A 288,358-nucleotide genomic window follows, 5' to 3' on the forward strand; every position below is an offset into this window, starting at 1 on the left:
TCTTTCATAATTCCATTTCCAATTAAGGACTGACTCCATAAAATAATAGAAACACCTCAGAAGTATCTAACCTCTGCAGAATGGCCATGAACTGTTTTTGTTACAGAAGGTCTGATGATAGAGAGTATGTAAATAAGACTTCAGTTTACTGGCTTCATAGTGACCAAGGCTGACAGATTTGTATTCCTGTGTAGATTTGCGGGGTGTCCATGTAATGGCTTAAATAGGTTTTTGAAGCCTTGGCTCCCACTGGTGCTGATACTCCTATCATTTTGTTGCAGTGGCAGGAAAGCTGCAGGAAGTCTCCAGCATGACAAAGCTCAATAGGCTGTGAAGGAAAAAAACACAAATGTTTTTGAAATGAGAACCAACCAAGGAGAAAGACTTCATCTGGAAAGGCTTGATGATATTTAAAGTCCACTGTATACATTTCCCAAAGGAGACATCTTCTTAGTAACAGGTGTTCATTAGGAAACCTTCTTACATATTAGTTCAGGAAATGAAAATGTTTCTGCCTCATCTAGAGCTAGTCACTGATGTACTATTCATGCTGTGTTTACTTAAGTAAAGCAAACTGCACTCGTTCGCTATTGTTAATGTCACAAAATACCATAAACTCAATGGCTTTAAAAAATCAACCCATTTTTATCTTACAGTTCTGAGGGTCTGAAGTTGAAAATTGGCGTCAGCATGACTATTTCTGGCTGGGGGCTCTAAGGTAAGAATCTGTTTCCTTGTCCTTTCCAACCTCTAGATGGTTTTCTAGAAGCCTGTAGAGGCCAACTTCTAGATGCCCCTGGAGGCCAAGTGTCTTGGCTTATGACCTGTCACTTGCAACAGTTCAACCTCCTTCTCTGGTCATTCCATTTCCTACTACCTCTCTGATCTGTCTCTCTTAAATAAGGACCATTATGATTATATCAAGCCCATGCAGATAATATAGAATAACCTCACCATCTCAGGATCTTTAATATAACCATAACACTTTCTGAGGATTAGAATGTGGATATACTGGATGGCGGTGGGAGGAGCCATGATTATTCAACCAAAGCTGAGATGCCACATCCACATACTTTTTTTTTTTCGCATACTTTTTTTTCAGCTCTTAATTTAACCACATTTTTCACCTTTCTGCCAAATAAATTTAGGTTTAAATGCAAATTTTCTCACTTACTAGTGGGACTGGTGACTAAGGAGGAATGTAATTGACACCTTTGAGTTTCTGAGTCATCATCTATTGGTTATGATGGCTCAAATGAAAATTAAACAAAATCATGCTCTTGGTATTTTGTATGTGTTCAGTTATGTTCTCTGCTAATATTATTGTTATACAAAAAACATGGCAAAGACACGATGATGTCCCCAGGAAATGAACTTACACAAGATGAGAAGGTAGCTCTCTAAAGATTTTAGTAAGGAATACTGTATATATTCCTCAGTTGTCACTGAACTTAGTATTTAACAGATGATTTCAGAAACTACTGTGGAGTTCCAACTTTGGGAAAATGTTTTTTTTATTGTTGTTGGTTTTTTTGTTGTTGTTGTTTTGTTTTTGTTGTTGTTGTTGTTGTTGTTGTTTTTACCTTTAGTATAGTAGCTCTTCATTCTAAGTTCCTAACTCATGAGAATAATTAGAAATGAATTTAGAGATTTCACATTTATATATGAACTTTCAAGAGATTGATTTTTTTATAGTGAAAAAATCAATAGTGGGACAACAGGGGAAATATATGATTACTATACAAATCTTCAAACTCCTTTTATTAAAGATTTATTTATTTAATTTAGAAAAAGAGAATGTGAGCAGGGGGTGAGGGCCAGAGGGAGAGGGCGAAAAGGCCTTAAGCAGACTCTGCACTGAGCATAAAGCCTGATGAGGCTAGATCTCAGGATTCTGAGGTCACAACCTGAGCTGAAACCAAGATCCAGACACTTAACTGACCATGCCACCCAGCTGCCCCTTCAAACTCCTTTTAATTTATATCTAGACATGCATGGCTTTAGATTTCTCTACTTACTAATGTTAATATCAAAATAGGAAACATGCAGAACACCCTTCCAAAATCTTAGTAGTAATAATTAGATAACTTGACACATACTTATAAAAGTTAGGTAGTAGAGCAAATGACAGAAAGGCAAGAAACTACAAGAGAAGAAAGTGAGGTGATAATTTTTCCTTCACAGCTATCAAAATCCATTCTAAAGTTATTGTGATTAAAACTGTAATGGTTGCATAAAACTAGAAAAATTAAACCGTGGACAGAAAAGAGAGCCAAAACAGATTCATTTATATGTGAAAATTTGTTTTAAAAGAAGCACCATTATAAACCACTGGAAAAAGCAGGGCATAGTTATGAGACAGTTGAGTTCTCTGGGGCATATGAAATTGGATTCTTACTGCAATACTTACAGAAAATGAATTTAAAATTAGCTAAAGATTTAATATGAAAATGAAAATTTTTGAATACATAAACAATTGAGAGGATTATAGGTACATAGTCCATAGATATGGAATGATTTCTTAGGCAAGACCCAAGATACAATCACAATCAAAGGAAAGATTGAAAACAAAAATTTAAAAAAATTAAAAATAAAAAAAATAAAAAAAATAAAAAAGGGAAAGATTGAGAGGTGTCATTTTTCAATTTTGAATTTGTCAGAAGATACCATGAATTATTTGACATACAGACTACAAATTAGGAAAATTATCTATAAAGTATATCATTCTATTAAACTAAAAACACATAAGGAATTCATATGTATCTATGCAATTATCAAACAAATAGAAAAAATAAATAAAAGGCATGAACAAACATAGGGCAAAAAAGAAAATAGTAATGACTAATAACATGAAGAGATAGCCAACCTCATTAATAATCAAATATGCAATTAGGACTACAATCTGTACCTATACTACTACTTTTTTAAAGATTTTATTTATTTATTCATGAGAGACACACAGAGAGAGGCAGAGACACAGGCAGAGAGAGAAGCAGGCTCCATGCAGGGAGCCTGACGTGGGACTCGATCCCAGGACTCCAGGGTCACCCCTGAGCCGAAGGCAGGTGCTCAACCACTGAGCCCCCCAGGTATCCCTCTAATAATACTACTTCTATTTGAAATGAAAAAGGCCTGCAAAACTGAATGGGGAAAAAATCAGAGAGGAAGGCAAATCATGAGAGACTCTTAACTCTGGAAAACTGAGAGTGGCTGAAGGGGAAGTGGATGGGAGTTGGGGAAAGTCAGTGAGGGGCATTAAGGAGGGTAAGTGATTGTGATGAGCACTAGGAGTTCTATGCAACTGATGAATTATTGAGAACTACATCTGAAATTAAAGATGTACTGTATGTTGGCAAATTGAATTTTAATAGACCCGCAGAACAAAGTGTTGATAATAGCGTGGAACATAAAGAACGCAGATAAGTGTTTGGGTGGAAATATTAACTGGTATAATTGTTTTGAAATACAATTTAAAATGATACAGAAAATTTGAATACATGGCTATATTATGACCCAACAGTTTCATTCCTTAGTCTTATATCCTGCTAGAACTAAAAAAAATATGCACCATGAGAAATGCACATAATTCCTCACAGCCTAACAGTAAATAACTTAGACTAAATGCTTTTTAACTGTATAATAGAGAAATTGTGGTAAACTCACAAGATGGAATACTATAAGCTCTGGGAATGAACAAACTACTACGTAGGACAACATGGATAAATCTTAGATATGGTGTATAAACCAGAAAAAATAAAGAGAAAGGTGGATAAAGATGATTATTTCCTGAAGATCATAAATGAGCAAAACTAAGCATCATATTGTTAGGTATTCATAAAAATGTGGTAAGCTATTTTAAAAATACAGGAATAATGAAAATTGTGATTATTAGTGCAACATTATCACACGTCAGAGGAGTGTTACCAAGCAAGAACAGGGAGTTTTTGTCAATGCTACGAGTGACTTGGATGGAAGTTGCAGAAGTATGGACACTGTGTTGCCCATAGCCACTAATCACACCCAGTCACATAATCACATAAATTCAGTTTCTTGGTCATACTAGCCCCATTTAAGAATTCGATAGCCACACATGGCTCATAGTCTTTATATTGGACATAGCTGATTATAGAAAATTGTCATTATTGCAGAAAGTAATAGTAGATGGCATTTTTTTCTGTACAAGATGGCACTATTTTCTATACAAACACATGTCCAGTATGTTTTTTTTTATTTTACGCATGACATAAATGCTTTTAATTGTCTTACTTTTTCACTTAGTAATCCATTTATTTTAATCCACCTTGAAGAAGTACTCCCAAATGCAGATAAACATTTTTGCACAAACATGATAATTTCAGGATTATGTAAATTTGCAAAAAAGAAATAAAGACCTAGATATCTAACCAAAAGAAAAATAAGGCAATTATGTCACCTCGAAAGAAAATTGTAATGAATGAAAAGCTACTTAATGACTTGAAAAAATTCTGAAATAACTCCTAAGTTTGAAATAAGGATACAGGTAAACTATTTGGTATATTCTTAACTATGAAAAAAAAAACAAATAGAAAGCGAGTTGGGAGAGGGGTGTCTGGGTGGCTCAGTTGGTTAAGCCCTGGACTTGTGATTTTGGCTCAGGTCATGTCCCCCGAGTTGTGAGATCCAGCTCTGCACTGAGGGTGGAGCCTGACTAGGATTCTCTCTCTCTCTCTGCCTCCCTCCACCACCAACGTCTCTCCCTCTCTATTAAAAAATAATAATAATAAATAAAAATCACAATACAAATTATATTAATAATAGCATGAAAACAAACCATTATGATGCTTTGGATGTACTAAACCCTGTTTCAATGACTTTACATAAATCACATCCTGCTGTCCTCATAAGAACATAATTTCATAAGTTACTTTCTTTATTTCTGATTCACAAGCACATGAAGAGCAGATGAGTTGTATCATACCTAAGGTGACACAGCTAACAAGTGTTAGAGTCGGGGTGCAAACTGAGGCATTGTGGCTATCGGCTTCAAAAGTTGAAAGCTAGGGACCCCTGGGTGACTCAGCAGTTGAGCCTCTGCCTTGGGCTCAGGGCATGATCCTGGGGTCCTGGAATCAAGTCCTGCATCGGGCTCACTGTGAGGTACCTGCTTCTCCCTCTGCCTGTGTCTCTGCCTCTGTGTGTGTGTCTCTCAGGAATAAATAAATACAACTCTAAAAAAAAAAAAAAAAGTTGAGAGCTAATACTATGAGTGTGATTTCATTTTATATTTTGCTTTTTCTTTTAGATGTGTGTGTTCGTGAGCACATGCATGTATGTAGTTCATGCAATCTATGTAAGTAATTTAGAAGGAAAGATAATAGTTTTTTTTTAAGTTTTTATTTACTAATGAGAGACACAGAGAGGCAGAGACACGGGCAGAGGGAGAAGCAGGCTCCCTGCGGGGGAGCCCAATGCAGGACTCAATCCTGGGACCTCAGGGGTTATGCCCTGAGCCCAAGGCAGAGGCTCAACCGCTGAGCCCCCCAGGCATCCTGATAATAGGGTTATAGAACCGTTCTAGTGTGGCAGCTAAAGTGGAGGCAATGACTATGATGGAGGGAAGATGAAACACTTCGAGAATCTTGATGTAGAACTTGAGGCAATAAAGCATAACTTCAGAGGCAGAAGGAAAAGCCTAGCAGGGAGATTAAATGAAGAGAGACTGGTCTTGGTGTGTCAGGCACACAGCCTGGGCTGATAGAAAGACCAAGGCAGATGTTAAAAATACCAACCTTATTAGGTTCTGAAATCAGTGACTGCACTACGATATGGGCCTTTTGTGTGTCTTTCTACCAACTAATCACAATAAAATAATTGAAATAACAATAACAAGAAACAACCATAAGAGTTCTTTTTAGCAAATAGAAATTTTGTAGTAAAGTAGCCACGATTTGACACAAGATACTTTTACCAACACCCTAACAATTATCTCTGTTTAACTGAAATTTTAAAATGATTCTGTCCTTATTAAAGAATAAAAGCTTGCTTATGTCAAAGACCACGGAACTTTTAATTTAAAAACGTGAGCAAAAATAATTTAAGAATCACTTATAATGTATAATCCACATATAACATTTACATTTTTTTCTACGATTTTTGTGAGTGCACATATATTTTTTAAACGCTTCTTTTTATATTCTAGCTCAAGAACCTGTATCTAATAATTTTTACATAATCACAGTTATTCTAGATTCTCTGTTCTCTTTGAATTTTTTATTGAAATACACCACTGAGCAGTGCAAAAATCATAAATATAGGCATAATTAATTTCACAAATGGAACATGCTCTGTGACCACAACCAAAAGCCAAAAATCTCAGCATGCAAGAAGCCCTCATTCAGCTATTATCCACCCTCCACTTATAAGTAATGATATTTATCATACCTGATTTGCACGTTATATGAATAGAATCACACAGTACGTATTTTTTGTGTGTGTCTGGCTAGTTTTGTTACCTATGCTGTTTGTTAGAGTCCATCATATTGGGTGCATTTAATATTAGTTCTTTCATTTTAATTCATGGGTAGTATTATATTATGCGAAAATGCCACCATTTATCCATTCTAACTTTGATGATTATTTGGGTAGTACCCAATTTTTCACTATTGTAGGGAGCACTGTGATAAAAATGCAGGTACATGAATTTGGAGACCATATGTATCAATTTTGTGGAATATAATCCTTGGAGTAGAATTCCAAGTTCATAGGGTACACATATGTTTAGCATCAGTAGATGCCTGCAGATACAAATATCCAAAATAGTAATAAAGGTTTAAATTCCCACCAGCGTGATAGTGCAATGACTCCACATTTTGCAAACAAGTGGTATTGCTTTTAATTTGCATTTTCTTGTAACCAATAAAGTTGAGTACCTTTTTATATATTTATCAGTCATTTGGATATCCATCTTTTAAGAGGTGCCTGATTAAGACTTTTGCTTTTTCAATTAGGTTTTTTAGTCTCTTCGGTATTGATTAGCAGCTATTAAATATATATGTGAGTGTGTGACCTTCATCAGATGTGTTAGTACATATGTCTTTTACTTTATAGCTTGCCTTTTTACTTCCTTTCTGTTATCTTGTTATCTTTTGATAAGAAATTAAGAACATAAGCTCTTATTTTACTATAGCCTAATTAATAATTTTTAAAAACAAATCTTTGACTTCTTCATGGCCAATAATATGTCCTCATATGTTTCTTCCACAATTTTTATGTATAATAATTTAGATTCGAAATTCATCTGCAGGGGATTTTTCCTTGCAGTGCAAGGACAACTAACACTCTCAGTTTCATTTATTTGAAAATGTCTTTGTTTTACTTTCATTGTGAAATGATAGATTTAATGCCTATAAAATTCTGGGTTGGCAGTAATATTCTTTCTACAATTTAATAATGCATTCCACATTTTCTGGCTCTCATTGTTTCTGGTGAAACTCAGCATTTATTCTTTTTATTTTTGCTCTCAAAATATATTGTCCCCCCCCCCCCCCCGCTTCATGGTTCCTTTGAAGATTCCACTTTGCCTTGTTCTTCAGTAGTTTGACCAAAGTATACTTGATGTGTTTTGTTTTCATTTGTTTTCTTTTCTTCGCAATTGTTTCTTGTGGGTTTTGCTAAACTTCCTGAATCTGTAGTTTGGAATGATTTGGAAAACTCTCAGATATTATAACTGTAAATATTGCACTTCCTCTAATGTCTCCTTTTCTTCTGGTACTCCAGTTACATTCCAGTTGCATTTTCAACGTGCCTTTATTTCTTCTCATGCATTTGTTTTTGTTTTTCCTCTTTTTTATGCTTCAATTTACGTATTTTCTATGGATGTGACTTCCAGATTATTAAATCTGTATTTTGTAGTAACCAATCTGTGTAAAAGATATAAAACTGCACCTACTATCTTCTCCTACTACAAGTATTAACTTCATGCCTCACATGACAGCAGACACCATATCATCATCTTCAGGCTTGACTCAGCTGCAAAGAGCTGTTCTGTCCAAAAGAACACCTTTCTTGGGGCAGCTTATAATCAATGGCTGATGGCAGAGGTATAATGGTCCAGTCATTCTGGCTCAAAGTTGGACAACTCTGATGGGCCTTATGTGTTCCAGACTTCCTTATTGGTTTGAGAAACATTTTTCCATGCCTGCATAGCAAATTGCTTTTCCATCATTCCCAATCCTGCTTCACCACCTTACATGTGGAATGGAGGACCCTGCCATATTTGGGGATGGGACATCTGGTAAATTTTATCAAACATTTTAACTTCCCAGATCTCTTTTAACCCTTTGACCATGCTGAAGTGATCTACTCCTTCCTGTTAAGAGCCAGCACCCCAATTCTCTTGAAGACAGTGCAGAGGCCTCTCACCTGTATGGAAACACGTGTCCTCCATAGAATATGTCTCTCCTAGACAGTGGCATATAAGTAGGGTTAATTCACAGCATAAACGAGTTAAGGTCATGAACCTGATAGGGGAGGAAAAGAGATTACATCTTAGAAGAGCTGATAACTTGGCCAGAATGTATTCTAAGGAACTGGGAAAGAATAGGAGCAAATAGATTCCAAAAATTTTGAACAAAGGGACAGAATCTTAAGTTTGGATATAGGAGAGTTTATTGATTTGAGAACATTCAATTGAGATACAGTTTAGAATCAGATGCTTTACAATAGCTTCAGGAATGGCTCCTAAAACATGAAAAAGAAATGACTTCATTGAGCAAAAAATGAAATATCAGAATTCCTATAGCAGATACTGGACAAACATATCCAAAAAAGGTCCCAGGTTCATTTCTGAGTTTTATCCTCTCTTCCATTGATCTATGTGCCAGTTTTTGTGCCTGGACCATATTGCCTTGATCACTACAGCTTTGTAACTTGAAGTCTGCAACTGTAATGCCTCCAGCTTTGCTTTTCTATTGATGGACTGATTTTTATTATTTTTTAATTTAACTTGTATTAGTTAACATATAGGGCAAAATTGATGCCTGGAGTAGAATTCAGTGATTCATCACTTACATACAACACCCAGTGCCCATAACAAGACGCGCCTTCTTTAACACCCATCACCCATCCAGCCCATTCCCAACCACCTTTCCCCATAAACCCTCAGCTTGTTCTCTGTCATTAAGAGTCACTACAGCTTGTTTGCCTTTTTCAAGATTGCTATAGCTATTTGGAGTCTTTTGTGACTCCATACACGTTTAAGATTTGTTCTGGCTCTGTGAAAAATGTTGGTTGCATTTTGATAGAAATTGTATTAAATGTGTAGATTGCTTTATGTAGTATAGACATTTTAACAATATTTACCCTTCCAGTCCATGATCATGGAATGGTTTTCCATTTCTTTTGTCATCTTCAGTTTCTATCATAAGTGTTTATAGTTTTCAGAGTACAGGCCTTTTACCGATTTGGTTAGGTTTTTTCCTCAGGTACCTTATGGTTTTTGTTGCAATTATGAAGGGAATAAATTATTTGATTTCTCTTTCTCCTGCTTCATCATTGATGTATAGAAATTTAACAGATGTCTCTATGCTGATTTTGTATACTGCAACTTTACTGAATTTGTGTATCAGTCCTCAAAATTTTTTGGTGAAGTCGTTTGGGTTTTCTATATAGACTATCATGTTGTCTGCAAATAGTGACAGTTTGACCTCTTTCATGATGATTTGGATACATTTTATTTCTTTTTGTTGTCCAATTGCTAAAGCCAGGACTTCCAGTACTATGTTAAATAAGAGTGGTTGAAGTGGACATCCCTGTATTGTTCCCAATCATATAGGAAAAGCTCTCAGGTTTTGTCCATTGAGGATGATACTGGCTGTGGTTCTTTCATATATGGCCTTTATTATTATTGACATATGTTTCCTCTATCCCTACTGTGTTGAGGATTTTTATCATAAATGCATGTACTTTGTCAGTTGCTTTCTCTACATCTATTGAGAGGATCATATGGTTCAACTGATTTTGACAAAGCAAGAAAGAATACCCAATGGAAAAAAAGACAGTCTCTTCAACAAGTGGTGTTGGGACAATGGACAGCAACATGGAAAAGAATGAAACTGGACCATTATCTTATACCATTCACAAAAATAAATTCAAAATGGATGAAAGACTCAAATGTGAGACAGGAATCCATCAAAATCCTAGAGTAGAACACAGGCAGCAACCTCTTTGACCTCGGTCACAGCAACTTCTTGCTAGGCTCATCTCCAAAGGCAAGGGAAACAAAAGCAAAAATGAACTATTGGGACTACATCAAGATAAGAAAAGAAACTTTTGTACAGCAAAGGAAACAGTCAACAGAACTAAAGGCAATCGACAGAATGGGAGAAAATATTTGCAAATGACATATGAGATAAAGGACTAGTATCCAAGATCTATAAAGAACTTACCCAACTCAACACTCAAGAAACCAATAATCCAATCAAAAAACTGGGAAGAAATCAGAAAGGGAGATAAACAGTGAGACACTCTTAACTATAGGAAATAAACTGAAGGTTGCTGGAAGGGAGGTGATAAAGGGGATGGGGGACATGGATAAGGAGCATTAAGAAGGGAACATGATGTGATGAGCACTGGGTATTGTATGCAACTGATGAATTACTAAATGCTACAACTGAAACTAATGATATACTCTATGTTGGCTAATTGAATTTAAATTAAAAAAAAAAAACACACACAATGAGATATCCCCTTACACCAGTCAAAATGACTAAAACTAATGACATAGGAAATAACAGGTGTTGCCAAGTATGCAGCGAAAGGGTAATTGTCTTACATTGTTGGTAGGAATGAAAACCAGGGCAGCCTCTGTAGAAAACAGTATGGAGTTTCCTCAAAAAATAAAAAATAAAAATATATATAAAAATTTAAAAAAAGTAAAAAAATAAAAATAAAAATAAAACTACCCTAGAACCCAGCAATTGCATTTCTAGGTATTTCCCCAAAGGATACAAAAATACTGGGCCTGACTGGCTCAGTTGGTAGAGCATGTGACTCTAGATCTCAGAGTTGTAAGTTTGAGCTGAGCCTACTTTGGGCATGGAGCCCACTTAAAATAAAATTTTAAAAAATAAATAATAAATAAATGATACAAACATACTGATTCAAAGGGATACATATATTCCAATATTTATAGCAGCATAACAACAATAGGAAAATTATGGAAAGGGCCCAAATACCATGGACTGATGAATGGATAAAGAAAGGGTGATATAGTATAGATATAGATAGATATAGATATAGGCTAGAATATTACTCAGCCATTAAAAAGAATGAAATCTTGTCATTTGCAATGACATGGATGGAGGTAGAGTGTATTATGCTAAGTGAAATAAATCAGAGAAAGATAAATATAATATGATTCCACTCATATGTGGAATTTAAGAAAGCAGATGAACGTAGGGGGGGAAAGAAAAACAGAGACAAACCAGAAACAGACTCTTTAAAAAAAAAAAAAAAAAGATTGATTTATTTACTCATTAGAGACAGAGAGAGAGGCAAAGACACAGGCAGAGGGAGAAGCAGGGTCCACACAGGGAGCCCGATGTGGGACTCAATCCCAGCACTCCAGGATCACGCCCTGAGCCAAAGGCAGATGCTCAACTGCTGAGCCCCCAGGTGTCCCTAAAAACAGACTCTTAACTAGAGAGAACAAACTGAGGGTTGATGGAGGGAGGTGGATATGGGGATGGGTTAAATAGGTGATGGGTGTTAAGGAGAGCAATTGTGATGAGCACTGGGTGTTGTATGGAATTGTTGAATCACTAGACTTTACACCTGAAACTATACACTGTTTATTAGCTCACTTGAATTTAAATAAAAACTTGAGAAAAGGGAAGATAGATAAATAAATCAACAAACAAACATAAAGACAATGACAAGGGGACAGCAACAGGAGTTCTGAGGAGGTGGGCACACTGGAGTATACGTCCAATATAAGGCCCAAGGACCCAGCAGATGATGTTCCACAGTGAGGCTCAGATGTTCTACTTTTCACCAAGACCATAGAGAATGCGATGGTGATAAGAGCGTGGACATTTACTAAAACATTTAGGTATGAGTGGCTGTCTGAGGTCAGAACTGAAGGTCAGAGCAGCTGTTCCATGACAGGGTTTACTGTTCACAGCAAAGATGATAGGACCCTGAGAAGCAGAACAAAGCAGACACAACATTTACTAATCTCAGGGTCAGATTGACATCAAGGGAAACTGGCCCACAGAAATGATTAATACCAGGGGCTATCACACAGGCCAACCAATAAGGGTACCAGTTGGCCTTTTCCATCAAAAGAAATGAAGGATAAATGACCAGGAAACTAAGGGCAATTGCCCAGTTAAGAAGTTATATTTCTTGTCCAGTGTCTAGACGTGAGCCAGTTTTCAGACCAGAAAACCATGTACTAGAGAACTCAGTGGGATTTCTAGCAAGCATGCCAGGCCACTTTTTACATGACTATATTCGACAATCAAAATTCAAAGAATTGTACATCCAAAAAAGGGTGTACTTTACTATATATAGATTATATCACAATGAAATGTTAAGCAGAAAAATTAATTCAAATTATGTGCTACCCCTGCTATCGTTATTTTAAAAAATCTTCCGGGGTCTACACATGACTTTTCCTCTCCTCAGTTGCATTTTCTAGACTCTGCTTTACCTCTTTATTTTTTAATATTTTATTTATTTATTTGAGAGAGAGAGGGCACAGGTCAGGGGCAAGCAGAGGGACAAGGAGGCTCCTCGCTGAGCAGGAAGCCCGACATGGTGCTTGACCCCAGGACCCCGAGATCATGACCTGAGCCAAAGGCAGATGCTTAACCAACTGAGCCCCCCCAGGCGCCCCTGCTTTACCTGTCTTAGCTGACTGATCATGTACCATTCTTCCCCTTATGCTCAGGGTTCCTATCACCCTAGTTCTTCAAATAGTCTGGCCTTCACCATAGGGTTTATGTCCCTGCTAATGAACTCCTAGAACATCTAGAACAGCTCAAGCATCACAAACTTTAAAGAAGCCTTTCCTAAACTCCAAAATCTAGAGAAGTTTCTTTGTTATGAGGTTGCAGTGAATCACCCATCTTTCATACTGAGCACTTACCTCAGCATATACTTAAATATTCATAAGCATGTTTGTATAATTAATGATTTTCTCCGCAGAGTAAGCTATATAATTATTTAGGGCAGGGGTTAATTTTCTTTTCCATACCCTTTGATCTCCAGCACTTAGCACAATGTCTGTCACATACTATGTGTTGAATAAATATATTTCAAATTATAGAATAAATGAATAAATGTATATTTCCATCATGTGATTTTTCTATGTTCATTTTTAAAAGGCATTGGGGTTGGTTTTGTAATGGGTATTCCCATGGATATTTCAATGGTATCAAATTTACTGGGTACTCCTGTATCACATCGTTTTAAACAGTCGGTAAAAGGAGTTTTTTAAACTAAACTCATTTACAGTTATTACAAAGGGTCTTTAGCAATTATTACCCTGGAATCATAGGGTCAAATGAAATATTCATTTGGCATTCAATCTAACGGGACTCTTAAAGCTCAGCCCAACAAAGTATATCATTACCATTTAAAATATTAATTAAATCCAAACTTTAGATGTAGGATAAATGACATTTTTAAAAAATATTTTATTTAAATTCAATTTGTCAACATATAGTATAACACCCAGTGCTCATCCCATTAGCCCATTTCTTATGGTCCCTTTCATTATTTCTTATATTCCACATATGAGTGAAACCACAGGATAACTATCTTTCTTTGATTGACTTATTTCATGCAGCATAACACCCTCCCGTTCCATCCACACTGATGTAAATGACAGGTATTCATTTTAAAATGTTTGCAAAATTAGCTATATCCAATTTAGGTATAGTTCTGGGAAAGCATTAGACTGCTTGGATAAATATAAAACACTAGTAAATAGCATTTTCTGCAAACATTCACCATTGTTTGTATTCATAGACTCTTCACTTGGTTTATTAAATTTTTCATCTTATATGTGTGTCAGGACATAAAATCTAGATGGTCCAAATAGCCATCTGCTGCATTCCATGAAAATTCTAAAGTCCATTATTATCTCTACCCCTGCACATCTGGTTGTGCTTCTATTGTTATAAATAAAATATTCAATTTCTCCTATATGAACCCTAAATAATATTCACCAAGAAAAAAGGCAAAATGGAAATAAATGTCGTAGTGAATTATGATTGATAACCAAAATTTTAGAGTACTAATGTGGCATTAACTTTCTGTGTTACAAGTATTTAATCACTAATACATCAGACTAGAGATGTGTGTGATATAAAATTTATGTTCAAAGTGGTGAGATAAAACAAACTTCCTTTCAGAGTTTAAATTTGGTTAAATCCACCGGTTTCATGAATTACCATTTAAAACAAGTTGTATATATATAAAAGCCTCAAGTGGAAAAATACAATGTATCAGTGCTCATTTTTGTCATTATCCCCTGAAAAACCTCACTATTTGATTTCTTGTTCTCACATCTTAATAGACAAATAAATCTAGATGTAGAATGAAAAGGAATAAATCCATAATTTAGATTTGCCTATACAAACTCCATTGAACAGACGACTATTGCCCTAAAGAAATAAGCAGGAATGTCTGACACATAGCAAGCCGACCGATTCAATGTTTATTTAGAAAGAAAATTAAATTATATGGCAGTATATTTTCCAAGCACATGTGGAACTCTGGATCAGGAGGTTAATATATCAAAATTTTTTTTTTCCCATGGACATTATTTAATGCATTTCAAATTGTTGCCTTGAACTGTAGACTCAATTGTTTTTGAAAAAGTGAGGAATCCAAATTAGATAATCACTTTCTTATAGCAAGATGTCAGAGTAATTAAGTTCCCATGCCCGCATTACTACCAGGCTATGTTATATGATATTCAAATGTATTTAAGAAGGCCAAAGAACTGATCCTGGCAAACTGCCACTTATGCCCCTTTATCTTAGAGAGTTAGGTTTTAACTTAGCGATTAAAGGAACTTTGTTTTCTGTTTCCCCTTTATATTACAGTGCTTTGCATAGTGGCTCGCATAATAAACTTTCAATACTTGTTAAACCAATCAGTAAAAATGAGTAACAAAAAGACATAACCAAAAGTATAACTGAATGAGATACTTAATCACTGACTGAAGAAAAACAAAAGCTTCATTGGAAATTAACACACAGTGAAGACATTATGAAATATTTTAAGAAATCTGCTAGTTAAAATCCCATGAGCAGAAAAGGGGTGTAAAGTAAAAGGGTCAAAGAAAAAAAAATCTCATGGGAATCATCCTAAATCAAGGGTTGTTTGTGGTACGTAGGATAGAAGTTCTGGCTATTTGATTTGATAATTAAAAGAGGGAGGGGAAATCCTGAAATGGGGGAAATTTAGAGATATTTAAGTTACGGTGTCTTAGACTCATTTATCACTCACTATATAGTACTAATCTTTCCATCTCTCCAGTAGCCACATATATAAAAATCTTTGAAAAAAGGAAATAAAATGATACACTGTTTATCTTTGGGAAGTGAGATAATGGCTATTATTTCTTTCATTATGTTATTGAGCATTCTCCAAAGTATGTTCAAGCATATCGCTTTGTAATCACAAAAGGTGTTCATGATTTTCTCGGATAAAAGAAATCAATGACTGTCATATTTATAAAATCAAATTATTTCCATGATATAGACAAAAGTACACAATATGCTGTGGGAATAAACGACACGGAGAAATAGTTGGCGAAAGAATGGTTAGCATCCCACAAAATTAGACTAAAGAGTCACATCTGATTTTATTACCAGTGAATCAGCGGTGACATATCATTTTCCAAGTTAAGAACCCAGATATTTTCTAAGAAAAGTAGACTATGTGGAAAAAGAGAGGGTGATATGAACAACAGGACTAGTCATGTGCAGATATAGCTCGTAGGCAGAGCTTGGTACGGGGAGAGGAGTTTAAAAATGTGCTTTTCTAGTTGACTGATTCCTTCCCTGAGTGTAGTGGACACACAATGTTGCATTAGCTCCAGGTGTACAACATGGTAATTCAGCATCTCTGTGTGTTATGCTGCGCTCACCTCAAGTGCAGCGACCGTCTGTCACCATGCAACGCCGTTGCAGTATCACCGACCATGTTCCCTGTGCTGTGCCTCTTGTTCCTGTGACTTATTCATTCCATAGCTAAAAATATACTTTCTTATTCAACCACTACTTCACTAGTTTAAGCACTTTTAATCAGTGTTCATGCCTCCATGAAGAATAGTTTAGCTCAGAGTGTCGCTCAGCAAGGTTGCAACAGAGCTGTCGTTTGGGGCTAGAGTTTCTGAAAACTTGACTGGGGATGAAGAGCCCATTCTAATTTCATTCACCCGGATGTTGGCAGGAGGCCTCACTTACTCATCATGTAAACCTAAAATACTAAGTGTGTCTCATCTTATGATTTTGTAGGACTGATAAATCTCATTTCATGATGAAAGTTGGGGGGGGTGTGGTCACGTATGCCCATGATGGACATGCTGTCTCTATCAAGATCCAATAGCATGTCAGGCGTTGTCTTTCAAAAGCTTTGAATTTGGGCACCTGGGGGGCTCAGTGGTTGAGTGTCTGCCTTTGGCGCCTGGCGTGATCCTGGGGTCCTCGGATTGAGTCCCACGTCGGACTCGTCCCAGGGAGCCTACTTCTCCCTCTGCCTGTGTCTCTGCCTCTCTCTCTCTCTCTGTCTCTCATGAATAAATAAATAAATAAAATCTTAAAAAAAAAAAAAGCATTGAATTTTCTGCAGCAGATGTAATGGACTTGCTTCAGCAGCCAGGTGTCCTGGGTATGACTCTCCTATGAATCTCGTGTCATTGTCCATCTAATATATTTCCTCACCACCAATAACCACGAAAACCAAAGGCTTTGCCAAATTCAGTGGTGCAAGGGGCAGAGCTGTTTGCATCACAGCTTGGAGCTGCTGCAGAACAAACGCCCTTGCTAGGCTCCACTCATGGCTGTTGGCCCTTTGTACACTTTTGTAGGGCCCAGAACATTTTTCCTGAACATGTAATGTCTCCAAAACTCTCAGAAGCCCCTGGGAATCGAACTTTCTTCTTGGCAACCGGAGACATAAAAGGCCATAGTCTGTCTTTTAATTTGGAGATGTCCCAGCATTCCCCTGAAAACGTGTCACCTAAATATCTTATAGCTGTGACCTCTTCCAGCACTGCATTATGAGGGGCGAGGCGGACAGCATGTCTCTTTAGATCATAGGTTTCCAGATTGAAAGGAATATATTTGGGAGCTGCACTTAGAGAGGAAAAAAAAATACCCTGAGGAGCTGCATCTGCACCTGACCTGATTCATATGAGGACCTTCTAGACTTTTATCTGACTCTGTAATGAGACAGAACTTTGGTGGCCTATGAAAGTGGATAAATCAGTTTGCCCACGGGAAAGAATGTGCATTATCTTTGGGGGTCTGAGGGCCGGCTGTGCTGGTCAGGCTCCAGAGTGGCCCTCAATGATCCCTGCCTCCTGGTTTTCATCCTTTTGCGCGTTCCCTTAAATAGTCCCTTTTATGCAAGCACATGAAATAGGGCGAACGCACGTAGCCACTAAGATACTGCAAAAATCACCGGGCGTGACTTCTGAGGCTAAGTCATAAGAGACAAAATGATTTTCACTTTTCCCTCTTGAATCTGAGTGCTCCTGCCAACAGCCGGAGAGGAACAGAGGCTTTATTCCAGGAGCCACATGAGCTGGCCACCTCGGCAGCAGATGCTTCAGGCTTAGTAAAGCCTTTCCCTAACAACAGCTCTGGACACCATCCCAAGTACAACTTTTTGGGAGATCTTGAGACAGAAGCATGCAGCTCAAGCCACTCCTGAATTCCTGATCCGCGGCAACTTAGAAATAATAAACATTTGTTGTTTAAAGATGCAAATTCGGTTAGACATCAGTAGTTAATGGATAGAGCCACCTAAACCTAGGCTGGAAACAAAATCAGTGCACTTGATACTCAGATAGACCAACTGTAATATTTGGCAGCACATCTAATTTGGAGATCTGAAAAAATAAAAAAAATAATAATTTGGACATCTGGGGTTCCGTGGGACTCATTACATATACATCAATAAATACTGATCAAAGACTCCATCAATGGGTTTATGAGTTACCTGACCTACTGCCGTTACGGATATTAGTTACTTCAGAAGTAGAGCTGGAATTATTATTATTTTTTGAATGAGTCTTTTTTTTTCATCATAAAATAGAGCCAATAAAGTTCCCTTTTACACAACATAATTTCTAGAAACTAATCACAAAGAACAAGTTGAATTTCAAAGTTTCCTTTTTTTTTCCCCTAAATACAAGAGAAAATGAAAGCCAACTCTCAAAACAGATGGACAGAAAGGATATGGTAGGCTTTAAACTATAAAGCAAAAACTTTAAGCATGTTAATAATTATATATAACATATATATAACCCTGCTAGTCGTGCCATATATGATACAGAAATAACTATGAATCTTTGCCCAAAATTCTCAGAATGAAAGTAGTTTGGAGACAATTATGCAGCTTCCCCTCTACTGGAGAGGATATTGTTACATCTTGGTATGGAGTCCTAGAGTCCTGTAATCTTCATGTAGACAGATATCTGAAGGCAAATTTAAAAATCTGCAAAATTCCTTTGAAGGTTAAATCTGCCCAAAGACCCTTAGTTTTTTGTTGTTGTTGTTGTTGTTTTTGTTTGTTTGTTTGTTTTTATTTCCTTTTCATATAGAATGACAGAGACCTTACCAAAAATGACTTTGGTTGGTTGGTTTGAAAACAAAAGAAGCCTTACAACTAAAATTCAACGTAAAGCATCACAGAAAAGATTGGGATTTTTATTATTTATTTATTTATTTATTTATTTATTTATTATTTATTTATTTATATTTTTAAGATTGGGATTTTTAAAGAAGCATTCTATCACCAGGCCTAGAAAGCAATGGAAACTCATCTGTTGTTTGCTGAAAACTAAAGTTTCCCCCTCTCCCTCGTTTGCATCTGAAGCAACAGAAGCAGAGAAAAGAGCAAATATTGTCCATCACCCTGCACATTCCAGTGTGATGAACTAGCGCACTGATGTGGGGCGAGCCCAGCCACTGCTAGCTCGCACTGAGGCCTTAAGGAGACCACAGTTAGAGGACAGAGGAGTTTCTCTGGAGAAGGTCTTGGTGGGCTGTGGTCTTTCGCCCGTGTCAAACAGGAGGAATTGAACAGGGGCACTTTGCCTTCAACTCAAGTCAGTACACAGAGGAGATTCGTGTTAAATGTCCCCTAACACATTCTGAGTTGGTCCCGTGCCTGAGAAATATGAAGGCTGGGAGCTGCAGGCGTGCTGGGAAGGCGGAGAGGGGCCCTGCCAGGAGCCAGCTACACTTCCAGACCCTGAAGAAAGGTGCCTATGTCCTCTATATGCTCTGTGTGTCACATGGACCACACTGGGGCCTTTTCAAATTAACTCCGGCCAGGAGTAATTCATGTCTTGCATAAGGTGCAGTAAGGTGCGGGCTTTAGGTCATTATGTACGTTAGTGTGTGTTTATGTGTGTGTGTGTGTGTGTGTGTGATCACATACAGGAATGTACATTCATTTTTAGGGGTGGAGTGTGCGATTTAAATGGACAGCCAGGGAGGAGGCATTGATCTGTCAAAACTTCTAACTGAAAAAAAAAAAGAAGAAAAAAGAAAAAAGATTAGCATTGAGACTGTGCCGTAGCTAAAGGACATGAGGGCCAGATTATTTGGTGCTAATTCATTTAGACCTTTCCTTCATTTATGACTTCTCTGCATCCTGCATTCCAGTACCGGGGTTGTAAGATACTGGCTAGGAAGGGGGAAGGAGTAAGAGAGGACCATGCAGCCCTCTTCCCCTCTTGAGGCATCACAGTCTAAGGGAACCTCAGCCTGGCAGACGGGTACAGCTTCGATGACATTCAGTGCTGAGATTAAGCCGCTCTGGATACTTCCAGTTTATTATCTAAGGCGGCGGGGGGAAGGCCCAGAATTGCCTCTATACCCAAATGTCTGGGATGAAATAGTGTACTGTTTAGGTTTGAAGAGACATGAGGCAGACTGGGAAAAATAAAGTTCTTTTCTGATTCTACCTGAATGGGTACTCTTACTACACAGAACAAAAACTTCAGGCCATACCAGACACATGATAGGTGTTCCACGCATAGCTCTCATTATTAGCTATTACTTCTACTGCATATCTTTGTGGGTATGCAATTTCAGCATGTAAAAATAAGCATCATCTTTTATTTATTTATTTATTTATTTATTTATTTGTTTTGCCAGCGATGACATGCATATTGGCCTAAAAATGACCACAGCAAAATGTTGTTTAACACACACGAAACCACATCTTTCGTGTTTAAATGTATTTTTGTGCAGATGGAAAAGTAATTCTTTTTTTTTTTTTTTTTGGTTTGTATTTGTTTGATAAAATGAGCATCAACTTTTCCATGGGATGAAAAAGATATAATTTATGGTAAAAGCTGTTCAGATATTGTGTCTCTTTACATTAAACACAAGGGAAGATGGGGATCCCTGGGTGGCGCAGCGGTTTGGCGCCTGCCTTTGGCTCAGGGCATGATCCTGGAGACTGGAGATCGAATCCCACGTCGGGCTCCCGGTGCATGGAGCCTGCTTCTCTCTCTGCTTGTGTCTCTGCCTCTCTCTCTCTCTCTCTCTCTCTCTGTGACTATCGTAAATAAATAAATAAATAAAATTAAAAAAAATAATAATAATAAACACAAGGGAAGAGAATGTAGTATATTCAAAGTGTTTGTAGGCATTAAGGAGTCTGGCTCCTGGCCCAAATCCTACGTGTGATCATGCAGGCCTTACCCCGGGCAACGACGACAGGGCATCACCTAGCAGATGCGGTGGCGAGTGGCTACCCCTGCCCAGTGACACACTGCCAGTGCTATTTTTTTTTCACTTTTTAATTTTTATTATTTTTATTTTTTTGCCAGTGCTTTTCAGGCTGGAAAGTTTCAGGCAAGGACTTGGGCCTGCCAACACCAGCTAAGCTCCTAAGCATGTTTGCATCTCTAGCCCACATTTCTCCAACTCCGAGGCCTCCTTCTCAGGGGGCCCTAAGGCACTCTTCTCCAGTCTGACTCCGTGTTCTGTGGTGCTGACTCTTCCCCTGTCCATCTTTTGGCTCATCAGGTCCCTCAGGGCCTTTGTTCGGTGCTCCTCAGCAAGGGGGAGATTTATCCCACCTGTGCTGCTTGTCACCTGACCCTCTTCTATTATCATTCCCTGGGGGGAAATGAAACCCTGGAGAGCTGGTGCCTTTCTGTTTTGGCCTCTTGCTGAGACTGTCACAGTAAATGAATGAAGGCCCAATTGTTACTGTCACCTTAGCTCATGATCCTCATTGACACCCCTTCCACCCTCCCACCCCCGTATCTGGCAAAGTCAGAAGATACAGCTTTCATTAGATTCTCAATGGGGACTTTTCCCCCCAAAATGTTGAAGTTTATTGCTTGCTAAGTCTCAACCTGTCCAGGAGCTTAGCTTTTTGACCAAGATTAGAATGGATTCGATTAAGTCTATCTCAATCATAATGCAATATGTTTTTCAAGGTGCTTGTTGAAAGAGCCAAGGAAGCCCCTCACATAATGAAGCAGGTTAAGCAGCATAAATAGTAAAGGCTATGTTTCATATAATAGAGCTCAGTCTGCAAATGATATTTTTTAAATCTTATTTAAGCAGTAAAACAAAATATAAAGTAAATTTTGTTATTTTCATTTTATTGAAAAAAAAAAAAAAACTAAAGCAAAGAGTGACTAAGGAATTTTAACAATAGTATACAACCAGTATGGTGTTTGACTCCCAAACCTTCTTCCTAGTACCTCCCATGGATGATAGAAAGAAAACTTCCCTTATATTTAGATCCTTAAGGAATTTTCCATTTTATAACTCCAGCCTCAACCAGAATATATCATTCATCTTGTAGTCTACTTTAGTAGATGAGGCACAATAAAAAGTTACCTAGGCCTAAGTATTCCTTACAGCTTTTTTTTTTTTTTTTTAATTCTCACCCAGTCAACCGCCTTCCATCCCATAAACATTTTCCATAACATTTGCTCATTTAATCCTATAATGTTCTCTAGGGAAGTGGGTCACTTTTCTTGTTTATTAAATCTGAGAGTTTGTTTTCCTGATAGTAAATAATATCGTATATCCAACAAGAAATCAATTACCTTCCAAATCACAGAGTGCATTATTTCCTTTCCCACGTCCTGCTACAGCCACATGGTAATCTTGAAGGTCACCGACAAATTGATGTACACCGTGCATTATCACTTTTTGAAAGTGACAGTTTCTGCTCTATTTTATTATATTCCCTCTTCCCAATAATTTTTAAAAGTGTAAGAGGCCTGCAAATACAAGTCACCAATGCCTACAGAGAAAAGTGACATCTTGGTTTAATATATAAAGCCTGGGCCTTGGAATCAGACAGACAATGATGCTAATCCTAACTCAGGCCCTAAATTGCTGCATGATTTTGGAAAGATACTTCTCTGAGTCTCAATTTCTTCACTGTGAAAAAAAAAAAAAAAAGATTACTCTCACTTTACAGTTATTTTGAAAAAAGAAAAATCTAGATAATGTATCAAAAATTCCTGGCTCACTCTTTGGCAGGTAATTAAAAAAAAGGTCAAACCATTTTTGACAGCTAGGCTTATGTTAAGAGTTTTATCCCTTTCATCTGATTTGATTTCATCCTCACAGGAACATTATGAGGTAGAGATTTGTTTCAGGATGGGTAACGTCTCCATTTATTCATTTTCTAAAGAAAGTAATATACACCTTCCGTTTCTCGTGTTTGTCAAGAGCTGTGCTGCAGACTGGATTGTGTCCTCCCCACTCCACATATTCGCTTATTGAAGCACTAACCCCCAATGTGTATTTAGAGAAGGGGATTTGGGGAGGTAATTATGGTTAGATGAGGTCATGAGAGGAGGGTCCTCATAATGGGATTAGTGGTTTTATAAGAAAAAAAGATAAAGATTGTTCTCTCTGCTATTCAAGACATAGCAAGAAGGTGGCTGCCTGCAGACCACGAAGAGGGCCTGCACCAACACCAATCTGCTGGCGCCTTGATCTTGGATTTCTAGATCTTGATCTCAGCCTCCAGAATTGTGAGAGAGAAATATCTGTTGGTTAAGCCACCCAGCCTACGGCATTGTGTTATAGCGGCCCGAGTAGATTAACCAAGCTAACATACAGTATCTTAAATAAATGCCATTATTATTATTTAAAATAATAATCATTATCTGATTTCATAAGTTTATTCTAGCAGTTGAGTTCCACTTACAAGTTCTGTGTATTTTTTGACATCTCCAGCAAGTCACCATTCCCTTTTTCTCTTATGCATTGTTGTTTTCTCATAATGCCATCTAAGGGGCATACACCCCTAGAGCAGGAGCCATCTCTCTTCAACTTTTAATCTTGTGCAACCTATAGCAAAATCTCACTGGATACCTAATTGAACTAATGTAATAATGTGGATGGAAAGACATTAAGTTTTATTCCATATACTTTATACTATTTGATTATATTGGTAAGGAGAGGCATTATCACTTATTTCACTTTGAAAAATCTCATGACAAGGGACTCCTGGGTGGCTGTGGTTGAGTGTCTGCCTTTGGCTCAGGGCATGATTCCAGGGTCCCAAGGTCAAATCCCACATCGGGCTCCCTGCATGGAGCCTGCTTCTCCCTCTGCCTGTGTCTCTACCTCTCTCTCTCTCTCTCTCTGTGTGTCTCTCATGATTTAAAAAAAAAAAAGAAAGAAAGAAAGAAAGAAAGAAAGAAAGAAAGAAAGAAAGGAAGGAAGGAAAGGAAGGAAGGAAGGAAGGAAGGAAGGAAGGAAGGAAGGAAGGAAGAAAGAAAGAAAGAAAGAAAGAAAGAAAGAAAGAAAGAAAGAAAGAAAGAAAGAAAGAGAGAGACTTTACCAAGATCTGGGATAATTAGGAAACTTGACTTGAGAACAACACAACCGGGAATAGCTTCTTCAGCCTGGGGACCCCTGCAGAGGGACCTTCCCACCTGGATCCCACCTGCCAGCTCCTGTGATAAAATCAAGCCTGGGTGGCATCGGACAGAGAATCCCAGGGTGGGAGGCAGCCAACCTCTTCCCTAACACTCCTGCCATTTCCTACCTGTAGAGACCCTGGAACCAGTTCTGTTTGGGAAGTAAGCAAATATCAAAACCATTGAGGATTAAGTACAGGACGAGGGGAACCTTCCTGAGTCTATTATACAAAGCCATTCATAGTAGCCTATTTCTTCATAGTATTTATTCTATATTTTCAACTTTGTTTTACAATACTTAATCTCATGCTATACGACTTTTTTCACCTGTTTTAGTGGAGTGAAACTAATGAAAATCGTACATAGGGGGACGCCTGGGTGGCTCAGTGGTTGACCATCTGCCTTTGGCTCGGGTCGTAACCCCGGGGTCCCGGGATCGAGTGCCGCATCGGGGTCCCTGCAGGGAGCCTGTTTCTCCCTCTGCCTGTGTCTCTGCCTCTCTCTGTGTGTGGCTCATGAATAAATAAATAAAATCTTTAAAAAAGTTAAAAATTAAAAAAAACTAATAACAAACCCCTTTATGTTGTAGTAGGAGCTCATTCTTATTCATATATATAAAGAGATAGCATGTATATATATTCATATCCATATAGATCTATATATAGATATATTCAGAAATATAATATGAATATACTAAGATGGCAAAGATAGCACTCTGAATATGTTTATGGGTGAGTTTTTCTCATAAATATTTATAAATATATTTTTCAAACTTTATTATCTTGAATTATATATAAAATGACCATTAATATTCAGCTTATTTTTTCAAAGATTGTAATAGTCACCATTTTAATGAAGCTGCAAAAGAATAATTAGACCCAGAGAATTTCAATCCCATCAATGCTAATCCAGATTACATGTGGAGTCAACTGCCAAATTCAGTGACATTTACTGATTCAAAGTTTTTTTAATCATATTTTATCAAGTTCAATAGACATTAAAACTGAATGAAGCACAGGGAGGATGTTTAAAATGCTTCGAGTGTTTCTCCAATTTTAATCTCTCATCATGTTCTACTTTTGGGAAAATAAAAAAGAGATAAATCACTTTTGAATCTAGGCCATGCTTTGGGCTAGAAGAGGCTAAGCATATTGTTATTTTAGAATTCCCTCTAGAGTATAATTTGAGGTCAATGCCATTAGGTATTAGTTTAAATTACTTAATCCTTTTAAAATATATTCTCTATAGGAAGGTAATACTGAAAACCTTTAATTTAAAAACTAGGTAATTAATATAAAACAAAAAATAAAACATTTTAAAAGAAATTCAATAATTAGCATACATATTTTTCGCCATATAATATGATTTTAAAGAATATATAAATAAATAAAAATGTTAAGGCATTTACCACACCCTTTGAGGATAATTTAAATTATTAATTCAATTTGGAGATACAATATAGTATTTTGGACAGAACACAAAATAGAACAAGGGTCTGTAAAACAACAAATATCAAGTTAAGCACTTGTTGACTATGTGGCATCAAACAAGATTGGTCACTCAATTTTTTGTTTTTGTTTGCCTTATTGAGCAAGTTATTTAATTTTTCCGGAACTCAGTGTCCTCATCTGTGAAGTCGAGATGATAATGATATTTACCCCATGGGTTAGGTTCGATGATTAAATGAATTTGAATATGAAAGCAGCTAGAACAGTAGCTGGTATATAGTGTGACCTAACTGCATATCCACTACCTTTATGATTATCAGCCTAGCACTGTTTAAATCTGACATCAAAAATCTTATGTTTCTCGACTTTTGTGGGTTTTATGTCTGATTCTAAACTTTTGTGCTAATAATGCTAGAAATGTCCTGTTCTGGTCGTTTTTTTTTAGATGGTTTGCTTTGAAGGGTTGATGTCAGTATATGATTGATGCATATGCTACTGAACTGAGGCTTTTGATGTACTTAATCAATGTCATTTGGATCTCATCAATTTCTCTGTCTTAAATATTGATAAAGAAAATCTGTCCTAAAGAAAGATAACATCAGCTTAACATCTCATTCCATAATGATTCTCTTCACACCTCTTCATTGTGGTAGGAAATACTAAAAATGCTTCTTTCTCATTTCCCAGTCCTTCTCTCTGCCCTAACCCATGTGCAATTTATTCAGCTATTCTATTTTAACAGAACAATCTGTAGACAATATAAGATGGCAGGACAGAGGCACCATAAATGGATCCATAACACGCAAACAAATTCAGCTTTGAAACTTCTCTTCTCTTTCTATTTCTCCAGGCATTTTAGTTGCCTCTTTTTATTCCTGCACTCAAGGTCTTTGGCCCATAACTCCAGTGTAGGACATAAGTATTTTGTATAATTACAGTTATAACTGGATATGCTTTAACAACTGTCCAACCTCACCCAAGTACATATCAAATTATACATGTTTTTATTCTCTACTGGCTTTGTGAGTGTCAGAATTCTGTAACAATTTTACTAGTTTTCTAGAAATTTGGTTGGAAAGATTGACTAAACAGAGGACATTGATTACACTGGCTTTGCTTTTGCAGTTGCCTTTTGCTCATTCTACAGAATAAGAGTTGGCTTGACTCATCTACAAGCACATTGTTCATTTGAATGGTGTGGAGTTAGCTCAACTTCTACAAAATGCCTTGGCTTTGACCCCAGACTGTATTTGGTCCTCTCTGCTTTCTCAGGACTCCTCATCTCCAGCTTCTCCCAGTTTGTTTCCCCTTAAGATATGTCACATTTTCTCCCCTCTCCTTTAGCCCTGATGATGTACGTCTGGGTCTAGGGAGTCTGGAGCAGTATTTTAATTTCTTTTCTCTATGCATTCTTTGTCTGTCATAGCCCTTGATTCACTTAGGCCTTCTTTTACTGTACTGAAGAACCCACACTCAAATAAAATACAAATTAAAACCAAATATTGTCCCCATTGTTCTTCTTGGCGTCCCCTATCAAAATGTTAACTTTCCTCAAGGAATAATGGGTGACTAAGAATAATTGGAGAAGAGGCAAATAGATGAAAAGTGAGAAAGGTTCAATGGTTCATAGTACAAAGTATTACTTGCTAAACAACCATTTATGCATCTATCACCATGCATATCCAGTGAGCTCCCCCATTGTCTATCTGCATAGCACAACTAGCACAATGCCTGGCTGGCTGTGACAAGACGCAGAGGATACCTGCATTCAACGAATACAGTTAATCTGCATTTATCTAACTTTATGCTTAAATATATATATTCATTCTTCCATTTGAACTTTGAAATATTTTTAAACATTTTAAAAATAAGAGCAGGAATGTATAAGTAACAGCAGACTTAAAACCTTATGATTCCTAAAGCCTTATTGATTCCAAGACAAGGAACATCTTCATCAAATTCTATAATAAATTAAGCTCAGTAGAAAAGCTGTTGCATCCTGTCCTCTCCTGCATGTGCAGGAAGCCAAGAGCTTTAATTAGTGGAACGTTTTGGCAGCTATTCTTCCCAATGATGTTTTTCCTTGTGATGTCTGATTGTCTTGTCCTCTATGCTTAGCTGACGCTGAAATGGTCATTGTGTGCACGGACACAGAGCTCCTACCGCTCCCCCTTGGGACTTCCTCTGTCCGTAATTTGTTCATCATTTGTCTTCCTTCTTTCTTTGTTCTCTCTGTCTTTTTGTCTTTCTGTGTGTGTGTCTCTCTCTCTGTATACACACATACATGCACACCCTCCTGGTGCTGTTTCTCTACAGACTCCTGATTAATACAAGATTAAAGTAATTATTGTGATTGCACAAAAACAATTGCATTTTACCAATGTTAGTATTTTGGCTGGTCTCTCAGCAAGTCTGGAATCATAAGATCTAGAATGAGAGAGGAACTTCGAACTAATTTAGTGCAAATCTCCACCTATACATCATTGTTACAAAGTATAATAAGGGCCAAATGGTTCACATGTATTATATATAATCTTCACAACAACCCAGGATGATATCCAATGCTACATATGGGAGGAGGAAGCCCAAAGAAGTTAAGGTCTCCAAGATGACCTGGGGAGTAGTTGTTGAGTCAGTATCTAACTTAATACTGTTTGAACCCAGAGACTACTGCCATTCTGTTTGGTCAGATGACAATTCTTTTTTTTTTTTTTTTTTTTTTTTTTTTTTTTTTTAATTTTTTTATTTATTTATGATAGGCACACAGTGAGAGAGAGAGAGGCAGAGACACAGGCAGAGGGAGAAGCAGGCTCCATGCACCGGGAGCCCGACGTGGGATTCGATCCCGGGTCTCCAGGATCGCGCCCTGGGCCAAAGGCAGGCGCCAAACCGCTGCGCCACCCAGGGATCCCTTTTTTTTTTTTTTTTTTTTTTTTAATTTTTTTAGATGACAATTCTTTAATGCAATTCCTAAACGCTTGGACATTTTCTGTGATGCCAAGGGCATTAAATGACAACTGATATAAATATATATTATATATACTTATATATATAATATATTTATACATTATAATATCATAAACATTATATTATAATATTTATAAAATAAATATATATTATGATATTTATAATATATTATTATATTTATATATGAATGTATATTTATTTATTTATTTATTTATTTATTTATTTATTTATTTCTATTTTAAGCTTTGTTAGAAAAGTCTTCCACGTTTTGACTGGTATCTCACCATTCTTTTGCTCTTTGTAGCTGCATTTGCATATCAGCACTTTAAACACATTTAAACTAGCTGTTTGGCTCAAAGTATTTCACTTTCTTAAAGAAATGTTTTGTCAGAAGAAACAATAGCCAGATTCCTGTCCTTCTGATTTTTTTTTTTTACCAGTGTTCTCTAACTAGCTCTAACTCTCTAACTACCAGTATTGTTTTGTGGCTTCTTGTTTCTAGGACCAGGGATAAGAAGGACGATATAACAACTGGACTTTGTATAGATTGGGGAAAGATACTTGGAGGTTTTTACTGCTTGACTTGAGGAAAATGGAGAACAATAAATTAGATCATTGCCTTCAAAACCAAAGTATGGGAGAAAATATTGTGCTTAGGCATTAACATTTCGTTAAAAAAGAGGAACCTAGTGACCAGGAGATGACCGGGGAAATTTAACATGTATGACTGCATTATAACAACAATTTAAAGGTAAATAATAAAGTTATGAAATGTACTTATAATTTTTAATTCAAGCCAATTTTCACTCTTATCTCTTACATAAAAAGAAAATAAATATTTATTTGATTTTTCTGTTTTTCTTATAATCAATTTTATCAAAATAAATATGGGTATGATAAATCATATGACTTTTGGTAGAAAGTTTGATAAATGTATACACTAATATAATGACCACCTCCATCATGATTTAAAAAACAGGAAGTTTCCTGACACCTGTCTGCACTTAATCCCCACTCAACTTCTGCCCTGATAACTATTTTTTTTAATTTTTAAATATTTTATTTATTTATTTGTGAGAGACACAGAGAGAGGCAGGGACATAGGCAGAGGGAGAAGCAGGCTCCCTGTGGGGAACCCCAATGAAGGACTCGATCCTGGGACCCCGGGATCATACCCTGAGCCGAAGGCAGATGCTCAACCACTCAGCCACCCGGGTGCCCCTGCCCTGGTAACTACTAACCTAATTTCTATCACTATAGATGTTTTTTGCCACTTCTAAATATTCATATAAATAGAAATATACAGTAGTCTCTGATAGCGGCTCCTTTTAATCAACATACTGCCTGTGAGATTTGTTCATGTTATGAGTTGATTATTCCTTCTTATCATTGAGCAGTATTTCTTTGTGTTACCTCATCACAATTTGTTTATTATTCACCTGTTCATGGAACTTGAATTGATTACATTTAGAATATTACAAGCAAATTTGTTATAAATAATTAGGTATAGGACTTTTGTGTACCTATGTTTATAAGTCTGCTAGGTAGATCCCTGGCAGTAAAGTGACTGGTTATACAATTACTGCCTGACTAAATTTATAACAATCTTCCAAACTGGTTTTCAAAGTAGTTGTACCATATTCACACTGTGATCAGCAGTTTAGGATGGACCAAGCTGCTCCATGTCCTTGCCAACAATTTTTATTTTAGCAATTTTTGCGTGTGAAATGAGAATTGAGTTTTAATTTACTTTTCCTGAACTTTTAATGGTTTTGAATATATATTTAACCACTTTGTTGAGGTATGATTGATATTCAGAAAACTGTGCATAATTTAATGTATACAAATTGATCAATTGGGAGATAAATATAAGTCTGTGAAACTATCACAAGTCTATTCCATCAACATATTCATTGCCTCCAAAAGTTTTCTCTTAAACTCTTTGTTTATTATAATTATTTTTTGTGAAAGGAACACAACATAAGATCCACATTCTTGGCAAATTTTTAAGTATTTAATACATAGATTATTAACTATATCAATTAGTTAATCTATTATTAACTGTAGGCTCTCTGCTGTACAGTACATCTTTAGGACTTATTCGTCTTGCATAAATGAAACTGCGTCCATTGAACATCTTTTTATCTCATTGGCCTTTCATTTATATTCTTTTGTGAAATGCCTGTAGAAGTCATCTGCCAGGTATTTATGATGTTACTCGTCTTTTTATTAATGACCTATAGGAGTCCCTTATATATTCTAGATACATGTCCTTTGTCCTTTATTTGCAATCTGAATATTTTCTCATCTGTAGCTTGTTTTTATATTCCTTTATTGGTGTCATTTGAAAATAGAATTAAAAAACTTTTTTACAAAGTCTAATTCATCACTTGTTTTAATAGTGTTTTTGTGCTGTTCCATTTTTAAAGATTTTTTTCTTATGTTTTCTTCTAGATGTATTTTGGATTTCACTTTTAAGTTTAGGTCTATGGCCAATTTAAAGTTAGTTTTTCAGTATGATGTGAAGCTGGGACTGAGGTTCTTTTATTATTATTATAGATGTCCAATTCTTTTATCACCATTTGTTGAAGAGTATCCATTTTGAAAAGAGTATAATTTCTCCTCTGAATTTCCTTAACAGCCTTTTTGGAAAATCAATTGGCCAGAGACATGTGACTCTCTTTCAAGGTGTCAATTCTGTTTCATTGATCCTTATCTCTTTTCATCACTGTACTACTATCTTAATGTCTGTAGCTTTATAGTCTTGAAATTGGGCTGTATAAATCCTTCAACTTTTTTTCAAGTTCATTTTAGCTATTCCAGGCCCACGGAGTTTTCATCTGAATTTTGCTACCAGCTTATCATTCTTTCCAAAAATAATCCTGTAATGGTTAAATAGCATTTATAGGCCAATTTGTGGAAAATTTACATCTTAACACTATCGAGTCTTCCGAATCATGTACATGGTATGAAAATATTCAATAGCTTACCTTTAATATGAGGCTATCTGATATTTTAATAAAAGTTCTATGTAAAATGAGGAGGTTATCATCTGTTGTAATTTTCTTAGTGATTTTATCATGAATATGGATGAATTCAGATTTATTTTTACAATGAATGTTTTGAGTCCTTTATCTCTTATTTTGTTAAAATACTGATATAAGTTGATTAATTTTCAAATATGTAAGTAACCTTTTATTACTGGGATGAAACTCACTGGGACATAATATTACCAATTATTACTAGATTTTATTTAATGAAATTTTGTTGAGGATTTTTGCACTTGTGTTCTTTAGGCCTCTGGTCTCTATTCTATTTTTGTAATATATGTATGGGGCTAAATTTAGTAGCAGGCTTATGCTGACTTCACAGTGAGCTGAAGTGTGTTGCCCCCTGTACTTGATGAAAGCGTTTGTATAAAAATTTACCTGAAATTTTGCTTAAATTTTATTTCAGTATTTTTGAATGCAAATAGTTTTACTTTTTCCCTTTTATTTTTATTTTATAAATTTAATTTTATGTTTTTTTTAGAGAGATTGAGAGCATGCAAGTTGGAAGAGAAGCAGAGGGAGAGAGAAAGAGAATCTCAGGCAATCTCCACACTTAGCACAGAGCCCAACACTTGGGGCTTGATCTCAGGACTCTGAGATTACGACATAAACAGAAATCAAGAGTCAGACACTTAAATGGCCGAGTCACCCAGATGCCCCTTTTTTCCCCTTTAAATAAAAATCGTATTTGTTTAATAGATATGTGACTATTCACTTTTAACATGTATTCTTGAATTACGCTTGCTAAATGTGTTTTTTAAAGAAATGTGTCTGTCAACTAAATTGTTGAACATAGATTAATAAATTTTCATTACAGTCCCTAATTTGCATAGCATCCATAGTGATCATTTCCATTCCTGATATTGGTAATATGCATTTTCCCCACTGTTTTCTTAATTTGTTGGAAAGCATCAATTTTGTTATCTTTTTTTTTTCAAAAAAAAAATTGGCTTATAAACTTTTTTTTTTTTTAATTTTTATTTATTTATGATAGTCACAGAGAGAGAGAGAGAGGCGCAGAGATACAGGCAGAGGGAGAAGCAGGCTCCATGCACCGGGAGCCCGATGTGGGATTCGATCCCGGATCTCCAGGATCGCGCCCTGGGCCAAAGGCAGGCGCCAAACCGCTGCGCCACCCAGGGATCCCTAAACTTTTTTTTAACTTTTCATTTCATTTATTTCTACATCTCTCATTATCATATGCAGTGACTATCAAACATGTGACTCGATCTGGCTGATAGTATTGACCAGGTGTTTGATAGCCTTATTGAATTTTGTCTACTTATTGTAGTACTCTGAAATGGATGTTAAAATCTCTCACAATGATTGTTTTTCTCTTTTCTTCATTTTGTGCATTTTTTCCTCTATTTTGAAGCTTTTAACAAATTATGTCTTCCTGATGGATTGATGTATTTATCATTGTAACATATTACATTCTGTTTCTCAAAGTCTACTTTAATCGCTGCATTATCCTTCACATAAACTTCCATGTCTCTTTTGTTTACATTTTATGGATTTATCACTTATTTCACTTCATCCTACTTTTGTTTTTACATTTTTAAAGTACAAATGATTGGCCAAACTTTAGAATCAATCATCTGAGCCCTCTTCTTGACTATGTCTCAGGTTTAGTGGCTGCCCTGCCCTTGACCTGCCCAATTCAGTTCTAGCAAAGAATCCTGCAAAGTCATTTTAGCAGGAATCCTCCTACCCTTGATATTCGATCAAGGTCATCAACCCCACTGTTGATGTCTGTGTCTTTGGCCTGTTGTTGGCAATAATCCTGTTAGGACAGTTCATCAAGAATCTCCCTACTTTTGATTTGTCCTCTTAGTAGTTTTCCTTCCACTGATCACTCTGCTCATTGGCCGGAAATCGTTAGCTGTCCTCATTGTATTCAGAGTTGAGCTCAGTTCTGTACTGATGTCTCCCTCCCATATTGCAAGAAATCAAATAAAATCTGTTTTGCTATTTCAGCCAACTGCCTGGTATATATACATCTGCATGTCTTATATTGTAGGAAGTTTATCACAAGGAATGATACTCTTGCCCTTTCATTTGGAGGATGTAGTCCATTTGTAATAAAATTATAATTACATCTTACCTTTGGTTTTCCATTTGACTATTCCACTTTTGTTTCTCAGTTGCTACTTTCTTGCCTACTTTTCAGTCGATTTTTTTCAATATTCCATTGCTGTCTCTATATTGGCCTTTTTATTTTTATTCTATCATCTATCTAATATCTATCTATCTATCTATCTATCTATCTATCTATCTATCATCTATCCACCCATCCAACTATCCTTTTTCCCTATCATTTAGGTATTTCATGATGCATTGTAAACATCTTAGAATTTACTTAGAATTAATAGTGTATATTTATCCCCACATCTCAATTCACTTAAGAAATTACACATTTTATTTCTCACTATATATAAAATCTTCATGCTTATAGCACTTACAAACTATACTTTCATTTTCCTCACACTCTTCTTGCTGTTACAGTCATATGGTCATTTGAATATCTGCTATAAACTCATTTTACTGTTATTTTTATTTAAAATTTAATTATCTTTTAAGGAAATTACATGGAGAAAAGAAATTTTATTTAAAAGTAAGTTCCATTTATTAAATAGTTTTAAAAAGAAATCCAAAAGTACATTTTCCTGCACCAACCAGCTACAAAATTCAAAAGTGTCGCTTAGGCATTTGCTTTAAGATTCAGCATTTAACTTTGTAAACCACATCTGAGAGACTTGGCGCTTTTGCATTGGGTGTTTAATTTATTTTTATTCTATTTTGGTTCAGAGGAAGTAGAAAATATTTTCTGGCATTCTTATTCACTTGTTACATTTGTATGAGATTCTGGTTGCCAATTTCTCAGATAACAAATGACAAAGCAGAATTATTTAAAGTATTAAGGTTCCTACACCTAAAGCTAAGTCGTGAATATGTTGCTGAATTCTCTAATATCCATATAGGTAACAGATTGACAGCTGTACATTCGGCATGCTTTGTTTTTTGGGCTTAGTTTTCATTGAAAGGTTATTTGTCAAGGTATAGCAAATTTTGTAAACTTGCATCAAGTTTATGAATAAAGGAACATTTTTTAGAACGTTTTAGAGAAAAATTTTTTGTTTAATCAAGTTAAATACCATTTTTGGTGCTCTTCTTTTCCAAGTCTGGTATTTCATTTTACGCTGTTGCTTAAGAATCTCGTAGTTGAGTTCGGCTGGTTACTAATTCTCTCACTTATCTGATAATCTTCACTTAAAAATAAAATTTTTAGAGGGTACTTTTACTGGGTTTAAAATTTTGGATGGCTTTTTATCTCTTTCAGCACTTTAAAGAGTTTACGGTATTTTGGTGTTTTCAGTTTCTGATGAGACGTTTGTGTATTGTCTCTTTTTTACTCTGGTTGTTTTCAAGATTTACTCTTTATTTTTGGTTTAAGAACTGAAAACGTGCTTGTGTGGCATCCTTTTTCTTTGTCTTTTTTGGGGTTAGTTGAGGTTCTTGAATCATTAAATATTCTTGTATAGGTGAGGAATTCTTACTGTCTGAAAGTGGGACATCAGACTTCATTGTTTCACAACTGTTTTTGTTAAGGTCAAAATACAAAAACACTTTTTGTATTCAAGTGTTCTGACGCTAATTATCTACAGCATAGCCCTATCTATTTAGAGGATATTAACGCTATTAAAAACAATAATTTGAGTCATCTAGACTTGAAATTAATCTTTATCACAAATTATTCAAGCAAATCAAAGATGAATAATTCCCAGGACTGAATAAGATTTGTTCCTTCTATGTGTTCCCAGAACCTCTTGTACTTAAACTGGTCAAAGCATGTATGTGGAAATATGTGGAAATACATTATTTATAGCTTTTTAAGTCTTTGTATCTCTTTGCGATATTTTACAGCAAATGAGTTACAATGAAGAGCTATGACTTTTTCTTTATTGTAATTTCAATGTATAGAGTGGAAGGAAACATTAGGCAGTCAATAATATGTTGTTGATTGAATTAATAAATGAATGAATAGGATATCATACTTCTCTAATTCATAACTCTGTAATCTAGGGCTATGCCATTACCAATATGGGAAAATAAATTATAACCAAACATACGAATTTATCAAGACAGCCCTTTTTGTTCTACCTTTCAGTCAAAGGCGTTACACGTCCCCATTGCTGCTTGCCAATTTTGCAGAATATTTTTCTTTCTTTTCTTATTTAGCACTGTGCATAAGAGATGACTTAGCTTCAGATTATTTATTCTTGCTATCAAACTGAAAAATAGATAGCCTTTTGTGATTGTCCTCAGGACCTATTCTCTGTGACTCTGGAAAGAAGTAAGTGGCACTGTCAACAGGAGGATAACGGTACCTCTACGCCCCCAAGTTATTAGTACTCCATCTATGTCATTGTCTAAAAATTCACAAAAGTCTTATCCTCATATGAAGTGATTTGGGGCTGCATCTTCAAGAAATGTATCCAAGCTGCATCCCCAACCATATTGCTGCCTCCATCTCCATTCAATAAAGCAATAAAGATATTGAAGAGAAGCTCTTGGCACAAAGCGAGCCACTTTCTTGCTCTAATTCTTAAAATCCTGCTAGAAGTCTTTCTCCCCCAAACCAAATAATATTCTGAAAGTTTGGGAAGGAAGATTGGAAAACTTTAGTATGAAATATATGACTGATACCTAAAGTCTAATTTAGTAATTCAAAATTTTGGCTTAACTTATTTTTTTTTTTATGAAAGTATGATGATCGCTTCTTGGCCTTTTGGCTAAGATCAAGTGCTTATGAAAGTATGAAAAAGTATCATTCCATAAGGTAATATTAAATAAGTGACTCCTTTTCTAAAGGAGTATGCAGTTTATTATCTGTTTTGCTATGATGGATTTTGAATTTTTTAAAGACTTATTAAATTATTATTTTAGAGAAAGAGAGAGCTGGGGCAGAGAGAAAGAAAATTTTAAGCAGGCCCCACTCTGAACATGAAGCCCAAAGCAGGGCTCGATCTCACACCTTGAGATCATGACCTGAGGTGACATTAAGAGCTGGATACTTAACTGACTGAGCTACCCAGGGTGCCCCGATGCATTTTGTATTTTAATAGGTTTTTTTTTTAAGTCATTAGTAGGGAAAGTCTTTTTATTATTAAAATATTTTAATTCAGTTATGATATGAATAAGTCATGGAGTGAGTTGTTGAATCACTGTGCTGTGTCTCTGAAACTAATGTAACATTGTCAACTATATTTTCATTTAAAAAAATGTAAAAGGGACGCCTGGGTGGTTCAGTTGGTTAAAGGTCCAGTTCTTGGTTCAGCTCAGGTCATGATTGCATTGGTGGTGGGATCCAGCCCCGCGAGGCTGTGGGCTCTGTGCTTAGTGGGGAGTCGGCTTGAAGATTCTCTCCTTCTGCCCTTCACCCTCCGTGTTCTCGCTCTCTCTCTCCATCTCTCTAAAATAAATAAGTAAATCTTTTTCTAAAATATGAAAAAGATATTAAAAATAAAAGATTTAAGATTGTATTTATGGAAAATGCAATAATGATGCAAGATAAAATTAAAAAGATGAATTAGCTTAGAGATAAATTATTAAATTACAATATCTGCATTTTGATTGTAGACAATGATATTCAGAAAATAAACTTTTGTATATGAGGGAATATGAAAAATGTGTAATAATTTCTTACATGAATTATAGAGTTATACCTCCAAAACAGGAAAACTGATATTAAGATTCAATTAGGTGACTAGATCCTAAAAATAAACATTTTTGTGTGTTTCCTCAAATTTAGCATAGATTACATCTTAGAAATAAATATGCAGCATTATGGGCAAGAAGAATCAAGTCAAACTTGATTTGGGTAAATATCACCCGTATTAGCTATAATCAAATGGTGGAAGTTCCAAAAATTCAGGTTAAATATATTTTTGAAAGTTCAGTTACATAATGCTGAGGCTTCAAGAACTATATGCTTAAATAACTTTTTCTTATACCCTCCTTTCCATTTTTTGAATATAACTTATTAAGAAAAGTTTTTTTCTGCTTACTGTAATATCTTAAGGTACATTCTACAGAATTTATTTTTAAATGCCCAAAATAAAATACAATTTGGGGGAAATAAATTAAAAAGTACATTTTTAAAACACTCTTTTAAATGCTATCATCCTTCTATATAAAAGAGAATTTAAAAAATCAGGATATTGGGGTGGGAGAATAATTAATAGTCCTCATCTCACCAAAGAAAATCAGTTACTAACTTTTTAAATCTCTTTATTATGTGGTTATAATTATCCCTGAGAATATTGTTAAATGTTTTATAATTTTCTTTTGTTTAATATGTGTAAAGCTATAGTTTTTATGCGACAAAACTTGGCAAAATATCACAGATGGCTGAATTTAATTACTGTGCGTGTCTGAGTGTGTTGTTGATAGATTGGCATTGTTTGCATGAATAATAAAGTCATAATTCATAAACTTCTAAAAAAATAAGGTCTATACAATTTATAAATTATTTCCAAATATTATTTCAATAATATTTAATATTTTAATGCACATATTTAGTGACTATGTGTGATTACACATATACATTTAGTACCATTTTGCAATACCTACCTTTTATGTGTGAGAGGAGAAAACATCACATGGTTTAGAAAAAAATCTGTAGAATTGGGATACACAAGGGAAAAAAGCCCTTTTGCACTGTAATGGGCAGAGACACCCTTTTACGCAGAGAATACAGATAATGTAAAATTTGAGAGTGTCTAAGAAAGGATCTTGGGTCACGCTATGCAGAGTCAATCAGATCTGGGAGCAAGCAGTATGGTGTACTGTTCCAGATCCTATACAGGGGTCTTTTAGTCCCTTGTCTCCCACTGTATGTTCTTTTAGAAACAGTGTATTCATTATTTTCTTGCATTTATTAGTTGGATTTAATGCAGAGCCTCCCAGGTTCCTGGGAAATCTTCATGTATGAAACCTTTGTTCACATTTTATCAGAATATTAATTTGCAGGTAATAAAAGTGATAATGACAAAAATTACTTCAAACTTATATAACTGTTTTAACTCTCCAAGGCACATTTACCTATAATTTTCATTTTCTTTAATGGTAGGTGTCAAGCTCATTCATCTTTGTACTTGGTGGTCTAGCAAGTTGTTGCCACATTGTAGAGTTTCAATAAATGCCTGCGGAAACGTTACTCAGAGATATCCTGTCAAATGGAGAGGACAAATGTCACTGTGCTATCAGACAAAAGAGGAAAGTGAGTAGAGCTATATTTGATTTACTCAAGAACACATTATTTGTTAATGGCAGAGTTCAGACAAAACAAAACAAAATCAGAACCGAAAACCCTAAGGTTCTATCTTCTAGCCTGGGGATGTTTCCTATCTAATTGAATTTGTCCTTCTTGTTGATAGAATTTTGTGCAAAAATAGAGTTTTAGATAAAGTATATGCTACCATTCAGCATTTCTTTTCTTTTTTTTTCCCAAGGAAATATAATGTAATTTTGGCCCTTTTTCTATCAGTATTAATACCAGTTGGACTCATTTATAGCAGTGAAGTTAATGCGTGTTTTAAAAAGTACTCAGAATTTTATGTTCATTACAATTCCTCCCAAAAGAAGCATATAGTTTTATGCCTTATAGAACTAGCACCAGTGTTGACCAGGAGGCCAAAGGGGCCAGGGAAAAGTAAGGGCCAGATCTTTTATTGTTTTCATTAGAACGAATGGGTAATGCAGTATGGTTAGCATAGGATAGTTTGAATAATTTCAGTGTGCCCTGGCTATAAGGATCCCGGGCTCCTTGAAAGAGCAAAAGTTAAGTTTATATCCGACAGTAAGAATATAATCGGGGTGGCCATGTGGACTTTAAATAAATTGCCTTCTTACTTCTATTTAATTCTTTTACTTTAATGTAAAGCTAAATCTTTTCACTAATTACCTCTATTACTAGAGAGGGAGTTGGTATAACTAATATCTAAACTTATTTTGAAAACCACCATTTAACGATGTGGAGACATTGTGACTTTTCCTAAAATTAGTTTTAATATGGATGGCATACTCAGTAAATTTCCATAAAATGTATATATGCTTCTTATCTGATGACTATATATTTCTGGGTACTAGCATGCAAGAAGCAACCTCACCACTTAGAAAGAGGCAAAAAGAGAGTACTTCTGTATTTTTCATGAATTCAGGAATGAAACTTCATCTCTCTTCATGTGTGGCAATGTATAAATAGAGTTTTAGTCTACAGTAAAGATGTGGTTAGGTGATTTATCTGATATCCTGAAACCTGACTAACAGAATTACTATTTTCCTCATCAGGGCTGCCTTTATAGTAATTCTTCCAATATATGAGAAGTTGTGCCAAACTTCTCATAATTCAAGTGGGATACATTTCCTATAAGGTAAATATAGAAATCAATATAGATAAGAGCCCTTCAAGCTGATTGATTACCTTATGGTTTATGTACAAAATCATGGTGCCTCTTCTCAAGTAGCCTGGATAGTATGGACTCTCAGCCCCAAGATGATATGAGTGAAGACAGAGTATTAGTCCAAATCAGAGAACTTGGGGTTAATTCTGACTTTTTCTCAACTAAGGAACTGTGTAATATCAAACAAGTCACGTACTGTTATGGACTCTGTTTTCCTTAAGTGCCAAAGAGACATTAGATCAATAATCTTTGGAATTCCATTAAGTGCCTATATTCTATGACTGTATACTCTTTGGTTACTATCAATTATAATATTTGATATAAGTTAACATGTAATTATAATAATCCAAATACAATTTTGCACTTTAAAAAATTATTAACATAATAGAGCTTTTTGAACTGAACTACGTGTAGTAGCTGTGTTTAGGTCTTTGGAGAGATGGGAGGCTTAAAAGTCTCCTCGCAGAATCCTTATATTTATGAGATATGAACCTTTTTAATTAGAATTCCATGAAATAAGTCAATCAGAGAAGGACAAACATTATATGGTCTCATTCATTTGGGGAATATAAATAATAGTGAAAGGGAATATAAGGGAAGGGAGAAGAAATGTGTGGGAAATATCAGCAAGGGAGACAGAACATGGAGAACTCCTAACTCTGGGAAACGAACTAGGGGTGGTAGAAGTGGAGGAGGGCGGGGGGTAGGGGTGACTGGGTGGAGGGCACTGAGGGGGGCACTTGACGGGATGAGCACTGGGTTTTATTCTGTATGTTGGCAAATTGAACACCAATAAAAAATAAATTTATTATTAAAAAAATTAGAATTCCAAAGACATCACTGCTACAGTAATATGTTAAGAGTCTGGAAGTTCGTGATTCCTAATAAGTGAATTTTGAAAATTAGCACATTAAAATAATATTCTATTATATTAAAATAAATGCACATTCTAATTGAAATGGTTTAAAACGGAGTTCTGGAGTCAGACTGACTGAGTTGGATCCTCAAATCTACCACTGTTTAGTTGTGTGACCTTGTGCTAAAAGAGAAACGCTTTTTTATTTATTTTTAATGTTTTTTAGAAAAATGCTTTTTAAACTGATCAAATATTTAATCTTTTTATTGGTGTAATTTCTTGAGGTGTAATTTGCATACAGTAAAATTCACCTTTTTTCTCGATATAGCTTATGAAAGATTCTATTCATTTAAAATTCAAAAAATTGCAGGCTAACCTTATAGTGACGAAAAGCAATTCGGTGGTAGCATGGAGATGAGACACTGTGGTGGCTCTAGTGGAGAGGTTGATTTGCATAAAGGATTATAAAAACTTTGGGGTGATGGATATATATCGTTACCTTGATTGTGGTGATGGTTTCATAGATGAATGCATACGTCAAAAATTACCAAGTGGTATACTTTAAACTTGTGTGATTTATGGTGCATTAATTGTGCCTCACTAAAACAGTGAGAAATGAGAACTTTGCCTATGTTTTATGCTAAGGCCAAAACTTTAAGGGATTTGTTTCTGAGAGAGACACAAACAAAATTGAGAAATTCAGTGGTGGGTGTTCTTTCTAAGCCACTGTCGACCCTAAGAGATTTTATTATAGACTGAGTTTCGTTTAGCTCCCTGATAGTTATGGGGATGGTTGAGCCCAGAAATCATGGAAGCAAAGTGATGGCAGTTAATTATTAGAAGAAAGATAGGTCTAAGGAGAGGCAAGGGTGAGTAGCCATTAGGAAGTTCTAACTCACAGAGACATATGGAGATAGTTAAAAGAAAACAGTATCTCCAGAGGCAGGAGAGATAGGCAGCCAGCAAGGGTGGTGCTGATGATCAAGAGACTGAGGCCATCTTCCCCCACCAAAGTCGCAGTGTATTGTGTATTGTTTGTTGCCAGAATGAGCTGGTTTTCTGATCCAAACCTATTCACTGGAAGAGAATTCAGATGCCCAGGAAGAAAGACTCTACAATCCTATTACTATATGGTAATGAATTTGCAACCTATAGCCATTTGGCTAGCTAGGCATACATGAGGGCAAAGAGACAACGCCATTTCAAGGCCTGCTGGGCTGTTCACATAAATATCCAGGACCCAAAGCATAATCATGCTTTCTCTGTTAGAGTAGAAGTGAATGGTGGACAAGTTAATGGAATCCTGTGCAAAGTCTGGCATGCTGCACATTTACTGGGACACACACAGTTTTTGTTTTTGTTTTAATCTTGGAATACATAATAGGAAAGGAGACAGTTGATACTTTGCAGACACTCCACTTTGGTTCATTTGCTGGTAAAATAAAGGCTGCTATAGTCAGATAGCCTAAATGGAAACCATTAAAACTGACTCGCTTTTCTAGAGAAAGCAAATTTTAAAAATCAAATCAAATCCCTGAGAACACTGCAGAAATTGGTGTCATCTGTGAAGATGTGAAAGATGAGGATGAATGGTAGTGACTGCTATCACATCCCATCTAATTTTATCAGTCTAACCCTTCAAAACCAAGGTGGATCTGGAGGCTGGTGGTGGACTACTGCAAACGTAGTGAAATATTTCTTGTACAGGAGATTATCATAGTTTAAGGTGCATTGTACCTGTGAGGAGAAAGGCGAAATGTAAGTCACTCTGCTTCCCATCACTTCAGGGGTTCACCTGGAGAATTTCAATGCCAGTCTTCACAACTCTGCAAGTTTAGAAGGGAAATACTTCAAGTAGGGGAAACGGTTAGTTACTTAAACACTGAATGATAGGTTGGGCTGATAACGATTAGGTTTCTAATACCAAAAAAGTCAAAGGGGAAAAAATATTTTCTTAGAAGGGATAATTTACCCTGATGATTTGGAGGATTGAGACCTCCTAATACACAAATGGAAACAGATAAGCTTAAATTTGGCAAACGGGCGATTCACCGGGATATTTCTAAAATCTCTTGACCAATTTTGACTTCAAACAGACAAGTACTGCTGCAGTGGGATAAGAAAAGCACAGAAACTGTGAATGTGACAAACTTCAGACTTTTTCTTTTGAGTCAATAAGCTTTTGGTAGTTTCTTATTGCATCAGTAGGAAACCATGCACCATCTATTTCTCTTAACACTCCTAACTTCTCATTTATGAATTCTCCAGTATGTGGGGTAAGAAGAAGATCAAGGTTAGTAAAAAAGTCGGGATCCCTGGGTGGCGCAGAGGTTTAGCGCCTGCCTTTGGCCCAGGGCGCGATCCTGGAGTTCCAGGATCGAGTCCCACATCGGACTCCCTGCATGGGGCCTGGTTCTCCCTCTGCCTGTGTCTCTGCCTCTCTCTCTCTCTCTCTCTCGCTCTTTCTCTCTGTGACTATAATAAATAAATAAATAAATAAATAAATAAATAAATAAATAAATGTTAGTAAAAAAGTCTCATTATATTTTAAACGATAATTTTGCTTATGACACACAATAAAGTGATTATGTTTGCTTCTGTATTGGTCTTTTATTTTTTTTTGTATTGGTCTTGTTTTAGATCTGAAAGATTAGAATTGTTGCTAAAATTTACCTAGCAGCTTTTGCATATCTCCACCATGTAGCATAGCAGCTCTACTTCAAGACATTTACCCAAAATACACACACACACACACACACACACACACACACATATATACATATATACATATATATGTAAATTAAAAGATACATACAAGAATGTCCATGGCAATCATTTTTATAAAGCCTAAAACTGGATGTAAACCAAATGTCCGTTCAAAGGAGACTGGATAGATGGATGATGGTATATTTGTACAATGTATTTCAGCAATAAAAAAATGAAACAAACTAATTACTTGCAATGAAATGGGTGAAACTCAAAAATATGCTGAGCAAAGAAGCCATATTCTTACATGTATACATACCTGCACACATTTATATAAAAAACAGATATTGCTATTTATATAAAGTGAAAGAGCACAATAAAAATCTATGATGATATAAATTAAAAAATGATTGCCTGAATGAGGAAAGAATATTGACAAGAAAGGAGTGTGGAGGGATTTCTTGATGTGAGGGAAATGTTCTGGATCCTATCTGGGTAACAGTTTCATCATTAAGTTGGTATATGAAATGGTTGAATCTCACACAATTTCACAATTAAGATAATACATTTTATTGTAATGTAAATTTATCTGCATTAAAATGAGAAGCCTTGAGGATAGTGACTTAAGGCCAAAGGGGAGACTTTGGGGAACTTGTAATATTCCTTTTCTTAATTGGTACTTTGTGAAAACCTTTATGATTTACGCTTTGTACTCTTTTCTGCTTATGTGTTATGTCTCTCTATATATATAATTAAATCATAAATATAAAAATTATGTAATATATAAATTATATAAAATTTTTAAAATAATTTTAGGGAGCAAGTAACTATAGATATTTTTTAAAACATTAAAATATTCTCAAATTAAATGCAGACTGTGGTCATTGCAGTACTGAAAAAAAATTAGAATAGTTACAAGAAATGTGTTTATTCCAGATTTTCATGGCATCTGCAATATCTTAAGGGATAGTAAAAAGACAATTTATATTTCTGATACATAATATGAAAGAAGTGTAGGAAGGAATTGGTATGAATAATTTACAGAATTACATGGGACCAAATGAAATTATGCATAGAAAATACTTGAAAATTGTAAAGCACAATATAAATTAAGGTATTATCACCTTCCTCACCAATTGCACTTTTCAAGATGAGTCTTTAACAATGAATTTCACCAAATTTCCGCACATCAGTCAAGATAGCCAATAAAAATACCAATTCATCCATGATCTGAGAAAGAGAATTGGAGCTCTGGGTATACAGTGACACAAATATTTAAGTTATACTGACAATGGATATAGGTCTTTCTAGGAGCAATAATATTTGACAGCCACATCATATCTGTCAACTGAAATTAGACATACCCAGAATCTGTGAGTAGAGACAAAGCCCCTGTCAAAAAATACACTCTTCCTTCACTGTCACATTTTCTTCCTATATATCATCATCATCATCATCATCATCATCAGTATTGCCCTTGTTATTACTACTATCATTTGTTGAATACCCACTAACTTTACATCTGTTTTATATGGAACATATAATTTCTACAATCCCAGAGTGACTACATTCCCATTTTCTTAAAATTACCATTGTTCACCACATGTATATTGATCAGACATTCATGATCAGCGTCTGATTGACGCTCAACCTCAACAAAACAGACATTTTAAGTTGAATAAGTCTTTGTTGTTGGGGGAGGGACTGTCAGGTATCTATATAATGTTTAAGAGCATCTCTGGCCTTGACCAGCTAGATGCTAGTAGCACATTTACCTAATTTGTGACAATCGATAATGTGCAAAGACACTGCCAAAATGTTGTCAGGAAAGAGGAGGTGCAAATTCACGCCCCTTCACCCTGTTGCCTGTACATTAAAGTAGCCACAGCCTAGTGCCAGTTAGGCACACAAAAATTCCTTTTACTTTTACTCAGAAGATCTGGACTTGAATTCCAACTTTACTATTATAGTAGCTGTATGATGTAGGCAAATTATTCAGTTGGGTCTGTGAGAGTAATAACATATCAAGTCTTCCTGGGAATGACTTTCATTTTTGAGTCTTAATATAAAAGACAACTCATGTGTTCCTTTTATAATTAAAATAAACCTTTACCTATTACTTTATAGTAAGTCACCATGTCTGTTCTTCTTGTAAAATATTTCTCAATAGCAATGACTTTTTCTTTTTCTTTCCTCATTCATTTGTTTTTATTGCCATCAAACACACTAGAGCATTCAGTGCATAAGAGGCCAGCCTTGTGTCTAGGTAGCCACTTGATGCCCAGTATCTCACACATGGAAAAGTAGCTACAAGGAAATGCTCAATATACATTTAGCATATAATGGCTTAATTGTGATAATTTATGGGAAAGTAACAGAGTAGTTCTAATTACATTGCTGGTGCTTACTAAATGCCGTTTCCTTGTTCTCTTGTGTTATAAAGAAGAAGAATGAGTCTCAAAATTATTTCCCTGGTGGAGAAGCACTCTGTTACAATCTGGAATATGATATATGTTAGCTGAATAATGGCTCCCGGAAGATGGCCAGGTCCTAATCCTTGGAATTTATGAGTGTGTTGTCTTATGTAGCAAAAGGGACTTTGAAGATGTGATTAAATTAAGGGCCTTGAGGTGGGGACAGTATCCTAAGTTATTCCCTTAAATCCAAGCTAATCACAAGGCTCTCAAAAAAAAAAAAGAAGAGGGAGGCAGACAAGTGGAAATCCAGGCATATGGCCATACAAGTCTAAACAAAGGAAAATGGGTGGCCTTGAGAAACCCTTAAGGCAAAAGGGCATCTTTTCTCCTAGTGACCCCAGAAGGAACACAGCTCTGTTGACAGCTTGATTTTATCCCCCTGAGACCCATTTTAAACTTCTGGCCTCAAGAACTATAAGAATATAAGTTTGTGAGTTTTAAGCTCCCAACATTATGGTAATTTATTATAGCAGCGATGGAAAACCAATAGAAGAATATACCCTACACATAGGTGTTTTATCTTTTCTCACCATCTCATCTCTTTTACAAAAAAAAAAAAAATAATAATAATAATAATAACGCAAGCTTTTCCCATTTTTTTATCCTTTACTCTTTCACTTTAATGTGATGCTTTCTCTCTGAGTCAAGGAAGGCAGAAGTTTCCTAGCATAAGAAAACTAGTTGTAGGGTGTAGAAAGTATAAATTGGTTGATAATCCAATTGTGCAATGTAATCATTCCATTCATTTGGTCAGTAAATATAGTTGAACAACTGCTAAGTTGTTCAATTCTCATTCACTACTCACAAGGAATAAAATATATATATGAATATATAAAAAATATATATGAATATATATATGAATATATAATATATATAACCAGAGTTCCTTTCTCTTACAAAGTCAGACTCAGTGGGGAGAGGAAAGGGGAAAAGAAATGGACACTTAAAGAAGGAATTTTTAAACACTGTCAGATAACAATAATGGAAGTGTTCCTAAAGCTCTATGGGGACACATAGCTCTTTCTCAGGACATCTTTTTAGAGAAAAATAGATAGACACTGGCTTTCCTTTGTAGTACATCCTTTTAAAACTTATTGAAAAGCTGAGTAAAATCTATTCATAGGGAATTAAATTGATTCACACAATATAAGAAAAAGAAACATCTCTTTTCAAGAGGCATTAAATCTACTTCCTTAATAGCGAAATCAAGATTAAAAGAGGTGAAAAATGATGAGAATGACCTTTTTAGTTCTAATCACACAAATAAATCAGTGCACTGGTGATGAATTCATTAATTTTGATTAAACACAGAACTATGAAGTCATTTGAATTAATTCAGTAATCACCATCAGGAACAGATGCTTTAGAGCTTGATATTGAGCAGACCCTCTAATTTGCTCTTTGACCCAGTCTTAGGGAAATGTGTACTAAGATCTTCAAGGTAGCTGATTTTATACACAGATGGATCAAGTATGAAGTTGAACAAAAGACCTATAGATAGTAATGAGGTCCTAACCTGCCCCCTAATAAGGAAAACGTCAAGGTTAGCATAATTTTTGAAAAAAGCAGTGGTTTCACATTGAGGCTAGAAGGGGTTTTATTGGCAGCAATGCTAGAAACTCTTTAGAGCTGTGCAAGGAATTTTGAGATACTTCAGACTTAGCATCTAGGACAAAAGAGCTATGGAACTTTGAGTTGTCAGATATGCCATAGGTAGTGGTAAAGTCAACTAACTATAAAGCCACTTCCAGAATCTGATTACCAAGTACACCCAACTCCATACAAGGTTAGTGATTCTGAAGGGGAATGAGTTATTGGTTAGGAGCCCTATCCATGAGTATAAAGCCATTTTCTGTAGGAAAATAAAAACTGCTTTGGGGTTAAAATTTGCAAGAATATATAGCCAATAGTAATAGCAGAAACTACTAGCTATTTCTCATAGAATTTTATCTAAATAAATGAAAATAATCCTGTACTGTCAAGTAATATGATTTTCCCACTCACAATATCAGAAAGTAGGTGTCCTAATGTACCAGGAGTGCTGTAATGTCAGAGGATCCTCATGACAAGTCTTCACAGAAAATTAGAAGAGCAAAAGACTTAAGCTGTATGTACAAAGTATACATTTTCATCTCACTTTTTACTTCTTTGGATTCCAACCATGAATTACCATAACAGAAAATGGAAGAATAATTTTCTTTTCTTTTTTTTTTTTTGGAGAATAATCTTCATATTGAATTGTCAAAGGTTTTCCATAGAGTAATGATTTTTAAAAACACACAAAAGTTGTTATGATTTTTTTTGGAGGAAACCTCAGAAATGTTAATCAAACATGTCATGAAAAGCCTTATTCATTAACAAAAATACTTATTTGAATTAATCGATCCTATGCATCACCTGGCCCATAAGTAAACGGGGAAGAAGTTGAACAGGCTACATGCACACAACTCAAAATGATTGGCCCTTTGAGAATTGTTATTTTCTGGATAGGATAAAAGCACAGTAAGACAGCGGTGTTGGAAAATAAAGCCTATTTTTCTCTCTCATTCTGGAAATCAGAATTTTGGCTATTTTCAGGCAGATATCACTCTGAGCACCATTGATGGGGGTGGGAGGAGAAGAAAAGAGAGACTCAAATTCAGGTATTTAAATAAAGTCCAGTAGATTTTTTAAAGACAATCAAAAGTCTAAAATTAAGCACTCATATAGCATCAACTGTTCTGTGTTGTGCAGGGATATTGTCTACATGAGTTCCAAAGGCTCTCTAATGGGATTCTGATGGATACTTGGAGTTCCTCAAACAAGTACGAGGAGGGGCAGAGGGATAGGGAGAAGCAGACTCCTTGCCAAGCAGGGATCCCAATGTGGGGCTTAATCACAGGACCCCTAGATTATGCCCTGAGCCTGAGGCGGATGCTTAACCCACTGAGCCACCCAGGCCCCCCCATTGTGAACCACCTTAATAATTCTTTTGTAACAGCTAATTTTTCACTACTAGCAATCATTACAGCATCACAATCCAGCAAAATCCCATCCAATATCTTTCTTTATAAATAGGTTAAACACTTATTTTATTCAACGATAAATATTTTAAACCATTTACGTGGTCGCTTCTCCATTCCACCTTTTCGATTTCTTTATTAGATTTACTCCTAATGTCAAGGAGAATAAATGCTGGGAAGTATAGCTCCTGAGCACTACATAATCCAACATAAGTATTTTTATTACCATAAAAAAAATCACATTCTGCATTTTTCTCCATAATTTTTATTAATTTTATTGGATAGTCAGAGATTATCTTTAGTTTTTTGAAGTCAGTGTACACATTAGATTGACAATGACCCTGTTAAAGAAAAAAAAGATATTCTTGACACTCCATAAAGTGGGAAGGAAGACTTTATTCAAGACGTGTGATAGGTGTTAAGACTATCACAACAGGGGAGGGAGATGGGGATCAACTCTAAATATAACAAGATTAGTGGGGATTTATAGTTAAGGAGCAGATTAGGGGATCAGTGGATAGAAAATTACTAAGAGGAGACATCAAGGGTACAGTGGAATTTTTGCTAAACTGATCAAACAATTATTGCTGAAGGCAGGTCAGGGTGATCAAGTATCACCTGGGGGATGATAGGGATGAGGAATTTGATCTGCTATTGAGGCTGATGGGAAATCAGGGGTGGAAGGGTTCTGTTTAAACTGGCTTAACAGGCTTCTTGCTTAAACTAGGCTTTGCAAAGACAGGGAGAAGACGGCTCAGGGGACCCTGACTAATGTTTGGTCAAGGAAAGTCCTCATCAGTTTTTAAAAAATTCTTACTTTACCAACAGACTGTATTCTATTATTTGCATCTGCTCATGCTGTTCAAAACACACTGGCTTTCTCAGGATTTCTTGAGTGTACCCGGCATGCTGCCTATCCAGATGCTTTGCACTTGATCTTCCTTTTCCTGTAATTTTCTTTCCCCACATATTCACATGTTGTCTTTCCTTACTTCTATCAGATCTTTGCTTAAAATATCTTAGATTAACCCAACCTAAAATTACAAAAGCCATACCTACCCCCTAGCCCTCTCCCTTTCTTCCTGCCTTTTCTCCTTATAACTTATCAACTGAAATTATCATAAAATAAACATACATGTAATACACATCTATCATGTGTGCATCGATTTCCCATATTTTCTCTCTCACTGTGTGAAGTCTCTTTGGGGGTGGGGGATTGAAGTTGTTTTATTCATTTGTGTAATCCCAGCACTTAAAACTGTCCTTAGAACTGTATGATAGGGAAAGCGTTCCACAAATATTTGTTGATAAGTGAACATACACAGCTTTGGTATAGTCTTTCTTTTAGGGTAGTTATTTAACAGTTTATGCCCCTAATTCCTATTGTTATTCTTTTACATAGAACTTGTTTTGCAACTGCATTTATAGACCATGCTCTGTACTTTTTATAGTTCACAGGTAGGAAATCTTCAACTTGGAAAGTGCATATAATTTTATAGAAACAACATAAAATCGAGTATTCATATTAGATAATTAAAGTAGGTAGTTACTCTACCCTACATAATTTGTAAGAAAAAAATCAGAGTGATTATGAAGCACTTGTGGTAGCTTTAAACTGAATCATTGATAACTAGATTTACATGATTCATTTCATGTAAAGCTACAAAATTTGTGAGGTATGGTTTAGAGTTATAGCTTATAGCAATTTAAGTGGCTGATATAATGATCACTGAGGATAGATTCACATGTACCACTATTGATTCCTAAGAACACAATAAAAAAAAATAGTTATGAAGAGTGAGGAAAATCAGAAGTTAAATAAAAGCATCAGTCTTTCAGGCAAAAATTCTGCTTATATTAGAAATTTTCTGAATTCTCTTTTCGTTTTTAACAATACATAGAATAAAAATGATTTTATGGAATTGTGATATTACCTTCAGGGGTTCCCAGAGACCTCAAATAAATCGGTCAATATCTATCAATTAACTAGCAAAGATGGTCTGAGCAGCACTTGGAGAAGAGGCATTTGCAGCTAATTCGTCCAAATTTCATTATTTATATAGAAATCATTTCTTTTCCAAAGGAAGATAGAAAAAGTTGACTGAATGGAATATAATTATATATCCTCAGAATCATCTCATTTCAGTCATATTTTTTGAAAAAAATTAACAATGCCTTCTCAAACTAATTAGGACAAATGAAACTCCATGTGTCTTTGGGACTTTACATATTTTGATAGCATAATCTGAATTATAACTTTTATGACAGTTTTTCCCCATTAAAGATGATATTAGTTGTGGGTTTTTCATATATGGGCTTTGTTATGTTGAGGAATTTTCCCTCAACATCCACTTTATTTTTTATCATGAATGTGTTGTACTTTGTTGAATGTTTTTTGTGCATCTATTGAAATGATCATGTGATTCTTATCCTTTCTTGTATTAAGTGTATCACATTGATTGATCTGCAAATATTGAGCCCTAGCAACCCAGAAATAAATTCCATTTGGTCATTATGAATGACTTTTTAATGTATCATTGGATTCAGTTTGCTAGTAGTTTATTGAGAATTTTTGCATTAGTGTTCATCAGGTATATTAGCCTGTAGTTCTCTTTTTTCTTTTGTTTTTTAATTTAAATTCAGTTAGCCAACATATAGTAAATCATTAGTTTCAGATATAGAGTTCAGTAATTCATCATTTGCATATGACACCCAGTGCTCATTACATCTCATGCCTTCCTTAAAATCCATCACCCAATTACCTCATCCGTTAAAGCCTAGCACTGAGTTACCTCATCCCACCCTCTCCAGCAACCATCAATTTGTTTCCTATAGTTAAGAATCTCTTATGGATTATCTCCCTCTGTGATTTCTTCCCATTCAGTTTTCCTTCCTTTCACCTACGATCCTCTGCACCGCTCCTTATATTCCACAGATGAGTGAAACCATATGATAATTGTCTTATTTCACTCAGCATAATACCCTCCAGTTCCACCCATGTCGATGTAAATGGGTAAGGGGTAAGATTTCATTCTATTCTGATGGCTGAGTAATATCCACATATATTCATATTCATATTCATATTCATATATATATATGAATCACATCTTCTGTATCCATTCATCTGTGGATGGACTTGATCAAGATAAAAAGCCTTTGCACAACAAAGGAAACAGTCAACAAAACTAAAAGACTGCTTATGGAATGGGAAAAGTTATTTGCAGATAACATATCAGATAAAGGACTAGTATCCAAGATCTTTAAAGAACTTATCAAACTCAAAAAAAAAAAAGAAAAAGAAAAAAGAAAAAAAAGAAAAAACAAAACAAAACAAAACAAAAAAAGAACTTATCAAACTCAACACCCAAAAAACAAATAATCCAGTCAAGAAGTGGGCAGAAAACATGAACAGATATATCTCCAAAGAAGACCTACACATGGCCAACCAATATATAAAAAATGCTCCACATCACTTGGCATCGGGAAAATACAAATCAAAACCACAATGAGATACCACCTCATGCCTGTCAGAATGGCTAAAATTAAGAAGTCAGGAAACAATGAATGTTTGCAAGAATGCAGAGAAAGAGAACTCTCTTATACTGTTGTTGGGAATGCAGGCTGGTTTTTAGCTTGCCTTTTATCCTGAATGATAGCCTTGCTGGATAGAGTATTCTTGGCTGCAGATTTTTTCCATTCAGCATGTTGAATATATCATGCCACTCTCTTCTGGCTTGCCAAGTTTCTGTTGAAAAATCTCCAGCTATCCTTATAGATTTTCCCTTGCAAGTTTATGACATCTTTTTTCTTCCTGCTTTTAAGACTTTTTTTTTTTCTTTATCACTGTATTTTGTAAATTTAATTACAATATGTCTTGGTGTTGGCTTCCTTTTTAGGATCTTGATAGGAGTTTTCTGTGCTTTCTGGATCTGGATATCTGTTTCCTTCTCCAGACTAGGAAGGTTTTCAGCTATTACTTCATCAAATAAATTCCCTGCCCATTATTATCTCTTCTTCTTCTGGCCATCCTATAATATGAATGTTATTACATTTGATGGAGTCACGGAGTTCCCTAAGTCTATTCTTGTGTCTTTTGTTTCACTTCATTGCTTTCCATTAATTTGTCTTCTAGGTCATTAATTAGTTCCTCTGCTTCGTCCAGCCTGCTGTTCATTGCATTAAGCATGTTCTTTGGTTATCCCAAGACTAGTATTTGAGAATATCATCTTAAAAATGGAGGAAGGGGGACTAGAGCCTTGAATATTGTGGGCAAGACTTATAATAAATGCTAATGGGAAAAAAGTTAGCTATTAAAATTAAGCTGATCAAATAATTTTGAGGACTATTGATAGCAAAAGAGATTTCAAGTAGATTTAATAAACGGGCTCTTTTTGTTTTTAAAGATTTTATTTATTTGTTTGAGAGAGAGTGAGTGAGAGACAGAGAGAGGGCACAAGTGGGGGTAGGGGCAGAAGGAAAGGGAGAAGCAGACTCTCTGGCAACAGGGAGCCTGAGGTGGGCTCAATCTCAGGACCCCGAGATTATAACCTGAGCAGAGGGCAGACACTCAACCAACTGAGCTACCCAGGCACCCCTGAACTGTTCTGACTTTTTTTCAGAGACTCAAACTCTAAGAGAAGAATTCAAGACATTGAATGGTGGAAATATGAATTAATTTAAGATGCTTGGGATACTTGCAAATGGATAATCTTACTAATAATATTAAGTAACTGAAAGTAGTCACTCAATTAACTATGATACCTAATCAGCTGCTTGGAAAGCTTCTGTTTAAAACTGCACTTATCCAAAATGTGTTCCACTTAACTGTCATGTGGCATTTTGTCTCTACTTTCTGTTTTGTAATCTTCATCAGGAATTCATGCTTAATGCTACATCAGGTAATTTAGCAACTGGTCAACTTCCTGCTGGTTTTAAATCACGTTTTCTTAACCAAGGCTTATTCATACAAACAAATCTCCAGTGCAACCTAATATGTGTAGGCTGTGAAACCTTTTTTCTTATCAGTTACTTTCAGGCACCCAGTGTCTTAACTATGATATCAGATCTTGGCCTAGATTTTTTTTTTTTCTGCATTAAACTATGTTGTCCAGTCACCATGCAGCATTTCTTTGGCTACCTAACTCTCTACAGTTTCATAATCTTGGAATTCTTGTCTTTGTGCATTATCTGTATCTCAGGAACTCATTCTTTCTGTATACTGCCAATGCCAATTTGCCTGTTGACCGCATGACAATCTCAATAAAATACACTTTTCCTCTAGTCTATACTTAAATACCTAACAACAGATGTGTCACAGATACAATCAATAAGAACAGAAGAAGGTCAAAATGTAAAGTGGGGCCTGGAATTCCACCACCATGTCAGGCATTAACACCCTTGTTACTTAACATTTTGATGTTGGTGGAGTTCTGTAGGGCAGAGTTCTGGGGCAGCTAGAGGAGGGGATGCTCAGGAGGCAAGGCGGAGTAGTTTTTTGCCCACTGATATAGAATTATTTGAATATTTTATCCATTGGTTTTGCTGTACTAATTGTTAAGAATACATATCAGTCCTGTAATACTTGACTCAGTAGTCTTCTCTTTAATTACCTGTGCTAGGGTTACTATTTTTTTAAAAAAATTTTATTTATTTATTCATGCTGTGCAGATTTATTAGAAGCTGGCAGAAACTTGTTAAAGTAATCCAGCAATAGTAAAAGAAGGCAATAAATCAGACAGAAGAGAATGTCTTCATTGTGATTTCAGACCAGGGGAAGACACTGCCATAGATGACTCCTAATTCCACCAATAATCGGCTCTATTTGTTATGGAAGCATTGAGGACAGAACACACGGTATTTCACCATCATTCTTGTGGACTTTATGGCCCACCTTTGTAGACTTTAATTACTTAGGCTATACAAATAATAGCATTGGTGAATGAAATATGAAAGCTACCTTCTATATTCTTCAGCCAATTAGGATGTACAGGTGTAAATAATGCTTATCCTACCATAAACAAATCACTGTGATAAATCAATGATTATTATAGTTTGCTTTATTTATATAATTATTTATAATATTATTTATCAAAATAAAATAACAATTTTGAGCACTTATAATTTACTATGCACTGTTTTAAGGATTTCATGACACATAGTAAATAACACATTAATACTTACTGTTCTATTAGGATAATAATGAGCTCTTATACCAGTAGGGAAAGTGAGGCATGGAACATTTTTAATTGTCCAGTGTTGCATAACCTATAAGAAATACATAGAATATGACTAAAATATTAATGACCAAATCATCTATGTATGAGAAAAAGATTCAAATTGCCTTGAAAGTCCAAGCCCTCTAAATTATACTGTAAAATTTTTCAGGTTTTCAAGACAAAACTAAGAAATGAGGAAGAATATTATCTGAATTCCCAAGATGTTTTCTTGGTACCAAGTACTATAACATAGATACAGTGTTTCACAGCTGTGTTAAATATTATATAATTATTAAATATTTACATATTAATATTAAGTTTAAACATTTCAAAATGCTTCATATTAAACATTGTAATATTAAATATTATGATATCTAAACAATATACATTTTATATATTGTATAACACATAGATCATGTATTTATCTTCCTGAAACATTTGTATCAGGCTTTTGTAAAAGAAAAAAGTTGTCCAAGCGATTTCTTCAGAATAATATTATTAAAAAATTATAATAATATTATAAAAATATGACCAAATTTACCTCAGCATTTTCTTACTCATTCCTAAATTATACTTAAGACTTTAAAATTATTGGAGGTAGTCAATTCAGATCTTGTGCTTATGGTAGCATTTTTACCTTTATTTATTTCAATACAAGAGAACCACCTTTTTCTAAACATAATTCTGAATGCTTTGGGGCCTTGAAGCTGAAGGCTTAAATAAACATTCATTTTACTGTCCTTTGATCTTAATAATTTCATACATGTTTCATCTGTTACTTTCTGAAAAATGAAGAAACCACAAGCAAAGTTTATGAATATTAATTGTTATGGTTATTTATACTTATTTTGTCTTTTTTATAGGTACAACTCTTTAATAAAATGGTAATGGAATCAATTGCCTTTAAAAAAACACATAAAAAATAATATGCATATTTTTCATTGGCTAAATGCCATATCTTTGCTTATACTAGCATCCCTTTTTCCTGTCTATCACTTTTTCCCTAACACATAGAAACAGATGTGTATGACACAGGGAAATGTATGTGATAGACAAATACTAATGGTGATAGGCTTTAGTTATAATATTTTTTTTTAGTTATAATATTTTTGAAAGTGACATTAATAGAGATGCTTTTATGGTTTCTAAGACTTACCTATGGTGAAAACTTGAAAACCAATACACTATAAAAATTATGAGAGGAGGCAAGTGTATCTCCAACCAACAAAGCAAAAATGAACATACTAATACTAGATTTCACAAAGGAAATGATGAAAAAACTTGATGTTACTTTAAAGATGTCATTCCATTGTCTTTTGGATTACAAGAGTTTGGGATATGTGCTCTTATTAATATTTGCTCCCTCTACATCTCATACAGGTTTTTTTTTTTTTTTCCCCTCTCTACCTGCTTTCAAGATTTTTCTCCATCAGTTTTATTTAACATTCTGATTATGATCTGCCTTGGTCTGATTATCTGTGTTTTTCTGTTTAGAGTTCTTTGAGCTGCTTCTTCTTCTTCTTCTTCTTCTTCTTCTTCATCTTCTTTTTTTAATATTTTACTTATTTATTCATGAGAGACAGACAGAGAGAGAGAGAGAGAGAGAGGAACGGACACAGGCAGAGGGAGAAGCAGGCCCCATGCAGGGAGCCCGACGTGGGACTCGATCCTGGGTCTCCAGGATCATGCCCTGGGCTAAAGGTGTACCACCTGAGCCACCAGGGCTGCCCCTGTTTAGAGTTCTTTGAGTTTCTTAAACTTGGTTAGTTACATTTTTTCTTTTTCAAATTTGCTCTTGCCATTAATATTAAATATTTCCCTAGAGTCTACTGATAAAATATCCTTCTTTTCCATTTGTTTTTACTTTGTACTTTATTTTGGATAAAGTTCTATGCCTTTTTAACTTCACTAGTCCTTGTGCCCAATCTGGTTTTAATCTCCTCTCAGTTTTTTTTGTTTCATTTCAGAGACTATATTTTACATTTCAAGGTCCACTTGGTCTTCTGTTTTATACTTAATAGTTCTATCTTTATGACAGTCATGCTTCTCTCTATATTTTTGTACATATTTATAAGATTTATAGTAGCTTTTTATTTTTTTCCTTATTCTTTGGTGGTTTACTTATTTATTTGAGTATAGTTGACATTAGTTTGAGGTGTACAACATAATGATACTACACATCTATATGTCATGCTATGCTCACCACAGTGTAGCTACCACAGTGTGTAACCATACAGTGCTATTACAATATCTTCGGTTATTCCCTACATTGTACCTTTTATTCCCATGACATATTTCATAGTTGGAAGCTTTATTTCCCACCCTTCACTCTTTGGCCCATCCCTCCACACTTCTCCCCTCTGGCAACCATCATTTCATTCTTTGTATTTATAGATCTGAATCTGCTTTTTGTTTATTTTATTTTATTTTTTTTAGATTCCGTATATGAGAGATAATATGGTATTTATCTTTCTCTGATTTATTTTGCTTAACATAATACCCTCTAGGGCCCATATTCTTTTGAAATTCAAATCAAAGAACTGAATTGACCTTAATCAACAAGAAAGAAGGTATTTTGGTAATAACCCAAATAGCCAGAAAGTAGCATTGTTATTTTAGAGGAAATATTAAAAAGCTTAGGGAAGGGACACCTGGGTGGCTCAGCAGTTGAGCGTCTGCCTTTGGCTGGGGGCATGATCCCAGGATCTGGGATCCGGGATTGAGTCCCATGTCTAGCTCCTCATGAGCCTGCTTCTCCTTCTGCCTGTGTTTCTGCTTCTCTTTGTGTGTCTCTCAGGAATAAAAATAAAAGAAAAAAAGAAAAAAGAAAAAAGTAAAAAAGTAAAATAGCTCAGGGAAAAGAAATATAAAACTCTTGCTAATTGCTCAAGTAACTGAGTTAATAATATTCAGTTGTTGCTTCAGCTTGATTTGTAGTGACTTAATAATTCAAAGAAACTGTCATATATTATGCATGTATACACACATACATATTCAGATATACAGCAATTTCTATCATACGCCATTCACAAAATTAGTCCTAGATGGATGATATATCAAAATGTTTCTTGAAAAAAAAGCTATTAAAAAAGCTATAAATATACCTGATTTTAGATTCTGACACTAAAGATAATCTCTGCATTTAGAACCTTCTTTCTACTAATTGATTTTTCTCCCAGTTATGGGTCATGCTTTCCTGCTGCTACACAAACATGGTAAATTTTTATGAGATGTTGGAATTGTAAAGTTTAAAATTATCCATATCAGTTTTAATATTTCTTTAAATAGTATTACAAGTTGTTTTTTCGTGTAGTCAAGTTATTTTAGGTCAGTTTGATATTCTTAAGGCTTGTTTTTAAGCTTTGTTATGGCATGGCCAGATTTGTCTTCTCTTTGAGCCTAATTTTGATCCATTCTCAAAGCATGACACTTTTAAGATGCTACCTAATGTCCTATGTAATTTTAAGGTTTCTCTGGTGTGGCAGTTGGGAACTCTTGTGATTTACAGAAATTATTTGGCTTACAGGGTCTGGTGATTTCTTTGGATTCTTACAGAATTTTTCCTAGTGCACGCAAAAATGAGGACTGAAAGATTAAAAGAAACTCCTATGTAGATTTCTAAAGTTCTGTCTCTTTCTGTTTTTCTCTTTTTCAGCATTCCGCCCAAACATTCTTTCTGTCTTTTATTCATTGGACTACAATATGTTTCTCTTCAATACAGTGAGGAGCGTTTTAGTTACCTCATTTTTGTGCTGTGGCCTAAAAGCCAACTTCAGACAGTAAGCTAAAGCAACCACAGGACTCAGATTGTTTCTCATTTCCTCAGGTATCACAACCCCGCATATCTTGTTGTCCAATGTCTGAAAACAAATTTTTAAAATTTTAATATATTTATCTGGTATTTTAGTTGTTAATGGCATTAAGGCAATTTGTCTGAAAGTTAAAGAGCCTGAAGGCAAGACAAAATAATTCTAATCCTAACCACATTATTTACAAAATCAAAGATAAGGGAACACTATACAACCCATTTATAGGACTACCATAATTCTGATACCAAAACAGACAAAGACATTATAAAGAGATATTATTCTGTATGATTGTAGGTAGCAAGATCCTTAACAATGTTAGCAAACAGAACCTAGCAATAAATAAAATGTATAACTTATGACCAATAAGTAGGTTTTTATCCCAGCAATGCAAGATGCTGAATTAATATTGAAAAACAAATTGTTGTAATTTATCACATTAGAGACTATGAGAGAAAAATGGATGATCACAACAGATGTATAAAGAACATCTGACAAAATTCAAACTCATCCATAATAAAAACTCTCAGCAAACTAGTAATAGAAAGAAAAAACAAAAACAAAAACTTCTTCATCCTGATAAAGAACATATGTGAAATACCTACAGCTAAGATGATACTTAATGGTGAAAGAGGGAGTAGTTTTTTTTTCTCTAATATTGAGAACAAAACAAGGATATTTGCTTTTATCACTTCCATTTAGTATTGTATTAAGATCCTAGCCAGTGCCTTAAAGTGGGGGAAAAAAATAACATTCATACATATCAGAAAGGAGTAGTAAGCTATTTTTATTTAACAACTGCAGAATATTCTGTATATAAAAATCCCATGAGATCTACAAAAAAGGCACATGAGTTAATAAGTTAATAGGGTACAAAATCCATATGTAAAAGTCAATTGTATGTCTAAGTGCTAGCAATGGGTGTTTATACGTTGAAATTAAAAATAAATGCCCTTTATAAAAGAACTTAACAAGATAAAACACTTAAAGATAATTTTATGAAAACATTTGCAAGACTTCTACAACTGAAGACTTCTGACCACTGAAATAAAGACCAATATAACTAAAGAAATACATTATGTGTAAGGATTAGAACATTTAGCATTATAAACATGTCCATTTTCTCTAAATTGATCTATAGATTAAATTCAGTTCCATTTATAGAAATGTAGAAATAAAGAGGCTGTTTCTAGATAAATATTGTAGACTTTTTGTAAAAAATAAAAAAGCTGTTTCTAAATCGATATTTTACCGCACCTCTGCTTTTCCACTTGGATTTTAAATTAATCTATTTCAATCAAGCTGCTATTAAAAACACATGTTGCAATTGTAACAGAGCCTAACCTTCTGACAAAGAATAAACAGAGCTGCAGGATGGCTATATTAAAGATGTGCTTTGCAATAAATATAATACATAAGAATAAAAAGACAGTAGGCATATAGTTTTCCCAGATGGTCATTAAAATACCAAGCTCTAGCAGATAGTGTCAGGGGTAAAAAAAGATTCAGTCAAGGAGTTCACATGTGTTCTTCAAACCTAACTGCTAAAAGCTGAATGAATATCATGCTATATCAAGGGGCAGAGTCCTTAATACCACTTTCCATCTAAGTATTTTAGTATTTCTGTGATACTATCAATCATTCTTTAGTTACTAAAGATACTTTATGGGAAAATATGCAAGGATTGGAAGAAAATGTACAGTAAAACTTGATATCCTGAGCTTTATAGCAATATTAGAGAAAACATGCTCACTCACAAACACTCTGGCAAATATATATACACCAGATAATTTTCATGAAAAATTATTTTCATGTTACAGGAGTTGAAGATCAGAAGAGTTAAATATAAACTTTCTAGACTTAGAAATCTGAGGACTTGATGGCAGAGCCATGATTTGAACTTAATTTTGTTTCATTTTAAAGGTTTTAAGTTTAAAGGTTTTAAGAATATATATGAGTATATATGCATGTATATGAACTATCATTTTTATTACATTTCAATTAGCTAATTACATAATACAACTGCTACCTTTATAAGGGATTGAGTATAAATTGTTAAAAAAAAACACAAAAGCTCCTTTATGTAATCATGTGGAATTTATTCTAATGATCTAAAGATGATTTGGTGATAGGATTCTTGTTATTATCTTACTAAATATTAGAGATTTTTAAATTTGTTTTTCAGATACTATGATTTTAGGATGTTCATATGCTAAGAGTAGTGAGAGGGAGGAATGAGAACAGCTGGAATATGGTCCCACAGGCAGAGAAGTTGGCCTTAGACAGAACCATGGATTGCCCTTCTGGAGTATTGGGGCAGGGGGGCTGTGGATATTTGAAGAATGGTTTTGTAGATTGCTTCTGAGAATGCATGAAATTTTTTCTCCTATTCTTTTTCTCAGTGGAATTAAAGTGAGGACATAGAACACACACACAAACACAAGAAAATAGTTAACATTGAAGACCTGACACTGCTATCTTGAGAAAGATCAGTTTGCAGAGTTGTCCTGTTACATAGATGTCTAGAAATTTGAATCATGGAAGCATTCATAACTGAGGCTGGCTCACAGTGTATAAACTGTTCAAAAAAATATTTTCTGCTGAACACTTATTTCCTACTAGGAACTTCAGATGTGGTACATGCTAGGCAAGAAAACCAGTAAGAATAGCCCCCAGGAAAAACTGTGGACACTGAATCTCTGAAGAGTTTCCCTGGTACAAAAGGTTTAATATATGTTGTCATAACTGGTTATTGAAGGAATTAAGCACACTCCATGTGACTCCACAAGGAGAGAACTTTTGCAACTCATACCTGGTTTCCTCTGGATTTTGTCCCATGTATCTTTTCCTTTTGCTGATTTCGCTTTGTATCTTTCATCATAATACATCAAAGCTATGATTATTAATGCATGAGAGTCCTGTGAGCCCTCCTAGCAAATAAACCTAAGGGTAGAATTGGAGACATCTTATCAGCATAAACCCATACATGTGCACGCACACTCTCTATATATACGATTAAAATATTGAACAAGTTGGGTCAATTATTTAACCAATTTACGGTGAAAGATCCCACTTTCTATCATTGTTGGGGATTTTTTAACCAAGGGTTGATATATGTATGAATATGGATAAATAATTATCTTTAAATATGACAAAAGGACCATAAGAGTTTTAAAATTCCTTTAACTTTTCTAAATTCCTAAAAACTATACATATAAGATATAGTGTTAATAATTTAGAACTATTGTGATCTTAAGGTTTGAAGAATCTATTTGGGTTTCTAATATACTATCTGCTTAATTAGAACTAGAGCTAATTCAAAATGAAGTATTAAAAATATTGGATAGGAAATATAAAAGTGTTTTATATAAGGATATAGAAGGTAGACTCAAACTAGAAAAAAATACATACTTAAGAAAACAACTTTAACATGTACTTTTTGTAGGAAAAGGGAAAAAAAAAACTAATGATTATTTATATTTTAAACACCAGTGCAGAGACAAAGAATTAGTGAACTGGAAATTGCATGTAAGAACATTTCTCAGAATTCAGGACATAAAGTATAAGAGGTAGAAAATATGAAATTGAGACTAAATGACATACAGGATGGATTATATGTGAAATCAGAGTCCCAATATAATAGAAAAGAGAGACTGTTAAAGAGGTAATATGGGAAATGAAATATTTCCAAAAATGATGATAGACTTGAATTTATAGTTTCGGGAAGCACAGTAAACACTAAGCAGCAAAAATAAAATGAAATACATTATAAGCCACATAATAGTAAAACTACAGAATGTTAAAATCAGAGTTACAGTAAAATATCCAGAGTACATAGGCAGTTTATCTATAAAAAAAATAACAACTTAATACAAAAATTGTCAATAGCACTGGTGAAAGCTAGAATGCTGTAGGATAATATCAAATTTTCAGAAAGAAGGAAATTCTCACACTGTAACCCCAGCTTAATGCTAATTTATGAATTAAAGTGAAATATAACATTTTATAATAAAAGAAACTAATAATTCGCTATGATGGACTTTGCTAAAATAACTTTTAAATGTTGAAAATCAAGAAAAAAATACCTGAGAAAATATGAAATTGAATAATCAGAAATTAATAAGTATGCTATCACATTCGTATTATAAGAAAATATCGACTGTATAAAACTAATGATAATCTCTAAATTTGGAGGGAAGAAGGCAGAGTTAACTAAGATGTTGGGCAGTCCTAACCCCTATAAGAGGTTAACACGTTGTAAGGTATTTATGGGGTATATATTTATAGTTTTCCCCTAAGTTTGTATGCTATGCTATTAAGAGCAATCAATAAACACTAGACAGACAATAAACTGGCATGTAACTGCCATTCACTAAGATGAAAAACTTTTTGCCATGCCTCTAACATCTGTTGAGCTTAACAAATTCAGATGCTATATCAAAGTCGCTTGTATTGTTATTTGAAGTGAGTTTCTTGTACACAGCATGTGGTTTGATAATATAGGTTATTAAATTCAATTTTCCAATCTCTGACTTTTAGTTGGTATATTTAGCACATTTATATTTAACATAATTATTGATTTATTAGAGCTTAAGTGAGGCATTTTGGTTTTTATATTTGTTTCATTTGTTCTTCATTTCTTTGTTTTTACTTTTTCCATTTTCCTGTGGGCTCTTTGTACCTTCTTCTTTACATTTCATTTTGATTTACCTTTATTATTTCTGAGTATATCTCTCTGTAAAGATGTTTTAGTAGTTGCTCTATGTATTACTGTATCTATATACTTGAGTAAAGTGTAGAAAACTTATATCCCTTTAGGCCCCTTTACATTTCCCCCCATTAATATAATCTTAAACATTTCTTGTACATACTCAAGAACCACATCAGATGTTATAATTTTTACTTCCACAGTCAAACATAATTTAGAAAACTCATGAGTTTATTGCATTTACCTGGATTTTCACTTTGTGATTTCATCCTTTTTGATGGTTTAAAATTCCTTCCTTTATCATTTCCTTTCCATCTCAAGAACTTCCTCTAGCTGTTTTTTTAGGGTATCTTGTTTAAGTCTCTTATCACAGACCTGAGGTGAAATTGCATGAATTTTATTGATTAACTCATAGGCTTATTATAATTTTGAAAATCAGTTTTATTTGACCATCAATAAACAATCATTTACCACTTTGTTTCCAGACAAGGCAAGTGTCACAGAGACTAAACAAAACATTGGCACCTTGAATTGTTCCCATTCTCTTCTGAGTAGCCAAGCTTCTTTTAAAAGCTCTTCGGGGAAAATGATATATTTAGAAGTAGGTAAGAAGTCAATGTCTTTTAACTTTCGGGAGCAATTTTATTATATAGAGAATTGGGATGTCTCTCTTTAACAGATATGAATGCTTTGTGAAAGGACATCCTTCTTTGTCACTGCTTTCATTGTTTCTACTTAAAGTTTTTCATTTCCAGGACTGTTACCATGAATAATCAAAGTCCTTTGAATTGCTGTATTATTATAACCCCCATAATATATTAATACTTCTGTGATTTCAAAAAAGTCACAAGAGCATCACTGAGATTCCTATTGCCACCAATTCAGCATGTCCCAACTTGACTGAACTTGCATTTTTATCTCTTAATCTTTTACAATAGATTATTTGGACTTTACTTTTAAGTTATATAACTTTTAAGGTATATTTTAAAAAATGGTGAAGCTACTAACTGGCCTTTGGTCATATTCTTCTTAAATTCCATTCTTAATTTTTCTGATATTTAATTAATCTCTGACATGATCTACAGGTTACATATAAATCATTTATCTTTGAAATAAAGACTTAGGAATGAGCAAAAGCAATTAATCTTGACTAAGGTTATATCATTGTTCTCCCCTCCTGTTCATGATAGACATCTTGCCTGGATCCCAGAAAGTAAATTGCTGGGTTTAAAGGTGTCTCAAATTTCCACATTTTTAAAACTTAGATCTTCCTATAAAAAAGCACTTCATTTTATGATATTAGGATTTTGTCTATTATTCTAGACCATCTCTTATAAAAATTGACACATGAAATGTTGTTTTGTTAGTTTTTATTATAAATGATCATACCTTTTCTTTAATTTTGCTTAGACTTGTTCAGAAATACAGAGATGATTCATACTTATTCAAGGCCACATTTAAAAATCTGTAGACAAGTACAGTGAAAATCCCTGACAAAAATTTTCAATTAAACACAACTACAAGGACATAGGGTCCTTTTTATCTAACATAGTTATTTTGCTTTATTTAATTTTATTTCACATAATTTTATATTTAAAGGCTGTAATATTTCTCATTTGATCAGTTCTTAGTTCCATGACCTTGGTTTTATGGTTTAACATTATCAATTACAAGGATCACCTAGAATATTCCATAGTATTCTTCTAATTCAATGGGAAACATGAACTGAACATTATCCCTGGATTTTTCAAGTAGATTTTTTAAAAGTATCTCATGTTTTAAAAGTCAATCAAATATAGAAATGTAGTAGTAAAAAAGATAATACTATTAAACTGCATTTTAACAATGAGCTATATATCATGAAAAGGGAAGCTTCAAAATTACTCAACGTTAACAAATTAAGAGTATTTTTCCTGTCAGTGGATGGAAATTTTGAAATTCTTAGAGAAATTTTATTATATACAGAATAAATTTAAGTAACAGTATTTTACCAGAATTTGTTTGTTAGCTTTCTAATTGCAAGATCTCTGGCCTTTAAAGAGTTGAAAGCCCTGATACATTGAACATATGACTTATTAGAAGGTACACATAGAAAAAACTCTAAGCATAGGACATGTCCAGTGTTTTTCTAAAGGTGGCATATCTCCCTCTTGCACTGCGATGACTGAAACTGATAACACACATGTAATTTTCCTTTCTAATTTGGATTTATAAGCAAAGGGTTTCTCCTGTTTTCCAGCAGAGATATTGCAAAGTAACAAGCATGATGATATTTTCCTTACACAGCCCCAGATAAAAACTCAAGACCATATTATAAATTTATTTTATTTCCCTTTTTAAAATATTCTATCAGTAGTGGCTTTATTCTGTCATGCTCTCCAATTGATATATTTTAATTCCATTCTTTCAACTGATATATTAATCAAGTAAGAAAATAGCAAATGCCCTAGGTTTGTCCCTTAGTTTGGTTTATAGAACTTTCAATACTCCCTACCCACATATCCCTTCTCTAACACAATGGCCAAACATAAAATTTGGCTATACACTTACTGATAGTCCAAACAAATGGGAAACTAAATGCTAGACAATACTCATTAAATAACTTTCTTTTTTCAGAAATTTCTCATTGTCATTGAGGAACATTTTCTAATGTTGCTTTTTGGTAATGCCTTTGGAAATAATTTTGTATCAAGTCCAAAATTGATTTTCTTACTACCATCCCTTGTGCTAATCAAAGAAAGTCAAGCTCTCACCACTAGATGTGATTCCTATAAAGTGATTCTGTGAGGATCTATACTTATGTTCAGTTATGCACCTCAGTCAAGGAGTATGCCTTACAATAAGAGTGCATGGGAGGAATCCTCAGCACCTTTACACAACCTTCTCTAAATATAATTTCTAAGTTTTTGATAAGCCCTGGAGTGCAGACAACTTGAGTGTGTATTTTCTGACAAGTATTGCAAGTGCTTTTTTTTCTTTGTAAGTTATGATAGAATCATGTACTCTATAAAGAAAAGAAGTGTATAGGAGATTTGACATCTTTATATAAAATCTAAAAATTTGTGGAAAGTTAGAAATACTGAAGTTAAGAAACTTATACTGAAGTATATAACATATAAAGGTGTTTTCTGGGTTCAGACTTTGGCAAATAATTGGCAGAAGGTTTACTTTCTTTGAAATTCCAATTAAAATATTCATAAGTACTGAGGAAAAATAAATAAAAATTTGTATGAAGTTACTGTGGCCGAGTTCAAAAAGGGTGTTGCTTGTGTTCTCCTCTAGGATTTTGATGGAATCTTGTCTCACATTGAGATCTTTCATCCATTTTGAGTTTATCTTTGTGTATGGTGAAAGAGAGTGGTCCAGTTTCATTCTTCTGCATGTGGATGTCCAATTTTCCCAGCACCATTTATTGAAGAGGCTGTCTTTCTTCCAGTGGATAGTCTTTCCTCCTTTATCGAATATTAGTTGACCATAAAGTTAAGGGTCCGCTTCTGGGTTCTCTATTCTGTTCCATTGATCTATGTGTCTGTTTTTGTGCCAGGACCACACTGTCTTGATGACCACAGCTTTGTAGTACAACCTGAAATCTGGCATTGTGATGCCCCCAGATATGGTTTTCTTTTTAAATATTCCCTTGGCTATTCGGGGTCTTTTCTGATTCCACACAAATCTTAAAATAATTTGTTCTAACTCTCTGAAGAATGTCCATGGTATTTTAATAGGGATTGCATTAAACGTGTAAATTGCCCTGGGTAACATTGACATTTTCACAATATTAATTCTTCCAATCCATGAGCATGGAATATTTTTCCATCTCTTTGTGTCTTCCTCAATTTCTTTCAGAAGCATTCTATAGTTTTTAGGGTATAGATCCTTTACCTCTTTGGTTAGGTTTATTCCTAGGTATCTTGTGCTTTTGGGTGCAATTGTAAATGGGACTGACTCCATAATTTCTCTTTCTTCAGTCTCATTGTTAGTGTATAGAAATGCCACTGACTTCTGGGCATTGATTTTGTATCCTGCCACACTGCCAAATTGCTGTATGAGTTCTAGCAAATTTGGGGTGGAGTCTTTTGGGTTTTCTATGTAGAGTATCATGTCATCGGCGAAGAGGGAGAGTTTGACTACTTCTTTGCCAATTTGAATGCCTTTAATGTCTTTTTGTTGTCTGATTGCTGAGGCTAGGACTTCCAGTACTATGTTGAATAGCAGTGGTGAGAGTGGATATCCCTGTCTTGTTCCTGATCTTAGGGGAAAGGCTCCCAGTGCTTCCCCATTGAAAATGATATTTGCTGTCGGCTTTTCCTAGATGGCTTTTAAGATGTTGAGGAATGTTCCCTCTATCCCTACACTCTGAAGAGTTTTGATCAGGAATGGATGCTGTATTTTGTCAAATGCTTTCTCTGCATCTAATGAGAGGATCATACTCTCATTAGAAATGACAAATACCCACCATTTGCTTCAATGTGATGGAACTGGAGGGTATTATGTTGAGTGAAATGAGTCAATCAGAGAAGGACAAACATTATATGTCTTCATTCATTTGGGGAATAAAAATAATAGTGAAAGGGAATAAAAGGGAAGGGAGAAGAAATGGGTAGGAAATATCAGAAAGGGAGACAGAACATAAAGACTCCTAACGCTGGGAAATGAACTAGGGGTGGTGGAAGGGGAGGAGGGTGGGGGGTGGGAATGAATGGGTGACGAGCACTGAGGGGGGCACTTGACGGGATGAGCACTGGGTGTTATTCTGTATGTTGGCAAATTGAACACCAATAAAAATAAATTTATTATTAAAAATAAAATAAAAAAATAAAAAGAAAGAAAATGAAGCCCTGAAAGGGTTAAACTGTTTCTATGATATATGGAAATTTCTTTAATGTCCTTCACAATAAATTCAATTACTTTTCAAAGAAAAAAAAATTGGTATGGCACTGGCAACTAAGAAAAATAAAGAGTACTCTTGACAAAGGAAAGTAGGAGTGTAATTTTAATGTCAATTCAAGTAGTATTTAAGGCAAAAGAAAGGGTATATGAAACAAGAATTATTTTATATTAATAAATAGAGTAATCCTAATTGAAGAAGAATGGTGTCCAACCTTTATGCCGTAAATAGCAGAGTAGTGGTCATTGGGGCACTGTTTTCAATCTTTGTCAGATGAAGTACATAAAAAATCAGATAAGCCTTGTTTTAAAAAATTCAGAGAAAGAATTTGAATGAAAGAAAACAGACATGCATATGTTTGACTCTTAAATAGATAAAGGATGATATATGAAGATCCTATTATCTTTGCATGGTTAGAGTACAGAGAGAAATAAAGGTAGATTCCCTAGAAGTTAAAAGACCTTAATGGAGGCTTTATTTGAATATATGGATACTTAACAGGCAAATAGACATTTGAGGAACTTTTGCACTGAACTATATAGGATGAATAGGAGAAGACAGAGGCTGAAAGGAAAATCAAAAGGATTCTATTGCAATTGTGCTTTAATGAATGATGAAGGCTGATATTGGGTTACAGAAGATAAAAAATATTGCAAACGGAATCAATGATAGATTGCCACGGAGTACGTGAGACTAGGAGGCAAAGTTTTATAAATCACTGGTAAATTTAAATGTGATTTTGGTTTGTAATTAGGAGTCTATTTTTATTATAATCAGTTCGGACCAACTTCAGTTCTGATTCACCTGCAGATCTGTCTTCCCTCAGATCCTGAAACATCTATGTCTGATTACTTTATCTTGTTAGAAATTATGCAGGAATGGGAAGTTAATTTGGCCAGTGAATTCTTCAGGGTCTCATTCCTTTAACTGCCAGAAAACCACATTACACAAGATGAAAAGCATTTTGTATATGATAACTTACCACAGCTGTTTTCCCCCAATTATCCCCAAGATACAGACTGACAAAGATGGAGTTCGCTTGCAAATAATTTGTGAGTTTACTGTGAGAGGGAGTTGAAAGTAATTTTAAAGCACATGATTATTTGCTAACTCTATATTTAATTGTTTGAGGAACCATCAGATTATTTTTCAAAGTGGTGACACCATTTTACATGCCCACCAGCAATGTATGAAGCTTCTGACCGATGTACCACATTTTTGCCAATACTGGTTATCATCTGACTTTTTGATGATAGTCATTCTAGTGAGTGTGATGTATCTCTTTGTGATTTTGATTTATATTTCCCTGATGACTAATGATGTCAAAAAATGTTTTCATGTGTTTAGTTGCCATTCTGTATGTATTTTTTGGGAAAAACATCTACTCATATCCTTTGCCCTTTTTTTGATTTGGCTGTTAGTGAGTTATAAGAGTTATTTATGTAGTTTAGACTCAAGCCTCTTATCAGAGATATGATTTGAAAATATTTTCTCGCATTCCATGGGTTGTGTTTTCATTTTCTTGATTGAGGCCTTATGAAGCATTCCACTACTAGGTATATACCCCAAATAAATGAAAATATATGTCCACACAAAAACTCTGCACAAATGTCTATAGAAGCATTCATTATTCAGGGGATATCTGGGTGGCGCAGCGGTTTGGTGCCTGCCTTTGGCCCAGGGCGCGATCCTGGAGACCCGGAATCGAATCCCACATCAGGCCCCTGGTGCATGGAGCCTGCTTCTCCCTCTGCCTATGTCTCTGCCTCTCTCTCTCTCTCTGTGACTATCATAAATAAAATTAAAAAAAAGAAGCATTATTCATAAGAGCCCAAAGTTGGGAATAACCCCAAAGTCCACCGGATGAATATAAACAAAATGTGGTATGTTAGACCATGGAATATTATGTGTAAAGTATTAAGATATGCTACAACATGGTTAAACCATGAAAACAAAAGACCACATAGTATATGTTGCCACTTTGATGAAATATCCAGAAAAGGAAAATTTATAGAGACTGAAATTTGAATGGTGATTTCTTAGGGATGGAGGATAAGAGGATGATAGCTAAAGGGCATGGGGCTTCTTTTTGAGGTTAGGAAATGTTCTAAAATTGACCGTGGTAGTGATTGTACATATCTGTGAATGTGCTGAAAACCACTGAATTACAACATTTAAGTGGATCAATTGCATAGTATATAAACTGTATCTCAATTAAGATGTTATTAAAAGAAATCCCCACATAATAAGATTGAAGTTATCATGATCCTGGGTTTACCTATGCTTATGTGGCTGGAAATCACTAAATAATTTGTTCTTACTTAGTTCTGAATTTATATACCTGTAGGTATTTGTACATAAAACTGCTAAACTGAGTGACTCTATGACAATTGCATTCAAACTTCTGGTTTTCAGTGTAGCCAGTCAGGAGCACAGCCCACTCACAGCCCGAGTTTCTAACTTTCTTGGCCTTATGGAAGCTCTGAAAAAACTATTCAAATGTTTAAAGGTCTCCAGAATAATTATACTTAGGCACATTTTTACATGTAATTTATTACATCAGAAAATGATTTAAAAAAAAGAAAATTATTTTTTTCTAACACAGGCACAGAAAAATACAGCCTTTACACTTGTTTCTCTTATAAAAATAAGTTTCCACTGCCTGAAAAAAATAGGCAATATATGCAAAAATACGGAATCAAGTTTGGATTCAGCAAAGAAAGTGATTTCAATCATGTGAATCTTTGGTTCTGCTTTCATAATAGTGTTTAATATGAAAAATAAGAATTAAAATAGTATCTCATACCACATACTTCTGTTTAGAACAAAGACATAAATACCTTCGGGACATTGACAAAAATCATGTTTTCACCCAAGCAATTTTCAAATTAAAAAAGGAAATTGACACATAAACATTTTCCTTATCTGGCTCATGGAAACCCTGAAAACCATCCATGGACTTTCTCGAGTTAACAGCTTTTTAAGAGAGAAAAAGTCCTAGTTTCTGACCAAGGAATACTTTCTAACTTCTAGGATCAATGCTTCTTAAATAAGACTTATTTACTATAATCTACTAAGACCCAGTTAAGCATTAACATGCCCGTCTTCCTCTCAATAAACCTTCCCTCTGCCCCAAGAATAGCTCATCATTGTTTATTTCTGTTTGAGTATTTCCTAGATGCATTGCACATATAAATAATGATAAGTGATTGTTCTGGTCTCCCCTTATGTGTTCTCCTAACATATAGGAAAACAGCTATCTCCAATACATGATAGAGTAATTAAGAAAATGCACTTAACTCCATAATCTTTCTATAAGCACCATATCCCCTTAAACCACGAGTACATCTCCAAGTAGGACCTTTTTTTTTTTTCCATTTCACAGATATGAGTCTCATCCAGAATAAAGAAAAATGAAATTAAATAGTTTAGATAAGAAGTCAGAGAATAACTGTCAAGAAAAGAAGAAGGAAAAATATAATAAGACAAGCATAGAGAACAAAGCTAAAGAGGACAGAAATGAATATGCCATGTGTTTCTCTGTGAGAGTTACTGTATTATCCACTTTATTTTTCCATTTTGTACGGAGAAATCATAATGTGAGAGCTTTTAATAAAACTGACTGAATTTGACCCTTAATTATTCTATAATACCTGAAGAATGACAGGATTGAAATAATTTTGAATGGAATTTAGGAAATAGAAAATTTTTAATATTATAATTAAAAAGTTTGAAACTATTAAATTGAGGAATCATCTAGCTATGCATGTTTTGGTATTTAATTTATGTTTTCAAGTTTCGTCCCCACAAAAGTAATCTAAGATACAATTGGAGAAAGATTAAATATATTAGAGCTTGACAGAAAAGGATCCTTCTGGGAAACAGCAGGTGTTTTATTTTGTTTCACTTTTTTTATTTGACTTCGGTCTTCAGAGTTACTGAATTTGAACACTTAGATATTCAGAACAAGCAGTCAGCTTCTTTTTAAATAGGTTTATGGATGGCCTCTAAAATAAATGCACATGAACACAAATGATTAAATGATCTAGAAAAAAGCCATTTTTTAAGTAAGATTTTATTTATTTTTCATGAGAGACACAGAGAAAGAGTCAGAGACACAGGCAGAGGGAGAAGCAGGCTCCACACAGGGAGCCCAGTGTGGGACTTGATCCTGTCCTGGGGTCACGCTCTGAGCCAAAAGCAGAGGCTCAACCCCTGAGCCACCCAGAAGTCCCTAGAAAAACCCATTGAAGGGAAAATATGTTATTTGGTACTTATTCAACAAAGAAGGAGGTATTCACATACTCTGACATCAAATGCATGTTTAAAATATTGGAAAACTAAAGGAAATTTTTAAAATAAGTTTCCTCATAAGCCTGCCACCATAATCTAACATAATCCTTTCTTTTGACTTATTTCTCAATATTAATCATATGTAAATTCATTTTATGTCATTATAATTATATGTGCTTGTATGGATGGGTCCTTAGCTAGCTTTTTTCCAACAAGTCCGTTATTACATGAATATTTTTATTCTAATTTCCTACCTTCGTATTTATATTCCTTGAAACTTCATAAAATGACTTTGAATGGAAGCGTTTACTTTATAATTTAGCGTACAATTTCCTTGTTAAAAGATATCCAATTATTATCCTATTACAAAAAATTCTTTAAGACCATATTCAGACGCAAGGAATATGCTTTCTTTTTTTTTTTTTTAATTTTTATTTATTTATGATAGTCAGAGAGAGAGAGAGAGAGAGGCAGAGACACAGGCAGAGGGAGAAGCAGGCTCCATGCACCGGGAGCCCGACGTGGGATTCGATCCCGGGTCTCCAGGATCGCGCCCTGGGCCAAAGGCAGGCGCCAAACCGCTGCGCCACCCAGGGATCCCGGAATATGCTTTCTTAATAATTAAAATTCATTTGCCTCTAAGCATGTTTCAGACATTCTGACGCTGGTATTAGGAGCTACAACTGGGATTATTTTACATGATGGGATTATTTTATGTGATGTTATTATTGGGAAAGAGAAAGTGAGCCACTCAGAGGACCCTAGCAAAGAAAGGATTGTGGATCCTTGAACTCTCACCTGGATTTACATGTTCAGCTTTCATATCAGACATATGGTTAAAAATGATAGAATTGGTTGGTTAAAAGTGATAGAATTCAATCCAAACTGAGTTTAAAAAGTGATATTTAATTGTTTCTCCTATTGGGAGCAAGAATCTAAACATATATATATATTCAAGACTAGTTATTACTCTCTCCTGTTCCCAGAGTGCTTTTTGTTGTTTTGTTGTTTTGTTGTTTCCCCGCTCATGGTTTGCCCTGTCCTCGGGCAACAAGTAGTTGTGTTTTCATTGTCTCATTCATTCCTAGACCTCTAACTATAGCACAAATTCTCCTTGAATCACAGGCCCACTGTAAAAATGTCAGCAAGCTAACTCTGGTCAAAACATAAGGACTGACAGTGGTAGGTAGGCTGTTTCCAGAAGTAAATCGCTAGACCAGAGATTAGATGTTGGAGAAGCAAAGATAGTGAATGCACACCTTCTGGTCCTTTACGCATTCTGTTTTGCTTCCAGTGCATTCCTCACACAGTTTTTCAAATGAAGGGACTAATAATTGGATTCTCTTCTTCAAAGTTCTTCATTCAGTAGATCACGTTTCTTCATTTAATAAATCATTTCTATTCAACGGATCATTTTCCAAGCTCTTAGACAGGAATCTACTAACCATCCTATTAAGAACTCTAGCAATAACTACAGCCTCACTTTCAGCAGCTCCTTCCCCTATATCCTACATTAACGCCACAGGTGTCACAGGGCTCATTGCCCTGCCCTGCTCTTTCCACCAATCACATCGTACTTCCCTCCTAAACTTCTAAGTAAAGCGGGTGTTCTCACCACACTCTATGCATCCTGGGGCAGCGGGACAGGTGAGGTGAGCATTCTGTGAAATTACTGACCAGAGAGCGCTACCCTTTTTCTCTGTCATTAGTGAATGTATAACCACAAGGTAAAAAATTCAGCTCTTCCAAGGATTCAGAAGGAACTGTCTGCTGTCCATTAGAATCACTGGACTGCGGCTCCATTGCTTTAGCCTTCCAGCCTCCTTTGCTTCCATTAGCTTTTGAACCTAGTCTGATCTCAGTCTTTCTATTTTTGCAATTGCCTGTCCCTTATTTGAGCATTTCTATTACATTAGCCTGGCATTTGACTCAGGTCAAATCACAAATTGTACCTCTGCTCTGTGAAATGAGTGTGCTTTCCCAAAACTTCTATTTAGATTTTAATATGGTGGATGATAGCACTTAAATGCTCCAATAGGTTCTTAAATCTCTGAATCAAAATATTTATCTTAAAAATATCAGATTGTTCCTTTAAAGTCAAGTCTTTATCATCAAAGTAATAAATGCTTATCAATTCATACCATATTATTGGGAAAAAAATGAATGAACTACAGAGACTTGTCACAGGCACCTGTTTATATGATATATGAGTGAAATAAGCTTTTTCCAACAAGCTGAAAGTACTTATTCTGTATTTTATTTTATTTTTATTATTATTCTGTATTTTCATTGATGAGTATATTTGTATTCATTTTCTGTCTACAGAGGTGGAAAATTTTTTACATATCATCTGTAACTGTGAAATGCTTTATAAGTAATGTTTTTCTTACCATAATACTTTATATTCCTCTTAGATTAATTTTTATTGAATACAATCCTATTGTAACAGAAAAAAATAAGCCTTTTTGGAAAAAAATTCCCTAATTTGTCAAAATCTATGACTGTATGAATAATTTTGCATATTGATTAGGTTATTATTGGTTTGCATTATTGGTTATTTTTTTCAAATTTCGATTTATTTAAGTTTTAATTTTGAAATCAAAATAGTTGTATCAATTTAGTGAATATTTAAAATGATACACCATTAAATTTTTATAATTCTATAAGTTATTTCTCTCACTGAAATGTGAACTTTAAAATCAATTCTGGGGATGCCTGGGTGGCTTAGTGGCTTGGCGCCAGCCTTCAGCCCAGGGCATGATCCTGGAGACCCAGTATCGAGTCCCACATCAGGCTCCCTGCATGGAGCCTGCTTCTCCCTCTGCCTGTGTCTCTGCCTCTCTCTCTGTATCTCTTATGAATAAATTAATATTTAAAAAAATAAAATCAATTCTGATGCCATTAGTCACACTTTTTATACCATAAGAGGTATCTGACATCAAGTCTTTATGATGTGTATATATTATGAAAATTATTTACATACTATATATGGTGATACATAAATCATAAAGCACTTTTATAGTCAAGATATATATGTATCCATTGAAATTGAAATCAGGGATTTACACAGTCATAAAATGAGATAGTGTTAGAGTTGGGAAATCAGTTTATATCTCCAAATTCTTAGTCGAGCCTTCTTTCCATACTGAATGTTGCTTTTCAATCATCAGAAATAATCAAAGGAATCTGTGTTCTTTAGCAAGTAGGCATTTTAAATACCATTTGTTATTCTCTGTTGTGTTTCACTTTACCTCTAAATATCTGTGGCTATGAACTGAACAAACTGAAACTACCTACTTCCAGTTGAAATTCAAACCTTGGCATAATCTAAAACAAAATGATTCTGAAAATCCATAAGCACTCATACTTTAAATTGCCTCTTATTCTGACTGTTACTCTCTTCTTTCAGACACACAAACACACATTTACTCACACATTACATGCACACATATACACTATGACTATAAGAACTAATCTTGTTAGTATATTCACTTATTTTTATTTTTTTAAGATTGATATATTTATGAGAGAGAGAGAGAGAGAGCAAAGGGGAGGGCAGAAGGTGAGAGACAGAGAGAATCCCAAGCAGACACTCAGCATGGAGCTGAGATGGGGCTTGATCCCATTACCTGAACCAAAATCAAGAGTTGGACACTTAACCTCCCGAGCCACCCAGGCACCCCCTTGTATATTTTAAAGGAATTCCTTATGTCCTTAAGCTCTCATTTAAAATATTTTCTTTGTGGAGGCACCTGGGTGGCTCAGCGATTGAGTATTTGCCTTCAGCTCAGGATGTGATCCTGGAGTCCAAGGATTAAGTCCCACATGGGCTCCCCATAGGGAGTCTGTTTCTCCCTTTGCCTGTGTCTCTGCCTCTCTCTCTCTGTGTCAGTCATGAATAAATAAATAAAATCTTCAAAAATAAATAAATAAACAAATATTTTCGCTGTTTTAATGACTTCACCAACTGTGTGGCTTTGCAGCAATTCATTGATTATAGTGACAATAATCATGACTGGCAGGTATAACAAAAATAATGAAAATGACTCAGTTGTGATTCTTACAGAGTAAAATATAAGGACCATTTTTCGATAGGGCAAAATAATTTGTCGATTTAATTATTATATTAACTCCCATCGTTTTTTATAACCTAGTTATCTTTCTAGGTAAGATTAATTAAAGCAGTTGCATATACTTTAATATAACATCCACTTTTGCCAAGTTGTGGTTTTACTTAATTCTATAGATGATTAGAAGGTAGAATATTTTAACATCGCAGACTCAAATAATTAAAACAATTACTAGTTTTAAAATATTTTATTGATTATGATATCATTTCATCTAGATGTAAAAACCTTTAATCTCATGGAATTAAATTACATATTTCATAAGAGGATTAATTTTAGAACCAAATATGACAAGAAGGGAAATCTATTTTAGTATATAGCCACATTTACATATAGAGTGATTTGGGAAACTGATTTCCTAAAATTATTCCAATACTCTTTAAAGAATTCAATTTTTCTGCTTTGAATATTCAGCATCAGGCATAACTGATCATGTGTTTTTGGTTGTAATCTTAATCTTATTCTTTCTTATTGCATTGCATATACATATTTAGATTGGTAATCTGTGTTTTTCTTGGAATCTAAGTAACAAGCTGAAAATTTTACCAATGGAAAAATGTAACTGGGCCTTTGTCATAAGAGGGGTATAGGATTCCATTTTAGGAAGCAGATTCACTTATGTTATGGACTGATTTTACCTTGAAATAAAATATTCTCTAGAGCCACTAATAACTTTGTTTAGATATGTTTGTGCACAGAAAATATCAAGTGCTTCTTTATGAAAGAGTGAAGAAAGAAAGAAAGAAAGACAAAGCTTTGCTAGCCTAATCCTTCATTATTTTTTTTTCATGTTTAGAGTATGATGAAAATAGCAGAAATGTAAAATTAGAACTGTAATATGGGTTTATGGTAGAAGTTGGAAAGTGTCTTTTATACATGCTTGCCAAACTGTTCAGGTGAGGCTGATTTGTATTGATACTTGATGCCAAAACAGGAAATCACAGAGCAACCCAAGGGATCACTAAGTTAAAACTTAACTGGAAGAGCTATAGATTTATGCTTATGAATGATAATTACTGCTTTGGGTGCATTTTGTTCACATATGTGTAGTTGATTGTGATAATAGATACTGGACATCAGGCACTTTTCTCAATCTAACATATCTAACAAGTGATTCAGAGGGGTTGTACTAATCTTTGATAATATCTAACATGGATTGAACTGCTAATCCAATGACTAGAAACAACTTGGACCCTTCACTAACATTCTTTAAAACAAAGTCAGAAAATCTGTGTCCTTCTTCAGACATTTGTGAACTGGAGAGAAGTTATTACATGAACACACAGAGAATATTCATTGCGTATCAATCTTAATCAATGACTAATCAATAAAAAATAAGATATAATTAGATTGGAAAGTGTAAAAAACAAAAGATTTGCAAATAGCTAAAATGATTTGTGGAGAGTTTCTGCTGCCTCATATATACACTTTTGGAAATATTACATTCCCTTACTAAATATGCACTTTTCTCTATACAACTAGGACAATACAATATAGCATTTATTTCTTCATGTAATTTGTTTTCAATGATTATTTATCTGGTTTCTACTATGTAGAACCTAGACATTTATGTCACAGTATTCAGTTGTGCAGGGTAATAAGGCCAACTATTTTTGTGGCTTTGTTTAAAACAATGAAATTTTCTTTTTAAAAAAAAACATTTTATTTATTTATTCATGAGACACACACAGAGAGGCAGAGACACAGGCAGAGGGAGAAGCAGGCTCCATGCAGGGAGCCCGATGTGGAACTCGATTTCGGGACCCTGAAATTATGCCCTGAGCTAAAGGCAACTGCTCAACCGCTGAGTCACCTAGGTGTCCCCAATGAAAATTTCTAATGGGGATCATGAAGACCTCCATCTTTATAGCAATGAACATGTTAGGAATGCCAAGACACACTTCTCCAATAGGCATCTGAATAAGTGCCAGTATTTAAATGGTCAGCCAATCTTCTCAAAGTCACCAAAACAAAATATTTCAACTCCAAGTGTGATGTACCACCACTTGCTTCCTGCCAGAGTTATATCCTACTGTATAGACACTAGCTGATTGTTTTATAGGGAGTCATAGACAGAGAGGTGGGGGCACCAAGAGAGAGGACCCAACCCCAAGTGGACCATACTTGGTCATCTCACAACGGAGGGAGGCAGCTCACAGGCATATATTTAAAATAACTAGAAAATTAAGACTAAGAAAGCATTTGTTGCATCACTTTGAACAAATGTAGACTGAAGGAAAAAATAAAAGTCAAATTCCTACTCAGTGGTAAAATGTGAAGCAAGATTTATTCACATCTGATTGAGTCACATTTTTTTCTTCTGGAGAAAAATTTTTAAAAAGAACAGAGAAAAAATGCCAGAGCTAATTTTCCAGAACTCCACATGTGATGGGAAAACAATACTTTTAGTCTATATAAAATAAAGCAGAAAAATAGGGGAAGAAGAAAAACAGGTAATTCTCTTAAGTGTAGTATATTAAGTTTTCTTTAAATCTTCAGTAATTCTTTTTAGAAAAACAAAATATTTGCCCAATCTTATACATTCTACTGATTGCTAATTTTTGCATTCAAGAATCTGGTTTACAATAAATAATAGGCTGTCATAAGAACCTAAAATCAGATTATCAGAATGAATTTTGTTATTTTATATTAGGAAAATAGGTTTATGTTGTATTTATTTGGCATGTGGACACAAAGAAAGCTATGGGAAAATTAAAGAAGTAATAATGCTAAAGAATAATCAGGAAAAAGAAAAAAAGCTGGTAAAATAATAAGATTCAGGTCGTTGCCTAAATGTAAGTAGAAATCAGTGTGGTATATGGTATATTCACTGAGGAAATTCTCAAAAAACTTAAACTGTTTAATACTTCCTGGAAAATGGAAGTGAACCTTCATCAAAAATACATTAGAACTTCAGTGAAGACCAAAAAGCAAAGAATACTAAGAGATTTTACTAATAGAGTAGGTTATAGAGGTCACTATTAAGTCTTATTTTAATGAAAGGTAATCTCAGCAAGAAAGTAAAATGTGCAAAGAAGTGAATGTCTGAGATTGTAATGGAAAAAGAAGCTTTATTTGCATAATGATTGCCATCTCTCCTATCTGCTGCGTTCACATCAAAAGAGCAAAACTCATCATTTAACTATAATGAGGGACATTTCAAACATGCCAATTTAGTCAGTATTTAAATTTCTTTTTCAGATAGCAAGTCCGCTTGTCATAAACTACTATTTGCCAAGAAGATTTTGAAGATATAGTGACTTTTTAGATGCTAAATCAGTTGATGTATACAAGTGGAAAATAAATTATACAGGAAGTGATATGCAATAAACATTTCTTTCTCAGAAGAAAATGCACTCCATATGTGTACGCACGTCCTCTCATTCAGTGATGTTTGTAAGTGCAAGGCACAGAAACCGAATGTCTATCAGTAGATGTCTGTATCCACAGAAGGAAATTCTATGTTGGTATTTTTTTAATAGGGTATTTTCTACATTTACTAATGTGAAAAGAGACCCACAGGACAATGCTAAATGAGCACGTAAGTTATAGAACTGTTAAATATCTTGCTATTTAAATAAAAAGTTTCAGAAGGTAGATAGATGACACGATGATAATGATGGGTCGGTGGGTAGATGGATGGACAGACAAACGGAGTTAGTGTTTGAAGTCAGGGAGATGCTGATTTTGATTATGCATAGAAAGTATGAGGGAGCAGGATTCACTCAAATATTACTAGTGGCTTCCACAGAGGAAGTAATGCTAAAGAGGGATTGTATGGAATTGGAGGATTTAACTATTCCTATTACATATTTTAGAGCAGCTTTTTTCTATATATTATATACAAATTTTATAATATGAAAAACAAATAAAATTAAACTAAGAAGCTTTACAATGTCTATGAATACTGTTAAACCTGTAGTCATAGTTAATGCTGATCTAATAAATATACATTTTCAGACTCCATTTTGTTCTGCACTTACAAAGCAGAAATTTCACAAAAGTAAATGCCATAATAAGAATATGTGGAATAGCAATCATTTTTTCTTAAAATCAGGTTTTCAGAATACCAATATCAAAATCTTCTGGGATGTTTATTAAAATTGCAGACACTGGGCCCACCCCATACCTAATGAAGCAAAACTAGGAAACAAGGTTTTTGAAATCTTTAAATTAAAAAATATTTCTCAAAGTTATTTCTGATGAAAAAAGCCTGAAAAAATGGCTATAGAAAATATAAAAATATAAAGATGTGTCATGAGGAGAGACTTCTATTTTAAGCAAGGATGTAAATGGTTGGATATCGTCATGATGCCTGCGGTAAGTTTTGCCAGGCTGTGTTGCATAACAGAAAACCTCTTCAAAACCATGTGACTTGTACCAATGAACATTAATTTCTCACTCAAGCTAAATATGGTGGTGGGTCAGCTATAGCTCTACCCCAAGCTGCCACTTTGGCTCTACAATTCCTCTCTCTGTAGGACCAGGGTGAAGAAGAAACCTATCTCTGGATGTACTCTTATAAGGAGAGATAGGAAATGCAGGGAATCAAGACAACCAGCTCAAATAAACTTCAAGTTCTGTTTGGGAATAGCATTTGTCATGCTCACCTACATTCCAATAGCCAAAGAATATCCTACGGCCAGATCCAACTATAGGGCAAGGGAATGAGACATTTTTCTAAGTCATATTCAAAGGGAAAGAACATGAAATTATCTCACAGTGATAGAGCAGTGAGTTGTGAAAAATAACGCAGCCTACCATACAAGGAATGGTTGGAGGAAGGTAGTCTGGAAATTACTTTATGAAAAATAATTTCCTACATAAAATGCTCATCAACAACATAACATCATGAGGTTTAGATTATATAGAATTTAAGTTACATGAAGCTTCTTTTTTTATTTACTTTTATTTCATTTTAAATTATCTGCCTACCTTCCTACCTTTTTTCCTTCCATGCAACTTTCTATAACTCTGTTGATTTAATTCAAGTGCATTGGCCTAAATGTTTCTATAAGATTACCAATTTCAAATACGTGGTGCTTGCTTAGCATTATATGTGTATGTAGGGGTGTATATTCTTCAAAAACCTAGTCTAAAATAAGTGAAGACAGCACTTCTGAGTTCAAACTTTTGTTGCACAATGCTCCCTGTGAAACTTAGGACAATCAATTTCTTTTGTCTATGTCTTTCTCTATAAAGTAGATATGGTTCTGTAATCCCTACTCGAAAGTGCTACGAGGGTTAAATGAATAAATATAAATTATTTGTAACAATAATGTTTGGCATACGATAGACTAAAAAATGTGTAAATGCTTATTACCATCACATTGTTGTTACAGGTGAAGAAAACTTTTTTCAGAGTAGTCATATAACAAACCTTGAAAGATTTTTTTTAATTTTATTATTTTTATTTATTCATGAGAGACACAGAGAGAGAGAGGGAGAGGCAGAGACACAGGCAGAGGGAGAAGCAGGCTCCCTGCAGGGAGCCCGATGCGGGACTCAATCCCAAGACCCCGGGGTCACGCCCTGAGCCCAAGGCAGACGCTCAACCCCTGAGCCACCCAGGCATCCCAATCCAAAATAAATTAAAATCCATACCAGTTATGTTTCTAAAAGAAAATTCAGTACATAACAAAGATTAATCCCAAATCAATATAGGCTTAAATATATAAGATTTTTAATCTTTGGAAGCTTGCACATGAACTTTGAATAACATCAAATTATTATAATATTTAGCTTTGAGTCATTTATTTTTATCCTAAATGTCTTTCATTTCTGAAATTCCAGTGTACATCATTCCACTAATACTCATGCTTATAGGAATATTCCTTCTAGCGAGGCCATGTATATAGGGGAGATTTTTTTTCAATGTAACTTAACAACTGTTTATTGGACATCTGGTAATTGCTGGCCTTTTGCTATCTTTTTCAGTTCTACTGACACTTTCATCAAATACACATTATTTGATGGTAAAAAATAGTATGTGAATTTCACCATTTGCCTTTTGGAGTTTTGATTTTCATGTTGCTGACCGACTTCACATTTAAAGTTTATACATGTGAACTAATCTGTCTCTTTCTCATGTTTTAAGCCATCTTCACATCCTAATGGCCAAATGTATTGCAGATTTTTCAACAGACATGGAAATAGAATAATAGCTTCATTTAGTTGAATTTAAAAATAGATCCCAGGTACCTGCATGTCGTAACTGTTGAACCTGTTAGGTAGAATTATGTTGCTCCCCTGCACCAAGAAGCGTCTCATCAGTCCACTCAATCTTATATTATTCCATGCCAGTTTTTGGAGTGTGGTCCCAGTGTCCTGTAAATGCATTTTCCAGAACTATAAAAATCCACAATATATGGTCTCTGCTAATGAATCAACATAATTATGTTTCCATGGTAACCAAGCTTCCAGAGCAAACCACTGTCCATTGCATGATGTGAGAATGAGTGAAAGAAAGTGTTTGAGACTTAAATAAAGGCACGTTTTCAAATGGTTAGGTTTTTTTTTTTTTCATGGCTGTATAGATGATTTGCAACTTTATTACAGGCAGAGATTTTATCAAATATTTCAGTAAAATACCATCTCAATCCGAATGGGAAATTAGAAATCTGAGGGATTGGGTTTATAAAAAAGTCAAAGATCTCATGGATGAGAAAACTGACCATAACTCAACTTCTATTTCTTTTTATTGTCCCCTGCTCTTCTTCTTCGCACCTCTAGTTTTGTTAGTATGGCAATCATGGGGAAATATTTCAGAGTGCCCCATTTTTTTTCAAGGCAAGTGTAAGAGTTTTCTATTTATATATTCTTGTCATCTATTTTATGAAAGCCAGATTTTAGCTGGAAATGCACACAGAATCAAAGTGTTTGACATTAATGGATTTCTTAAGTTATATTATGATAATATCTAGTCATGTTCTATGACGATTGGAATTTTTTGCTTACATGAATGTTCAAGTAGATAAATGCCTTAAATGTTCATAATATAAACTGAGGGTTGCTGGAGGGGAGGTGGTCAGGGGATGAGGTAACTGGATGATGGACACTCAGGCGGGCACATGATGTGATGAGCACCAGGTATTGTAAGCAACTGGTGAATTATTGAACTCTACATCTGAAACTAATGATATACAATATATTGGCTAATTGAATTTAAATTTTAAAAATAATATAAATAAATAAATATCCATAAAATCTGGTGTTCATCCCCATTCTCTCCTCCAGCCAAGCTTAGAAAAAGAAGTTGGAATACGAAGAAGAACAAAATACAATATTTTTGGCTAACTGAACACCGGGCTGCAGAGTTGGTTCTGGAACTCTCTTGATTGAATCACTTCCAGTCTTGGGTTTCAGCAAATCTGTTTTACCAAAGACCAAATATTAATAGATGTATTGAGTGAAATCATTACTAATGTGAATATACAGCAAAATTCTTTGTAGGGATAGTTTGCAGATTAATACTAAAGTATCCAATCAATTCCTATGCATTCCATTTTCCTCATTCCGTTATGCAATTAAATTGAGGAGCAAGCACCCTTAACATTCAGATAGCAATGCTTCATATTGAACAACACAGTGTGGAATTGGGCTTTTTGGGGAGACCTGCATGATTATTTTAAATTTCATTAGATTTTGGCTTTAAGTCAGCAAGAGTCCTTTCATTATTGTTCCAGTTATTTTCCATGTCCCCAAATGAGTCATTTTCAAAGTGCTTTTAGGCATCAGATTAGCAACCACTATGGTTTTATTCCAATAAATTCTTCCTAATTTCTACACCTATCAAGTGTCGTAGGAGTTTGAAATCTCACTGTTTCAGAAGGTCTTGTAAGAACTATTCTTCCTTCAACTTCTGCATCTTTGGATCACCCACACACAGCTTAATTGGTGATTTTATTATAGAGGAGCTATCTACTAGAAATGATTTCATTTCGGTTTCTTTTCCCCTCTTCTTTCAAAGTGACCAGTAATATTTAAAAGTATGGTTGCTATATCAGCCAGTGTCTTGGGCATACTCCAGTGACAGTATTGGAAGAGCTGCCATAGCTGACCCTTAAAAAAAATGTAATGTGATTATAAGAAATAAACCTCTGTGGTTTTAAGTTACTCAGATATGGGCAATTTCATTACTGCAGGATAACCTGGCCTCACTGATCTAAATACTTCAATTGTTAGGCAATTTTGGGGGGGGTCGGATCCTCTTGTATAAAGGATATATACATATACCATGTGTACCTATGTATGTACATAATAGATTTCAAATAAATATTTGTTGAATGAATGAAATGACACATTAACAAATGGATATACGCATATTTCATCCTTCTATTTACCATTTTTGTGCCTCAAAAATCATAGTTCTAGAAGGAACACTTGTTGCATGAACAAAGGAAAAGTTGGGCAAATATTTACATACAAATTACATTCAAGAGGGAATGTATATTAATAATTCTGAAATTTTGTCCAAATTTAGAATAAGAAAAATATTTTTTTTAAGATTTTATTTATTTATTCATGAGAGACACACACACACACAGAGGCAGAGACACAGGCAGAGGGAGAAGCAGGCTCCTCGCAGGTAGCCTGACGTGGGACTCGATCCCCAGTCTCCAGGATCTCCTGGGCCAAAGGTGGCACTAAACCAGTGAGCCACCTGGGCTGCCCAAGAAAAAGAATTTTAACACATTCAGCTATCTGTAAAACTTTATTACATTGGGTTAGATACATGTAATTTATAAAAAATATATTTTCAAAACTCCTACTTTGGTGATCAAGAGAATTATTGTAATGGCTGATTCCTTAAGATCTTCCTGTTAAAGAAAACATCTAGCATTCATTTGATCTAATTTTGATGACATTTTCTAAAAACCCAGTGCTTTTTATTCAGCAGTGTGTTTAGCAGTGCCATACCATAATTCATTTAATTTTTGAAGCATATGATTGATATTTCATTACTAATTATAACTTCCAGCTTCTGTTTCGACGCAAGATTTCCATTTACATTAAAAGTCTCAAATTTGAATTGCCAAACAATGATGAGGTTGAAGGAAAATTATCTGATTTTATAACTTAGAGTTGGAAATTACTTAAGATGCATTCTGTGTAAAGCCAGTATCCTTGACATGGCAATTTATAATTTAATATTTTCACTGACACAAACCATTGACCCAAGGATTTTCTTTTCTTGTAGAAAGAGGGGCATCTCTCTTCAGAATAGCCTATTTTGTTGTTTCCATGGAGCTCTCACGTTCAAGGTACCAAATAAATATCAAAAAAGAAGAATTTAAGAGCATCTTTGGCATACAGTACAAACAATTTCATTAATATTGTCTTCTTTCATTTTTGATGGATTTGGGATAAAGGGCTTTTTGAAATACCTAATATCTACTGAATTCCTGGCTTAAAACTTAATAAATGCAGAACAATGTGCTGTCTACTGAATTTTCTCATTCACACTAGAGAACTCTAATTTAGAAAGGTAACAGTGACCACATGGAAAGTAATTTGATTAAACATAGTGAGATAAGTACTGGAGTGCACAATTCTGTCCAGTAATAATTTGTTAACAGTCTTTAACAACACAAAATATGCAATTTGATTCAATAAAAAGCCCGTTAAGGGAAATTATTCCCTACATCTAATTAATTCGTGTATAATTATCCTCTTGCTTTTCCTTAGATTCTTTAAATGATTATATTATCAGGGTGAGGGAAGTATCAGGTTGTGAGAGTAAATATCACAGGATGTGCTCTGATATCTGTAGTTATCTTTGGGTTCTCCTATCTGCATAGTAAGGAAGAATGACAAACCCTAACATTGACTAAACTGATGGCACTCAATCTCTTCTCTTCTGTCAATGACTTATCGTGAAGAATCAAGAATATAAGCTACGTGTAAGCATTTTGCAGTATTTTTTGAACCACACACAGGCAGTTACATGCTTAAAGTTCTTTTATTTCTATAACCAGAATCTACTACCTATATATAAAATATGAATTTGAGGAGCATTTTAATTGCTGTACTTCAAGGGTAATACTACTTTCTTAGGAATAAAAAGAACCATATAGTCACCTCTTTCCATGCATAAAAAGTGTTATACATAAGTAATGAATATTAATGAAAAGACTGACTGTGACCATGTTGTATTATGAAGTCAGTGAAATTCCTGTCTTAAATGGTGACATTCTGTTTTCTAGACAGCTTTAAAAATCCACTTGATCTCTTCATACTTAAAGCTCCAGAATATCGTAAATTTAACTTTCCAAACTTAATCAAAAGCAAACTTTATTAGATATTAAATCATTCTTTGAATTGGATTTCAATAGTTATGTATCAAAAATAACCCGAAACTGTCAGTCTAAATACTATGTGGCATACCTTTCAGAAGATTTTCTTATAAATCCAAAACAAAAGAAAGTGTTTCCTACATTGTCTATTTTGCTATTCAGGTATAAAAATATAACCATACTTCATTAACCTTGGTTTATTCATGGGAATAACAATATAATATTTTTCTGACTTTTATGGAACATCATGCTGAGAAAGAACAATTGGAGTAAATTATTCGGTATCAGTTTTTGAATCATAATGAATGGCATTGATTTAAATGATATTGTGCATTTTAGATAACTTAAGCACTTTTCCTGCAGTGTATTATTATTTTTTTGTAGGAATATAATTTTTTTCTGAATAGTATTTCTTCCTTTTACTGCAAATAAAAAAGTATGGATAAGTAATCTTAATATTTTGAAAAGTATCAGTGACCGAATCACCTTAAGTAGCACAGAACAGAACTTTCATGTAATGTGATCAATTGTTCAGAGTATTGTCACGCACACACATTCACAAGCACGCACATGTGTATATATTGTTGTCCACACATTTAGTTTATATACCTTGTTTTTACTTGTCTTTTCACTTATCATATCTTTTTAATTATGGATTTCAATTGTGACTTAAAATTAATCCATATCTGTATCTGTTTGTTGTATTACATTGCAGAGAAGTAAACAATTCATTAGTCTCTCATGAATAAATAAATAAATAAATCTTTAAAAAATAAATATATTAGTAAGCTCAGTAAAGATATGTTTAAATAAATCAGAAAGCTAGCAACAATAAATATTTAATGCTATCTAATATACATACTTAAATTTCCCCAATTGTTTCAAAGATGTCTTTTTTACTGTTGTTTTGTTCAAATCCGGATTTGAAAAGCATACTCATTATATATTTTTGGTATGCTACTTAGTTCTCTTTTATTTTCCTGCAGTGCCTCACCATTTAGTTTTCTGATTCTTGATTTTTTGGAGTAAAAAAAAAAATCAGAATTCCTATATTTTGGATTTGGCTGATTACTATAGTTTCTACTATAATAATTAAAGAATCTACTAAATATCACATTCTTTCAGCAATCTTCTCATGGGATTTGATTTTTTCTAAGAAGGTTTGTGCACTTTTCTTCAGTACTGACAACCTTGTAGACAGATATTGATTGTCAAAAAGCAAAACAAACCAATCCTAAAACTATTAAGTATAAATTTAACAGAAGATGAACAAAACCTTGCAAAGAAAGTTAACATGGAAATTTTAAAATGAATAAAAATTAAGAGATCAATTTTATGCATGGAAATACCCAACATTTTAAAAAAATCAAGACCCTGTGACTTGTGGGAACTTAGTGAACAGTGTTCATTCCATTGAACTTCCTGAGTGTATGAGATAGTTTTTTTAAATTTTTTATTATTAACAATAATACATTGTGCAGATGACAAAACATACTCTACACAAATAACTGCCTATTTTACTTTCTTACATAATTCTTCTTTCTGGTAAAAATTCTACTTATATTCTTTCCCCACACAGAATTTGGTAGGTTGATTCTAAAATTTATATGGACTAAAGAGCAACTAATAGATAAGATGATTTTGAAGAAGAGAAAAAGAGTTTTATTCTAACAGTGAAATCAAAGCTATAATAATTTAACATGCGGTATTTGATAAGTAGACAAATGGATAATTATATAAACCTGAGTCATGGACATCCACATGTATGGAACAATGGGAAAATAATAAATGATTTTGCAGAATTTTCTATATATGATGAGATTCTAGAAGTTAAAACCTTTGAAATTTATAAATACTTCTACCCTTAACTTAGAATTTTGTACTTAAATGAAAAAGAAAGTAAAATTGTACAAAAATTACATGAGGATTTACAAATGAACCATGACATAAAGCGCATGAAGTTCTCACAGGATTTGTTCTGCAGAATGATCCAGACTTAATCTATGAGACATGCAGGGCCATGGCTTTTTTAAAAATTCTTTAACAAATCACGTATCATGCAGCAAGCTGCTTCAAAATTAAGATGAATTCTTCTAGGATTGTGAGAATAGATCTTATGCACAACAGACGAGAATACTTCATAATCTGCCAACAGTGATAATTATAGAATCAGGGAACCTCTAATTGTTATTAGCTATCCACCCCCTCCCCACCACTGAGCAGCATTTCAGGTAATGAAGACCCACCACAGGACATCAGAACGATGAAGCTCATTTTTCAACGGAGCAGCAAAGTACGCAGCATGCATATTACAGACTCTTAGAAACAATAAATAGGAAACACCCCTGTATCTGCAACCGTCTATCTTATGATTGACAGTGATAGAAGTAGATGGAATCTCCTTAATATGTTCCAGAATTTATAAATAGGTTTACAGTATCCATTCTCTCTATAAGTACTTAGGGATGTCCCCATCGATATTTAGGATATCACACTAAACCTTCTTGGCCTACTCCTTGATTTACCCCTTCAAGTCTTTTCCTTCATTCCTTAAATGTAGCCAGCTTGTCAAGGACCTTGCTAGCTTTACTGTATGACTTCTTGAATGAGCCACTATTTCTAGTATGAGGGCCAACTAGATTTTCTTCAAGAGCTTAGAGCTTCAGAAACAATAAAACAAACAAACAAACAAAAACCTTTTAGGTGATGTGATTCATATCTTTTCAAATGACCTTTCTTAGCTACCCAGCATTTTCCAAAAACACAACTGAAGGGCATCCCTGAAGACTAGGAAGGATGATAGATTGTAAAGTAGGCAAGACTAAACCTTCTCCCTCTATCAAAAAAAAAAAAAAAAAAAAACATGGCCATGTGGCTGCTTTATCAGAAGCACCTCTATATTTATGTTTTCAATAATATTCCGTAGCTAAGACCATTTCTTTCATCCAATAAGCCCTGCTTTTCTGTACTGTTATTATTATTAATGCGAATAATATTGAGCCTTGGTTCATTATCATGTGCTGTATTTAAGTACTTTGGATCTATCATCTCTTCTGGCCTCACGGGAACCCTATGACGTAGCTTATTATCCTCAAATTTAAAAATGAGAAAAATCAGGATACAGCGATGTATCATAACTGATTAGTGGCAAAGAGTGTTCATTTCATTGAACTTTCTGAGTATGCAAGGTAATTTTTTTATTTTTTAAATTATTAGCAGTAATACATTATGCAGATAACTACAGGAAATAGTCTACAAGGATAAATGCCTATCTTACATTATTACTGATGTTCAGATCTCATCATCCATGATATTATAAAATTAACTGAAAACGAAACTCCTTAAACAAAGTTAATGAGGTTTAAAATGACTATATAGTTCAATTTGTCAAAAATGGATTCATGGTTAAGGAAAGAATAAGGAAGGATTGAGGAGGGGAAACTGGGGTTGCTCTTTCTCAAGAGAAGGAAGAGGGCTTATTTGGTGTTCCAACAGAAAATTTAGAGAAGTTTCGTCGAGATGTCCTGCTTTCCCTCCCCTCTCTGCCTCTATTTCTTCCACTTTATCTGTTGCTTTACCACTTTTCAGTATGGCTTTCACTTTTACTTTGCCATTTTGCCCTTTCTTCTTCCTTGCTATCTTTTTTCTTATCCTCTTTCTTCTGCTCTTCTTTCTTCCCTTGCCTTCCTCGGTGCAGGATCTGAAAGATCATAGTCGCCTTTGCTAGCTGAGGTTCTCAGCTCTGAAGCTGCTCACATTAGAAAATGAAAAGGTCCCATGCTAGGGTGGCCTGGGCAGAAGCTTACCTGTCCAAACTAATGTGAGATCTTGGAGTAAGGACTGACCGATCAAGAAATAAAGAATGAAGGTTGATTCTCTCCTTGCCTCTCGTTTATTCATTTAACAGGTGTTTTGAGAGCTGTGAGATGACAAAACACATATCTTTATGGACAGTGCATCGCATTATTAGTTAAGCAAGTAAATGAAGGTCTTCCGTGCTTATTTGAGACATTAGATGTGCTATTTTACCTTAGTATTAACTATATCTTTTCACATGTTCTCCAATGCTAATATATGTTGTATAATCCCAGGTATCTGAGAAACCAGTGGGTATCATTAAAAGTAGTTTTTCTTTCTTCTGTGACACGTTGCTATTAGCCAGCATTGTCTAATCGGAGACACTAGCCACAGGTGGCCAATAAGCACAAAAATATGGTAGTCCAAATTGATATGTGCTCTAAAAAGTATACTAGATTTAAATGACTTTGTATGAAAAAAATTATTATAAAATATTTCATTCATACATTTTATATAGATAATTTATATGAAGTTTTGGATATAAAGATTAAGTTATATAAATGTCATTAAAATAGCTTCACCTGTTTTTTGTGTTTTTTTTTACTTTTTTTTTAAGATTTTATTTTATTTATTCTTGAGAGACTCAGAGAGAGACGCTGAGACATAGGCAAAAGGAGCAGGAGGCTCCCCGCAGGGAGCCCCTTGTGGGACTCGATCCCAGGACCCCGGGATCATGACCTGAGCCGAAGGCAGACACTCAACCACTGAGCCACCCAGGCGCCCCTCTTTACTTTTTTTTTTTTTTTTAAATCATGGTTATTAAAGAATTCAAAGTGACTTATGTGTTCAAGTTGTACTTCTCTGGCACAACACTGCTCTAAGGAAAGTTTATATTACCTTTTCTGTTGTGTATGTCACAGGAAGATCCCTACGGTAAAACATTATTCTCAATTCCATATCTGTTCAAGTAAAAATTGTCTTCGTGCAGAAAATTGCAAAGGAAGTGTTAAGGTCTAAGCATTTCTGCATTTATTTATGTCCTCAAATGATACTGATAGATTAGACAAGCATGAGTTCCTGTATAAAAGCAGTCCTCCAGGTCTCCAAGTAGGAGGCTTCCTGAAGTGGATGGGGATCTAAATCTTATTATTCATTCCGCAGCCTGTGCAGATGCATAGTGGTCTGTAGTTCCCCAGGGCCTATTGCAGTCTTTCGCTGAAAATGGTTTAATTTAGTCCAGACCAAGCCAATAACTATCTGTTAAATTTTCCGCAAGTTTCAGTGGCGATTTGCCAGACTCTGCTCAAATGGGTTCTCTTCCACTTATTATGGAGCAAGAACACGTGGTGCAAAGGATATTTGGGGATAAGGATGTAAGAGAGTAGTAACAATTCCCTGGCGTCTCCCTCGGTGCTCCAGGGGGCACAGTGGAACCCAGTCTTAAGAGTCAAACATCAGTATTCAAGGATCTCAGAGGTGTCCCTACAGATATGTAAGACAACACCCATAGTAACTTATTTCTATTTCTACTGTACTATAAGGTTTGCACAATTTAGAAAAATGCCCGTAAGTTTCTGATGAACCCAAAACTATCTTTTACAGCCCTGTGGTAGAGTAAAAATCTGGGTTGAATCAAATTTATATTGATGAATATATTGAATCAATTATATTGATTAAATATATTGAATCAATTATATTGAACCAAATTAACCACATTTGTTCACCTTAAACTTAGATTAGATTTCTTAGGTCATTATAGCCTTTTCAGATTGACTTCTTTCACTAAGTGATATGCATTAATTATATAGAACTCCATGTCTTCTTTGTGGCTTATTTCTCTTGTCTCTGAATAATATCCATTTAATGGATATACCACATTTTATCCATTCACTTATTGAGGAATATCTTGGTTACTTTCTGATTGGGGAAATTATGGATAAAACTGCTATAAACATTCATGAATAGACTTTTTGTGGACACACATTTTCAACTCATTTGGGTAAATATCTAAGAGAGCAATTTTTGAATCATATGCTGTGAATATGTTTAGCTTTGTAAGAAACTGCCAGACTGTCTTCCAAAGTGGCTGTATCATTTTGCATTTCCACTAGGAATGAGTAGGAGATCCTGTTGTTTTACATCCTTGCCAGCATGTTGAGCATCTTTACATATGCTCATTTGCCATCTGTCTATCTTAATTGGTGAGGTGTCTGTTCAGATATGTTGCCCACTTAAATTAATTGGACTATTTGGTTTTCATTATTGAATATCAAAAGTTCTTTGTATATTTTGGATACGAGTCTTTTTTTCAGATAGATATTTTGCACATATTTTCTTCCAGTCAATGGCTGCCTTGTCATTCCCTTACAGAACCATTTCCACAAAAAAAAAGTTGTTTAATAAAGTCTACTTTATTTCTTTGATGGATCTTGCCTTTGCTGTCTTATTAAACACTCATCACTAAATCTGAGTTCACCTAGATTTCTCTTTTCTTCTAGAAGTTTTATAGTTTTTCATTTTACATTTGGATTCCATGATCCATCGTCAGTTAATTTTTGTGAAAGCTATAATATCTGTGTCATGATTTTGTTTTCTTTTTGGAATATGAAACTCCAATTGTTCCAGCACCATTTGTTAAAAAGAACAGCAATATCATTGAGGGAGACAGAACATGAAGACTCCTAACTCTGGGAAATGAACTAGGGGTGGTGGAAGGTGTGGAGGGCGGGGGGTGGGGGTGACTGTGTGACGGGCACTGAGGGGGGCACTTGACGGGATGAGCACTGGGTGTTATTCTGTATGTTGGCAAAGTGAACACCAATAAAAAATAAATTTATTATTAAAAACAAAATAAAAAATAAAAAAAAAATTAAAAAAAGAATAGCCCTGTCCATTGAGTATCTTTGCTCCTATGTCAAAAATCTGTTGATTTGATCTATGCAGACCTATTTCTGAGCACTCTGTTCTGTTCCATTGTCATGTGTATCTATTCTGTCAACAGAATGCTGTCTTGGTTCCGGTAGCTTTAAAGTAAGTTCTGAAGTTGATTAGTACCAGCAATGTCATTCTCCACTTTCCTTCTTTTTATTCAGTGTTCTGTTTTAGAGCCTGTTTATTGATATACACAAAAATAGTTTGCTGACATTTCGATTGGGATTGCTTTCAAACTATATCTCATTTTGAGTAGAATTGACATCGTTACAATATTGACTCTTCCAAAATACAAGCACAGACTATGGAAATACACCGCTATTTATTTAAATCTTTGATTTCTTCCTCATACTTTTTTCCACATATAGATTGCATAGTATATTGTTAGATTTATTCTTAAGTACTTCATGTTTTGATGATATTTTAATGGTGCTATGTTTTTAATTTAATTGTTTGACAGTAGATAGAAATGCAATGAGCTTTAGTATATCAATGCTGTACCTAGTAACTTGATATAATTGCTTATTAGTGGGAAAAGGATTTTCCTTGATTTCTTGAGATTTTATACATAAACATGTCACCTGTGAACTGAGTTTTATTTTTTCCTTCCCAATTTGTGTACTTTTTATTTTTCTTCCTTCTCATATTGCATTAGGACTTCTGTTATGTTAAATAGAAATGTTCACAGGACATATTGCAGCCTTATTTCTCATATTCTAAAGGCAGTATATAGGTTCTTACCATTAAATATGATGTTAGCTGTGAGTTATATGTAGATGTCCTTCAACAAGTGTAGAAGTTCCCCTCTTGTCCTAATGTGATAAGAGTTTTTATCATGAATAAGTTTTGGGTTTTTCAAATGTTTTTCCTGAATCAATTGATATAATCATATGGTTTCTATTCTTGATTCTGTAGATATGGGGTTACATTAATTCATTTTTGAATGTTGAACCAGCCTTCTATACATGTAAATTCCACTTGGTCATAATATATAAATATCTTATACATTGTAAGATTTGATTTGTTGATTTTTATGTGGATTTCACATCTATATTCATGAAATTTTTTTGTGTGTGAGTTTTACTGTTTTTTATTTATTTATTTATTTATTTTTTTTAGAGAGAGCCATGTGAGAACATGAGCTGGGGAGGAGGGGCAGAGGGAGAGAGCGAAAGAATCTTAAGCAGGCCCCACGCTCAGCATAGAGTTCAATCTAGGGCTCAGTTACACAACCCTGAGCTGAAATCAAGAGTCAGACAGGACGCTTAACACACTGAGCCACCCAGTTGCCCCAGTAAATTGTGTTTTTTGAGAAATTGGTCCATTTTATTTAAGTTATCAAATTTGTAGACATAAAGTTGTTGTAGTGGTCCTTTATTATCCTTTTAGTGTCCTTGGAATCAGTAGAGAGGACCCTTAGTTCATTTCTGACATTAGTAATTTGTGTTTTCTCTGTTTCATGCACATTTACCTTAGTTATAATTCTATGAATTTTATTAATCTTTTCAAAGAAACAGCTTTTGGTATTGCTGAACTCCTTTATTATTTTCCTATTTCAATTTCATTGATTGTTTATTTTTCCTCTGATTGTTTAAAGGTTAAATTGCACTCTCTTCTCTAGTTTCCTAAAATAGCTTAGATTATTGAATTTACGTGTTTTTTATTTCTAATATATGCATACAGTGCTATAAATTTCACTACTTTTGCTGCTTCTATAATTTAACTTGTATTTTTACTTTTCATTTTGTTCAAAATATTTTTTGAATTTAAGATTTCTTCATTGATCCATGTGTGATTCAGAATCATTGTTTACTCCCCAAAGTATTTTAGGGTTTTCTGGTTTTATTGCTCTTATTGATTTCCAGGTTAATTCCATTGAGGTCTGAGAGCATAGTTTGTATGATCCATATAAGTTCATTAATGTATTTTAGGTCCAGACATGGTCTGTCTTGATAAATGTTCTATGTGAACTTGAGAAAAATATGTTGGGTGTTGTTGGGTGACCTATTCTATAAATGTCATTTACATCCTGTTGATTGGTGGTGTTTGGGTTAACCATATCCTTGCTAATTTTTGGCATGCTCTATCCATCAATTACTGGAAGAGAGATGTTGAAGTATTCAAGTATAATTGTGTAATTTTTTCTATTTCTCTTTGCTCCTCTATTAGTTGTTGCCTCATATTTTTGATGTTCTGTGTTTAGATGTATATATGTTGATTGTTATGTCTTCCTGCAGAGTGGAATCCTGTATCTTTATATAATGCTTCTTTATTTATAATAAGTTTCCTTGTTCTGAAAAATGCCTATCCTAAAATAGTGATTCCAGCTTTTTAAAAAAATTAATGTTATCATTCTCTGTTTACTTTTAAATTATATATGTCTTTATGTTTAAAGTAGGTTTCTTGAAGACCACATACAGCTCATATTTTTAAGTACTCTGATACTCTTTGTCTTTTTTTTTAAAGATTTTATTTATTTATTCATAGACACAGAGAGAAAGAGGCAGAGACACAGGCAGAAGGAGAAGCAGGCTCCATGCAGGGAGCCTGATGTGGGACTCGATCCTCGGACCCCAGGATCAAACCCCAGGCTGCAGGCGGTGCCAAACCGCTGTGCCACTGGGGCTGCCCTGATACTCTTTGTCTTATAATGGGTTTATTTAGGCTATTCACATTTAAAGTTAGTATCAATATAGTTATATTAATATTTATAGTATTTGTATCTTTTCTATTTATCACACTTGTCATTGGGTTTATTTAGGCTATTCACATTTAAAGTTAGTATCAATATAGTTATATTAATATTTATAGTATTTGTATCTTTTCTATTTATCACACTTGTCATTGTTTCTTTTATTTTCTTCCCTTCTTTTTCCACCTTCTCTGATTACTTGATGACATACCTTATTCCATTTTCCCCATTATTTTAGGGGTTGCCTGCATTTGCAAGAAACACTTAACAATAATCCAAATCCATTTTCAAACACTATATAGCTTAATGGGTGGTGTGGATACTATATAACACATTAGTTCCCTTTCCTCTCTCCTGGCCCTTGTGAAATTGCTGTTTTTCATTTAACTCACCCATTTCCTATAATCACTCAAAAAATAGTTGCCATTATTACTTTAAACAATTATCTAATATCATTTAAAAATAAAAGCATAGATCTTATTTTACTTTTACTTTTTCTTTCTCTAGTGTTCTTCCTTTCTTTGCCTAGATTTAAGCTACAAAGTTTCGGACTTATATATCCTTTTTTTTTTTCCCCCGAAGAACTTCCTTTAAAATTTCTTTCAAAGTGGGTCTGCTGGTGATTACTTCCCTCAGTATTCATTTGTCTGAGGAATTCTTTATTTCTCCTTCACTTTTTGAAGAATATTATTACTGAGCAGAGAAAATTGTCTGGTGTTTTTTTTTTTTTCTTTCTTTTTCAATACATTGTTTTATTCTATTCTTGGTTGCAAGGATTCTGATGAGAAACCCACTGTAATTACTATATTTGTTCTCTAGTAGATGAGATTTTTTTTTTTCTGGCTTCTTTTAAGAGTTTCTCTTTTGTTGAAGTTTGAGAATGCTATGCCTACATATAGATTTGTTCTGTTCAGTTTTGTATTTTCTCCATTTGGTGTCTATTTGGTGAGCTTCTCCAAAGTGTGCTTTGTTGCCTATTGTGAATTTGGAATATTCTCTGACATTATTGTAGCAGATATTTTTCTCTCTTCTCTCTTTCTGTGATTGCAATTGCATGTATGTTGTATCTTTTTGAAGTTATGCCAAAGTTTTTGGATAGTCTGTTCTGTTTACATTAATTTTCTCTCATTGCCAAACTTCAGTTTGGGAATTTTATATTAACATATCTTCAGATTCCTTAATTTCTTCCTCAGCTATGTCTAGTCCTCTAATTAGCCTATCAAAGGCATTTTTCATTTCTGTTAAATTTTGTTTTTTTGTTTTTTTAATTGAAGCATAGCTGGCACACAATGTTACATTAGTTTTAGGTATACAGCATAGCAATTCAGCAACTCTGTATGTTATGCTGTGCTCATGCCAATGTGTCATCACCCAACTACCATGTGTCATCATACAGCACTTTACAATACCACTGATTTTATTCTCTATGCTGTACCTTTCATCCTGTGACTTACTTCTTTTATAACTGGAAGCTTGCACCTCCCACTCCCCTTCATTCATTTTGCCCATGCCTCATCTCCTCACCTCTGGCAACCACCAATTTGTTTTCTGTATTTATGGTCCTGTCTGTTACAATGCTTTTTATTTCTAGCATTTTTTTTTGAGTATCCATCTCTTTCTTTACACTACCAACCAAATATTTTATACTATCTCTCTCTTTTTTTAAAGATTTTATTTATTTATTCATGATAGACACAGAGAGGCGGAGACACAGATAGAGGGAGAAGCAGGCTAGACTGCTGAGCCACCCAGGGATCCCCTATATCATCTCTGTTTACTTAGAATCTTAAACATATTAATTATATTTATTTTAAATCTCCTGTCTGATGATTTTGTTTTTTTTTTCAATGTTTTAAGGTTTTATTTAAATTTTAGTTAACATATAGTATAATATTCATTTCAGGAGTAGAATTTAGTAATTCATTACTTACATATAATACCCATTGCTCATCACAAGTGCCCTTCTTAATACCCATCACTCATTAGCTCGCCCCCCCCAACCACCTCTCTCCATCAGACCTCAGTTTGTTCTCTATAGTTAAGAGTCTCTTATGATTTGCCTCCCTCTCATTCTTTTTCTTTCTTTTCCTCTATGTTCATCTGTTTTGTTTCTTAAATTCCACATATGAGTAAAATCATATGGCTCATTGTTTCTCTCTGACTGGCCGTCTGACAATTTTAAATTCTGTGTACTATCCGAGTCTGTTTTGTGTCTTCAAACTGTGTTTTTTCCCCTACCTTTTTATCCTGTCTTGTGATTTTTTGCTAGAATCCACACCAGGTGGTATCAATAATTATAGTTATTAAGAATGTAATTGTAACATGAATTGAGGGAAAGAAAAATGGATTGAGCATTTACTATGTAGCAAGCTCTTTTAATCAATGTACCTGGGTTGTTTTATTCAATATTCAAAGCAAGTATTATCTTCCTTCAATACATTAAAAAATTCAATTCTAAGGTATCAATCATACAACTAGTGGGCAGTGGAACCTAGATTGCACTTTTCTATAAGACTATATAGTATTTAATTCATAAATACATGTCGTAATAAATATCTCAGTTTTAGAAAAAGAAACAAATGTAATTCTGCAAGATAAACAAGAAATACTAAGTTTTCAAAGACTAAATTAATAAAGGCAATAACATTAAACATATGAGAATTACTTCCTACAATTAAAAAACCATGATGGATTTTGTTCAAGTTAAAACTACTAAAAATAGAACTTCAAAAGAGAACTAAGTTTATAATATTTATACAAAAATAATCAATAAGTGTAATAAATGCTTGTTATTTATTATTGTTGCAAATCCTATACCTAAATGTTGACATTCTGAAAAATGTTATAAATTACCAAGCTGTGGAAGAAAGAAGGGGAAAAAAATCATTTTATGAAGTTTCATGAAAATTTTAATACATGAGTGCACAACACCTATCCATCATTTTTTTCATTAAAAAAATGTTTTCATCTGAATGTAGTTGATACACAATATTACATTTAAGTTCACATGTATAACATAGTGATTTGAGATGATTACATATTACTCTATGATTTCAATGTAGCTACCATTTGTCACCATACAATGGTACCACGATATCATTGACTATGTAATATTTTTAACATTGGTGTATTCCGGAGACCACCAGGCCTGGAAATCTTTGAGTTTTCTTTTCCACATATTTCAAAATACCAGATAGCTTTATTTTCAATAAATGGAATACACTAGAGTTTAAAAAAATGTCAATGTCATCAGGTAAAATAGATGCTAATATAGGAACAATTTGATACCATATTGAATCATTTATTATTTATTAAGCACATACATAAAGAGGATGCCATTTAGCACAAGATCCACTCCTGTATTTAAATATTAAAGTACTCTGCTTTTTATTATTGTATTACTTTTATTTGATTTTCCAAATAACACATAATTTTCCAAATGGCATAGATAGGTACTATAATAATTCACTAGGATGAACAATAGACACTAGAATGGGAATATAAAGCTATCATCATTGAATCACATATTAAGGGAATTGAAGAGCATCCTATAATATGTGATATACCTTTTTAAGTGTTCTGGTTATGATGATGACATGATAAACAAGAAAACATGGTGTTATGTAAATATTAACCCAGAAGTGCTGTTCAAGATGGATTGAGGATGGCCAGAATGAAAACAAGAGGGCAAGCCAGAAGACCAGGTGTGATGCAGGCTTCCATTGATAGACTTGAACTAGATTAGTACAAATAGGAAGAGATAAAATTGGAATGTATAAAGAGAAGTGGACAGACCCAGTAACTATTTTTAGATGAAAGTGAGAGAAAAGAACAATTTACAAGCCTGCGAGTTACTGACAGAACTATGTCACCTCCGTGGAAATCTAAAACTCAGATAAATTCTTATCCAGAATAACAAGTAACCCTTTTCATTAGAATAAGTTTTGTATATTCCTTCACAATAAAATGCAAACATAGTAAAAGTATTTCTTTTTAATTTACTCTATTTTTTAATTTAATTAAGAATGAGTTATAGAATAGCATATACATAAATACACTTTTTTAAAGAACTGATAGACCTATCAATATGCTAGCCAGGGACATTTGGAAGGGCAATAATCAAGATATAGTAGAAGATGCTGCACAGGATTTTAAAAAGAACTCTTAAGGAACCAAAATCATAGCCTAAAGGAAAACCATTGAACTAGCCCAAAGCATAAATCTTAATTAAATTAAAAGTAGAAAAATAAGACCCAAATTTAATCAGAAGAGATCATACCCTAAGGAGGCTTCTCTTTATTTTAGAAAAGAATCTACTTATCAGAATTTAAGTTTTATTTTATTTTTTTTTAAGATTTTATGTATTTATTCATGAAAGACATAGGGAGAGAGAGAGGCAGAGACATAGGCAGAGGGAACAGGCTCCATGCAGGGAGCCCAACATGGGACTTGATCCCGGGTCTCCAGGATCCTGCCCTGGCCTGAAGGCGGCGCTAAACCCCTGAGCCACCTGGGCCGCCCAGAATTTAAGTTTTAAACCAATATTCTGCTTGAGTGGACATGCTTATCTACTTGTAGAAAAATAAACTCTTCCAGTGACTAATATAAGAAATTAGTAATTTGAATTTGCAATAATTCATATTTTCTGTGTCACTGCACCTTTGTAATGTATTTCAGAAACCCATCTTGTTTAAAAAGCAGAGATAGAAGTATAAGATTTAGGTCCTAGAAATGATCTTTCATTTGAAAATGTTTAACAGATTTGTAATTCTTGCTGCAACAATAACTGTGACATGTATCAATTTTTTTATACATTAAGGTTCTTACATAGAAAATGTATATGCAACTTAATTTAGATAATAACCCAAAAACTTCAAATAGGTTCCTGATAGTTCAATATTCCTAAGAATTGCTCCTTGTTTAACCAACAGTCATATATTTTTTCTTCCTTGTATTCAGATTTGATACTGTTTACTAATTACTTCACATTACTGCTCTTTAGAAGTTATGAATATACATAGACTTTGATCCAACTGAGTAGTTGTATTTTATTGGAATGAAATTCATAGCAATATCACAAGAATGTAGAATATAGTCTACACAGTTGTCAGGAAATTTTTACATCTACACACAATTTAATCAAACATTGGCTTCATTATTCACTGGGTATTGAACCAGTTGCATAGCAAAACTGAGATCAAACAAACAAAAGAAAAAGACAGCTCTTTGAGAAATCCCTAACTCTTCTGGCCACTTTAATTAATGATTTACTTAACTATCTGTCAACATAGAAATTTAACCTATTGGTTATTCTAATGATAACTTATGGATCCTAATGTATATATTGAGTAATTCCTAGCCTAACATCTGAGAAGTATGTTTCGGTAAAGGTAATTTTCAAGACCTGATGGGACACCTGTAGCATAGGTTTATGAAACAAAGGGTAGTGGGAAGATCAACACCCAATTGCTGCACATCAAGTTCTAGATCCCCGACAGTTTTGCCTCCCAGAGAACCTTTACAAATGTATGCATACGTTCTAATGCAAAACATCTATGGATACCTGTAGATATAGATACTGTATAGACACTGAAGTATAGATACGTGCATACGATATACATAGATAGATACAAAGATCAGTTTCCCCAAGCATCATTTTACTAATTTTTCTAAAGGTTTTTATTCAGATTCCAGATAGTTAACATATGATATGCTATTAGTTTCAGGTGTACGTAGTGATTTGAAACTTCCATGCAATACCCAATGCTCATCACAGCAAGTACACTCTTTAATCCCCACCATCTACTCAACCCATCCTCTTAGCCACCTTCCCTCTGACAACCAGCAATTTGTTCTCTACGGTTAAGAGTCTGTTTCTTGATCTCGCTCGCTTGCTCTCTCTTTCTCTCTCTCTCCCTCTCTGTTTTTTTTTTCCCTTTCTTATTTGCTTTGTTTCTTAAACTCCACATATGATTGAAATCATATGATATTTGTCTTTGCCTAACTTTTTTCACTTAGCATAATCCTCTCTAGCTTCATCCATGTCATTGCAAATGGCAAGATGTCATTCTCTTTTATGGCTGAGTAATATTCCATATCTACACCACATCTTCCTTATCCGTTCATCAGTTGATGGACACTTGGACTGTTTCCATAATTTGCCTATTGTACATAATGGTGATGTAAACATCAGTGTGCATGTATCCCTTTGAATTGGTATTTTTGTATTTTTGGGGCAAATACCTAAGAGTGCAATTGCTGAATCATAGGGTAGTTCTATTTTTAACTTTTTGAGGAAACCTCCATACTGTTTTCCAGAGTGGCTGTACCAATTTGCATTCCTACCAACAGGGCAAGAGGGTCACCTTTCTCCACATCCTTACCCACACCTACTATTTCTTGTATTGCTGATTTTATCCATTCTGACAGGTATGGGATAATAAAGGGTTAGTGTTAAAAATGTACAAAGAACTTATAAAACTCAATACCCCCCCAAACCCAAAAAATCCAATTTATTAATTTTTTAATGGATTAGTGACAGATTCAGATCCTTTTACCTGGTTAACTCCTATTAACCCTGGGAAACTCAGCCAGACAGATTTTAGATGCTACCTGGGTATTGCCATATATCCTAGAAACCTTTATGATCTACCATTCTGACTCACATATACTTCTCCAACCTGATGTCTGATATATCTCTATCATATTTTTACCATACAGTAAAATTTTCCCTTATAATTGCATGTTTTTTTCCTTTCCCTTACTTCACAGAGTATAAGCTTGTTAATATTAGAAATTACTTTTATTCACCTACAATATTTAAGAGGAATTGCTACCAAATAGGTACTCAATTTTTTGAAACTTAATATCATTTCTACCTCATTCATAACAAACTGATAATTTCAGTCCAAATTTTTCTCTCTATACTGTATCACCTGTTAACTGTACTATCTATTTTGATATTTGCTAATATGTAGGCTTGTATTGTTGTCTAAATATTTTATCTTTTAGCTTTTTACGTAACCAGAATATAAGTTCTCAAAGTCAGAATTCAATTCCTTTATTCCACTTTTCTTCTAACAAAAAGTATTATGCATACAGATATTCAATAAATAAATTCTAATGGGAGGATGCCTGGGTGGCTCAGTGGTTAGCATCTGCCTTCAGCTCAGGTTGTGGTCCTGGGGTCCTGGGATATAGTCCCTCATCGGGCTCCCCACAGGGAGCATGCTTCTCCCTCTGCCTGTGAATAATTAAATAATGAATAAATAAATAAAATCCTTAAAATAATAAATAAATAAAATCCTTAAAATAATAAATAAATACTAATTGGAAAATATGTAGTTATTTTTTGTATATAGATTTCATTCAAATTAAAAATAAAACTATTACATAGTAAAAAGGAAGTGAGCTAAGTAGTCCATTACTTGAACAAAACACCAAAAAATTAATTTTTTAGGATTAAGAAACATTTTAGAGTAGAGTTGTAAATGCTTTCCAAATTTTCATTCTTAGATTTTTACACTAAAATGTATCATTTGGCATTCATAATTTTTATTTGACTGTATCACAAAGACACATCCTCTGATAATAATAAGGTAGATAAAATCTTGACAATAACATTGAGGTGTGATTCAAATCCCAGATGCATTAACAAATAATATAAAATTATTTTAGAAGGGATAATGATGATAAAATAAATTAAATTATTGTCAAAATGCCTACATTATTTTAAACTAGGGGACACTTATGGAAAGATAACTAAAGGGATTAAATGATGATTATTTTATTCAGTTTTGTTTGCTTATTCTAAATAATCCCATGGACTAGACCAGTTGTCTCTAGTCTTTAGTCTTTAACAACTAGAGAATGGAACAGATTCATAAAAATACTTAACCTGATGCGAGAGATTAGACTATTGTGATAGTCTCCACTCTCTCCTTGTTATAGAATTATATCCACATTCTTGTAATGTGACTTTGCAGGACTTCTCATAAGAGTGAGCAGAATGTATTCCATCACCACGCTGATGCTGGGCTTGTACCTATCTGAAGCCAATTCCTCAACTTAAGCAATGGAGATTTCATCCTTTATTGCAAACTGGAAACACATCACTTTAATTTCCCTGTTAATCTTCTCAAAGGCATTGCTACAAAGATGTTTCCCTCTCTTACAACAACAATATTCAAACATGAGATTATTTCTTCTAACTTAAAAAATGAAAACTTTCTCTTGACCATGTTCATCTGACCAGCTTACCCTTTGCACCAAAACTGCTTCAAAGAATGATGCATATTTAGTGCCTACAGCTCTTCTCTTCCTATCCTGTTTTTGACACATTATAATCAGATCCTATCATGGTCACCAAAGAAGTCCATTGTTGATAAACCCAAATGTCAGTTCTTGATTTCCACTTGACCTGATTCCATATGTTCTTGGTTTTCTTTCTTTCTCACTGACTTCTTCCTCTCAGTCTCCATTGCTGGCTCCTCTTTCTTACATGTAACAGCTTAATTTTGGAGTATCTCAAGGATTGATAGATAATACTTGTGCCACTATTTGTCTCTATCTACACTTATTTCCTTGGTGATCTCAGAACTATACACTAATGACCCTCAACTTTCTTTCTGTAGCCCAGGCTCCTTTCCTGAATTCTAGGTTTAAATTCCAGACTCAGTATTCCTATTGTAATTTCTCATAGAAAACTCAAACTTAGTATCCCCACAACTTATCTTCTTTCCTTACAAACTTGCTCTCCCATCAGCCATTTCCATCTTGGCACATTGAAACTCTAAGGCCTTTCTAATCATGAGTATTCCTTTTAATAAAGTAAAATCCAGTTCAACAAATATTTGAGTGTCAAACACTTTAGTACACTAGACACATAAAATTTCCTTATTGTAGCTCACTGGTATCCTACCCATGGAGCACTACAGGGGAAAGCCAACCCCTGGAACCTCACCCATGAAACCCCACTCAGACTCTTGACTGCAGTCTAATGGTGATATATAATATATAGATAATTAAATATTTATTGTATGTAATTATATATCAAAATTAAAATATAAAATTATATAAAACTTATATGCTTTATAAAATATAAAAGTGAAATTTATATTATTGGATACTAGAGAAAAACTAATCCTTAGCCCAGACTAGGATTAAGAGCACAGAGCAATGATGATCTGGAGTTAACCCTAAAAGTTTGACAGAAGTTTTATAAGTGATCATTTATATGTAATATTTAGTTGAATTTTTTATTAAAAATATATTTAATTGAGATTTTACAAGTTGAATTGGACAAGAATATACTGAAAACTTATTATAGGTCAAGTCCTGGGTTAGACGCTAAAGCTGTCATGAAAGTGAATCCCATGTGATCATTGACCTCAAGGAGAGAAGACATAGATTCATCTTTATAATGAGTAAAACTATAAAAGTCAGTTGAGACTCAAGAAAAATAATCTTACATTCTCTAAGATGGTGTGTGACCCAAGTATTAAAAAAGAGTGATCAAAGAATTAATAAAACATAATCAAACGCCAAAAGTCAAGAAATGCTGGACAGAACACAGTCTTGAACAGCAACAAGAGAAATGAGCACCAAGGACCACAGTTTTAATTTCATCAACCTTCCCTTTGGATGGCTAAGTTTATTGATCTTTCTCTATACCATTCTTTCACAGGAAGACTTTTATATATGATTAACGTATTTGTAGAAGATACATACAGCCTTTTAATGCCTATCTCTCTACTTTCCAAACCCAACTGTCCTTAAAACACAGATATTTTCTGCTCCATCCTGAACAGACTCTTCTACATAAAGCAGGCTTGCAGTTGTCAAGCACTAGCCATGACTGAATGATAAGGGCTACTTCGTTAAGGAGCATAAGATTATGAAGTTCACTGTGACCCTATACTTAAAGTTTCATTCACCATCCACCTTTATTATTAAGAATGTTTGATGCCCATTTCTCTATGTTCTGCATCTCTTGATTCATTCCTCATTCTGGAGTGAATAATGGAGCACTTTAATACTGAACCCTAAACCCAATAAGAATATGCTTAAAAAGTAGCCATCACTGCATTAAGGCCAGGAGGAGTAAAGGAATATATTTTTAAAATTAGTTACTTTGGATAAAATACCTTAATTAGTATGGGGAGCAGAGCGCAAATTGCAAGTGTAAAAGAAGCAAATGAGTGATTAAGAAATGGAATTAATGAGGATTATGTAAGTGAGTTATCAGGTGAAGAAACAAAAATAATGGAATACTAGCCCTGAAATAATAGGAGAGAAAAAACATTTTCTTTCCCTTTTTGTTGTATTTCATTCTAATTACTTTTAGCATTTTGGCATTTAGCAAAGAGGAAATAGATAATAAAAAGTAAGATCCAACAAAAATAAAGCTATCTCATTAAAAATACTTAAGATGACATAAATCAAAACACTATAAGGAGATTAATTATAGACAGAAGAGTATGCATTTTTAAAAATAAAAATATAATGAAATTATGTAAAAATACAAGTATTTTAATATAAACAAGAGGAAATTTGATAAAGGTTACTTTAACTCAAAGTTCTCAGCTATAGTCAATGTAGAATCTTCAGCAAAGACTCTGAAGGTTGAACACATACACAAAAGTTGTAAATTGCCCCAATAATGTGTCACTGATATATTGATAAAGCAGTTTCTAGCTGCAAAGCAACAAAGTAAACAGCAGGACTATGGTAAAATAACATTTTAATGGATTTAATTTTTCTAATATTTTCTAAGGCCAGATGTAAGGAGAAATTTCTTTATTATTTGTCTAATAACTTCTTATTTAAATTTTTGCATAGTTATTTGACTAAGAATAATTAAATTTTTGTGCTCGAGATAGGTAGGTAGATAATAGATAATAGATATGTTATGTTTTATATAAAAACACTAGCACAATACTTCCCATATATTGTCCTTATTTTCAAGGGATTAAACACCTAATGATATTTATGAAATAATGTACATATATGTTATTATTTTCTAAACTGGACAAATATTGGGGCACCTGGGTGGCTCAGTGGTTGAGCATCTATCTGCCTTTTGCTCAGATCATGATCCTGTGGTCCTGGGATGGAGTCCCAGGGCTCCCAGCAGGGAGCCTGCTTCTCCCTCTGCCTATGTCTCTGCCACTCCATCTGCATCTCTCATGAATAAATAAATAAAATCTTTTTAAAAACTAAAACCATAAAATTAAATTAACAAATATCAAATCATACCATGGAGATGTTTTTTTCCTGCATGAAAGAGAAATATCAGGAAATCTCCATAAATAGGAGAAAGCTCACACTTGAAAACATCTGTTATCCCATGCATAAAACTTAATTCAATGTCAGGTTGATTTTATATGATCTTTATAATCTAAGGATAAACTGATTATTGACACTAATATATTTCTCAGAGAGTGGAAATATATTTATTTTTTTATCCATTATACATATAATATTATGAATTAATTTCTTCTCCTTTTTTTGTAAATTCAGTAAGCATAAGAATTTATATCCAAACATTCAGTAGTGATATAATCATTAGCAAATTTTGTAACTTTAATGAATGTTATTCTTTTTTTAACTTAATTGAAGTATAGTTGGCATACAATGTTATATTAGTTTCAGGAGTATAGTGAATCAATGTTTATATATATCAAAAAATGTTCACTACCATAAGTGTGATTGCCATCCTGTACCATACAAAGTAATTACAGTGTTATTGACCACATTCCTTATGCTATATTTATCCTTGTGATTTATTAATTAATCTTTTAAGTCTTATTAATTTTTTTCATTTTGGAACATTGTTTTAAAAATCTAATTTAATCTTGAAATCATTCAAAACATTTTGGTGTTTCCTTTCTATTTTATAGAGGTTCAGGCTGGAGTACTATTACCTAATCTACTCAGTAAATACTGATGAGAAGGCTAGTTTTCCTTTCCAGACTTTTTTCAGCTTCTAACATATGCAAAGCCTGGGAAGTTATCAAAGAATAGAGACACGGTCTTGGTAAATTTGAGAGTGATTTCAAAATCTGCCCAAATACGATATAGCATTAAAATTTAAATATGTTTTTATTTCTTATTTTCAGACTCCGAAAGAAAACTGGACAATATTTTTCAAAGTGATGTAAAATACGTACTTAGATTAAAAAAAAAAAATATGTACTTAGATATAGAGTCGGCAACATGGAATTTCTTAGAGTGAAAGTGCTTTGAATCTCACTTGACTTAATGGTATAAGAATAACATATTTATTATTTATCCTTTTGTGCATTAGTTGTGCATTCTTTTATGGTTGTGCCATTATCTCTGCAGAAGAAAAAAAACAACTATAAAGAATCACTGTCAGAAGGTCACCATGTTCATTGCTGAAGATTGAAAGATGGCCATGCCCTAGTCTGCCTTTTCAACAGCCAAACACTATTGTTCTGTACCTTTTTCTTCACAGGACTTTACTTAGAAACCCTCTGAGGCCATGTTTCTATTGTCTGACTACCTAAGACGGTTGAAAATGCATCTGTTTCAATGAGATTCATATTTCCACTGTATAGGTGATGTGAAAATGCAGAGCTAGAGTGATAGAATCGCTGCATTTCCATCTGTCACTAGTTAGCCCATCCTCACCATGCTCCATTTTATAGCTGCAAAATCGCATCTGCAGCCTACACCAACAAACTCATGTATCTCATCCCATCTCGCTCACACTCTGAGATCAAAGGTCACACAGGGCATGTTCCCCAGGGCAGTCTTAGAGGCCATCTTAATAGCCTACCTACCACAGCAATCGTCTGGCTCTAAAGCATGTTTATCAGACGTCAATATTCACATCCTTGGCAATAATAAATATTAGCGATGTAGTAGAAAGAACAAAATCAAAGCACATTACTCTCTTCAGTTCATCAGCGTTACATCTTGGTTTTTGTTTAACGGTCTTTCAGTCTTCTCATCTAAATTAATAATAATTAGTACTCCTGTGAAGATGAACTAAGTTACAACATACAAAATGCTTAAAAGAATAAAAGAATCACAGTAAGGAATCACAGATAGAGATACACACGCACTGTATATATCTATTTTGTGCGTATAACATATTCCATACTAATTATTTACAGAATAACAAATATATTTACATATATATGAATTCATGGTTATGTATTTTTGTACGTATACTATACATTTACTCAGATACATATTATTAGTAGCAAAACTAAGTAGTTTTAATTGATTTGAAGAGTAACCTTTGGAAGTCTATAACATGACCCAAAATAGCTTTAGCTTCATAAGCCTCATTCTCCGTTTTTTGGTTCCCTTGTTTGACCATTATGTCCCATCTGAGTCATATAGCCTTGATTACTTCAATTTTGGTATGAAAGGAGTAATGTGTATTAAAGACTCTTTCCCTTTGGGGAATATTTGATTCCCTTGTAGAACCCTGCTTGTGGGAAGGCTTTATCTATCCTGAAATGGAAAATCCTTTCAAGCCTTATCAGGTCCTTGCAATGTAACTTTACTAGGCATTGTTTCAAACTGAAAGTAAGAGTTCCAGGAGTCATGAGTGCTCTTAGGTGGAAAGGTTATTACTCTCTCAGAGTATGTAGCTTTGGGAAATGCTGTGAGCTCAGAGCTGCAATGCACATGAGAAAACCATTATGGTAAGAATAACCTTGAAATAATTTTATAATATATTGAAATTTTAATTCATAAATCCAAATCCATATACATTAATGAGTAATGACAAATTGTGTGATATTTATATTACAAAGATTTGTGTAATACAGTTGAAGAACACTGTTAATAATTCTGAGCTTAGAGAGCAAAGACTGCATATCAGGGGCTAATATAATTTTTCCCTAGCTGGGACCACTTGTCCTCTAGATTCTTAGTTGTAGAGAAGGCAGGGACTATCATGAATTTCGTTTGAAAAACAGAATTATTACACATTAGAGGCTACAAGTAAACACTTGCCTTTCCAATCAGATGAAACAACTTGCTTCCAGGACAGGTAGTATTAACTACATGAAATAATCCATCCCTTTGAGAACAACAATTGAAAACCACAAAGAGGATTTTGTCATTCAGCTCATATGCAAAAGTTTTCTTAATACACAGACCACAGTAGGCCTCTCAATCTGTAACTTCTACTCCAATATACCAACTCATTTCTAATAAAAAAAAAAAAAAACGTGGGTGGGGCGTTGTTTTAACAACACAGATATCTAAACTGCACAACTATTTCTGTATAATTACAAAATTTATTTCAACTTCTTAAATATATATAATAACTGACTTTTACAAATGCTCAAAAATTCATCAAATACTCATTTCTTCTCTGTTTCTATATTCACACTTTACCTATTAAATTACTCTGAAATTTGTCAGAAAAGTATACAAAGGAATGCCAAAACTGTAAAGGTGATTATTCAAAAAATAAATCATTAAAACTATGTCATTAATTTTAAGATGCACCATATTTTTAATGTTCGATAAAGAAAGAAAAAGATGCTGTCAATAACAACACATTTATATGTTAGAATGTTTATGTAGGGGCAGCCCAGGTGGCTCAGCGGTTTAGCACCGCCTTGGGCCCAGGGCATGATCCCAGAGTCCCAGGATCGAGTCCTGTGTCGGGCTCCCTGCATGGAGCCTGCTTCTCCCTCTGCCTGTGTCTCTGCCTCTCTCTCTCTCTCTCTCTCTCTTTCTCTCTCCCCCTGTGTCTCTCATGAATAAATAAATATTTTTTTAAACAAGAGTGTTTATATGTATTAAGAATTATTGAGGTGTACCTATTGTATCATATCTTCTACAACCATCGAAAGAAAAATGTAGGAAACAAATGTTTGCCTTAAAATGTTTTGACAAAGTCCTAATCTCTCAGATAACTCTTTAAAATTGAATACTTCAAAGCCCCTCTCCTCTTTTTCCCCCCTTATAGTAGCATAGTATGAACCAGCTTAAGGATTGGTGCTATAGCATTTTCTCCAGTATTTCTTTCCAGACTTCTGACAGCCATCTACAAGTTTTGATGTTGGTACTTACTTACTTGGTATGTGATAAATGGTCCTTTTTATTTATCTCAGTTACAAAACATGATGCAGCTTAATCTACTTTCAAGTCTCTTCCTTTTTGTTGTCCCCTAAACCACTTACTGTTATTCAGCAAGTAAATATGGAATCATTTTAATTGTTCCAACAGCAGATATTTGCTTCACTGCTATCAAATGTATGCCTTCACCGTTCCCATATTAATTTCCAAAGTAACTTTACATCTCAGTCAATCATACTATTTTTGTAGATATTTTAAAAGATAACTAAGTATAAATACGTGGTACCAAAAAATATGTGGACCAATAATGTGTTTTTCCTCTAATATGAAATTATATGACAAAGGTTATGCATGAAAAAGCAGGGGCAGCTTTGTCATGACTTCCAGTTGACTGTAACTCAAGATGCCATCAGTGAAGAGACACATTTCAATTCCAGAAATATCTAAATGATGTAAGTCTTAAGAGTGATGAAATATTTATGTTCTTCAATCTAATACAGGGAAAATAAAAATAAGAAACCTATGATTTTAAGAAAATTCAGAAAGCAAAACAGGAACAAAGTAAAATCATAAAAAACAGAAAACAGAAACTAAATTCAAAATTATTAGTCATGTCACTAATTGGGAAATAGGGAAATCCAACTATTAGAAGAGACTATGAGATTATATTTAAAAATAAAACAAACAAAATAAAATAAAATAGGGGATCTCTGGGTGGCGCAGTGGTTTGGCGCCTGCCTTTGGCCCAGGACGCGATCCTGGAGACCTGGGATCGAATCCCACATCGGGCTCCCGGTGCATGGAGCCTGCTTCTCCCTCTGCCTGTGTCTCTGCCTCTCTCTCTCTCTCTCTCTCTCTGTGTGACTATCATAAATAAATAAATTAATTAATTAAAAAAAATAAAATAGAACTCAATATGAGCCAAAATGACAGAAGATGAAAAATTAAGAAGATAGAGGATAAGAAATAGAGAAAATTGCTGTAATAATGCTATACAACTAAAATAGATTTCCAGTTAGAAAGTATTTAAAGGTACAAAAACATATATTATTTTCTTAGGAAGTTAATATTCCACAAGTGTTATTAGTAGGAAATAAGACAGGAACACTCAAATAAGCCCTGGAACACTCAAAAGAAACAACAACCATACTATTGAAATCAGCAATGATTTCAACAAGATAAATAAGAAGACCAATTACAAGGTGGAAATCAAACATCAACATAGTTTCTCTAAGCAATATCCACATGGAAAAGAGAAATAGAGGAACCAGATTCTATTAACCTAACAGCCAAAATAATTGAGTACCTATGATTAAATCTAACTAGAACTGTCTAAAACCTTTATGCAGTATCTACCACAAGATGTTGCAGGTAAACCAAGTGGAGGAGATAGTTTTGTTTAACAAAGACCCAACCAATTTGATCTAATGTTGGTGACTTTTATTATGAGATGAAATATTTGATCAAATTAGGGTAATCTACAGCCTTGAATCCAGGCCATTTACAGACCAATGCTGTGTAAATAGTGAAAATTATAGGAAAAAATATTGGAGCATCTTTGTTATTTCTTGTCTCTTCCAACAAAAAAGGAATGGCTGGTCTGAAAGCAGATCACACACGATATGGCTTTAGTAATCAAAAGTACTCTGTCTTTAGCAATCTAAATCGAGTAAGAGTCCCATAATTTTGAATTTAAAGTCTCAAAATCCAATTTATTCTGTAACTTGAGCTGAAGCTAATATTAGAGGATCAACCTTATCAGGAGTTCAGATAAGACACAAGGCTTTTTTTTTTTTTTTTTTTTTTTTGTCAAAGTAAAAGAACTTTAAGTAGAAAAATCCATTTAAGAATCCAGTGTTTTTGTTTTGTTTTGTTTTGTTTTGTTTTTTAATCTTTTTATGTTAGGTGTTCTGGGCACATAACTTGTTTTACTTTTGAGGTTGCTAAAGACAGATTCTGAACCTAAAGTTTGATGAATAACTCAAAAGTATTTAGGCAAAAGTTTTTCATGCAATGGATATATGTGAGAAAAGTGCACGTTTGAAGGTTGGGAATACAAAGGGTAGATTGTGGCAGGCACTAAGATGGTTGACCCAATCCAGCCTATTCCCAGCCTCTTTTACTCCTTGCAAATCTCAGTTATTAAGGATGGGAAAGCTAAGCATTTGCTCTGTGACAGTTAGGGGTAGCCACATAGTATAATTCTTGTCAAGGGACTGAGGGATGAATTTTGTGAGAAAAGCATTGCTTTTTTAAAATTAAAAAATTAATAATAAAACAAAAAGATAGCAATAGCAGTAGTAGTTCTCATGGTTTTCCCAGACATTATTTTTGAACTCCATTGCAAAGTCTGATGCTGCAACAGTCATCCACACAAGTCAATAATCTTAGGGCAAGGCCAGGAGAATTATAAAGCTGATAGCTCCAACATTTTAAATCCTGCAGATTCCATGTTATACAAAAAACATTTTTCTTTTTTTATTTCAAAAAATATTTTTCAAACCAATCTAATTCAGTCCTCTTCCTATGCATTTCCCCCAAATCCCCTCCAAGGAATTTCAAGTTGCTTGCCCCGAAATTATTTTCCTCTACCTTCACGCTAAGCATTTATGCCCAAACCTGTCTCATATTCTAGTGTTATCAAGGTCCTTAGCATTTACATGGCATTGTACACTTATATGTGTGTATATATCTAATCTAAAAATCTATCTCTACACAATCTTAAACTTAGAGAAATGAAATTTACTTAACCATAGTTAGGTAGCAGAGCCTATTCCTCTATTGCCATAAATGGCACCATCATTTCACCGCAGTGCCACACAAATGAACTTCATTTGAAACTCTGTATTTTTGTCTCCCTACACATCCAACCTTAATTTCTATCTATTCTAACTCCAAAATATATCTCATGTGCATTCAGTTATCTCTTTCTCCATTATCCCCATACTCATTCAAATGTCATTTCTCACAATGAATGCTTCTGCAAAGGGGCTTTTTCTTTGCCTTTAACTTTGTCCTCTTCTAATCCATTGTCCTTCCAGCAGCCAGAAAAATCTTATGAAATTCCAATGTGACTGTGTCAATCCTATGTATAAAACACTTCAACCATTCTCTATTGCTTTTATAGTAATGTTACAATAAGATTTCCAAGACGGGCTGACTCATTCTTACTTCTCCTCTCTCTCTCTCTCTGTTTTTTTTTTTTTTTTTTTTTTGCCTCTCCCTAACTCTCCAATCCATGGCCATGTTAGTCTTCTTTCAGGTGCCATGTCATCTTCCACTTCTGTGTTCATTTTAGATTGGGTGCTTTGGAAACAGTGAGAAGGAGAGTTGCATGCCAGTGATTTACTGGGGAGTGTTCTAGGAGGATACACCTGTAAGGAAGGGAGGCCAGCGGAAGTTGGGAGAAGAGAAAAGCTAACCAACAATGTGATGGCAACTGAGGTCTCAGCCAATCATATGAAAAGCTCGAGCTAGGATGTCTCTTTGGATTCCCCCAAACTATAGCAAGGAGGCTAGATGTTGGCATCGCCACATCAACTCGTAATGAGCAGCTCCTTGAGAGAGAGCATGACCTTAGGCAAGGTGGATTTGTGCAGCTGATGGGAATTCCCAGGGAAGGATACAGCTTTGAGACTTCAGTGGTAGATATTTCTAGCGGGAGGGAGATAGATGTGTTAACTCTGAAGGAGGTGTCAGAGGGGAATGTGACAGTGTTTATTTCTATATATCTGTAGATCCTGTTTCCTTTAATTCCTCTCATCCCTCATAACTTTTCTTTTTTTAAAATCAGGCTAGCTAACTTCTATTCATCCTCAGGTCTCATATACTGTGCCATTTCTCACACTCTATCTTCACCGACCCCAATTCTTGGATTCCTTTTTACATGCTTCAATAATATAATGCAAAATCCCCCAACCATAGAACTTCGTGAACTGTGTGATGATTGTCTACTTATTAAAGCTCTGTGAGGCAGAAATCGTCTTTCTTACCTTAGTGTTCCTAGAGTCCAGAAGAATTCTTGACAATACTTGGTGCAAAATGAATACTTGTTTGCAAAGTGAATGAATTTCACACTTATTTTTTTTTCATGTTTTCATGGGTTGTAGGTATTTTTTTTAAAGATTTTATTTACATATGCATGAGAGACGCAGAGAGAGAGGTAGAGGCAGAGACATAGGCAGAGCGAGAAGCAGGCTCCTTGGGGAGCTCAGTGAGGGACTCCATCCCGGCATCCCAGGATCACGCCCTGAGTCGAAGGCAGGTGCTCATCACTAAACCACCTAGGCATCCCTGTAGGTATTTTTTTTACTTTAAATTCAATCTGTCAACATATAGTCCATCATTAGTTTCAGATGTAGTTTTCAATAATTAGTCAGTTGCATATAATACCCAGTGCTTATTACATCATGTGCCCTCCTTAATGCTCGTTACCCAGTTATCCCTCCCCCACCCACCTCCCCTTCAGCAACCCTCGGTGTGTTTCCCAGAGTTAAGAGTCTCTCATGGTTTGTCTTCCTCTAGTGTGTATTTTGCTTGGATCATGGTTGATATGTTTTTTATAATATCTTTTTTTTAAGATTTTTATTTATTTATTCATGAGAGAACAGAAAGAGAGGCAGAGACACAGGCAGAGGGAGAAGCAGGCTCCCTGTGGGGAAACCAATGTGGGACTCGATTCCAGGACCCTGGGGTCATGCCCTGGGCCGAAGGCAGATGCTCAACCTCTGAACCACCCAGACATCCCACGGTTGATATTTTTGAGTCTGTTCTCTCATTCATCCATTCTTCACTGGACAAAGTGATTAGAAGGAGGAATTCTCAACAAAGGAATTTCACACTTATTTTTATGTTTTACGAAGTTCTAGATCTTGCTGAGACAGAACTCTCCAGGATCAGAAAACTAAGTGAGAGAGAAAAAGAAGGTAGTAAAAATCATAACTGGGTGCTTTTCCAGAATTTTTTCAGGTAATCTATTTCTAAATCTTATTTGTGAAGAAGTTTCAATTTTTTGTTTTGTACCAGACTCCTTGCCTCCTACCGGCAATATCTTAGACAATACACATTTTATTAACAGTATGTAGATTATTTTAACTATATGGATTTCATCATGTAATCTATTCAGCTGAGAAGTAAAATTAGTAAAGTCATGAAAGCAGTGTTTTACTTGCTTTTTTTCATGTTTCCATGACTATTAGCCAATTATATAAGTTACTGTTTCCTTACTTATATAGAAAAAATATAGGAAAGTACCTTTGGTGTCTGAGGCTCATGATGAAATTAAACTATGCCTATTCTTATAAAATCTAAGACATTCTTATTTGTACATAGAAAACACCATAGATATAGAAGGCAAGGTTAAAAATAACTTAGATAAAAGCAGCATAAGTAGAAATGGTACCCTCTACTTAGCATAGTAGTATACGTTCATTTTCTGTGAATTAGGACTAGATATGTGCAAATATAGCCAAAACTAGAGCAAATATTATGAAGCATACATGTTAACCTCCTAATAATTTCCTGAAGGGTTAACACCCTGTTTAACTTTGCCCACTCACATCAGTATGTCAGAGCACCTAGGCACTTGTTAACTGCTTTTTGCTTTGAATTTTAGGGATTAAAAATGCATTCAAAAGATAGTGATTTCCTGTTAATTACAGTTGTTTAAATATGTACACAATAATCAAAGTTCAAATGTCTTGCAGTCCCAATAATAGTAAACACATTCTATTTTAGAAGACTAATCCAACCAGGCAGTTTTTCAACCAATAATAAAATTGCAAGCAGTATACTTCCTAATAGATTTCCAGGTTTAAACCGAGTGCCTGGTCAAGCTCTCTACAGATGTTTTGTTTTCCAGCATAGCCTCAGAAAGCACCATATACAACTACAAGTCTACATTTACTTGTCCTCTTGGAACACTTCTTCTAAGAAGAAGATTCCAGAAAGATGAGTGACTCTTTTAAATGATTCTTCAATTCTTTACTTGTAAACATAATTTTCTTAATTCTTTAGACCCAATTCTAAAGTTGTTCAACAGAGAATCTATCAGAGTGCCTTAGTAATCTAGAATTTAATGCATATGAACTACCAACATAAAAAATGATTTTACTTCTCTTACTTTGCCCTGAGGTAACCTGATGATAAAATTTTCACTTTCCTATTGTCCTTGAATAATAGCATTATTATCCATAACTATCTAGTCTGCTATTCAAAAGGACAGAGTATGAGTAATTTGGTAAGTCTATAAAGCATTATATTAATGGGGCATTATTCAAATGCAAAGTTGACATGACAGCATTAGTGAAATATAGAAATATTTCAAGGTTTTGTTAAATGTTGAAGATCATATTTTCTATAAGCTTATGTTCAGCAAAAACTAATCCCTGCTATTGTAGCATTAATTTCATCATTTTATGTAGTTAATATTGAAAATTACTTATGTCAAGTCTAGAAGTTGTATATATGTTTGTATTTGCGTGTAGACTACTTCGAAGCATATGTATATATATGGTCATGTATAGAAAAATCATGTAATTTATAGAAATCCTGTAGTAAGACAAAGCCTAATGATAGGAATTAGAATACAATAAAATCTCTATTTATGACATTTGGTTAACCAGATTTCTTTCTGAATTAGCATTTACTGACTCATATTACAATGTTTATTATTACAATCCTATCAATTGGCAGTGGCAATTATTCACTTCGTTTCCTTTAGCTAACATGAAATATCAAAATAATGTCTGAAACAAAGAAACACTATATTCAGAAGATATTTTATGTGTTTTTTAACATATTTTAATTCTTGAAAACTTGGACATCAATGTGTGATAGATATGAAAACTTGATTAACAAACCCATTCACGGAGGTTGTACACATCAGTTTATGACCACTTAGGATTATAAAGACTTTACTAATTTGTGAATGGACTCTTGATTTTAGTGATATTTATGCAGTAGGTTTTAATATCGCCATAAGTGTCTTCATTACAAGGAAAAGAAAAATTAGGCAGGTAAAAAATATGTCCTGCTAAACTCTTTATGTCTTAGGTATGCTATCAGTCATTTTTCTTGAAGCTGTCTAAAAGCTAATTTTTTATATGCCTTTGCCCCAAACCATGCGTTTAGCATTTAGTCTTATCTCATTCAATATTCAAATTAGCTCTTGGAAGCGAATCTGATTTTTCTGTTTATTTACAGAAAACAAAGGTTTAGAGAGTATATTTGATTTTCCTAACTTCACAAAGGCACTAGAGGTCAGAACCAAGAGTGGACTCAAAGTACATCTTATTTACAAATCTGTGATTTTCCACAACTATGTTATACTGCTTAAGCTCATTAAATGAACAGTTCAATTCTATTCAACTCAATATCACCTAAAACTTTTATGTGTTTGCACATACCAAGTTAAAGAGAAGAGGCAATAGTATGTTTTAGGTGTATTATCTAATGAGTCCAAGCAAGTCACACTCAAAATTGATTTTTATTTTTTTTCTACCATTCCTCATGCCAGTTTCCCGTGATACATTAAAAGTTGAATAAATATAAATAATAAACACACCTTTTTGACTAGTGAGAACTACAGGATTTATAATAGAAAAAGGAAATAAAGTCTTCTAAAAAACCCATCAATCATAATTTTTTATTATTCTGAATAATAATTGCTCTACATTAAATAAGACTGAGTTTGTCTTATATTAGATGCATCTCCTGATCTGTAAGTTATTTCTTTGTGTATCTATTCAGTTCTTATTTTATATTTTTCAAAATAGAATGAGTTAAAAAGTTACTTTTTTCAGATTTGATTTTTCATGAAACGGTTTATTCACATATTGAGAGTGAAAAAACTTTTATTACAGTTATTAATAATAATATTATGAAATTTCTGCATATTATAAATTTTTATAATGCTTTGTTATGTCTTATGTTAAATATGTAAGTGTAGTATGGATTCTCTCCATTGGATTAAAATGTTTAATTTTTTAGAAAAGTACGGTAAGAAAAATCTATGGGGTTATAATTAAATTGAATTATGCATCTCAAAATTAGACCCACTATTTACACAACAGGTATATACTTTTTAGCCTTCCATGAGTTAGGCATATTTCTGAGGGAGTCAGATAATGAATAAAATTTTACATACATTGTAATTAAAATGTTGATGCCCTATGTAGAATTATAATGTGCTATGAGAAAGAATAGAGGTAGGACATGACTTGGTCAGGGGCATTTCTCCTTTAGAAAATGTTATTTTAGTTGAGTTTTGAATAATGACATGACTTCCTCAGGACAGAAGATTGTCAGCACTGGGGAGTGGTATTCACAGGCGCCAGGTCTATAGAAGGACCTTATTCCCACATGTGCCTATAATGTCTACCTCATACTGTAAACTTAACATCCTAGGTGCCTTGGGTCAGTCCTGTGACCTCAAGACCTAGGGCACCCATCAAGTTCACAGAGCAATGTGGAATTGAGAGTATTGTGGAGAGGAGCTGGCTGAAAAAAGTCTAATTGAAGTAGATTCAGGAGTGACTAATAAGAGAATTGGAGATAAAAAGATTACTCCTATCCTAGAGGTAAATAAAACCATTGAGCACATAAAAGCTTTGTAGGAAAACCATATTTTATTCATGTAGGAATAATCCATGTGGCCTATAATTTATACAAACACAGCTATTTTCTTATATAATTATATGCAGTGTTATAGAACACTTAGTATTACTTGTCTGAAGGAAAAACCATTTAAAACAATAAATAAATTTTAAAATATAATCATATACTCACTGATACTTGTCAGCTTAAAAACTTAACCAATGAAAGATTACTGTACTTTTTATTTTTTAAATAAAAAATAAGAGCTTCTAACTGGTGATATCAATAATCACAATTTAATAATTCTGTATACCAAGTGGCAGAGTTTTAAATAGTATTAATTAGTATTTACGTTAATTTTAAAATTCAACAAAAGGACAAATCTGCAAAGGATGTAAACAAACAATTCATAATGATATAAAATGGCAAAAAAAGAAAGTTCATCCTACTACAAAACTAGATAAAATTATGAAAACAAAGAAATAACACTTTGTGTTATGTATTGGAAAGCATTGAAAATTGTATCCAATATTGACAAAATGCCAAAGAATTGGGCATTTACAGATAACTGCTAAAAGGATTCTAATGGATAGTGGTTAGCACTTAGAACATAGAATCTTACCACTAATCATATTTGAGCACGAAATTGCAATTTTAGTTTTTTTTTTTTTAATTTTTTTTTTCTTTATTTATTTACGATAGTCACACAGAGAGAGAGAGAGAGAGAGGCAGAGACACAGGCAGAGGGAGAAGCAGGCTCCATGCACCGGGAGCCCGACGTGGGATTCGATTCCGGGTCTCCAGGATCGCGCCCTGGGCCAAAGGCAGGCGCCAAACCCCTGCGCCACCCAGGGATCCCGCAATTTTAGTTTTAAATTCTAAAAACAATCCAATGTGCACACAAAAAACAAAAATAATTTCTAACCTAATAATATTATACAGTAGTAAGCATTTATCACCATTTTAAGTTTCTAATGATACAGAAAAAAATTACAATTCATTCTGTTTTGAAAAACAAAACATATTTGTTAAAAAAAATGCATAGAAGACCTGAAGTAATCATGTCAAGAATAAATAAAAAGAAAAAAAAAAGAATAAAGAAAAAGTTATTTTTGTGGTAGGATCATAATTGTTTCATTTTTATTTTCTGTTAAATGTTTGGGAAAATATCAAATGTTTACCAATAAGATTTTTTCTTAATATACAAAGTAGGGGGTGGGGAAGGGCTGACTGGGTGAACAGGAACTGAGGGCGGTTGATGGGATGAGCGCTGGGTGTTATACTATAGGTTGGCAAATTGAATTTAAATAAAAAATTAAAAAAAATAAAGTAGAGCAAAAACAAAGCTCTTCAGAGTAAAAAAGTAATTTGGATTATGATACAAATCTAGGCCTTGTTAACAGCTTCGATTCCTATATATATATATATATTTCTAAAAACTGCATTGTTCTATTCATTTGCATAATGTGCTTTTCACAAGTGGTGGAGAGGAAATAACCTATACTCTTCTCAGCCTGAATCTCTAAGCAGTAATAAAGCCACCGAGCAAGGAGACAGGACAGTGCTTTTCTTGACAACCTAGTTTGAAAGTTGAATAAGCTTCTACAAGGCACTTCGTGTCATGGGACCTTACCTGTCTGAACAGGAAGAGTGCATAATCATATGCACAGTGGGGCTAACCCCACTGATGTATTGCGTGTAATTCTATGCAAATACTTAAGGCATTATGCAAATATGAAAATCTGTTATCATCAGCTCTGAAAATATACTGAGCAAGTTATCTGGTATTTTTGTTGACACAGTTATCTGGTATTTTTGTTGACAGTTATCTGGTATTTTGACACACTGCATACCATCTCAGCTGTTTTCAAACATTTCTTGAAGCTGAATCTTTGCTGGTGAGTTTTATTTGTCTTTATTCATTACCTACACGTACAAACTGTGCTATTATTATTTTTTTTTTCTGTGCAAACAAGAACTTGAAACACGGGAAGAAAGGAAGTACGGTAGGCCAAATAAACCCAGAATCATGATCGCTATGGCAAAAGGGTTGTAATCGTTAAAGATTCTAGTAGGAAGGAGTGAGAAGAGCAGAGACATGTCAGGAGAAATGGTGATAGAGTCAAGTGTTTGGAATAACACAAGAAGAAGGTCACCAGTCCAGGAGTGCAAGGGGCTACCAGATGCTAAAACAGCCAAGGAACAGGATTCTTCCCTAGAGCCTACAGAAGGAGCCCATCCTGCCTTCACCTTGACTTTAACCCAGTGAAACTGTTTTAAGACTTCTGTCCTCTAGAACCATAAGGGAACATGGATTTGTTCTGTTTTTAGCCACCAAGTTTGTAGTCATTTATTACAACAGCCATAGGGTACTAATTCAGGAAAGAAGGGAAGGCGGGACAGAGGGAAGGAGGGAGGAAGGAAGAAAGAAAAAAAAAAGAACATTGTCACAGCAGCCTCCAATCTAAGAACGCAGTAGACAAACCAGCAAAGAACAATTCCATGAACTTTCTGGCCGCAGGGGTTGCGCTGTAAACATCAGCCTACCTTTAAAATCATTTTGTGTGCTATTTTAGGTTGTTTATACCTCTATAGGAAAAGAGATGGTCAAGCCCATTTTATGTTTTTTTAAAAAAAGTTCAAGCTCTTGCTTGATGAAGTGGTTTCTATGGAAACAGCCTTCAAAATCTAATATAAGGAAAAAAGAAAATATTTTCAGAGAACAAATTAAAATGAATTCCAGTAGACTTTAAAATGGTTTAAAATTCAAATGTCAATTTTAGCACATGGAAATTATTTAAATAAAATTTGTTCCATAGAGATTTTTACTTTATATTTATGCTCCCATAATGAAAAGCATAGTTTGTCACCAAAGCAATGTGTACTGTGTTTGTGGGTTATTTGGCCATGATATATATTTCATCTTTATTAGATTTTACTAGTTTTCATGAATACTAATGCTAGTTTTAGCTGTATTATCTCCTTTTCTTTTTCTCTCTTTTTTGCTATTAGTTGTCACTCAAAGTGGGTTTACTTTAGCAAGTTTGCTATGCAAGTCTATAAAAGCTTTATTAGCACAATGAACTGCACACTAAGGAGCAGAACTCTAGCATAAAAACCTCTTCTTTTTCTTAATTTGAAAATATTTGAAGAACTTTTTCTTAGTCTTTCCCTGAGAAATCCTCCTACCCCAAAACACTGTTCACTCCCAAAGTTTCTGTAATTCTGACATCATTAAGGCAAAGACTATTTTTGCACATATCCTTTTAAAGCAATAGATTTACTGGCATTATTGTGGAATTTTTGTGAATGTGGTGCAACATGGCAGTAGATGAAGAAAATGGTTCTTAGCTTCTAGGTAAAGATAAAATATCTGCACCCTAGTGCACTGATCCCATTAATTCGAATAACTTAATTAAAAGCTTGCTGAGCTCCTTATCTCTGATAACCTGTATGTAGTATTATTCAGTATCTTTTCTTTTTTAGAATGGGAAAGAAAGCTCTGGTCTAAAATCAGTCCAGAATAATTTTATCTTAATATTTTTCAGTAATTTATTTTTCTCAGTTGAATCCTTCACACAGGTATTAATGATAAGATTTCACAACCCTGAGATATATCTAGGGGGGTTCATTCTCTTCCCATGCATAGATCATTATCATCATCATCATAGCTATCTTCTATCATGTTTAATTCTGTGTCAAACATTCTGCCTCAGGATTTACATGCATAACTTATCAACAGGGAAGTTTCTTTTTTTTTTAATCTGTATTTTACAATTGAAAAAAAAATAGAAGTTTAAGGGCATTTATCAGCATGTCCAAGATTATGTGGTAAGTAAGAAATTGCCTGTCTGATGAGAGGAAGTCTTCAGCTTCTGAGCCCTAGTTTCTGTTGGGTCCTGGTATGCAGACAGAGGAAAAGGAGTGTAGGGCAGAGGGTTGCCCAAAGAGAGGCCATGCAGAAGGGCAAAGAGCAACACAGATGAAGAAGGAGCACTCCAGCACCATTCCTGGAAACAGTTAAGACTGTTTTCCAGAACACGGGGTTAGCAGCAGAGACTTACTGTGCAACCAAGTCTATTTCTTTTACTTCTGTTCTTAAACCTACAAGTATCCAACTGCTAGATTAATAAAAACAAATTTTAAAGCATTTCCTTATTTTTAGGCATGTTCTAGAACTCCTTAATATATTCACTAGCACTTCAGAAACAATGGTTATTTGGGAAGAAAATCACATGGACTAAGTTTTGTAAAATGACTTGAAAAGAGATATCAAAGTCGTCTGTGTTATTTTGTAACTTCATGGTTGTAATAGCTGGTCTGTTGTTTGGGAAATATGATTTAGTTTTTCTTAAATGGATTATGTATATACCATGTCACTGAACTCACGTTTTTAACAAATATTCTACAACTCTTATAGAAGTTTTTAATTTTTTAATTAAATAATTGACTTGAGCAGCCCATTTAGTTAGGTTTATTTACACTGTAATAATTATGCAAAGATGAAAGCAACGACATCAACACACACACACACACACACACAAATGCCTCTCTTACCTCAATTATAAAAGCTATGTTGGGAGAATCGTTGATATAACACCAAAATAAAGTTCAGCAATCCCCTTATTTTTCCAACACAAATGTAATGACTGTGATACATACAGGACGTCATACTCTGCAAGCGTGCTGAGATAGATAAATCATTGCATTGTCTCTAAAACATTACATCATAAACAGGATAGAACTTCCTGATAATCATCTAGGGCTGAAAGTGACAAAAGTCATAAGAAAAGTGTAAATAAACTCTGCAGCGGCCTCAAGAACCAGGCATATAAACCCCAAACTTCAATATAAGCAGAATTGAATATATCAAAATATACAAACCTTAAATTCAAGTTTCCTGATTGTCAAAACTGTTAACCTTATGATTAGATTCTAGGTTTTCCTGAGTTTGGAAAAAATATATAAGCTTCATTGTAGACTTCCCCACAAACAACCAAAAATCATGACCATTTTTTTTTTTTTTAACCCTCCCAACAATGCAGCCCAAACTCTAGCAACCTGCTCCCAGAGGATCTGGGCAATGGGCCTGTTGTAAATGCAGGGAATCCAGCCTGGTAGGGATCTGTGTGGCCCTGAGGCTATTTTAACCCCACTGTTGAAGATCCATGGACACTGTGCCACCATTCCCAGTCCCTTGAAAGGAAAGCACTCTCTGCCCCCTTAAAAGGATTCATTCAGATAACCAGACAATTAAACCCCTAAGCCAGTGAATAAGTGAGCTGCATCTTTAAAAGCCCAGTTCATTTCATGAAACCCACTAGATCTGATTTGAAATTAAAGGATTAGTCAGCTACTACCATGTTGCCACTTGTCAAAAATGCCCAAGAAATAACATTTTGGGGGCTTATAAACACTAATAAAATATAGTGTTTCTTAGAGACTGTACATTTTATCTTTCCTGAATTAAACCATAGTTAGATAAAAAGGCTCTCTGCTGTTGACCTAAGAAAGTCTGCTCTCCAAATATCTGGACCATTTTTTATTTTATTAAGAAAACTTGAGCCGGGAAACAAAGGATACATAAAGGATAAATCCTATCATTCAGTTTTATTTTTTTTTTATAAAAGATAATGCTAACACCATTCATGATAAAATTCACTTAATTTTTAAATTATCCTTTTTGTTTTTAAGCATAATTACTACTGCTTTGTTAAAATAATCTTTTAATTATAGTTATAGGAAGTTGGGATTATGAAAATATAAATTGCATATAGTATAAGCACATATTAAAAGTACTTTATGTTGATTTTGAGTAAAGTAGATAAACAAAGCAAGTCCTTACCAGCAGAAATGTGTTTCTAAAATACTGCATTTGCACATGCTCAGAATAATTTTGAATTCATTTTGATTAGAGAAAACTGCTTATTCTCAAGATGTTGTCAGACTTTAAAGATTTCCACTTTAGTGGTTTACTGTGACATCAATGCTACATTACATTTCATGCAAAAATCTGTTTCCTTAGCAACAGGAAGCAAACTGCTCATTTCAAGGAAACCAGTAGAAAAAAAAATTTTTTTGTTTAATGTTGAATACTGTAGCCTGAGATGGTTAATTACACTGACAGAATATTGTGGTAAATTAAAACGATTTTAAATCCTTCATAAACAGAATGTGAACTGCTGTACTGTATTAATAAAAGATTTTCAAAATCTTATTTTAGGGTACAGAATAAAATATGTTCCCACACATGCAGAATGTAAAAGAACAAGTATATTATCAATGAAACTAACACTAACTTTATGTTCTTGAACAAGAAGGTGATTTTACCATTTTTGGACTATATTTTTACCTCTGTAAAATAAATGGCATGGATTAGATTGGATCCAATGTCCTTATAGCTTTAGCAGTCTATGATTTTGTGATTTATAACTCTCACGTTGATTGGTGAAGATTTGACCCGACCTTCTTTCTATAGATAACGTAATACATCTCATAGCCTGTAAAACAAATATGAGCACGGTAGCTATAGGTTGTGGTGGAAAGGCAGAGCTAGTATCCACTCAGTCTCCACTTATTTTCTAGTGTTTTGAGTAATGACCAGTTAATCGAGGATGGATGAAAGAAGGCAACATGGAATAGTATATATCTTCCATTTTGGAAAATGTCAATGTGCACAAACTGAGCCAAACCTCAAATCTGATAAATTTCTGAGTTCCCAAAGAGGATCTCTGGTGTTTGCTACTGTTTTGAGCATACAGAAATTCCGGGGAGCTTGTAAGGGCTCCCTTCCTCTTGGATTCGACCCTGAAAGAGGTGAAGAGACATGGGGTCATGTGTCTTTGCAGCTCTTATTTTGATTGTGTTCTTTTGCTTCCTTAATGTTTGGTTAATCTTTATGCTTTTCTCATATTCCTATAAAAGATCAAACTGGAGCTTCCTTGACTGCAGAGGGAACCCTTCTCTCTTCTAGACAGCAGCCACTGTCTTAGGACTTGGCCTTTTCAGTAGCAATAAACAGTAATTCTCACCCCATTCCATCCAACCCACAAATAAGAGGAGGACCAAAGAAAAATTAAGCAGGCACATTATGCAAAACAGGCATCACTTTATATACTATTTATGCTCTCATCCAAAATAGGTATGTAAAACCTAGCTATCAAGGATAGAAGTTGACAATACAGTTTGGGGAGCAAGAGCCCATCTGGTAAAAATAATGTATATTTATGCTTTTCTACAAGAATGGGTTCTACCTCAAATTAACAGAAGGAAAGATTCTTAGAGTCATAAAGTAATCCTAAGCATCAACCCCAGTAATAATTGGCACAAGGCCTAGTACTCAATTCATGTTATGTATTATTGTTGTTTTGTTATTGTTTTCTTAATCATGTTAATTTAGTGATAATCATCTTGACTAGAAAGCACTAACTTAAACAAGAACGTGTTATTTTTATGAATTAGCAGACAATGGACTTAAAAGGCCCAGAGAGTCCTCAGTTTCAAAATATCTATTCCAACACATAGCTATCAGAATGATTGGTATTGTAGTATTTGATATTGAAACCATTGGTCCTTGGGGGGCAGTCATTCATTTGCTTCATTTCTGGAGTCTTTATTGTATGCAAGGTATCATTTCCAAACACTATGTTGGCAGTACTTTTCCCACATTAATGAGTTTAAACAAAACAAAACAGAATATTGCTTACCTTATGCCACAAACTGTTTACCACGCTGTCAAAGATGATGAAGTTGAATGTTCTGAAACAAGAACACAAAGAAGTTATATGGGAGAAAAATCATCCATAGGCTACAGCTGTAGGACACAATGACTATACAGAAAAAGTTATCATCCAGAGAAAATGACATTAAGCTCGGGACAGCTACATCGACAGAGACATTTTTCCTCCACCTCCAAAATGTCTTTTTTTTTTTTTTTTTTTTTTTTTTAGACAAAATAAATCACTTAGTAAGTAGGGAACATATTTTCCACTGCAGAAAAAAATACCCTCAGGTTTTGCAATCAGGCACTCTCCCATCTAAAATCTCTCAAGCGTGGCCTTGATGCAGTCACACGCATCAGGCGATTCTACAGGGACCCTTTAAGAGTAATATAATGCCAACAATAGCAGCATTCAGAGGTCTAGACATGTGGTTAGAAAAAAAAAATCAAAAAGCTTTAAGAGCTCTAAAATTGTTCATAAGAAGAATTTTTGTTATTGAGCACTAATAGGATATTATCTGCCTGAAGGCAGAGGTCTAAGCCATATGGTTTCTTGGAAAATCCACAAGATCCAAAATATGCAAGTTGATGTTGACAGTCACAGTAAAATGTAAAGAAAAATAAGTACATTGGAAATTACAGCGTCAAAAAGTTAAACTTCCCAATCTACTAAAAAATTAGATGTGAGCCAATAGAGATTAGCCTGCCTAACCACTTGGATTAAATCAGATATGAATGAAAGTAGAAGCATGATATTCTTTCTTCTCTTTTGTTATTGTTTTAATTAAGCCAGGTGGAGTTAGAGTTACTGTGAAAGTAAAAAAAAAAAAAATGTCTATTCTATGATTAAGTGGAATTTCATAAGTGAGGTCAGATTTACACTGAAGTAGCCTAGAATTTGGATTCTGTCGAATTTTGGTCTGGGGTTAGATGTAACAAGGATGGATGAAAGAATTCACCTAAAATTTGAGCTGGAAGGGATTCTAATACACAGGGAAAGTTCAGGGATATTTAATCCAGCAGCCAGAAAAGAAGTAGCAGCGTCTAATTAACATCTTACACTTGCAATTAAGAATGGTACATGGCATCATGCTGCTGCATACAGAAGCTTCCCTGTAATCAACCATATTAAACTGCTAAACCCCCTAAAATCTCATTTGTTTTGAAGTTCCCTCCCCTCCCAAAAATGTCCGTTTTGGTGGCAATCATAGTGAGAAATATTTGCCCCTAATAACTATGAAATTACAAAGTTTAAATCTCAGAGAATCTTGTCATCAGTCCATTCAGAACCAGACTTCAGCCGACAACAGGAAGTAGGATATACCAACTCCAGAACCACCTACCTTGGGATGAAGCTGTCATAAATGAAAATAATATCAGGGCACTAAGTGAAGCAACAGGGGCTCCCGGTAACACTCCAGCCCCAGCATTAAACTGGAAGGCTCACCAAAACCTATTACAGTATCTCTGACCTCTATAGACTGGACCAAATTCAAAAGAAGTTAGGTGAAATAAGCTTTTGATATGATTCTTGTTCTTAGGACTTAGACTATGAGTAAAAAGCATCAGAAAGTATGTGACATTTTCCATCCAAGCACAAGAAAGACAAAAGCATTAGCTACAAAGGGGCATAGACTACTAGCATAGGCGCAGGGAAGTAGATTTAGTGTAATCTTCTGAGGCTGGGGAGGATCATGAGTATGGATTTTCAAGTGAAGAATAATGTAGGTCTCATTTTTGAAAATAAAATACATTGCCACAAAATCATATAAACAATTTCTATGTTTCAAAGAAGTTTGATTCAATCTGAACCATAAAAATAAAAGGAAATAAAAATAAAGGAAATCCTTTAAAGTAATGCCATAAAGATTTTAGAGCAGGTTTAAGGAGCCAGTACATACACATACAAGTCTACTCTGAATAGTACATTGGAAATTACAGTATAATATATGTACATATTATACTGTAATTATACATATATTATATATATATTCAGATAGTCACAGACAAAAATTATATATTGACAGTCACAGACAATAATTATATACATATAATTATTGTTTTAGTAAATTTTTATGCAAAAATGGCTTGTCAGCATTCCAAAGACATTTAAGAAACTATTTGAGTTAGGTTATCATATCTAAATTCAATATGAAGTAGTTGATGAAAAAAGATATAAAGGGATTTGACAAATAGACAAATTGTTCCAATATCCTTAGGAAAGTCATTCTAGGAAAGCTGGCATACAATATTAGCCTCAGTTGGTTATCAAATAAAAATGTCCTTGTGTATTTCAAATTAAAAAAAAGTAGGTTATTATTATATTACAGATGAAAGAAAGGTAAGAAAATGGTAGTAGTAATAGCATAAATTTTGTATCTTCTTCAAATAGAATTCAGCAATGTATAGAATGAGTTGTACATCATGACCAAGTGGGACTTATTCCAAAGATTTAAAACAGATTCAATTTTGTCATTGAGGTAAAATTGACATATAATATATTAATTTCAGGTATACAACATAATGATTTGATATTCACATAATGTGAAATCACCACCAAAATAAATCTAATTAATATCTGTCACCATACATAGTTAAAATGTTTTTCTTGTGATGAGAACTTTTAAGTTTTAATGTCCTAGCAACTTTCAAATAGGCAACACAATATTATCAAATACAGTCGTGATTATTAGCTATAGTCTATACTAGGCAGGATCAATTTTTTGAAAATCAATCATTGTAATCCATTGCAAAAACAGGCTAAAGAAAAAAGACTACACGATTGTGTCAGTTGATACAGAAAAAAAAAAAAAAAACCCACAAAATTCAGCATCTATTCCTGACAAAAATTCTCAGGAGGATTGAAAGGAAGATTTTCCTCGACATGATAAAGAGCGTCTATGAAAAGCCTGCAGCTAACTTGCTTCTTAATGGTGAAAGACTAAATACTTTTCCACTACTATTTGCAGCCAGGCAAGAATGCCTGATCAAACCAACTTACTCAACATAGTTCTGGAAATCCTAGTCAATGAAATCTAGTGGGAAAAAATGCATATAATTTTCAAAGGCCAAAAAAAAACCCTATTTGTAGGTAACATATTTGTCTACAAAGAAAGCAGCAAGGATTCCAAACTATTCCTAGAACTAATCAGTGAGTTCATCAAAGTCATAGGATACAAGATAAGTATATACAAATCAATTGTTCTTCAGTGATCTATAGTGGAAATGTGGTCACCAAAATTAGACTGAGAAATACAAATACCGTATGATTTTGGTCCTATGTGGAATCTAAAAAAAAAAAAAAAAAACAAAAACAAATTAAGGAACACACAAGAAGCAGACCCTTAAATACAGAGAATGAACTGATGGTTGCCATAGGGAAGGGGTTGGGGGATGGGCAAAGTGGGTGCAGGGGAGTGGGAGATACAGGCTTCCAGATAAATCATGGGAATAAACGACACAGCAGAGGGAATATGAGCAATGATACTGTAATAGTGTTGAATGGTGACAGGTGCTAACTACACCTGTGGGGAGCAGAGCAAAACATACAGAAATGTTGAATCACTATGTTGCCTACTTGAACTAACCTGGTGTGCCAACTATATACAAATAAAAAAATATTTCAAATGCCATTTTGCATCTGCTAAAAAATGTTATACCTAAAAGGAAATGTAATAGATTAAGTCCAGATGTGTATGCTGAAAACTACAAAATGTTAAAGAGAGAAATCCCAAAAGATCTTGACAAATATGGACACATACCATATTTGTGAATAGGAAAATACAGCAAAGATATAAATTTTCCTCAAATTGGTATTTAAGTTTAATATAATTGCTGTCAAAATCCCAGTAAGACTTATTTATGCTAATTTTAGACAATGTTTTTCTAAGATTTACACAGGAAGCTGATAAAACTAGAATAACAAATAATCTGGAAGAAGAAAAATAAAATGACAATGAGTGCTCAGTCTATCTGATTTCCAGATTTCTCATATAGCTGAAGTAATCAAGATTGTGTAGTATTGGTGAAGGCATGAAACATAGATAAATGGAACATTAATTAAAAAATCCAAAAAAATAAAATAATAAAATAAAGAATCCAGAAATAGACCCATACAAATATACAAACTGATTGTTTTGTAGTTTTCAACAATTTTTTTTATTTTAGGAAAATTTCAGAATTACAGCCAGATTGCAAAGATAGTACAAAAAGTTCCCATATACCTCATGCTCAGTTCCCTTATTATTAACGTCTTGCATTATTAATGTAAATTTGTTACAATTAAGCAACCAATATGATACATCATTGTTTTTTATTTTTTAATATGTATATTTTTCATTGGAGATTGATTATTTTTATTAACTGAAGCTCATAGTTTAATCAGATTCTCTTAATTTTACTTAATGTTATTTTCTATTCTAGGATCCTAGTAAAGACACAATATTACGTGTAATAATTATATCTTCTTAGACTTCTCTTGGTTAAGACAGTTTCTCAGACTTTCATGGTTTTTGATAACCTCAGTAGATATGAAAGGTCAGGTATTTTGTAGAATGTCCCTCAATTGGACCTTAATGATGTTTTGCTCATAATTACACAGGAGTTCTATGTTTTGGGGAGAAAAGTCAAAGAGGCAAAATGCATTATTATCACATCATATCAAGAGTATATACAGTCACTATGATTTAACACTGTTAATATTAGCCTGGCTCATCCGGCTGAGAAACGGATTCCCAGGTTCCTCCACTATCAAGCTACTCTTTTTATACCTGTTTTCCTACTGTATTATTTAGAAAGAAGTCACCTTGTGCAGCCCACATTTAATGAGTGGGGAGTTATGCTCTCCTTCTTTGGGAGTAGAACATCAACATAAATTACTTAGAATTCTTTTGCACAGATTTGCATTTTCTTCCGTCCTTATTTAGCTATTCAGTCATTTATTTATAACAATGTGGACTCAGAAATGTCTTCCTCAGGTTATAATCCACTACAAATTTATTTAACTTGTCTGCCAAATTGTTCTAAACTTTGTCGTTGAAGTCATTTGAGTTGACCGCTGTGTGCCTTTGATACACCCTAGTTATCATAAGTTTTTTGTTTGTTTTCGAGCATTTCTTTACTTTCTAGCACCATGAGATGCTCCAGACTCATACTGTATATCTCTTATTCCGTTACTATAATCAACCTTTTCTCCTTGGGGCTGCTTGTGTTGGAGAATAGCATTAGAAACCAATATTTGTGCATTGAGTGTGACTGTTCTACTGGTATGTTGTTCCTAGGTCCTCTCACCTGATGTAGTAAGAAAAGGCAGGTATGTATACAACCCATGTACATACACAAATGTGTAAATAGTTCCATGTGCAACTAGTATCGATATTAAGCTAAACGTGTTCATGCTTACATTTCAAATTTGAATTACCACATAGATGATTCTAGACTCTCACCTTATTTGTAACCTCTTACTCCAACAGTGAGAAACTTGGCCTCCTCCACCTGCCATCCATTCACATAATTATTTCATTGCAGGATAGAGATACAGATAGAAGTATCTAACTTGTTGGCCTGTAACTCTATAGGAAACACTTTCATCAACTATAGTATTCATCCAATTTCTTTTGCTTTTAGTTTTACAAACTCCACTAATCTTCAGTTATTTTTCCACCTACCCCATTCAGTAGGGCAGTTTCATGTAATGGGAATACCATCGGGTTGTTTCGCAACCTTCTGCATTCCATTCTGAATCTCCAGACCTCCTTTATTTACTCCTTTGACAATCTCCCTTTCTTTATCTGAAGTTTTTGAACAAGATCATTTTCTAACTTCCTGAAGAGCTTTAACATTTCTTCCAAGGCAGATCTGCTGAGAATGAATTTTCTCAGCTTTTCTTTGTTTGAGAAAGTTTGTATTTCTCCTTCACTTTTGAAGGATGATTTCACAAGATATACAATGTTGGTATGGTGGATTTTCTTTTCAGCACTTCAAATATTTCATCCCACTATGTTCTTGCTTGCATTCTTACTGAATAAAAGTACACTCTAATTCTCTTCATTGATCCCCTATAGGTAAGATACAGCTTTTCCTCCGTCTTCTTTCAGGATTTTCTCTTTGTCTTTGTTTTTCAAAGTCTGGGTTGTTTTGTTTGTTTTTTGTTTTTTAAAGTTTGAATATGGTATGCTCAGGTATAGATTTGTTGTTCTTATTTACTCTATTTGGTTTCATATGAGCTTCCTATGACTGTAGTTTGGTATCTGTTATTAATTTAGAAAATTCTTGGTAATTATTTAAATATTTCTTCAGCTCTGCTCTTCTCTTAGGTATTACAATTATACATATTTCATGCATTTTGAAATCAAGTATGATGTTGGGTGCTGTTCTCTGTGTTTTTTGTTTGCTTATATTTTTAATTTTATTCTTGCATTTCAGTTTGAGAAGTTTCTATAGACCTTAAAGCTTACTTATTCTTTTATTAGCCATGTTCAATCTACTGATGAGTCCAACAAAGGAAATTTGCATTTTCTAGACTTCCTTTGGCTTTTTCCTTAGAGCTTCTATCTCTCTGTTTACATTTTTCATGTGTTCTTGCATGCTGTGTATATATTTCCTTCAGTGTCTTTAACATACTAATCATAACTCTTAAATTCCTTGTCTGATAATTCTGAGATTTGTGTCACATATGAATTTACTTCTGATATTTGCTTTTTCTCTTTACCCTGTGATTTTTTTTTCTTGTTTTCCTGTATGCCTTGTAATTTTTTTTGAAAGCCAGACATGATGTTTTGGCTTATAGGAACCAATATAAATAGTCACTTAGTGTGAGGTTTTCTGTTAATTTAGCTTGAATTTGTGCTATGTTTAATGTTTTCTGTAGAACATTTCAAATTTCTGTTTTCCTTTTTTTTTTTTTTTTTTGGCTTCTTGTTTTCTGGCTTTGAGTTTTCCTAAATATTTCCTCTTAGAGAAAGTCTGAGTCTTGCAGCATTTTCACCTATAATCCATGGTTATTATATTGGAACCCTGGCCATCAGATGTAGGGTAGGGGAAGTGTTCTGGAATCTTGTGACTAAATCTGTCTCCTAGTGTGTTTTTGTATCTGGACTGTAAACTTCAAAAGTGTTTTTCTAGTGACATAGCATCTCCTGACCTCTTAAGTAAAAACAGTTAAGACTAGAGGATAGAGTGGAAGAAAGAAGAGGAATTCTCTTCCTCAGTTCAGATAAGACTCTGGTAAAGTCATTTTCTCTCAGGAATGACCCTTTCTTATAGACAGTGATCTGGACAGTGATCTTATTCACAGTGATTGATCTCACCTTTCCCACCCATACCACAAAATATTCTTTCTTGGATTTTCACTGTGAGTACCTGCTGGGGTTCCTGAAGGTAAAGCCCAAGAAACTGTAACCTGAAGTAGTTTTTCAATATAACCCATACTCAGCTCCCAGTAATTCATCGAAATTGCCACTTACATGTTACTAACAGTCTGTAGCTCTAGTAGCTTCTACCTAGATAAGTATATCTTGGCTGTGACACTCTGGATTTGCCTCCTTCAGGTTTCAGTAGTGGCTCCCTGACATCTCATTTCTCTAAAAAGTCACAGATTTTCAGTATGTTCAGTTGTGGGTTTTTTTTTTAAAGATTTTAATTTATTTATTCATGAGAGACACGCAGAGGGAGGCAGAGACACAGGCAGAGGAAGAAGCAGGCTTCCTGTGGGGGAGCCCGATGTGGGACTCAATCCCTGGACCCCAGGATGATGACCTGAGCCAAAACCAGACGCTCAACCACTGAGCCCCCCAGGTGCCCCCTCAGTATGTTCAGTTTTGTTATTGGTGGTGGTGGTGTTTTGTTTTGTTTTACCACAAGGGCAAAGCGACAGCTTTCAAGTTCTTTATATGTCTGAGCTAAAACCAGAACACTGCTCAACTAACCTTGGACAAAGATGTGAAAACAATTCAGTAGAGAAAAGATTGCCTTTTCAACCAATGATGCTGAAGAAAGTGGACGTTTATATGCAAAATATGAATCTCAAATTCATTCTCACATCTTATACAAAAATGAGCTCAAAATGTATCATGGTCTTAAATGGCAAGGTTAAAACTATGAAACTCTTGGAAAAAACATAAGTGAAAACATTTTTATAGAGCTATAAAAAAGTTATTGATACCAAAAAGTATGATCTATTTTTTAAAACCGTGTAAATTAGTCCTCTCTCAAAGTATATATATATATATATATATATATATATATATATATATATAAAATATATAGTTTGCTTAAGAGAGGATGAAAAGAAAAGCAAAATACTATAATTTTAAAACCATTTATCTATCAAATGACTAAGGTCTAAAATATATAAAGAACTTTCAAAATACAATAGTTGAAAACAGGCAGCAATCCAATTAGAAAATGGGCAAAAGTCATGAAAAGATATTTTGCTGAAAAAATACACATATGTCAAATAGCATGTGAAAAGACATTCAACGTCATTAGCCATAAGGGAGACACAAATCAAAGCACAATCAGATGTCACTGCGCACCATCAGAATGGCTGAAACAAAATAGTGACCATGACAAATGCTTGTGAGGATGTAGAGAAACTAAATTGCTCAGGCATTGCTGTAATGTAAGGTGATATGCCTGCTTTTGAAAAAATTTTGAAATTTTCTCTTTTTTTATAAATTTTTATTTATTTATGATAGTCACACAGAGAGAGAGAGAGAGAGGCAGAGACACAGGCAGAGGGAGAAGCAGGCTCCATGCACCGGGAACCCGACGTGGGATTCGATCCCACGTCTTCAGGATCGCGCCCTGGGCCAAAGGCAGGTGCCAAACCGCTGCGCCATCCAGGGATCCCTGAAATTTTCTTAAAAAACAAAATCTTCCATTTCATAGAAGCCATCAGTTGCACTCCTGGGTTTTTAACCCAAAGAAATGAAACTTATGTTTACACACACCAAAATAAATAAATAAATAAATAGATAAATAAATAAATAAAACCACAAATCAAAGACACAAAAACAAAAACAAAGCAAAAATATACGCAAATGTTAATGTCACCTTTATTTATAAGAGCTCTAAACTAGAAACAACGTAGATGTCCTTCAACAGGTGAATGGCTAAACAAACTGGGGTATGTTCACATTATGGAATACTAACAAGCAATGACAAGTAAAAAACTATTGATGCATGTACTACCTGGATGAGTCTCCAGAAAATTATGCTAAAAAATATCCCAATGCCAAAAGGTTACACACTCTATTAGGTCACTGATGAAACATTATTGAGATGGAAAAATTATAGAAAACAAATTAGAAATGGAGAACAGATGACAGGAGTTAAGATTGGGGGCTAAAGCAAGTGGCATGGCTATACATGGAAATGAGTGGATTTTTTGTGGTGATGGAAAGTTTCTGCATTTTCACTATTCAATGTTAATGTCATGTTTGTGATATTTTATTATTATTTTTCAAACCTTATAAATGGGGAAAATTGGTAAAGGGCCCATACAATCTCCCTATTATTTCTTACACCTATAAACAAATCTACAATTATCTCAGAATGAGAAAGTTTAACTGAGTTTTTTCTAACAAGTTTTTTTTTTTAATCAGTTTTTTTTTTTTTTTACTTTTAGAAATTATTTGGAAAAGCAAGTCACTGGGTCTAAATGGTAAGTGACAATGACTGTTTTTCCTGATATAGTTTGAGACGTAAAATGAAATTAATATATCCAATCTGAAGCAGGGCGGTAGTGATTTTATTTTACAACCCGTGTCATAAAAAAACTTGCAAAGGTGTTTAGAGAAGCACTTTTTGTTTTCTTTGATTCAAGAATGATTCAAGCTGAAAAAACAAAACAAAACAAAAAAAAACAAAACAAAACAAAAAGAAAGAATGATTCAAGCTGTTATATTTAGATAGACTTTACTTGACAGTGAGATGTCGTTATCACTCTTAGGACTGAAGAAGTGATAGAAAAACTGAAGCCTGTAGAATAAAATACTTTTCCACATAATAATCTACAGAGACTATACACTATTATCAATCATGAGTAGTGATTCCAATATCAGTGACTGACAAGAGAGTTACTTGATTATTGTTTTTTATAATATTCAATTACTTATTTGTCATGTATTTGTTACCCAGAAGCATATATGAATCAGAATTTCTTTACATAAGTTAAGTTATGCAAATACACTTTAGAGCACATAGGCTATTATATTTCCCGTCCTAAAATTGCCTTCAGGCTTCAGGTCAGTCATCTTGCATGGAACATTTTTCTTGTGATTTACAGGAGGCATCACATCTGTTTCTTTGCCTAAAACCCAAGAGGCAGTTGCAGTATTAGATAAAATACATTTAAATTATTGAATGCAAGAAAATTTCCCAGCGTAGTACTTCCCATAGTCTGAAACCATTTCTCATTTTTTATTTAAATGTAAATTTTATGGAGTTAATCTGAATGCAGAATCACATGAGCCTATTACTTTGCTACTTGTGGAAACAGTGAATCATAGAATTTGGTACTGTAAATCAACTCATAGATAATAATTTAGCCAAAGCCCATAGTTGATAGAGAGGGAAGCTGAGAGTGAGGGCACTGCAACTGGCCCAAAGCCTCAAATTAGGCAGAGTAAGAAGGAAACTAGATCATAAAGCACCTTAAAAAGGGGTGCTTTATTAATATGACATATTGCAGGAATTTTAATATCTCTTTGTGCAATGAAGCTAAATAATAGAAAACTTGCTGCTCATAATATCACTATCAATTTAGATTTTATTTCATTTGGAAAGATTCCCTAGAATCCTAGAAGATCACATTGCATTCGTCTCTTTAATGTGTCTGTGTGGTTAATTAATTGATTGATGATTTTACAGAATGAACAATTTCTCACAGTATGATGAAGCTCTAATCTGCAATGTGATCATATTTGGGGGTGGTAGGTAATTAGGATAAGATTATGTCATGAGGGCGGGGCTTTCGTGATGAGATCAATACTCGTATAAGAAGAGGAAAGAACACACTCCCCATGTGCATGAATGGAAGAAAGTCCATGACAGCACACAGTCAGAAGGCAGATGTCTGTCTACAAGCGAAAGCAGATTTTTTACAGCTCTGCTTTGCTCACTCTTGCAATCTTCATCAGATAAGTCCTTGAGGAAGATTCCATGAAATCCTTGTTCTCCTCTGAGCCCAATTTGAAAACTACTGATCTGTATTATTAAGCAATAAAAGAGCATATTAAAATTCAGCCTTAATAAAGGCAATGAGCATGCGTTCTATGAAGATGTGGCTTAAAATAATATAGGCTAACATAGACTCTGATGACTGGAAATTCATAGCATGGATCATTTGTTTTTAGTGGCATGCCCAAGGACTAGAATAGGACTCAGCAACATGGCAAAAAAATGTGCAAACCAGGTGTAGAGCCTTGTAGGCTGCAGAAGATATGAGAGGATGTAACAGGACATCCGCTGAGAAGGTTGTGTAAAAGGTACACCATCCTTCAAAAAGATCTTTCCAAGCATACTTGACACTAGAAAGTCATTTGTGTTATTAATCTTCTCTTTTAATTAAAGGACCATTCTGTGCTATAAGATAAATAATTGCATTATGTTTATTAGTTGGAAATAGTTTTCCCTCATACTTGAGAGTCAGGGAACTATGTAAGTTGATTTTGTATTCATGTCGCATAGAATTAAATATGCAGTAAAAGAAGAAATTAACAAAAGAAAAATTGGAGCAGTAAAGCTAATGACAATTCCAAGATTTATTATTTGGACAGTATACAAAGTTTTATAAATATTCAATCATTTTAAATCAGCAGTCAGCATGCAGTAAACCTGTGACTTCCTTCGTCAATCTAACAACTTCCATGAAGTTGTTAACACAAATTACAACTTTTAAGAGGCTTTGTTTTTTATATGAATATCAAAGTCCCTGTTGGCTAATAAATATGCTACAGTTTGACCCGTAGCTTAGTAGGTTCAAGTAAAATGGGACTTGAAATGATTATTGGTATGTTTCTTTTAAATAAGTTATATCAAAGAATATTAATCCATGTATTAAAATATGTGCAAGTGTCAACAGCCAAACTGTGGAAGGAAAAAAAAAAAAAGAAAACAAAACAAAACAAAAACTGTGGAAGGAGCCTCGGTGTCCATTGACAGATGATGGATAAAGAAGCTGTGGTCTATGTATACAATGGAATATTCCTCAGCCATTAGAAACGACATATACCCACCATTTGCTTCGAGGTGGATGGACCTGGAGGGTGTTATGCTGAGTAAAATAAGTCAATCGGAAAAGAACAAACATTACATGGTCTCATTCTTTGGGGGAATATAAGAATTAGTGAAATGGAATAAAGGGAAAGGTGAGAAAATGAGTGAAAATATCAGTGAGGGTGACAAAACATGAGAGACACCTAACTCTGGGAAATGAACAAGGGGTAGTGGAAGGGGAAGTGGGTGGGGGGTTGGGGTGACTGGGTGATGGGTACTGAAGGGGGCACTTGGTGGGATGAGCACTGGGTGTTATGCTATATGTTGGCAAATTGAACTCCAATAAAAAAATAAAAATAAATAAAATAAAAAACAAAATATGTGCAAGTGTTAGGGCGCGTGGGCTGTTCAGTCGGTGAAGCATCAGACTCTTGGTTTCAGCTCAGGTCATGATCTCAGGGTCCTGGGATAAAGCCCCGTGTTGGGCTTCATACTTGGGGTGGGGGGAGTCTACTTGAGGATTCTCTCTCCCTTTCCCTTTGCTCTCTCTCTGTCTGTAAAATAAAAAAAAAAAAACCTTTATATCTTTAAAAAAATAAAAGCCAATACTTAAATATAAATAAATATATAAACAAATATGTTTTCTTTTTTTTAAAAAAGATTTTATTTATTTATGCATGAGAGACACAGAGAGAAAGGCAGAGACACAGGCAGAGGGAGAAGCAGGCTCCCTGCGGGGGCTCTGATGCAGGACTCAATTCCAGGACCCTGGGGTCACACCCTGAGCTGGAAGAAGCTCGACCACTGAGCCCTACACCCCTCCCCGGGCATTCCAAATATCTGTTTTCTATGTATTTTTGAAATATTCACACATATTCTCCCTGCAAAAGCTCAACATTTCTAAAGAGCAAGTCACATATAATGAAGTAATAAAAAGATTTATCTCATAAACAAATATGGATCACAGTCTAAGAGGCAACATGGCATGTATTTTAATACATTTAAATAAATCCACTCAGTTACTTGGCTAATAACACACTTCATAAACCGATTTCCTCCTTAGAAAAATTACTGAAGGCAAGATAATTTAGAACTAATGTTTCCAAAATAAATAACTTTAAATTGTACAAAGTACTAAAATATTAAATCTAATTAAATAATGACACATTTACAAATGTTCCATAATAGTACAATGAGTTTCAGAGGCCTGGTTTGTGTTAATATCTTTGAGTGCTTATTCTTCATACAAATCACAACTAAATAGATTTCAAGAGAAACATTTGATGGTGTGATTTATGCAGATTATTTGATTCAATTTCAATTAAGTTGCTTCAGCAATTTAAGCAGCTAATTTGATTAGCCAAAAATGTTTTCCTTCAGTAGGATTTATGATAACTTTAAATCAGTCCCCCATTGTAAAATGACTTTATTGATTGGTAGACTACCATGAAGCATTTCCTCAATTTTAGCAAGATTCATTTTTCGTGTGCTTTAGAGTCAAGTCATGTATTATGTGATTGAAGCCCTTGACATTCTATTTACACATCACATAAATTTATAAATCACAAACTATGATAGGGATTATAGCAGTAGAATCATAATGCATGATCCAGATTTTTTCACCTTCAGTTGAAAAATTAAATTTGATGCTATGTCTATGTCTAAAATAATAAAAGGGAAATAAAATTTTATATTCATAAGTTATGGGTCATATTTGTACATATGCAATCTCTTTGATAATCATTGGTGGTCTTCTTAAAAAGAAGGTAATAGAAGAACCCCAATTCAGTCTTTATTTTTCTCTGTGTTTGATGTCTGAGATTTTTTTTAAATGATATAAAAATGTGTGGTTTTCACTGGACAATGGGATAATAATAAGTTTTATTAGGAAGTGTGGTTGGCATTAGCAAAGTTTGGATCAGCAGTTCACAATCCACAGATTGTCAGTTCTGAACTTCAGGTGATAAGGACTATGTGTAAAGACTATGGGAAGAGAGGAGTAGACTGCAGTCAGCTTTATCAGAAACTGCATACCTCCTCCCTGAAAGCGATTCTAAAGTTCAAAATCATTATTTTTGGAAAGGCATTTGTTATCACTGCTCTAATACAATAACTTGCTATTTTGACTTTTTTTGTGCTGGCCATGTTTATTTATTTTCTTGATTTTGTTTTTAACGGAGGGGCAGGCCCATAGCTTACTTCCCTTCCCCTCAGACTCACCATGAATCCATTCTCAGTCCCTCAATTCTTTGAGATGTGCCATGTCCGAAACCCACACAATTCGATTTTTACAGGTCGCTACTAGTAGTAAAGAGCAAAGGCAAGGAAATAAGCAGGTGGATAGGAAAACCCTGAGGTTTGTTTGAATAAAAGACCCTTCCAGATAAATGACTCTGGCTTCTCTAAGAATCTCTGAAATGCCTAGCTAGATGAAAGGAAAAGAAGAAAACGGACTAGTGGTTCATTGCCAGCACTTAAAGATTTATGCTTTAAAAGGTATATATACCAGCACTTTGATTCATTTATTATGCTACAAGTTAATAACCACTTTTCCTGAGCTTGTTCAAAATGACATTTTAAAATGTCACTAAGTCATCTGGCTAATTTCAAATTATATTTTTCAAATGGTCCTGGCCACATTTGTCCTTTAAGAGTTTTAACCTAAGCTCTACTCAACCCATAAGGGAGGGATTCTATGCCTAATCATTTTTGATGTTGTTTCATTTTTTTTTAAAGTGGTTGTAATAACTTACACAGGTACAACATAATATACCATAAATACTATAACAGAGGTTTTATACTCCTTATTGTTTAACAATTTGCCAAACATCAAAAGCTATTAAAAAACATATTGATTCAACAGTTAACTACTTTGTTGAGTAGAGGGGTGGGAAAACCAGCAGGTTAATTAAAAAAAAAAAAAAGAGCCAAACTAATATGGGCAATGACATATCAATCTAAAGTAAATTTGAGAGATTATGCATGCCTCATTTTCAGCAATGAGTGTATGACTGATGTAGGTTTATCATTAAAAATGCTTACAATTATCCTCCCTCTAGTAATGAGACCATGAAGCACCTCTTATGAAGAGTTGAACCTGGTTTGACCATATGACCATATGCCTTGTCCAGGAGTGAGACAGAAGTAATGATGTGCCAATCTGAGCCTGCTCTTCAGGTGCTTGAACATTTCCACTCATTTTCCAGGAAACGTGGCACTGGCATATGAAAAAACCCAGCAGTCAGGGTGAAGGGGAGGAGATCACATGAAAGAAGGCTGAGGAGCTTCAGAACTGGGAACAAATCCCAAGAAGCCAAGCTATCTAGTTAATTCATAGCTATCTCTAAATGTTTTGGAGTGAGAACTCTGAATTTTAGTGGGTAGCTGGCCACTCAAAATAAAAGCCTACCTCTCCCAGCTTCTATTCCATTTATGGGTAACCATTTGGCCAAGTTGTAGCCAATAAAATATAAAAAAGAAATATTTATTTAAAATAATAATATAAAAAGGATATAAAGAGGAAAATTGCAAGAAAAAATCTTTGAAATCTAGTTTGTTTGTTTTTTTTTAAGATTTTATTTATTTATTTATGAGAGACACAGAGAGAGAGGCAGAGACACAGGCAGAGGGAGAAGCAGGCTCCATGCAGGGAGCCCGACGTGGGACTCAATCTTGGGTCTTCAAGATCACACCCTGGGCTGAAGGTGGTACTAAACCTCTGAGCCACCCAGGCTGCTCTGAAATCTATTTTAAACAGAGTTTAAGCCTTTTGTCGCTCAGTTGCTCTCTATTTCCCGGAATCTGATTTTGGGAGTACTTGCAAATCAATAATTAAAAGGCAAACAATGCAATGGAAAAATGAGCAAAGGCATTTAAAAGCAATGCATAGAAAATACAAATCAAGTGACTAATCTACACAAAAAAGATGTTTCACCTTACTAGATTCCAGGCACACAAGAAAGGCAACAATGTAACATTGCTTCACACCCATTAGACTAGTGATTTCTCTTTTTTAGGTCTGAGAATAACAAAGATTGTTAAGACTGAAGAACAAACAAATTTCTTGCATGCTTCTGAAGGAATTGTAAGACTACTTTGTTTACCAATTTGACAATTTCTAATGGTATCAAGAAGATTCCTTCCCTTCAGATCCCACAATTCCACTTCCAGTACTATATGTTTATTAAATATCTTTGCACATCTGTTACTAAGATCTTATTTTCTAAATATGATTATCCAACCAAAGGACAGCATTCCCTGGAGAAGTGGTTGATTTCAGACCTGGACAGAGAATATACAAGATGGTCCTAGAGCAACTTGTGGTATCAGAAAGTAGGGAAGTAATTAAAACAAACAAACAAAAAAGAAGGGGCAAGCTTCAAAATAAAAACTAAAACATGGGTAATGATCTGAAAGAGCTCCAAATGGCCAAATCAGTAACAATTTAAACAGAAAAAAAAATGACATTAGATTAGAACTCAGGCAACAAAATAAATACCCAATATCCACGAGCCAATATTGATATAAATGAATCATTGAATAAAACGTGGGGAAGAAAGCTTGTCCTCTCTGAAGATTTTAATTAATAAATATAGAAGTGTTAGCCATAAATACAAGACTGGCAGTTATTTTTGCAAGCAAAAAAATTGTTTATTTGAGAACAGCAGGTAATTTCAATTCAGGACAAGCAAACTACAGCAAAACCGTAGATAAGTCTGGCGAACAAAGGATAGGAATGTTCTTTTAAAGAGGAAAATGGGGAGAAGGGCTGTTATAAGCAAGTCCACTGGAGTTAACTGGGAATTTGAAGGTAGTGACTTCTCATTGGCTGAGTTGTGACTGTCTCTCATTGGACTGTTGGGAAGGAGAGAGAAAATCCTTTCTTCCTCCTGTTGGGGTGGTAAAGCAATAGGTAAAGTAGTATAGACTTGCAAGATATTCTGGTTCCTGTTGGGTCTGCAGTTGACCACCAGCGGTAGGGCATGCGAGAAACTCTGGGTAGCCTCTTGACTCCACTTTAAATGAACGTTCCTTTATTAATTTTCACAGAAGGAATAGAGGAAATAGAAAATCATCATTGGGAAACCACAGTAGTAATTGTTGAAAGTGACCCAGTGCTAAAATAGTGGGTGAGGATTTGAGGAGAAATAAGACGTTTACATAGTTTAAAAGTATCTCTCCCAAGAAATTTATTGCCAGGGAAATACTGTCACTTTACAATTCAGAAACTTGGTAGGTACCACTTGGAACAAGTAAAATCAAGATAATAACACTATTAATAAGACACATTTTTTACTTCATGGACCTCCGGATATAAGACACTGTAAAATACAGAACTCTTCAGGGGCATCCTTGCCAAAAACACAGAATTTTAATCCAATTATGACTAAGCATCAGAACATCTCTAATTGTGGGGCGTTCTACTAGATTACTGGCCAGTGACTTAAAAAAGTTTTAAGGTCATGAAAAAAAGGAAAAAAAATGAGGAATTGACACATATTTAAAAACTAAAGAGGCATCAAAACAAAATATAATAAGTGATGCTCAATAGAATCCTGGAAAAGAAAAAGGTTATTAGTGGAAAATATTATAAAAATTTCAAGAAATTCTGTAGTTTGTTATTATTGTGCTAATATTAATATCTTGGTTTCTATATTTGTACTGTGGCTAGGTAAGGTGTTAACATGGTAAGCTGAGTGAAAGGTATATAGAAATTTTTCTTACTATTAATGCCTATTTTCTGCAAGTCTAAAGTCATTTTAAATAAAAATATTAAAATTATTTTCACAATCAAACCATAACATAAATATGAGATTCTTCATTGAAGCAATTGATGCTACCGTAAACTCAAATAATTATCTATAAAAATGGTTATAGTTATATATTTATACAATAAAATATAGTAATTAAACCAAATGACTTTTGCTAGCTGTATTAATACCAATATGAATACATCTCTAAATCAGAGCTGAGTTCAAAGCTGACTTTTAAAATAGTTTTATGCTATTTAATTAAGGGTTGAAAATATGCAATAAATGCCATATAAATATATTGTTTATGGATGGATACACTCACAAAGTAATAGTGACTAACATACAGGGTAAATAAAACATAAACATGAACTTCCTCATAGTTTTTGCATCTGGAAAAAGAGAGAGAAGAATGGGATAATGAAAAGGACACAGAAGACTTCAACATTATCTTTGAATATTTATTTTTAAATAAAAAAGAAAACTGAAACAAGTGTGGCAAAATGTTAAGATTTTCTGTGAACCCTGTGAATGGTACACAGACATTGTTCCTCTTACTTTTCCATATAATATATGTATATATATATATATATATATATGAAAATGTCAAAGAAATAAAAGAAACATGGCAAAGTTAAGACGAAAGGGAAAGGAAGACATTTAGAAAAAAAATATATAGTATTCTCAAAGATAACAGCAATGAGTGCCTCTATTATTCTCAAGGCATAGGGAGTACAAAGGTAAAATATAAAAGCAACAAGAGTTAGTAACTTATATCTATAAAACGTTAGTATAAAATTACTCTAAGATTTCAAGTCTAACAGTTTGAGTGTGCTAACAGAGCATTATTGTATGACGGGTGCAAATGTGATTTTAGAGAGTTGAATACAGTAAGAAGGGTTATCTACAGACCAAAAAAAAAAAAAAAGAGAGAGAGAGAGAAAGAGAGGAAAAGAAAAAAGAAAAGAAAGAAAGGAAAAAAAGAAAAGAAAAGAAAAGAAAAGAAAAGAAAAGAAAGAAAAGAAAAGAAGAAAAGAAAAAAGAAAAGGAGCAAAAAAGTAGGAGAGCAAAGGAATAGACATATGAGTAAGGAAAGAACCTATATCCAAAGTATCAGATCAGTTAACATTTTCATAAGAGGGAGAAAGAGCCCAAGATTTGAAATGAGACCAAAAGGATCATAAAGAAAGAACTAGAATTTTTTTTTTTTTTAAGTACTCTGTGTAGGGATGCCTGGGTGGCTCAGTCGTTTATGCAACCAACTCTTGATTTCGGCTGGGTCATGATGTCAGGGTCATGAAATCAAGCCCTGCTTCCAACTCCACACTCAGCGCAGAGTCTGCTTAAGATTCTCTCCCTCTACCCCTCCCCGCCCTGCTCACACACTCTCTCTTTCTCCCTCTTTAAAAGAAAAAAAAAAGTACTCTGTGTATGGTTTACATACAAATGTTTGTTTCTTGCTTCTGAAAGTCCACTTAGTGCTAAGTCTTGAGGGGGTAAATCGTTGCTGAAAGAAATTAAGACCTAAATAAATTGAAAGACTCCTCATGTTCATAAATAGGAAGCCAGATAGGAACCCTCAATATTACTAAGATGACTATCCCCCCCGCCAAATTGATCTACATATTCAATGAAATTTCCCACAAACTCACAGCTGTGTTATTTACAGAAACTAAAAGCTAATCCTGAATTCCATCAAAAGTGATGATTCATGCTTCCATCTTAGAAAACCTACTAGAAAGTTCTAGTAATCAAGACAGTGTAGTACTGATGTGAGAACAGACATAAAGGCCAATGTACAGTTGACCCTTGCACAATGGGCAGAGCAAGAGGTTAGGGGCACCAACTCCTATGCAGTCAAAAACCTGCATATAACTTTTGATTCCCCCAAAACTTAGCTCCTAATAGCCTGTTGTTGATCAGAAGCCTTAACAATAATAATCATTTAACACATATTTTGTATATTACATGTATTATATATTTTTATAATAAGGAAACTTAATATTATTAAGAAAGTCATAAGGAAGAGAAGCTCCTTAACTTTAGTTTTTCTTATTTATTTAAAATTTGACATCTAAGCTCAATAATTTTCTTATTGTTATTTTCAAATCAATTCAATAATGCTGTGTTTTAGGAAAATAAGATATCAAGGCCAATATTCCTATGATCTTCATTAAAATTCACTCTTACATTGTCATATTTAAAGGACCATACGGTGGCACCTGGATGTCTCAGTTCATTGAGCATCTGACTCTTGGTTTCAGCTCAGGTCATGATTTCATAGGTCAAGGGATCGAGCCCCACTTTGGGCTCCACACTCAGCAGGGAATCTGCTTGATATTCCCTCCTCCTGCCCCTACCCCCCAATAGTGCTCTCTCTCTCTCTCTCAAATAAATAAATCTTTAAAGAGTATTATAAGAGAGAAAATGGAAATAAAGTTTATAAATATAGTCAAGATCTAAAAACCATTTGCAAATAATACTTTTTTGCTTAAAATTACATATTACAGTGAGATACTTAGGAAGGATAAATATAAAAGGCATGCACTTTGATTAATACCAATGATAAAGGGTAGGAAATATAATACTGCATTAAAAACAATAAATTACTTAGCAATAAGTAAATGATAAATGTGAACATGAATATGAATAATGTCTTACTGTAATACTTAAGAGAAGATTTTAAAAATTAGAAATATGTCTCATCCTGATAGTAAACTTAGTGTTGAATTAATGCAGATTTTCTACAAAGTAATCAATAAATGTAGTGTAATTAAAGTAGAAATTCTAAAGGTCCATTTTAAGGGCCCCAAATGCAGTTGGTGTATTTTCTGTTTTAAGAAAGCACAAGAATGCAATCACGATGACAAGTACCAAACAAAGAAAACATACCAAATACACACTTTCTATTAGAAGCAGCAAATAGTAAAGTGTGTAAGTATTTAATGAGTTTCTCACACACTGTTTCTTTCCCTTTCTTCCCTGACTGTTTTATATAATCAGTTGCTTGGAAGTTTGTCGATCAGAAGTCCCTTAAGTAACTAAACATGTTGCTCTCTAAAGTTCTGAAAATCAAGTGCATTCCCTATATTAAAGTGGTAAAAACTTAATGACAAGAAGGTAGATATAAAGAAAACACAAATGCATTAAATAAATAAGAAATATTTCAGAATGCAGGTCTCATCTTTTTGTTGGCATGAGAATCTGAGTCATTTAAATCATGTCATCACTTCCGACTGCAAACTCTAATTCTTGTCTTCTTTATCACTAAGCTATATAAAGATCAGTCATGCCCTAGACTAAATGATAACATTTTCTTGAGATGATTGATGATAGATGATAGATAGATGATAGATAGATAGATAGATGATAGATGATACAAAGAAAGAAGAAAAGAAAGAGAAAGAAAGAAGAAAAAGAAAGAAAGAAAAAAAAGAAAGAAAGAAAGAAAGAGAAAGAAAGAAAGAAAGAAAGAAAGAAAGAAAGAAAGAAAGAAAGAAAGAAAGAAAGAAAGAAAGAAAAAGAAAGAGGAAAGATTTCATTCTGATAAATAGCACAGAACTTCTCATACATATCTAGAATTCCTTTTTTTTTTTTTTTTTTTTTACTTTTTGGAACAAGTTTTTATTTCTTTGAAAGAAATGGGAATAACTTCTGGATTTTGACATCTAATTACATTTCAGACTATCCTTTGTCTGCAACATGTATGTTTCCCTTTCACTCACAGTGGTCACTCCTGTTTTTTTCTCAAATCTTTCTTTTTTTTTTAATATTAAATGATAAACTTTTATTTATTTATTTTTTAACTTATAAATGACGTATATCATGATTTTATTATTCATTCAGAGTTTGCCAGCTCATCAGCAGTATACCCAGATATATTCAGTCATAATTAAATTCAATTGTCTTTGGTGATTTACTGATTTTCAGTCATATAAAAATTATAGCTTGACATATATTCTTGATTTTGTCATTTTGAAGGTGTATTTGTCAAGGCAGGAAGATGAATATATGTTATTTAATAGTACACTGGCTTGAATTACAACTTTTAAATAGATAAACATATGGTAGCTGGGTCTCCTTTTGTACTCATGTCCTGGGCTCTGCAGAGTAGCCGAGCTCTTTTTCTTTTTCTTTTTTTTTTTATTGGTGTTCAATTTACCAACATACAGAATAACCCCCAGTGCCCATCACCCATTCACTCCCACCCCCCTCCCTCCTCCCCTTCTACCACCCCTAGTTCGTTTCCCAGAGTTAGCAGTCTTTACGTTCTGTCTCCCTTTCTGATATTTCCCACACATTTCTTCTCCCTTCCCTTATATTCCCTTTCACTATTATTTATATTCCCCACATGAATGAGAACATATAATGTTTGTCCTTCTCCGACTGACTTACTTCACTCAGCATAATACCCTCCAGTTCCATCCACGTTCAAGCAAACGGTGGGTATTTGTCATTTCTAATAGCTGAGGAATATTCCATTGTATACATAAACCACATCTTCTTTATCCACTCATCTTTCGATAGACACCGAGGCTCCTTCCACAGTTTGGCTATTGTGGCCATTGCTGCTAGAAACATCTGGGTGCAGGTGTCCTGGCGTTTCATTGCATCTGTATCTTTGGGGTAAATCCCCAACAGTGCACTTGCTGGGTCCTAGGGCAGGTCTATTTTTAACTCTTTGAGGAACCTCCACACAGTTTTCCAGAGTGGCTGCACCAGTTCACATTCCCACCAACAGTGTAAGAGGGTTCCCTTTTCTCCACATCCTCTCCAACATTTGTTGTTTCCTGCCTTGTTAATTTGCCCCATTCTCACTGGTGTGAGGTGGGATCTCATTGTGGTTTTGATTTGTATTTCCCTGATGGCAAGTGATGCAGAGCATTTTCTCATGTGCATATTGGCCATGTCTATGTCTTCCTCTGTGAGATTTCTGTTCATGTCTTTTGCCCATTTCATGATTGGATTGTTTGTTTCTTTGGTGTTGAGTTTGATAAGTTCTTTATAGATCTTGGAAACTAGCCCTTTATCTGATATGTCATTTGCAAATATCTTCTCCCATTCTGTAGGTTGTCTTGTAGTTTTGTTGACTGTATCCTTTGCTGTGCAAAAGCTTCTTATCTTGATGAAGTCCCAATAGTTCATTTTTGCTTTTGTTTCTTTTGCCTTCATGGATGTATCTTGCAAGAAGTTACTGTGGCCGAGTTCAAAAAGGGTGTTGCCTGTGTTTTTCTCTAGGATTTTGATGGAATCTTGTCTCATATTTAGATCTTTCATCCATTTTGAGCAGAACTCAACGAAATCGAGACCAGAAGAACTGTGGAACAGATCAACAGAACCAGGAGTTGGTTCTTTTAAAGAATTAATAAGATAGATAAACCATTAGCCAGCCTTATTAAAAAGAAGAGAGAGAAGACCCAAATTAATAAAATCATGAATGAGAAAGGAGAGATCACTACCAACACCAAGGAAATACAAACGATTTTAAAAACATATTATGAACAGCTATACGCCAATAAATTAGGCAATCTAGAAGAAATGGACGCATTCCTGGAAAGCCACAAACTACCAAAACTGGAACAGGAAGAAATAGAAAACCTGAACAGGCCAATAACCAGGGAGGAAATTGAAGCAGTCATCAAAAACCTCCCAAGACACAAGAGTCCAGGGCCAGATGGCTTCCCAGGGGAGTTTTATCAAACGTTTAAAGAAGAAACCATACCTATTCTCCTAAAGCTGTTTGGAAAGATAGAATGAGATGGAGTACTTCCAAATTCGTTCTATGAGGCCAGCATCACCTTAATTCCAAAACCAGACAAAGACCCCACCAAAAAGGAGAATTACACACCAATATCCCTGATGAACATGGATGCAAAAATTCTCAACAAGATACTGGCCAATAGGATCCACTAGTACATTAAGAAAATTATTCACCACGACCAAGTAGGATTTATCCCCAGGACACAAGGCTGGCTCAACACCCGTAAAACAATCAATGTGATTCATCATATCAGCAAGAGAAAAACCAAGAACCATATGATCCTCTCATTAGATGCAGAGAAAGCATTTGACAAAATACAGCATCCATTCCTGATCAAAACTCTTCAGAGTGTAGGGATAGAGGGAACATTCCTCAACATCTTAAAAGCCATCTAGGAAAAGCCGACAGCAAATATCATTTTCAATAGGGAAGCACTGGGAGCCTTTCCCCTAAGATCAGGAACAAGACAGGGGTATCCACTCTCACCACTGCTATTCAACATAGTACTGGAAGTCCTAGCCTCAGCAATCAGACAACAAAAAGACATTAAAGGCATTCAAATTGGCAAAGAAGAAGTCAAACTCTCCCTCTTCACCGATGACATGATACTCTACATAGAAAACCCAAAAGTCTCCATACAGACTCATACAGCAATTCGGTAGCGTGGCAGGATACAAAATCAATGTCCAGAAATCAGTGGCATTTCTATACACTATCAATGAGACTGAAGAAAGAGAAATTAAGGGGTCAATCCCATTTACAATTGCACCCAAAAGCATAAGATACCTAGGAATAAACCTAACCAAAGATGTAAAGGATCTATACCCTCAAAACTATAGAACACTTCTGAAAGAAATTGAGGAAGACACAAAGAGATGGAAAAATATTCCATGCTCATGGATTGGCAGAATTAATATTGTGAAAATGTCAATGTTACCCAGCGCAATATACACGTTTAATGCAATCCCTATCAAAATACCATGGACTTTCTTCAGAGAGTTAGAACAAATTATTTTAAGATTTGTGTGGAATCAGAAAAGACCCCGAATAACCAGGGGAATTTTAAAAATGAAAACCATATCTGGGGGCATCACAATGCCAGATTTCAGGTTGTACTACAAAGCTGTGGTCATCAAGACAGTGTAGTCCTGGCACAAAAACAGACACATAGATCATAGGAACAGAATAGAGAACCCAGAAGTGGACCCTGAACTTTATGGTCAACTAATATTCGATAAAGGAGGAAAGACAATCCACTGGAAGAAAGACAGTCTCTTCAATAAATGGTGCTGGGAAAATTGGACATCCACATGCAGAAGAATGAAACTAGACCACTCTCTTTCACCATACACGAAGATAAACGTATCTAGAATTCTAAAAGAGTTTTGCAATTATGATAATTGGAGCCTGGCTAGTGCAGTGATATTGAAGATTAAGGGTCCTGAAGAACATTTTGCACCACTTAATCTCTAATTTAATAGTATACTCAATTATATAAATTGCACACTTTAAATCAATTAAATCTAAGTAATTTTATTGAATACGGTGCAAATCAATAGTTGTCAAGTATGTGAGTTTTAACTGACAGAAATTACATTTAAAATAACATAAGGTAAGACCCCAACAGTTCCTGCTTTTTGTCCTCAATTGTGTTTATATATCGGGATCTATCTGACTATATAGTCTATATCAGCATATATCAGACTACATCAGAATAACATAAGAGCAAACTTCTAGAAAACTCCCTATTTTAGCCATCAGAATAAGATTATTCACACTTAAAGCAGTGCAGATGTAGAGGTTTATAATAATACCTCATCAGTGTAAAAGCTACTTCCTTGGGAAGCTCATAGAGATAAATCTGACATAAAAATTAGACGAAACGAGCGTAGAGATAGTCCTAAAACATAATTTCCTTAGATTTCACTTGACTTTGGATTAGTAATCAAATTTGCCAGGAATTCCAAAATTTGAAAGAAAGGGATAGAAGGAATAGAAGGTTATATATATATATATATATATATATATATATATATATATACTGTATATATAGAGAGAATGCTATTCAATGCCTGTGAAACTCTTAAAATTGAATTTTAACTTTGAACCTAACTGTATGCAAACGTGAGGGTTTTTATATAAATATGCTGATAGTGTTAAAGCTTCCGTCGCCCTAACATGACTAACAAGGACCAGTTTGTCTCCTGCCAGGCACTCTCCCCAAATATTTTGTTGATTACTTGTCATTTTTTAATAGAAGGAGAAATATTTCATTTTTACCTTTTCTTTCCTGGTAGAAGGGTGGAGCTTATTTATCGCTTCTTCTTATGATTTCTATTTAGAGCTGAGCATGAAAACTATAAAGCTGTAACATTCTTTATTTAATCCTGTTCCTTTTTTCTCTGTATTAAGTATGGCAACTCTGCTTCTTGAATCCAAATGTCTGTTTCGTATTTTTCTCTTTGATTTCTGGTCTAGATATAGGTTTCCCTAACACACTTGTGCAGGTTCTAACTTGTAATCTTCCTTCCTAGTGAGAGAAATGAAGTCAATCATCTCTTGAATTGCCAAAGCATCTATTATTTTAAGCAAAGCAAACCATTTTCGCCACCTTGAGTAGGATAATTCCATTTGTAAGCCATTCTTCTGTGTCATCACACACATTTTCGGACCCCGCTGTGAGTGAATTGGATTTCTATTTAATTTCTCATGTCTTTTGTGGTTTTCCTGAGACCCTAGCCTCACAAATTTCCCTTCTATCACAGGGTATCAATTATTTTCCCACTAAAATAATAATAATAATTTCTTTAGTTATTTTCACAATCTTGCTGTGTCAAAAATATCCAAAATTTATGTAACCACTTATTATATAGTCAGGGCATTGAAAGGAACTTTCACAATTGCTTTCTTAATTCGTATTGCAGCTAAAAGCAACAGCATCTCTCGGTATTACTTGTGGTTTGACTTATGCCTTGCTTGTTACCTTCTACTAGATCTCTCTTGCTCGAGTCATCCCCTCTGACCCATGGCAATTAAAATACTAATCTCTCCTTGCTCTCTGGATTTCATACTTTAAAGCAGGGGTCAAAACGTTTTTCCACAAAGGGTCAGATAATAAACATGTTAGACTTAGACAATGTGATCTCTGTCACAATTACTCAACTCTGCTGTTGTAGCATGCCCATAGCCATAGACATAATTAAACCAACGAATATGGCCATAATCCAAGAAAACTACAAGGACCAGAGGGCCTGATCTGGGCCATGTACTGTAGTTTCTTGTTTTAAAACATTTAAATATAATGTGGCATCTAAGACTTCAACCCTTCTGTGTTATTTTAGGGATGTGCTCAGCTTTGAGCAAAGAACTATGCACACCATCTCTCAAAAATGGTCTTTACATCTCTCGAAAGGCCTAAATTTACTAAAAGTTTTTCCTCGCACAGGATGAAGTCCAGAGGAAACTGATCAATTAGTACTAAACTGGCTCAAAATTTCATTGTGTATGCAAATTTCCTGTTCCACTTTGTAGTCATTAGCATTGGCACTCTGCCTTCATAATCACAAGATGGATCCTTATTGCTCAAGGCATCATGTCTGTTTTCTCTTCAGGAAGAAGGTGGAAAGGCCAAAGGCATAAGAAAATAATCTTATCTAGCTCAAGCTGGGCACTTTTTAAAGAGCTTTTCTGGTTTTTTTTTTTTTTTTTCCTTTTCTCTTTTTTCTTTTTTTTTAAGAAATGACTTTTTAAATATTTTATTTATTTTTTTGAAAGAGAGAGAGCATGCACAAGCAGCAGGTAAGGACAGAGGGAGATGGAGAGGAAAAAGCAGATTCCCCACTAAGCAAGGAGCCCCAAAGCTGAGCTCTATCCCAGGACCCTGAGATCATGACCTGAGAAGGTGCAGACGTTTAACCAACTGAGCCACCCAGGCTCACACACCCCCACAAAGTGCTTTTCTACTAACAATTTCTTTTTACATCTCATAGGCAAGAACCGAAATCACACAACACTTCTAATTGCAAAAAATAATAAAATAAATAATAAAGGAAAAAAGAAAAATGCAGCTTATTTCTTTTTATTAAATTAACTATAACTTGAACCTTTATTTCTTACAATAAAATGAAGAAAATTACATTAGATAAGCAGCTAGCAGTGAGTACCACCCTTCTCCCAAGGGACGTAACTCTTCTCCGAGTAAAACAGCTTACCGTCTTTTGTATTTCTTTCCCGTTTCTACCTTTTCTAATAACACTTGATCTTTAAACTTTTTCTTAAACTAACCTCATTTCCAGAGAGTCTCCGGGTATATCCAGTATTTACAGAGAGCATTTTGCAGTATCAGCTTTTTACATTACTTCGTATCATTTGAATTTATAACACTTCTTGATGTCTTTATTTTCTTCACTCAGTAACAAAGATGAAATATTCCTCTTATTTGTGCGAGGTCTTCTTTGGTTTTCATTCACTTACTGATAAAATAATCTACTTATTTTTAGTGGTCTACATTCTGGGTCACTGAAATCAGCAGATATATGCAGGGTCTATGTGAAGAGGAGTCCAGAGCCTGTTGATGTTGTATACAGGGCAAAGAGGATGTATCAGACTTTTCCTTTTCTTCCTTGACTATAGATCACACTTGATAAAGAGAAACAGAATTTGGGATAGCCAGTATGAATCCGTCTACTCATATTAAGGACTATTTATCTGAAAGCCCTAAAACTTTGAAATTTTGGTTTGTAACCCTGGTAGAAACTATCTGGGGAGGACTTAATTTTACCTTACACTATTGGATAAGAAATTGAATAAGGTTAAGGAGGGTCTAGCTAGTAGTGGAATGTTTTTTATTTGCTAACCCTAAAATTCCCATACACAAAAACTCTACACGTTTTAAGAGACACTTTACTTAGAAAGTAAACTACTATTTTTGAAAATTAAGTCCGAGCTCAGCATTTATTGTTATGGGTGCTACTATCATCTCAAAATACTAGAATCTGTGCTTTAAAGAAGAAACTTTGGGTTTATGCTTATTTTCTTGTCCAATAACTGACAATGAGTCATGTAACTGCTATGAATAGAGAAATTGATTCAGAGCACTTCTGGTATGCAGTTATTAGCAAGAAACCATCATTTCCTCTTTTGGGAAATTACCCAAAATCACTTAGAATAAGAAATAATTATGAAAAGATCACGTTAATGAAACTGGATGATAGATAAAACCCAAATGGTAAAATAATTGGAATTGCTGCCACTACTTTCAAAAACAGTGGTAATGAAGCAGGGAAGAGCAAGGGCTTACAGTGGGTACTACACACCTAGAGATTCCAGAAAAAGCTATTGCAGTGTATTTCTAGGAAGCAAAGGACACATCTTCAGATTTAAAAAAAAAAAAAAAAAAAGCCTAAATTCTTTTTTATGAACTACCAGGGTGATCATCAATATCTTCCATAAACCCAGCTAGGTTTTTTGAGAATCAGAATGAATATGAATAAATGAGTAATCTGACATTAAAGCCACTTTTGTAGTTTGGTTCTGGTGTAGGTATACACATACACATCAAAGGAACAGAATAGAGAGTCCAAATGTAAATGGAATTTTTGACTAATACAAAGTCCCTTTTCATATAGGTGAGATTATTATGGTTCATAAGAGAAATTTTTTTAGGTAAACAAAGTAACTTTTTTCAGGGAAAAGAGTAAATGTGCATTCTCACCTCATACTAAGCACCAAGATAATTCTGATGGATCAAATTTAATTGTGAAATCTAACATCATAACAATATTTGAAGAGGCCATAGGCTATTTGGGGAAGAAAAGCAGAAAGAAACTGTGACATAAAAAAATGAAACAAAAGTCAGAAATCATAGAAGAAAGACTGATAAATTTGACTAAATAAAAAATATATATATAAAATATTGCCAAACCCATCATACACAAAGTAAAAAGACAAATGATAAACTGGGAAAATATTGCAATTTATATCATCAGTAAAGAAATAATACGGACACTGAGGGGGGCACTTGAGGGGATGAGCACTGGGTGTTATTCTGTATGTTGGTAAATTGAACACCAATAAAAAATAAATTTATTTAAGAAAAAGAAATAATATCTTTAATATATAAAATGTTTCTACAAATTAATTATACAAATACCCTAAAGAGAATTGACAAAGACAGTTCAGTTTAGAGGGAGTTGAAATGACTCTTAAATAATTGAAAAGAAGCTCAACCTTAATTTTAATAGAAAAAAATGCAACTTAAAACTATGATAACTGATCCTTTTCCTAAATTTCCAGATTTTTTATTTTTATTTTTATTTTTATTTTTATTTTTATTTTTATTTTTTAAGTAATACTGGGGCAGCCTCGGTGACTTAGCAGTTTAGCGCCACCTTCAGCTCAGGGCGTGATCCCAGATCCTAGGATAGAGTCCCACATCCGGCTCCCCACAGGGACCCTGCTTCTCCCTCTGCCTGTGTCTCTGCCTCTCTCTGTGTGTCTCATGAATAAATACAATCTTAAAAAAGAAAGTAATACTGTTTTCAAGAGTGTGAAGAAACAGGTGTAACTATTAATAATTAAGAGAGTAAATTGGTATAATTTCCATGATAAGAAATCTGGTAGGATCTATCAAACTTATAAATGCAAATTTCTTTTACCTGGCCATTCCATCCCTAAAAATTAGAAATATATTTACACCTGTGGAATTATGTTAATAACTATGTTTTTTAGAAATAACCTTAAATCATAATCTGAATCTATGGGACTAGTTAAATAAATCATATACCACCATACCAAGTACTATTTAAAAAGTTAAGAAACTCTTTGTGAGTTGGTAAAGAACCAATTTGTGTGTCAATGTAAGTAAAAACAACAACAAGACACAGTGCAGAAGAGTGTCATAATAAGCCATAATTTTTTAGAAACAAAGGTAGAAAAATTATGCATGTGTTTGTGTATTTGCTTAAATTTGCATAAAATATATCTGATAGTCAAAACAAAACAGTAATAGCATAATGGCACGATTTGTATCAAGGAAGAAGAATTGAATAATGGAACAAGGGTGGGAGTGGCTGGGATTTTAATGCTAATTCCTTTGTACCTTCTGAACTGTGACCCAAGTAAACTTATCATCTCTTTAAAAATATAAAAATAAAATATTTTTAAAAGTTTAGAAAAATGTTTCAGGTAGATAACAAGAAGCTATCTGAGCTATTTAAGATTGTCTAACCATGTGTTGGCCTATGCTTCCAAGTCTGTTTAGTTGGACATGGAAGAGGCCTCTGAGCTTCTGCCCATTTTGTAATTAGACCATGATGAGGGGTGTGGCAATGGACAGTGAGGACTCTAGACCTTTTAATCTTAGATGAGGCAAGAAACAGCATGCATGTTCTTCGAAGTTTTAGGCACTGAAAAGAGCTTATTCAGAAGGTCCAGGTTTTCATTCAATATCCACACAGAAGAGGGCTAGAAGTCTGATTTTTATGAGCACTGAATTTTAATACACAATAACTCAACAGACAAGTAGAAATGAATGTCATTTTCTGACAACTAAGATTTATTTTGAGTCCTAGAGCAAGTAAAGTGATAAGGTTAGAGGAAAAAATGTTCTTTTCAATATTCATCAAAAGAGGGAGAGGGAACCAAAAAAAACCTTTCTCCATAGACCAAATCTAGCAACTGGATGTAGAAACAGAAATAGAAATGTTCTTCATCTCCCTACCCAATAACATTTAATTTTGCTAAGGAGATGATTGAGGAAGTCTGAATATTCTTCTTGGTAGCTAACCTAGGACTTTCTGCCTAGATACCTGTTGGATTCTTTTTTATTCTTAAATTTCAAATACTATCCTAGGAGATTTATTATAGTTAATCTTGGCTGTAATCTGGGAAGTAGAATGGGCTCTTCTATCTTCAAAATCATGTCTTTAACCAGCCCTAATAAGTGTTATTCTATCAAAGTCTGTTTTCTCTCTATGGGACTCTTTCTCAGGTAAACCATAGTATCACCAAATTAGAATTCTGTTGTCCTTTTTTCTCCAATCCTTCAACTATTTCTACCTCTTTGATAGTTTCCTTGTTTCATGGAATTTTCTTGAATATCACTCAATGTATCCATCATGGGTGATGTTTCTTATACTTCTGACTCCCTCTGCTAGAGCCTTCATCTATTCCGCTGCAGAGTCTGAGGTGTTCATGCCCTAGGATTGCTACCTGCCCTCTCCTGGTTTATATGCAAATTAGAGGCTAAAGACAGAAATCCCAGAAAATTCTGACCTCTTCTAATTGTTTACCAAATCAATTGCTTACTTAATCTACCTAATTACTGCTAAGATGTCATTAGTTTTCCTTGTTTTTGTCTCCCAGTTTGCTCTGTGATTTTCACCCAAGCCTCTGGCTCACAGTTACCACTTCATTACTGATCTCTAGCAATAGGTTTGCCAATTTAATTTCCGAACTAAACCTCTTACTCCTGTTACTGACTTGCGTCTCTATGATCCTGACTTCTTTCCTAGGTATTAACTATTGTCCCACTAAAACAGACACTTGTATTAGTTTTCCATTGGTGCATAACAAATTACCACAAATTTAGCAGCTTAAAACAGCATGTATGTATTATCTTGGTTCTATGAGTCAAAATGTGAACATGGACTACCTGGATCCTCTGTTCACGGTCTCACAAACTGCAATAATAAAATTAGCTGGGATGAACAGTCCTCATTCAAATTCATGTGGTTGTGGACAGAATTAATTTTCTTGCAACTATAGAACTCATATTGTCTTGTTGCTTCTAGACCAGCAGGAGGGGCCAGTCTCTCTTTAAAATTGCTGACCTGATTAGGTGAATTTATCCAGGATAATCTCCCTTTTGGTTAACTGAAAATCAACGTAAGACTAGGATCTTAATTTCTTCAAAATTTCTTTACATTTGCCACATAATATAATCATGGGATTGATACCCCTTTATATTCACAGATCCAACCCACATGCAAGGGGCACTTATTATACAAGGCTATGGATGCTTGGGGATCATTTTAAGATTGATCTATAAACTTAATGCAATCTCAGTAAAAATCCCAGATCTTTATTGAATTTAAGAAGTTTTTTGTTTTGTTTTTAAATAAGGAAATGCAAAGGAGCTATAATGACCAATATAAATTAATGTGGTATTTTTTAAATTGGTTTGTTGGCAAAGAAATTATTGAAATAGGATAAATTATTGAAATAGAAATATAATCACACATATATTGTTAATTAATTTGGACAAAAATGTCATAGCAATGTATAGAAAAGGAAAAGTATTCTCAGCAAATGACATAGAACAAATTGAAAAAAATAAATTTTGAAGACTACCTCACCCTATACACAAAAATGCTAATTTACGATGGGCCATAGATCTAAATTTGAAAGTTCAAATATAAGGAAGACTGCTATAAGAAAATTTGAGCAAATATATTTAATGCTTTGTGGTAAGCAAGATTTCTTAGAAAATAAATAAAAGGAAAAAAACACTTGAATTTCATAGAGTTAAAAACTTATGCTCATCAAAATACACTGTTAAAGATATGAAAATTCAAGGCACAGACTGGGAGAAATAATGTAAATACAGGTATCTTACCAAGAACTTGCATTTTTATATTTCCATAGAATATACAAAAATCTCTTACAAGTAAATAAGGCAACCCAATAAATTATAGAGAAGGCAGTCTCTTTACAAAAGAAGGTATACCTAAAGGCTAAGTTCCTAGGACAATGATCAACATTATCAATCATCTTAGCATTATAGACTTAAAAATGTGATGAGATGGCATTTCAAAGCCATTTGATCAGCAGCAATTAAAAGTAACAGCAACAACAAAAGTTAGCAAAGATGATGAGCAGCTGGTGGGAGTACAAGTGGCAAAATCTTCTTTGGAAATTATTTTGATGATCCATTTATTATGAATTTATTTCGTACCCTACAGTCCAGCAATTCCACTACTAGATATTTACACAAGAGAAGTAGAAATGCATGTTTATAAAAATAAGCGTAAGGGCACCTAGGTGGTTCAGTCAGTTGAACGTCCAACTCTTGATTTCAGATCAAGTCGTGATCTCATGAGTTGTGGGATCGGGCCCTGCATCAGGCTCTCATTCAGCAGGAGTCTTCTATAAACCTTCTTAAAAAATAAGTGTATAAGAATATTTATAGTATCTTTCTTTATAATAGCTATATATAATTTGGGTTGGAAACAGCCCAAATGAAGATCGACAGGTAAATAAATAATAGATTATGGCATATTTCTAAAATATTACACTCTTCAGAAATTAAAAGAATATATAAATATATAATGATACATACAACAGTATGGATTTATCTAAAAACATCATTTTGAGAAAAAAGAAGCCAGACACTTATGCAAAAATCCATTATGTGATTTCATTGACCTTGAGTTTAAGAACAAGTAAAACTAAGTTATGGTAATAGAAGTAAGGACAGTGTTTGTCTTTTGGAGCAGGAATTCACCGGGAGTGGGTATGGGGAAGCTCTTTGAGGTGATGCTTATATTCTGTATCGTCTTGGAGTATTAATTATACTTAGATACGCAAATACATATGTTTGTCAAATATTAAATACCCGTTGCTCTTCATCATATCTATTTGTATCTCAGGGAGACAGAGAGAGAGACAGATTCAGAAACAGGGCAAGAGAACCAAAGACAAAGGCAGAGAGGGAGAAGGAGCTTCTGGCTCTCACAGCTGCTGTGTGGGTCTGTGGCCTCTGGACCCGGAGCACCATCCCACCACCGTGAAAGGAGAAAGGTCACATCCTAGGGAGGGCTACAAAAATAAATACCCAAATAAATGAAAGCAATATGAACCTTTGGTTAAGTGAGTGACAAAATGTCCACAGTCTTGAAACTGAAGAATCTGTACTCTTGTATGGTGTGAGGTAATGAATCCCTCTGTTGCATGAGCTGTTTTGAGTTGGCTTTTCATCTCTGAAACCTGAAATTATTCTGGTACGACTTAAAGAAATGACAGAGTATATATCATATACTATTTATAACATATGCATGTATTTTAAATATCATATACCATATATAAATAAATAAATATGGGGCTTCCAAGAATATATCTATTCGATGCTGCCTTAAACGTAAAATAAGCCACATAGAAAATAAAGACGTGCAGGGTTTTAGTTTTCTTTTATGGACCAGAATTCAGTATGATTTAAGATTTAAGAGCCATGGATTTTCTTTTTGCCTTTATATCAAAAATGCAACTACTGAACAAACAGAATAATTCTGATGTCTATGGCTGGTTATAAAGAATATGTGGATAACTGTGTCATCTAAATTAATACCTCTGAACCATCTTTCTGATGTAGGATATTTAGGGAACTAGAAGCTCAAAGTGGGACATTATAAAAACTCTCCAAAATGAATGCTTTATATAGATATAGAGCATACTGGACATTGCCTCCTGATACCTTTGACATGATTTGTAAAGCTAGGGTATTATGAAGAAGGCACCATCTGTTTTCTCTTCTCAGTTTCTAAGCATATTTGAAAAAATATTTGGAGACAAAATATACTCTCTGGAAGGAAGGAAGGAAGGAAGGAAGGAAGAGAAAGAAGAAAAGAAAAAAGAAGAAAGAAAGAAGAAAGAAAGAAAGAAAGAAAGAAAGAAAGAAAGAAGAAAGAAAGAAAAGAGAGAGAAGAAAGAAAGAAGAAAGAAGAAAGAAAGAAAGAAAAGAAAGAAAGAAAGAAAAGAAAGAAAGAAAGAAAAAAGAAAGAAAGAAAGAAAGAAAGAAAGAAAGAAAGAAAGAAAGAAGAAAGAAAGAAAGAAAGAAAGAAAGAAGAAAGAAAGAAAGAAGAAAAAAAGAAAGAAAGAAAGAAAGAAAGAAAGAAAGAAAGAAAGAAAGAAAGAAAGAAAGAAAGAAAGAAAAAGAAAGTAAGTGGGGGGGAGAGAGGGAGGGAAGGAGGGAGGAAGTAAGGAAGGAAGAAAACAAGGAAGGGAGGGAGGAAGGAAGGAGGAAAAAGCACAATGCCTTTAGACAAAGTATAAGAGAAAATCTTTCACAGTAGTGCAAAGAACAAAGGATTTGCGATGAGGATATTGAGGCTTGCTTCTCTTCCATTCAGGTGGGGAGAAAATGGTGAGACAGCCGAAGGGTCCTGAACTATGACAAATCTAAATGTAGGTAGAATTTCAAAATACCTTGATTCAAAATATTGTGACTTTTTCATATAAGCAAAAATGATTAAATGAGTTAAGTCAAGAGGAATCAGAGGGTTCAGTGAAGCAAACGGGCCCATCATTATTCTAAAATGCATAAAGCATATATTGTGTTTTATATGAATATCATCATTTCTTAGGATTTTATCTGTAGTAATTTTAGGATAGGAATATGGAGCAGAATATAAAAAGAATATGTTCAAGTCCATAGTTATGGGCAAAAAGTTAAGGAGTTATTTTTACCCTTCCTAATTCCGTGCCTATCCTGACTGCCAGGCATGTTTTCTCCTTACAGATTTTGCATTGGATGGTGCCACTTATCACCAATAAAATTACAACCCCACTTCCCAACCAGACCAATTACCCTCCATACACTGCTTTACTCCATTTTTTTCTTTAATCTTGTTATCTTCTAACATTCTACATAATTTACAATTATCTGTTTCTCACTTATTGTGCATTTCCTATACTAAAATTTAAATTTTAGAAGGACAGAGAATTTTCTTTTTTGTCCCTTGAAATATCCCAAACATCCTGAACAGTACCTGCTCATAGTGCCCATCAATAAATACTTACTGAGTATTGAATAAATGAACAAGTATATTCAAGCAGATATTTTACTAAAAAATATTTCTATATTTTGCATGTATGAATAAATGACAATATATCTAGAGGAAAGGTAGTAATGATGAATTATGTTAACATAAACATTAAGAAGTAAGAGATTGTGTGCAAAATTAGGATATTGTAATATGACGTGCTGCACCTTCTGGTTTGCATGTTTGTATGTACATGCAATAGTATATCTTTAAGAAACATGGGTGTTCACCTTGCCTTTGGGAAATAAAAGCAAAAAGGAACTATTGGGACTTCCTCAAGATAAAAACCTTCACAGCAAAGAAAACAGTCAACAAAACTAAAAGACAACCTACAGAATGGGAGAAGAGATTTGCAAATGACCTATCAGATAAAGGACTAGTATCTAAGATCTATAAAGAACTTATCAAACTCAACACTCAAAACCAAATAATCCAGTCATGAAATGGACAGAAGACATGAACAGACATTTCTCCAAAGAAGACCTACACATGGCCAACAGACACATGAAAAAATGTTCCATATCACTTGGCATCAGGGAAATACAAATCAAGACCATAATGAGATACCACCTCACACCTGTCAAAATAACTAAAATTAACAAGACAAGAAACAACAAATGTTGTCAAGGATGTAGAGAAAGGGGAACCCTCTGTTGGTGGGAATGTGAACTGGTGCAGCCACTCTGGAGAACAGTATGGAGGTTTCTCAAAAAGTTAAAAATAGAGCTACCCCATGACCCAGCAATTACACTACTGGATACTTACCCCAAAGTTACAAATGCAGTGATCTGAAGGGGCACCTGCACCCAATGTTTACAGCAGCAAATGTCCACAATAGCCAAACTATGGAAAAAATCCAGATGTCCATCAACAGATGATGGATAAAGATGTGGTACTTATGTGCAATGGATTATTAGTCAGCCATCAAAAATGATGAACTCTTAGCATTCACACTGATATGGATGGAACTAGCTGGTACTATGGTGAATGACATAAGCCAATCAGAGAAAGACAATTATCACATGGTTTCACTCATAGAAATAGTGCAGAATAACATAGGGGAAGGGAGGGAAAAGTGGGAAGAAATCAGAGAGGGAGATAAACAGTGAGACACTCTTAACTATAGGAAATAAACTGAGGGTTGCTGGAGGTGAGGTGAGGGAGGGGATGGGGTACCTGGATAAAGAGCATTCAGGAGGGCACATGATATGATGAGCACTGGGTATTGTGCTTATATACATCACGCAACTGATGAATTACTAAACTCTACACCTGAAACTAATGATATACTCTATGTTGGCCAATTAAATTTAAATTAAAAAAAAAAACTGGTGTTCACTATATGATGGGTCAGCTTGGTATAGCAAGCACTCAGGACTGCAGATGTAAGGTCAAGATTCGGATCTCTTAGCCCCAGTATCAATGACTATCCCCATGACTTAAACATACCCTTTTACCACATTGGGTGTCCTAGCATTTAGCAGAGTGCCCAGCGTCAGACATGTTCTTTGAATGAGTGATTTAATCCATGAATGTTTCTTCAAAAAATAAATACAGCAAGTGTACATGGTCCCAATGCCTTTTCCAGCCTTGAAGATTATATTTTCTCCCAAAACTTGTTTTTGCTACTGTCATGAAAATATATTAAATTAACTGAATAACATTGAAGGTTATTACATTGGAGATATTGTATGGTCACAATTCCTGCAGTAGTCCAGTTCCAAATTTTGCTAAAATTCTGACCACTTAGAAAGACAGGACCCTGTGTGAATAGAATAGGGCTGTGGAACCAGATAGACTTGCATTAAAGCCCACTGTTATCACTGACTAACCCTATGACTACCCTGAGTATCACTTTCCTCAGTTGTAAATGAGCTAATTAAGATCTGCTTCAAAGGGTCATTGTGGAAATTAAATGAGATAATATACATAAAATACTCAGTCCACAGTTTGGCATGCATTAGTGCTAAATATATGTTAGACTCTCTCTTCCAGTTTTCCGTATCTCTAATTCTTTCTCCTTAGTTTTATTGAGATATGATTGCACACAGCACAGTTAAAGGTCTATAGCCTAATGGTTTTACTTAACATATATTGTGAAAAGATTACCACAATAGGTTCAGTTCACATCCATTGTCTCATACGGATTTTTTTTTTAAGGGTTTATTCCCCCCTTGTAATGAGAACTTTTAGGATTTAATCTCTTAACAGCTTTTAAACATACCATGCCATAGTGCTAACTATAGTCATTTTGTTGTATGTTAACATCCCCACTACTTACGTATCTTATAACAGGAAGTTTGTGCATGTTGACCATTCTTCCTTCAATTCGTCCTAATTCACCTTTGCAAAATTATTTGTTTCTTTGAACAGTTGATTTTTAATGATTCTCACTGAAAATGAGTTTTCTCTATTGAAAGCCTGAAACATATCCTTAAATTACTGAAAGCATATTTATGATAATTAATTATAATAAAGCAAGGCTTAATCAGTTCTAATAATTACATCCTGTACTATTTGAAACATTCAATCATTATACTTCTCTCTGATGCTTTTTTACATAATTGCTCTATTTGTTTCAACTTACACATTCAGGAAAAAAGAAAGTCAGCTCATGTATTGATTCAATCCAATTTATTTCTGAAGTACAACAAATTGGAAGTGACAATAGCCACTTTTCTTAAGTGCTAACATTACAGTACCTGACTCATAGACAATGACTTGCTGATTTTGACATTATATTTGGACTGAAGAAACTAACTGCCAATAATATTTTGCACAGTTGGGGGGCTACTTGTATATTCACTCACAGTTTCTGGATTCCAGGATAATGCTATTGGCTTTTTGTGTGTGTTTGTGTGCCTTAAGTATTGAATGCTTATTCATTTTGTACCTGTTGCCCCAAATTTGACAACCAACATGTCTCAAGTATTCTAATTACATTTAAAATCACCATCATACAATTTCTGAGTACACTAAAATGACTATGAAAGGAAAGGGAGGATTTAATACATATTCTTATATAAGACTATATCAAGGCCAGATGGCCAGATGATTTTAAATTAGGGCAGACAGAGAAGAAGAGGGTAAATCTTAAGGAGACTCCAAGCCCAGTGCAGAGCCCAGTGTAGTTCTTTATCTCACAACCCTGAGATCATGACCTGAACTGAAATCAAGAGTCAAACACTTCACTAACTGGGTCCCCCGAGCTCCCTTAAAGTAGTGATCTTGTGCTTTCTTATTCCCTTTAACACTGACAAGAGTGAGCACATGGGCAGGAATGTATAATTTATGAAGCCCTTGCCCATACATTACCTTATGTGTTGTGCCCCTTACTCCCGAGGTAGACAGCATCATTATCCCATTTTACATGTGAAGAAAACAGACATTCAGAGAAATTAAGTGACAACTTGGATTATGTATCTTACAAGTGAACAAGTTAGGACTAGAGCTCTTGTCTTCAGCTCCACACATTATCATGTTTGAATCATTCAATATTCCGACCCTCAGGAGAGTTGAAATACACTACGTTAACTTGTATCAGTAACCTTCTTCCATTAAAGAAAAAAGGAATCTGTCAAAGCCATCGAATTGTTATCAAGGGTTAAAACAAGAAAAATGCACAAAGCATAATAATACTGTCCCACATGAGGAGTACAACCATGTCCTAGAAAATTCCATTAAACCGATAAAGCAAAGTTTCAAATCTTACAAGATTGATTTGAAATGGAAATCTCCAGTTGCAAAGATTAAGTCACGTGGTATTTTGACATTATCTTTCTCCTGCTCACTGTCTTCCTACAGCTGCTTGCTTTAACTGTTACTTCAAAATGCCAACCCTCAGGAATAGGCTGGCCTCTATCTTCTTAATTAAAAGGATATATAGGGCAGAGGTTGAGTTTGAGTTCTGAGGCAAACACACTTGTGTTCCAGCAAAATGATCTCGGGCAATTTACATGAGCCTGACTAGCCTCATTTTCACCTTCTATAAAAAAAGCAATAATAATGGGGCAGCCCAGGTGGCTCAGTGGTTTAGCACCACCTTTAGCCCAGGGCCTAATCCTGGAGACCTGGGATCGAGTCCCACGTCAGGCTCCCTGCATGGAGCCTGTATCTCTGCCTCTCTCTCTCTCTCTCTCTCTCATGAATAAATAAATAAAATCTGTAAAAAAAAAAAAAAAAGCAATAAAAAGTTAATATTTAAGGTTTCTCTCAAAAAGCAAAAGAAAACTCTAGGTTGGGCTTTCAAGAACAAATTGGACCCCAGAATCTCGCTGCTTCTCCCAATATGTGAAAAGCTGACATAGAGTTGTGGAAAGCCATGGCGTCAGGAAGCTGTTGACCATGGAACAGCGTGATCCTGTGCGTTATCAAAACAAATGCTTGTACCTTATCGACCTTACCCCTTTCCCCACTTAATTTATTTCCATACTATATTCATGTGCAAGTGAATCAGATTAGCAAATCCAACAAAATCCATAAAGCTCATCTCTAGAAGACTTCCAAAAGGTAAGATTTTAGCTTCCCAAAGAAAACACAAATTTAGAACAAGATGTTGAGCCAGCCAAGTATTGTGTCTACCACAGTAATTATATATACTGAGGAATTTTGTTTGGCTGATTATATGAGACAGTGCATATGATATTCTTGTACTACTATTTATATATAATACACCCCAATAATTGCTAGCTACTATGATGATTATTAATACTTTGTCATGATAAATGCCATTCTGATATGTCCAGAGGTCAGTGTCTTCTAACCTGTGGCCTGCTATGCATTCACTGCACAGATTTCAAGAACTCATATCTGACCAACTAAATCAGAATCTCCAGAAGGACATCCGGAAATCTATAGCTCAGGAATTCTTATCATCAGAGAAATTTGTGAAATATTTCTCTAAATTTTAAAGCCTAGAAAAGTAGAAGAATACTACATTTTCCATTGAAGCAAAAATTTCATTTCCCTGCTTTGAAGCAAAACTACTCCTGCAAATAGAGAAAGAGCATGAAAATTCTATGCTTTTGACAAAAATAGTTTCACTGTGAACCTTGAAGGATGAACAAGAGAAAGAATTTCATAGAATGGTAAGCTGGAGAACAGGAGCAGCATCCTTGTGTGAACATTTTCGTTGCCTCAGGCCTGGAGGCAGATATAGGCAAAATTAATTCATGAATAAAGATGAAAGTTGATTTTTTAACTTTTTTTAAACCTTTGCTTCTAGGCGCAGTTACAAAGACAAACACATAACAAAAACAAAGACACTCAAGTTGAGTGGTCCATAATCATGAGAATCAAAACTCATGCATTTCACCTAAAAATCCTCTCCTTTTAGGGAAAATCTTTGAAAAGTATTAGCCAATAAGTCTATGTTTTCTCATTTTTCCTTCAAGACCTTCCTTGGGAACAGAAAGAGATGCCTTTGCTCTACCAAAGACTGTGTCCTAGAAGAGCATGCTGGAGATGCATCAGGTCTGGACTTAAGAGGTTGGGATTTTACAACTTTGAATTTTTGGCTTTGTGGTGGGTATCGCTATTGCTGGAAGCTCCCCAAGGAATGGCAAGAATTAAGCCAAATCTCATCTGTAATGTTATAAGCTGAAGCCGCGTGCAGATTCAGAAGGAGGGAAATTTAAGCCCAGGAGATCTTACAGGAGGAAATGGCCACCTTATAGTTTGGAATTCTAGACTGGAAAATGTGGCAGCGTTCAACAGATTGGGAATCACATCAGGAATTCTGCTGTTACGGTAAAGATAGCGCCTAGAATGCGCTCTAAGGTACAGACTAGAACAAAGCAAAAACATGAATGGACGTTCAGCTTGGTAGAACAGGACACAGGGCTCCGTCTCTTTCCTTCTGTTATGGAGTTTTGTTATTTCTGGGCTGCAGAGTTCAGTAAAAGTGTCGATTTTCCTTTAGTGAGCTCCACTCCGTCATGGTAAATGAGTGGGTGAAGAATTCTCTAGAGTATTGGGTCTACGTTACAAAGAGCACACGATGCAAGAGACACAGTCTGTCCTTCCTCATCCAGTACACATCTCTTGATCCACTACTCATTTCTTCTTCTCTGTCACTATCACTCACACTTATCCTTTCACAATTTTGTCACAGTTTATGATGATTCACAGAATGAGCTCTAACAAGCACATCGAAATTGGTGACCACAGGATACCTCTGGGGCAATGGCGCCTTTGGCAGCTGCACTCTCTGTAATGTCTTCACTAGAGTTGTGGGCCTACTGTGCCAAACACTACCTATCCTGCCTCTGGCCTCTTTTGCCCTCTTGACTCACTCAGTCATTAATACATTTTTATTTTAGTTTATATTTTTTTAAAGATTTATTTATTTATTCATAGTAGACATAGAGAGAAAGAGAGGCAGAGACACAGGCAGAGAGAGAAGCAGGCTCCATGCCGGGAGCCCGACATGGGACTCAATCCCAGGACTCCAGGATCGCAGCCTGGGCCAACGGCAGGCACCAAACCGCTGAGCCACCCAGGGACCCCTCATTAATGCATTTTTATTGAGTACTGCTAAACTGTTTGTAAATATAACTTAGGTTTTAAGGGTAGAAAAATGAATAAACAGACAAAAAATCCCTCCTGGACCTCATTCTTAAGAGTGAAGACAGGCAGTAAACAGTGTAAATAGACAAAATATAGATGATATTTAGTAGTAAGAGCTAAAGAGGAGAAAACGAACCAATGAAAGAACTGTTGGTGATGGGGGGCCGGAGAGGTTGTGTGTGCAGATTTTGAGAGCATGGCCAGTTAGGCTTCTCTGATAAACTGATTTTTGACTGAAGAATTTTTTCAAAATCAAGGATCAAGACATGTAAACATCTGAGTAAAAAGTATTCTGTGGACAGAGGGGACAGGAAATGCAAAGTGCTTGAGGTGGAATCAGGCCTGGAGATTCCAAAGAAGAGCAAGAATGTCAGTTGTTTGCGTGGCGCATGAAAGAGCCATCAGTGGGAGATGGGCTGGTGAGAGGGTATCAGTGGAGGGTTTTGAAGATCATGTAAGGGTTTCAGCTTTGCTGTGATGGGATGGAAACCATCCTTTGATCAAGGAGCATAAACTCAGGGAACCCTCGGTGTGTCCTTGTCTCTCTTTTTCTTAGAATGAGTCACTTCTCACTTCTGCAACTTTGACTAAGGGTACCTTGTAGCTCTGGCTCTGACATCTTTGTTTGTATGTCCCTCCTAGTGTTGGACTTTCCCTTGAAATCTTCAGTTTGGTTTCTCTCTCTCTCTTTGGGCTTCTAGCGGCATCAGATAACTTTGCCTCGACCTGGTCCTGAGGTAAACAAATCTTAGAAATGAAAGAAACTTTCAGGCCAGTCTTCTCTGTGCCCCCTTCTAGGTAGACAGTTGTGCAGACTTACAGAAAGACATTTACTGAATTTCCCAAGTTAGACATCATTACCTTATAATTATGGCAGGATGCAGTTCAGGTAAGATGCTTTCTGTGGTCTGTGTTTAAAAAGAAAGTGGGAGGCTTAGAAAAAAAAAATTATGTGATGTGTGTATGGATTTGGGTTGAGTGTGTATGGATACTGGTTAGTCATAGAGGTGGTCTGTGGTGGTTATATACCTGGAACTCATGTCCCTCTTCCTTTAGCACAGTGAGTGTGCACTAGGCCCTCCAATACCCAGGGGTTAAGATCTGGCTGATTTACCATTAGACACGACAAATACCCACCATGTGCTTCGACGTGGATGGAACTGGAGGGTATTATGCTGAGTGAAATAAGTCAATCGGAGAAGGACAAACATTATATGGTCTCATTCATTTGGGGAATATAAATAATAGTGAAAGGGAATAGAAGGGAAGGGAGAAGAAATGGGTATGAAATATTAGAAAGGGAGACAGAACATAAAGACTCCTAACTCTGGGAAATGAACTAGGGGTGGTAGAAGGGGAGGTGGGCAGGGGGGTGGGGGTGACTGGGTGACAAGCACTGAATGGGGCACTTGATGGGATGAGCACTGTTATTCTATATGTTGGCAAATTGAACACCAATAAAAAATAAATGTATTAAAAAAAAGATCTGGCTGATTTAGATAATGTCCTCAAGGTTTATTCACATTGTATAATGTAAGATTTTTTTTCCTTTTTAAGTCCAAATAATATGCCATTGTATGTATATAACACATTTTCTTTATCATCCATTAATTTAGACTGCTTCCATATTTTTGCTAGAGTGAATATGTGAAATAAACCAGGATTTGTACATGGACAAATACTGCATGATTCCACTCACCTCAAGTCTCTAAAATAATCAAACTCATAGAAACACAAAGTAGAATGGTAATTGCCAGCAGCTGGGAAAAGGGGACGGGGGGACGTCTTCAATGGATATAAAGTCTGAAATATGTAAGATTAATAAGTTCCAGAAATCTACTGTCCAACATATTGCCTGTAGTTAGCTATACTGTGTTGTGCGCTTAAAAATTTATTAAGAGGGTAGATCTTGTGTTAAGTGTTCTTACCACAAAAGAAACCAACAGAAAGCAACGCGATATGAGGAAATTTGGGGAGGTGATGGCTATAAGTATCTGCATGTCTGCCATGGTAGTTTCATAGGTATATGCTTCAAATTATATGTATAAATATAATGAGTTTTAAAAACTCATTATTTATTATTAAATAAATAATAATAAAGTAATTTATATAAAATAAAATAAAATATAGTATAATATAAAGTTTATTAAACTCATTATTTAAAAAAATGTTTTGTATATCAATTATACCTTGGCAAGTCTGCAAAAAAAGATTTGATTGATTTAAATAATTCGACACATTTCATTTCTCTGGTCACAGTAAAGAATGGTTCACATGTGGACTAAGCTGGTTTAAACTAAATGTTAAGAGTCTGGCTTGGCATATTGAGATAGATGTGTGCTTTTATCATCTAGCTTTGTCCTCTGCTAAGTCTCTTTTTTCCAATTCTGTTTATACAACATTTAGCATAAAAAAATTATTTTTTCATTTCAAGCAGAATCAAAACTATTGCATTATCTTGAAGTAAGGTTACAAACTATAAAAGGAAAGGATTTTTGTTTGTTTGTTTTAGCAAGCAGTACTTTTGTTGTTTTTTTCTCTCTTTTAGTATTTAGTCCACCTTTGGCCTGACCTGCTGTATTTGTAGGATCTCACTGAAGGCCAGAAGCAGTGGCCAGTACACTCCCAACTCCATGAATTTCCTCACAATCTCTTAACGCCATGCCCTCAAAAGGCATAGTTTTTGTCCTAACATGAAAAGACAACAGTGTACCCAATTACACAGACACCTAAAGAGGGTTTTCAACTTCCCACCCTGAGATGAACTCTAATAGTTCTCCACCCTGTTTCCTGCAAAGTTAGCCTCTCTCATTCCGATGACAAACCCTCTGTCAATTAGGACCCTATGTTTGCGTATCATATTGGCAAGGCTCAAATCGGCATAAATTGTAAAGAGATTCATGGCCTAATTGGAAATCAGAGTAAGGTGCCCTTCAGAGTCTGGATCCGGAAACTCCGTGGTGGTATCAAATGCCTACGCTCTATGCTCTTGCTCTTTTTTTTCCCCCTTTGCTATGACAACCAAAACCTCAGCTTTGTCCTCAAATGGGCTGGTTGTGTGGATAGGCACAGTGGATGGGCTCCACTGTAATTAGAGCTATATATTCCCTCATCAGTGTCCAGCAAAGGAAAAAGCATTTTTTTTAAGTTTTTATTTAAATTCTAGTAAGTTAACATATGTGTAATGTTAGTTTCAGATATAGGATTTAGTGATTCAGCACTGAAATACAACCCCAGGGCTCATCACAAGTGCACTCCTTCATCCCATCACCGGTTTAACTCATCGCCTCCTCCACCTTCCCTCCAGCAAAGCAGTTTGTTAACCATAGTTAAGAGTCTCTTTTAGGTTTTACCTCTTTTTTTGGTCCCCTATGTTTATCTGTTTTGTTTCTTAAATCCCACATATGAGTGAAACCATAGGGTATTTGCCTTTCTCTGACTTATTTTACACAACATAATACCTTCTAGCTCCATCTATGATGTTGCAAATGGCAAGATTTCATCATTTTTGATGGCTGAGTAATGATCTATTGCATATATGTACCACCTCTTCTTTATCCATTCATCAACTGATGCACATTTGGGTTGTTTCCATAACTTGGCTACGGCTGATAGTGCTGTTTTAAACATCGGGGACATGGGTCCCTTTGAATCAGTATTTATTTATTTATTTTTATCCTTTGGGTCAATACCTAGCAGTGCAATTGCTGAGTCTTGGGTAGTTTTATTTTTAACTTTTTGAGTAATTTCCACACTGTTTTTCAGAGTGGTTGCACTGGTTTGCATTCCCACCAACGGCGTAAGAGGGTTCCCCTTTCCCCACATCCTTGCCAACATCTACTGTTTTCTGTGTTGTTAATTTTAGCCATTCAAACAGGGATGAGGTAATATCTCATTGTAGTTTTGATCTGTATTTTCCCTGATGATGATGATGTTGAGCATCTTTTCATGTGACCATTAGCCATCTATATGTCTTCCTTGGGAAAATGTCTCTTCATGTTTTCCGCCCATTTATTAACTGATTTTTTTTCCGGTGTTGAGATTGGTAAGTTCTATTATAGATCTTGGATACTAGCCCTTTATCTGATATGTCATTTGCAAATATCTTCTCCCATTCCATAGGTTGCCTTTAGTTTTGTTGACTGTTTCCTTTGCTGCGTGGAAGGAAGCTTTTATATCAAGTCCCAATAGTCCATTTTTGCTTGTTTCCCTTGCCTCAGGAAGTGTATATTGTAAGAAGTTGGTATAGCCAATGTCAAAGAGGCTAATGCGTTCTCCTCCACAATTTTGATGGTTTTCCGTCTCACATTTAGGTCTTTTATCCATTTTATTTTTCTCTATGATATAAGCAAGTGGTCCATTTTCATTCCTTTGAAGGTTGCTGTCCAGTTTTCCCAATACCACTGGTTGAAGAGACTTTTTTTTTTCCATCGGATATTCTTTCTTGTTTTGTCAAAGATTAGTTGACCATATGGTTGTGGGTCCATTTCTGGGTTTTCTACTCTGTTCCATTGATATATGGGTCTGTTTCTGTGCCAGTACCATATTGTTTTGATCACTACAGCTTTGTAATATAACTTGAAGTCCAGAAAGTGATGCCTCCAGCTTTTCTTTTCTTTTTCCAGATTGTTTGGCTATTCAGGGACTTTTGTGGTTCCATACAAAGTTTAGGATTGGTTATTCTGGCTTTGTGAAAAATGCTGGTGTTATTTTGATAGAGACAGCATTAAATATGTAGATTCCTTTGGGTAGTGTAGAATTTTAACAATATTTTTCTTCTAATCCATGATCATGGAATGTTTTTCCATTTTTTGTTTATTTGTCATCTTCAATTTCTTTCATCAGTTTTTTAGAGTGTTCAGAGTATAGATCTTTTCCCTCTTTGGTTAGGTTTATTCCCAAGTATCTTATGGTCCTTGGTGAAATTGTAAACAGGATCAATTCCTTGATTTCTCCTTTTGCTGCTTCATCGTTGGTGTATAGAAATACAACAGATTTCAGTAGATTAATTTTGTATTCTGCAACTTTACTAAATTCATATATCACTTCTAGAAATTTTTTGGTGGAGTCATTCTATATATAGTGCCATGCCATCTGCAAATAGGGTTTGACTTCTTTCTTGGCAATTTGGATGCCTTTTATTTCTTTTTGTTGTCTGATTGCTGAGGCTGGGACTCCCAGTACTATGTTAAATAACAGGGATGAGAGTGGACGTCCCTGTCTTGTTCCTGACTGTACAGGAGAAGCTCTTAGTTTTTCCCCATCAAGAATGATATGAGCTGTGGGTTATTCATAGATGGCCTTTATTATATTGCGATATGTTCTTCCTATCCCTACTTTGGTGAGGATTTATCAAGAAGGGATGTTGTACTAAGTCAAATGCTTTTCCTGATCTATTGAGAAGACCATACGGTTCTTATCTTTCTTTTATTAAAGTGGTGTATATTGATTAATTTGCAAACATTGAACCACCCTTGCAACCCAGGAATAAATCCCACTTAAGTATGGTGAACAATTCTTTTAATGAACTGTTGGTTTCCATTTGCTAGTATTTTGTTGAGAATTTTTGCATCCATGTTCAACAGGGATATTGGCCTCTAGTTCTCTTTTTTAGTGGAATCTTTGGCTTTGGAATCAAAGTAATGCTGGCCTCATAGAGTGAGTTTGGAAGTTTTCCTTCCATTTCTACTTTTTTGGAATATTTTGAGAAATATGGGCATTAACTCCTTTTTAAATGTTTGGTAGAGTTCCCACATGAAGCCATCTGGCCCAGGACTCTTGTTTGTTGGGAGATTTTTGATTACCAATTCAATCACTTTACTGGCTATCAATCTGCTCGAGTTGCCTACCTCCTCCTGTTTCAGTTTTGGTAGCTTGTATGTTTCTAGGAATTTATTCATTTCTCCAGATTGTCCAATTTGCTGGCATATAATTTTTCAGAATATTCTCTTATAATTGTATTTCTGTGGTGTTAATTGTGATTTCTCCCCTTTCATTTATGATTTCATTTATTTGGGTCCTTTCTTTTCTTTTTCGTAAGACTGGCTGAAAAATGCCTTGTTAACACAAACCCAAATCTGCTTCTGAAGGCATAGGCATCTGAAGGAGAGTTAATCCTGATCAGTATAAGGCATTGGTTATAAGTAAATGTCACGCTGATGGGGTTAGTCTGATGGGGTTCCAGATCATCACTTAGTCATTTTTTGATCTTGCAAAAATTTCTTCATCACTGACAGCCTCATAGCTTCAACCGTGAAATGGCTATAACTGTACTAACTTTGTCAGTTTAATCTTGAGTTTATATAAGAGAAAACATGTAAAGCACTTATACAAAATGACCTCCTTCCTCAAAGCAAATGCTCAACTCATGATGGATATCAGTTGTGAGGTGACCCAATCAGGTGGAGGTCAGCGGCACAGGTGGTGAAAGAATTCACCCAAGGCTGAACAAAGGAGATAGAAGTTAATTGAACACACTGCAAGGGAACAGCAGACAGTACATCAAGGGAGAGACTGCAGGCCAGGAGGCGGGGGGTGGGGGGTAGTAGTCAAGAGTGAAGGTAAGGAGCTATGGGAACCTATGGAATTTTCCTTTTTTGGTACCTGTGCTCCAATGTAAGAACCCATTAGTCAGCTGGGGCTTATGGATATTTTAAGGTGGGTCATCTAATGGGCCTGTTTGTACTCAGCCCAGTGGCCACTATGGGCTTTTTTACCTTACTCAGTGTTTTTTTAATGTATTTTTTTATTTATTCATGAGAGACACACAGAGAGGCAGGGATAGAGGCAGAGAGAGAAGCAGGCTCCTTGCGGGGAGCCCGATATGGGACTTGATCCCAGGACCCCGGGATCACACCCTGAGCCGAATGCAGGTGCTCAACCACTAAGCCACCTGGGTGTCCCCTTATTCAGGTTTCTATTGCTCAAGTTGGCCGCCTAAAAGTGAACTCTACATTAGAATTATCTTTAAATGCAAAGGACTTTTTTTCCACAGTAATAATTACTTACAGTCTGAAGTTGGCAAATCCTTCTTGAACTAATAGGCTCATGAGCAGAATCTAGATACTGATTTAAAATGTTGTGTGTTCACCAGGGGTACTGCTGAGACCTCTCCTCATGCCTTGTTCAGGCTGTGGCTAGAAAGGGTTTAGTGCTTCAGTACTCTGACTTTGTAAGAGTTTTCTGGAAGTGTCCCTGAGATCCATTTGCTTTTCCATTATAATTGGTAGCATCTTCTAGGGCATTCTCTGGATCTCTGAGTCGTGTTTTTATATGTATGTTTATGTGAGTGATTAATGCCCCAGGAGGGCCGCTCCAGTTGTATTTATATTTGAGGATATGGGAGGATACTTAAAGGCATTTAACAAGTAGCGCTATGGGACCAATAAGCCCTGAGAAGCAAGCCAAATGAGCAACTCCCCAAACAGCAGTCTCATCTGTCTAAATACTAGTGATGTGTTTTAGCATCTTGGAACCTGAGCCTCCTTCCTTAGACAACATTGCTGATGGCAACACATGGGAGCAAGGATTTCTGGTGATCATATTTGACTCTGTCTTGGAGCAGCTGGCATGCTACTTCTCCTACCCACCTGGGGAAATAGTTCTACTCCCAAAAAAGAATTTTCCATGAAAACTTTAAATTATAAATTAGAACTTTGAAAGAAAACATATTTTCAAGGGGAATTCATAAAGTATTCAATGAATTATTACTGGTCTGTAGTCTAACCTCCCAGCAAGAATTTTCTGGAACAAATAGTATTTCTGTGTGGATGAAAACTGCCTTAATTCTCATTCCTGGTAGTTAAGCTATATGGATGTAGGAATATCTATTTTCAAATATTACTACTATTTTTCAGTATAAAATATACTGATATGAGTATGATATAATGTGAAGGTTGTGACCATCATCCAGCCCATAATTTGAGGTGGAACTTTTCAGAATTTATCATACCACTGAGCTCTTATCTGTGGGCAAGCTGTACCTATATAGCCACGGTCCTAGGATGAATCCTATTGTCACAACACTGGGGTAAGCCAATAACTTCAGCCTGTGACTTCAGAACCTGTGAGTTTAACTAAACACCTAGAGATGTGCTTACATCCAATAGACAAATGCTCTAATTAAAATTCATTAACCCCCTGTTAGCATAATATCCTTTTCACATCTCAGATACTAATTTCAAGCCCATAAATACAAGAAATGAAAAGATTCATATTCTCAGGACATCAAAACCCAGTTATCTAGACATAAAGTAATGTAAATGAAGCTGTTGAGTCTGTCATTTGGTGGAGGAGAAGCATCAGTGTGTTCACTCTCTTTGCATTGTGTGATATCTAAGCTCTATATTTATGATGCAAATGCTAGTAGGCAAAGTGCAACCGAAATCAATATGATTTTGCTCAGTATTCATTCAACAGATGCCATCTGTACAATATTCTTTGGGATGGTGTTTAACAGAACTATGGAAAGTAATGACTGTTCGAATATAAATGACACTTTTGATTTTAACTGAAAAGCAACCCTAAGCACCAAAGAAGTGCCAGTTATACCAGTTCTGAAGAAAGTTCTCTGTATTTATAGAACCAACGAGACCCATGTATGCTTACAAAAAGAGTGACCTACCATTGTTGTATCTTAAACAACTGTTAGTTTCAGGGATCTCCATAATGCTGCACAAGGAACTAACAGTCTTTAAAAGAATTTTTTATATTTTAGATAAGCCACCAAGCCACTCTTATTTTTTAAAGATTTTATTTATTTATTTGAGAGAGAGAGAGAGAGTGTGTGTGTGTGTGTGAGAGAGAGAGAGAGAGAGTGTGTGTGTGTGTGAGAGAGAGAGAGAGAGTGCACGAGCAGGGGGGAGGGGTAGAGGGAGAAGAAGACTCCCCACTGACCAGGGAGCCCGATGTGGGGCTCGATCCCAGGACCCCAGGATCATGACCCGAGCCTACAGCAGACACTTAACAGACTAAGCCACCCAGGCGCCCCTATTTTTGATACATTAACTCATGTCCAGCTTTGTTGAACCTAATACCCTGCCACTAGAGATATAGTAGGATTTCTCATTTCTGTACATAAAAAAAAGGCAAAACAAATAAAAGATAACAATAAAAATCACCACTAAGGGATTGGCTGCCCAAACTGACAATTCGGCTGTTATTTTAGGTTTATTTCATGAAATCATAGAAAAGCACAGCTTCAGATCTGAACTTTAAGTTCAATATTGTAATCACACCTGTCTCCTACACAGAGTTTCTATTGCTACAAAAGAAGAAAAGGGATCAGCAGCTCTGAGAAAGTATTATCCAGAACATTAGGGAGCCTCCTAGCAAAGATCACCTTTTAGAGATGTTCAGCAGATGACAGAAATAACCCCTCTGGCACCCTGAACGTGCTTAACCGTTGGCCAGGAGCAGCCCAAAGGAGCATGTGGCTCCCTGCATGAACAAGTAAACCCCCAGGTGCATCAGCCGGAGACTGTCAGCCAACAAATTCTTTGTACTATGTTCTTTGGGTAAGAGTATTGAGCACTAGTCCTCCTGGCCATCACAATAATATTTGATTTCTCACAACAATCTATTATTTTAGTTATTTGCTAATTACTTTTTTTTTTTTTTTTTTTTTGCTTTTTACTTTAAAAAAAAAAATACTTTAGGGATCCCTGGGTGGCGCAGCAGTTTGGCGCCTGCCTTTGGCCCGGGGCGTGATCCTGGAGACCCGGGATCGAATCCCACGTCGGGCTCCCCGTGCATGGAGCCTGCTTCTCCCTCTGCCTGTGTCTCTGCCTCTCTCTCTCTCTCTCTGTGTGTAACTATCATAAATAAAAAAATAAAAAATAAAAAAAATACTTTATTTATTTTTTTAATGAGAGACAGAGAGGCAAAGACACAGGCAGAGGGAGAAGCAGGCTCCATGCAGGGAGCATGATGCAAGACTCCATCCCAGGAACCCCTGGGATCACAACCTGAGCCAAAGGGAGACGCTTAACTGCTGAGCCACCCTGTGTAGAAATTTCCTTCACTCAATGACTTTCCAGGACAGAAATAATTGAACATATAATTTTTTTTTCTATTTTCAAGATGAGTTATGAACATGATGACCTATATAGTACTCCCGGTCAAACTGGACTAGCCTTCTGTTTTTGTTATTTTTCTCTTCCTACCACACTGCTTATAACATAATGTGAACACAAGTAATACACAAGATCCAAATGAATTGATTCCTAAAATGTACAGTGATGAGCACTGACAAATCACTTCCCCATGGCTTGGTTTTAAAATTATGCACAAAAGAGCATAGAAGATGGGAAATGAAATCTGGGACTTGGCAGTCTGTAAGGGAAATACCCCTATTTACTTCTCAGGAGCTTAAAGCCTCAAGTACATTTTAAAATATTCTCAGAGTTGATTGAATAGCAAAAAAAAAAAAAAAAAAGAAAAAAGATATCCACAGGTCTACAACTTGCTGAAGCTCCTGGTTTTTTAATAGCAAGGATGTCAAAGGGAAAATTTGAAGATGCCAGCAAGCACATTAGATAAAAGCCAGTAGATAGACTCACATTATATCCCAGATAGACATGCTGGAGATAAAATGAGTTGACACATCTGAGTGCTGTGCTATTTACAGCTCTGTAACTAATATAAAAGGTCATAGAGGTCACTGGGTTTGGAGTGTGAATTTGCTTAAAAACCACAGTCCATCTCCGGAGCTGCCTTCCACTTGTCCAGGGCTGTCAGACCAGCAACGGCTTCTCTGCGTTCATGGGGACTTGAACTTCATCCTGCCACTTGAAATCTAGTTGCTGTGTAAAAGTATCTCAATTCAGCAAGTGCAAGTGAACTGCTTGAATTGCTTTTTTTTTCTAATGCATTTACCTTTTAGCAGGATGAATTATAAAGCCAACGTGATCCCTTTGGAGACATCTTTTAGTGAATGTTGTGTTCAATGGTCAGGGCCTATCTATGTAAGCCGAAGGACGAGCAGTCATTAAAGATCATAAAGTAGGTGATTCACGTTTATCATTGATTTCTTCTTTACATATGCAGAGTGATACATTTTATTTCTTGTTCTATCCGTCAGTTATTATTACCCGCTTGCTTGGATTTTAACACCTTCAAACAAACCCCAAAAAGGTAGTTAATGTAGTTATAAGTTGCCCCTTAAAAAAAAAAAAAGTTGATATTTTTGACTCTCAGGATTATAGGAAAATGAAATTCTATAAATATACCAAGCAAATTATTTTAAATGCTAACATTGCTAAGTCTTCTGGGAACTTAGAGTTTTTACATGCATTCTTTCTTTCCTTCCTTCTGTCCTTCTTTCCTTCTTTCTTCTTTCTTTCTTTGCTGAGTATCTACCTATACTGTGATTATGATAATACCTCCCTTCACACACCAAACTCTATACTACCCACTAATGCTTTGGGTGAAAAAAATCATTTCCAAATATTTTATAATAATAACCCATTTTAAAATAATTTCTAACTTGTGCATCTAAATGATAATGTTGAATATATAGCAAAGAAGCAGGAGTCAGGGTCTGGACTTTTCTTGGACTATTCTTTTTCTTTCTTTCTTTCTTTCTTTCTTTCTTTCTTTCTTTCTTTCTTTCTTTCATTCTTTTTTTTTCTGCCTGTTTGTCTTCTTTTATCTTACTCGAGTATCTCTTGCTCTTAAATATCTTCCATGAAACGTCTCTAAGGCTCTGAGTGACTCTTTTGAAAACCACTAAGTGAAGGCATTTACAGTTTGTGTAAACATCTGTCTACCATTTACGTATATTAACCAGAAAGAATAGAATATTGAACATTAACAACACAGTTAATGTCCTTGAATCAGATTACGCTTTGGAAAACCAGACTAAGCCAATCTAAACTAAAACCAGTTTAATTTGAATGTGAAAGGAACGATCCATAACCTGGTGCATTAAACTTTCACGGCCACAAAACAGATTTCCGCAGCCTGTATGATTTAAAAGAACACGCGGCTATTCAGGAATCAAGGTTCTGGAATGGCTTTGGGGAATCTTCTGCTTAAGGCTCCGGAGACTCCACTTAAAATGTTGGCAGGATAAAGCTCTCTGTGATTCTGGACCCTAGTCCAGGGTCGTGTGCTTGCTGGCAGGATTCAGATGCTGTGGCCCTCAGCTGCTGGGTCCCCTGTAGACTTGCCGTATAATGCTCCTCATGGGCAATGCACATCACGGTGTCTTGCTTCTCCAGGACCACTGGGATGGTCTCTTACTCTAGTCTGGAAGGAGGGAGTTTTCTATAACATAGTAAGATCAAGGGAGTGACATCTCACCATCATCACCTTTTCCAGATAATGTAGCTTATTCGATGGAATCCCATCCCATCCTTTCACTGTATTCTACTGGCCAGAAGCAAGGTCCCTACAAGAGGGTGGAGATCACGGGGCCATCTCAGAATGATATTTACCATACCTGGCCCGCAACCAAAGCGATTGTAGACTGCCAGGGGTGTTTGGGCTAGCTAGAGTCAAATGTGACAACCAGAACAAAACCTTATTTCCTCTATACTACCCTTCGTCTGTGGTTTACCCTGAGGTTTAATCATTTCATTTATCTAGTTTTAATTCTCATTTAAAAACTAATTTCCATACCTTTTCCAGTCTTGCTGTTCTTACCATTCCTGCAGTGGAATAAGGACATTGTGATTCCATATTTACAAGCAAAGAAACTGAGCTTCAGAGAGGTTATTAACAAGCTCAAATTCTCTTAGGTAGTAAGAGGGACAGCTGGGAACTGTTTCAGACATTGTGGCTTCTGTTCTTAGTGTGATATCACATATCACAAGCACCAAGTCTCTATAAGGCTTGCCTCATGAGGTATCTTGCAGTGTCCGTAAGGATTACCTTAGCATCTCGTAATTCCACGTATACAGAACTGGTTGCATAACCATGCGTTGTGCATAAAGGCAGATTGAGTTAGACTAGACGTCCACAAATACACAGAGATGTGAAAATATTTGTAATTGATATTTTCCGACAATAGGGATATTGTGGAATCACTATCGTATTTTCTTCCATCTCTGAAGCTAATATAGATTTCTCTGAGGTGGCATATTAAGACACTAATCCGGATACTGACATGCTAAAAAAGAAAACTCTAACTAGAACTCCGTTTTTATTTGTTTTCAGGATCTATTCACTGGTGCCATTATATAAATCTCAGAAATGTTACTGAACTTCAAATTTCCCTTAATAAAATACGCCAAGTTTGTCATGGCATATCCTTATTACTACTTTGAGTCAATATGCTCCTTATGAATAAGCTTAAGAGTGTTGGGAAAAGATGTTTGAAAAATAAACATGCCTGTAAAATAAAATCCAGAACGGAGCTAGAGTTGATCAGACCACGTATTAGAATAGAAAGGTAAATTAGAATGAAAAGTAAAAACATAGCAGAACATATAAACTTGTGGAATCACTGTGTTGTACACCGAGAAGTAATGTAGCATCGTGTGTCAACTATATTTCAATAAAAAAAACTAAGGTGGGATCCCTGGGTGGCGCAGCGGTTTGGCGCCTGCCTTTGGCCCAGGGCGCGATCCTGGAGACCCGGGATCGAGTCCCACGTCGGGCTCCCGGTGCATGGAGCCTGCTTCTCCCTCTGCCTGTGTCTCTGCCTCTCTCTCTCTCTCTGTCTCTGTGACTATCATAAATAAATTAAAAAAATTAAAAAAAAATTAAGGTGATTTAGAATGTATACATCAGAAGAAAGCAAATTAGCATTTTTGTTAGCTGGAACTGTGTCCTCCTATCACCAATCCTATTCTCCCAGACTAAGCAGAAGAGTTCCCTGGTAAGCTGAGCTTCATCTTAAGGCCCAGATTAGAGGACAAAGGAACCTCCTCAAACCTTAAACCCCAATCCTAACTCTGTGTCATTTTACACTGTGAGCAACCACATGGTTGGAGAGAAAAATGAGAGCCAACCAGAGCATGGGTAGAAAAGGAAAGAGAAAAGGTCCTTCGTGCCTCTGATTTTTAATTTCTGAGTGATCCTACTCTCTCGTAAGAAAGTCAAGTAACCATCATTGAATATTACCAGTTATATTATCACTTGAAGAAGCCAAGTTTGGGAATACAAGAGGGACTTGAAGAGGAACTGGAGAGAGTGCTTTTCTTCTTCCCAGCATAAAAACATTTCCTGTAGCGTCATTACAGTAAATCTATCAAAATCTGCAGAACACTAGAAGTCATGGAGATATTGAAAGGAAAATTTGAGGAAAAGTGTTATGATCCTAAATGGGTCTAGAAATGCAGATTGAAACAACAATAAATAAATATAATTGCTTTACACACACTGCAATACTCTGTATTTGTGGTTATTTATGTGAAATCAGCTTGTTTGGCTATGGACTATTTCCTGAAGAACCATGCTAACGTCTCATTAAACAGGGTGTCAGGTAGTCTGAGAAGTAGGGGCTGGGGACACAGTTATTAGCATTATAAGAGTTTTCTTGGGAAGGTGTTGCTTTGCAACCTTCTGGGGAGCTTCCGGGGATATCTGAAACCAGCTCCTATGTGTGCAGGGCAGGGAGAGATCAAATGAAAGAGGCAGGCCACTCCAGATTGGGGTTAATAAGCAAAGTAACTTATGAGTTTTGTCCTGGGTGGCCACAAACTAGTAGAGTTCTGCATCCACTTGCCAAATTGTAAAAGTTTAGATAGAGGCTTGAACAGGGTTCAATACCTTCCAGAGAGTCTCAACACTGCCTCTCTACCTTAAAGTTATATTCTTGGGGCAGCTCTTGGGAATGGGGAAAGCAAGCAGAAAACACATTCCAAATACAGGGAAGGAGTTAGGGAGCCTCCACCTGCCTGGGTCCAGCTTGCTTATCAATCAGTGGTCGTCATGTCTTCTTGATGACCTTCCCCACAAAGAGGCAGTAGAGCTTGGGAGGGGAATAAAGGTAGAAATAGAAAGACGGGGCAGACAGAGTGTCAAGCAGCAATGGAGGCATGAATCTTCACCAAACCACAAGCAGCTCCGGAATAAAAATTGCTTGATAAAAGAACCCCATGTTGAGGAAGATTGCATTGTCTTAGTGCTTCCAGGTTGCCCCGTAATTGGCTGGGGGCTTCCCAGAAAGAGCACGGCTGTAACTTGAAAGCTGAGGCAATTGTGAAGGTGTAAGAGCTGGAGACTGTCAACTAACTGTAGTCCTTACACCGAACAGCGGGTAATACATGATAGGAGATCCAAGTGGTGTATCTCCAGGGCTGCTACAGCTGGCATTTTAAGGAACCCCGTGTAGAAAACTCTGACAATGACATATCCAGTATGAATAGGCCCAATCAGTCATTTAAGCAAATTTAATTGTGTGTATAAGTGAGTGTGTATATTCTTCTTCTCTTTATTAAAGCAGCAGTGAAGCTGCCAGCTAGCATTCGTGAGGTTTGACACCACATAGAATTTCCTCATTTGTACATTCTTGTCTGCAGAGTGGAAAAAAAATAAAATAAAAGAGGCTGCCTTAATGGTCAGGGAACACCTACCATACTCATCTTAGACCTGCATGTGGTCTCAAGATACGATAGTGCTTGGTTTCTTGCTTCCATGAAGGTAAAGCATTAGGAACCTTCTTACGTGTAAGGACTAGAAGGCTTAAAGAAATATCTGGGACAGTACACATTGTGTCAAAAACACCACCTAGCAAGGGATCTTTCTGTAAATCCACTCAAATTCCCACAGACTTTTAATAAATATGTGCTTTGAGTACAAATAATAAATTTGTTATATTTTAGGTTTGGCTCAGGACAAATCTGTATCACGTCAGTTTCTGGATTGAAAAAGATGGATGGGATTTTTTACTGAGTCTTGCCCTTAGTTTTCAGAGTTTTATTTGTAATGACCTATGAGTCACTCCTGGCTTGGCCTAGAGGTCAAGTGGAAATACCAAGTGTAAAATGCAATTATTTAAGAGAAGTTGGCCATATTTTATGATAGTTTTATAAGAATTTGGCTTTGATTTTTAACATGATCCACAAATACCCAGAAAAAAATAAGTCAAGCAGTGTTGCTCGTGTTTCCTACGCTCCATACTCTGTATTTATTATGAGTCTAGCATAGCCTGAATGTCTGCTATTATCTATAATGAAATACATAGAAACAGATTGATAAGATTTCTTTTTTTTTTTTTAATTTTTTATTTATTTATGATAGTCACGGAGAGAGAGAGAGAGAGAGGCAGAGACATAGGCAGAGGGAGAAGCAGGCTCCATGCACCAGGAGCCTGATGTGGGATTCAATCCCAGGTCTCCAGGATCACGCCCTGGGCCAAAGGCAGGCGCCAAACCGCTGCGCCACCCAGGGATCCCAGATTGATAAGATTTCTAAAGATGGTTGGGGCAGGAGAAATGTGATCATTTGATGATCTTCCAAATTAACCTGCAAATTCCAATATAATTTTCTTTATGAAAACAGATAACGAGCCAGATTTGGCCTGTAGGTCACAGTTTGCTGACCCTTGTTGAGAGTAACTTTATAGTGTTTGGAAACATGAAAGCCATGCATCTCAGCTTTCCTGGCTTCTAAAAGTTGATCCTAAAAAAAATAAAAAATAAAAGTTGATCCTAATCCTTACCCATAACCCACAGCCTTCCTTTTCCCAGAAGCTAGCCTGGCTATGATCTGACAATGTCTAGAGATCACTTTTCAGCTACCAAAATAAGATCTTTTGATTTTGTAGAAGGTATAGACCGGAAGTTCCAGTAGCAATAGGTTGGGGGCATCCACTCTTTGCTTTGATTTGTCTTTCTCTGTGCTGATCCCCACAATCCTTCTATCCCCCTCCTTGCAGAGAGCAGGAATTCTGTGATACTCAAGCATATATCCTTGTCTGATACACCAAGCAGAGAGGAACAGACGTTCAGGTTTGGTCATTTAATTGAAATCTTTGAGGCACAGAATGAGTTACAGTTTATAGTCTGTAACTGACATCTGAGGGAAAGCCTAACTCCAAATTTGCATGTATAAAATCTGGAAAACCATAATGGATCCTTATGGGTAAGGGTGACTTGAGACAAACCCAGCACATCTTCCGTCTTCCATATATAAAAATGCAGGAAAATATATAGCACTCGGTGCAGGTTCACTCACATTGGTAAGCAGAATTTAGAACTCACCATCTGTGTTTCCACTAAGGGAAATTTTATTCCTTTCATATACAAGGATTTCTAGCCCTGAATCACTGACAGCATAATGCCATTTCCTTATTGCATGATTCATCAGCTTCATTTAATTAAGCTGAAATCATAGGATTTCATAGGTAAAATTCAGCCCAGCATGTTTTGATCCCTGAAATACCATTCTTCCCCGGAAGCCCCTGACCTAAAGTGAATGCAGAAGGCCAACCATCTCTTCAGGTTTATAGTTACTTTTTCCCCCCGGAAGACAGTTCCAAGGCTGTCTATGCCTTATAGAAACCTAACAGCAGTCCTAAAAGATGTCATTGTCTAAGATTTAAAATCCTGTTAAAAGTGTCCAGAATAAAATTCACTGCTGGTATAGAATTCCGAATGTATTGATTCTGCTTGACTTCTGTTACTCTTTTCTTGTTGAGGAAAAAAAAATCACAAAAACCATTATCACCGTACCTTTGCCTGATACGGAGTCTACCTGTTTCACGTGTGTTTCCAGAACTGACTAATTTTGTGCATCATGAAAAGAGAAAAGAGCAAAGGTTTAGGTAATTGTGAGTTGGTACAGTTTATTTATTTCCGGCTTCCCTAATTTGGTAGCTACCATGTATCCAATGACTCGTATGAGACCCAGTGTATGATGTCTTCCTCCAATCTGTAAATAAGCCATGTGAAGGAGTATTATCCTGGTTTTGGTGTTAAAGGTATTGAGAATCCTTGTGTTTAGCTGCCCTGTGCAAAGGCATACAGTTGAATATCAATGTCACATTTTATTTATTTATTTTTTTTCAATGTCACATTTTAAGTCCAGATCTGTTTGGATTCAAAGTCCTTTATTTGTGTATTTTCATTGTTATTTTTCTTTGTTCCTGCTATGTTATGCTTGGTTTTCCTGATGTGGAGGACTAAGGAACCCTCCCAGGTTCAACTTTTTGAGTCTATCTGGGTTAGGAAAGGAAAGGAAATTGTGCTCATTTATCTTTATCTTTGTCTTTGAGTTCCCATATCCCTTAAATTGTGCTCTGAACAATTAACCCCTAAATTGCCTTAAAGAGTTCTTTAATATTTGAAAACTTCCCAGCAAGTACTTGTTAGTGGCCAGAAGGTCCTCGTCTATTTGCATGTACCTAACTTGAGCAAATCTTATTTTTTAATAAACTTTGAAAAACCCATATAGTGATTACCTAGAGAAATAACCACAAAATAATGACAGGAAAACAACCCCACAAATATTCAAGCTACAAAGTGATTACATGGGTCAAAAAAATATGGCAGTATAGTAGAATTGGGAAGATGTGTGCTGTGACATATGAATATGACAAGAGAATTTTAAAATGGTACTGATCACCGTGTTTTCCCCTCTACGCTTTTGGAGCAATGGTTAATGTGTGTGTTCATACTTACTTTGTAATTATGTGGCCTGACTGTGACAAATCTTCTTCCCTGTACGTGGACATTATCTGAGGCCTCACTAACCACAATGTCCTACAGGGAATCTGGAAACTAACGAGCTGATGTAATTATATCACCTGAGCAGCATACCTGCACTTTACAAGCATGTTTACGTGAATGGAAAAGTCTTTTTGCTTTGTTTCTCTATACTTAAGTTTAAACTGAAATGAGAAAGCAACAGAATGCATTGCAAATTTGCTTGCCCAATATTTTCTGATAGTAGATTTTTTAAGCAGTAGAAAGAAGTTATTTAATGATGCCATGAAATCCATTTCCTCTTGAGAAATCTAAGGGCCAGACATTTCCATCAGAATATATTTGAGAAAACTCTACCAAGAGACAGAATGATGGCTTAGGGTCCTTTCTCCATTTTTGACTCATGGGATTTCCCCCCTACTAATTATTTGAATAAATACAGCATATCTAAGTAGACATTTTAAAATCTTGTTTCAATTTTTGTATTCAATTTTATATATCAGCTTTGTACTAATGACTAGATAACAATATTGTATATTCATGCATTTCACTGCAAAAGGATTAAGTCATCTTCAGAGCCTTCTTAAATCTGTTTTGAAACAAGGTACAATATAAATAAATAGATTAATTAAAAAGTAGAGAAAATCCTCCTTTGGTCAATTTGTTCCATTTTTAATTGGTGTTAGAAAAGTTTCTACGTGGGGAGTTCTGAAACTAATGAAATGCAGACTCTGAAAGAAACTTTAAAATACATCGCACTTACTGATTTGCAACTATTTTGAACTGTGATCTGTATTGTCCTTGCTCAGTGGCATTGCAGAATGCCTTTAATTTAATAGGAAAGAAGGAAATCTCAGAAGAACCTTGGAAACATGGTTTGGTTCAAAAATTTATCACTGCTATTGAGAAAACTTTTCTAAAAGTTTTCTGCAAGAAATCTAGTTTTACCAACTCAATTATTGTAATCCTTTAGCCAGTAAGCAACCAGTGAAGCAAAAAATGAGGAAAGGATGAAATGATAAGAAAACAGAATTTAAATCTCTTAACCTCAAAAAAGTTTGTTTTTGAAGTTTATGAAAACCGACTTAATCTTTTCTGTTAATCATTCCAATTTAAGGAGCTAGCCAAACATAATTAATAGAAAAAGAAGCCACAGGATCTGGACAGAGATACCCAGAAGGGATACTCGGAACAAAAATCACACTATTTGATATTCTAAAACAGTTACATGTGTAATGTGCTCATGAGGTATCCTATAAACTACATGAGGAATTATTCTTGGCAGTTCCTTTGATCCACATCCTGTATTATCTTGATAGTTAGGCAAGAAGTGTTAAGAAAGCATAAACCCTCATAAAATCAAACTTCCAAATGAGAACACTAACATCAAATTAATGGATTCATCCTACTTCTGATAAAACAGCACCCAATGGAAAGGTGGCTCACATAATTTGTAAGTTCCATCCTTCAAGAAATATGGAAGGAGAGAGGGTTTCTTGAGTTTCTCCAAGGATAGGAAATCCGTAATCTCTGTCAATGGCAAAATCAACTAGAGCCATTGATACTCTCTTCAAGATATCACAAGGCTTTATACCTGAGGACCACTTCAACGTTTTTACTTTTATCTCTGATCCTATGTTTTCACTTGGGAATATTGAGATATCTAATTCAAATCCTCAAGACTTTATGAAAGTCTACTTGAATTTCCACAAAAAAAAAACAAAACACTGATGAAAATAAGTCCTACCGCAATCAATAAAACCTTAAATGGGTCAATACCTTGTTTAAATCAATTTTATCTCACTAGGCCAAGATATCATCCCAGAAATAATACTGTCACACATTCATTCCTTATCATCAGTAACTGAACTGAGGCTACTTCGCCCAATGAAACACCAAAACAGAGGTATGCAACGTACAACAGCAAAATAAAGAGATGATAATGAACACGATCCAAATAGGACTCTATTCTGATCATTCTACCAATTCAAACTTCTTTCATAATGAACCAGTGCTCTTAATGCTTTATGCCTTAAGCTGACAAACATAACAGTTTCCAGTTTTTAAGCTTTAATTCTGAGCCAGGCATTGCATTGATGTATATAAAAATGTGACAGAAAAAAAAAAGAAAAAGAAAAAGAAAAAAATCCAACGAAACTAAGCCAAGGAGTTTTTCAAACCCACCTTGTTTATATTCACCCCCCCCCCTCACTTCCTAACAGACTTGATTATTTCCTTGTATTTGACCATGTAATCTTTTCTTCTCCTAAAGCAGTGGATGGAGAGAATAAGGCAGGGGAGGAAAACGATGGTCCCTGAGTCAAACCCAGCTAGGGCCTATTTAGGTGTGGCCCACAGAGCTCAGAATGGTTTTTACACTTAAAAGATGATAATAAGGGCAGCCCCAGTGGCCCAGGGTTTTGGCACTGCCTTCAGCCCGGATTGTGATCCTGGAGTCCTGGGATCGAGTCCCACATCGAGCTCCCTGCATGAAGCCTGCTTCTCCCTCTGCCTGTGTCTCTGCCAATCCCTCTCTCTGTGTCTGTCATGAATAAATAAATAAAATCTTTAAAAAAATTTTTAAAGATGATAAAAATAAACAAAAAAGAATATGCAACAGTGATTTTTTGTGATCCACAGAGCCTGAAATATTTATTTTGTGGCACTTCACAAGAAAAAGTGTCAACCTCCAGAACAGTAACACACTGGATTCGTTTCCTAGGGCTATTGTAGCAAATTACAACAAACCGGGTAGTTTAAAACAACAAATTTATTCTCTCAAGGTTCAGAAATCTGGAATCCAGATGTCAACAGGATTGGTTCCTTTGGAGGCTCTGAGGGAGAATCCAGATTCCATGCATTTCTCCTAGCTGCTGGTGGTTGCCAGCAATCCTTGTTCCCTGGATTTTATTTTTATTTTTATTTTATTTATTATTTTTGTTTGTTTGGAAGAGATTTATTTTTTTTTAATAATAAATTTATTTTTTATTGGTGTTCAATTTGCCAACATACAGAATAACACCCAGTGCTCATCCCGTCAAGTGCCCCCCTCAGTGCCCGTCACCCATTCACTCCCATCCCCCGCCCTCCTCCCCTTCCACCACCCCTAGTTCGTTTCCCAGAGTTAGGAGGCTTCATGTTCTGTCTCCCTTTCTGATATCTCCCACCTATTTCTTCTCCCTTCCCTTCTATTCCCTTTCACTATTATTTATATTCTGCAAATGAATGAGACCATATAATGTTTGTCCTTCTCCGATTGACTTATTTCACTCAGCATCGTACCCTCCAGTTCCATCCACATTGAAGCAAATGGTGGGTATTTGTCATTTCTAATGGCTGAGGAATATTCCATTGTATACATAAACCACATCTTCTGTGGAAGGAACCTCGGTGTCCATCGAAAGATGTTCCCTGGATTTTAGATGCTTCACTCCAATCTCACACAGGGCATTCTCCCTCTGTTTTGAAGTCTCCTGTTTTCTCTTCTGATAGACACCTGTCATTGGATTAGGACTCACCCCAAACCAGTATGGCTTCCTGTTGACTAATAACTGAAGACTATTTCCCTAAAAGGTCACATTCTGAGGTTCCAGGTGGACACGAATTTGAGGGAGACACTTCGATCATACCGTCATTTTTAATGTCTTCTAGACTTGAGAATATAACACACATTCTCCACGATCAATCTAAGAAAATCAAAGAAATGCTCTTCACTCTGACTTATCCAATAATAACTTCACCTTCATGTTCACTTCCATGGAGAGGCGTTCCTGACCACTGAGTGCAAAGTAGCTACAGGTTCCTTGAACAATGACGAGTAAGGCAGGTGACAATCTCTTGATTCAACTGTCGGTTCCTCTTGGCCCGGGGACTTTTGTTACACTGGTCATCCAATTAATTTGAAAATGGTAGATTGATTAGAAAGTGTGTTGTAGATTTACTTTAAAGATTCCTAAAGCAGGGATCCCTGGGTGGCACAGCAGTTTAGCACCTGCCTTTGGCCCAGGGCGTGATCCTGGAGACCCAGGATCGAATCCCACATTGGGCTCCCAGGGTATGGAGCCTGCTTCTCCCTCTCCTTCTGCCTGTATCTCTGCCTGTCTCTCTCCACATCATAAATAAATTAAAAAAAGACTGTTTCTGTTTATAAAAAAAAAAAAAAAAGATTCCTAAAGCAGGTACATAGTTAAAAATAGAGCCAAACAGATAAAGATTAAATCCAAACTCTGACATCGACTAGCTTTGTTAACTAGGAAGAGTTACTCAACTTCTCTCATCGGTTTCCTCATCAGTAAAAGGAGAACAATACTAGCTCTTTCAAAAAGGCTGCAGCGAGGATATGATGAGACAAATCATTAAAAAGTCTTATACAATAACTGGTACATTTAGGTTTTTTGCTAATGGCTATGTATTGTTTATTGCCATTTCCTATTGGGCAGAAAGGGCTTCTAGGACAACCCCCTAGGGACTGTGGATTTCCTCTTCTGTTAGATGCCTACAAGGGAGGACTATAGTTATGCATTCACAATGCAAATGACTCTATCGGATATTGGCATTATCAAGAAAGAAAATTTAAGAGAACTTTCTACTCCGTTTTACTTGAACAATGAGGTAAAATTTATTTATGCCACGGTGAATTCTGTACTTCACATTTTTAAGAGAACCGTGGGAAATTTCTCCTTATCTCCATCTAATTGCAGGCATTGTTATTAATCCCATCATAAAATAGTTGTGGCTGGTATCCAAAGCGGCCTCCCGATGAACCATGCTTCTGATAGCAATGCTTTGGTTTAGTCCCCTCTGGAGTTGAAGTTGGGCTGGTCCCATGGAACAAATAGAATATTTGACGGTAAGTTCTAAGACAAGGTCAGAAGAAGGCTTGCAGTGTCTACCTGGACATCTTGGAAAGCATATGGGTGAAGCTGGTGACCTTCTATGAAGTTGGACTATCGTGAACTGCCATCCTGTGGGAGAGCCAAAGCTAGTCGTGTGGAGAGACAATATGGAGAGAAAGAGATGCCAGCCAGTCTCCAGCCATTCCTGCTTAGGTGCCAGGCATGTGAGTGAAGAAGCCATCTGGACACCCAGCCCAGTTACACCCTCAGATGACTCTAGTGCAAGCCTGTGATTTCTGACAAAAGCCACATTTGAACCCTGAATGAGAACGGCTTAGGTAAATCCAATCAACCTACAGACCTGTAAAAGATTGTCATATATCTTTAAGCCATTTTTTAAGGTGATCTATTATACAGCAATATGAATAGAAATCACTTTTTATACTTAATTTGAAAAACTGAATGAAAAAAATAACCTTTCTTGGTTACAATAGATGATTGTAATTTATAGATACTTTAGACTGACTTCTCAAAAAACATTTAAGAATATAACCAAACTTGACACAAGCTAAAATCAGTCAATCAATCAATCAATCAGTCAGTCAGTCAATCCACACATGGGTTAAACATCCTGCCCAGGACTTTGGATCTTATGACAGTGTTTGCACCGAAACGTGTCTCTCCAAACGCATATGCTGGAGTGCTAATCCTCATACCTCAGAATGTGAGGGCTTTTGAAAGAGATGACTAAGTTAAAATGAGGTCCTTTGGGTGGGTCCTAACCAAATCTGACTGGTATCTTCATCAAGAAGAGAGGTGGACCAAAAAAAAAAGAGAGAGAGAGAGAGATGTGGACCAACAGAGGCACAGAGGAGAGACGCATGAGGGGAGAGCCAGAAGGTAGCCATCTGCAAGCCAAGAAGTAGTCTTACGAGAAACCAACTCTCCTAATGGCATGATCTTGGACTTCCAGCCTCAGAAGAGTGAAAAAAATAAATTTCTATTGTTCCAGTACCCCAACCCAAGGCATTGTATTATAACAGTCTTCGCCAACTAATACAGATGGGAAATAATGATTGGGAGTCAGAGTATTTCCACAGCTGATTAGAGGGGTGGGTGCCCTTAGCTTAAGAGTTGGCTAGTATCCTACACCTGACCTGTATCTACCTATATGGTTATTGTGCCTTGCCTCTGGTGGTTCTGGTCTGACACTTTCTATCCATTCTGCAAACCTTTGGACATATTTTAAATAAATCCTTTTTATTATTTAAGTCAATATGATTTGGTTTCTGTAGTTTTTAACCAAGAAAAATAACCATGAAAGATCTCTGGTTGGATACTGATGCTTAAATGAGTCACAGTAAACCACGTAGGGTAAGGGAATTCTCCACATAATGCCTGTGGGCGCCCTTAGAGCAAAAAAATGCACACCATTACACAAATTCACTGTTGGAAGAAGAAAAGCATCACATTTAGTGATAATACGAGGATTGAAATTTTGCTCAGTGAAATATATAGATAGTGCTACAAAATAATAATCATAGCAATAGTAACAATTATTATTATGTTAAGCAAGAAGGGGCTGCCAAATGCTTATGAATGGCTCCTTGAATAATAAACTACATGAGATCATGACAAGTTTATTGCTTTAGGAGCAAACCAGTGGGTCATGACATTTATAAGGGCTGCTTTTAGGGAAAAGCAATCTGTGTTTGAAATCTGACTATCCTATCTAATAGATTTGGCCTTTACTATATTATTTGCCTCATCTCCAAAATAGGAATATATCTTTTATACACAATTACTCTAGATATTTATTTTTTTAAAGATTTTATTTATTGATTTGAGAAAGAGAGAGAACATGAGCTGAGGGAAGAGGAAGAAGCACTCTCCTCATTGGGCAGGGAACCTGATGTGGGGCAGGATCCCAGGCAGGACCCCGAGATAATGACCTGAGCCTAAGGCAGACACTTAACTGACTGAGCCACCCAGGTCCTCCTACTCTAAAAGTTTTAAGGGGTAATTTATTTCAAACATTAGTAATGGGATACAAGAGTCCATCTGTTGTTTATTATTATTATTATTATTATTATTATTTTCAAGTCCATTTTATTTTATTTATTTTATTTTATTTTATTTTATTTATTTTTTTTCATGTCCCTTTTAGAGGTGGGAAGAGAATGTAGTTACTTGCCAAGAAAACTGAATTTAGTCCTTCTAATGTAAACAATCTCTTTCAATGTAAAATGATCTCTTTGGGGCAAATATTCAGTCAATTCAAGGTTAACCATGTAGCAGGGGATAATCGTCTCCGCTCAACTGATAACTTTTCTTCTATCTTTTTACCTAGAAAGACTCCTGGATGTCAGCAAGCACACAGGTGGCCTTAGGGCAGGAGGGATGAGGCAATTGGTTCTTGTGCTGGCCCTTGTGCTACCTGGCCTGCTGTCCTCAAACTTGGATTCCTCAAGAAATGTATCTTCCTCTGTGCAGTCGCTGAGCAAACTCACTACTGCTGCTCTTTGTAGAGAGTTTCCCCTTGATGGAACTGCAAAGAACAGTTCTCTGGGAACTCTCAGGGCCTTGTCATCCACCCCCACATCACTGCCGGGACTCCCAGCAGAGCAATCACTGGCACTCTTTTGTGTACTCATAACATTCTTGGCTGGGCTCTCATCTTCAAGACATCCCCTTCCCTTCATCACAACCCTTCCAGCCTATTTTTCTGGTTCCTCTTCAAAGAGAACGAGATAAAACCCTATACCTTGTATTCCACAAGGAATCAAGGGGAAGGATCAGTAAAGCCAAGCCATGGTGGAGTACCACTGTAGACCCTCTTTGCAATTGGAGCATGTTCTCCTTCCTCCTCCATAATGGCTGTGATGGAGTGAAGGAACATTCAGAACTGGTCTACACATCTTGAGTTCAAAGTAGGTGAACTCAAGTAGGTTAAAAATTTTTCTTCTTTTGACTTTCTTTCACCTCCATCTTATCTGCGCTCTTTCCATTGTTCTTCATGAAGTTCAATCCCAAATGGAGAGTAGAGGAAGAATCAAGGATTTGTCATCGACCTTCCTATCCTCTCCTTTCTTTGTCTTTTCTTCTTTTTCTCAAGGTCTTGAAAGTGCTCATTCTTTTCCTTTAGTGGCTGAGAATTCTCCTTTGTCTCATTTTGAGACTTATATGGTCTTTAAAGGCCTGACATTTTTTATGTAAAATGGAATTTAGGGGCACCTGGGTGGTTCAGTCAGGTAAGCGGCCGACTCTTGATTTCAGCTCAGGTCATGATCTCAGGGTCCCAAGATGGAGCCCAAGTGGGTTCTGTGCTTAGCATGGAGTCTGTTTGGGATCCTCTCCCTTCACCCACCCCCCACCGTCCTACCCCCACTTTCTCTCTCACAAGCACTCAAATTCTCTTTCTGAAATAAACAAATAAAAATAAATCTTTTTAAAAAATGAAATTTGAAAAATCCTTTGTATCTACACAAAGTCTGATTGTTGAGGTTATTATCTTGCTCTACACACAAATACACACACGCACACACACTATACGTCTTACAAGTTAACAGCTGATCGATCACTCTTCTCCCCCTCTGTGCATTCTGACTATGACAATTCTAATTCTCCCTCAGGAATTGGGTGCCTCTGGTGAAATATAAACAAGATCCTTATGCAGAAAAATAGAAGAGGAAAAGCATATTAATTTTTTAAGATGCCATTCTGTTTAATGAATAGAAATATTTATAGTTGAAACTGTATCTTCCATTCAATCAGTGAAAAATATGTATTGAGCGCCTACCAAATGCAGTCATTATGTTAGAAAGTTGGAGGATATAGTAAGAAACAAAATAGAAATAGTTTTGGCCTGATGGGTAAGGCAATCATAGAACAGGTAATTAAAATTGTGATAAGGATCATCTAAGGAGACATACAGGGTTCTATAGAATACCTTTTAAATAATTGAACATTTCTCTTAGGATTCTTTTGAAATGTAGACATTTTAATTTACTTATTTTATTAGCAGAGTCAATTATAAAAATGATACCAAGTACACCTTCCCCCCCCAAACTAGCAAGTGTCTCTATTAATGAAAAATATTTCATAACCTGAAGAAAAATATAAAATAGAATATATATTTTTAAAATTCAGCTGAATATAAATAAAGGACTTGAACATATTTAAGGAGTGACTCCCATGAATTAAACAAGAAACACATTAAAACAGATTGAACAAGTTTGTTGAGGTGAATGTCTATATTTGCATTTTTATTAACACTGTCATTTAGAGCAGTGATAATTAGCCTATACTCATTAAGGAAAACCTGACTTACAGATTTATAGCCCATAAACTGTACAATTTTTAATGTTTAGACAAAAACCAAAACAAAACACCTGGTTGCATGGCAAAAGTGTTCTCTAAAGACAAAAAGAAGCTGAAAATGAGAGAGCCAACGAATCTCTCACCATCCAGAACAAACACTCACTTGTGTTCCAGGCTGTCCTTTGTCTAGCACTACGCAAATGGAACAAGTGTGCAATGATGAGACAGATTATAGTACCATAATCTGCCATGTTTCATCACCTCTACCTGACTGAGAAGGCAGCAGCACAATAAATAATATCAAAGGATAGAAATAATTTTATGCACCATTGCTTTGATTTAGGATTCTGAGTCCCAAAGATGCCATACCTCTCCAACATACAGAAGGCTTTCCTGTTCAACTTTGACATAATATTTAAAATATATGGGGCTTTAGTCGTATCAAAAGTCATTTCCATCAAGGTGAAATATGTACACCTTTCTCTAGAAGAAGAAAGACACCAGCTGCCATTTACCAAGTGCTTACGCTACGCCAGGCTTTATGCTAAGAATATTATATACATTATGTCATGGAAACATCATAAACATCCTTTAAGGAATAATTACCCTCATTTTTCTAATGAGGAAAGTGAGTTTTGAACGGTTAAAGAAATTGCTGACTGGCACAGATAAGTCAATAAGCAGCAGAATCTGATTTCCAAGTACATGCACTTAACTACTAATTTTCCTACACACTTTATTATGGCCATACTTGATGGGAAATGCAATTTTTTTTCAGATATCAATAATGTTCACCATCTTATTGAATTTCCATAGAAATCAGGTGAGCTTAGAAAGACAGATATTTTACTCCCATTTTATAAATGAGAAACTTCAGCATAAAAAACTGCATATATTTTGGTATGTTTATATCTACACAACTTATTTTTTTTTAAATTTTTTTAATTTTTATTTACTTATGATAGTCACACAGAGAGAGAGAGAGAGAGGCAGAGACACAGGCAGAGGGAGAAGCAGGCTCCATGCACTGGGAGCCCGATGTGGGATTCGATCCCGGGTCTCCAGGATCACGCCCTGGGCCAAAGGCAGACGCCAAACCGCTGCGCCACCCAGGGATCCCTCTACACAACTTATTAAGTGGTAGTAGCTAGACTGGTCTTTGGTCTCAAACTCACTTTTTGTTTGTTCATTGATATGACTTTGCCTCACACATGTTTTCTCCGGTTAGAGGAGAGAACTTCCCCAGTCGAAAGGCAGTCCCTGAGACAGAGGAGTTCCAAATTTTGACCAGGGGACATGGGCTCTCATATTCTGAACAAATTCAAAGGAGTAATAAGCACAACCCCATGTAAATGGGAGGGAAAAAATAACTTTTCACATTCATACTCCCTATCTGAACATCTTCTACTCCCCTTTCCCCCAAATTATAACCCTATTTCTTGATATGTGATTTAAATGTTCTCAAATACTTGCAATTTAAACATTACCGAGAGCCTATATCATTGATATTTTTATAGGTAACAATGCCACAGATTTCCCTCTTTTCTTCTTCTTTGGTAGGATAGGCCTCTTAATTATTCCCCATGTATGTTAAGCTCTTGAGATATACTAAAAATGGGCGGGGGGGGAGCATTTTAAAGGAGTTATAGAAACTCCTTGCATTGGCCTGCAGGAGCCTCTACAGGACTTTGGCTACATAGGATATAGGCACAGCAGTGAGATGGGAGGACCTACTTGCCTTCATCTGAACAAAAAGGGTCTGTGGGTCTGTGGGTAGATGAGATCTCTGACTGCAGCATTCAAAAAATAATATAAGATCTTCTGAGCACCAGGACACACCTAGTTCTTCACAGTTTCTGGCACAGAGCAGGAGCTTGACTGAGTAACAAGTAACAAAATTGGTAACAGCACTGAGACCAGGTTGAGGAGCAAACTAGTGAGTTCAGTCCATCATAAGATGGCTAAGCACTGAAGCTTCACACCGGTGGTCGTCGTCAAGAGGTCTTCTCCACTCGACAGGGTTTACTGAGCATGTCACACCCACCCCACACCCACAGCCCATGATTTTCTTTTTGCTCAAAAATCCCTAGAAGGAATTTTCGGGAACCCTAACACTGGAATAAGGGAAGCTGCTCCTGACTCGGGGAACACACTCTCACTTTTTATCTACAGGTGTTTATTGGAATTAGAATATTGGGTTGTGTGGAAGCAAATGGCCTAAGAGCTTTCACCACTTAATATTGGCTAAACGAGGTCTTAACCTCCCTCTTCCAGAAAGGAGCAACGAGAGTGAGAAACACCCATAAAGTTTGGATGAGTGAGGACCCTATTCTGGATAAATATGAAGATAGACAAACAGACACCACACACAAGCTACACCAGTTAATGAAGTCCAGAGGAGGTCTTAGTGGGGCTGCTAAATCGTTGATATTGAAAAGAGGTTTCAGGGATTTGAGGAATATCTATTACTTTTACTCCAAGTGGAGTAAGCCAGCCATTCTCTTTAGCAGACAGATGATGATGGTGATGGTGACGACAACGATGATAATAATAGAAAAAAAAATTAAAATCTCCTTACTGTTAATCTTTCCTATTAATATTTTGCTCCTTCATTTCTAGGTCGAATATGAGCATTACAACTGCCCGTGGATACCTGTATCACACCAATACTGTCAGCAGTCACAGCGCAATATTGTGATTTCGCCCCGATTACGCACCCAATTTTATTTCAATGGCCAAACATAAAATGTGTAAGTGTGTCGAATTTTCCTTCTTAATTTAAAATTGTTTACACTTACAATAAAAGCAAATGAATAAAGGGTTAACATTTAGTAAGTTGGCTTTCAACCTTGTTTGTGAAATACTAGCCGTCACTTTTGGTAAATCTTTAAACTATAAATATATGCTTAATGTAAAAGTCTGAAACAAAGAGTAAAATTTGGCATCTCTTGATTAAAGAGAGTTTTTGTTCCCACTGGAATGGTTCTGTATGTGTGAGCCGTCACGGAGAGACCAAGCTCTGCAGTTACCAACTGGCTCACACCATTTTTGACTAAAATATATTGAGTTTGACCAAATATAGTTTTGTTGATCTATAGTAGCCATAAATATAGCCTTGTTAATCTATAGTAGCCATAAAAGCAAAAACTGATTCAATTAAACCCAAACCTCACATTCACATCCTGTGTTCAAAAATGACTTCATTTTAAATTACGTGGTACACCTACCGATCCCATTTATGTTACTCAAATCAGCGAGATGCCATGGGCTTCAATGCAGTTGGTGAAATGTTTGCTTTTGTTTTCATGCTTTGAATGATTTATCAGGAATTACAGTCTGCTTTCTGTAAACAGGCTTGTGTAATGTTTTAAAAATTCCTGTTTGTTTTCTGGTTATGATCACAGACACACACACACACACACACACACATACACATAGGATATTTGACTTGGCACTTCAACATGCTTTTAAGTCTTTAAAACAGATATATTTAATTTGGGAAAAAAACACAGGAGGTATGAATTTCTAGTTATAAACTAAATAAGCCCTGGGGTTGTAGGGTACAGGATAGTGACCATGGCTGGTGTTACTGCGTTGTGTATTTGCAGGTTGTTGGAAGAGTAGATCCTGCAACTTTTATCACGATAAAAAACCTCTGATTATGTGATGTGATGAAAGTTAACGAGAGTCGCCGTGGTGATCATTTCTCGGCCTATGCATTTATGGAATTACTGTGTTATACACCTGACACCAATACAATGTTCACATCAGTTATTTCACTTAAAATGTTTTTTAAAAGACTGTTAAAGAATTTAGCAAAATTTTGCTTTATAACTTCGAAGTTTTGACATCTGCTGATGTGAGCATCCAGGGGACATCAAGAGATAGACACTTATTTGTGAATAGATATACTGAATAAATGTTCTCCTTTTCTGTTATTTAGGAGGGCGCTAGGCCGGCGTGAATGCGGGAAATTTATGAGAGTTGGATGTGGATGTGCATAAACAGAATCATCCGCTTTGGAAAAGCAAAGGAACGTCCCTTACTGTCTTAGCTGAAAATCAGTGCTGTTAAGAAAATACCCTCTGGAGCAAAAAGGCAAGGATTTGAATTTTGATTTTTCTTTTAATAGTTTTTTTTTTTTTTTGATAGCGAAGAATATACTTACCCTTCCTATGCGCATTTCCTCATATGTAAAACAGAAATGCTTACCTTCTTTGATTGTTCTGAGAACTAAATGAACGAATATGAGACCAGGGAGAAGCAGATGTTGGATTTGGTTGAAATGAACGTGAAACTGTTCATTTTTATAACTAAAATAAATAAATAAATAAACAAATAAACAAATAAATAAAGTATATATCAGCAATTCCATACATCCTGACCTAACATTACTATTATTATCTGCCTACTATTCAGTATTTAGGATTCAGAGCAATGAGCACTTCCTCCTGGAGCCTCTCTAACCCTTTACTCTCCTGTGACTAAATCCAGTTCCAAGTCTCTGCTTTTTGCCACCAGGGTGCAGGGTGTAGGTCTCTATTAAACCTTAACCACGTGTGTTCTCTTGTTTCTCAGTCTTGAAGCACCTATTTCAAGACCATGCTTTTTATTTCCGTAGCTCTAGCGCTTATCATATATTTTCCATGTTAACAATATGAAAATCATATTAGAAGTGACAGTAGCAATAATTCTTCCTCCCCGCCCGCGAGCCCACCCAGAAGCGAGCCCTTGGCCCAGTTCACAGGCTGCACTCGGAACAGCAGTCCCTGCCTGCCCAGCCACTTGGGATGCAGGGACACGGCTGAGAGCAGCACAGGGCGCCTTCGCTGAGCGCAGAGAAAGGGACAATAAAAAGGAGATTGAGGGGATCCCTGGGTGGCGCAGCGGTTTGGCGCCTGCCTTTGGCCCAGGGCGCGATCCTGGAGACCCGGGATCGAATCCCACGTCGGGCTCCCGGTGCATGGAGCCTGCTTCTCCCTCTGCCTGTGTCTCTGCCTCTCTCTCTCTCTCTGTGACTATCATAAATGAATAAAAATTAAAAAAAAAAAAAAAAAAAAAAAAAAAAAGGAGATTGATCCCACCCTTAGAACTGGCGGCACGACCATCCTCCAGAATGAATTCGCTATTTTCAAAAAGTAATTTCCTGGATATGAAATTATGGCTACAGGGAGTCATGGGAGATCTCATGCAAGCAGAGGGAGCTCATGATTTCTCATACGGATTTATTGTCATACAGTGAAAGGCAAACCCAGCAATCCTGCAGACCTCTAATCTTGAATACAGGGTGCACCCCATGCTTAAAAGAAGGAAAAATGAAAGAAAGCTCAAAAGGACACAAGAAAACAAGAAGGGAAGGAAAGGGAGGGGAAGGAGGGAGAGAGGGGACGGAAGGAAGGAAAGCAGGGGGAGAAGGAAAAAAAGAAGGAAGAGGGAAGAAATAATGTAAAATTAACAACAGAGAAAAGGATTTTATTCAAACCATGCAAAGGATTTTATTTAAACCGTGTTTGTATGTCAGGCCCCCTTCAGGGAGCCTGCTTTTCTCCCTCTGCTTCTGTCTCTGTGTCTCTCATGAATAAATAAATAAAATATTTAAAAAATAAATAAAATAAAATAATATAATATAATATAATATAATATAATATAATATAATATAATTAATATAATATAATAAACCATGTGTGTATGTATCTCACCATGAACATGAAAACGGTACCATGAACATAAATACCGATTAGATTCTAGAAGCATTACGAACTTGGTTTGAATCTTGCCTTGGCCAGTCCCTGTCCGTGTGATTTTCGGCCCGTATTCTCCTCCCCACACCTCTACACCATATATGATGGGGATCATAACCAGAGTATCCACCTGAGAGCCTGTGAAGAGTAAGCAAAGTCATGTGCATGAATCACTTCCCGCCATTCCTGGAATGCAGTCGGAGTTCAGCAGAAGTCCATCGCTTCATGGAAGAGGCAAAACAAGGTCAAATTAGATATATTTTAAAATATAGCAATCTTGCATTGGGAGTGTTTTCAGAGACTGTTATTCAAAGCAGATTTCAAAATGGGTTTTAAAAGCCCTGACAGTTATGATCTCATCATGTACAATTATGTCTTGAATAAGTCTCATTTTAGAAAAAAAGTGCACATAAGGGAATTGAAATTCATGTTCGGTGGATGACTCTTGGGAGGGCGCGGACCTGTCTGTAAGGCCAGGGCAGGAGCTTCCGGGAGGCAGACGTCGACTTCTCTGTTCCCCAAGTATTTATCTAAGAACCAAGCCCATGGTGGAAGCTTGGGGCGCTGAAGACCTGTGCTCTCTCAGCTTTGTGCTAGGCCCTTCCCAGGACAGGGCCTCTCCGGTACAGATGCACCCCGAATCCCAGAGGCCTACATGTAGCATATCAGCTGCAGAGGGATCTGCTCCAAAAAGTCACTCAGAGACACGGGCTGATGGCAGATCCCCCTTCTGAGAGCACCTGCAGGCGGAGAAGGAGGTGTCCCTGGCCACCCTGGCAGACAAGAGCATGCCCATTGTCCCCGGGGTTAGTTGAGAGGTCACTTGCACTCAGACTTTATTGAACGGAAGCAGTCATTTGCTCTGACCCGACTATATGGGCGTGGGATATGTTGGGAAGGCACAAAATGCTTTGTGAGCATTGCTACCTCCACTGTAACTGGATTTTCCAAAAGGGCCTGCCACCCGTTCAGCCAGAGGCAAGATATAAAAAGGGAAGTGGAAGGTATTCTCGCCATTTCTTCAAGAACAAGATGGACAAGGTGAGCACCTACTTCTATCCCCAAGTCATGAGCCTAACGTAATGAGGTGGCTCTACCTACCTGCAAAGAAGACCACGGAATATGGTGTTGACTCTGATGACCATGCATCTTGCTAATATTTAAAGGTTGTCTTACTTTAAAAAAGGGAGAGGTGTATTGAAATAAGAATTGCAGTCCCAGCCACCACATTTGTGGGCAAAATTACATAGTAAGTTCAGTTCATTGTTAGGAAATATTTTAATATCTAGATTCTATTAGAAATAAAAGTTCACAATAAGAAGCAGTCTTAGAGTACTTCCCATGTGTCACCAAAATAATTATTTTAAAATCAATAAGCAGCCTATCGATCTATTGAAATATCATCTTTCTTCCCTACTCCTAAGAAATTTCTTCTGAATCAACTAGGCAATGTGCAGGCTTCTAATGACAAGAAATCTTTTGGATGTCAGGGAACTAACGTTGAATACCGATTAAAGAAAAATGAAACACAGATTTATGGTTCATGGTTTATCTTGCTTTGCAGTTACACAAGGAAAAACCAGTCATCCATTAACACTGCTCAGCGGAGTTTTGATGGCTTCTTTTCTCTCTCAAGTAAAGCTCAATTCTTTAAAAGACACACGTTTGACAGTTCCAAGAACTAATGTTCCAGTCCTGTAATTATATCAAAATCAATTTAAGAGAGACAGTTGCTGGTTGTTTTCTTTTTCTTTTTCTTTTTCTTTTTTTTTTGACATTTTTTAAAAGACGAGACAACCATTGCCAAAAGCCCTTTGTCTGGTTGAAATTCATCCATGGCATGGATATCATTAAAACAAAAAAACAAAACAAAACAAAAAAAACTATCATTGACCACCTAAGGATTGCATAAAAGCTAATCAGTGGAAATTTTATTCATATGCTTACCCTTACACCCTGAAAGAGTATTTCAGGTAGTGATAATTCCTAAAGGAAATCCACCCGGCTATCAAGGAGACCTGTTCTTTCCTACAGCTCTTCTTCCTACAGGTCTCTTTCTTTTCCTACAGATAATCTCCTTGCCTACTGATTTGCAGTGGACCAGCTTCCTCCAAAATGCTACCTGTCTTTAGAGAATGAGTGCATTAGAAATGTGTTCTAGTTAACCCGAAAGTCATAATTCTAAGGCAAAATATTACTACCCTAAGCGTGCAGCTCAGTTTATGTAACCCAGCCATGACTTTCTGCTCTATGCTTATGAGGAACCTCCAAGGTTGTCTGGAATTACCTTCATTCCGATAGGTCTAATAGTGGTGAGACCCGTGTCCTCTACCCGCTGGGTAGACCCTCAAGTGGTGATGCTTGGTTCACCATGTTGTTCATTGACATGAATGGACAGCATCTCACCACACACCTTTAGCTTCACCATTTGGTTTTGACCATGTGTTGTCCTATGAGTACCGTCGGAGATGGCCTTTGGGATCGGCTTCCCCAAGAGTTGCCCAGTAACACTGGATGGCAAAACCCAGAACTCTAAGTATAAAGAACTCCATGGGGTAGACTTGGCCACTGGGAGGTAGGAAACAGAGGACCTCTGCACACGGTGGTTGTCTCAGAGGCCCCTCGCACTGAACGCCTGGCTGTGCTTGTTTCTGGCTGGATAGCCAGCTCAAAAATAAAGCCCCTCATGTGGGTCTTCTTACATACTCAGATCATTTTCTCTCACTCCAGTGTCCCCTCGATTTCACTCACCCAGGAAATGTTAGCATTTACGTTTCATGGTTTTTTTTTTTTCAGAGAATCTGAACTGAGACACCCGTAACTTAAATATTCTTGATGCAATTAAGAACAACTAGATTTCTCTTTCTCCCATGTTCATACATCCCTTTTCTCCAATCTCCCTTCCTTCTTTCATCTCTAATTTTTATCTCTCATTTAAATTTTTATAACTCATATTTAGGCTATTCTACAAACTTTAGAAAGAGCCTAAACAAGTTTACAAATCCTTGAGGAAATAGAAGTCATGCTGCTTTCTCCTTAAAATGGAATTAATATCTTAAACAACCTCCAGATAAAGATACATATTGTTGCTCTCAATAGAAAAGGCAGCAAAATATCACTTAGGAGAGTTACTGTCAAGCTGTGGAGCATTGCTCGTAAGAAAACTTGTTTATATGGTCTCAGCAGACATGAGAATTTATAGTAAAAATAGTTGACACACTAATTTGTATTGATTTTTTTTTGTATTTTTGGTAGATTTATGGTTTTATGAACACAAATATGATGTGCACAGAAACTGTGTGTCTATTTATTTTCTTCGCTGCATAGCCCGCCATTGGGATTGGTGACTCTGATGGCCAGCGACTCTCTCCACAGTGGCTTTGCGGTCCTCGGAGGAGACACTGTGAGCAATCTCTGTCCAGTAAGATCTGTTGCACATCACCTGCACTTCAAGCTCCTCGACATTATGGACTGGGCACTAGTGGGAGCCCCTGGACAGCATGAGCTTTGTTTCCTTGTTGCTCCCGTAACCCATGCTGGGCATCAAGGTCTGGCCCTTGAATCTTCTGCACACCCTATTGTGAATAACTCTCGGTTCCCCCCAGTTGCAGCTCCTTTTGACATATCAATCTGACTGGTCCTGGATGAATTTCTTGTTTATTTTTGGCCATAGGCATTTAGCAATAAATGTATAAAATGTCATTTTAGGAGCTGAAAAGCCCTTTGCATTCACCTAATCCTAACTGCAATTACTATATAAGGCAATTATATGACTTCTGAAGACCTATAGCACCCCAAGTTCAGATTTAACTGAGACCCAGGTCTTCTGAATCACAGACCAAAGCTCAGAAGTCACTTGTAGTCGTTTTGCTACATGCCTCAGCTTTAATGTTCTCTATACTCTGAATTCTTGAAACTAGAACTAGAAGAGGGAAATGAAAAAAATAAAACGATAACAAAACTGAGGAACTGAACGTGAGATTTTGAAAATCTTGTTCAAGAGACAGATTTTATTTATTTCTCCCTCTAGAGAAATGGTCCATGAACTGTTTCTCAACTATGTACTGCAAAACAGAAGGTTGTGGATTCTAAATTATTTAAACTCATGTCTTTCCAGAAAGCATGCTTTAAACCATAGAAAATAAGGCTATTGGCAGTACTTGAGGTTTTCTGACCCAGGCTCCTTTAGAATATTTGGGATAGTGTTCTTTTTAACCCATCCTCATACGGTGAGAGATAGATGGCTTTCAGAAAAACTGCCACACATAGATAATGAACGACAGCACTTAGGGAAACGTAAGAAGTTTCTACTTCCCTATGCATATTCTCTAGCTATGATGAGCACGTGCAAGATTAGCCATGTTTTATATTTTGCTTATTTTTTTCTTTATAAAACCAAATTTTGTTTTTTATTTGAAATGTGAAACCTAGTAATGATATGAAAAATCAACATGATTAAGATAAAAGGTTGAAGTGATACTAGCATCTTGCAGTCCAGGACTGGCCAATATTAAAATTTTGAAGTTCATTTTTCCAGATATTTTTCTATCCACATACATTATTCATTTCTATAAGATCTTTCTATAAACATAACTTTATCTTGATTCTTTGATTTAAAATATATAAAGTACATATTGACAGGTCTGACCATTCTTCCATAAATTCATGCTAAATGTCACAAAAATATTCCATTATGTAAACTACATCAAAACAAAAAGGAAAATATATATATGTAATTTTTAAAAATTAGGAACTAAGCACTAGATTTTGAAAATTCTTATTCAATTGGGAGATTTTATTTCTTTCCATTCTCATGGAGGAAAAAAGAACAAAATTTTAACTGATTTTCTTTCTTTCATGATATGCCAGTCAAAAGATGTATATATTTATAAGACTTGTAATGTTTTTTTTAAAGACTTTATTCATTTATTCATGAAAGACACACAGAGAGAGAGAGGCAGAGACACAGGCAGAGGGAGAAGCAGGCTCCATGCGGGGAGCCCGATGTGGGACTCGATCCTGGGACCCCAGGATCAGGCCCTGGGCTAAAGGCAGGTGCTAAACCATTGAGCCACCCAGGGATCCCCACGTGTACTGTATCTATCTCTTATAAAAATAATGACAATAAAAGTAGCTAATATCAATTTCAGGCTTATTAAAGACTAGACCCATAACACTGATCAAAGCTACATATTTTTATTATCTTCACTTTACAGAAAAAAAGCAGAGACTCTTGAGTAGAAGTAACTTGCTACCTAGTACAAAGGTTCAGATGATTTTTTTTTAACCTTAAAAATTTTATCTAATGTCAGGTTTAGTATGCGTGTTTGTATATGCATCACAATAGCCCACTTCTTTTAAGCAGATAGTTTGAGAGACTTTTTAGAAATGCACATGTCATGTAAACACTACCACATTAATACAGAGAGCATTTCCGTCACCCCAACATGTTTCTCTGTCTCATTTTAAGGTGAATCCAAGCTCCAGGCAACAACTGATAGGCTGTCTCTATAATTTTGCATTTTCAGTTGCCATATAAATGGAACAATACACCCTGTAGTTTTTGTGTCTGACTTCTTTACTTAGCATGATGCAACCGACATCAGCCATGTCGTTGTCGTTGCACAAATCGGTACCTCACCCCTTCCTATTACATAGCATTCCGCTGTATGGATGTCCCAGGCTTTACTTATCCACCTAACATTTGATGAAGAGTTTCTTTACAGCCTTTTGTGATTATTAATAAAGTAGCTTTTTTGTGTACCTAAAAAAATTTAATTACAAAAAGACGTATGTTGAAAACTCCAACTGTAATTGTGAAATTATTTCTTCTTTCAATTTTTGCTTTGTATGTTTTAAAGCTCTGTTATGTGATGCATTCATGTTAAAATTATTTTGTCTTCTGGATGAATTGACTCTTTTGTTACTATATAATATCTTTATCATTGGAATATTTTTTGTTCTAAAGTCAACTTTATCTGGTAACACTAGAACTTTCTTTATTTAGCCTGGTATAAATTTTCTTTGATGTTTTCATTTAAGCTCCAATTAGTTAACATACAGTATGATGTCAGTTTCAGGAGTACAATATAGTGATTCAACATCTCCATACAACACCAGGTGCTCGTCACAAGTGCACACCTTAACTCTCATCACCTATTTAATCCATCCCCCACCTACCTCCCCTCTGGTAACCATCAGTTTGTTTTCTATAGTAAGAGTAAGGTACACTGTGTGTTGAGAAAGCAAGTCTTCTAACTTCCCTTTTTAAAGCAATGATCGTTCTCTGTTACAACCAAGAAAACCTTAAAAATTTTATTCTATTTTAAGCAAAATATTATAAATTCTAAAATAGTAACATATACACCAACTTTGAAAATTCATAGAAGTGTTTTGGAAAAATAAGAAAATATGGCAAAGCAAGATAACAAAGTGTACTTACTTCATTTTCATTATTACTTACATATATGCACGAGGAATTTTTTCGGATTTCAAAATAACAATGTATTGGACAATAAGGATATTTCAGAGTATACAGCAGATATAACCACAGATATCCTAGGAAGAACACAATAAAACAAATTGAGGTAATAGTTAAATATGTACATATTTAATTATTTCCAAATGTGTTAACTGGAAATTCTGAAAAACCTGACACACAGTGTTGATCATCAGTGATGATCTAGATATTCTCTAGAAAAACTCTACTCATGGGGACAAGTGTGATGGTAAAATAAATCATACCTTGGTATTATTATATGTATTATAATATATATATTTATATCTCATAGACCTCCTGAAACTGTCTTAGTGATCTTCAGGACCGTACTTTAATACCCACTGCCATAGAGTTCCATTTCTGCTTTTTTACAATTTTATGATTTTTAAAAACCAATTCCTGGTTATCATTTCTTATATTAAATTTTCTCAGCTAAAATAACCAGCAGGAATCTACCTAATTTATACCAGTCCGGTGACTGCCTCCCAGGAGAGCACTGTGAAAGGTCAGAATGCTTTTTGCCGTGCTTCCTGAGAATAAAGGCATTGTTTGGGGATCTAGCTTAGATATGCTATATATTAGGTTTGGTTGGATTTAAATCATGCAGAGATTCCCCTGCACTTGCTTGTCAAAAGTTTAATCACCAAATTTCCCTTCAGCAACTTTTCTCTTAGACCCCATGAGTAACTCAAATTGGCAAAATTTGTTCTGAGAAAAATGAGTTTTAGAGTCAAGTGGCAGACTCAGTATCTCGAGTCCATAGCTTCGTTCAATTTATTTTATTTCTATAAGCCACAGTTTATTATTTGTGCTGTGGGGATAGTATTACTACCTCTCAACCACTGGTATTTTATTTTATTTTATTTTATTTTATTTTATTTTTTTATTTATTATTTTATTTTATTATTTTTTTACAACACATATAATATGTGTGTGTTTTTTTTAAAAAAAATTTATTTATTCATGAGCGACATAGAGACACAGAGAGAGAGAGGCAGAGACACAGGCAGAGGAAGAAGCAGGCTCCATGCAGGGAGCCAGACGTGGGACTCGATTCCGGGTCTCCAGGATCACGCCCTGGGCGAAAGGCAGGTGCTAAACCGCTGAGCCACCCAGGGATCCCCAACCACTGCTTTTTAAGTTAAATGGCTGATATATTTAAAATTCATTATTTTCAAAACTTTGTAACACTATAATGGTTAGTTACAATTTTTGCCCAATTTTATTATTATTAATGATTGCATATATTGATCAATAATGTAAAACCAATGAAAACATTCATTGAAAGTTAATTATACTTTCTGTTCAAATGTGTCATGTAAAAAAAAAGCAAATGGTTCATTGGTTAAAATTGAATTTTCATGCTTTTTGATGTCACAAAAGGATAACTTGACAGTGAAGAGGCATTCATTAACTCAATAAACACTTCTTATGCACCTCCTAAAAGCTTATCACACATTTTCTCTTAATTTGACCTCTGTACATATGGCAAGGAGAACCTCTCCAGAGATATGAGATGAAGTAAAATATTTTACTTTCAGCTATGTGAGCTTTTAACTAAGTATGAAAATTTGTGTGTGTGAAAGAAAAGTATTTTTATAAAAACTATATATAAGCAAATGTGAATAAATGATTTCCCCCACAGAAACAATGACAAATGCTAATTTTACATTTTTACTACATGGCCAACATTGTGCTAAGAATTTGAATGTCCATTATCTCCCTATTCTTCAGACAACTTGTATATATATATATATATATATATAAACCATCATAATTCTCATTTTACAGTTAAGGCTATTCAGTCTCAGAATAGCTATGCTTCCTCAAAATTGAACAAGTGGATAGTGAGAAGTTGTCAGAATTTTCATACCATTCCAGAACCCATATAACTTCAGAACCTATACTTTCAGTTATGTATTGCTTCAGTAATAATAATAATAATAATAATAATAATAATAATAATATCATCATCCTTTCTGGTGAGGATGTACTACCTTTGGAATTATTCAAACCACCCCCCTGTCTTTTAATATCTTAAATAGTAATTGATAGAGTAATTCTTTAAAAAATTGTATATAAAGTATGTAAAGCCTTGGGTCAATTTAGTAAAAAATTACTAAAATCATTTGTACTGCATTAACTTTCCAACTGGTTTTACTGCCAAAGATGGAATTTTTATAGGCACAAAAACAATATTTCAGAGACAGACTTTTATTTTTCTTGGAAAACATTTGCACCTAATAGCTAAAAAAGACAGTGACCTGTTCCCTACCTCTTAAATATGTGGACCTAAAATTTGAGTATATAAAGAATAGTCTTGATATTTTTATTTTTTTTATTTCCAAATAAAAGAGGAGTCAACATCCCTTTATCTCAATTGAAAAAAAAAACGTATCTCAGTTTTTTCTATTAAGAAGGAGCTGGAATTTAAATAAAAACCTTTAAAAAATAAAGAGTATTTAGAGCCTTGCCCTTAAAAAAAATAAAAAGATGTTCTTTATTCTTCAGAGAATTTGTGCCAATCTGGCAGAAACAAAAAGGGAAATATTTTGGCTGATGTAACTGAGAAGTCCAGAGGTAGGGCTTCCTTCAGGCACAGCTTGACGTACTGGCATAAATGACATCCTTAAGCATCTGCTTTCTCCTCACCAGTTGGCTTAACTTGACTCTTCACGCTTTGGCTCTGCTCTCTAACAGGCTTAGAAAAGCTAACGGCAGGAGGTCAAGGTTTTATATTCTTTCAGCTTCAATTTCCTTAGGAAGACGCAGTGTTCTTTCCAATACAGTTACCAGGGAAATCTTACTGCATCTCATTGGTTTAAATTGGACACCAAAAAATAAAATAAAATAAAAAAATAAAATAAATAAAATAAAATAATAAAATAAAATAAATAAAATAAAATAAAATAAAATAAAATAAAATAATAAAATAAAATAAAATAAAATAAAATAAAATAAAATAATAAAATAAAATAAAATAGTAAATAAGACACCAAGCCCTAAACACATCGTATGGCAGGAGAATATTAGTCACTGCTTGTCTTAGGGCCAGGTCACACGATGCTGCAGAAGCTGACCCTGAAGACAGTGATCCCTCTGTAGGTGATTAAGCCAATACCCCTATGAGAAATCAGAAAGAAGGATGAGGATGGGAAGAAACCAAGCAAGCGATTTTAGACAGAATCCAGAAAATGGGCGCATTTCAGGGATTGTCCAGAAAGAGAGGTTTTCAACCTTTCTTGCAACTGACTCCTACACTCTTCAATTCTTGAACATAAGTAAACAACAACTCCAGACCTCCTGGGTGTATGACTGCAGCGCTGCCCAAGGTCCTGAGCTCAGTCTTGGAAAGAGAAGTCTTCAACTCAGGGAAACACAAAGGGAAGGAACAACAGTGTTTGCTACAAACCCAAAGTCAAGGAGCAGCTAGGGAATTCACCCTCATGAAAACCAGAGCGTGGCTACCAGACTATGGGTAAAAGGAGTGCCGCGTGGTACAGAGCAAGACATATATGCTACATTCTCTGAATTAAATTTTAGAGACAAATCAAAATATCTCTTAGTAAAATGTTAGTTAATTGCTTAATTTTAGAAATCTTGGTTTTATATTTTTAAAGGGCAGTCTTGAAAATTAAGCAATTTTTGTGGAATGGAATGAGCATAAGCAAGGGAAAAGTTCTGGTTTTAGCCTCTCTTTGAGAGGGAGTATAAATTTGAACAAATTAATTAACCTTTTCAAGCTTCAATTCCCTTACCTACAAAGTGAAAAATAAAAGAAGACCTCTATCACTAGTTACAATGAAGATCAAGTGAGATAATGAATGCAAAAGAGGTTTTGTCCCAGTCGTATTGCTTGGAACATTAATGGATCCACCTTACCTACTAGTGTGTAAATGTCTAAAGGCCAGGACCTTATCCTGCTCAACTGTTTTCAGTGTTGAGCCCAATACTTACACTTAATTTACCTTGGAGATTCGATAAGGTCACATATACCTGGCAGGCAATATCTTTGCTTTGGTAGCTATACACTCATAGGCATGACTGTCTTATTTAAAAATTCACTTTAATAGAAATATAATAAACTATTACAGATTTCTTTGAACCCATTCTATATATATATATATATATATATATATATATTTTTTTTTTTTTTTTTTTTTTTTGAGAGAGAGAGGGAGAAAGAAAGCACGTGAGCAGGGAGGGACAGAAGGAGAAGAAGAGAGAGAACCTCAAGCAGGCTTCACACCCAGCATGGGGCCTGAGGCAAGGCTTGATTCCAGGACCTTGAGATCATGACCTGAGCTGAAATCGCGAGCCCCATGCTTAACTGACTGAGCCACTCGGGTGCCCCATGAAGCCATCCAATACACTTTTTTCAGGAGAAGAAACAAAGACTATGAGGCAAGCACCTTCTTAAGTCTTTATACATTTTTGTTTTACTGAGCAGGAATTAACAAGACATACATTTCAAACTTTCAAAATAACCAGTGGTCATTTGCTAGCAGAGCAGTTGTCAGGTTCCTTCAGAAAATTAAGCTTGTGTGTGTCTAGAAGGAAACCATTAGCGTTTTGCAGAGTGAAAATGTCATCAAAGTTGTCTTAAGGAAATGTGTAAGATATAAAGGGGTGGGGAGAGAGAGAGAAGATTATAGGTGAAAGAGATTCTAGGATATTAGTTAGCTGGTTACCCTGACTTCAGAACCAGTCTAGCTGGAGTCATTATTTCAGCTTTGTGCCTCTACTTGCTCATCTATAAAAGGGCATAGTAATAGTATTGCTCTCCTAGGTTGAGGTGAGAACTAATTAATACACGCAAAATGCTTATCAAATCATTGGCCTTGCTTTACCCTAGTACCTTCATCATTAGGCTAAAATTACTGTTGGATGAAAGATACTCAGCACATTGTAGACTGTCTATGAGTATTAACTGTACAATACATCAGTTCCTGTAAAAGCAAATACAAATTAAAAATAAGAGGCTCAATTCTCCCCTTAAAAATAAGGGGAAATATTTCCCTTCCCTTCTACTTCCTTTTATGTTTTGATAATTTGCTCTAGAAAATCTGTGGTTCTAAATTCTTTCTCTCTCTCTTGAAAATGTACGTTAAGTCATTTTCAAAGCCAGAGAAATGTTCTGTTAGCCCTTGAATACTCAGAAATGCGTTTCTCAAGGACCTGGGAATGTAAATATGCAAGGAAGATAGAATCCAGGTCTCCCAGCGGCTGTGGGAGGAGAGACGACTAATTTGAGCTGGCTTCAAGTTACAAAACTATCTTCGGGCACAAGGATATGAAAAGTTTACTTTTCTATGCCAACCTACTGGCATAGACGATCACCCCAGTTGCCAGATGATCACACTAAGTGTGATCTCAATGCTGTCAAGCTCCTTTACTTGAAGACTAGTTATTGATTATGTTGAGAACATATTGATTATGTTGAGAACATGTATCTGCGTGGCTTCATGACTGAACAACAATTCTTTTTTTGTCTTTGCAACTCCAGCACATCACCTCCGAGGCACATCACATTCGATTGAATACTTACTCAACAATAAGCTGTTTTCTTTCTCTACTGTGTTCATAGACAGGTTTTCTGGATTGACAGAGATATTGCTTTCAGTTATATTCCACCAAAATAAATCTCTCTTTCTATGTGGACCAAGAGATACTTGGGCATGTATAGCTCTAAAAAGAGACTGATGAAAAAATAAAAAAAAATAAAAATAAAATAAATTAAAATAAAATAAAATAAAATAAAATAAAAAAGTAAAATAAAATAAAATAAAATAAAATAAAATATAAAAAGAGACTGATGACAACTGGCAAAAAAGCTATGGATTTCTCCTTTCCTTATGCTTTGATCATTTTTTTCTCCTCTGTACGTAAAGCCATAGGGGGCAAAATCGGACAAATACAGGATTTAGATAGACAGTCTTTCTTAAGTGTTAGCAAAGAGCTAATCCATCAGAATCACTTGCTCTGTTGATAAAAAGGAAGATACAGGAGCCACCACATCATACTTTGCCCGAGTAATATTGGCCTTCAGTTACCAACCCTATGGATAAGTAACCAGAGTTTCCATTTGATCATCAAGGAAACGGGGCTAACAGCACCTACTTCCCTGAGTTGTTCTGCGTGGTAAATAATCTGAGACAGGACGCTAGCACGTTTCCACTGACACTGCCTTGTGGGTTTGTTGTCCTTGTCATTATTCTTTTTGTTTCGGTCATGACAACCTGTGATTATCACTGAATTTCTTGGTTCTAACTAAGGACATCTGTTTGCAATTTGTGATTGCTAACACCAAAAACTGCCAGTAAAAAACAAAACAAAACAAAAAAATCAAATGGAATTTAAAAGTCTTTAAAAGATTTCTACAGTAATGTAAAAAATGTCACGAAACTACTTCAAATCAACGAGAAAACGCAGCTAAACACAGTAGAACAAAGGATAAAGGACAGAATTAACTGGGATGCCTGGGTAGCTCAGTGGTTGAGCGTCTGCCTTCGGCCCAGGGTGTGATCTCGGGGTCCCGGGATCGAGTCCCACATCAGGCTTCCCACGGGGAACCTGCTTCTCCCTCTGCCTCTGTCTCTGCCTCTCTCTGTGTGTCTCTCATGAATAAATAAATAAAATCTTAAACAAAAGAACACAATTAATTTACAGAACAAAAACCCCAATAGCTAAAGCTATATGGAAAAACAACTCCTCTAGTAAAGAGAAATGGCAAAGTAAGCCCACACTATATACTTTCAAACTGACAAACTCTATGATAAGCATCAAGGACTTGTATTAGGTAACAAGATAGTGATGTGGATGCTTTCCTCTTGGGGTGAAAGCTAGTGTGGCTATTTTGGAGAGTAACTTTAGTAGGACGTGGTGAAATTTAACATGCATACCTCCTATGACCCAGCGATCCCACTCCACATCCAAATATACAAGCGGGCCTCAAAGGAGAGAATTTTGCAGAATGTTTGCTGTATTGTTCGTAGAAGCAGAGTGTTGGAACTAATCCGGGTGTCTCTAACAAGAAGTTGAATAAAACGTAGTAAATACGTGCTCTAGAAGGGTATGCAGCAGTCGTGGTTGGAAGCCATGAATGACATTTTTACTCTCTTGTGGACAGATCATAAAAATGTGGTGTCAAGTGGAAAATCAAGATATGGAAAGTAGGTCTACATCATAATGCAACATACACAGAGGCAGCATTCACAGAGGCAGGCTGAAACTTCCAGAGGCCGGAGCCACAGTACCGAGGTACAACTTCTTGTTAACTGTATGAGCCTGAGGAACTCTTGCTAGCTCTGTTCCTATTTCCTTATCTGTAACTGATAGAAAAAAAAATGATGATATTTATACAATAAAATCGTCGGAAGAATTGAATAAGTCAGTATATGAAAATGCCCTTCAAGAACTGAATAATTCTTAAAACTTTATTTTTAATTTTTTTTAAAGATTTTATATGTTTATTCATGAGAGAGACACAGAGAGGCAGAGACACAGGCAGAGGGAGAAGTAGGCTCCATGAAGGGAGCCCGATGTGTGATTCGATCCCGGGACTCTGGGGTCACGACCTGAGCCCAAGGCAGACGCTCAACCACTGAGCCCCCCAGTCACCCCTTAAACCTTTATGATTTGCTTTAAAAGGTTTTTAAAAACATGTATATACACCCAACCATACGGCCTGCTTTTCAAAAGATCTATGCATTTCCCTGATGATACAGGAACATGAGACTCTAAGGGTAGGATGAGTATACAATAAAATGCAGCAAATAAATAAAATATAACATATAATATAATAGGCAACTTGTAAAGATGGATGATGATCGAGCCCCATGAATGGAAGGGCATGACGAACCAAACTATTCTTAACTGAGACCTAAATAGAACTACTCTGCTATTTTAATGACTTGAGCTGTATCCAGGCTTTTTCAGGGCAACTTCTCACAGTTAGTTAGAGTACTATTTTCGCACAGGTCCTCAACGGGACGTACATTTGCTCATGTATCTGGAGACCAATACCCTAAAACCTAAAGGAAACCGGATAAAGACAATCAAAATCGGATGTTCCTCAGCCTTAGCACAGTGATCCATACATGCACAACTGCTGATTGTACAACAAGTTATTGCTTTTTGGCGTGTGGAAAGGGAAAGGGAAATGGAGGGTGCCCTGCAGGAGTGTAAGCAAGTAGTATTTTTGAATGGCTTTATTTAAGCTTTACTTAAGCCAGCACCTGGACACCTGACGCTTAGATTGTCGGGCCTGTTGGTGGGGCTCACGCACAGGGGTTCCCAGCGGGGCTCTCAGTGCTCTCGGGCTGGTGCAGTGCCCTCCTGCACGCATTTCGTCCTGGGCCATCACAACTTGCTAACAGCCTCCTCGCCAGGTTCCCCACGGCTGAGAAGACACTAGTCCCTATGATCTCGGGGAGACTTACAGCCTCGTTCGGGCTTAGAGGTGCCCAGGAGGCATGGGTGCACCTGCCACACCAGGAGCCCAGACACCTAGTGGGTGTCAATCAGACCAAAGCTCACCCATCCCACGTCTCTTGGCGCCCTATTCTGGGGCCTTCTCTGCTCAGGTCTCAAGTCTTGGCCATATCCACCCCTAGCCACTTCCCGCCTCCTCCTGCCTGATTCCCATGCCCACCTGCGACTGGGTGTCCACGGGGGAATGTGATCGGCTTCCTGGGTAAATGTGCTTGCTGTTTGCTTCTCGATTATCAAAGATTAGCAGCCCCAACAGAACTCAGTTAATTAAACCAGAACATATGACGATGAATATGTTTACGTCTTGAGTTGTAACTACCCTAAGCAGAGTGTCCCCCCCCCACCCCCAGGTGAGAAGGATTCTTTTTGTTTGTTTGTTTGTTTGTTTGTTTGTTTGTTTTTTATTTTTTTTATTGGAGTTCAATTTGCCAGTGCTCATCCCATCAAGTGCCCCCTCAGGGCTCATCACACAGTGACCCCCACCCCCCGTCCACCTCCCTTTCCACCACCCTTAGTTCGTTACCCAGAGTTAGGAGTCTCTCATGTTCTGTCTCCCTCTCTGATATTTCCCACTCATTTTCTCTCCTTTCCCCTTTTTTCCCTTTCACTGTTTTTTTATATTCCCCAAATGAATGAGACCATATGATGTTTGTCCTGGTGAGAAGGATTCTTGTCCTTAGTATTTGAAGGACATAAAACTTCAGATTTTTCCCTTTAAGTCACTTCAAGAACATATGATAATAAAATGTTGTTTTGCACTGTATAAAATATGTCATCATTAACAGTCCCTTTGTCTCCTCTTATTCTTCATATTTATTAAGAATTTAGAACAGGGTCTTGCAATTTCCTCCCTGCAGAGATCTGTTTTACTAATTACATTTATCAGATGTGCCCTCAATATGTTTCGATGACTAATTATGGAATGATAGTGATGATGAAAATAAATACAGCGGTGATTATGAGTTTTAAAGTTGAAATATTATGTTTTGAGATCAACAAAAAAGTGTTATGGGCCTGTCTTAATTTCTCTCCAAGTAGATATTAGTGTCGCCTATCACTGAGGATTGCTGTAGAGAATGAAATCTGGTCCCTACTGAGTGCTCAGTACATCTTATATGTGGTACCAATATATCCTATGGTGCCACCTGATATGTAAGAGAAAATAATCAGTGCAATTTCATATTAAAATATAACAGGGAAGCAAGTGCAATGTGTGCTGATTGTGTGCATTCAGGAATGACATTATTGACAATAGTAGAGAGAGGAATATTTACCATTTCCTGCGGGTTTTCCTTGAAGTTAGCCAATCTAAGCCCTTCATTCCATCTATGAAGACACTAACCAGGGCTTTGGAGATTGATTGATTGATTGATTGATTGATTGATTGATTTTAAGGGGCTTGGGGGAGGAGAGAAAGAGAGAGAGAGAGAGAGATTGAGAATCTCAAGCAGCCTCTCTGCTGAGTGAGGCCTGAACTCATGGGGCTTGAACTCTGGATCCTGAGCCTGTGACATGAGCCAAAGCTAAGAGTCAGTTGGTCACTTCGCCGACTGGTCCACCCAGGTGCCCCACTAACCAGGGCTTTAGGGCCGAAATCTCATAACAAAATCTCCTGACGTCCCCTGGACGTGGCCACTGGTCGTGAAACCCGATGCCCATCTCATCACACTCTGGAGAAAAATAACATGACAGATGCTTTCCCATATTGAATTGCTTAATGCAGTTTGTCCTTTTTTTATTCAAAACCAAGGTCAGACTTTGCAGTGACCAGGAGGGATTTGTGGTTATTTTCCTTCTCAGTTAGAGAGCCGTAGGTAGTATCTCTTCTATTGACGTTAGTTATATAGCTTCTGTTTCATGTACAAAAATTCAAGCTGGAAGGTTTATTTTATGCACTCGCTTGTTTGTTTAATGTGCACTGTAAATTACTCTGCCATTATATTATCTAATAAATCAAATTGTTTGACTTGCACATAGTACTTGCTATCTCAAGATTGCAAATGATTTCTCAGGCAACTCATGGGAAGTCAGAGAACCTCTATGAAATAGTAAATCCAATATTTATGAATAATGATATTTCCAAAAAAATACATAGTTATTTTTGAATTCCACTCCTGAGAAAATAAAAGTCAAACAAGATTTCAGGAGGTCGTTTTAGGCAGGTACAGCTTCACTTTGCCAAAGCCAGAGCCGTATATCAAGTTGCAGTGCGTGGTGAATTTAGAAGAGGTTCTTTATTCCATGTTCCCCAAATCTGAAGAAAATTCTCGCTTTGCTACAGTCTTTTAAGTGATTGCAGGTATGTGAATTCTTAGCAATTTTATACGGACATCAGGTATGTTAATTCTTAGCAGTTTTATGCGGACATCTGGGACTAGTAGAGTTCAGAATTTGGAATTTAAATATTATTTGTTATGAATCAAATGTAACAATCCAAACTGGAGGAACCACATAGTTTAATGCTAAGAAAAAAAAAAAAGAAAGAAAGTAAATTAACAGTTTTCAGACTAACATCAAGAATGGTAGCAAATTGTAAGATAAAAAGTCTCCATTTTAATTCTTTTGCAAATAAATCACTTTTTTTTTTTTTCTTGGATCTTGAGACAGGATGACCACCATCTCAGGGTCATAAAATGGAGCTCTGTGTCAGGCTCCATGCCCCGCATTCCACGTAAGATTCTCTGTCGCCCCCTCCTTCTTCACATCCACCCCCTCCTGGCTCATGACCTCTTTTGCTCTTTAAAAAAAAAAAAAAAAAAGCAACAGATTTCTGTAGGTTGATTTTGTATCCTGTGACTTGACTGCATTGAGGTATGAGTTCTAGCAATTTTTTGGTGGAGTCTCTCAGATGTTCTATAGAGAGTATCCCGTCATCCGCTAATAGTGACAGTTTGACTTCTTTCTTGCAATTTAGATGCAATTTTATGCTTTTTGTTGTCTGGTTGCTGAGGCTGGGACTCCCAGGACTATGCTAAACAACAGGGGTGAGAGTAGACGTCCACGTCCCATTCCTGACCACACAGGAGAAGCTCTCAGTCTTTCCCCACTGAGAATGATATTAGCTGTGGGTTTTTCGAGTATGTCTTTTATTATGTTGAGGCATGTTCCCTCTAAACTTACTTTGTTGAGTTTTTTTTTTTTTTTTTTTAATCCTGGATAGATGTTGTACTTGATCAAATGCTCTTCCTGGTTCTATTGAAAGATTCATATGGTTTTTATCCTTTTTTTTATTCAAGTGGCGATTACATTGATCGATCTGCAAATATCAAACCACCCAGAAATATATCTCACTTGATTCTGGTGAATGATTCTTTGAAGACACTCTTAGATTCAATTTGCTAGTATTTTGTTGAGAATTTTTGCATCCATGTTCATCAGGGATATTGGCCAGTAGTTTTGTTGTTTAGTGGATTCTGGTTTCAGAATCAAGGTAATACTGACCTTATTGAGTGACTTTGGAAGTTTTCCTTCTACTCCTATTTTTTGGAATAGTTTGAGAAGAACAGATATTAACTTTTCTTTAAATGTTTTATAGACTTCCTCTGTGAAACCATCTGGCCCAGGACTTTTGTTTGCTGGGACATTTTTGTTTGTTTGTTTGCTGGGCCACTTTTTTTGTTTGTTTGTTTATTTGTTTTCTGGGACATTTTTGATTACTGATTCAATTTCTTTGCTTGTTATCAGTTTGTTCAAGTTTTCTATTTCTTCTTGTTTCAGGTTGGTAGTTTATATGTTCTAGGAATTATTATTTTTTTCCAGATTGTCCAACTTGCTGACATATAATCTTTCATATAATTTCTTATAATTTTCATACAATTTCTTATAATTATTTATATTTCTATGGAGTTAGCAGTTATTTCTCCTTTCTCATTTGTTATTTTATTTACTTTTTCTTTCTTTTTTGATAAGTCTGGCTAGAGGTTTACCCTTTTTATGAATTTTTTTCAAAGAACCAGTTCCTGGTTTTACTGTTTTGTTTTGCTTTTTTGTTTTTTTGTTTTGTTTTGTTTTATTTTCCATATCACTTATTTCTGCTCTAATCTTTATTATTTCCTTCTTCTGCTGGCTTTAGGATTTTTGTTTTGTTTCTTGTTGTTGTTTTTAAAGATTTTACTTATTTATTCATGAGATACACACAGAGAGAGGCAGAGACATAGGCAGAGGGAGAAGCAGGCTCCTGGCAGGGGAACCCAGTGCTGGACTCAACCCTAGGATCCCAGGATCATGCCTTGAGCTGAAGGCAGACACTCAACCACTGAGCCACCCAGGTGTCCCTAGGGTTTTTTTGTTGTTTGTTTTCTGGTTGCTTTAGTTGTATGGTTAGGTTGCTTATTTGAGATTTTTCTTGTTTCTTGAAGCAGATCTGTATTGCCGTATATTTCCCTCTTAGGACCACTCTTTCTGTATCCCAAAGGTTTTGAGCCATTGTTTTCATTTCCATTTCTTTCCATGTATTTTTAAAATTTCTTCTTTAATTTTCTGGTTGACCCGTTCATTATTTAGTAGGATGTTCTTTAATCTCCGTGTATTTGTGGTCTCTCCAAAGTTTTTCTTGTGATGACTTCAAGTTTCATAGCGTTGTGATCAGAAAAGATGCATGGTATGATCTCAATCTTTTTGTACTTGTGATGGCCTGATTTGTGACCTAGTATTTAATCTATTCTGGAGAATGTCCCATGTGCACTTGAAAAGAATCTGTATTCTGCTGCTTTATGATGAAATGTTCTGAATATATCTATTAAGTCCATCTGGTCCAGTGTGTCATTCAAAGCCAGTGTTTCCTTGTTGATTTTCTGCTTAGATGATCTGACCACTGATGCAAGTGGGGTGGTGAAGTCCCCTACCATTATTGTATTATTCGATGAGTTCCTTTATGTTTTTTATTGTTTTACATATTTGGGTGCTCCCAAGTTAGGGGCAAAAGTATTTATAGTTGTTAGATATTCTTGTTGGATAGAACCTTTTATTATGATATAGGGCCCGTCTTCATCTCTTGCTACAGTCTTTGGTTTAAAATCTAAAAAAAAGATTTAAAAAATAAAAATAATAAAATAATAAAATAAATTTAAAAATCTAATTTGTTTGATATAAGGATTGCTATCCCAGCTTTCTTTTGAAGTCCGTTAGCACGGTAAATATGCTCCATTTCTCACTTTCAATCTACAAGTGTCTTTGTATCTATAATGAGTCTCCTGTAGGCAGCATATAGATGGATCTTGTTTTATTTTATCCATTCTGGTACTGTCTGTCTTTTGATTGGAGTATTGAGCCCACTTACATTCAAAGCAATTATTGATAGGTATATATGTATTGATAGGTATGTATTATGTGTTTCGTCACTGTTTCTGGAGGTTTTCTGTGTTCCTTTCTAGTCTTTGTCACTTTGGTCTTCCCTTCCCACCCAAAGGGTCCCATTTAATATTTCTTGCAGGGCTGGTTTAGTGGTCATGAACTCCCTCAGTTTTTGTTTGTCTGAGAAACAAAACAGGTTTCTATAGAGATATCTGCTGCTGGTCTCATGGGTCTTCTTCCGTAAGTTAGGGACTTCTTTTGCTTTTAGGATTTTTTCCTTACCACTATATTTTCAAATTTAAGTACAATATGTCGTGGTGTTGGCCTGCTTTTGCTGACTTTGATGGGAGTACTCTGTGCCTCCTGGGTATGAATGTCTGTTCCTTCCCCAGATTAGGTAAAGTTTTTAGTTATTATTTCCTCAAATAAACCTTCTGCCCCCTTTTTTCTCTCATCTTCTTCTGGGACTCCTATGATAAGAATGATATTACACTTCATGGAGTCACTGAGTTTCCTAAGTCTACTCTCAAGATCCACAATTTTTCTTTATTTCTTTTGTTCAACTTCATATTTTCCATAATTCTATCTTGTATATCACTTATTCATTCCTGGGCTGTTTCTATTTTTGTGGTCATTACATCCAGCCAGTTTCAAATCTTAGTTATGGCATTTTTCATTTCTTTCTGGTTGTTTTGTAGCTCTTTTATCTCTGAGGTAAGGGTCTTCCTGAAGTCTTCCATGCTTTTTTCAACCCCAGTGAGTAACCTTATGATTATTTCTTTAAATTCTGCAACAGGCAGAATTTCTTATATCTTTTTCAATTAGATCCCTGGCCATGACCTTTTCTTGTTATTTCTTTTGAGATAAATTCCTCCATCTTGGCATTTTGTTTAGGTCTCTGTCTTCTTCTGTGTGCTAGGAAATCCTGTTACGGCTTTTGCTCCTGAGAGTAATGGCTTTATGAAGAAGAGGTCATGTAATGTTCAGGGCCTGGTGCTTCAGGAAATATCCTTGATGTGCTGTGTGCACTCTGCTGCTGTGTTTTGGCTGCTCCGTGCCTCGGGTCAGTCCTCTGCAGAGGTTCTCCTTCCTTGCAATGGGCAGTTTTGGACTTTGGCCAGAGTATGCTGAGTTCTAACTAAATGTGCTCTGGTCTGCTGGTTAAATGAGACCTGATTCTATTTCCACTAGAACTGAAGCTTTGCAGAACTCTATGGTCAGTAAACATGGTTCATACGGGTTTTCTGCTGGTTTTCAGAGGAAGGAGCCCTTTGTCCTGGTCCTTAGCTACACTTGCCCAAGAGAAACAGGACCAGCAGAGCCTGGGGGAGTTGGGGGGAGGGGGAGCTGGGCTTGGTGTAAGGAGATTAGGTGCCCCTGTTGGTGCTGTGCTCTTTAGGAACTTGGTTTATGCTGGGGGTGGGGGAGAGAAATGGTGCCAGCAGCTCCTGTGTCCCTGGGCAGGGGAGTCTATGCTTGCTGCCCTCAGGAAAGCTCTCCCAAAAAAGTAAATAATTTTTCCTCATGCCTCCTAGGCCTTTATCAGATCACTGCTTTCACTCTGTCTACCTCCAGGTTGGTTGCCTGCCTGAGCAGCGCAGTGCACTTTGGGATCATGCCAGCCAAGCCAGCAGACTTTTAAAGCTCCAAACTTTGGGGATCTGTTGTGGTGGGGACCTGTGCTGGTCCTCTGGGGAGGGTCTCATTGTGCTGGGACTGATGCAGTCACACCAGAGGGCAGACCGTAGGACCTGGAACAAAGCAGGCTAAGTAACCAGGGTCCAGGTTAGCCACTTTCAGCAGGTGTCTGGGTGCCTACGCTGAGGGGTGGGGGAGGGAAACAGTGCCAGCCACCTCCTTTGTCCCCAAAGAGGCAATGCCACCTCTCACAGATGTGCTTCAAGATCTGTGGGCCTTAGACAATCCTCACATCTCGCCATCTGCCCAGGCACTGCTCCTGTGCCTTCTGTCCAGGAGTAGGGCAGCGCCCTCAGCTCTCCATCCCAGTCAAACCCATGGACTTCTAAAACCCCAGTCTCTGGGGTTTGCAAAAATTCATGAAAATCAGCCCCACTCATTTTCCCAGCCAGTGGCTTTAAGGAGGTGTCCTCCTGGTGCATATCCTCGTGAGCTGCACTCTTGCCTTTCTCCACGACCAGGGCTCCTTCTCCTCTGCAGCATCCAGGATCTATTTCTCCTCCAAACCATGTCTCCACACTTCCTACCTTCCTTTCTGTGACTTCTTCTCTCCCTCTAGGTGTACACTTTGTTCCAGCAGTCCTCAGGTCTATTTCTTGAATATTCAGAATGATTTGATAGATTTCCAGCTACGTTCGAGGGACAAGGCAAGCCTAGGGTCCTCCTACTACATACCATCTCAGCTTCTCCCTCAGATCTCATTTTTAATCTGTATGTTTCTAATAATAACAACAGAATATCATGTCACTGGTTAAACATTTCTTTTGTATTTTCATAATGGTCATTATGGATTCCCTATAAAGATCTTAATTTTGAACCTCATGTATTTATCTGATCATTTATTTTTAACTCATTTTATTAATCATGAAGTTGAAATTCAGAAAAATAAGATGAGTGGCCTCAGGTAACTGAGCATAAATGGTAAACCTGGAACCCTGGGGTATCCTTATAGTAAATGTATATGTGGGTGCTTCTCCTCTCTTATTTGTAAGAATTAAAGGGACAAGGAACAAGAAAAGTATTATACCACTTTTGTTATTTATTCAACAAGTTTTCAATGAGTGTATCTAGCATCAGATCATGTGATAAATATTGACATTAAAAAGTAAATCATAATCCAAAATACAAACGTTGAAGGTTTTTTTTTTTTTTTTTTTTTTTTAGAGTGACAAGCATATAAAAAAATATAGAAAATGTCATTGCAGAAGTATGTGCCAGCTATGTGTAGGAAATACCACCATGGAAATGTGTGCCAAGTGCAATGAAAGTATAGTGGATGCATAAGCATGTCAAACTGGGGAGTCAGGGAAGGCTTCATAGAAGTGGTGATCTATGAAGAAGATTTCACTAGATTGAAGAAGAAGAAGAGGAACCAAGTCACAAATCAGGTGGCACTGGAGAGGAATAGTAGGCAAGCCTCTAAGCAGCAACCACAGTGCTCCAAAGAGGTAGTCCCTAAAGCTGGGACACAAGCTTATTGTGGAATTATAAGTGATTCAAATGAGATTAAAATATATGGAGTAGTGAAAAGAACATTAGACTGAAAAAGAGAAAACTTAGTTTCCAGTACTGACTTTCCTTTATAAGCAGTTATCATGAGTCTTTTCTGTGCTAGACCCTGTACTACTTGCAGAGCTTATGGGTGATTAGCCGAGACAGGTAAAAACCCGGCCCCAATGGAGCTGGTAGTCTAGCAGATAAAGATACGTCTTTAAAAATATTTTAAAAATAAAAATAAAAATATCCTAGTTGCTACGTGGTGTCTGGGAAGGGGGTGGGCATGTGCAGGGACCTAAGGCAGCAGGCGGGAGACATCAGCGACATTCAAGTTCTGACCTCTAATCTGTGGGAGTCAGATTGAAGGGGAAGCTGGACGCCCCTTGAGAGCAGGAGGGCAGCACTTCCAAAGCCCAGAGGCGCGCAAGAGCATGCTGAGGTCAGAACGGGTGCATAATAGCCGTTGAGGAGAGATGAGAAGAGTTCAAGCAGAAAATCAGAAGGGGTCAGATGAGTCACAGACTTGTAATGGGATTAAAGGTTATTTTAAGGCGATGGTAAAGCCTAGAGATTGGATGACATGACTGTGAAGAACGTATTTTGGAATGATCACTCATTTATCAGCGTGGAGAGTGGGTTGAAAAAGGCAAATCTAGAGACGATGATGTACTTCAACAGGTGTTGGAGTGGACAAGGGAAGCCATGGTGACAGTTTCAGGTCACTAGGGTCACAGAAGCAGAGAATCCAATTTCATGTAAGCTCCCTGAGCCTCAGATTCACCCTCCAGCAAATAGAAATGTTGGAGTGGATGGACTCCCGTTAGCTTTCCAATGGAAAAAAATCACCCCGGAGTGGTCAGCTCATGCACTGCAATGAAAGGAGCATCTCACCCCCACCAGGGGCGTTCAGGGAGCCGTGCGGAGGAAATTGGACTTCCCACCCAGCTGCGAGGGACGGGGCTGTGTTTGAAAGAAAGAGAAAAAGCAGCCACAAGAGAGAGGAAAGCTAATAAAGTGGGATGTCTGCTGGGAGCTGCTTCACACAGGCTCATTTGTGAAGATTCCTAGGGGAGATTGACAAACTAGAACAGTGTGAAGTTTTTATCAGGAAACCCCAAACCACATGAAACCCGCCTCTTCCAGTTCATGCACCAATGTCACACCCAAGTGCATTCATTCCGATTTGGGGAATGTCCTCCCCTTAGCCCAGGTAACCTTTCATCCAAGCAAAAAGAGGCCTGTTAGCCTGTCCTGAGAGGGTGCTCTCTCTCTCCCGGATGGGTGTCCAAGTCCCCACTCCGTGCACTTGCAGGCCACAAGGAGTGGACACCTAATGCTTTTCTGTGTCCCCACATGGAAAATCAAAGCCAGCTTTAATAATTCCTGGAAGACTAACCAGGTTCTTGCCATTCATCATAGGAATGAAGAACTGGGTGAGAGTCCTCGCCTAGCCTTCCCGTTCTTACCCAGTACCCCCAGCTCTGTCACTGACCTCCCCATAACTTAGGGCCTTTCCCACCAGGGGCCCCATATGCTTTTCTTTCCACCTGGTTGTCAGAATTGCTTCAGTCTGGTCATCGCCTGGCCCACCTCCTGCTCTGAGGTGTCCCCTCTGCATTTTGCCCTAGTCCTCCTGAGCGGTGTTATGACCAGCTATGTAAAACCTTACCCTTCAAAGGCCCTTTAAGAATGGATAAGAAAGATGTGGTCTATGTATACAATGGAATATTCCTCAGCCATTAGAAACGACAAATACCCACCATTTGCTTCGACATGGATGGAACTGGAGGGTATTATGCTGAGTGAAATAAGTCAATCGGAGAAGGACAAACATTATATGGTCTCATTCATTTGGGGAATATAAAAAATAGTGAAAGGGAATAAAGGGGAAAGGAGAAAAAATGAGTGGGGAATATCAGAAAGGGAGACAGAACATAGAAGACTCCTAACTCTGGGAAACGAACTAGGTGTGGTGGAAGGGGAGGTGGGCAGGGGGTGGGGGTGACTGGGTGATGAGCACTGAGGGGGACACTTGATGGGATGAGCACTGGGTGTTATTCTATATGTTGGCAAATTGAACATCAATAAAAAATAAATTTATAAAAAAAATAAAAATAAATAAAAATAAAAATGGTTACAACTACAAAAAAAAAAAAAAAAAGAATCGGATAATCCAACAGCTTCATCTTCTGCTCTACCAGCCGCGTTGGAAGGCCACGGCATCCTCTGCCTTCTAACCCTCTTCTGAATCAGGACTGAATACATAGAGAAAGGATGCTACGTGCTGAGTCATGCAGCTGAATGAGGCTCCTTCCTTCTGTTGCCACAGGGGCATCCTCTTTGCCATCATTCTGAATTTAATATAAGAAAATAAAATGGTATTTCTGTTCCTGGAATTTTCCAATTCACACATTAGTGTTTTTTCCTGAATGTTATTCTTGCCCCTATCTTCACCTGGTGGTTAAGGCGAAGTTCTTGATGAAAATTAATTCAGAAAACCATTAGTGTTTATAGATACTAGAGGTAGTATTGATCTATTTATTCCCTACATCACATAAAGCTTCGTTCATTATATTTTTTTCATTCATTATTTTTTTAGGGATCGTCTATATCTCATTACATGCCTCTCTTCTTTTTATACTGTAAGCATCTTGATGGCAGGACCCATGTATTCTTCATTTTTGTATTCTAAACCTCTGCAATTGTATCCATGAAATAGCGCTGAGTGAACATCTGCAGAGTGAATAAAAAATTTGGTTTTGAACTGAAGAGTGAGTGTCACCTATATTAGATAAAGGCAGTATAAAAATCTTGCAAACACATCCGTCAGTGAATTTCATTAAGATATCTTAACTTTAGGGCTTTGGTGCTTATTGAGGCTTGAGAGAAATTTGAAAAAATAATTTATGCATCTTTCGCAGGTTTCCAATTTCTTTATATAAAACCAGGAGAGAAAGAGCAAAAGAAGCTAGATCATCTACATTGTGAATTCTCTCATTTATTAAAATTGTTATGCAGTTTTAAGAAATAGTGGCTTGAACTGATGCATTATTTCTACCAAAAGAAATGACATGTCTATTTAGGGTGTGCAAAGAATTTCTTTGAGTTTTAATTCGTATAAAATAACTGTGAGTATAGTCTTTAGCAAAAAATTGTATCACATAAATAAACTTCAATTTCTACAATCCCAACTACTCCATATTCACTCAAGGCTGACGTAAATTTTTCAACACCAGGGGTAGATGTGCAGTGAATGGAGCTCTCATACCCAGGGTAACATTTCTCGTATTGTAATTGCAAGTCTTCTTACTCTTAAATCATTGCTGTTACGTAAGAAAAGGCAAGTTCTGGAGGACTGAAGAAGCTCAATTTATCTGTTTCCTGGATTTGGTGTTAAAAAGAGGCCTTGTATTAATGATCATTAAGTCATTGACTAGGACCGCCTAACACATTCTGAACCATCTCACCAATAAGCTGTAATCCAGCGGTGGTAAAGAGCCTCAGCAGCAGACTCTGGATACATTTGCCTTTGGGGCTTGCCCAAAAAATATCCTTGGATGTCTCCTTTCACAAGGCAATACAGAATCCTTGTGAACTGATCGCACGTGTGAAAATAGTATGTTCCCTCTAGCTTTGTTACTGCTGCCTAAGGACCCCCCATTGACAAACTGGGGAAACTCTTTCTGTAGAAGTGATCTAGAAGAGCGTTCTTAAAATGTTTTCTGTATAATACTCATATGATTAGATTTTCCATTTTCAAAAGGGGAAAAGGATTCTGTGATCAAATAGTTTAGGAACCTGATTAGACAAGGTTCCTCTACTGATGGATTTCTTAGGAGTTTAAAATGCTGTTAGGCATTAGCCATCTCATGAAAGGAAATAGAGAACACAGTGTTTTCCAAACTTAATGACTATAAAATCTTTATTCAACTTTTAAGCATCTTGTGGGAATAGTGTTCTGTTCAAAACACTTGCGGAAGTTGAATTCGTGTCAATGGGAATGGAAATGAAAAGAACAGTCCATTAGTTGAGAAAACCGAAATGAGTTCAAAAGCTAAAGGCTTCTTGAGAGAAATAAAATTCATTCAAGTGGCAAAAAAAAAAAAAAATCATTACTTTATGCAATAATGCCAACACCATAGAGTAAGATTTTTTTTCTTTCTCCGTTCTGTATTTGCCTTTTCTTCCATAGTAAGAATCTCAGCTCCCAACAATACCATCGTATTTGCTCTTTTGCTCAGTCCTGTAATAATACAACATGGTTTGATTCCTATTTCTATATTCTGAAAAGATATAGTAGCAATGGAAGTGGTCACAGTGAGCACACCTCCCAGCTTGTCTCGTAAATACCGTTTCTCATTGAAAGCGAAACAGGAGTCCTTAGAGTAATGGCTGATTACATGATGATTCCGGAATATCTTACTGATCCAGAAAGTATGCAATCACCCGAAAATGAGGGTTTCTTGTACAAATGACACAAGAACCAGCTTGACAAATTTCCCACTGACCAAAGCCGGGAAAGTAAATTTTCAAAATAAATAATGACTGCTATGGATTAAAATACAATGAGTATTTTTTTAAAGTATTGCAAAGTGCAGAGATGTACAGCAGGACAAGCTATATATACATTATATATATACATTATACATATATATATATAAAATACACACACACATATAGTTGACCCTTGAACCTTTGAACTGGACAGTGCACTTATGCACAGATTTTTAAAAATATAAATATAGTACAGTACTTGTTTAGACAGCAAGCTCAGAGGCATGCTCACTGTGACTGTAATTCCATTGCTTCTGTATCCTTTCATAATACAGAAGTGGGACAGCATGTCTGGCTGGCTCAGTCTGTAGAGCATGTGACTCTTGATCTCAGGGTCATGAGTTCCCTACTTTAAAAAAAAGAGAGAAGACGGAGTATAGAAATAAGAATTATGTCACATGTATTGTAGGACTGAGCAAATGAGTAAAAACATTGCTATTGTTGGGAGCCAGAGTTCTCTGTATGGAAGAAAAGACAAATAAATACAGAATGGGGAAAAGAAAAACCTTATTACTATGTTTTCTTGGCACTATCAGCATAAAGGAATAATTTTTTTCATTGTAATATATTTTCTCTTTGTATGATTTTCTTAATAATATTTTTTCCCCAGCTTACTTTCTTGTAGCAACACATATAACATACAAAAGATGGGTTAATTCAATTTGCTATTAGCAAAGCTTCAGGTTGACAGTAGGCTAGTAGTAGGTAAGGTTTTGGGGAGTCAAAAGTCTTATGCAAATTTTTTACTTCATGGGTGGACGGGGGCTTGGCATCCCTAATTCCTGTGCTGCTAAAGGATCAGATATAACTCAAGTTACACAAGGAATATTTTCTTATAAAATTAAAAATAATTGAGAAGAATTCAATTTATATTATATACTGTATGCAAAATATTTTGAGTAAGTGACTCACTCCTTTATAGTTTTCTAAATGATTAGTTTGCCATTACCCAAGGATGCTGGGAAAATAAATGAGATTTGATCAATGAAAACAAAGGCCACAACAAGCACAAAAGAATTCATGAATCACATATTAACACTAAAGACCTACCAAACAAATAAACTCAGAAAGAAGGGAAAGCTTTTTATAGTAGAATGCCAACTAATCATTGCCAAAAGAATGATGCAGTCAGAACAATCACTATTGTGCAACCAATATAGTAAGAATAAATTCACGGGGGGCCTGGGAGGCTCAGTCAGTTAAATGTCTGACTCTGGATTTTGGGTCAGGTCATGATCCCAGGGTAGCGAGCTCCAGTTGGCATCAGGTCCCCTGATGGGCATGGAGCTTAAGATTCTCTCCCCCCCCGCCACCCCAAGCTCATTCTCTCTCTCTCTCTCTCTCTCTCTCTCTGTCTCTCCAAGGGAAAAAAAATGCATTCAGGGCAGGACAGGATGATTTTTCATACAGTGTTTTTCTACATTACCTTTGGCTTAATTCTTTGTAAGTAAAAGCGATACTCATATCGATGGTGGCCAAGTGTAGTCCACACAAATATAAAAGAATGAGGTCTTATGGAAAAGGTACATTAAAAGTCTGGATGCAATGCTGATGACTTTCTTTTTTTTCCAAAACTATTCTGAATTTCATGGTGAAACTTAGAATTTTTAGCAATATTTTGACCAATTACCTAAATCAAATCATTTACTCTCCACGTCTGTCTCTAATCTTAAGAATCATTAACTCTTTTCTTGATGAATTCTGATATACTACATGTTCTTTCTCAATTTTTGTTTTTGATACAAACTTTTGTTTTATTTTTAATGTTTACTAACAGTAAAGTATGAGATTGAGTATTTTACCTATAGATTCTATTTTTATTTCTCTATAGTTTTTTGTTTAGGTATTTCCTTGCTAACCACCTGATGTATAGTACCTTTCCTCTACATTAAAAAAAAAATTGTTATATTTGTTAAATTGGTAAAAATTAAGGAAACAGGAAGCAATAAGGAAACCTATCAGAAATAATATTAATCTTATAAGAAAAATTTTAACAGCTTCCTGAATTTATCGATCACTCTTCCCAAGTTGAACATATTTTTATAATACTAACTAAAAGCATCATAATAATTTTCACATTCTAAAGTAATTAATGACATGTCCTCTGACTTGATCATAATAACTAACAAAATTGTAAATTTTTATGATTAAGGGGCATTGTTTTATTCTTTTTTATATCTCTTGTTTCCTTCTTAGTTTCTGGGAAAGTGCAAATATGCACCATGGGCTTAGGAGATAATTTTCTGTTGTTGTTGTTCGTTAATATTTTATTTATTTACTTGAGAGAAAAAGAACAAGCAGGGGGAACAGCAGAGAAAGAGAGAAGCAGGCAACTTCCTGAGTAGGGAGCCGGATGCAGGGCTTGATCCCAGGACCGTGGGATCATGATCTGAGCCGAAGACAGACGCTTAACGACTGAGCCACCCGGGAGCCCCAAGGACATGATTTTGACTTGAGATTAAAAGATAAAAGTTAGTTATAGAAACAGAAAGTCACTTGGTAATTTTTTTATATAATTCAAATGTTGGTGTAGGCAGGTATCCTGTCATAATGAACATCTGTTTCATCACTACTTAAAAATCTAATTTGAGATATCTTTCTATGCTACAGTCATAAACTGACAAGTAGGGAAAAAAAAACCCTTATTTCGGTATGGATAGTTTATTAAAATTGCTAGATCATTCTTTGATTTACTAGATCTTTTTCTTCTCTGGACTTGGGAAGTCAGACCTCAAGGTATTTAAAAATAGATCTCTATAACTATAACTAGAACATGTGTTATAAAAAAATCTAACCTAGATGTTCTAACATCTAACTTCATATTCTTGTGGATCATAATAACCAATACCATGTGACAATCATTGTTAAAACTCATCACTGCTTTGAAGAATGGAAAATCTGGCTATTGAAGAAAACACAAACATTTTCTATTAGTATATGCATATTCAAAGTCTACTGGATATAAATTTAGTCCTCCTTGGGAAAAAGAAGTAAATAAGTGTAAGTAGCTCTGCTCTGTTCTTCATGATTTAAGAATTACAGCAGATACTGTGTAAGTTTAGTTTCTTGAAATATGAATGTATCCATCTTGCAAAAGATGTAGGTAGAAGAAAATTATGTCAATTAGCTTGGCAAGAGACTGCAGGAACAAATTGGTCTTCTTTTAAATGGCCCCAAAGCAATTTCTTGCAAGAGAGACATAAATGTTAATATCAAATTTTCACTGATGTGGAATTAAGAAATGCTAGCTGAATTGCTGAAGAATCAGAATCTTTGGAAAATTGGTTAAAGACAATCAACTTCTACAAAAATCATAAAATATTAAGTCATTCTAAATGGTGTTGACACAAAAGGATAGTTTATCAGGGCCTGCATTTTTTATTAGATCACAATTATGATTAGATTGAACATTTCACATTCTGAAAGAAGACAAGGGCAGGAGCTATGCTTTATTTTTCTTGACATATAGGTGGCTAACCTAGATCCTGATATATCTAGAGGGAACAAAGTAAAAGTTTTCTGACTATATAAATGGTTAAATGAATGGCAAAATGAATGACAATGTTTGAGTTTGTTTTGATTGAACACAATATCTCACAAATTACTTTTTCCCCTATAATAATTTTTTTTTACATAATGGTAAACTCTAGCCCCATAGATTGACTTGTTAAGAATATTAGAAAGGGCTTCACCTTTATTAAAATGAGTACTGAAAGAACATACCTTTGAAAGGATTTGTTGAACACCAGTTCTGGTTTGTAACACAATAGTTTTACCCATTAAAAATCCTATGTGTAAAAAAAAAAAAAAAAACGTAACCTTGGTAACACTTTAATAGAATATTTAGAGAAAACAATCAGGGAATTGTCATTTGATTTACTCCACAGTTGTCACCAAAAGTCATGGAAAAAAGTCAAGCAGAGTGAGGCGTAATCAATTGCAGTGCGGAGGGGAAAGAGAGGCTGTTATATGGGTTAGGGAAGACCTCTTTGATCAGGTGATATTTGAACAGAGACCTGAAGAACATGAGGAGGCTAATCATGAAGATGTCAGAAGGGGGACTTTTTAGGCAGAAGAAACAAGTACGAAGTGTGGCCTGGAGTGTGGATGTTGTATTTGAGCAGATAGCAAGGGACCTAGTGCAGCTGAGCTGGGAAGAATGACGAAGGGAGTAGAAGTAGATAAAGTCTAGGAGGTATTACCAGGTCAATCCATGTAACCTCATAGCCCATTTTAGGAATTTTGGATTTTTACTTGAAAGAGATGGGAAGCCATTAAAACATTTCAAGCAGAGACTACAATGATTTGTACTTACATTTTAAAGGGCTCACTCTGACTGTGGGGTGGAGAATAGTAGAGGAGGCAAACAAAGAGTACATTCAATCCAGGCAAGATATGATGGTGACTTGTCACTGTGGAGAGAGCTTTGGAAGTACTAGAAGTAGCCATAACTTGACAAGTCTTTAAGAAGAACCAACAAGATTTGCGCTCAAGTTAAAATCTGGTCAGGCACAAACCCAAGGTATTTAGCTTGAGCAACTAACCAGAAGGATGCAGTTCTCTTTTATTAGCAATGAGAAGACTAAAGGAAGAGCACGTTTAAGGAGATGGAAATCAAGAACTTGGGGCAAGATTATGAGGTCTGTTGGAGAGCCAAGCTTGAAAGATGATAATTTGATAGCTGAGTACAGAGTTCAAGGATGAGATTTGAACTGGGGAGCCATCAGCGTTTAAGCAGTGTTTCCTGGATGAAATCCCTCAGGAAGTGAGTGACGTAGTAAGGAAAATAAGATTTAAGTACAAATTACTCTAAAACTCTAAAAACAGAACATAAGATTAAAGTCCCTTCATCAGATCTACCAAGCCCCACACTTGCAACAATTGAAAAATAAAGATATGTCCTAAAAATAAAAGAATCATTTGTTGTTTGCACTCATTATGAATAGTCATTTATTTTATTTTATTTTTTTAGAATTAGAAAGAAATGGAATAAAAGAATCATTTGTTGTTTGCACTCATTATGAATTGTCATTTTATTTATTTATTTATTTATTTATTTATTTATTTATTTATTTATTTATTTATTTTAGAATTAGAAAGAAATGGAATATATCTTGCCTCCATAGAGAGAAAGAGAGAAATATGGGTGAGGAGTCTGGCTTCTGTGTCCAAACCTATGTGTAATGTTTCCAGGCCCAACTATGGGCAATTTCAAAGGCTTTATGTGGCAGGACTTATGTGGAAAGCTGCTGTCCCTATACCAGATTTGGGGCACAGCCACCACATCACAGCTTCTGGTGGTGGAGTTGAAGTCAAGAGTTCAGGGCCCACTGGCTGGTCATGCTCATCTCATATTTGCATGCCTATCTCTAGGACCTTCTTTCCTTGTCTATATCTTGAGGTCTTGGGCAGAGGCCCTCCAGTGCCTATGCTGAGGCCTCCTTATAGGGGAAGGAGGAAGAAAACCTATTGGCACTTTCACTCAGGCCAACCCAGTACTTTTCCACTTCTAATCTCTCTCTTCGGTTTCCTCCCAACCCCAAAGTCCATAAAACTGCCCATGTCTTTTGTTCAGGGCTTCCTCAACAGTGAGCCAACCCAACCCCTACGTGTTTGTCCATTCACCTGACACTGGACTGGTGTGCTGTTTGGGGTGCGAAAATGCAATGGGGGGTAACACTTTTTCCAGTTTCAGACACTTGTTTAAATTATAGCTGTAAGTAATTAAAGGCTTAACATCTCTTTTTTTTTGGTTTGTTGCTTGAAAGGACTACTCCAGCACTGGTGGCTCTATTCTCTTTCTCAGTTCAGCTGAGCTCTTGAGAGTGTCAATCATCTGTTTACATTATTTTATCAGAACAAATTCAATATATTTTACTAACATTGTGTAAATTAAACTTATATCATGGTATTTTTCTACCTTTGAGATATATTATGATTTCAACATTTCTTGATGTTCAGTAAATTATTCCAGAAATCCTATAAGTGCTGTTTTTGTAGGCAAATACTACTCTGGCCTTATGTTAATGCTTTCATGTTCCCACTAATGCTTTGACAAAAAAAAATTAATAAAGAAATTATATTTCACTCACTAGGCTCTTTCAGCAGCATTGTTAGTCATACCTCCAGTGAATTAATGGGAACCCACCAACTTGGTTTTATACGAATTACTTGAGTGCAACTATAATTAATCAATTTTCTCAAACTTATTTTTATTTCTTGTTTAGTACTATAATTGATAAACAAGATTTAATCTACATGAAAATTTGTCATAATGGAACATATCTTCTAAGGCTCTCTTAAAAAGACAAAATGCTAAAATTCAGTCAAAGCCAATTCCATTTTGATTCTAGATATGTGGCAAAAGATTACTTATCCATCACTATGAAAAGTGAAAGGTGTCTATTAATATTACTTAGCTTTTACTCAGTACTTCATGTTTCATAGGAATTATAATATTATTTAAATATTATTCTTAAATCTATTTTTATTGTTGTCATTAGGACTCAAAGGACCAAAATGTCTTTCATATGACAAGCACAGTTCACTGAAATATATAGAGAGAAAACTAAATCGGGATGGTGTAAAAAGCTGCTTCTGTTTTCAACTCTGGAACTTGCTAGCTGAGGAGTTCTATCAAAGTCACCAAACCTCTCTGAATTCCAATTTTCTTAGTTCTAAAATTAAATGTCAAAACATTACTTTATTTCAGGAATCAAATTAGTTGGTATAGTTTAAAATGACATGTATTGTGACTACTCAACCCTGCAGTATTTTTATTACAATATTAGGTTTGTAGGATTTCGTAGTGAAATGTATTGGATCTTCTCTGTGGCAGTAGGTGGACCGCACCTGGGGAAGTTTGCAGTCTTCCTTTTCCACTTCTCAATGCCTTCAACTCTTCTCCATTTCGCTTCCTTGCTGCGCAGCAGGCAGAATGATCTCAGATGGTCCTTTATTCAAAGAATATTTGCTCTTGGGGGCCCAGTCCCTTCTTCCAGACAGGACCCTCTGTCTCCTTTCTTGCATCCCACAGGACTAGATTATCTGGGCTGGCCAAAGTACAGGGTCACTAATCAGAAGGGAATGGTGTTACAACAGAAAGAATTATGGAATAAGCCTTAAAATGGGCTCCAATCTTTGGCCTTAGTGACTACTTCTCTAACTTTCAGAAATAACTAGCTCTTGTTTTCTTAACTGTGCAGTAGGGCTAGTAATAGTCTTTAACTACTCTTAACATTTGAAGATCCAATGAAATAAAGTTCCCTGTAAGGTGCCTTATAAACAGTGAATCATGTAAAAAGCAAGTAGGTATTACAGTTTAGATAGACATATCCATGCCAGTGGAAGGGAGGTAGTGACGAGTCCCTGGAAACCTTCCACCATTTTGAAGAGGTATTTGAGTGTTTAACAGAGGACTTCCAGAGATAAGATCTCTTCTCTGTTGTTGAATTGAAATGAACAGCATAAAACACTGCCTAGGAATGAGATGCATTTACTCAAGAAGGTGTTGTAGGTATCATTTACACATTAAAAAGTTGTTATCTTAAAAAAAAAAAAAAACAACCTGATAATCTAGATATAGAAATATGCCATTTAACTACATTACATTCAAGTCACATTTAAAAAAAATCATACCAGGTAGAGAAGGTAATGATAATTACCATCTCTGGCAACACCCCCAAATAAATCTCTCGCATACCTTACACCATCAGGGCTTTCTCCTTCTTGGAGAACCCAACCATCCCACCATACATTTACACGCCACCCTACTGTGGCACACACATTATTTCAAAAAGGTCACATTAAGATAAAATATTCCTGTAGTTTGGAACCAGTAATAGGAATAAAAATTATGGACTGTCTGTGAGATGAGGTTGTCTCGTTATCCTCAATAACAACTGTATTTGAAATTGCTTGATGGTTCTTAAGTTCTAATGCTAGGTCTTATGACTCTAAGTGTTTCTACACTAATTCTCAAGATTAATAGATACCATGCTGTGTCTGGAAGAAATGAGTAACAGATGGTTTTTCATATATTGGAAGGACTTTTGATTCAGATGTTCAAGATGAGATTCAAAACACTTGGACTGTATCTAATTGTTCTGAAACTGCTAAAGGGAACACTCAAGTGGCTTATTTAATGTGATTGGATAATTGTAGAAAGATAGTGGTCTGTCTGACTCTAATTGCACATTTTTGCCCAGTGTATATGAAAACCCTAGGTGTTATACATGTCAAATGACTATCATTAGAAATATAGTCAGAGTTTCACCCAATGAACAAACATAAGAGAAAACATTTTCAAACCTGGAAGTTGTCTATATACTCTTGGGTAAATGTCCATCGAAATTCAATGTTGAATATTTAGTGAAGAATTTCTATATTTAGTAGAATTGAAAATTAGAAGCAATTCATGGAAAAGTTGTTGAAAGCAGCAGAAGAAAGCTGAATCCAGGGTTTTTGTTTGTTTGTTTGATGTAGTTTGTGACCACTGAAAGCCATTGTGAAAGAAATCATATTTAGATTCCAATCAATTTGAATAGGCATTAAAACAATAACAAAGATCCCTCAGGTGCTTTGTGATTATCACAAACAGGTTGATTATTTCCACTTTTTGGTAATTTACTAGAAAAGTTTAAGTTTTTTACTTCTTATTTTTGTAGCTCTTAAAAGTCTTATTTCATTAATAGGTGCTCTCATCAATCCTGAGGGCAATTTGGCTTCACTTTATTACTCTCACTTTACTTGTATTACCTATTCATGTATTTTTGAAATGAGAATAGGTTTGTATTTGTGGTATTTCAGTAGCTTGGAAACAAAATATTGTCATCAAACAATATCATTTGGCAAAATAATACATGATGTTTATTAATATTTCACATTGAGAGCCACCATTCCTAATGTTTCTGTGACTTGATTGTTAACTGATTTTGCTTTCTATAGATGTAACCATACTTCTTTTATTTTTCTCTATATCAAACTGTGAAAGAAGGAAACCCACACTGTAATTAGGCTAAACTAACTTCAAGTCTTACTCTGCCATTTATCAACAACATGACCTGAACAGATAATAATTCTAGTGTCAAAACCTTCACTATCTCATTTTCTGTATTTTTTTAGAGATTTTATTTATTTGTTTACTTACATACAAGAGAGACAGAGAGAGAGAGAGAGAATCTCCCACAAACTCCCTGCTAAGGGAGGAGTCTGATGCAGGGCTCGATCTCAAAACCCTTGAGATCATGACCTGAGCTGAAATCAAGAGTTGGATGCTTACCCGATTGTCCCATCCAGGTGTTTCTTCACAACCTCATTTTAAAAATAACATAGGGAAACTGTAGAAATTAAATGAAATTTAATATATGTATATAACATATGCACACATATCTATAATAAGAATATATAAAAAATGTATCATAATATATTTAAACTATGTCTTCTAATATTTCTGTATTGGTGACCACAACTTTCTTAGATTATCACTTCAGACTATCTTGGTGATATGTATCCAGTAATATTCTGTCCATCATGGAATTATGGTTGCTGAATTTCGTTTGCTAATATTTTATATAAAATGTATTATCAATACCTATGCAACAGGACTATAGTTTTCTTAGAGCCTCTTTTTTTCCAGATTTTAAATAAATGTTGCAGAAAAGTCAAATTGAGAAATTAAAAAAAAATTATTTCTAGTGTATACCATGAAATGAAAAATAATTCCTTGTGATACTTCTCTGGCCTTTCCTCCTTGTTATTGTGATAGTTGATACCTGTATGCCAATCTTGGGGAGTTCTTGTCGCCTTGTTTCTATTCTGTAATTATACAAAGTATTCTAAGATGTCACAAGCCTTTCTCTCTCTCTGATGTTTTATCTTGCTTACATTTCCAACATTGATTACATGATTCATCTTTTTTTATTCTCACTTATCAGTGATTTTTCCTCCTTTACTTTTTAATTGCCTGCGTGTGTTAATCCATTCAATTCGCATCATGTTTATCAATTCATAATTTTGTCTGTTATTCTCCTCTTTTCTTTGTTTTTCTTGCATTTGTTATATTATTTGAATTTCCATTTTATTTTTTTCTACTTGATGATAGCATTAAATACTATCCATTTGCTTGATTGAATATGTCTTGCATTCTATATTTTTAAAAATAAATTTTTCACATATTTGTTGTATTACAATTAGGGTATAATTATAGTTTCCTGTCTTTGAAACATTATTTCAATATCTTTTTTCAAATAATAGTTCTTCATTTCTTCTTACGTGGCAACTGTTTTGGCCCCTGACTTTTGAAAGTTTACAACATAGAAAATAGATAATTAATTAATCAATATTTGTGTACATATTTATAAAAGTTACTGCTTATAATAAGTGCTTATAATAAGTGCTTTAAAGTGAGTAAATGGGAGTCAGATCAGTCAGATACAGAAAAAAGAATAATTGTGGGATGCCACATTTATAGAGTAGTCAGAGGATGCCTTCTTTAGATTACAATTAGGCTTAGATGTAAAATATAAGGAAGGGCCAACAAAGCAAATTGTGTGGTAAAGAATAGTCTCAGCAGAAATAATAAAATATGCCAAAGTTTTTGGTTATTAACACCCCAAGATCTTTGAAATGATACTAGACAATCTTGTAGATCTTGGCAAGGCTAAATGTTATAGGGCTTTCTGGTAAATGAGTAACTGAATGAATTTGAATTAACAAACAAACCAACCAACAAACCTCAAACTGTATGGAGATTAGATTACAATGAATAAGCCTGGAAGTGGAAGGGGAAATAAGAGTATGGAGCCAATTTAGGAGTTCAGGAGATATAATGAAGATCATGTTTCTGAGCTCACGGTGGAGCAAGAGAGAAATAAATCGTGAAGGTAGAAACAATAGGTATGTAATGTGCAGTATGTAGTAGGTACGTGTTTTCCCAGAATATTGAAACAAATGTCATTTAAACACCTTACTTAGGACATATGCTTTCCAGTTTGCTATTCTATCTACCAACACCAGTCTTGGTAGGCTGCTTCAGAAATTGTCTATGATAATCCACCTGGCCTAGAAGGCATTTGAATTAAGAGATAAATATATATCCCTGCATTCATGAGGCTCACATTTATACAGAATCAGGGAGATGATATAGAATAAATATATAGGTGACAGCGTTACTATCACTAAAGAATCCTAAGTTCCATCTCTCATAGCTCCTTCATTTCTAAACAAGAAATGTTGCAGTAGCTGCATTACTGCCTAAAATACCTCAAAACCTACTGCATGAAACAATCCTGTTAATATCCTCTGTTTTTGTAGATTAAGAATTCAGATATGACACAATGGGGATGATTTATCCTGACTCCACCAGGTCTGGGGCCTCAGGCAAGAAGATTAAATGACTAAAGGCAATTCAATGCCTGAGGACAGGAATTCATCTGGGGACATCTTCACTGAGCAGTTTTATCAAACCATCAGCTGGGACCTTTGTTGGCCTAATGGCTAAGAATACCTATATATCATCTCTCCCTGTGATTTCCCTGTGTGGGTTATTTTAGGCTTCCTCACAGCATACTAGCTACCTTGTAGGACCAAGTGTCCCAAGAGAACGGGGTAAAAGGGTTTTTTTTAATGATCTATAACATTGAAATGCTTGTATCATTACTTCCACTAGAGTTACAAGCCTCTCCAAATTATAAGGAGGTAACATAAGTCCTACCTCTTAATTGGAGGAAGGTCAGAATCACATTGTAAAAAGAACATGAGCATTGGGCAACGTCGTGGCAACCATTTCCGGAAAACACAATCTACTGCGCAACTGATAACGGTAAATAATGGAACTCTGGAAGTATAATTTGCTTTATATAGTACTTGCAAAGAGCCAGCTACAACATTACTTCATTGCATGTTCCATCTTAGTTTAAATGTTATTTTAATTTTCATCCTGATAGTTTAAGGAAAGCAGGTCATGGTTGAAAACCACCCCATTTAAAGACCATTAGGAAACACATTTTTCAGAATAGTCAAAGAAGCATTTCAACTTATTAGCTTTCCTATGATGAATCACAAAATGAATCAGCTTTATACTAGGAAGTCAGCACGGCTCAATAAACTAATCAATGAAGTAAGGCTTCAGCATATGGTATACACACGCTACTCCCCCCAAGATATTTTAAGCTCATCAAAACAGTCTAAACCAGATGCACATCCAGTTTTTTTTTTTTTTGTAATGCAACAGCGAAATCCTAACCAAAAATGATTTTTTTTTGCAAACCCTTTGAAAGTTCTTACAATATATTCACATGCATTCTTGAACGTCTACCTTCCTTACCATTCAGCTAATCAGTTAGGATATATTAGACACCATCCCTGTAGAAAACCGTAGAAACCCACGATACAATTGGCCTTTTATAATTATGTATTTATTGGCAAAAGTTAAGAAAGTGATAAAAATATTGAATTATGGCTTCCATAGAGATTGATACTCATGCATTCTTCTGGAATATATTTTGCAGCATAGAATATGAAACAGAAGGGTCATGAGATGCATATTCAATCCAGCACACGTCTGTCAATAATAACTTGCTGCAGGCAAGTCCCTGTGTTAAGTGCTTTGCTTCTTTTTAATGCTTGCAACATGTCTGTACAGTGTCTTTAAAAGTGGAGGCCTATTTTTTAACTCATAAAGACAAGAAATCCTGGGACAAGCAGCGTAAGGCTTACTCATCAACTCAGCAGTGGTCTTATCCCAGTTCTTTCTATATGTCAGCTTGGACACCTCTTGGTCTGGTCTCTAAATTCGAGGGAGGCAGAAGGGAAAGGCCAAAAGCCAACAGATCTCAGGACTGAATGTACACGCCAGCCTCGTATAATTCTTAACAAAAAGGAAAATTTGCTGGAAGACTGACTCAGGTACTTTCTTACATCTAATTAATGGGAATTGGGTCACACGGTCACCTTTAAATCATAAACAAAAAGTATGAAGAGACAAATACTTATTTTCTTCTTTTTGCCACTGGGGCCAGTAACCCAGTAACTAACAGAGCTGGGTTACAAACAGGGCATCTAAATTCCGAGTCACATTTTCAACTGCTGTACAACCCTGCTTCCTATCACCACCCTGGATCAGAAAGTCACTATTTCAAGAAATAAATCTCCCTTTAATAACTCTTCACCCTCAAATAGTCATCAGAGCAGATGTTGATAATTTTGGATCATCCGAAAGATGCCAAAAGTTTCTATAAAAGTTATCTTTACGCAATCAGTTAAAACAAGACAGTAAGATTTACAAGTTTAAGAAATATGTCCACGATCACACAAACATACGGGAGGGTGAGGATTTGGCTCCAATTCTACATACTTTCAAAGCCATTTCCTGTTTATTGTTGCAACAAAACAACGGTTGTAATTCTCCTAAATATAATGGTTCTTTCAGATGCCACCCATTTAGTTAGAAGATTTTAGAAATAATTTATCATCTACCAATCTATCATCTACCTATCTACTGTAGCCATATATTTAATTGTGGTAAAAAAAAACACAGAATATAAAATTTATCAGTTTAAGCATTTTAAAAAATATTTTATTTATTTATTTGACAGAGAGAGAGAGAAAGCAAGAGAGCCCAAGGGGGAGGGGCAGAGGGAGAGGGCAAAGCAGGCTCCCTGCCAAGGGACCCTGGGATCATGACCTGGGCCATCAGCAGACACTTAACCAACCTAGCCACCCAGGTGTCCCTGTTTAAGCATTTTAAGTGAAAAGTTCAGTTGAGTTAATTATATTTAGAATTATTTTGCAATAAATGTCTGGAACTTTTCCAGGTTGCAAAACTGAAACTCTCTACCCATTGAACAGCTCCCCATTTCCCCCATCCCATGACACCTACCATTCAATTTTCTGTTTATTGTGAATTTGACCACCTCAATGGAATCCACAGGGACATCTGGGTGGCTCAGTGGTTGGGCGTCTGCCTTCAACCCAGGGTGTGATCCTGGAGTCCCAAGATCGAGTCCCACGATGGGCTCTGGGTATGGAGCCTGCTTCTCTCTCTGTCTGTGTCTCTGCCTCTCTCTCTCTTTGTCTGTGTGTGTCTCTCATAAATAAATAAATAAATAAATAAATAAATAAATAAATAAATAAACAAACAAACAAATAAATGAAATCTTTTAAAAATTAATGGAATCTACAGTTTAATCTTCTAGTGACTGGTTTATTTACTTAGCATTGTCCTCAAGTTCCATCTACAATGCAGCATGTCACATAATTTACTTCTTTTTAAAAGCGGAATAATATTCCATTGTATGTCTATACTACATTTTCTTCCTTCCTTCCCTCTTTCCTTTCTTCCTTCCTTCCTTTTTCTTTTTCTCTCTCTTTCTTTCTCTCTTTCTTTTTCTTCCTTCCTTCCTTCCTTCCTTCCTTCCTTCCTTCCTTCCTTCTTTCTTTCATTCAAGATTTTATTTATTCATGAGAGACATGCGAGAGAGGCAGAGACACAGGCAGAGGGAGAAGCAGGCTCCATGCAAGGAGCCTGATGTGGGACTCGATCCCGGGACCCCAGGATCATGCCCTGGGCCAAAGGCAGATGCTCAACCCTGAGCCACCCAGGCGTTCCTACTACATTTTCTTTATCCAATTATCTATCCAAGATCATTGGGTTACTTCCACTTTTTAGCTATTGTGAATAATGCTGAAATGAACACGAATGTGCAAATAACCCATCCAAGATCCTGCTTTCAATTCTTTTGGATATAGATAGTGCTGCTGGATCATTATAGAAGTAATTTTAATTGATAAAATAATTCAAGACCTTAAATCTGTAGATTTTGTTTGAGATTGCTCTTTTTATCTACCCCTATATCTTTGTAGTTTTACTTTAGAACAATTAAACTGTGGCCTTTGACTCCAGTTATATAGACCTATGCAAGTAATCTTGTTTCTTCAGATCGTTAGACCCTTAATGAAATCTTCTGCTTTTAATCCTATCCCAGACATGTGGTGTCCTGCTGATCCTATCCTTCAATATCAGTTACTACAGAAGAAATCCATTGATATTAATACTTGAGGATTTAGGCTGGGTGTGTGGAGCTGAGATGCCCAGAGAGGAAGTTTTGTAGAGTGATGTAGAGGACAGGCTCCAGGCTGACATGCCTGGGTTTAATCCTAGTTGTACCATTCATTTGCTCTGTGTTCTTGGGCAAGTATCTCAACTACCCTGTGCCTCAGATTCCCTTTATATAAATTTGAGAAAATAATACTGGCTACTTCTTAGGATATTGTATTAGACTAGTTATTTTTTTTAAAGATCTTATTTATTTATTTATTCATGAGAGACACACAGAGCGAGGCAGAGACACAGGTAGAGGGAGAAGCAGGCTCCATGCAGGGAGCCCAATGTGGGACTCGATCCCAGGACCCCCAGATCATGATCTGTGCCAAAAGCAGACACTCAAACACTGAAACCCCCCACAGGTGCCCCAATTACACTAGTTATTCTGAATAAAGCTCTCAGGACCATATCAAGTGAATAGTACGTGCTGGCTCTAATTACTTTTCTTATTATCTTGTTATCACCCACTCGTATTTCATTCTCAGAAGCCATTCTGTTGACAAGTGCACATAGAAAAACATGGTTCTTGGTCCCACCATAGTTATTCAGTGTGTCACCTGCAATCTCCTATATTAATTATTTGTCAAAGGCAGTTAAATTAGAATTGAACTATGATGTATTCATGTTGAATCATAAATGCTCAATTCCGACACCAACAAATACTACTGATACATTTTAAAGTTGCACCCTCATTCACAGTTGAATTTTTGTAAATAGTTCTGGATGCATGGTAAATGCTCAGTGTTCACTATTTTATTCTTCTTTATAACAATTACCTAACTCAGAAAGTATGTCATATTCATTGTAATGTTAGCAAGAAAAGAAGAGCTAAGTAGATTCTGACCTTGTTTTTCTTGGTCCAGCTTCTCTTCCTTTATTCAAACCGTCAAGAAAAAAGATTGTACAATGAAGATAAAGAAAAAGAAAATCACTAATATTAACAGGAACTTTGGCAACAAACGTCATTTTTTTTTTTTTAAATCTAGCAAAGTAGTCCTTGGCTCTTAGAGCAAATATATACTTAGAAATTTACTGTACCAATGTGCCAAAACTTCTACCTGCCAATATCAGGGAAAAAAATGGAGCTGGAGAGACAGAGAAGCTTCCTTGATGCATGAGTCAAGCTTGCCAAGGCGTCTTGGCCCAGTCTTGGCTATTGATCCTGCAGTGGGAAGTACAGAACTCAGAATGGCCTGGGTTGCTTCTAACTCTTATTTTCCAGGTAGAGAGAAAATAAATATGACCATAAGGTGCATTAATTATAATTAATTCTGAATCTCCCAGTACAGTCCTCAAACTTTATCCTGAGTATGTTCCATTTCCCCTCCAAATCCCTCTAGCCTTCTGCCCTCTGTTCTGTGTCCCAGAAAACTGGCTGCAAGGATTAGATCAAAGTCCCCCCTGACCTCTGGCTTTCAGTAGGGTTTGCAAATGATGAGCACTAGCAGAAAATCAGAGGGAAGAAGGGAAGAGATGTCAGTGGGGTATTTATTCTACAGGCTCCCTCCAGCAGAGTTGCCAGGAGTTGCCAGTGTCCTTCAGCTGAAGGTCACAGTGCCAGTCAAATGTCCTTTAGCCTCCAGCTCTTTCTTTCTAGCTTCCTGCCTATTCTCTTCCCCTGGGTCCCTGAGCACCCGCTACTCCTTCCGTAATTAGTTTCAGGATTCTAGAAGTTGCTTTGGGGGCTTTTCTAACTCTTATCCATACTTTCAGACAGTGTCCTTTTGTTGAACCCTTCTCAAATTACACGATTCAAATAGCCCATCATTCTTTTTCTGGGACCATGACTAAAAAACACATCAAAAACATTGAGGTGAAACTATATTTTCTTACAAAAAGGGAGACAGAGAGGTAGGGAAGGTGGGAGGGATTTTGCATACTCTACAAAGGGTTTGAATTGATTTATAATGTGCCTTAAAATCCAGAGTTTACATTACAAACACAGAATTTATAAGAAGAAGACTTGATCTTGATGTGTGATGTTCACTATGGTCTCCCACACTGTCTGGTTCACTGTTGTCTTGTTTGCCAAATGGAGCGCTTGCTATTGCTCCCAAATTTCCCAAAGACTTTGCTAATGGCCAGCTGAGACGGTTAATACAAAGATACTTGTGTAGTGAAACAATATGCTAATATTAATTTTTATATTAATGCAAAGTGAGGTTTCCAAAAGTTTATTAAGTGTGTAATCTTTTAAAAAGACAAGTCGGGAAGAAGAATTGAAATATTAGCACAATAATTTGAAGATTAGAAGCTAAAAATAATTAAAAATCTAAATCTTGGGACACCTGGGTGGCTCAGCGGTTGAGCGTCTGCCTTCGGCTCAGGGCGTGATCCTGGGGATCCAGGATCAAGTCCCACGTCGGACTCCTTGCATGGAGCCTGCTTCTCCCTCTGCCTGTGTCTCTGTCTCTCTCTCTCATTGTTTCTCATGAATAAATAAATAAAATCTTAAAAAAAAATAAAAATCTAAATCTTAGTTTGAATATAGAACATTTTAGTAGTATCGATATTGAATCAATATTCAGAAATTTGATTTATGCTAAATGTTGAGTATGTCATTCCTAAAGTTACTTCCTATATAGTATTGTCCTATAAGAAGCTTTCCTCTGACTCGGAGTGTGCAATTTTTAACGAACTACTTTTGGTGACCATTTGAAATGTAAATTTTAATAATTGAAGTTCACATCCTGAAATGCAAAGGGAAAGCACATGAGTAATGTGCACAGTAAATTAAATATTTATTCCAGTGAAATTATTCAGAAAGGGCTGCTTAGATTTTAATACTGTGAAAAAAGTCAAAAGCAAGATTTTATTTTGACACAAACAATTTTAATGAGGAAACATACTTCATGTTGCAACTCTCCAGGGGGAAAATATTAAAATTAGTATTTGCATTTATCACTTTTCTTTTACTTAAAGCATCTTGTGTCAATTTTAGTGGCAACAGCAATCTTCTCTCTAGATTAATCTACTTTATCTACTTCAAATAACATTGAAATAATTATGACGAAGCATGTATTTTTATTATAAAACAGATTTACAATTTTTTTTTTTACAAATTCTAAACAAGAGAACATAGCCTTGATTAATGTCTAAGAGGAGCTGAAACTATAAAGTGCAGTGGAGAGCAATTAAGTTTATTAGTTTACATAAGACTCTTTTTAACTAAGACCTTTTTTTTTTTTTAATCAAAATAAAAAAGGGACACCTGGGTGGCTCAGTCAGTTAAGCATATGTGTTTGGCTGAGGTCATGACCTCAGGGTCCTGGGATTGAGCCCCCGCATCCAGCCCCCCACTAAGCGGGGAGTCTGTTTCTCCTTCTCCCTCTGTGCCTCTCCCCCCATGCTCCCTTGCTCTCTCTCTCTCTCTCTCTCAAATAAATAAATAAAATCCCTTAAAAAATTAAATTAAAAAATAGGAAAATGAATTTTTAAAAATGTGGTACCTTTTCAAATGCCACAGTAAAGTTATTTCAAAATACAGGCTGGCAAACCTTCTCTGTAAAGTACCAGGGAAAAATATTTAGGTTTTCTGGGCCACTTAATTTCCGTTGCATCTACCCAACGGCGTGATTGGAGTGCAAAAGAAACTGTAGACAATAGATACCTGAATGGGAATGGCTGTGTTCCAATCACTGGTGCTGTAGCCACAGTTTGCCAATTCCTTTTCTAGAAAGACAACAGTCTGTTATTATATTTGATTGGACAGCAGGAGAATTTTTCAGAATGCTTTTGGTATCTATTTAAAACATCTCAGGTGAACTGAAGTCTACATTGGAAAAACAAATGAGATGGTGAAGATCACGCTCTTACCAAATAATATTTTTGTGCTTTAAGCAGAACTGAGTTGGTTGTATTTTAGGTCTCAATGTCTGTTCTGTGAAGGAAACCTGTTCTAGTGGTAGGATGTGATCATTTTGTCAGGAGGATAGTTCCCTGTAATTGAAACATAAAGGTCTCTAAATTTAATTTCAGATAATAGGCATATGTGTTTGGAAAATGAATCTAATATACTGAGCCTTGGTTTTCCTATCTGTTAAATAGAGCTCTTGGTTCTGAGCACTGCTTGGTTCTGAGCATTGTCCCAGACAATGGCAGGTGCTCAGTAAACATTCAATCCTCCTCCATCTTCCTCAGTATTTCATAGAAACAGCATGGGACCTGAAGGAAAACCCATAAACCATTTTTTTTTTTTTTAAGTACTGTGCCATGGTGGCAGAGAACAGACAACTGCAAGGGTGAAGCAGAAAATGCTTTCTTAGCTGATTTTTCTGGCTTTTAATTTTCCATCACTATTTCCTCAAATGAATTAAGACATTTTTCTTAACACAGAGTATTTGGAACGGTCCAGGTGCCAATCCAGGCAAATATCTAGTGCTCTCATTGGCTCACTTGGGAAAGGGTACCTGGTGCTTCATATTAGGATGAAATCACAGGTCCTTAGGATAATCCAGAAATTCATAGTCTTTGGAGTGAAAGTCATGCATAATGATGAACTATCCTTACCTACCTTTTTATGGTTCAGTTCATTTTCAGATCTATCAGAGAGAGAAACCCTTATGTTTATTTTCTTACTTGGAAAAATGTGGGATAATATTGATCAGAAATTAACTTCAGTGCTAAAGTCATGATTATATACCATAAAACAACAAGCGATTTTTAAAAACACATTTTAAGAGAATGTAACACCCTTTTTTCATGACAAGTTACTGACTTTATTTTGCACTCAGAATCATGAAAGTACAGAACACTTTGAAAAGTTGAATACTTTTGCCACAGGCTCACAAAATGCTCTCCAAAATAAGGCAGAAGCAGACATCAGACGTCGTCACAATCACAAGCCATGAAACTTGATTATACGACATGACCAGATACACTTAATGGATGCAAATAGCTGTTATTACAGTGATTTATCGAGACCCAAACTATTTCCATTTAGGTCAGCCATGTCTTTAAAGTCTGTTATTTACTCCTTTGTGCTCAACTGCATTACAGTTATCACGGGCTTATCTTATCCATTCACAGAGTCCAACTATTCACGGCCCACGTACATTTCATTGCACAACAATAAAAATCTACGTATTTATTTTGAGACAAGTATTTCAGAAAGTGAGAATACAAATCCTTGGATTTATCTCGTCCCATCTCAGCCTCTTTCTATTGCCAGTTTACCTCCTTTCTTTGTTCAAATACATGTTTTTCCCTCAGAAAGAAAGAGAAGTATTTGAAGAGAAAACCCTTACAATGGGAAATAGATTTAAATAATAATAATATTAATAATACTAATAAACTAGACAGAATCCTTTATGATTTGTATTTCAGGAGATTATTCCTGCCCTCATCCCTAATGTGGGAGAAACACAGATCAACATAAAAAAAATAAGCATTTGATTAAAATGTTCAGAGTAACAGCAAGCCAGGCTGTAATGCATCAACTTCTTTACACTGGGTTAGAGTCTATTTGTACACACGTCTGTACCATTCAGTACAGGAGCCCTGGTGCCCCGCGCACACCAACCATATCACTCAGTTAATGCTGTCTGTCCATCTCAGCTTCATCTCCATTTTCCCTTCTAGTTCAGGTGGCTGGCTCTCGCTCTCCCCCACTCAACTATCACTGCACTTTAACCTTCCTCCTCCCTCACCTCCTGTTGTACAGTTGCTTCCTAACAGGCTTTGGCTTTTCTTACTCTGAACAGCACACACCAATACAAGGAAATTTCCACAGTATCAATAATGGCTCTTTTCTACTTAAGTATCTTTTTGAACTCTCCATGGATTTAGAGTATCACCCAGTCCCCTGAGGTTTGTATTCTTGCCTCTTTGCCACAGGACTGGACCTATCTTTGTCTCATCTTTAATTATCTCTATATGCATCTCAATTTTCAAATAAAATGGAACTTTTATTTGTGCCCATGCTTCTGTTTCTTCATGCAAGCTGTTTACTCAACCGGAAGTATGATCCCTAGTTAACCTCACGTAGCGGCATATACTGAATTCTCGAGATCCCAGCTGTAGAACCTTTGCCAGAGTTATCCTCCCTCCCTTAAATTGTATAACTGATGCTCAGGCTATCGTTTCTTGAGAGTTCATCTTTGTATATTCCCTCTTGTATCTTATCTATGGAAAGTGCTGCATGAATATTTTGCACTAGATGTCACTTCCAAAATGCAAAGACAAAAAAGGCGGAACTGACCTTATCTTTCCTAGAGCAGTATGGTTGATAGTGTTTGGAGACTCCATTTGAAATCTTTTATTTTTTAAGATTTCTTTATCCACTTTTAGAGAGAAGCAGAGGGAGACAGAGAGAATTCCAAGCAGACTCCACCCTGAGCATGAATGCCCATGCAGGGCTTGATCACATGACTCCAAGATCCCAACCTGTGCTGAAACCAAGAGTAGGTTGCTTAACTGACTGTGCCACCCAGGCGTCCCTATCTGGAATGTTTTTGACAATGATTTGGTAATGGCTTCTATGACTTTACAGTGGCATGTCAAGGGATTTGTAACAGTGAAAAACAATGATAACCAACAGAAACATGAGACCAAGTACGTCTGGACTTCATATGAAAAGACACTGAGAAGTAAAGTGAATTTGATGGTGTAAAGAAAAGTAGCTGATTTTCAAAAATGTTTGTGGTGGGACAAATGTTAAGTCATTAAATCTTCCATTAAATCACTTCAATTCCAGTGCTAAGTAAGATCAATAAAAATAATTGAGAATCTGGTATCTTGCTACAGGAAATTTTGCAAGTGAAAATGGGCCCTGGTATAGAAGTTTGATAATCCTACATATGTACTTATTCATTTATTAGGTGCTTATTCACTTATTGGTTATTAACCTAAATTTTACTTGAGCAAGTGATCCTATCTAAATCTCCTCTTGTGTAAACAAAGTACAAGATGCATTTTGTTACAGCATATTAACTTGGAATACAATTTCACATTTTACAATTATGGTCCCTTGATGTGAGACTACTATAAATCATTCTTTTTGATGCTCAATCATTGGCAAGCATGCAGCCCTCAATATTGGCCTTGCTATTTAAGCAAAACTAGCATATTCTATGACTGTATATTGAAGTCAGATATGGGAATATGCTAAAGGAAAAAACAACCTGGTGATTGTCTATATTATTACACACATTTACTGTGTTTTGACTTATAGATGATCCGTTATGACAACTCCTTAATGAAATCTATGTCTTTAACTTTAAAAAAATTAAATAAATTGTCTGATTTCTATTTACATTAAAACTTTAGATTTACTGACAAATTTTGCCCTTTCCTTACCAAATTCTCAGGGAGTCTAAGTTCTTTTCTTTCTTTCTTTCTTCCCTCTTTCTTCCCTCCTGTTTTTTTTTCCCCCCCAGAAACTACTTGGCATTTCAGGAATTAATTTCAAGTGAGTGTAAGTTTTCCTATGCAATTCAAGAATAAAATATTATCATGCAATTGTAAATTCAAGAGAATAAGATTGTACTAATCACAATTTTCCTTGTCAGAACTTTCACATATTCAGAGAGTGGGTTTATATAAATTAACGTTTTCCAAATTATTCTAAATCCTTCTGCTCCATTTATGCTTTCTATCCTCTATCCACTTCTTTGATCTATGTTAGTGTTAAAATCATTTAAAGCAGCTAGGAAGTGCAAATTCCAGTGACCCCAATAAATTCAGACGTAACTCTGCAAGAAGAGGAGGATTTCTCAGAAAATTGTTTCTAAAGATGGTAAAACTTCTTGAAAGAAGAAGGGGTCAGGAATTAGACTGCATTTCCCGAAAATAAGTTTGACTTGATTTCTTGTAAACAGAATCTAACTGCATCTTTACCTGTTTGTTCTCATTTTTAGAAATATTATGATTTGTACACCTCTCTTTTGCTACATATTTAAACAAAACTGCTCAAAATGCCACTGGCTTTGAAAACAAAGTGCTTGTTTCCATGATCTATACAATGAGTGTATATAGTAAAGTGTCTTTCATATTTTTATTAATTTTATTTCCACTTGTTAATATTGCCAACATTTAAAGCCAAGTTAATGGAACACCAACGAGAAAAATCAAAGCTATTTATATTAAGCATTTTAAAGTATTTTAAAATACAGTCATGCTCTGATAAAGTTGAAGAATCCCAGAATTTAAATTGCCTTCATGAAATTGACAGGTTATAGCTTAGAACATGGAAATAGCCATAACACATTTTAGTGGTGTTTATTCTTCATGAAACTTCATTTTCCATTTACCCATAAATGAGTGTTCACATTAAGAATATCCATCAGTAACTCAGCTATAAAAAGTGAATGCATGAATAATTTGTAAGTGAATATATACACGCCAAAGTTTAATTTGGCTCTCCATTCAAAAAAGGTAGTGTCGGTGGATATTTGGGCATTATCACTTAATTCATGCTTACATTTTTTTCAGAGGTTTAGAATCAAAATTAAAAAAAAATTCTGATTTAGCTGAGGAATACACAATGAAATGTACTTAGATTAAAAAAAACCCTATATATTCTAAAACAGTAACTATAACCATGCCAGAGCCCCACTCATATATTCACTAACCATGTGGGGGAATTACTGTGTTAAAAACTAGTGTCAAATGCGCAGGTGCTAGCTCCTTCCACATGCCATAGGATATAAGCTTTGATCACAAAACTCTGTATCCTCATACTTGCTCTGGCAATGAAAACAGTTTTTAAAGGTTATCTCCAAGATCACTTTGGGGATCTTCCAAAAAAATTAGGTGGTAGTGAATGAATGTGGAGTTCTTATAAACAATGGAGATGCCAAACTATTTACAGGAATGTAGTGATTAAAGCCTGGAGTTAACTCTACTCTTAACAAAAGAAGCATTTGGGAAACTGTTAACCAGCAGGCCTTATACTACAGTGAGGCTTTCTCTGCTCCTATCTCTAAGACTTTAGAAGGCTCCAGCAATCATGTTCCTTAGAGGTGCCTCTAACAGAATTCCACTTTTAACATGATTTTTGAGCCTGCTCTCATTTTTTGTAATAGAGAACATCATAACAATTTATAACAAAGATGTAAATCTGACAAGAGTCCAAATGTAGGAGCCGGAAAAGATAATATATGACACGCGCCTAAAACTATATTTCTAGGATATTTTTAGTCTGGCAATTATTGGTAGTACATATTTAAGACTGTATCCCTAATATGATCTGTTACTCAATTTGCTAGATAATTCTTTATCCACAATGAGTAAATACGAGCACTGTTGTTCTTCAATGTTTTTGAAAATTTAGGGAACGTAATACTTTTGTAGAACATAAAAAATCAATTCTTTCTGTATTTAATTTCAGTGTTAGTAGATCTAAACATTTCAGTGTGAACTTCTTCATACTTCATAAATGCTGTGAGGCAGAGAATAAAATGGTTAAATGTAACTTTATTTTTTCACCTTGAATTTAAAAGAAATGACTATGGTGGTTTCCATCCGAGTTTGTAAACTGTCAAAACTAAATGTAACTACAGCTCTATTTAATATTGGTGTCAGGAAATAGTGTTGATTCAAATACAGATAAAAACTGGCCTTTTAATAAGGTGAAAATTGGCATTTTCTTCTAATTTAATTTGTTCTTGAGAGTGAATGCATCTGGATATAAATGCCAGGAAATCATGGCTTCATGGTTTTAACTAGCTCTACTCCAAACAGAGCATACAGATAAAGTGTAAGAAAAAAAATCAAAATAATTATATTTTCTAAGCAAAAACTTACTACATAAACATTAGGCATGAGATTAGGCTACCATTACAAACAGTGATATTATATCTAAATAAAATATTATTAAAGTCATTAAAGTATTCCATCTTTCAAATATGAACCACGGAACTTATGAATTCAAAATCTCAAGGATACTAGTAAAATAAATAAGATTCAAGTAAAAATATATGTACTATTTTACTCTATTGAATTTTGCAACTAATCCCTTTGACATACATGTAAGTAAATTAACATGAAAGCTGCTGCTTTATTTACCTATGAAGCCATAGAACAGTTACAGTGGTTTTACATTTTAACCAGTGGTTTCTCTGCATTTTGAATTTAAACTTCACGTTACTGAAGTGCAAGAGATTATATTGGATTTAGTTAAACTTCTTACAATTTTGGCCTGGCACATAGAACTTACAAGTAAAGATAGCCAACCCAATACACCAGATTGAACAGGGCAAAAGCTGTTGGGAAAAATATTCGAGAATAGGAGTCAATTTTAGCAATGCGGATGTGTATCCTCCCTTCCCTCCATGATCCTGTTCTGCAGTCTTCAAAGCAACAGAAGAAGCTGGCACAATCCTTGCCCTCCAAACACTGATACCCATAATCCTCTTCTCCATGTGGCAGAGAAATGCTATTCATTGGAATCAGAGTGGATCCAGGATGGAGTCCAGGGGACATCTGAGTAAAATAATAAATGAGTTTTTGAGAAAAAAAATATTGAAAAGTAATATCAATTTGTCCCCTTAAGGCGAACTCTATAGGCAATAAAAATAATCTTAGTTTACAGAAATCAAAGCGGTGTTCAATCCTAATGCATTTTTAGATTATAATTTACTTCGTACAACATAATATTATTTTACATTCCAAAGACCATGCAGAAAAAAACCCCCTCCAATATGCAATATATTTTATAGCTTTAGAAAATCGGCCCACCAAAATATTCTTAACCATGCATCTAATTCTAAAATAAAAATAAACCCTGTATTTCTCTATTTTACACTAAAACATTTACAATGCTATCAGTATCTGTTTGCTATTATTATATCATATAATTTATTTATTTTAGTGATAATGAGAACAAATAGCAAACAAGACAATTTGATAATGCAGAAAAGCTTTCAGGAGCTGTGAATGAATTAAAAAAGGCATGGGTTGGGTTTCTAGCAGTGGCGAAGGCATCCTGTTTGGGAGAGAAAATATGCAGGAGTTAAAAAGTCGGGTTTGAAAACAACCGTGTCCAAAATTTGACTTATTCTACCAATATAGCTATCCTCATAGAAGGAATTAATAATTTTTGTGATGGCTGTGTTGAGTAAATTTCATGGATTATTTAAATGATGAGTGCTCCATCTTGCCCATTTATAAAAGTTACTATTACCAGGTTTATTTGGGAGACATATCAAATTAACTTTTTATGATACCAGGTTCTGAATAATATTATATAATAAAAATATTTTTAAAAAATATTTAAAAATCAAGCAAATCTAGGATACCATGAAACACTAAAGCAATCACTTTGGAGTCAGACAGGCCTGGACAGAAATTCCAGCTCTGCCCAGGAGAGTTAGGTCACCTGGAACAGGAAATGTTAGTGCTCGTGTTTCTATCTCTGTGTCTCCTGCTATAGAAAAGTCACAATAATACATAGATTCATTTGATAATTAAATGAGATGATGCATATAAAGCACAAAGCAAAACATTTGAAATATAGCAAGTGTTAAGCAAAGGTAATCTTATTGTTGTTGGTTTTGTCATTGTCATTGCTAGTGTCGATGCCTGAAGAAGAAATACCACACTTTAGTATAAAATACATGCTAAAACAAGCAGTAATAACAGCGATCTGGGCCTCATAAAAATGTGCTACTGGAAAAAAGAACATTAACGAACTCTTGAATAAAATGGCAATTAAAACATTAATGAGGACTGCAGTTTTATTAACTCTTCCTTCACAATTCCTGCATATTTTAGGGGTTATCTTAAAAATGTGAATTTTACAACTTGTTATACTTGGTGACTTTATCATATAAACACTAAGTATAATGCTGAGATTATAAAAATTATTTTAACCTGATCTTAAATTCTTCCTAATGAAAATGTTTGCAACAGTTTTTCATCCTACATCTTGAAATAGATACATTTCAAAGCTATGAAAGTTAAATATTGTATGGAAAAGATTTTAAAAATTAAACACAAAAGAGAATTTTTTTAAAAATTTGGACATATATTCAAATCCATTTTATTTTGAAGGGAATGTAGAGTCTAAACCACTACATATTAAAATTCAGTAGATGTAAAAAGTAGCAAATAATCATATTTAGTGATATTTTAAAAAGATAAATGCATCACACAAGTCATAACATTAGAAACAAAATGTGCAGCCTGAAGATAAGGAGCAATGCCCTAAACACAAATAAATTCATGACTCCACTTGCCTGGATGTATCATAAAAAGCAGAAGCAGTATATTATTAAATGTTAATGACATATCTTTTGAGCTTGACACTTGGGGATACTTGACTAGACTCTGAAATTTTAGTGGAGCAGTAAAATTATGTACAAAATGAGGCAAATTGGTATTCATTTCCTTGTCACTTAATACTTAAATAGCACATGTTCAAATGCTAATCAGAGTGAAAAGTGAGTAAAATACAAGTTTGCTAGTTGGCAATTTCAAGGTTATATGGCACAAAATGGGATCCATATATCACTGAGCTCTGACATAAATAGGAAGACGGTATGTTTGTTGGAAGATATCAATTGTGCATGAGAGGGATGATTAAATATTAAAGTGCCCAAAAGTGAGAAAAACTGCAAGCGGTTCATTTTAAAACTGGACTTATCCCTGGTGGTCAAAATCTTGGAGAGCTTCTATCACAGTGACCCTTTAAATTGACAATGTTCCAGTTTCTCGCTGCCCCCTTCAAAACACCACAAGTTCGTAAAGTAAAAGAAGCTACACTCTAATGAATGATGGATGTGAATAGAAATAGACTTTATAGGTGCTGAGAAAAATATGCCAAGAGTTGACATGGTAGCAATAAAATAAAATATTTTGACACATAGAGAGTGACCTGGAAACCACTAAAAGATTAATCAGAAGAATATACACATTCCAAACCTTATTTACCTGAAGTGCAACTATGTTACTCATCTTATAATTCCTCAAGAAAAACTCCCATGGCCCTCAAAAATAGCAAACATTGAAAAAAAATCAGTTTAATAGAAAAAGAAACTACACAACTGAATAGAATTTTCTTTTACTTTAAATGATATCATTTTGAGAATACACCGTTTTGTCATTATTTGAAAAAGTCATTGTGAATATAGCTGAACTTAACAATATGAGAAATTGATCCCATTCTCATTATTAATGACACATCTGTCTGGTTATACATTATTTACATATTAAAAGTTTATTTATTTAGTATTTGGTGGGGTAGGCGCTGAGGGAGACAGAGAGAAAATCTCAAGTAGACTCCCTACCCAGCATGGAGCCCATCATGGGGCTCAGTCTCATGACCCTAAGATCATGACTTGAACAGAAATCAAGAGTCAGATGCTCGACCAATGGAGCCACCCAGGTTCCTCTACATTATTTCTATACTAATAATACAATTAAGTATACAAAATATATTTCAAGGGGCAGCCCTGGTGGCTCAGCGGTTTAGCACTTCCTTCAGCCTGGGGTGTGATCCTGGAGACCCAGGTTCAAGCCCCACATCAGGCTCCCTCCGCCTGTGTCTGTGCCTCTCTCTCTCTGTCTCTGATGAATAAATAAATAAAATCTTAAAAATATATATATATATTTCAATATACACTATATTTCAATACACTAATGCCAAATAAATATTAAGTAGTAAATAAAACATTTCTGTACAAATTATATTTAGGTGTGACATTATGATTATTATTTGTATCACATACTAATATCACTAAGGTTATTAAATATTAGTAATGTGAATATCAAGCATCATTAGGTCATGTTATTGATATTTACAAAATACCGATGAATATTACTGTTATTAACTTCCCATTTAAAACTTTGCATTTGAGAATACAAGCCTGAGCACAGGTTTTCTCCACTCCACCTTTATAAAATCCCATTTAAGTATAAGTCAGGATTTCAAAAACTACAAGCACATCAGTGTTAAAGCAGACATGAGGTGGATCTTGGTGAACTGAGCAGCCAATCAGCATGTCAGAATCTGAGCTAAGTTTTTGAAAGACAAAGAACAGGTGAAAAGGGGCCAAAAGATAAAGTAGACCAAAGGAAGCCACATTTCAGAAGAGGCTCAGAAAATGGAATCGAGAGAGTAGGAACCATCATTCCCACCCAAGACACTTCAGGAGCACTCTAGTGGAGGACAAATGGGAAAGATAAGCAGGATGGAAGACATGGCATTACTTAAATGTCCATCTCCAGTAGCTACAGCTCCCTGAATCACTGCTCCTCTGTGTTTGTTAGAGAAGTAGAGAAGCACAGGCTGGTGTCTGCTCCGGTTCAGAACTCTGTAACTGCTTTAAAATAAAACCAAATAAATAAACTCATGCCACTCCGGGAGGCTAGGGCTCCCGAAGGTGATATCGGAAGGTCCTAGTGATACCTTCATCATCACTTAGAGTGTATGTGTGTATGTTTAGAAGCAATAAGATGTCATCCTCCCCGTCCGCACACATAAAAGTGAAACCCAACGGTTGCACACTCTACAGTTACAGGCCAAGCTTGCAGGGCCTATTGGAGAAAAATCACCAAGAACTTTCAAAGTAAACTAACAGTACAAAAGAAAAACATGAAGGTGGCCACCTGGAATTACTGATTCTAATCATTCTGGAAAAATAAAGGAATATTAAACTTTTGAATTGGTTCACTTGGAAATATTTAAGAGATATTGTGTCCACTTAAGAAAAACAGGTGGGAAAATAGAAAATAAGAACTCTCAGAAATTCAAGAAGTTGTTGCAAATTAAAAAAAAAAAATCCTAAAGCATTGTCAAATAAAATCTTGAGGAAGTTACCCACAATATATAGACAAAAAATACCTCAATAAAAAATTACGATAAAAAGAAAATCTGGAATATGTGGATAATTAACCAAATAGGTCTAAAATCCATCTAATAAGAATTTTGGGGAGAAAACAGGAATAAATTGAAATAAAGAATCAAGAACATTCTCAGAAATGAAAGATAGAAATATTAAGCAATGAGAAAATGAATAAGGTCAAAAAACAAAAAGTGTATCGATCCTTAAGAAATTTTAATACCACGCAGAAAGAGATGAGGATGAACATATTCAGATAAGAAAACAAAAAGATTTTCTGACAAAGAAATAATAATCAGATTGGCTTTGTAATTAGTGATAATAACGAATTTAAAGTAGATATTTAAGTGTATTACTTAACATTCAAAAATTAGCCAATATTTATTAAAGGTAAGATAAAATATTGGAGGAAAGAATAAGGAGACAGTGAGAAAGCTGTATTTTCCCCCTTTATACTAAAGAGCTATAACTATTTTGAAATTTGATGCTTTAAGAATCAGAAATATAATGGAAATGATCATCAGAGGAAAAGATGAGAAAAAATGGTTAAAATGTGGCTAATTCTGAAGACTGTGAGCCAAGGGTTCGGGGCAAAGAATTTATTCTTTTACATTTTGCATTGCATGATTTGCTCATGTGTTTCAACCGTGTATATATATTACTATTAAAATTAACTTTCTGAATGAGATTTTTTTGTGATTAATCTGGTCCTTTTCAGCTGTACCCATCTATGATGGTTTTAGTAGGAAGAGAAATATCAAGGAGTGTTATTTGGAAATCAAGGTCAAAAAAAAAAAAAAAAAGCCCTTGTTGGCGGTACTTATCCCCCTCTAGAGGAGCAGTGTATGACCACTGTCACATGTGAAATTAAGTGGCTATTCTCTCTGTTGAAAACATCGCATATCCACTGACTCTTTACAGTTATTTAAATAACCTTGTATTTCACATCCCATCGATACCAAATGAGCCCTCCTGGAAGCTTTCCCAAAAACCATTATAGGAAAGAAGAGTTATAATTTGTGAAACTGTGTATTGATACAGATTTTCATTATTTCAGGATCCTGAAAGCTAGACAAATGTTTATCCATATAGATATGAACTAATTGAAAGCAAGATCCTTTCTTTGCAGAGAAGGGGCTGCAGGTTGGGGACCGTTGGCAAAACAAAATACCCTGGTTCCTGCTCTCAGCAATATATTACTTCTTGAACTATTCCAGTGTTTTCCAAATTTATCTCCCTGTCTGTTTTGCCAGTCAAATGTATATTCTGTGCTGCTTCTAATTATTCTTCAGAAACATACAAATGAATATGTTACCTTGCTTTTACAAACGTGGCTTTTTTTTTATTAAATTATTTTTAATTGGTGTTCAATTTACCAACATACAGAGTAACACCCAGTGCTCATCCCATCAAGTGTCCTCCTCAGTGCCGGTCACCCACTCACCCCCACCCCCCGCCCTCCTCCCCTTCCACCACCCCTAGTTCGTTTCCCAGAGTTAGGAGTCTTTATGTTCTGTCTCTCTTTCTGATATTTCCCACACATTTCTTCTCCCTTCCCTTATATTCCCTTTCACTGTTATTTCTATTCCCCAAATGAATGAGAACATACACTGTTTGTCCTTCTCCGACTGACTTACTTCACTCAGCATAATACCCTCCAGTTCCATCCATGTTGAAGCAAATGGTGGGTACCGTGGCTTAACATTGCGGACAGTACACAATGTACTTTTTTTTTTTTTTGAATCATAGTACTGGAGACTCTACAACTTGGCCAGAAACCACTTTTCTAACCTCAACTCAGGTTATTTTCTTTCCTAAAATTCTTATGTTCTAGATCAGCGCTGTCCAATCCAACTTTCTGTGGTGATAAAGACGTTCTATCTCTGCATGGTCCAATACAGAAGCCACTAGTCACATGCAGCTATTGAGCGCTTGACATGTGACTAATGGTACTAAGACACTGAATTTTAAATTTTAGTTCATTTTAATTAATGAAAACCAACCCAGCCATATACAGTTAGTGGCTACTGCATTCATTGGGCAATACAGCTTAGAACACAAAACAACCTATATTTTACTCTCATAGGTAAGACTCAATTTGGCTCACCTGGTTCTTTCTCTTAAATGACTTTCTAATTTGTTCTCCTGAAATTTGCAACTTATTCCTCAAAGAACTACTTCAGTGATTTTTCTCTGTCAAATCCCCTTGGGAAGAATAAGTTTCCAGCTTTTTGAACGAATTATCTACACTTGAAACGAAAGGAAGCCACCCTCACTCCACTGTGGCTCACATGGACATAGCCTCTTCTTGGTGTTTTGTGCGTAAGCCAATGTTTCACAGACTGAACCACATAGTGTCTTACGACATCCTCAGTGCAAAGCTCAGGCTTTGCGGTACCTATCTCTATTTCAATACAAATATCTCCCTTAAAAATGTTTTTTATTGGGGCATCGGGGTGGCTCAGGAGGTTAAGCATCCAACTCTTGGTTTCTGCTCAGGTCATGATCTCAGGGTCCTGAGTTTGAGCCCCACGTTGGGCTCCACACTCAGCAGGGAGTCTGCTTGAGGATTCTCTCCCCTGCCCGTCCTCCACTGTGCTCTCTTTCTCTCTCTTTCTCAGATAAATAAATCTTTTTTAAAAAAGAAAAAAGAAAAAATGTTTTTTAAAAATTCATATTCATTGTAGAAAATATTCTGCTTCAGAAAAAGTATTTGAAAGTGGTCATTTACTTGAGCTAATTCCCCTATAGTGTCTTTGTTTAGTTTTGATTTTTAATCTATATTGTTCTTTATGTATAGTATATATTTTTTATAACTAGATTTAAAGATAATGAAAGCAAAGAACACATTCTATTTTGTTTTTCTCTCCAAAGTGCCTTGTCTATGTTTGGTGAAATAGACTTCCAACATTGTACATTTTAACCAGATTATGAAGAAGTTAGTCTGTCCTCAAATGGGTAAGACAGGACCCTGATATAGGTATGTATAACATGGTTTTCTGAGATTCCTAATCATCTATCAGAGGAATATTCTTGTTTCAACGTGAACTGCTCTTTAGTTAATAATAAATGGCTTACCACAGTTACATTTTTATGACCTTTATCTGTCTCATAGAGTCTTGATTCCATGCAACATTCTTAACTTCTTTGATTTTTTTAAAAAATATTGACATAAACATACCCCGAATCATATTTTTGATGAGTATAAATAAAAACACAATAATATGTATGAGATGGGATGGAAATACGGGCCAAATTAAAATGTCATTGATATTCACAATAAAAAAAATAAAGAAGGAGGAAAGATATGGAAAAAAGATCAAAGGAAAGGAGGATTGAAGGAAGAAAGGAAGGGAGGAGACAGAGAGAGAGAGAGGGAGAGAAAGGGCCTAATATATCACATGTAAAGTAAGAAGCAATTTTATTTATATTTTTTAAGATGATTCAGTAAAGCAAGCTAAAAGTCTACTGTGTCCAAACATGATCTCTTTTTAAAATAAATTGGAATACTCTGGGATATTAGTTAAGCAGTCAAACCTAAAGAAGGGGATTTGGGTTTTGCTTTATAACAGATGTCTGGATCTTTGAGTGACTCTAGTTAAGGTCTTTGGTTCTGACCCGACTATTAACCTAAGTAGTCTAGAGAACCAAAGGAAGAAATGCTAGATTTTAAACTACTCAGAATTGTGAGCTTATGGGAGAAAGTGTGGATATGGAAGGAAGAGAAAGAAATAAGGAGAAGGAAGAGAAGAGGAAGAAGAAGAAGGCGGAGTAGGGAAGGAAAGTGAGGGAAGAAAGAGGAGGAAGAGGAAGAAGAACAATAACAATAAGGAAACATTTGAAAAGGTGTAAAGGCAAAGACCCTGCAAGATTTCTGGGTCTAGGGCACCTGGGTGGCTCAGGGGTTGAGCGTCTGCCTTTGGCTCAGGTCGTGTCATGACCCCGGGGTCCCGGGATTGAGTCCCACATCGGGCTCCCTGCATGGAGCCTGCTTCTCCCTCTGCCTGTGTCTCTGCCTCTTTCTGTGTCTTTCGTGAATAAATAAAATCTTAAAAAAAAAAAAAAGATTTCTGGGTCTAGGTTGTGCGATTGATTGTGTTGGCTGGTAGAAGAAAAAGCAGACTCCACCAAACCATTAAGGAGAGCACTTGAGGCAACAAGCAGAACTGTTCATTCTTCATAAAAGTGCATTCTGATTCACTTGATTAGCAAGACCAGATGGCTGAACACTGAACCAAGCGGGGAGTCAGATTTGATTACTGATCCCAGTTTTTCAATCAAAATGTCATTTAGTATTAAAAGAGCTCATACAGGGATCCTTGGGTGGCGCAGCGGTTTGGCGCCTGCCTTGGCCCAGGGCGCGATCCTGGAGACCCGGGATCGAATCCCACGTTGGGCTCCCGGTGCATGGAGCCTGCTTCTCCCTCTGCCTGTGTCTCTGCCTCTCTCTCTCTCTCTGTGAGACTATCATAAATAAATAAAAAAAAAAAAAAAAAAAAAAAAAGAGCTCATACAGCACATAACTGAACAGAAAGGAAAGACTATAAGACTTGATTTGGGCCTGAAAGTAAATATTTTACGTGCCCAGGTAGTCGGTTATCTATACCAATTTACCTTTCAAAGTTTAGTGTTTCAAAGATCTTAGTTGATTTTTATTCCATATTTTTGTTAATTTTTATTATTTTGCTTCCTGGGCTTGATAAATATTTTAAATAGCCTATATATATTTATTTTTTTTCTTAAATAGCTATTCTAGAACGTTGCCTAGGACATGGGTGTCCTTAAATATTTAGTGAATGAAAGATTTAAAAACATCATGATTTTAAAGTTTGCACTCCAATGCTTAAGCTTCCTGAGTAAATGCGGCAGCCAAACTGATTAGCTATAGTCCCAGAGTAACCACTTGGTTGAGTGTCTTTGATAATATAATAATAGTACATACATCATACGTTCTTAGAATGAAATTAGAGAATCTATGTGAGATTGTACATTTCCTGATTTTATTCACAATTTCCAGAAGTAGAATTTTCAAAGTAATAATTGAACATGGCTGTGGATGAGTAAATAATGAAGTGGGAAATCCGGAGAGGATACATGGATTTGATTCAAGGAAAATTAGTCGAAAACCTGCATTCTTCTTTACCTAAAAATTTAGCAAATGGATATTAATGTTGACATCATTGACCTCTGATGGTTTCTCCGTTCAGAGGCTACACTGTGTCCTACACATAAGCTAAAATAACTCAAATTGAGAAAGTCACAGGCTAACTCTGCGATGTGAGTTATCCAATGTGTACTGCCAGCAATGAGCTCTGCTCTCTTGGAATACTGTGGGAAGGCAAATACACGTAGGGTTTGGTCCTTGGAATATAACATGAAAAGTAAAATATAATTTAAAAATATGTCAAAGTTGTAGAAAGAAATTAATGAAAGGTGGGAGGAGGGAAGAAAAGCACTGCATCCAGAACTTATTAAGTTAGGAGCTAATATGGGAAACTCCACGCCCCATTCTATACTCTCTATGGTAGGCTTACAAGTTTGCCACTCAAGCAGAGCTATTGTACCCAGTTCTCATTTATTTAGATATTTTGGAACAAATCTGCTTTGAAAATCTTTACTGGAATCAGCAATAAAGTGCCCTTTGGGTCAATATTGGAGAAACGCATGTTTGCTTTTCTGAGTCCTATGAGAACAGGAAAAATAAAGGAAGGATTACAGGTCTGGCATATAAAAAGGCCTGGATATGAGTCTTGGATTTTTCACTTCCTACGGCTGTCCTTGTGCACATTCCTGAACTTGTTCGCATAGGAGTATAAATGAAATCATGCATGTCAAATACTGGGCATACTCAGTGACTGTTGGATATTCTTTATGGTTGTTATAATTGCTATTATGATAAGAGTTTATAATTGACTTCCAACACTTAAGTATCTTAGAATTAACAGAACCAGTTCTAATATATGAATTTAATGTTCCGTATGTTGAGGTAGATATATGAGAAGGATGGGGGGAGTGAGAGCACACAAATATACACAAACCCAAAACACTCGACAGCTATGACTTTCAAAAACGGCTGAACACTAACATTAAAGAGGGTTCTTCATCTCTAAAAACGAAGTGATTTTGTGGGCCACCTGTTGTGAGAGCCCAAATCCTAACCACCTCCCAAAAATAAAATCAAGAAGACATCTTAAATATTTTTTTAGGCACAAAGAATCTACCACTTGAGGAAAATTCCCAGCATAAGAAACCACTCTTAACAAGGGGGAGCCAAGGGTCTTTTCTAAGGGGAACTATTAACCTCCTTTTCCTGGTGGGCAAAGACCTCACAGTCACTGAAACCTCCGGTTTCACCCTCACATGATTTAGGCTTTGTTAGAGAGCCCCAAGACTCTCTGTCCATCTAAGCAGGCATAACATGAGTATTCAAAACAGTATCTCTAATAATGAGTTGCTGTTTATAAAAATAGAGATTTTTAACATACCGAGCTTTTATTCTTTAGCTTTCTGTTTCTAGTGGTCTTTCCCTTTTTGTTGCTGGTAAAGTAATGCAAGGTGCCATATTCCATCAAGGCTGCAAAGACAAAAATGAAACAGACGGACACAAAGAGATCCATCGCAGTCACATAGGAGACCTTAGGTAATGACTTCCTGGCGATTGTGCTCAGGGTGGTCATGGTCAGAACTGTAGTGATACCTGTGGGGGGAGAGGGGAAAACATATATATAAAAAAAATAGCATCCCATTTTTATTATTTCACCTGGTTTGGCAAGGTTGGGAGCAGGAAGAAATAGTGGAAACAAAAGGATATGATTAGTCATGATTTACAGGAAAAAAGAAAAAAAAATGACTGGTAACCATAGCTACATTCTGTTCAATGGGCTCTTTGTGTCCATAATGAGTTCTAATCGTCTAAATCTGTGAGCTACAAATAGCTGACTCCCCACGCCCATCATTCCATTCCTCCAGCCACAGACCCTCCGATTTTTAGCTGGCGTGACACTGCGTAAAGAACTTGGCCACCTTCTCTCAGCTATGTGTGGACTGGACACAGGCTGAGATCTAGCCAAGGAGAAGTAAGTCACGGGTGGAAACCGGGTCCAACAAATGGCAGGAAAAATGCAAAAAGGGAGTCCAAAGTTTCAAATTCCAGGGGTGCCTGGGTGTCTCAGTTGGTTAAGCCTTGGCCTTAGGATTGGGTCATGATCCCAGCCCCAAGGCTGGCTCTTTGCTCAGCCAGGAACCTGCTTCTTCTCCCTCTCCCTCTGCCTCCTGCCTCACCTGCTCTCTCTCTCTCTCTCTCTCTCTCTCTATCTCTATCTCTCTCTGTCAAATAAAAAATCTTTTAAAAGGTTTCAAATTTCCAGTTGTGAAATCAACAACTCATGAGGATGTAATGCAAAAAGCATGGTGATTATGGTCACGAAGACTGTGCTGTATATTTAAGTCACTGAGAGTAGATCTTCCAAGTTCTCATCACAAGAAAATAAATTCCATGACGATATTTATTAACTCTACTGAACGGTGGTGAACATTTTACAAGATACACAAATATTGAATCATTATGCTCTACTCCTAGAACTAAGATAGAGTCAAGTGTATCTCAATAAAAATAAGAGATGGCATCAGAGAGACAGAAAATGCCCATCTTTCCCTCTTCCTCATAGCTTTCTGCTGGAATCCAATGGCCGGAGCACCAAGAGCCACCTTAGCACCTTATATAATCGTGAGGATCAAGGTCATCCACCACACAGCAGGAAACTAGAGGGAGCCCGAGCCCCTCAGACTGCAACCCCTGGGCTTCTCACATGAAGAGCAAATACTCTCCTACCTAATTGAAGCTACAGTGATTTTCGGTGTGTTTTATGCCACACACGGTTAAAGTGGATCCAAACTAGTACAAGTGTTTTTCTTATATAATAACTTGAATTCAAGCTAATTTTTTTTTTCATCTCAAAGTTTAAGCAAAAAATTATGGGCAAGAATATGCCCATAGAATACTTAGGCACAGAGAAAACCTTCATATTTTAAAGAATTCAGCATATAAAATTGGGTATTTTCATTTTTTATTTATTTTTTCTCCCTGGGCCTCAGCCCTGTGTATGCATCTCTGCGCATGTCTCTTTCTCTTTAGTCTTGGCTTTGTTGTGGTTCTTACCACTGCTGAACCCCGAACTCACCACTGTACGTCCCATATCCCTCCTTACATACGCTGCTATAATTCTCATTCTGTGTCCACCAGATATGGCCCCATGAGTGGAACTGCATACTCTCCAAAGAGTGCTTACTATAATGCCAAATTCTTTTTAATTTGGCCAATTACTTATATAGTGGCAACATCTGTGATGAAAAAAATAGGGTCTCTTTGAAATAGTAAGAAATATTTCTTGGGCAGCATGGGTGGCTCAGGGGTTTAGTGTCGCCTTTGGCCCAGGGCGTGATCCTGGAGTCCCAGGACCGAATCCCACGTCAGGTTCCCTACATGGAGCCTGCGTCTCCCTCTGCCTGTGTCTCTGCCTCTCTCTCTCCCTGTGTCTCTCGTGAATAAATAAATAAAATCTTTAAAAAAAAAAAGAAATATTTCTTTTGAGTCATGCCCTGATAATTCCTCTTACACACCCATCTTTTCTACTTTTAACATCACTTAGGATTGAAAAAAAAAAAAGTGAAGATGACAGAGGTATGATGGATTGGGAGTCACGATGGCAAATTTAAGTTCAAATTCTGACTCTTCTGTTTGCTCTGTGACCTTCAGGAGTTTCTTAACTCCTCTGTGCCTTTCAACTAAAAAACTGACACAGTAATATCTTGCTTAGTACTTATAATAAATTTATACATAAGGTATTTATTTATTAGCTCTTAAGGTAGGTACTTAAAATATTGATTTTATCTCCTTCTTTCTAATAGCAGCATCACAAAGCTCTAATTTCCCCTCTAAGCAATGCTTTAGTTGCATCTCATAAATATTTATATGTTAAATTCTAATTAAAATTCAGTTTGAAATATTTTCTAATTTCCATTTTTGACCCAAGGGTTATCTAAAAGGTCATTTTAAAATTTCCAAATAGGTGAAGATATTATTACCTATATTATTTATATTAATTCTTTAAAAAAAAATTTTTTTAGAAAGGGGGAGGGAGATAGAGACTGAGGGAGAGGCAGAGAGAAAGTCTCAAGCAGGCCCCTCGTGGAGCCCGGTATGGGGCTGGGCCCATAGTCCTAAGATTATGACCTGAGCCAAAAATCAAGAGTTAGACATTTACCCAACTGAGCCACCCAGGTGCCCCTATTTCTATTTATTCATAATTCATTTCCATTTTGGTCAGAAAATATAGTCTAGAAAATTTTGGTCTTTTGAATTTTATTGAGATCTGTGTTAATGCTCCATATGTACTTGAAAATACAGCTGTATTTTGTATTTTGTATGTATTGAAATGTATGTATTTTGTATTTTGTATGTATTGAAAATACATCCTGTAGTGAGGTGTACTCCTCTAAAATAGCAATCAAGCCAAGTAGTTGATAATTTCATTTGGATTTTCTAGATCTTCATTGGCTTTCTAGATCTTCATTGGTTTTCTTTCATGCACTTGTTCTATCAATGAGTGAGGAATGACATTAAAATATCCAAAGATGATGACAGATTTCTTTTTTTCTCCTATTATCCCTGACAATTTTTTGCTCAGGAATTATTTTTAAGCCAAATTACTTTTGGCTTAAAAATTACAATTATTTTTAAGCCAAAACTGTAAAGGCTAGGTGTAGGGCAAGTGCTAAATGATTTCCATGAATAAACAGATCTTTCATCTTCCTCACTTTACACATTTTTTCCCCCTGGTAACTTATTAAATCCCAACATTACTGTACTCAGGCAAAGGGAAATTTCCGAACATAATCCTAGCTTCCATACTTATATCCCAATTGACAAAAAAAGACCATGTGTGTTTTGATTTCAATATCAATGGCTGCAGTAAAATCTTCTACATCACATGAAGAATAAAATCCAAAGCCCATAAAATGACTCACCAAAACCTACATGATCTGACTACTAGCCACATCTCCAATCTCATTTTCCATCACTTCTCAGTCAGTTCTAGCCATAATAAAGGTTTTTTTTCTGACCTTCAAACATGATGGAGAGGAAGATCCCCCACCTCCCTTAGGACCTGGTGGTTCTCCATGCCTGGCCTGCCTTTCTACCAGATATCCACCAGCCTAGCTCCCATGCTTCACTGGGTCTCTGCTATTCCTCTAAGAGGCGAAGCCCGAGTCCATAGGATAAAATACCAAACATCCTATCTACCCACACCCTCTGTCATTCTCTTATCATTTCTTTTGCTCTCTCTTCATAGCCTTTATTTCTCACCGATGTTATATACTCTTTATATTTGTACATTACCTGTACACTACACCCCACCAAAACATAAATGCCAGGAACATAAGGATTTTATAGCTACTGTTAACACCGAAGCACTTAGAACACTGCTTAGTTCATAAAAAAAACATTTAGTAGATGTTTGCTAGAACACAATGTGGAATAAATAAGCTCAGGAAATTGCTCTTCAATGACATATATGGATGGATGGATGGATGCATGTGGGTTTTTTTGAAAATGAAATAATTTATTTGAATAGTGTTTTAGGTTCCAAATGTATTCTTCACTGTAATTTCATTTTATTTTAGGTTTCAAAGCTTAGTTATAAAATATTTTATTTGTATATTAGCATTCTTTATGCTTTCAATGCTTATTGCATTCCCTACCCTAATATCCCAATCCCATTGCCATGTCAGCTCTCAACTGGTTAGTTTTATATTCTTTTAGGGACTGTAAATTTGAAAGCCATATAAGGAGCTGCTTATGTTCTTATATAATGTGTGTGTGTATATATATATATATATATATATATAATATATATGTGCATGTGTGTGTGTATTTATGTGCATATACTTGTTTAAAAAATATCTTGAGCTCCAAATATATATGGCCCACAATTAATATAAAAGATATTCTTCAAGTTAGATATGGCTATGGCTTATCTTTATAGTTGGTATGCTAATATTAAAAATATGAATTCATGTAAATGTGTGTGTATTTATGTGCATATACTTGTTTAACAAATATCTTGAGCTCCAAATACATATGACCCACAATTAATATAAAAGATATTCTTCAAATTAGATATGGCTATGGCTTATCTTTAGAGTTGGTATGCTAATATTAAAAAATATGAATTCACGTAACAACACAATTTCACAATTGGCTATCTTCTTTCATGACACTACGGCATGGCTTTTGGCTTCATACAAATAGAATGGGAGAAATAATCCATTCAGATTTTCTTTGGGAAGAAATATGAGAATAATGTTTAAAAACAGAATAGAATATTTAAGTAATACTCATGGTAGGATACAAAGAATCTGAAATAATTTATTTACTTCAGATCATAAAATAACTTGAAATAATAATAATAGTTTAAATAGGAAACAAAACTCAGGTGTTAGTACATTTTATTCACTGGCTATATCTACGCTTCTCTTTATACTCCCATGGGGACTGCAGTTTCAAGTACAGAGCGGGGTTCCTCAGGCTTTATCTTGCCACTTTTATGTGATTTGCATTTTACTGCATTTATTACATGGAATTATTCACCAGCTATCATAGAAACCACATGAAAACCTCATTGTTGAAAACAGATTGTGCCTACTTTTTATTTTTTAAGATACAATTATCAGTAGTGTGCTTCATATCACTGCTCTTGGGAATGGAATTGATCAATAAGTTGTCTTTGTATATCAATACATAAATGGACGTTATTTTCTTTTAAACAAATGTACAGTAATTAGACATATGTTCTTATATGATTTTGACTATTGCAATTGATTGCTGAAGAAAGAAACCAAAAGTCTATTTTTTCAAGTATGAATTACAAATTACCCTTTTAATCAGTGCTATTGTACAGGCAACTCTCAAAATATTCAGACTAATTACACATTCTATAGATTACAGAAGCCCAGAAGTTTCTTGTCCCTTTCAGTGACTTGCCCTTCTGAAAAGTTCACTGTTGATTAGCACCATTGTAAGAACAGGAGCTTTCAAAGCCTTCTAAACACACATCGGTCAATAAAAGCTGGCTATCAGTGATTCAGCTAAAAAATAATATAAAACCTTGATGAGAAGTGATTAAAAATATAGACCAAATTGAGATTCAGGTATTGTGTGTGGTTTTGCTTATTAATTCTTGCTGAGTATTTATGTTTTTTCTCTTTGAAATCCATTAGCAGGAAATATTCTTAAAAAATTCTGAAGTTTTAAATTCTTTGTGATTCTATTTCTTACTTGTTTTTCATATACTCATTTCAAATATTGCACTAGAATATTTTTAAAATTTTACTTGATCGTAATGTAAAGGAGTATTCTAATATGTTCAACTCTAAACTTTCTTCACATTATTTCAACAGTCTCATGATATTATAGCATAATATTCATATCATACCAAGTGATGTTCTTGCAGGTACAGCATCTTTATTGATCCAAAAAGACACCCAAGAAAGTACAACTGTCAAAATACATGGGATGTAGGTTTGAATAGTGAAATATCCCATTCGTCTGCTCAGGTCAAAAAAAATTGTCATGATAATATAATCTCCTGGAAGAAAAAAAATTATTTTTGCTATTAAATATATAAAAGTACAGATTCCAACTTATAAATTTAAATACAAAGTCATCTGGTGTTAGCATCATTCACTGATTGGTGTTTGTTTCCTTCTTACCAGAGATTGTGTGAGAAATTTCAGTCGAGTTCCGTAACCCTACAAATGCAAACTGATATAATCTCCAGTATTTAGGATCAGCCACTTCAACAGAAGGTTTTTTCCACTTATACTCAATTTCATTTTTAGGGTACCCATCTAGGTAAAAGTTAAAATAAAAATATATAGATTAGCAAGATCTAAATCTGTTACTGTTCAATACCAACATTATTCAAAGACAAGTTCTTTGAAATGCATTGTTGTGTTATAGGATATATCAAACACAGGAAATATAACATAAAATATGTGTATACACTATATAAAAATGCATAGTTTAAAGTCAATCCCATAGTGATTAAATAATGATAATCCATGAAACTGCACTTAAATAAAAAAATAAAATCATGCTGGTGTCCACCCCAATCTAGTATACACTCTCATAACCAGAGGTAACCACTGACTTGATTTCTACAATAATCTTCTGTTTTTGTTATAGATTTTCTGATATGCATATCTGAAACATATAGCAAAATTTAGGTTCTTTTTTAATTTTACTTGATTATTGCCATACTAGAAACATTACTAATCTTATTATATTATATATATTATATTAATAAAATAATATGTAATGTAATATACATTATGAAATAAAATATTTTACTTCTTTCACTATGACATTTGCAATAGTCATTCATGCTAATGTATGTAGCTTTAGTAAATGTGTTCCATTGTAAAGACGTGCTGAAATTTATCCATTTTACTGTTGTAGACACCAATAACATTTCTTGTCAGCTATCATAACATTGCTACTAGTAACATGACAATACGTGCCTCGCAAAATACATATATGCAGGTTTCTCTGGGATATATACCTAGGTATGGGGTAGCTGAGGTCGTGGATTGCATGTAATTTCTACTTTATGAGACAGGGCCAATCTTCTTTCATAAAGAGTATACAATAAATTCAAAGTATACCAATACATTCTCTTGCCAGCCAGAGTGTGAAAGTATCCTTGGATCCATATTCTCATTTAACTTGATGTGGACAGCCTATTTTTACTGGTATGTAAGTGTATTTTATTTCACATATTCCTGATTACAAATGAAACGTAGTAACTTTTTCATATATTTATTAGATTCTTAGATTTCTCCTTTGGAAAACTGCTTTGTTCATCACCTATTCTTTAATTGGATTCCCTCCCTCTCTCCCTTTCTCTCTCTCTCTCTCTCTCACTCTCTCTCTTTTTCGGTCTGAATAGTTATATATTCTGAATACTACATCTTTGTTAATTATTTGTGTTGAAAATGTTTTTGTTTTTTTTTTTTTTTTTCATCTTGGAAGTTACTTAGGATGGAGCAAGGGCTTTTCAGAGTAATCAAGTGAAGGAAATTTAAGCTGCAAATTCGTGTGAAGGTAGGGTTGTAATTATATCCTCTCAAGGAGTTATTTCATCTTGGTATGCTGATTGCAGAGGCAACTTTTCTTTTAGACTTTAGTGGTTGTGTGTGTGTGTGTGTGTGTGCGCATGTATGGGCGTGGGGGGTGCTTCTTCATCTTATCCTAAGCGTCCAGCCTTTGTAACCCAGCTGTATGTGGAAATTATGTTCTATTAGAACATAATCCACAACGCTGTCAAAGTCAAAGCTCAAATTTACCTTGTTTGGCAAATGTCCTCAGGTTAAAACAGATTATAAACTTCCTTTCTGGCTTCATTTTTTATGCTTCACTTCCTTCCTAGTGATTTCACTCACATGTTTATGAGAAGATTTTTAATAACATGATGTCTTAAATTATTTTCAATGGAAGAATTGGTCTACCACGTTATAGGAACAGAATTTACCAATAACTTTTAAAATTTCCAAAACATATCATTTTGTACCAGGATGTCCTCATCAGCCATTCAATGAAATAGCTGCCATCTCTCCACTAACCTATTTAAGCATGTCTTCTCTCTTTTTTTTTTCATGTCTCCTTTCCTCTTCTATAGGGCTCTAATCATCCTACTTTTCCATATTTTGTATTTTTTAAATTATTATCAATGCAATATAATCATAGTACATAGGAATGTGGGCACAAATAAAAATAGTGAGCTTATTACTTAACTACTCTAAATTTCATGATATTGACTTTTAAAAAGGGGATATATTGAAATCTTTTGGATATATTTGTTGTGAAATATCAAGTATAGAAACCTTAATTCCCTGCTGGATCCATGTAAATACTTTAAAAAGTTAGCTATGATTATTATGTTTATGTCAGTAATAACCAATTGCTTTCACAGAGATAGATTATCAATTTATACCAAGGACAATCAAAGCCAAAGAGATAAATTCTCTTAATTCTCACACAAAGAATTAAGTCAGTGTCTAGAGGCAAGTACAATAATTGCTACATTTTCAAATATTTGCATATCAACTATTCATTGAGTGCTTGGATTAATCAAGTCTTTGTTATGATTTGGGTGTTTTATTCATTGAAAAGTTAATGTTAGAAAATTAAACCAGTAGATAAATTATAAATTTGAAAGGACATTTTAATGAGATAAAAATCAGTAAGAAAAGTCAAGAAAATCATCAATAAAAGCAACAAGAGATATTTGGGGATTTTGTAAGTGAAGAAGCAGGATACTTGTGAATACATAAAATTTACAGTGAATAGACTTTAGAATTTGATATCTAAGATACTCAAATTTCAATAGAAAGAAAATAGCATTAGACAGTTTGTGTATATAGGCAAAAACATTTTTAAAACTCATTTTACATGTTTTCTTAAGACTTGCTCAATTATCTGTTAACTAGAAAAACATTTTTATAAAAATCTATGTGAACATGTTAGTAAATATGAATTAAATTGATATTCATATAGAAAGGTAATAATTATTTTCTTGAAACAAAATACTTTTTATATTCAAAATATTTAGCTTTAATCATTTCTCTGTGTTTCAGTCTTTCTTTTGAATAAAATAAGCTTATTTCTACCTTGGCTTTTCCAACTCATTAAAGTCTTCTCAAAGATTTGCTATTCATGTAGTAAATATTATTCACCAAACCAATCTTTGAAACATATTTTAAAACCCAATGTAATAAAGTTAAACCTTGCCTCAGGGAGATGAACAAAATTTGAAGCAATATTTTATTCATGGCACTGTTAAAACATTTGAACAGAAACCTATCTTCAGGACTACTTTACTTAATCAAAATAGGAAAAAGGCACTTGGATTAAGCCAAAATTTGTAAGGAATGATATAATTAAAAATATACATTTACTATATGCATTTATTGTCAATTTTAATTTAAAAGCAAGAAACAAATACATCATTTGTAATTATTTTATCTGAGAGATAAACATAATCCACACTTATTAAAATTATATAAATCATATTTTATCTCATTTTACTTTACATTTTTAAATAAACAGAGTCAGAGGCTAAAATTCTATGAAATTATCACATATCTTGTTACTTACAGCTTGAAAATTCCAGTGGACAGGAATGTTCATCCATAGGAAAGTTATGAAGCTGAAGATAACATTCCGCATTAATTGTCAATCTGTTTAAATGAAAAAATAAATATTAAATAATAAGATATAATTTCAATCATTAAAAATCCCTTGTCTAATTTTCAGGAATGATTTTGGCCTACCATAGTAGACTGTGATCTATTAGAAAATAATAATAATTGCAACCTCTCAAAGTTTTAAAAGTGGTAATATCATAATATTTACAATATTGTAATATTATAATAGAATATTGTAATATTCTAATATTCTCCTCTCCAGCCAACTAAGCTACCATCCTGTACATTTCAGTTTAATTTCTTTTCAAGGTAAGAAATTTATACTTCAAGACCACAACAGACATTGCACATGTATAGAATTAACAATATACACGGTTAAGCACGGTGATTGTTTTCTCTTAAATTTTCATGAACTTCTTTTCATGAAGGATGATTCTTAATAAGATATGTTAGGATTTAATGTTCAAGACAATGAATTAAATAAACTTGAATATCATATACATCAACCTTTGTTTAATGCTTTCTTGAGGATGTTTTACTACATTATTGAAAATTTTAGAGCAGGACAGGCTCCTAGAGAAAATCTAAGTAAACCATTTGCATCACAGGTTTATAAGTTAGAAAACATCATGCTCACACCACATCCTCTTATGCTTCAGAGGAGGCAGCTATCAAGAGGTTTTTCTTCTTTGCATTTAGTCCCTTCCATACACTAGTTACTCTGAGCTTAAAAAAAAAAAAAAAAAAAGCTTCCAAAATATTCCACCATTTTAGATTTTAGTGGATGAAAGGAACTCCATATTTCTGCCTTTGTAAAACTGAAAAAAGAAAATTTGTAAGTTGATCAAGTATTAGTACGGAAAATAAATAAGAGCACCTATCTTTTAAAAAATAGTATTACCTTAGAGTATATAGAACTCGTCCATCATTCCAAATTCGAAGCAGACGGTTAGGAGTTGTTATCCAATGTGCATCAGATTTTCTTGAGTTTCGGAAGAAAGTGTCAGGAATCCAAATTTTTCCTACCATATTACTGTTAAGCATAAGCACTTTCATGGTACTGTTGAATTTTAAACGACTGTCAAACCAGGTTTGGGCAAAAATTATATCTATTGTGTATTCCTGAAAAATAAAAAGAAGGGTAACAACCTATAATAGTAAAGTCACTATTTTAGATGTTTTCTTCAGATGTTTAAATTTTTACATTATAAAGTTTCTGTAAGTAAATAGCACCAAACTCGGTCTTCTCAAATTAAAAAGAGTATGCCATTATCTTAACCTTCTTCTTTAAATGGTTACCTATGTCATACAAAACAAAACCCAAAATTTCTAGTAATAACTGCTTCCCAGTGTGGCTTTATAATTGTTCTGTATATTTTACTCGAGATTTTATAATACATAGGATATAGTCATTCAATATAAAAGCAGAGTATCTTAATGTTAACAATTAATTTTTGTGATATTTATACAGAGCTGAAGTTAAAAAAAATCACAAACAAGCACAAAATCAAGATGCAAATACTCATCAAGTTATATGAAGAGCCTTATATTATGTCTTTTGTCCAAAAAATTAATTACAATTACTTAGCTCCACTGTTTTCAAATGTTTTGAAGCAATCACACACATGCACATCCCCCCATGAAGTGCATATAACATGCCAAGCACTATGTTGAGTTTTGCATGTATCCTGTCATTAAATCCTTACTGCAACCGTGTGAAATATTACTGCTACAATCTTTATTTTTAAGTCACATGTCCTAAGCAATGCAGAAGTAAAATAATTCTCCCCCATCACAGAGGTAATTAGGCAGTTGATAAGGAGACTGAGCCACCACAGGCTGAATCCCAAATCCACATCCACAACCACCTCATATAATGGTGGTCCTAGTGGAGCCCGATGGGTGCAAATATGAGAGCACAGGCTGGGGCCGTTATCAGCAAGCATTGCATGGTTGAGAGAGAACCCTCAAGGAAGTGATTGTATCCTGAAAAAAATGCCTGCCAAAGTATAGGCATTAAGATTGATTTAATAAAAATTAATGAAGAAGAATGCAGTAATCGTCAATGCTATTGAGGAAGGTGATCATAGGCACGTGTGTGTAAAACTTTCATATTAAAAGAAAAAGAAAAGAGTAAATTGAAAAATATGCAGTATTATGTGAGTTACTTGTGGTGGGAAATATCGGTTGCTCACGCCTGATAGAGTGCCAGCAATTGGCCAATTTACCTGGATGGACATATTAGTTTAGAGTTTGAGAAATGAATGAAAATCTGAAAAAAAGGTAAGGAGAATAATAAATAAACAGACTAAAGTCAATTTGTTCATAGGAAAGTTGTATCAAATCCTAGTTTCATGGCTAGTATATAGAGGAAATAAAGAAGGAATATGGATTAGGAAGGAAAGCCTTCTTTTAGGTATTTCGTATTTTTTTACCCTTTATTTATTGAATAAATTATGTAATTTTAAGGTGTACGGCATACAACATACATAAAGTTACTTTGATACATTTATAAACCGTAATATGATTGGCACTGTAGCAATATTTATATTACATAAATGATGGTACATTTTGTCTATACTCATTATACTGTACATTAGATTTCTATGGCTTATTTGCTGCTTACAAGTAGAAAATACTTATTACAAGTTTGTACCCTTTAACACCATCATCTTACCTATTTTGGGTGAATAGTGTTCCAATTCGGGAAAAGCACAAACATATTAGCAATTATTTAAAATCCAACAAGGGCCTAGACATTATGCAGTTGCATATGACATGTGCTTTATAAAGGGATTAAAAAATGTAGATAAGTCACTATGAATAATTTGTCCATATTGTAATACGTGATCATTCGATAATCTACCAATATATTTAGCATCTACTGTGTGTTTTGCATGGATGTGAAGACATGAAGTCCTTAAGCACAAAAACACTTGCACCATGATCCTCTCCTGACATAGTCTTGACTGCCATAAGGTTGCCAAGATTGAGAGAGAGAGAGAGAGAGAGAGATGACTAAAATTTATTTTTTCCAACTTAGTATGGAATGGTACGGAATCAAACTGTGCCATGGAACACAGGCTGAAGGTACTTTTGCAACCAGGTAAGCTTTATACATTCGATAGCCACAAACTTGCTGACGTACTGTTTGTTCATAACTCAAGCTGAGCCATAATGCAAAACACATGTCATAATACATAATATTGAAGTGTATTTGTTCTTTAGATGCTTCATCATCTTATTAAGTGATATTAATGGAGTGGACATGCATTTAGGTGGGGCCAGTGGACCCTCATGTAAAATACCACTTTCTCCCTGAATCTTGTGGAAAATCCTCAGACAGCTTTTATAATAGTTATCTTTAACCCCTATTCTGACCTCCAACTTCTCAGGCAGATGTCTTTTCTTTGTAATAAATTATGATTTATCTAAACAACCTCTTCAACCAACACAACTAACCATTCAGAGTCTAACAGTGCAACCTGTGTTAATGACATGGTTTCTGGTTTTAATAGTAAATGCAAATAGAAGGAAGGCTCATACTCATTTTACGGTGGATCCTAAAGAGAGTATTTAATAACATTATGTGGCAAAAATGCTCTGTACCTCTGTATGGCCTCAAACTGTAGAAACTGCTTACGATAAAGGATAAGGCTTACACATCTGCCAGGATTCTGGCTCGGCAAAGATCCAATGTTGGTTGGTAAAGAACATCATGCTACCGGATAGGTATACTGGGCTGACATATTCCTAACTAATAGGGTAACAAAGGGAGCCCTTGAGAGAGAACTAACATGTATGGGGATGGGATGTAGCCAGCAGCTGTGAATCCTGCTTAGCAGCTGACCGGATCTTCTCTGGAATACCTGTTGATACAATCGCTAATCTCCATTGAAAGAATCATGATTTCTAAAGAGTAAACTCTCTAGGCAGAGTCTTGGGGGGAAATGGGAACATTTTCTACTCACAATTATTCCCTCAATCTAGGACCAAGAAGAGAAAGATACATAGCATGTGTCTTGATAATCCGATCTTCCTAAATGTTTTGCAGATGTTAATACTTCCATGCTCTTTTAAATTGCTAATCCTTAATAAGTGCTTCACTGAGATAAGAGGGTCATTAAAGTTTGTGCTATTTTATATGTAATCGAAAATCCAATTTCATTTACTCATGTTGTTAGTATAACTTCCAGAAAATGATCAAACTGTGTTATCGCTCTTCATGTTCTTATTTAGAGGTTAGCATTATCTGCATGAAAAACAAGCAAAAGAAACATGAGAAGGAATGTCCATTCACTCAGAACAAGTACAATAGCTTCTAGAATAAGCATTTTGAAATAAGAACAGTGCATTTAACATTTGAAATTCAGTGTTCATCGTGACACTCACTTTGTTTTCTTGCAAGTTGGCTGAGAAAAGAGCATTAGTGAATGAAGGTGAAGAAGTGAGTCATCTTGATTTCTAACTCAATCAAATCAAAATGTAGCTGATGGAAGTGTGCGTCCCATAGTCTTTTTACTACATGGTCAGACAAGCAATGATGGACTGTGTCTCACGCTTAAAAGAACTAGTTAATTCAATATTATCCTCTTTCTACTAATGGAAGAAACTTCACCCAAAATGCAGACCTAAGTAATTAATGTAGGTGCATCATTTCATCATGAACTCTGATCCAGATCAGGCCCTCACACCCTGCCATTAATCTCTCCCTAAACTAGCTACTCCCATGGCCAACTAGCTATTCCCATGGCCAACTAGCTATTCTCATGGCCAACTAGTATGCTGGGCCACAGAATACTTGACAGGACATGAGATACTAAGGTTATGTTCATGCAGAGAAAGGGTACAGGCACAACTAACCCCCAGTACAGATAGCTCTCATGGTAGAAGTTCAGAGGTAGCTGCTCCACCTTGCACAGTTATTATAAAAGCACCCATTCTTGATACTATCATGATAGGGTTAAGTAAAAACTTGGTGTTATTCTATTTGAAAAATAGAAAAAGAGATAAGGAACAGAGAGGATATGTCAGGATAAATCATTGAAGTCATCCAGAAATACACTAAGAGATATTTAAGAAGTAGACATTAATCTTGGGTTCAGTTACCAAACTTTTGGCCTCTTACTTTTAGGTCTCTAAAAGTGCATGCATCATTTAACTTTTTAACAAATATTTTTCAGTGTTTAAGTTACTTCTATGTTGTTCTGGGTTGACAAAGATGAAAATGGATCCTTCCTGTTATGAATATACTAACATAAAATAAAAATTGGACATTAATAAAACTTGGGAAAGGTACAGTTAAAAAGACATGGAAATAGTCGACGTTATTTTCAGGTAGGTAAACTTAAGGAAGACTTTATGACAGAAGTTGTATTTAATCTGAACCCAGAAGGATATATGAAATTCAGATATGTGAGGGATCCTTGGGTGGTGCAGCGGTTTGGCACCTGTCTTTGGCCCAAGGCGCGATCCCGGGATCGAATCCCACGTCGGGCTCCCGGTGCATGGAGCCTGCTTCTCCCTCTGCCTATGTCTCTGCCTCTCTCTCTCTCTCTCTGTGACTATCATAAATAAATAAAAATTTAAAAAAAATGCTTTCCCTTAAAAAAAAATTCAGATATGTGAAATTCAAATAATAAAAGTGGGGAGGAAGTAAAGAGGTAGTAAAATGCAGGGCATAATAAGAAAAAAAGAATGTAAGTCATATATAACAGAAAAAAGTCATGTATTTTCTGTCCATCAGGGTATGTGCATTCCTCAGATATACAGAAAATTCTACACGTGGAAGAGTTTTTGACAACAATTATCTAAAATTACCAATTACCAGTAACTGACTCTGGGACCTAGACCCAGCTCCACCCCATGTACTGCTGAACTGAATATTCTAAACTAAAAATCCTATTACTTAATGTGTTAATTTTATGCATCATACTTAATCAGACATTTCCTACTAGATATTTATTCTATAATATTCAATTTACAATTTCAAAGAGTAAAACATCAAGCTTTATATAATCACAGACAGCTAAACACTACAAAGGATACAAATTTTAAAAATCCCAGTCCTTAAAAAGTGTATTATATACTGGAGAAGGTAGATTCTGGAAGTATATAATAAGCAACCGAAAATTTGTTCTGTGAAAATCTATATTAGTCAAGGTTCTCCAGAGAAACAGGTCATAAGATGGATGGATGGGTAAATGAGCAGATGGGTGGATGGGTGGATGGATAGATGGGTGGATGGATGGATGGATGGATGGACGGATGGATGGATGGATGGACAGAGAGACAGAATAGATTTATCTTAAGGTGTTGACACAGGAAATTGTAGGGACTTCAAAGCCAAAAACTTGCAGGGCAGGCCAGGAGACTGAAGAGCCAGAGAAGAGCTGATGCTTCTTCAGTCTTGAGTAGGAGGCCAGTCAAGTGGCAAAATCTCTTCTTCCTCGAGGGACCTCAGTCTTTTCTTGTAAAGCCTTGTCTGATTGAATGAAGCCCATCCACAGTATAAGGGGTGAACTGATTTACCCAAAGTCTACTAATCCCACATCTAAAAAAAAATATAGCCAAGCTGTGGAAGGAGCCTCGGTGTCCATTGAAAGATGAGTGGATAAAACAGATGTGGTTTATGTATACAATGGAATATTACTCAGCTATTAGAAATGACAAATACCCACCATTTGCTTCAACATGGATGGAACTGGAGGGTATTATGCTGAGTGAAGTAAGTCAATCAGAGAAGGACAAACATTATATGGTCTCATTCATTTGGGGAATATAAATAATAGTGAAAGGGAATATAAGGGAAGGGAGAAGAAATGTGTGGGAAATATCAGAAAGGGAGACAGAACGTAAAGACTGCTAACTCTGGGAAACGAACTAGGGGTGGTAGAAGGGGAGGAGGGCGGGGGATGGGAGTGAATGGGTGACGGGCACTGGGGGTTATTCTGTATGTTGGTAAATTGAACACCAATAAAAAATAAATTTAAAAATAAAATAAAATAAAGAATATATATATATATATATATATATATATATATATATATATATATTCACAGCTACATCTAGACAAATACCTGGGTACCATAGCTCAGCCAAGTAGACACACAAAATAGACCTTTCACTGCAGAGCTGTAACAGTAGGAATGGCCATTCATCGATTCAGGAAGCCTTAGCAAAAATTATGCAGGGGTGTATTTGCTAAACGAATTAAAATGACTAATTTTTGTAGGAAGAAGAATCATATTTCTCCAGCTGATGTTTTTATGTAAATCTATACTCTTCATTTGGTCCCATGTCCTGCTCACTCTATCTGTTCCATAGTTCTCAATTGGCTAAATGTAATATATCATTTCTTAATAATTTCCTGTCTCTTTCTCATTCTCTGAACTCTGAACTTTATCTGAATAAACTTTCTCAAAGTCTTCATGGAAAGCTGTTTTGGGGAAGGTGCACAGGAAGTGCTGGCAAAGCCATGAGTCCCACATTCCTAACCCTATTCTACATCCCCATTTCAATTACTAATTCGAAAAGTTTGCCTGTTTTCTATGTATATTTGTCAGTGGATTCAGAATCCATGCATATGGATAAAATACAAGATTTATTAGTCCTTTCAAATACCAAATATGCTCTAGAACATATAGATTACCATTTTTTTCCCATACCGATATCCCCTTGTTAAGAAGCTTCCGGATTCAATTTTGGTATTGCATAAAGGTAATCAAATTTGGAATTCTATTTTTCAACTGGAGGACTCCCAAAGAAAGTCATATGCTTATTTGCAAAGTAAATTCCAAAATATTACCTGCCTATGATTACTGCATGAGATCAAACATACAATATTGCCTATTTCCTGTACCATTCATAGGGGAATAGGAGGTGTAGACCATCCTCTTGCTGGACGTATACTGCTAGGATGAGAAAAGTCTTAGACATTGCAGTATCTCTATCAGTCTACCATGAGAAATTCATTACTTCAGATCTTGAAATTTTAACAGTAAGGTCCTCTAAACATTTATAAAGTTGTGAACTTAACCTTCCACAGTTATGCATGTCCTGAGACGTTTCACCAAGATCATGATCAACTGATCCTAAATATCACACGGAAGGACAATTTCTTGACAAAATTCTAGGAAATTTCCCATTGTACAGGCATCCAAAGGATATTTACTGTCTCCCCACTTTTCTGAGGTGGATATAAAAGAGGAACAGATATGCACATGGAGTGTGTGGCACCTGCAACACAGGGAGCTGACGCGAGAAACAAAAGCAATCTGGAAGGCAAAAGAAAGGCATTCCAGAGTCACTATAGCACTGCATCAAGCACAGATACGGGCGAAAAAGCAGCCAAGTGAGGCTCCTGACATATAGTCAAGAGAAACCCAAGTTCTTTCCAGGATGGAGAGTTGGACCAACCTGAGTCCATGAGGTGCGACTGCACTTAGAGGGGGGTCAGTTTAGTGTAGTAACTGGAGATGAATACTACCACTGGGAAGACTTCAGGGCCTTGAATTCTGAATATAACAATTTTCAGTTGGCCTTCAGTAATTTTCCCACCTCTTTATGCCTCACTTCCTCCTCTTGAATCTGCATAATACAGAGTCTAGTACATAAGGCTCTTGCTGATATTTAATGTAATTACTTCAAACAGTGATTTTACACATAGTAAGTATTCTGTATTTTTATGGTCATAATAATGAAGGAAAGACACCATATCATTTTAAAAAGGGGGTAACAGGGCCTTTGCAAACATTCCAATTTACAGAGATTATAAGACACAGCCATGCAATGCCTCTTCTGGAAGATATGAACATTTTATAGACATTGTTTTATTTTTGAGGCAGTTTCTTCATGTATAGAGACAGCCAGTTCCAATACCAAGATTCTAAGTCATAAAAATTCTCTAGCTTCTGGAAAACTATAAATATTCATATTAGCTCATTTGCAGAATTTGAGTCGGTTAATCAGTTTTTGTTCATGAAACGTTTAACCCACTCAAAACTGGGGACACCGGTTGAGTCTTGTTTTTCTCCCACTTCAGCGGCCACTCCTTGTTGGTCCCCTTTGCTAGCTCCCCTGCATCTTTCACATGCCTAAGTAATGCAGTGCTCCAGTTTAATAACACTCAGTTCCCTTCTCTTCACCTCCAAGATGATCTCATCCAATCTCATAACTAAGTATCACGTATATAGCCGGAAGCATGCAAAAGCTATATTCCAAGTGCAAACACTTCTCCTGCAATCCCAACATGCATGTGTAATTCCCTCCTTACTGTTTTCATTTGGATAGCTAACACCTCAACCTTACAATTTCA

At 35.5% G+C, this 288,358-nt stretch overlaps 1 protein-coding gene and 2 long non-coding RNA genes across 8 annotated transcripts in view; 1 reads left to right on the forward strand and 2 right to left on the reverse strand.

Moving 5' to 3' along the window:
• Positions 1–653: 653 nt before the first annotated feature.
• LOC112652243 (uncharacterized) lies at positions 654–86,556 on the forward strand. Of its 3 annotated transcripts, none has more exons than XR_003131303.2 (4): positions 654–718; positions 38,743–38,892; positions 39,963–40,045; positions 86,353–86,556. It is a non-coding gene; the product is annotated as an uncharacterized LOC112652243 (long non-coding RNA). The 3 variants fall into 3 exon arrangements; XR_007401658.1 differs by lacking the exon at positions 654–718 and adding an exon at positions 29,068–29,311; XR_004809976.2 differs by lacking the exons at positions 654–718; positions 86,353–86,556 and adding exons at positions 29,068–29,311; positions 80,355–80,473.
• LOC112652242 (uncharacterized) lies at positions 38,715–126,493 on the reverse strand. Of its 2 annotated transcripts, XR_007401657.1 has the most exons (9): positions 126,382–126,493; positions 83,355–83,480; positions 64,090–64,220; positions 61,950–62,080; positions 59,072–59,191; positions 55,297–55,380; positions 44,771–44,867; positions 42,669–42,757; positions 38,715–38,841 (listed from the first exon to the last, which is right to left on the reverse strand). It is a non-coding gene; the product is annotated as an uncharacterized LOC112652242 (long non-coding RNA). The 2 variants fall into 2 exon arrangements; XR_003131302.2 differs by lacking the exon at positions 44,771–44,867.
• A 126,197-nt stretch (positions 126,494–252,690) lies between these two features.
• GABRG1 (gamma-aminobutyric acid type A receptor subunit gamma1) overlaps positions 252,691–288,358 on the reverse strand; it is a 78,991-nt gene continuing 43,323 nt past the window's right edge. For all 3 annotated transcript variants that reach the window (XM_025435689.3, XM_025435691.3, XM_035708455.2), the window contains 6 exons: positions 279,944–280,164; positions 278,993–279,075; positions 275,548–275,685; positions 275,271–275,423; positions 269,262–269,473; positions 252,691–258,418 (listed from right to left, as the gene is read on the reverse strand). In XM_025435689.3, the coding sequence (XP_025291474.1) occupies positions 258,149–258,418; positions 269,262–269,473; positions 275,271–275,423; positions 275,548–275,685; positions 278,993–279,075; positions 279,944–280,164 (1,077 nt within the window). In that variant the 3' untranslated portion in view covers positions 252,691–258,148. The remainder of the gene's footprint in view (positions 258,419–269,261; positions 269,474–275,270; positions 275,424–275,547; positions 275,686–278,992; positions 279,076–279,943; positions 280,165–288,358) is intronic.

The sequence above is a fragment of the Canis lupus genome, chromosome 13, assembly GCF_003254725.2.
Source record: "Canis lupus dingo isolate Sandy chromosome 13, ASM325472v2, whole genome shotgun sequence".
Taxonomy (NCBI): domain Eukaryota; kingdom Metazoa; phylum Chordata; class Mammalia; order Carnivora; family Canidae; genus Canis; species Canis lupus.